The following is a 241,539-nucleotide window of genomic DNA, read 5'->3' on the forward strand; positions in this document are numbered from 1 at the left end:
ACCCCGGCAGCAGCCAGGGACAGTGGCTTGGCCAGCGTGTCTGCTGGCTGATCCGCAGGTCTCCGGGGAGAAGAGCCAGCCTGCCGGCTCTTGGCAGTGCTGGACGGTGACCTAAAGGCACTGGCAAGTGCTTGTCTGAGGCAAATCCCTCTGTGATCCAGTACTACCCCTTTTTGGCAGTGAAATATCATGTTGTTGGCACTTCCTAACCAAGGAGGCCTTTCCAGGAAAACAAGGCATGTAAAAAACCAGTGTTGAACTACGAAAGGAGTTCAAAGGAAACTATTAAATGTAATATGAATAGTAGTGCTGGAAACACTACCTCAGGGAGTCTGTGTAGGCAAACAAAAGTTGCAAAATATGTAATACGGGATTCTATAAATACTGACGATGTACTTCTGAATGTATTGTTAAGTCAGCATAATCCTTAGAGGTAACCTGTTTTGGTTTTGGGTTGTTTTTTTTTTTTTTGTTCACTTGAAGTTCATGCTTTATAAAATTAGGACTGGCTAGCTCAGGGTATTGCTCATGGGATTCACCTTCGAGGACATGGGGCAGACCAGGGCAGCAGCAACAGAAACAGCAGTGCTGCCATGAGGACAGCTGAGGTTAACTGGGTGGTGGTTCCAGCCTATTCCAATCTATTTGACATAGATTTTTATTAGGTTTAGTAGGCCAAAGAGTAAGTTGCAGAAGTAACTAGATTATACTTGCTGCTGGAAACAGTCCTGCTAGATCAACATTGAGACATGCTAGTGAGCAAACACACACCAGTTTGCAAACCTGACTGGCAAATTTCCTTCAAATTGTTGGATAGACTTTAATATGAACTGCTAGTGCAGTTTGGCTCTGAAAACTTGCACCAGTATAAAGCCAACAGTCTTTGACATAGTCTCTTTCTCTGTGTTCAGGAACAATGCCTCCTTCTTTGCTGATGTTAAAGAATGTTTTATTGCAAGGAGCAATATAGAAACATGGCACTGAAAGAGGAAACAGTTCTACTGCCGGCAGGCCATTATTTAAAGAATTGCCAATTCAATGCCAGAGATCAAAAACTTTCAGATTCAGGTCTTGTGGAGAAAAACATGAGTGTGAAAGCCACTATATTTTATCTAGAAATCTGAGATGATAATCATAAAGCTGTAGGAAGTAGATTTTATGAAGTCCTTTTCTAGAGCAAAACGTGCTTCTTATGTTGCAGTATGCCTCATTTTTAGTCCTATACCCAAGCAACTAAAATATTATTCCTCAAAAATGTAAATGGGTATTGTAGATTTGTTTTTAATTTTCTGACAAAAAAAAGCTTATGCTGGTCATCAATGCAACTACTTTTTTAAAGCTTTTTAAATTTTTTTAGAATTGGCTATGTTTTAAAAATCTTTTAAAATTTATATATAATAATAAAGCCTTGTTCTCTTTCTCCAGATGTGTCTGAAGAAATTCTAAAGCTTCTTAGATAATTTACTCATAAAATGACAAAATAATATTTGACTGTCATCTTGGTCAATACTACAGCCAGGAAAGTATCCAGGAAAATACCACTTATGTGCAAAGAACTTCACATTGTCATCACAGTGTATCTTTCCTGTAGAGAGCATGGCAGAAGATTTTCCATCTATCCATCTATACATTTTTGTAGCATATTACATTATTTCTTGATGTTGGGTGTCTATTTAAACTGAAATACAGAAAAAAAAAGTAAAAAATCTGAAATGCTTAAAAATTGTAAATAAGTTTTTCAACTAGCTATATATGGCTTCTTCCCTAACAGTAATGCCAGTCATGCTTGAATTACCTAAACAAATTTAATCAAAATGTCAAAGTTCTACCAAAATTCAGGTTTTTTTAAAAAAATAATCACAAAGCGAGATTACAAAATATAAGTTGCTCTTCAAAAGATAAATTTACAATATGCCTTGGAGCCACTCTTAATTGTTTTCTGTAAATCACTGCATTTTCCTTTTCTTTGCCAAGAACTATCAGAATCATAGCTATCCACGGCTGACAGGTTTCTTGGTCCAAGAGGAAATCAATGACCATCAAAAGCTTTCTGTTGTTGTTACTTTGTAAGTACAAATCCTTTTCTTCCAGCAGGCATAGCAGCAAAGTGTACAAATGGCATTTTTTTTGCAGACAACCCAAGAATGACATCAGTGCACTGAGGCAGTGTTTTGGCTCTGAATGTCTGAGCGCTTTGATACCAAACTCAGTTCCTGATGCTTTATGGCTCTTTCTTGCTTGAAAACCCTCCAGCAGTGAGGTTTCTGCCGCCTCACACAGTGAGACCGGTGGTCTGGCCACTCGCTTCTCGCCAGCCAGGTGCATGCAGAGATGAATTTCCTGCAAGCCTGGTTGATGTGGCTGTTTTATGTGGCATGCTGGTGATTCTTGTTTTGCTGACTGTGTTCGGAGCACTCGCCTCAGTAACCAGTAGCAACCAAGCCACTGCTGTCCTTTGACATTACACCGTAGTCACTACACGCTATAGCTAGTACACACACACAAAAAAAAAAAAAAAAAAAAAAGCCTTTGCAAATCCATAAAAAATCACAACGATATAGTTAAAGCTGGATCTTTAATAACACCAAGGTCATCGCTTTGATGGGAGAGTTGGACTCAGTGATCCTTGTGGGTGCCTTCCGACCCAGAATATTCTGCGGTTCTGCGACTGGCATCCCACAGACTGAGCCAGCTAGCGCTTTAAACCCACGACCATTCAGTGCACCACTTCCACCACGAGACGCTCCGTTTCGGAGCGTGTGCATGCTGCGGGGAGCCGTCCCGGCTCGGCGCGGCGCGGAGCGGAGCGGAGCGGGCAGAGCTCCGGCTGCCGCAAAAGGCCCGTTTGCAGCAGCCGGGCGTTTGCGGCAGCGCGGCCGCGCCGGGGCCGGGCAGAGCGCGGCGGCCGTGCAGCATGCTGGACCCGGAGGGCAGTGTGGAGCACCAGCCTCCCTCCTCCTTCCCCAAAGTCCTCCTCATCCCTCTAGCCATGCTCCTCGCAATTGCAGCGCTCCTGCTCTTAGCCTTTTCCGCTACGCGGCAGAAGGAGCCTGATTTTTACACGTTCAAAGTTGTAAACATCAGGGGCAAGCTTGTGTCTCTGGAGAAGTACAGGGGCTCGGTAAGTGCGGCGGGGAGGGGCGGCTCCCGCCCGGGCTCACTAACAGGCAGCCCATGCATGTCCGCGGAGCGAGCGCGGGGGAACGAGCTCGGAGCCTCGGTGCACACGCGTGTGCGTCCGGGCTGCTCACTCTGGGACTCTGCCCTTCGGAGAACGCGTCTGGCTAACGCAGGCTCCTCTTCAATAAAGCGTTTGCAGTCTAACCCCCGTGTGTGTCCGCGTCTTCTCCAGCTGCAGCCGCCTGTAGACGTGGCAGGCAGGGAGTGCTGCCCTCCTGCCGTTCTTGCGGCGGGATGGATTGCTCTGGATTCTGCCTGTTCCGTTGGAAGCTCGGGAATTTTGTGTCTTTTTGTAACTTACTTTTGGAGTTTATTTCTTCCTTTTAACTGCATGACTTCTCGTGTGTTATTCTTATCTAAATCCCATTCCTTTTTAATTATCTACATTTTTTTAAAAAAGGGGATTTGATCCGCGGCTAATGGAGTTAACAGATTTCACCGTAGTTAGTAAAAACATGAGACGTTACAAAGTATCCGAGTACAGTGAAATTGTAACAACATCGTGTAAATTCCTCTCTCGCTGTTCAGGGTGACTGCAATATGAAGAAGGGGAGGTAGATAAAAGCACATGTGCTTTTATGATGTCTTCTAAATTGTATTTTCATATTACGTTAAGTATTCATAGGGAAAGTTTTCAGTACCATTTTAAAACAATGTCCCTGGCTATAATATGATTTTATTTCATTTTATTTTATTAGTGGTTTGATCATCTAGAGAAGATGGTTGGTACCTATGGAAGAGTGAAAAGAGAACTTGGCACACTCGTTATACTTAACACTATAACCTCTTATAGCCCCTTTCACAAATAATAGAAGCTAAAATTCACATAAATCCCACAAGTGCCACCCTTAGCACTCAAGTGACACATCTGTGATACAGTCAGGCAGTCCAATAGTTTTGCTGCTGCCCAAACAGGCAGCAACACTTCTCATTTTCATCCATTTTCTCCAGCTTTGTATTTTCACCTTCCTTTTTCCCCTCCTCAGATGTCTGGACTCACTAGTCCACAGCCACCATCGGGTCACTAAAACATTGGCAGGAAGACAGGGAAACTATATAGGGAGATGCATATTTTCTTGAGCTCAGCAGAAAGGGATACTAGTGGATTTGGACCAAATGAGAGGTCTAAACTTTCTCTGGCCACAGTCCTCATCCCCCTCTCTTCACAACTGAGATACAGCAGAACTGGTCCCATGCCCACTCAAAAATCTGTGTTGGAGAAAAACATGGAAGCTGTTTCATATTGACCAAAATTTGTGCTTTTTAAAATGAGCTCCTTCCAAAGGCTCTGCTAATAAATCCTGTTACTGGGGCATGTTTTGTCTGCACATCATCTGCTAATCTGAATAAGCAAATACCACCTGTAGCTCCTGTACCTCAGGGCCAGAATCCACATGGAAAGGAGTTAAGGAGGAACTTGGAAGAATTCCTTACAGCCACTCTGCAGAGAGCTGGGGGTGTTCATCCCCTCTGGAACAAGCTGCAGAGCCTGGACTGGAATCTCATGAACAGGCAGGTTCAGGGTGTGTGCTGTGTCCCAGTGCTGTGGCTCCAGGCCACCCTCGAGGCATGGCTGGGTTCACAAGGGGAGCTCTAGAGCTGTATCTGGGAAAGATAATACCACTGATGAATGGTATTCTTTGATCTCTGCTAGGCCACGTGGAATAGCTTATTCCAAGAAAGTGACATTGAGCTTCTGTGTCGAATAAAAAGATTTGCATTCAGACATCCTATTAATGTTCAGGGTACTTGCTCTTTGATAATGTATGTGCACAATTTTAAAGAAAATTACAGCAATAAAACACATCCCTTTCTGTCGTTATGCTGTCAGAACTCACTATCAAGATAGAAAAAGGTTTATTAAAACTCCCATTTATTTCTTAAAATAAACTTGCTTAAATCTGCAGTTAGATAAGTAATCTTAAGGCATAGTTTTATCATAATATTTTAAAGCTATTAAAAGAAAGCAAATATTATTAATGTACTACGTGTGTGCTGGGGGTGTTTTAAGGAAAGCGAGTCACTAGTTAGACCCTGGAACAATGGTCTCTTAATTACTAAACCAGCTTTTACCAGCCTTAAGCTTTCTGGGAGATGTAGAGAAGACATTTTCTTCAATTCAGTCACTCAGCTAATTTATTTAAATAACTACTTAATTGGTAGTCAAGAAACTTACTAGGAATTGAAAAAATCCAAAGGCTTCCAGACTCTAAAAAAAAAAAATTAGTAGTGTACTAATTTTAAAACCACAAGAGCCATGCTAAGTACAAACAAACTGTGCAATTCATGATTGACAGGATCATTCTTCAATAAATCGTTATTAATATAAAATAGTATCTATTCAGATCATTGAAACAATTTTTTTCATAGTAAGAAAAAAAAGCCTGATTGATATTAATTCACTTTCTATTTGAGTGTATCTTGATAAGAACCATAACTACCCTCTGTTATGTAGTAAAGAAAGGGAGGATTATTACCAGTGAGAAAATAGTTCCACAACTGAAATAGATCAAAAAACTGCCTGGTTCACTGTGTTGTGGAGGCCATTCTTCTGTGATTCTTCCATGCTACCATAAAATGTTGACCCATCACTCATCTCCATTAAAAATGAAGGACAGTGATTATGGTTGGACAAGAATCAAGAGGATCCAAACAAGATTAGTTTTCTACCTAATCTAATTCAATAATCTTATCTTTTATTATACGACCCGTATCTGATATGCTGTAAGAGGCAGTATTCTTACCAAAAATATTATCTATCCGGGAGTCAGGACTCCCAAACATCAACTGTTGCCTGCTGTGTTTGTGCCTATATTGATGTAATGGTACTGAGTACTGTGTGCTGGGGTGGAATTAAGCAGTGTCAGTGCAATGCCTTTGGAAATCCTGAACCATAGGTACTATAATCATGGCAAAGCTTTAGGCACTATAACAACTGAAGTATTATTTCTAACTAAATATTATTATTGAAAGTACTGCTAGGCACTTTGGACCCAAGCTCGCTGCAGTCTGAGAATGTGGCATTAGTGAGTATGGATAAATGAACAGCCACCATATTACTGCACTAATTTGCTGTTTGTTCCATGAAGGTGACATCTCAATGAGTTGGTGCCATCCCATAGTTGTGGCTGGTTCTTCCATCAGTCACATGCAGCCAGTTAAGAATTTCTGGGTCCAAACCCCCAAGCATCTGCTGTCTCTGCTGACAGATACACAAAGGGTTACTTGAAGCTGAGATTCCTAAATCTGTCCCATGATTTTTCCCTAAAGGAAGCACCCTGGTGTGAACATTAAGTAAAGCAAAAAGAGTTTTTGCAGTGTTAAATAAATGAGTTCACTACTAGAATTCACGAGTTTTCTAACCAAAGGGAATTGTAGTTTTAACAGGTCAGACAACAGCTGATAAAGAATTCAGCTGAAATGAAAGTTTTTGAGGTCCATTGAACTGTTTGCACTGCACACTAGGTGGTGTGCTTGACTTGCACTCTCAGAGCCTGAAGTCAGGCATACTGAACTTAATTTAAATCATTAATAGTTGCAAGGAGTCAAAGTACAAACTTGTGAGAATAACAAAACTATAAGTCTAAAATTATAAAAGTTATTTAAGGCTAAAATTATCTCAAAAACCAGTGAAAAATTATTCAAGGCAATGCTTTGAGAAACTGTAATATGTGTTAGTTCAGGATTAGGTCACTTAATATCCCCAACAAATTCTGTTGTTCCAGTAGCACTCACCTGTCTGTGACAGTTTCCTCTGAGCTGGATCTGTGCTGGCAGACACGTGCCTGGTGCTCATATCTGACTGACACCATGCACCCAGCATTGAACATGATCCACTGCAGAACCCAGGATAGTGGGCAGCTTTCACTTCTGGGAATCTCTAATTGAGGCAGTAAACCTTTATGCAAAAACTACTGTCATTTTGTCACAACTGAGTAGATTTACTCTAGAAGTGATGGGAAATTTTACAGCCCACACTGCACAGACCAAGCCCAAATCTTGTAATTGCTTCTATTAAATTCCAGGTCAAGACAGCTACACTAGCAATGATAAATTGATCAGCCACTTCTGCAGGGACATTAAATTTTGAGCAAGGAAACATGCTGCAGAGCAGATGTTTCACAATAGATAAATAAACAACAAAAAAAACCCATTGGTTTGCAAGTTTCTTTCATGCAACTTGGTATACTTTAGCTGGATGGTCACTTCTTAATTATGCTTAGAAACTGCCCAAAAGGCAGAATGGAAAAGCACAGATTCTCAGTAAGAGATTAAGATTGCTTAGCAGTTGGTTGATTATATTAGTGCTTGCCAAAGAGGAATACATAAAAGAAATATTAAATCTTCCTTTTGTGGACAGAGCTCAATGTAGTTTCAAGTATGTGTTCAGTCGCAGTTCCCTAGACATATCATTTTTCTTAATTAGTCTGCATTCCAGCCTACCTGTTGGAAAACTGACATGTGCAACCCATTTTTGAATGTGCTCTCTCGTTCTTCAGGTGTCTCTAGTTGTCAACGTTGCAAGTGAGTGTGGGTACACAGACAGCCACTACAAGGCCTTACAGCAGCTGCAGAGAGACCTGGGCCCATACCATTTCAATGTGCTGGCATTCCCCTGCAATCAGTTTGGGCAGCAAGAGCCAGACACCAACAAAGAAATTGAGAGCTTTGCACGAAAGACTTATGGTGCCTCCTTCCCTATGTTCAGCAAAATCACAGTCAGTGGAGCCGGTGCAATTCCTGCCTTCAAGTACTTAATTGGTGGGTAACTGGAATGCTGGGGGTTTGTTTCTCCTGCACAAAGTCCTCTGACACAAAATACCATCCAAAGAAAAAAGAGGTCCCTGATTGTGCTCGCAGAGTGGTCAGGCTCAAAGAGGTCAGAAGTCATGTAGTCCCTCCTCCTGCACAAGGCAGGATTTCTCTCTTTGCTTTACCTTCCAAAAAGGTCTCCAGAGATGAAGACACATCAATAGCACATTTCCTGTAAAAGCTGGTCCAATAAACCTCTACATGGAATACAGCCTTGAAATACTCTTCTCTAGGCATACTAGACCCTGACCTTCCTTTTTCCACTTTGCAGCCTCCTGAGTGCTCCTCCTGTGATGAGTGCTGCAAGTTGGATTTATAAGATTAGTCTCTAGAGCTGTAGGATAAATGGAAGTGAAGCACCTCATAATTCAACAACCAAAAAGTGAAACCAGGCACTAGATGATGTCCTTGAATACTCACTCCCTCCTCATTCTTCCCCAAGCACTGGAACAGCCATACTGTGCAGTTCCTCCAGTTCCAGTCTGCTTTACAGCCAGCACTGACACCTGAAGAGATTTTGCTGGTTCTTACCAGCCAGCAAGGCAGGATATTCCCTATCAAGGCACTACTTCTCTTCCACTGAACAAATGCTCTAAATACCATTTAAATGCTATCAGCCTTAACCCAATGTGAAGGAAATGTCTTTCAGCAATGAAATATAGTAAAGCCCAGTATGACACAGTATCACCTGAGTTGCATTCTGCAAGGACCATATCCCTGCTGCTTCTCTCCAGCACCACAGTGTTCTCCCAAATCCCACTGAATTTAAAGGAGTGTGGATACTATTTTTGACTACCCCAAGCTCATCCCCTTCCAGGTATATGTAATGGATCACTCTGCTAGCCAAACTTCCCTGTAATCCTCCATTCACATCCTTCCATCTCTGTTTTGCCCAGGAGAGTTTTCTTGCGGACACGTCCCAGGAAACTTGCAAAACTTTTGTTTCCCTTCTCACTTGCCTGCAGGGGGAGGCTGCTGGAGGCTGAGTCTTTATCCAGCACAACGGCAAAATAGTTACAACTGTAGGTCTGACTGTGTCTTGATGTTACATTGAAATAACTTCTGATTCTTTTTGAGGTTTGACCATTGTATAATCAGTGGGGAAAAAATATGCTAATTTGTCTGTAGCCTCTATACATGCACTTTTAGGGGGATGAGGTTCCTGATCTATTTGAAAGTCCTGGAAATTTTCTTAGTCACATAGAAGAAGAGTAAAGGGTAAAAGAGTAAAGAGTAAAGAGTGTGACTCATGTAAAAGGGTTTGTGAGAGGAAGGGGAAAACTGCAGAAGATGAGAATTTGGTGGAAACCTGGAATAATTACTTTGTTATTTCTTCATGAAACATTTATTGAAACAATCTTCTGAAGCACATTTTTCTGAAGTCCTCGGTACTTTTGGAGGGAAAATTCTGGATAAGCATGTAATCAGTCCTGGTACACCTATATTGTCATGCCAAGTGCCATTTTTCTATCAGGTGCATCAGGTATATCTTTATAGCACAGTCCCACACACACCTGCCCTCACACACTTCAACACTGATTGTTGTGCTTTCTCCGGGCTCAGGCTTCCCTGTTTCCATTAGTCTCCAAGGGACTACAGTTTAGTTAAAGCTGTCTGTCAGAAAACTAATCTTATTCAGTCTGAGTTTCCTCTAAATTTTACATTCCTTTTTCCTCTGCAAGGTTAATCATCAAACTGACACAAAGAAATGTCAGGAACTGGTTAATATGGTTTAGTTCTATTTTTTCCCCCTGTAGATTCTACGGGAGAAGAACCAACCTGGAACTTCTGGAAATATCTGGTGGACCCCAATGGGAAAGTAGTGAAGGCCTGGGACTCTACTGTTGCTGTTGAAGAAATAAGGCCCCATGTTACAGAACTTGTAAGGAAAATCATCCTAAAGAAGAAAGATGAATTATGACTTTCAAAAATCCCAGTATGCCAATTGCATCTTAATTGAGAATTAGGGCTGGACTTTGTCTTTTCACATTCCAAAAGAGAGGATATGGGGAAAGGAAATGATGACCAGTTGAATCTGTATTCACCATCTAAGAATGTAGAAACCAGCAAGTTGACATGGTCAAAGTAATGTAATGTTTTTCTCTGACCAAATTCACTTTGAGTTTTCTAGCAAAGAAGAAATCTTCAGCAATTGTTTCTTCCCCAGTTCAATTACTAGTTGTTGGTAACACTAAAGGAAGTCAGTTCATGTAGAAAGAAAGATCAGAATAATGAGAATGTTCTCTCTGGGATCTTCCTGATATCTACAAACCTGTTGTCATATTTTGATTGCAAACTGAATAAAATAAACAGCAAAAAAGTGCATGATTGACTTAAGGCATGTGCTAAGAAGAGGGCTGAAATAGATACCTTCAGACCAGGCAGAATTTGCATGCTCCGTTTACCACAGCCAAACTTAGCTAATTTCATCTGTCTAGAAAGTTTAGAAGGGCATGAGAAAAACACATGTAAAAAGCTTAAATGAAAGAAATATGAAATCAAAGGCCCTGTAAAAATTCTCCAGAAGCCATGAGAAGAATTTCTGCATTTTTTCACCAAGATTATCAGATGATATTTAAATAGCCATTTGAACATCTGTAGGACTGGAGTCTACATGAAATGGTATTTTTTTCTTCTGTTAGCCTTTTGCCTTAGAATTACTCTCCTCTCATAAAACTGATGCTAGATTTATTTTTCAGTTTATAACACTACCCAATTTCGCTGCATGTACAGACAAACATCAGACAACCAAAATCTTTTTCCATAAAAATAGTTTTTCAAATATTTAATTCTTGCATAATGTTTATAATTTAATGCCACATTAGTGTTACAAATGCTTAATAGAACCTTTTTCAACTGTAGCAGTCAGGCATCTGCTCAGACTTCAGAAGATCTCAGCTCGTGCTAAAATCATACTAACATTTGCAGCCTCCTTGTTCCTTGACAAAAAACCTTTGAAAATTTTGTCAGGAAAAACTCTTTTAATCTCAAGAAAAACTCAGTGTTTCCATCCTGTTAATCTCAGGGTGCCTTAAGAAGAATCTAGCTTTGTCCAACTGCAGTATTATTGATGAGTAAAAGCTTTTTTTTTGTGCTTTCTGATGCTTTCAAGTAGCACAAACAATGTTTATCCATATAGTTGCCAGGGCCCATGTGTACAAATAACCTTTAATTGACCTGACCATGGTAAAGACTTTTCCCAACTCCTCACTGACATTAGAGCTCCTCAGCATCCAAACAGGTTCTTGTTGAAATCAAAGGCAAATATTATGGCATGGCCTGGCTCACAGAACAAGAGGGGAAAGAAGAATACTGATTGGACTCATTCTTTGGAATTCTCCACAGAAGCAAGAGCTTCAGGTACTTTAGGATTTGCAGGAAGAACATGAAGGGCAGAGATTATACTGCACAAAACAATCTCAAATTGCCTGAAAGAAACTGAGAGCAAGTTTTTTTAAGTTTTAGTGAAAAAAAAAAAAGAAAAGAGGGAGTGGGAGAGAGAATAAAATGAAGAAGTAATAGAAGAACATAAGTAAAAGGAGAAATCAAGTAAAAAAGAAAGAAATGAGAAAGAAATGAAAAGACAGTTTTTAGCCAAATAATCCTTAGGACAAAAGGGGCACGGAAATGTTCAATTCTGAACATTGATACTAATGAGTACATTCCAAGCTCTATGAGCTACTTCTCACTTGAACTGTAACCTAAGTGTGCAGGAAATTGGTGCTTGTGGAAGTGAATATCTGTATTTTCCTCCTCTGATGGTGAAGGAAATGAACTCTATGCCTGATTCAGTCATTTAGTCTATTCTTACATGGATCACTCTTAAGACAATGGTTGCCAAGGATATCATAAAGGAAGGAAAATCAGGCCCAGCTGATACTGGGCAGGGACAGAGAATCCAACTCCTAGAACAGGAGGCCTTTATTGCTCCACAGACTGTTCATCTTTTCTCTGTCCTTTGATGTTAATGCAATGCCCCAGCACGCTATTAACAAGTGCTGCAGTGTTTAAAATTTTCTCCTTAGAAAGTTTGTTTCTATTTTATACCTAAAGCCTGGATGAGACCAAACCAGGCTATGAAAAATATTTTAAGCCTTTCTATTTCAATTTTGTGGGTTCAACTTCAAACAAAACTCTGGATTTACATTGAAACAATCTCCTGTTCTCTATTAGACAAGTTCTACAAGTCTAAAGAGATATAATGGCAAGGATCACTTGGGAAGGTTTTGTCCTTTATGGACAAATATTGTTTGTGCTGCTTTTAACAGTATTACAAGGCACAAAAAAGCTTTCACTCAATAATACTGCAATTGGACAAGACTAAATTCTTCTTAAAGCATCCTGGAGTTAAGAGCAGGGGATCTGAGCATTATGTTTTTGTTGAGATAAAAAGAGTTCTTCTGACAAGATTTTCTCTGCCAAGGAACAATGAGGCTGCAACTGTTAGTGTTATTATTTTAGTGTGAGTGAAGTATTTCTGTAGTCTGAAGTTTGAGCAGATGCCTGAGTGCTAAGAATAACTCCAGACTGATGTTGTCAGAATTGGTATTCTTACAAGTTTGGCCATTTAAAGAGAACTAAGGTAAGTATTACAAATGCAAGCCTTGAAAATCAACATATTTGAACAGCCCACATGATTTTAAGCACATAACTACTTTCTCTGAACTTAACAGACACATTATCATTATTAAATTAGGCATGGCATAGATTCCATCCTTTGTTGCACTAAATCAGTTTGTAGAACAAATTCTTTGGCCTTTTAATCAAAGTTCTGGATTAAAAGTAAATTTCTTAGTTGTAGAATAATACATATCTGGTCACACTGTAAGTACTACATGACTTTCTGCTCAGAAAAACTGCAAATCAAATTGCACTGAGTTGAATTTGACTGTTAAGACTATAGAGAGAGCATGCAGAGATCAGAAATTGCTTTTTTTGCCTTGTGAATTCCAGCACGAGGAATTAAAATCTCCATTTTAATCTGACAGAGATCTTCCCTACAGCAAGTTCTGAAAACTGTAAACCAGCTCTGAATCTATAGCACAAGACTATTTTTCTTTGCCATGAGCACACTGATGCATAGAGAGCAGTTACCTTGATCATCTAAGACTTGATCTCCTACAGTCTGCACTTTTAAAGATGTGAACTCTTGGCCTGTTGATTTAAATATTAAACTAAAGCACCTGGACATGATTGTATGCAGCCACACACCCCCTCTGGCGTGCTGCAGGGAAAAGAAATAATTTTAAAACCTAAATGTAAGTTTAAAATTAGACAGGGCACTTTTGATCTTTTGAAACTTTGTCTCATAAAGAAAGTAATAATCAGACCTACATGAAAGCAAAGTTCAGTTTTGAAACAGAATATGCTACATTGAAATAGAGCAATTGAATGAAGCAATAGACAGGGTTTAAACCTCCCTTTTTTTGGCATTATAAGGAGAAAAAAGCCACATACCCTAGTTATCCTGACAGTCACATCCACTGTTTTAGATAAATTCTGGGGATATTTCACTTGAGTTTCTATTGTGATTTTAGTCAGAAATTTCAGTGGCAAACCAGACAATTTTTCTGTGCTGGATGGTACTCCGTTTATCCTTTCAAACACAACAGCATCTCATTCAAGAAATTGCTGATGTTAGTCAGGATTTTCAGAAGACTGGACACCTCTTTTGGTTAAGCAATAAATTTTATGCCACCTTTGATTATTGAATCAACCATATATATTCTATGCACAGATAAATCTACACTCATCTGCTCATAGAGACAGATAGCATTTAACAAGCTTATTTCTGACACATTCACAGAATCAAGTAAGCAGAGAAATCAGGTATTTTCTGTGACAATTAACAGATCCTATAGTAAAAGCATCACTGACAAAACACAAAGGAGTTTACAAATCTTTTGACAGCTGAGATACTGAAAGCGCCATATTTGAGGACTAATTCTTAACCATATTAAAGCCTCATAGCAGAGACATACACAGAGCAGAAGGGAATCACTGAGCTGTACCAAAAATCATCTCAAAGCTGGTCTGTGATCTGGTACTACACAGCTAATTCATCTACCTAGGCATCTTATAAGCACAGTGATGCCCACAATATAGGATAAGAAACAGCAAAACATCTTTTATGCCAACTCTGCAGCACCCTGGCATAGACAACAGTGAAGGCTTTTCTAGTGACAGTGGCTGCCCTTTTCCAGCTGTCTCTGCACAGCAGCTGAAGACAGCCCCAAGTACCTTTCCATCCTTAGCCTAGAAAACCTGACCCAAGCCATCAATCCACTTGCCTAAGAGACAAGGTGGGCCGTGTTATCTCAGAGCACTGCACAATACCTGCTCAACAAGAAGATCTTCTAAACTTATTCCTGCAAACAAGAACGATTGAAGACTCGTGTTTTGAGTGAGCAGACTTGTATTCCCCAAGGTAAGTACAGACGTGGAAGTTTTCTGGGTGATTCTGCTGATGGAGATTCTTTTCCCCCACTCAAGCAGAACTAACAGCATCTACCTAGTCAGGGACAGATCCTTCCCCGGGCACTAATTGATGGAACAGAGATAGGAAAAGGAACTACTTGTATTCTAGAACAAGAGAAAGGACTGAAGCACAGTTTTGTGGAGAACAAACTTGGTAATGCCTGATCTGTAATTGCAGTTCTGTGGAGCACTTCCCCATCACACAGAAATTACAGATATTCCAGCCTCAGGGAGCTGTAGTCTTAGCTTCCTTAAGTGAAAGATGCAATAAGAAAGCTGTTATTGTATTATATAAAACAGTCCTCTGGGGGTTTTTTTTGTCCCCATTGCCCTAAAGGCATTGCTGTTTCATCATAATTAGTGTTTTCATCTGAATTATAGGATGAACCATTGTATTTTTCTTTATTAAGCAAGGAAATCTGACAATGATGAATAAAAAACAGCTGGCAAGGAAAAGATCCATAACCCACAGATTGTTTATCCATCCTTTGGAAAAGGGTATAATAGTCAAACTGCTCCTTGTAAGAAAAGAGCTTGCTAAATTCCCTGTTTAAATTATACATCAGCTTTTCTAAACCTTAGTTAGAATCACATCACTCATTCTGATTTGTTATTACTTCTGTATTCAAAATACTCTTTATTTTATTACTGGTATTTTCCTGTCCTCTGGAGAGACTACTAACCATTAGAGATATGTAAGGAAATGTTTTTCTGGCATTTTAGATTTGAAATCTCGTCTTCCAAATCCAGGCACAGCATTTTAAATTTTCAAGCAAAAGTAACCCCTAAATTTTCAGTTTGGTTAAGCTGAAACAGCTAGCTGGATACAACTGATGAGGAACATTTCAAAACTGATATTCATGTTTTCAAACTTTATAAATAAAATATTAAAAATGAAAATAATTTCAATAAATAGAATCTAAATGCCAATATAATCACCTTAGATTATTTTAAAACTTAGAAAATTTATTTTTGTGAATTTTGTCAAAACATATTTTTCTACAAGTTTCAGCTAAGGGAACAGTTTGGTTAAAATAATTTGACAATTCTTCTTTTGAAAAAGTCTTGCTAGCTTCAGAGGCTATTCTGCCTTTAGCTATACTGAAGTCAACAGGAATATATCATCTAGTAAAAATTGCAATATCAAGTCTCTCTCTGATTATATGAATCACTTGGTTTTATTGAATACTGGGAATTGCAAAACAACTATTTCTAGTTGTTAACTGCATGCTCAGTATATGTGTTTGTCAAGACATTGAGAAACCAGAAACAAAGAGTTCATTGAAACAGTTTCAGAAAACCAAAAAATTTCAAAGGACCTTAAAAATAATGTTATTTTTAACTTAAAAAAATTAAGTTAAATTTTAAAATTAAGTTTAAAATAATATCATGTGAATAATTAATGCAGTTAACATGTAACCAGTATAATTTTAATAATTTAAATAGAAGAAAGGGTGTAAACAAGATTTGGTTTTATGATTAAGAAGGTAAGAGAACACCAATAGACAGCCAGCTAATAAGGGATAAACTTTTCCCAAATTTTAGGTGGGAAGTTATATGCAATGAAAAGGTTTCACCGTATGTACAGATGAAAAGTTAAGGGTAAATTATTTCAATGCCTGATGAAGATTTTAGAGCAAGATTTTTAGGCATACTTTTGTTATCAAGCTCTAATAAAAAGCTTAATGACTGCAGCTATGGCAAGTGGGTGTATAATTCTCTGTCATCTACAGGGAAAATTTTCAGCCCTGTGAATATTTAACTTTGTCTGAGAGTTCCCCGTCAATTTTACCTATCACTTTAAAGTTCATTGCTTTTCTAGCCCTTTACCTCTGACCATTTATTTTGATTCTTTCCTTGATGTCTCCTTCTGCCATAATTAAAGGTTGATAGCCCACTCCACGAAGTACCTATTGAAAAGCATTCATAAAGCATCTGTTTGTAGGTCAAAACACAATAGACAAAAGGAGGAAAAGAGGTCCAATGGAAGGTATAAGGATTTGAAGCAATTTTATTTTCTCCCTCGGGTTTAGTTCATGATCAGAGATTATTTTCTCACTTTCTCTATTACCAGCAGGACAACAAAGGATAAAGGAGGTATTTTGAATGCTTATGTTGGTAATGTGTTGAAAGGGGAGCCCTGGATGGAAGAGGATCGCTCTACTTTGGTGCTAGGACTGGTAGTTTAGCTAATTAGATTTTTGAATGATGAACTCTGCTTACTTGATGGAGTCATTCTGACTTGGGTCTCAAAGAAAGCTCTGGCCATACTTTTGTGCTGTAAAACTCAAGATGAGCCTCAGCCTTTCTTTTGTCCTGCTAGAAAAACCACTCCACTGCCTAGGAACAAGGGCAACTGAATCTCTGAAAATCTCTGAAGAAAATCTCTCATGAGTCTGTCCCAAGATGTTCCTTATGTTCTGGACCAGATACAGAAGCTCAGTAACTTCTACCAGTGACCAGATCAATGAACAAAAATTACCTGAGTCTCCTGTGCATCCCAATCTTACAGCAAGTGCTTGTCAACTTTATATCCTGCAAAACATCATTTCCAAGCACTTCCATATTTATTGAAAACCCTGCTGAAGAATCCTTGTCCAAAATCCTGTGTACTAGTCTGAAACAAACCTGGTCCTTCCAAGTAAACAGTACTCTGAACCCCTTACTGGAGACAGTTCTTTATCAAGCACACACTTAATTATTTTCTTCCTTCTAAGGGCATTTTGTACACATTAAAGCACTACATGTGACAAACCTACTGCAGATTTCTGCATCATGTAGTGTTCAGATTGAATGCTTTCAGGGTTGGACTTAGGCTTCTTGCATTGGAAATGTCTCCTTTCTGATATGAAGAATATGAATTAATCAGTCTGTCATCTTATTTTCCTCTCATTTAGTAGAGTTGATAATATTAGGCAAAATATTTGTTAGTTAATTAACGAATGAATGAAATTACATCCTACATGGAGGCTGGTCTTAAAATATGCAGTGAAATATGAACAGAAGTCCTAAATTAATGAATGAATAATGTCTTATACCTTCAAAAGCTACAGAGATGTGTTGGAAGGACCAAGTGCTTAGCATTTATAAATATTTGGCTTTTTTGTGTATTAAATCTCTAGCAGCCATTGTAAACTCACATTCTTGTGGCTCTCAGTTGGTTTGAATGTCAGAAATGCAGGAAATGAGCTGTTCTCAGGAATCAAACTCATCTTGAGCCACAGTAACTGGGGAATAATGAAGTAAAGAGCACTTGAAAAAAGAGTCAGTTGTGTTTCTAGCACTTCACTATCAACGCTACTTGATTAGTGATCTTAGTTCATACACTTTGGTAGCTTCCAATATAAGTTAAAAAACCTCTCAATACATCCACCAACTCGGATAATTACAGTTCCATTGGTCCCCTTTCCTGTGTGCAATAATTACCTGTTGGGAAGAGCAGGATGACGTCTACGGGACTCAATGGTGACTCACCAAGAGTGACCTCATGGCAGGGCACTGATTTTGTTACCACTATTCTAAATACATTCCAGCCCTTGATTTATGAGCTGAACGGATTATTTTCTGAAATGAACAGACAGTGAAGCATCCACTATTTCCAGAGAAGTAATGAATGCTCAGCACTGTCCTGACTGTCAGGCCAGGTTTGTTTCTGTGTAGGATTGCAGCAGTGAGCCAGCACACTTGTTATTTCTCTTCCTTTTGTATTCCTGTGTGGAAGATGACTGCTTTTAAAGTTATTATAATAACTGCTGCAAGACTTAAACATGAGCAGTGAGACGACACCCCACTATTTCAAAAGAAATCCCACAAAGTTTTTCACACCTAAAGGCAGATATTTCCATATTGCTGATAGCACAGAACCACAGAATATCTTGATTTGGAAGGGAAGCACAAACTCATTGAGTCCAGCTCCTCACAGAATCATCTCATTCACATTCTTCCAAGAAACATGGGCAATTTCCAGATATAAGGGCTCTTTTTGTAGAATAGTTAAGCTTTCAAAATTTCTACACACAAAAGATAATGTGGAAAGCCCTAAAGGTTAGGTGGATTACTACTTATGTTTGGCCTTGTTTAGGATGCTGACTTTATTTGTTTATATAATCACAATGCTTGCATTTTTTAAAACAAGGTTTGAGACTTTCTGAGAACAAATTGCAGTAATATAAAAACATTACAGATTTCCTGTAGGCATTATTTCTGAAACAGAAAAGAGATTAGAATTTAGAGTGGGAACTTCTAATGTAAAAATGTCTAGTGTGATAAAAATTCTGAATTTTAGGCCTATAATGAGATAAAAATACAAATTTCCTTTGGAATATGCAGTGCAGTGCTTGTGTCTCAGCCTGAACATTTTGAATGTAAAATTTAAAATGCAATTCAATTATGAAATAGCAACCAGCGACACAAAAAGAACCCCCAACAAAACACTGAAATTCCGTCTAGTTTTATCCTTATCTTTCTTTACATTGATACAAATGCTGATTTAAAGTCCAACAATAAAAAAAAGCATGTGTATTCACAGTCACACCTGTGTACTCACAGCTAATAGTGACTGCACTGGCTCTGAAGCAAAAAGGCTTCATGCCATATTTATGCTTACAAGGCTGTACATGTGCAAGATGGAAGCATTGCCCAGCAACTGAACCAGCTGATTGGGAAAAACATGCTTTAGAAAACTTCCTAATATGAAGTGAATCAACATGGACTGCTAGGAAACATCCATGATCAAAACTGATACGGTGATATTGATCTCTTTTGCAGCTTTTTTCCACTGACTACGGAAATCTCAACTAAATTAGCTACACACAACTCTGCTCATAGGCTCCAGCTTTTCATGAATCTATCCAGAACTCCCAGCCTAAGGCAAGCTCTTGCAGTTTTTTCTTCACCTGAGGATTCCTTGCTTTTTATAATTCAGATTATGCTGAGCACCAATCAGGCCTTGGCTGCCTTGCCTTCACAATTTTATACTATTTGGACAGTTATTCTGTGAACAATTTAGACTTGACTCTTACTCCAACAGGATGGAGTCTTAATTATCCCAATAGAAAAGCAGCTTCTCAGTGGATCTTTTTGTTAACCTTTAAATTCAGCCCTACTTACAGAAAAAAAACCCAAACCACAACCTTTCCCCCCAACCTAAATAATTATCCTCTTTTTAATTTTAGAATACAGCTTTTTCAATTTTAAAAATTAATGTTAAATGCTTTATTCTAAATTTAATACATACCGAATGTAATGAGGTTCAAAACAAAATATCAATATTTTTAGTGAGATGAAAATGAAGAATGCTTGTTACTGATGGAGGAACTATTATATAGTAATAATAAGGAATGGTAAAGAACACTTTTAGTCTAATATGGTAATAACTATATTCTGTAACTGAAACTTACAGGAACCTCAGAGCATTGTGAAAAAAAGGCTTGATATTGATTTTATGGATGAAACCACGAAGAACATGAGTAATACCATTTCCCCAAAAGCATGTAACAAGTGGAAGAAAAGCACAGAACAGAACTTAATCTTCTGATTCCAAGTTTGTATAGATGTCTCTCTCACCTTCAGTAAATCCAACCAGAGAAAGCAGGCTATCATGTGAAAGTTGATTATTTTGGCACCAGTTAAAGCAACAGAAATAGACAGCAACAGACAAATGAAGGAATTGCATTCCTTTCCATAAGATGAACAACAATGTTACTGTAAATTAAAGTTGATTCTGCTTTGACTACTTCTCTGGATATGTCCATCATGCCCATGGCAATGAGCTGCACTGATGCTGATTCCACTTCAGTAGCAACAGAGGAACAATTCCTGTCAAAAGCCCTGGTGCAAATTCTAGATATGGAAGAATGATGAGAAGATGGTTAGGATGAACAGGTACAATACATCTTATAGCTTCATCCAATTTCTAAGAGAACATCTGATTACTGAGAGTAACACAGATGAAACGAATCCCTCATCTGAGATGGAGCTGGTAATCATTTCACCAAAGCAGGACTGAGGAGGTGCAGACCTGACCAACGGCTCACTTGGCCCAGCTTCGGAAGGTCTAGTCTGTCACTCAGAGCAGTTCCATTAATTACAGATTGTGTGGTAATCAGGTGCTCTGATAATGAGGGATACATAAGATTAAGAGCTAACAGTTACATTTTAATAAGTATTGTGGAAATGTAATTAAGTTGAAAGACCTGTAGTGTCTCGAAGACATAAAAACCATTAAATCTCTAGTTACTATCAGCAGTCTATATTCCTTTAATGTTCACAACCATATTATCAGAGGATAAGATATGTCAGGTGCTCATAACAAGAATATATTTTTTATTCTTCCTTTGGATCATCTGCTTATGTTGGACAACTGCTGTTTGTATCCATTGCTGAAGTGAAAAGGGATCTGAAACTGAATAAGGCTTTCTAATTTCAGCCAAAGACAGGAGGGCTACAGAAAATGGTTCCCTTTACAACATCCCCAAATCTAGTAGTGTTCAGAGATGGAAAACAAACTCATCTTCAGCACCAGAAATGAGGAACAAAACTGAGTTTTTGAAGCTAGAAAATAAAACTGAATATCTGTCACGAAAACAATTGCTAAGAAAGGCATGTCATTGCTTGTGAGCAATGTAATGATGTCAGGAGTGAAACATCCTCACTTCACAGAGCACTGGAAAAATGAATCAGTATCCATGAGGTGATCACAAGTATTACCAAAAACCATGGCTTAAATAATTCTGTGTTCTCACTAGGTATGGTTAACATTCAAAAATAACCTTTTCATCATGCATTAGAAAAGAGTAAGAAAATAAAGTAATTAAAAACTCATTGTGAAATGAGATGAGATCTCTCCAAAAGTTGTGTGGTTATTAGCTCTAAGTCTGGCATTTCTAAATTCTGAGTAAACTAATATTCTTTGAATGTAATTTTGTACATGTAATTTCTTCTGTTTGAAAAAAATGGAGGAAACAATGGCAGAATTTCATATTGGCAATGACATGAGTTGTCTGAAATATTTCAAACCACCATACCCACATGAATTAATGAAATAAGGAATTCACTGTATGTCATCAGATGTGTGAAAGAGAACTAAATGAAGCAGACATTCTTCCAGAGGATTTAAATATATTTGCTGATAAAAAAAGGAAACAAGCAGACAACTTATGTTCTGTTGAACATAAAAGCACAGAGTAGAGCACAGAGCTCCTGTTGCTCCAAAGGCTGGTCCTCTTTGCCTTGTCCTTTCAATTTGCTTTTTTCCTACTCCTGTTATTTCAGCCTATCCCTGTTCTCTTTAAATGCCAAACCCGGCCTTCAGTCCTCACATTTGTCATGCCCTTTCCAGTTTCTTACCCCAAAATGGGTCAGAGCCCAACTCTTTGGCCTTAACACCTTCTTTCACACAGGACAGAAAACTTCAGTCCCAATAATAAAGCTTTTTAAATAAGAAGCAATCATAAATAGGGTAAAAATATAAATATAGAAAGTTTCTCTCCTGTTGCAGAATTTTAACAATAGATGATGTTACCCCCTACACAAAATATAAAGACAGTTGTGTGGGAGGGTTAAAGAGGAAGAATTATTGCTGCTCTTGTTATCTGCATATCTTTGAATTAGAAATAAGAATGGAAGTTTTCTGTGATGTCTGTGACAGAAAAGATTCTGAGCCAAGGCACACAAAAGTATGCCAAAAAAAGCGTATAACTATCACAAAAACAATTTTTGGTATTTTAAAAATATGCTTAATAGGACCAAATCAAAATCATTGGCCTAATAATTTGAACAAAATGAAGACAATTACAAGCTTCATTTTGAGTTTACCATGAAAACGGTGGGAAGATATTTTATTGTATTATTTATTCACTGATATTTAGAAGTCAGCAGTTCAAACCTGTTTACTTGGATACTTTTCTTTAGTCTTCAGTTTTAGACAAAGTAAATTCCAAGTGTGAGAGAAAGTGACAATTCATATAAGCCTACGAAATGACAATTTTCTGGTTTGTTGCTTAGTGTAGAATAAATACTGAAAAGATCATGAAACTTACTTGTTATATAAGTGCTGTCTCTGATGGAGATCTTGCTTAAATAATAAGCCCATCATTTCTAACTGTCTTGTAATTGAGTAACTCTGTTTCAGAATTATCCCCATAATCATCCCCTATGTACAGAAACTACATACTTGCTAGAACCCTTTAAAATTTGTGTCCTTCTATTCAAGTAGAAAATTAATTACAACATACGTTTTTGTCTCTAAAATTATAAATAATTATATTTTACAAGCAGGCTAAATGAAAGCAAAGTTAAATTATTGAGGCAGTGTCAGATTGAGGGTTTTTTTGTAAGGAACATGCCAGTTTTGTGCTTTTTACTCAGGTAAGTAAGAACTATTTACCTTTCTGAAAAGGAAGAATAAATGAAAACCACTCCACAAAGACAACTGCAGTCAAGACTGTTAGGTTAGGTTCGTTGTTGAAAACTATTTTATGCTTCTAGCTGTTCTACTTCTAGATAGGAGAACAGGAGAGTAAGTGTAAAAAAGCTAAGATTTGCTTCACTGAGTCATTATTCTGAAATATTTACCAATAACAGCACACAAACACTGCAGATAACGAGGCCATTACACAAACACAAATTACTTATTGGATCTTCATCATCATTGCAAAATTATCAATGTCACTTCCTTACTTCTATGTTTCACTGATTCTTCATCTTAAAATTTGGACTGAAACCTCCTTTGAGCATCAGCTTCCTGATGCTCAAAATTACTTTCTCCTTCTTCATTATTTAGTTCTGTGAAGCAGAGACAGTTGAAAGTCAAAATCTATACCCTATATTGACTGGGGGAATCAATTAGAGGATAATGTGCGTGAAGTAGAGTTAAAATGACTAGGAAAATTGGTAGGCTCAAGAGTGACATGAAAAACTCATATAATGATACTTTATACATGTGTTCACTTGCACAGAGAGGATCTCAAAATACAAACACTTTCGCATGCAAGTGTCAGACCACTCCATCATTATCACAAATCTACAGACTTACAATCTGGGAAAGCAACTTGCTTACAGGTGGTTGAATTGAGAGCAGAACCCAAGATGTATCATATCCTCTTGATAGATTTCAGTCCCTCACTAACACAGTTCTTTTTTAGTCCTCTGAGTGACAGCATCTCACTGTACTGCAGGTACACACCACTTAAAACTTCTGTGCCCCTTTCTGTTTTGAACCTTATGCTGTCATCTGCCTTCCTGAGGTGCCTGCTGCTCATGTAACAGGATAAAATATGTTATCTGCACTGACCCTGATGTCAATTTAACTTTTTACTCCTAATCAAAGCTCATTACACCATCTTGGCATGACAATTTTGTTTAATTGCACAATTTGCCAACAGATCACTTTTGAAAGTAATTTATACAGCTCTTTGCCAATTAATAATCAGGCTATGATCTTAAGAAAAACCTTGCCAGGTAGGTTTGAGGATTGATGCTGATCTAGACACCTATATCATAGTTCATAATTAACTTCCTGTGGAAGGTTGGCTGGTAGAAATGTCTCCCACAGCTGTTAATGTGAATGTTTGCTTTTAGCTTTTAAGTAGTGGTCAGTGCAGAAGCAAAATTCACTTTGAGCTGTCTGTAAATGGAATGGCTGAATCAGGGAATTTTAGCTTCTCCCTCAAGCCTCCTTTGCTATAAACTGTATCAGCCAGAAGAACTCCTGTAATTTGCTGGAAAATTAAACCAGTTCTGCTGGCCAATATCTTGTGGAGTCAGGATAAGTAAATAAGAGGCTGTACACTTTTCACATTAATTGTAGTTTAGATGAATATGACAATTATTTTTAATGATTACAAAAAATGCCACTGTTCAAATTATTGCATAGACAACATACATATATTAATGTTTGTGAGTTGATCTGGAAGGCTTGAAAGCAGTTATAAGAAAGAGAAAGCTGCAGTTCCATGGCCCCAAGTATTTTGAAGACAGGCTTTAAGTACAGCCACAGCAGTTTCTTGGAAACCAATGTGAGTGACAGTAAATCAGTTAAAGATTTGCAGAGGAGTCTGGGTTGCAAGCACCCAAGAAAGTTTGTACATTTTACCAGAATTAGAGCTGGAGCTTCACTACGCATTCATGAGGATGTTAGCTCAGCACGCAGAGAATAGAAGTATCCTGTTTTGGATACAATTCTGAAAGCTGCTCCTGAATACCTGGATAATTTATCTCTTACTTCCAAGTGTCCTACAAAGGTCTTGGATCTGTGTTTCTCTGGAGGCTGGATGACTTCATTGTTAGGTTGAAACACACTCTTCATTCGGCAGAGACAGCTGGTCTTGTTATCTGTGTAGACATTAACTTAAATCGATATTGGTAATAGTGAAGAGAGAAGGAAACATATTTTATGAGATCTAAACCACTAGCTCTTACTGGAAGAGGTCTCTGTTTTGTCAGTGGAATGAAAAGAATGTGATTTTTTTTTCTGACATAAAAGATGTTCCACTGGTCAGTGAAGGGCCTTCCACTCCCACTTCAAATCCTGTTTCTGAGTGTCTCATCAAAAGAGAATGGTTTCTAATTTAAATCCTCCAGCAATTACATAGTTAATTCAGTCACTGAGGTAGATAACTCGAATGTAATTTCAAATGTTTCATATAAATCTTTCCAAATAATTGGAGCAAGAAAGCACGCTAATTATTGTCAGCCAGTAATCACAGCAAGTACAAACTGATTGCATGGTATAAATGAGTATACTGATTGATGAAACAAACAAACGAAAAAAGATCTTGTCACCCCAGAATATTACAGCTTTCTTTGAAACCAAATTTCTTTAATTTGGACAAAGGATCCACCTTTACTCAAACTCTGACACAGATCTACCTTATACTCATTAAGTATGAGTGCAAGTTTGTGTAAGACTGAACATAAAACTGTGATGGGTAATTTTATTTGTTCTACATCATTGCAGTAATAATTCTGAGAGGAAAATAGTTATCTGAGTTCTGGCTAATGAGAGAAAAATCCCCAAAAGTAAAAGAGCAATGTGAAATACAAAAATAATCAAGAATGTTCTATATTCCTAGAAGTTTCTTGACCACTTGATTTGGGAATGGTCACCTGAAAACATGAACTGAATGACTCCTGGGTTCATGACTCTCTGGCCTGGCTGTTGAATTCTGGTATGAACAGAACCTCAGTGGAAACAGATCAAGAAAGGATAAGATGAAGAATAAAACAATTCCAGATGGATAAATAGAATCAGAGAGAATCACCAGGACTGCAGTTCACATTTTGGAAGAAAATAGTTATTAGCAACTGAACAAGGTACATAAAGACATTTCAAGAGATTAATACCTATAAGACTGGAATTGGACATTTCTCCATCTCAGGAAGTCTTGTAAAACTTACTTAACTCTCTGTTGTGAACACAGATTGGCAACTTCACAAAGTCTTGGATCAGTCTCCAAAATCATGACATTTACCCCTGCACTTCTTAGTTTCAACCACACCATGTTTTTTAGCTGACTGATTCATACACATGATCTGGGCAACCAACTGGTGGCTTTTGAGCTGAGATTCACCCATCCTCCCGTCATTAGAGACTTTGCTCAATCACAGAAACACAGTCCCCATGTCTTTGTGAATCAAATGGCCAGGAAACTGGTCTCTTAATCCCAAATAGCACAAGACACGCAATTAAACCCTAACACGTACTGACACCATTGACATAACTGAGGTTAAGTTATGGAAAAGGCGGCCTTCTGGTCTTTGATAGATCATTTTCCTTAATGCATTTCAAATAAGTCAGTTCTCAATTTTTGTCATGAAAATAATTGTTCTGGTTACATCTGATTTCATCAGAACAACCCAAGTGATGAAGTTACAACTCTCACAAAATCTCATCATCATCTAGCCTTTTTCTTTGTTGATATTCAACACTCATTGATTTCTCCTGATCTCCCCTTTTCCGGAGCCTTTGCACCAGCCACATCACTGTCATTCATCCTCTCACTTTGCGCAGTGCATCTTTAAGTGCTGAGCCTGTTTTTGAGCTGGAGCTTTCCTCCCCTCATCAGACCAAGGAGCCCCGAGCCCTACAGAAGTGTGATTCCCTCCCCAGGCTCTCCCTGTTTTTCCTGTCCTGAGACCCCACCCGGGTTACGGGTAAGGACGGACCCCTGAAAGCTCTCCGGGACACGGGACCCAGCGCTTAGGGACAGCCGTGTCCCAGCCGTTGAAGCCGCAGCGCGGGGCGGGCCGGTCCCTCACGGCGCTCTCCCGCCCTCCCCGTCCGCCCCTCAGCGGCTCCCGCCGCTCCCCGCCCCGTGGCGGCCCAGGGGCCAGTGGGCGCGGCGGTGCCCGCCACCAGCGCGGCCCCCTGCCCGCCCGGCTCCGCCCGTCACGGCCGCCTCGCCTTTCCTCGCCTCGCCTTTCCTCGCCTCGTCTCGTCTCGCCTCGCCTCCCTTCCCGCCCGGGTGCCGCCGAGCCGAGGCGCCGGGCGGGCAGCGGGCGGGCGGCCGCGCCATGAGCGCCGAGTGCAGCAGTTACCTCAATGCCGACAAGGTGCTGGTGAGCGGGTTCAGCTGCCCGCGGGCGGGCGGCGACGCCCGCGCCGTGTTCTGCTGCGGCTTCCAGGACGTCAAGTACTGCTGCGATGACCCCCACAGCTTCTTCCCCTACGAGCACAGCTACATGTGGTGGCTCAGGTAGGGAGGGGAGCGGCGGTACCCGCCGGGGTAGAGGCTCCGGGCTGGAGACCCGAGTTCGCCCGAGCTCGGCTCGGGTGTGTGTTTGTGAGGTACTTGTAGCCGGGCACTTTCAGGCAGCCTTTGTTCCATCGAGAGTAGCGGTAGAGCTGCATCTTCAGCCCAGAGAGACTCTTGCTCGTGCCAGGGTAGTTTCTGAAGGAAATAACTCGTGGTCTTGGTAAGGAAGCGCTGGGAGACGCTCGGTGCCTCTGGCAGAGCATGCGGAGCGTCTCCCGCCCTTTGCGCGTGAGGGGAGCGGCTGTCTCGGGGCCTGAGCGCGTAAGATGTGCGTGCCATAAAGTTCCCAGTGACTCGAGATACTTTTCCATGTGCGATAAAGCACTACGTAACTTTCCACTTGGAAGGGGCAGATAATGAGCCTGGTGCTCTCCCGGGATAGTGCAGGGATGCGCCTGGCTCTGGCCGGATCTCCAGCAGCGGCAGGGAGAGCTGCGCTCAGCCACCCGGCTGCTCTCCGTGCCCGATTCCCCTCGGGCTCCACAGCATCCACGCTGGCCGTGTCAGGATGTTAGTACTCCTCTGCATGGGGGCTTCCGCTGTGTTTCTTACGGACTCGTTACTTTCCTTGATTTTGTCAAATCCCCTACTGGGCTTGCTTATACCGTCTGCTTCTGTAGCACTGGTGGCAGCAGTCACCACCTGCTGTTTGAAGATAAGTCCTTTCATCTGTTTTATACTGTTCCCTACTACTTTTCCTTAGTGCCCTCTAGTATTAGGAGAGTGAGATTTGGTGAACGGCAATTGCAGGTTCAGTTTATGCCCAGTGTTTAAAATGTTGTGAGCATTTGGTGCATCTATTCTCAGCTTTCACCTTTCCAAACTGAACAGCTTTTGGATTATGGTTGAGGCAGATGCTATGTCACGCTGATTGTTTTGGTTCCATCTCACCCATCCTGTTTTTCACTCCGCAGGGCTGATCTTGGAAGTGCATAATCTGGAGCTGCATGCCCAGGGTGTGGGTGAGGCAAGGTTCTACAGAGTGGCCAAATCTTGCCTCCAGTGTCACTCTCAAATTCTATTCTACTGATGTCTTTGCCAGTTCACATCGACTTCGTGATTTCAGTGAGCTGTCACTGAAGACTCTAAAACTTTCCTGGAGTTCAGAACTGCCTGTTCTGAGTTTATTGCTATGTAGGCTTGGTTTTCTTCTTTATACATTACATTATGTACACTGAAACTCATGTACATCACTTTTGCCTGTTCACTCAGTTTCCTGCAAGTCTTGTAGTGTTCCTTGCCCTCAGCATTTGATTGCTTGTAGGGGTTTAGGATCATCAGAAACTCAGATTTCCTTCTTCACCAGGTCATAGATGAAGATATGAATAAAAATCTGTCTCAGTGACTTTTCTTTACACTGAAAAGAGAGTACTTAAGCCTTGTACTTTGCTGCTTATGCTTTTAAGCAGCCTTAAATTTGCAAAAAAAAAAAAAGAAAAAAAACCAAAATAAAACTGAGAAAACCCCTACCTTTCCCTAATCCTATATGACGTCGGTGTTTTTAACCCCACTTTTAGTGTAGAGCTTTGTCCAAAAGCTTTTTAAGGCATCTAACTCTGTCTGCTGGGTTCCTCTACCCATCTGTCCATTAACACTCTAGCAGGTTATCACAGCAGTGTTTTCCCCTCATTCTAATACTGATCCTTTCATTAAAGATTTTAAGTCAGGAAGCTGCAAGTGCCAGCAGCTCCCTGTGGGTGGAGTGTGGTAAGGAGATGGTTGGGGGTAGAGGTTTTGCCATCAAAGGGCCTGTCCCTCATGTTTGGGGAGAGTGGTCATAGCCAGGCTCAGATTCAGCGCTGTGCAACCAGACACCCTCAGCACCTCGGCCAGCAGCTCTGCAGTTCCACATGTGAATTCCCTCAGGGCTTGTGAGTTAATGCTGTCCAGTACTGTGGACTTTCTATTCTAATTTATCTGGTCTAATATTTAATGTATTATTAGTTAAAATCTACTTTGTCTGGTACAAAGAGTGAGTTGATTGTGGGGATCTCCCAGCCATCCACTGCTGTGACTGACACACAATTATTTGGCTTCTCTGATGTGAGAATACATCTCCAAGTGTCCTTTTTTACACTCCTGTATCAAATAGTCATAATGTTTTAATGTTATATTTTTGCATAGCCTTTGACTGTTTTAATCACAGTAAACCTTCTCAAGATGGCAGAAGAGCTGAAGGAACAAGTTAATACTGCATCACAACATCTCATCTGGGTGTTGTAGTGAAGGCTCTTAAAGCTTGATATTTTCAAAAACTACCTCCAAGAACTGAATCCCAGGAGAGGCTTTAATGAAATACCTCTCTGAAAGCTCTTCCTTTAAAAATATTTTGTAGGGTCTGAGAAGTGACTGTTTAACCTTCGCCTAAACCCAGTCCCAAAAGTTTGGGCCCAAACTTTGAAAATTAAGGATTTTTTTTCTCACTTTTTTCTGCAGTAGCCCTAAGCTGCTAAAAAGACTCATGGAAATTGCCATTCGTGGAGTTTTGGTTGTGCTTAACTTCTGCCATAAATGACTATATCCATTGTAGAAAATAGGTGAATAAATACAATTTACCTCTCTAAGCAAAGTTAGTGAGTTAGAATTTAACCACTTCCTATAAGTGTTTTCAGTAACAAATAAAATAATTTTTAGTTATTAACACACTGGAAACATTATAATATTACATACTTTTGAAAACTGTATACATTTTCACATTAGTTCAGTTAGGAGTTTAAGGAAAACATAAAAATAACATTTTCTGGCTTCTCAGAATGTTTTGGTGATCACTAGACTGTTACTGATATTGGTTGGTAACCAATAAGCCATATGATAAAATAATCCTTAAAATGCTTCTTTCAGCCTTTGCGGGCACATTTTTAAGACTTGAAACCCTTAAGATTTAAAACTAAACAAGAGTTAGGCAAACCAGCCAAGGTAAATGTGGAGATGGAAGGGAAAGGACTAGGAAGCTCTGAGAGGGAACTGTTTTAGGTTTTGCTTTACTCCAGAACTTTGGGGTTCTTTACCTAAATCTTCATTTGCTTGACTCCCCTCAGATATTTGAAAGCAGTGACTGCACCACAAGTGGTTGGTGATATCTCAGGGATTACTGCAGTTTGGTGGCCCACCAGGTAGAATTCCAGGAAACTTGCACATTTCCCTTGTGCTTTTCCTGCTGTGGGAGGGATGTGGCCAGACCCGTTGGCATCCAGCTCTGACAGAAGCAGTTCATGGAGAAGCCTGCAGCCTTGGCAACCCAAAGCAATAGTTCCTTGTAGGCCAATGCTCTTCTTTTTTCTTGCCAAATCTCTACTGCCTGTACTATGTTTAGAACTAGACACTGCCCTATCCCTTAGCAACATGGAGCCCTCTTTTCCTCTCCCACTTCTACAAAGACTGCAGCATTTGACAACATCCTAACACCTGCTGTACTGGGAGCTGTTGGACTATCATAGACAATAGACCATTGACATGTTTCACATTTTCAGCAGAATTTATTATGTGTAATTAATAATATTATTGATTTCTGTATGTAATTAAAATATTATTAATTTCTGACTTACATTTTTTTTCTGGTATTTAAAATAAAATAATAAAGTTGGGGTTTTTTTAAATCTTGAAAAGATCTTGAAAGACTCATTTCCTCAAAGAAGAGGGAAGGGTGCATTTTTTCTCTCTTACAGTTGTCAGGAGCCCATGGAACAGGGAAGGCAACATTAGGAAAAGGCAGAATTCACCAGAAGGTTGTTCAGCTTTTGAATCCACAAAACACAGACGCTATAAAACATCAGTGAGCCAAACACTGAGCAGCTTAGCCTCCAGAGCAGTGTGCTGTGCATGCACATGCAGTTATCACATCTGCTTTACCTCCCAAGCTGAGTGGAAGGGGAGAAATGCTGAACATGTGGTATTTGTACTGAACTGCAGCAGTTATGTTCTGTCAGCCTTTTTGTTTCTCTTTGTTCTAAAATATTTTATATTCATTTTTGTCGCTCTTCTGTGAAGTTTTTTTTTTTATAATGACCTCTTTCAGTATCAAATAGAATTCTAATATCCATTCCAAAGCTGAATCTTCTAAGCTGCGTGTAATAATACATATTTGATTAAAATTCTGTCAAGCCACATGTAGATTTTACTCAAAATGCCTTCTTAATTAATACCCATAGAGCCATGGGGGCCTAATACCGACGCCAAGCTTTGCTTGGCTGTACCAACCTCCAGGCATCTGTTTTGGCTTTTCAAAATAGCAAGTCTTTTGTTTCTCTATGCCCATTCTTCCAGTCTCTCATCTATGTGCTTTGCAAATACTGTTAACAACAGTCACTGTCCCAATGGCATTGGGAACATTTGATTTACTTGGATCCGGGTGACTCACGAGCTTCCTTTTAGTCTAGCAGTGGGCAATACTGCTATGCTTAGCCAATATTTACATTTTCCCTGGCTTTTGATGGTGTGGATGGACTAATTTTATGAATTAAAAATAACTATAGGTGTGTGATGCTGAGTACCCACTGACAGACAAGTTAATGGACCCACTCAGCAGTTCTCTGGACACAGCCTGGGGAGGCTGCTGGCTGAGTGGAGCCTCTCTGCTGAGTGAAGCCTTTGGCTGTGCTGCAGGCCTGGATGTGGCACTCAGTGTAACAGCAGTGACATGTGTGGTATGGCTCTGTCATTATGTGGACAATAACTTGGGAGAGTTCTGTTTGGATCTCTGACCAAACTTAACATTGCTCATGTCAGGGTTACCCCTAGGCCTTCACTGCCATCTTTATGCCAGATTGTTGCTTTGGGGTTGAGTGGGTTGTTGGTGCGGACAATTTTGTTCACTAATGAGGCCACAGCTGTGGGCAAGAGGCACTTTTTAGTTTGTTTTGTGCCTCTGCTGTCGGAAGACTGATCCCGAAGACCAACCCTGAGACCTGTAGACTTACCATGTGACTGCTGCGTGGTCTTCAGGCAGTGTTTAAGGTAAAGAATGGAAGGTGGCAAAATGCTTTTGTCAAGGGCTCTTTAAAGCAGATTTGCAGCACCATGGTAATCGCTGTAGAATCTAGAGGACATGCTGTAAGGTTTTCTTTATTTTCAGAGGAGTGTAATTGTTAAAGTTACCATAGTTATTTGGTATTTTGTTTCTGATAACAGCTTTAACTAGTAAAAAAGGAAAGAAAAGATTGTGTTCTGGTTAAGAAATGTCAGTATTCAGAGCTGTGGAAGACATATTAAATTTCTCTGAATTAGATGAATTAAGAAACAGCCCTCCATCCCCAAACTTTAACCAAAATTAATCTTACAGAACTTAATTATACCTTCTCTGTGGGTTGATGGCTTCAGCAGTTTGAGAACAATCTGGTATTGAAACATTGTGTGTTGAAAAAGAGTAAGTATAAATTGTCCTGATTCCTGAGTAATTCAGGAAGTGGAATCAGAGTATCTGTTTGGTTTTGTAATGCTAGTGAGATCTTCTCACGTTGCTGCTGGAGCATGAGAAACATTTCTTGTAGCACATAACCTCTGATGGGTCTTTGACCTGGAGAGTTCCTCAGGTTTTTCTTGCCTTTGCCTTTTGTAACTCCCAAAGGATTTTACACGAGTACTGTAGTGATACTGAAGATGCATTGTGCTGCGAAATACAGAACTGTATTCTTCATGTCGTCTTCTTCAACTACAGGAGAGCTACAACCAAGAAGTAACAGCTGTCTTAATAGAAAAATGTATAGTCATTAATATGTACTTGATCTGTTTGGCTTTAGGGCAGTTGGCCACTTAATGTTTATTTGGATAATGGTGAGCAACCTCCTTAGTCCTGCAGTGCAGACTGGAATTTAAATGGAATGTTACAATAAGGCTTGTACTTGACAAAAAAGCACAAATAACTATTTCTGAAGAGCCTTCTTTGTATCACATGGTTCTATGGGTCTTCAGCCTTCTGTAATGTGTATTTCTTCTGTTTTGTCTGTTTGGGTCGGGGTGTTCCAAGTGAAAATGGAAAAATAGGGCCAGAACCCTGGTGAGATCTCTGAGTGTAGGTCATATTCAGATTCCACAGTAGGCAGAATATTGCTTGCCTGCAAGTTTTGTTTGAGCCAAAAACAATAAGAATTTTCTTAATATGTGCATATATGCACAAATACAAAAAAATACCCTATTTAATGCAGATTATAAATACCACAAAAAATCTTCAGAAGGGTAAAGCTGTTTTTTCCAGGACCATTCTGCTGATAACAAATTATTTTAACTGCGCACAGAGCTAAATGTTGGCCAAACTTCATTACTGAATCTGATCAGTAATTAATGGAAACCACATGCGAAAGTCATAGCAATAGCTGCTGTTCTCATCCTGCTGACTTTAGGAGTTTCTCCTGTGGACATATCTGTGTGCTGGTGCTGTGGGAGCTTGTAGAGAAGCTTTGCAGTATCTTGAATGTAAAATTCATCAAAACATCCCAAGGCACAATTCTTCTCATCTTCCTGCAAGGCCACAGTACAGTTGACTTCTCCCTGATAGCAGTGATATATAAAGGCATTTTTATGACTAGAAGATGGAGTTTGTAGAATTCAATACAGTCATCTCTCTTCTGTCCTTTTGACGTCTGTCAAAACTGTAGATATACCAGAGCAGTAGTATAAGGATTCTCAGTCCTCAGACTCCTCACCTGTGACCAAAATGCTGCTGTTTAATTTCAGCAAAAGTCAGGATCTTTATCATGGACTGTAGAATAGAGGACTGGAATGCAGAAGGCATCAAATGACCCAGGAGAGTGTAGGAAATGATAACTAGACTGTATTATATTCGGTCCTTTATTTCATCATGAGAATTTTATATTAGGAAATTACTTGAAAATAAGGCTTGGAAATCAGGAGAGATTTCTGTATATACATATATTGTCTCACTGTATACCTATGGGAGATGTATAAAGTAGCTTTTATCCTGCAGAATGGTACCTTGATAAAATCTACGTATAGTACTGCATGTTTGGCCTCCAGAGTAATTAATTCCTGCTTCTTTGATGCCTTTGATATTGTGAGTAAACAAATTCAGCTTTAGATTTCCTTTTACTGTGACAAAGATCATGGGAGAATTTCTCCAGTCTTGATTGGAGATTTATTTCCTTAATGCAAAGGCACAACAGTGTTCAGAGTACTCCACCCTGCTCTGCAGAGCTGCTAACATAATTGAATAACATGGATTGAATAACATGTTTTTTTTATATTATAAAAATGGCATTTCAGACTGAAAACACAGCTTTAATAGTCATGTTGTTTGAGTTGCCTGGAATCCTAGAATCCCTCTCTGTGTGTGCACTGAAGAACTTTTTGTTCTCACTGATATCAGTTACTGCATGAAGTTATTTCTGATTTTCATAAATAAATGATTTTCATAAATAATTCTGACTTTAAGTCAGACTCAGGAGTAACATGCATGAAATGTCACTGAGGGCCAGATGTTCAACTGCTGTGTAATGACATTGGCCCTTCTGAGGGCAGTGAAATAACTGCAGTTTATGCAATTGAAATATTGAGCTTTAAACTTTGGCTTACATTAAAACACACAGTTACTCCCATGCCTGAGTACAAGTAAACTCCAAGTCATCATCTTGTCCATTGTTTTAATGGGTCCCCCAGGCTGTTTGTACACTTAATTTTTTTTGTTTTTCTCTCTTAGTGTTGGAGCACTCGTGGGCCTGTCAATAGCAGCAGTGGTCCTCTTTGCTTTCATCATCACTGTGTGTGTTCTCTGTTATTTGTTTATCAGCACCAAGCCACGCAGCAAACTGGATACTGGTTTGAGCTTACAGACTGCAGGTAAGACTGGTTGTTATTGATGTGCACTATCACCTGCAGAGCAAAAGCCTTACTCTGTCTTTAAATGGATGTGGAGGAATCCTACAGTGTGTGTTTTCTTTCTGATGGGAATGTCAAGATGTAATCAAGCTGTCCTGCTGTTTTGCCTGCTCTGTGAAATCAGTACCAAACTCAAAAAATGTAGCACGAGCTCAGTATATTTACTTAGTGGCAGGAAGCATGTAAAAGTTTGCAATACTGAGTGAGGGTAAATTACCCCTTTATCAGGAATAGACTTACTGACTTACTTGCTCTGGATTTCCTGTCAAGAGTACATAAACATATAGTAGTGATTCATTCTAGGAATAAGAATCTCAGGAGAGATTTTAAGTGTATTTTCTTGTGACAGAAAGAGGCCATTCTTTTTTTTTCCTTTCTTCCTGACATAGGATTCAGACATTGAAGTCTAAACCACTTTGTTTCAGTAGCAGTAGTCCATGCCTTTGTGCCCAGACTGTGTTGGCAGATGCCTGCAGGAACAGTGCATGTAGTCAGCACTAACCCACTCACACAGGAAAAATGCTGCTGCTGCTGCTCCAGTTCACTACATTTGTGAAATCTGACTGCCAGTCTTCTTGGCAAGACAGGGTATAATAAGTTTCACCCTTTATTGTGGACTTCCTAAATATTTAAACGAACTTCTTCAGCAGTTCAGCCAGTAAAATTGAAGGAAATAAAAGGGATGTTGTACTTATTTAGGCATTGGAAGTTCAGCAAGTTGAAAAAGGGAAACAATTCTTGGAAAAAAGTCCCCTTAGCTCAAGTTTTCTCTTTACTTGTTATTTTAAAGTGCTTCTATACCTATATATAAATGTATATATATATATTTATGGCAGTAGATGACTAATGAGTTACTATAATTATAGCCTATTATAAAGCAGTAAGCCCCCTCCTGAGTCAAATTTTGTTCTCCAGAGAATGCAGGCTTTCGTTTAAAAGTGGTTCATAGAGCTGTCAGAAGTGCAAAGCCTCTCTGTAGCTGTGTGAGGTGAGCAAACTGCTGAAGTCACACATTCAGCAAACTGCTACTAATCTGCAAATTGCAAGCTTCACACTTGTCCTGGAGAGAGAGTGGAATTAAGACCTGCTAGCTAGAACAGCCTAAATAAACTCCTGGGTGGGATGAACAAAATGCTCCCGTGCTCTTCTACAAGATGGTTGTGTTTTAATTATAAACTGGCATTATGTTTTTGAATGTGTTACTGTTTAACTTCTTCCCTCAGGTTTTCCTGCTATGGCACCAGCTCTTAATTCATTGCCAGGACAATAGTGCTGTATTTCTCATGCCTTTTATTTTTGTGCCAGACATGTTTGGCACATGGGGAGCTGGGAAGGAGGCAGGTGCTGCTGCATCACTGCTGCCAAACAATTCCATCTTTCTGTATGGACTTGATCCCTGCTGCAAACACACATCCTGCTTGGGGAGCAAAGGTTGTTCCTCTCTATCATGAGGTGAACAGCATCTTGAGTGCCCCCACTGATGACCCAGCATTCATACAGGCTTTGCAAGTCACAATTCTAAACCTTAAGAGGTTGGGAAGCTGAGGGATCTTTGCTTTTTCCCAGTCATTTGCTTTTTCCCAGTGGTTTGGAGCTTTGCTCAGACAAATTCCTTTGTATTTAAACACAGTTTTGACTGTTCTCATCCCATGTTTTTTGCTTTTATGATTCTACTTCTTTGGCTTCTTCAAATGACAATTATTTCACATTCACATTCTGATAGCGTTGGCCGTTGGTGAGGTGGGTTGCTGGAAATTGAAAGCCAGTTACTTTGGCAAGGTTGAGAGATCTCTGGAAATGTTTTAGGATTTCACTGACAAGCCTGAGTGCTTGCCTTTGTCATACTTGGGTTTCTTTTGCTGGAAGTCATGCAAGGGCTGAGCGTCTGACAAGATGGCTGGTTAGCTGCTTGCAGCCCTGGGGAAAAGAAAAACAGCCTCTCTCCTTATCTTAGTTCTTCTCAGAGTGCAGGATAACCATACATAAGCAGTAAAAACAAAATAAAAAATTAAAACAGTTTTTAGATGCTTCAAAAAACTGCAGGCCTGAGGACCATGAGTTTTAAGTAGGAGCTCAGTTCAACACTTCTGAACTAAAGGCATAATTTTGCCTTTAGATGAAGTTTGTGTCACACTTTAGTTGTTGTGCAACATCTGCATTGCTGGAGCATTCATAGAGCACTCAGTTTTGAAAGCAGTATTTTTCATTATATTCAATTTCACCCATAATACAGCAGCTCAGTTGGAGTTTTGTATCTCATTAAATATACAATTGATTATTTTATGCCTTTCCTACCTCACATAATAGCAAGCATTGGTCATTGTTCTGTGGGCTCATCCAAGATCTCCTAAATACAGAAGTGAAATGGTTGAATTTTTACAGAAATAATTTCAAGATTGATGATAAATCTAACAATAAACTGAATATGAAGCCCTTTATTAAAGTTTCTGATTCTACAAAAGGCATATCCACTGGAATTTGCTTCTGTTTAGCCTTAAACAAATGGTCTTCCATAGCATCAGCACTGAGTATTACAGATTGGGTTATTGAGTTAGCTAAGGATCTTTTAGCCCTAGCAAAAATTTACATTTTAATCTGAGCATTGAGTTTCAAAAAAAAAAAGAGCTCAGCCACTGTTAGAGACAAGGAGGAACTACATAAATGTTGCTGAAGTTAGACATTTCTATTTGTAGAGTGCAGAGTTGATGCATAATATGCAAGACAGTTCAACTGTACTGTTTGCAGGCAAACACATACAAATGAAGATCCTGCATTTCAGTTGCTTGTTAAGCTCTTTCCAAGAGAAAGTATTTTTCATTGAACTCATTGTAGATGTTTTTGTTCCTCTCATTTGAAGGCTGGAGACCTGCAACAGTGGTAAAAAAAGGCCTCAAAGAAATTCAAGCCCTGAATATGCAAACACGATGTATTTATTCAAGGTGAAAGGGAATTTGGTCATGTGCTTTGTTCTTCTAACAAAAAACTTGTCTTTGTGCAAAAGGTTTATCCCCTTCAAAATGTGGGGAACTAGGAAGCCACAGGATTTTAAGTGTTTTGTTAAGGCTGAGTGAATAATGTTGGAACATCCCCATAGCACAAGAGATAAAGAGGACTGAGTAAATATTGCATAATTGCCAGGATAGGAGTGGTAAACAGGCAGAAAAGGGGAAATCCAGAGGCACATCTTGACTCTGGGAAAGGTGTACATCCACTTGCCTTGACCAGGCAGCTGATAGGAGAGGAGTGATCATTTCTGCTGGCCCCTGAGAATGGGCTTTGCCATCAGAGATATAAAAGGTGGAGAGAGCCTCTCCACCTTGGTGACCCAAACACCAAGTTTTTTTTAAACACATTTTCTGAGTTGCCCTGGTATTTCTGCCAGGTCTGGAAAGACCTTTTAGATGGAAGTGTTCCATACCACTGCAAAGCATGAATAGCAAATTACATTTTATGATGGTAACTAATACTTTTCCCTTAAAACTTAGCACAGGAAGACCTCTGTAATGCATTCAGAGTCTGACAGCAGGGACCTTTGGGTTGAGTGTGAAAGAATTGTGGCCTTGTAAATTAATCATAAATGCTGGGGAAAATGTGCTTTAATAGAAGTTATTAATTCCTTGTTCTTGCAAAGCAGTGATGTCATAATATGCAAAAGTTCATGGTTTCATTGCATAATAAGGAAAAACACAGCTTGAAAAATAGCCAGATGACTTTCTTGTCCCTATTTCTCTCCTTAATTAAAGATTCCTCATGGGGAGTGATTCAAATATATGAAATATTCAGTTATTTTGATGAAAAAGCACAAAACTCTCACACATTGTCCTTCTTAGCTCAGTACAATTATCTGACTATTGGTTGTGAAAGCAGATAGGTGCTGTTTGAATTGAGATGTGCTGCTTGGCTTTTGGAGTGTACATTCATAATTTTGCCTCCTAGGTTTAGGAGTAATTTCAGCTGCATGGTGTTCTTGTAGCTGGCTTTAAATTTTCCCCAGTTAGGCTACTTTTATCTTTGCCAGTCATCTACCTCAGATTTCTGTTTGGGGAAAAATCAGCCAAATGGGCTCAACTGCCAAAAAAAAAAAAAAAAGAAAATACTTTTTGTTTTATTTTGTTTAGGAAATGAAGAACATTTCCATTTTGAATTAAAATTTAGTGGAAGGGTACATCAATGAAATGATTACATTTTGAAATTTCTTTATTGTACTCCTTAGCTTTTAAATTTCCCAGACTTTCTTGTAGCCATGAGATTTTTGCAGCTCATTAGGAGTCTGGTTTTTTACTACAAATATACCCATAGTTGCTGTAGGCTTCAGAAATAAAGTGCCTTCCTCTGTATCTAATAATAATTCTTTTTTCTTCTCTTTGGGTTTGATTCTTTTTTTCCCAGCTGAAATAACTCAGTTGTTTTCAGCTAAGATCTTAAATACTATTGTACAGATTGTTTTAAATGCTAAACTATCACATCCCATTTTTGCATTTTTGAAACCAAACTGCAGTTTTTTCAATTCAAGCAAAATAAAATTAAGTGCAGCCAAAACACCTCAGAAACAAATAATTCCACTTTTCCAATCTGCTTTGCTTCAGTTTCTTATTAAAGTATTACCATTCTCAACTTTTAATTCCTTTTTGGATACAGGGAACCTGTTTTTCAATCCCTTCCCCACACACTGGCTTGGAGAAAAGTACCCTGCCCAGTTAAGTTTTATCTTTTCTGTCTCTGTGTTGGCCCACACTTGGGAAGGTGGAAAATGAGGTCAAAGACAGTGTTGAACTAAAGGGTAATGGGAAATACAGGGAAGCCTGGGAGGAAGATTGATGAGCTCTGTAAGGAGAATTAGGTGACAGGATAAAGCAGTGAGAGGCTTTGGAACTGGCAGAAAAAGGAGAAGTCTGCAAGGAGCTGATTGCTCCTGGGAGCTTTTGGAAGAGGGATGGGACTGATGGAGTTGAGAGAGCAGAGCAGAGAGGCAGTGATGGAGGGGATGGAGAAAGTCGTGGGGCCAGGAGTGGAGCAGTGGCTGTGGGTGGGCTAGGGAGCAGAAGCCTGGTGCTTGGGGAGAGACATGGAGAAGGAGCCTGGCAGAGGGGGAGTCATTTACAGGGTTGAGATTGGTAAATTGGTAAAATGCTTAACTAAAAATAGTTTTATGTGCTGCTGTTATCACTTTAATCTTTCTATAAAACATGGGCAACACTTGCAAAGAAATATTGTGAGTCTCCCCACACATACTCAGAGCTTTGGGGTCACTGGATGAAGGTGCACTGAAAGCAACAGTGAATGATTATGTTTGGAGAGGGATGAAAGTTTGAGATTTCTGGTCTGTTTTCTTGAATATGGGAAACTTTTAATACAATTTCTTTCAGGAGACTTCCTGATGTCCTGCTGCAAGCCTGACTTACAGTGCTGCTCCTAAACTGCTCTTTACTTTGATGTTTATTCCTTTTTAACACAAGTAAGTTAATAATTGCAGCCTCCCCGAGGCCGAGGAATGCAAAGTGGAATGGATTTGATTTGTCTCATCCTCTAAAAATGGTAGAAGATTCCAGGAACTGTGTTTTTATTAGTGCAGTGGGCATATCTATGTATTACTGCTTGCAAGTGATGGAAGAATAATGATGTTAATTCTTCTAAAAATGCCTTTGTTTTACAGACAGTGAGGCCAGAGGGAGTTCAATATGTTAAAGACAGAAGCACTGAATGGATTCTACCAACATTATGAAGAGGTGCCATGAGAACATTTATTTTCATCTTATTTTGTTGTATTTGTATACTCTACTCTGCTTTACGTGGATTTTATAAAGTGATTCTTTATATGGGGTTTTTAACTTTTTGAAAAGCATTAGCCAACTGTCTCTGACTGATTTATTTATATGCTGCCCTGATGCTGTCCTTGCACAGGGATGTATCTGCAGAGACTTGGACAGAGTCCTTCCTCAGACAAATCTCTTTTAGGTTTACTGGCACATGAATACTCCATCATGGTTATGTGCCAGACAAGATTATATTCCCTTTATGCTGTTATTGTCCTTTCCTTGAGCTGTCCTGGGTGCATCAGACCTTACTAAGGAGGCAGACACTGTAACTTACTCAAAAGAATTTCTTTAGTGATGAATTGCCAGAAAGGCTCCTGTGTGACAACGGGTAAAAACAGTGAAGTTTGCAGTTTAGTCTTCCATTTGCTTCCTGGGGATGCAGGAATGAGTGCCAGGTAAATTCTGCTACAGAACTGGGCAGGGTTATCTTGCTAGAAAGTTGATTTTTATGCTGAAATCATGTGTAAAGCTCAAACTTTCTGTGGCACAGACCATGCAGAAGAGTGTTTAAAATGTACCCCAGTACCGATGATTTGTACTTCAGACTTATGAGGACTTTATGAATAATGCAAAGGACTTCAGATGGCATGAAACATGCATTTTACTTTCTGCAGGGGGTGAAAGCTCATGGCTGAACAGCCACAGAATGTGAGAATAGCTGCAGATCAGCAATGTCTGTCACAAGAAAAATAAGTGGCCTGTTTGCTCAGCAGTTGTTTTCAGATGAGCAGGAAAGTAAATGAGTCAAGAGTTCCCTGTTTCATGTATTTTCTCTTGTACCCTTAAAAAAAGCCACACTGTGCCTCCCAAGTGCAAATGCATCTTTCTAAGAGTTCTTTATCAGTGTAACAAGTTGATTTGGGCTCCCTGTGCTTATAAAAATACTGAAGTGTAACAAAACTAATTTCAAAACTCCTAACCACCTCCACACTTGGTTTTTTTTTTTTTTTCTGCTGTTGCAAATGAAATGGCTTGTGGGAGAAAAATGCCATGGAAAGACTAAAATGGATCCTGCAGTCAGAAAGCCGTCTGTAGTGAGAAAATCCAAAAATATCTGAGGCAGGCACCAAGTACTGAGATGAGCTGAACTCTGTGAATGTGGCATTGCTTTCTGAAGGCCATGAGCCTCTCTTTCCCTTCTTTTCTGTCATAGTAGAGAGGCTGATGCTTATGGGGTGCCTGCTAACCCACTGCTGCTTACAGGGAGAGAATTGAGAGGCAGCTGCAAAAGACTCGGGTAGGGTTTGAATGCATGCATTATATAAAGACCAAAAAATCTGGAAGCTTTTTTTGTGGATGAATTACCCAACTTTTTTTGTTGTTGTTGTTGTTGTTACCAATATGAGGCTGGCATTGTAGTGAAGACTCAAAGTACTTGAGACCTCATTTGGAGCTAAATCCAGGAAAACTGTCCTTAGTCTGTGTGCCTATTTGCTTCCTGATTCAGAATGGAAAAGCAGGCAAGGATCTTTTCTGAACTTCAACACATAATATGGCTAAGTGTTGGTAGAAATTCCAGGTCTCTCATTGTCTTTTGTCCTCTTCTTTTCACATGTGCTTGTTACAGATTTCATACCCACACCTGTCATGGGGAGTCATTTCACAGTGCAGCATTAAGCCAGAGTCCATCAGTGGCTACCAATTTCTACTGCTGGGAGAAAGCTACAGGTGCCAATTAGATTTCCTTTAGCAGACACATTTTCTCTGCCAAATTCAGTGAGTTTTAATTAGGAACAGGACCCCTTGTGCCTGGTGGAGTTCAGCATACAAGTCGAGCTTGTTTGCCTGCTCTTTTCCAGCAGAAGGCAAACAGCTCTTAGCTTTACAAAGGGAAAGGAGAGAAAACTAGGCATTGCTTCTATGAAGGCATTGCTTCTAACTTAGAGTGATAATACATTAAATTATTAAATAGTTGAGCTATGCACAAGAAGAATCTGACACAGATTTCATGAAGACAGCTCCTGACAAACCAATCAACTTTCTCTCTTTGTCAAGGTAATTTTGCCTATCAGATAAGTGGGAACAAGTGGCTGTGATTACAGATCGTTATGAAAATGCAGTCAAAGAAATTTTCAGTGACTCATTCTCAAGCACATTTTTGGAGACAAGAAGGATGTCTTGAGAAGTGTCTGGTACATTATCCCAGATAAGTAGTAAGGGATTGGCTGAAGGACTAAAGAGCACATGAATAAAATTTTTGAATGACACCACCCTGAGAATGGTTGCAAGACTCTGGGGCTAAAACTACTTTTCAGAATTATCGCAGTGCCCTGGAGAAATGTTCTGAAATTAAAAAAAAAAAAAGTGAAATACAATAGAAATCAAAGTACTGTAGCTAAAAAGGAGAAACCAAATCTGAAGAAGCTGAATGAATAGTAAAGAAATGCTTCCTAATGTCCAGTCTAAACCTTCCCTGGTGCAGCTTTGAACCATCCCCATATATCATTTCACTGGATACCAGGGAGAAGATACCAGAGAATCACAGCATGGTTCGGAAGGGACCTTCAAGGATCATCTAGTTCCAATCCTGCTGTCAAGAGCAGGGACAACTTCCAGTAGACCAGGTTGCTCAGAGCTCCACCCCACCCAGCCTTGAACACTTCCAGGAACAGGGCATCCACACATTCTCCTCTGGGCAACCTGTGCCAGGGCCAGCATTCTCTCAACATTCCCCTCCTCTGGAAGCTGGACAGAGCAGTGAGGTCACCCCTCAGCCTCCTTGTCCTTGAAGGAAGTCCTTAGGCACTGCTCATGGGACACTCCTTCCACCTGCCCTTCCAGCCCTTTCTCCAGCTTTGTTGGTCTCTTCTGGATGCTTTTGAGTACCTTAACATCCTCCTTAATTTATGGAGCCCAGAGCCACACTCTGCATTCACAGTAAGGCTGCCCCAAGGTTCAACACAGCAGGATAATCCCTTGTTCTGAGTGGCTGGTTATTTATTGGTGTTTGACACACCCCAGGGTGGGGTTTGCCTCCCCAGCTGCCAGGGCATCCTGCTGTCAGACAGCAGGATGGCTGTGCTTGGGAAGGGTACAAATCTAAGTTTACCTGTATGTCTCAGGTTTTCATTTATCAGGAATGTGTAACCATCCTCAGAGTCTCCAGCAGAAAATAGCCTAGAATCAACAAAAAGTATCATTTATAATTCAGATGAGCATCATTCCTCTCAGTGAACCAGTACTGAAGTAATTCTCTTTGCTGGTTAGGATGCTCTTGCTGCTAGTTGCCATCTGCCTCAAGACCAAGATTTCATGCTTCAGAATTTCTGTCAGTAGCTGAGTTAGCTGAAATTGTCCAACAAGACTTCAGTGCATGTCCATTTTTTTGCATATCCGGACAAGTATTTGCTTCTAAACCCATCTGTACCAACAGCTGTTGTGCTTTACCTCATAATCAATCCTGCTTTAATGAGCAGTAGAGCAGTTTATTTGTATAGAAATTCCTCAAGTGTAGTTTGGAATATATTCTGGTGTCTTTCAGGGTTAAAGGCACACAGTGCGAGTATGTCTATCACTCAGAAGAAATTAAATGCATGGTTTGATGTAGATATTAGTGGTGCATTTTCCAAGAGGGACTGCGTAGAAATGTTAGATGAATGAGTGTCTTTATCTACAAAACCTTTTTTGTTTTGTTTTAGCACCATTGTGTGTGGGCCTTTATCACATGCAAGGGGAAATCCTCACTTGCCCAGTAGAGGAGCAGCAGCAGAGCTGCTGCTCAAACATGCTGCTGCACAAACATCCCCAGAAGAGGCACTTAATGTTTCATAGTTGCAGTAATGCCCTTTGGGGTGCTGTTCTTCACCTAATAAAGTTTAGGAATATGTAAGATACTTGGAAAGAAGTATCTGTGCCAGTGAAATGGATTGTGCTGTGTAGTTTGTTCTGGATTTTTTTGTAGGAAAAAAATCTTCCCCTGTTCAGTCTAACTCATAATTGTTATTGGTATTTTGCTGATACAGAGCTTCATCCATCACAAAGCCCCCAGCAAAACCAGCTGTTGACAGAGCCAAGTGACTTCAAGAGATTTCCTAAGCCACAAGGATGGACTGTGACTGTAAGCCACAAGAACCTGACTCACTCTTCCAGAGTTGTTTCCTGGCTCTTACAACCACTGTCGATAACCAGAGGCCAATCTGAAGCTGTGCCAGGATGTGTTTGTGTATGGTTGCTATATTGAGAAATTGTGTGTTTTGATTTGCACGTGTCAGCTACTGCTGTCAGTCATTTTCATTCAAGTTGCTGTCTCTACCCTGTGCAATTCCAGTGAGATAACACAGTTGTCAAGCAGAGCAGAATTTGGCACACCATGTTGACCAAGCTTTATTTTAAGCTTTCCCTGTGTGCCATCTCAGTGTGGTGTCTTCATGTTACTAACATGGTTGTCTTTAGCCAAATGTGACTGTTCAGTGCACAAACCAATGTGAACATAGTACCTCAATAAAATCTGGCATTTGTGTTGTATTTTTCTTAATTTATCATTTCCCCCAACTTCATTTCCTCAGAAGATTCTTGTGAATCTTAAAATTATTTTGATGGGAGAATTTTCTAACAAAAGGCAAAGTTAATAAATAATGAATTTTGTAGGGAAGTTTAGATTTTAACAGCTGTTTTCATTGGGATTGGTATACAGTGAAATGAATTGAAATAAACATCCACAATTGTTTTGCAGATTCTTCATCAAAATATGTTGGAATGTTTATTGGGAAGCAAGCTAAAATTTTCAAGTAATATTTCAGTTTGGAGCACTAATTTGTAAAGTGTTGAACTTCCTTCAGGTAATCAAAGAGCTCTAATTGCACACTTTATTTCCCCAGAAACCTTAGGAACAGCCAACACAATCTTAACTGTCATATTCGAGTTGTCAGTTCTTTCAAGCTTTCAGTCTTGAAATCATGAACATTTATGATAATGATTTTTTTTCATCTTGTGAGGATTCTTTAAGGTGAGTGATCAAAAGAATTTCAGAACTGTTTAACCATGCTGTTGGTGTTAAGGCAGTAGGCAGATTATACCTTCCATTTGCAGATGAGGCCTAAAACATTTACCTACCATGTCAATTTTGTCTGTAGTTATACTTCAACTTGTTAAGACAAAATCCTTGTCTGCTGTTTGAGAGTGACATCTTTTTGTGTGATAGTGCTTGAAATTAAACTCTGTCTGGTACTGTGCATCAAACCCCCAAAGTGCTTCTGATCTCATCTGCTCTTGTGTGGAATCATACACCAGTGCCTCCCATTGAAGTAGAGAATGTGGTGTATGTTCTTCCAACACCTGTCTGTATATAATATTTCATTAAACTGCTATTTGCCACTATGGACTTGGAGAAAATTGAAACCACATCAGATGCATAAAGAAAAGGTTTTTATAACAATAGGACATAAACCTGATTTTCTGGCCTCATAACTTTCTTGATTGAGACTGTCAAAGAGCAGAAGGGAAAGGATTTATAAGTTTTGCCATCTGGTTTCCTTGGAGGATGCCAGCCATGAGATAAATGTTCTGGAAGCATATGCTTCATTTTGAACCACCAATAAAAGATTTATGGAAGATGAAAAAAAAAAGATTTAAGTTATTTTAACTTCATAGAAATTTGAATCAGCACTTCTTTAATTTTTAAATTCTAAAGATACTTAAAAGTAACAAGATGTACTCAGTATTCTGAATGTTGCAAGATCAAAATATCTTTGATTTCTGTCTCCTGGGCAATTTCAAAATCTTTGATTCCTCAAATAACAAGGTTACTTTTCCCCTTGGATACTGGGCTATTTATTCATTTTGAATGTCTTAAGACACCGAAGTAACAGCACTAAAAGTAAAAAACAGACTGCAAAAAGAATGGTTCCATTTCTTTGCCTATGTGCAATGTCTGTTTTTGTTTTCTGTCACTGTGTTTAGGAAAATCCATTCCTTTGCCCTTTTAGCTACTTGTTTTGTAATTGAAGGTTTCTAAATGTCACCAAGAAGTGCTTCCCGCACTGGTTTGATTAGGGAATCAGCACACTGCCCAGAACAGCTTTCAAATATAATGTGCAGTCACAACAAGGGTGACTCCCTGTGCTTAATAGGCATAATAAGCCTTAATGTACTTGTTAGACATAGCCCTAATTTTTGCCCTGGGAACATTTTAAGCTTAAATTGCTTAAATTACCACATAAAGCAAATTCAGGGCTGCTGTGCCATCAGCTGTACAGAAGGTACTAAAACTCACAGTTGTTGCCATGAGCGTTTTTTATTGGTTTTTTTTCTCAAAATTGAAGAGTTCTTGTAATCATAGGGCCAAAATAAAAGTTGTGTGAATTAGTTGTGTGAATCCCTCAGACTGTGGGATATAGAAAGTGTGTTTGTGTCTGTGCACACACAGATAGCAGTGGAGCAGCAGGAGCAGCAGGAGCAGCAGCCCCTGATGGATTTCAGTGGGACCAGGCTGGCTGATTCCCACTGGCAGTTCTGGGCCTGGCTGCTTCTTCCTTTGCAGTCACACTGGCAGAAGTGGCAGTTCACTGCAAAGTGATCTACTTTTTTCATCCCTACCATTCTCTAGATATTGTAATATTAATAACTGCCTGTTCACTTGTGCTACTTAATCTGACTTTGGGTCTAAGTAGAAAATACCTAATCAATGTTGCCACACGATCAGTCAAGTACATAATGATTTTCATAATTAATCATTTTGAAGTATAATTTCTGAAGGCTTTATCCTTCTCAATTTTTAAATTAGAGAAGAAAGACCAAAGAAAGGTCACAGTTTTACTGAATTAAAATAATGCCTGTTTTAATTATTTTCCTAATATTACAAATGCTAGAGATCCTTGCAACTGTTACATCCTTCAAGTTTTGGAAAAATTGAGTCAGGAAAAGCATAAAGATTCAGCTATTTCCTAGAAATAAAAATGAGAAGCTTTAAAAAGTTCTGTTCTGTTAGCCTGTAGCTCACAGGAATCCTGTCTTTTAATGTGAAGTGAGGAATTTAAAAATTTGTGCAATAGGTTTTGAAGTGATCTTGTTATTTTCATAGTTATTTGTTTGGAAGTCTAGGAATTTAAGAAAAAAGTACATATTTGAACAGGTACTGAATAGTGGGGTAGAGATTGACTAATACTGCATTAAGAGCAGAAGATGAGAGTTCTACAATGGCCTGACTTTTGGAGAATCAGCTGTGAGCCATATGAAGGTATGTCTGGTTCAAAAAAGAGATCTCTACTGCACAGAGAAATTGAAAAAGTTGAAAACCTCATCTGAACAACCACCATCAGGATCTCTCCAAATTCCCAACATCATTTATTTCTGTATCTTTGGAACAAGTGCTGGTTTCTAGTGCTCAGAAGGATTATTGCATTTAGCATCCCTTTCCTACCATTATGTAGTTCCTGAGTGTGGTACACAGGTAGAGATATGTGATTCAGGTATGTGTGTAGAGTGTGTATAAGATACCTTTGTATGGGAAGAACCCACCCAGGCATCTCTGAAATCCCTAAGTCTGTAACTAATATACTGAAATTTAGGTTTCGCTTGTGTTATAAACCAGCTCCTTGAAAACATCTTTTTAGGCCCATCCATTATTTCTGTGCTTTTTTCAACCCTCATCCTTTAGAGAAACTCTTGAAGAGCTCTGCTTTATATACTGAAAGTACGTTTGATACATAATGGCAGCAGCAAAAGAGAGTGGTGAAATTGATTATTGGAAACAGCCCAAGTTCAAAGAGATGCATATAAGCATCTTTTTTTGCATCTGATGCTTCAGGATACTAGAGCTGAGCAGCATCTTAAGAAACCACAGCTTCCCTTTTGCCCAGGTTGAAAAGAAGCTGGTGGCAAGAGGGTACTAAGGACCACTATTATTTTCTTTCTTCCATCAGCAGTGCTGAGCATTTTGCCAGCTGGGTCAGGCAGTGTGACCTAGAAGTTTTGAGGGAAAATGGGTTGTTCAGGCTTCGGTTGGCTGTGGATGAGCTTTTGCAGAGGGGCATGGACTTGATGGGGCAGCATCTTGAGCCTCCTGAGCCCTTGTCCAGGCGAAATCTCTTTCTGTTCCAAAAGGGTGGACAGAAGAAAGAGACAGGGCTTGTCCCCAGAAATGGAGGAGTGAGCAGCCGGCTTATGAACATTTTATGTTGTCAGTTCTGATGTTTACTATGATAATCTGAATTTTAGATAACAGATAACACCTTGCATTGACCTGGTCTTCTGCCATTATTGCTGCCTCTGTTCTCCCTCTTCTCTCACACAGCATGTAGCAGGTGGAAACTTTTTAGGTGTTGGTGCAGGGTCAAGAGTGTACTGAAGAGGCTCTGCGATAACTTTTATGGGACTGTACTCCAAAACAGAAAAGCCTTGTGGAAACCAAGCCTCAGATCAGATCCATCCCTGCCCAAAGTTGTGACTTACTCCAGGGAAAGTGGAGTTCCTCTTCTTGATGAATGAGTACTTGTTTCTGTAAACAAATGTAAGGTTAAGTATGTTTCCTTTAATGAATGTACTAAGAAATTGAGTCAGTATTTTTGAATCAACCACAGAAATTTCAGTAAATTGGATCTGCTTTTTTTACAGTGCTGAATCAAAATGTCAAAACAGCACAACTCAATTATAGGAGAGGAAATAAAACAACATGCTGAATATCAGCAAGTTATTTCAAATTGCCAATGCCATAACTACCTGTGGGAAATGAGAACAAGCAAGACAAAGATTCAGTTGTGGGAAAATTGGTTCAGAGCAACTTGTTTGGAGAGTTTCAAAACTCAGTTTTTCACCCCATCTGAGCTTTATAGACTGGCTGCACCCTTCAGTTACTGGTTTTGCTAAAGAGATGCTTTAGCTGCAAAGAAGTGAGGCAAAGTGACAGAAGGATCAGTATTTGTGTGTTTGGTTTTTTAAGAGGTAAAGGAAATTCTTGTTCTTTAAGTCCAATATTGATTTTCATTTTGTCCTATTAAAAAAGAACTCAAAGTCCTTTCTCCAGAGGAGAAAATAATGAAGCTGGCACATTTTTCTTTGCATTTTTAAGCAGAGATGATTCCTTAATATAATGATGTTGAGAGACACAGTGCAGTGACTTTAATGTCACATGAGATTGTGTCTGAGTGTTTCCTACAGCATGAAAAGCCAGAAATTGCAAGTGAAGTGTATGGATTTATTAATGATGAAGGCGACAAATTCAGAATCTCTCCACAATTAACAGGTAACTCCAAGAAATAGATTATGTATTCATGCAATGCATGTGTTTTTTTAAAAAACTAATAAGAACAGTTTAAGCTACAGTTAGGAAAGCAAGAAGTTGTTGGCTCTAATGACTAAATGTACAGATCACCTCTGAGTGCCATGTTTCTTCTAAGATACAAGTTATTAGATCCTGTGATTTGTGAACATTCTGTATTTCTTTGTTTTCTCCATTGCCATGGGAAGGCAGGAGCTGGGAAAGCAAAGGTCATGAGGACTGGTTAAATCTTTTGTATGAAAAGATTGTGAAGTGGTAACTTGTCCTGCAGGTCCTCACCTCTGCCCCATAGGATGCACATCTGTCAGGATGAACATACAGAGCCTGAGCAGGAGCTGCTGGTACAACTGGTACAACACCACTGTGGTAAAACCATGGTTTCCTTCAAGCTTTGATGAGTTTTTGGGTTTGTGATTTTGGCTCTGCCTCTTCCCTTTGCTGCTGATTAGCATGTTAATGGGTGGCAGTTGGCGTCAAGATCGCTTTAATACGTCATAACTGGAGAGCTTGTTCCACTTGAGCAAAATAATACTCCTTTCAGGTTATCAACAGGCAATGTTTCATATTTATCAGCTTGGCAACAGCGGGTAATGTGAGGAACCTGAAGAGTTCTCAGTGGTAGCATGTAATAACATCAAGTGAAGTAATTTTCTAAGTTATTCAGAATATCGCAATATCTTAAATAATAGTAATATTAAAAGAATTTGTAAAGCAGTGAGCAGTCAGTCTGTAGTGTTAGACAAGGGATGTGGAATAATACTTTAACTCACCAGCTAACAGTTAATTATGAGCCAGCCAAAAATAATACCATCACAAAACACAATGTCCTATGCAGCTGCTTCTGGGAATAGCATAAGGAAGCTCAAGATATCCCAGGACAGAGAAAAACAAAAGTGCAGAATTCTGTTTCAGTGATATAATGGGACAAAATTAAATCTGTAAGTTACTGTTGGGGAATACAAACACCCACAGAAGGAATTCACTGGCAGATCACTGGGCTGTGTCTGAGCAGTACTCAGCATGCATTGCTTATCCCATGTGGTAATATCCAGGGAAAGAGAAATAGACAGGAGCAACAAGCATGAAGAGTAAAAGAGTTTACTCCAGAAGATGGAGTTAGAAAGGACTGAGAGCAGAAAGCCTGTGGAAGGCATTATTCTGTCTGGTCATTTACACCACAGATAAAATGTGTGAAATTGAATATGTCCTGTCAAGGACACTGGCCAATAGATAGCCATGTCCAGCTTCATCATAACCTGCAAAAAATTCTGTGGCTTAATTCTGGGCAAAATTGTGAGGTGCAATGCCAGGGATAGACCATCTGTTTCCTTGTGCTATTTGAAAAGCACAAAAAGAAAGAGGAAAGGAAGGACCAGATAACACAAAGCCATTCTCCACCCAGGGCTTATTGATCCAGAGGGGATGCAGATGTGCTGCTGTAGCAGAGAATTCAGTAAGGTTGTTTCCATGTTTCCTTCTGCAGCTGCCGGGTCTCAGGCTGCCCTGCTCAGCAGTCACCCTGTGACTCACTGGAGTGGCAGGTCACCCAGGAGCATGGCCCTGTCAGGTGCTCACATCCAGGCTTTCACACACTCCTGGATTTTTTCTAGTGTCTAACATGGCAGCAGAGATGTAAGAGAAAGATTTTTGGGAAAGTTATTTTTCAGCTTTCCAGATTTCAAATTCTTCTTGCCTCAGGAAGAAGTGGTGTTTGTGTAGGTTTCAAGTCTCACAGAATAAGATGATTCATAAAAAAGTATTTGAAGTTTTTTTTTTTTTTTTGATTGTGGGTCATACCTCCCCTAACGTTTACACTTTTCCAATTTGTTCTTCTCTCTCAGGTACACCATGTTCAGTACCTAAAACTCTGGACAATATTAGACTAATCCCTGGTAACTTTCAGAATCTAAGATCATCTAAATATTTATAAGGTATGTCTTGAAACAGGTTTGGAATATGAATATTTTAACAAATGTTTGTGTAACACACAGGCTTTCCAGTATAATGACTAGGAAGAGTAGGATCCCCCAGTATTAAAGGCACATAACACCCTTTTAAAGAATAAATCTTTAGGAGGCAGGAATGCTGCACATGCTTAAGAAAGGAACAGATGGAAACACCCAGAAACTCACATTTCTCTGGAAGTTAAGGAGCAGACTTTACATATCATTAAGCATAAACTGACTCTGACAATTAGATCCATGCTTACCCATTATTTTGTGTTACTGAGAAGCTATGATGTTGTAAGTTAAAAAATAATATTTCTTAAAGCAAAAATATCATCACATCTCTGTTGCTTATTTTAGCATAAAGAAATACAGTAGTTTCATGGTGCACTTACATTATTAGAGATAATTTAAATGTCATTTTATTTCTCTGTAGAACATAATTAACACATGTGTGATTTACCAAGACTTTTGCTGGATCTTGTACTAATTCAGGTGAATGCAGACTTTTGTGACACTGCTATCACAGGAGGTGCTTTGGGGGGGGGGCGGGGGGGGGGAGGTGCCCTTCTGCTGCCAAGGCCCCATGGCTGCAGGTTCCACTTTTCCTGTGTTGACTCCCTTTCTGCTGCATCCCTTCAGATGATGTCTGTAAAGCTGGATCTCCCAACAATGATCAATAAGCTGATCACCAGTGCCAGAGATTAGGCAGGGTGTTGTGGCAAGAGAGAGCTGCTGTTCCCCACACAGCAGCACCAGTCTTCAGCCAGTCACAGATTTGCTGTCAAGTGTGACAAACAGACAACCAAACCCTCAATAAATTTGTTCAGACATTTTTATTTTCTGTGTACTGGGGCTGAACAAAATACTTAAGGACTTCCAGGCAAGCATTGCATACCCCAGCCAAAGTAATTTCCTCCATTTTCCACAGCATTTTCAGCAGCAAAAAATGTAATGAGAAATACTTGGCTGCTGTGATTTTCAGCTGCATCTATTCAGTCTTCCAGAACTGAGTGGTTTAGCTGGATGCTGGAATATCAGAGTAAAATTCTCTTCATCCATCAGTGTTCTGAGACCAGCCTCACTGGGCTTCTGCTTCTACTGGGAGCTTGTATAATATCCATCAAGCATTTTCAAGGCTGTGTTTAAACTCCTAGGAAAATACACACTTGTGTCACTCCTGGACAATGCTGTGTGAGCCAAGAGTGCTTTCATCAGGTCAGTGCTGAAAGTGGGACGTGCCTGTTGCTGTCCTCATATGCACTAATTAAACTGAGTCTTTGAGAGCCCATGGTGTGGATGGCTCCAACCAATATCAGAATTAGGCCTTGAGTCTTAAATATTTATTATGATTCTTCTAAAACAGAACTACTTAAAGTACTTTTATAAAAAGGAATAGTATTTTTGTCACCAGTGTTTGTCTACCACTGTTGAAGACCCAAAGTCCCATAAGGAATGTACAATTCCAGTAATTTTTCATTATTTCATTGTGTCATATTTTCATTCAAAACTTCCTATTCATCCAAGGACATCCCAAGTACCTACTTGAAACTTGAAAGCACCTAAGTGATAAAAGTGAACACGCAGAAGAAGAGGTTCATGGTGATATTCACAGTACATAGGTGTTTCACTGCAGTCGACTTGGGTGGCATTAGCACTGAGATGCCTCAAGAAAGCTTTAGCTGCTCACTTGTGTCCTTCCTGCTCAAGGACTTCTTCAAAAACTCATCTGTATGGGTGATGGGATGCTGGGAAATCAGGGGAAGACAAAGTTTCTCTAGTAGCTTGAAAAATGGAATGTGAACACTTCTTTTAAAAGGTACTTTGGTTGTTTTTCTGTGCCCAGGCTCCCGCCTTTCAAACAGGAGTGAGTGGCTGTAGATGTGCTGCAGTGGTAACGTTTTGTAGTCAAGTGCTGTCAGTTGCAAATTGCTTTGCTCCTGAAGCCAGTTATGGTTGCTAAGTGACAAAAGCCTAATTGTCTCTCCTGACTTTGACTAAGCCAAGCATTTAAAAGCAAGAAAGTGAAGTGATAAGGACGATGCAGCTCTCCTGCTGTCTGTGTAACAAGGAAGCTTTGGTACTAATCTGTTTTCCAGAGCGGACAAAGGTGTTTGTTTGCCGTTCTTCTCCACTAACTTTATTATTCCTGATAGTATTATAGGGAAATACATTAATTGCTATGGTAATCTTAACAGGAAGTAATTACTTTCAGCAAACAGCAACTAATTCCCTTTCCCAAATTTGTTTGTGGCCACACCTGCCTTTAATCCCAGATTTATAACATTTTTTTCTGGAAATTAAAACAGGAAAGGTACTGCATGCTCTTTGGTGGGGAGAATGTGCAAATCTGCATTTTAGGGATCTTACCCATGGCCAAACCCCAAGGACAAAACCAGGTATTTCAAATTCTCCTTACTTTTGTAAGCATCTCATGTAAACATCTCGTCAGGGGTGGCTTAGAACTGCTTTTAGTTGTGACTGGTAATTGGTGTAGACATAAATAAAAAATACTTGGGAAAAGGAAGTAAAGTAACGTAAAAGCTGGGACCAGCTTGGTTTCAGTTAAAATATTCCATAATATTGTTCTTACTTTCCTGTCTGAGGACTTTAAAGAAGGCACCTATGCGAATACAGATTTAGAAGATATTAGAGGAAAAAAACATTACAGGGCATGTTTGCTATGTTAACATATGATTGTTACTGGGCAAACTGATGAAATACTGTGGCATTAACAGTACTAAAGTGTTATTGAAAGCCTCACAAAGGCATTAAATTATATCTAAAGATCAAATTCCATAAGTTAATAATAGCTGTATTGTATATAATAGCTTTCCCCTGTGTTTCTTGTTTTTTAAACAATGTCTCTTACCCAGTAATACTTCATGAACAATTTTGGCTTTTTTTTAATCCTCTGTGCCTGACCTAGGTTGAAAACTTTTGTTGATAAATAACTCCAGTGGTGTTTACTATTCAAAGCAGCGTTCCTCAACATCACTAATATTCATTAAACCCTTCAGAATGAGAACCCCCCAAACTACTAATTACCAATGTGTTGTGCGGCTCACATAAGTGAACTGAGAAATGTTCAATCCTGTTTTTTACTTGGAAAGATGGCATTTTCTCTCTCTGCTCTCCAGTGCAGGGCCAGCCCTGGAAGATACCCAGGGGCACATTAGCAGGGGATTTTGTCTAGCCAGGATGAAGGTGGAAGTAAAGGATCAATAAGAATTGATGCTCTATTTCCCACCTATCTGCCACATTTAGAAGTGTTCTCCAGAGACTCCAGAGCAGTACAATTCATAACTGGGACCTGGGAGTCAGCACAGTGGGCTAAGGAAAATGAAAGGAAACTGGCACTAAGTTGGATCACTAAAATTTTCTGTATACATGTCATCCCCAGGTTTGGTTTGCCATGGCAAAAGTACATCCCAAATCCATAAGTTGTATTTTATCCTTGTTACAACTCTATTTTCTCTGGAGAAAGAGCTCTACAATGTTAAATTATATTGATGTTTTCCAATGCTCTTTATTTCTAGTGTAATGATATATGGTCCTGGGGCTTATAGGCAGAATAAGTAGAATCCCTGGAGGTTTTTTGGATGGGAACATATTCCAAGCCCTGGGCAGCACAACTCATAACAGCACGTTAAGGCCATATTTGCTTTTAATCTTTCTGCTTCACTCCATGTGCCAGCAATTTTGAGGAATAATTGACATTACCTTGAATCCAATGGTCTGCTTACACTTTTTTATGAGCAGACGTGATCTCGCTCTGCTTGCTAGGAAAATACCATCTCCAGACAGTGGGTTAGCAAAGCCCTGAGTCTGGGCTGATATCTGCTCAGCTTCAGGACTGTGCTGTATGGCTCACAGCCAGCCTGAAACACAGGCTGGGAGAGCTCAGGAGAGAGCAGGAGAAGAGACAGAAAGGTGGACTAGTCTTAAGGAAGTTGAAGTGAGGTTTATAAAACAGACTGTAGCCTACTTCTCCATCAGACCATGTGAATTAAGCTGTATCTCCAGATACTTGGATGTAGTTAAAAATCTTGTTTGGAATGAATTAAGGTGATTGGAGTCAGAATTCTTCTTGCTATGTGCTTTCTTTAAATGAAATATAACCTAATTACGTGTACCAATTATCAAGGAAAATGTATCATAACTCCCTCAGCACAATTCCAGAATATAATCCCAATGGTTTAGTGTTTGGGATAGTACAATGCTGCAAGTTTGAACACCATTTGATTTCTAAGCAATGCAAAAAGTATGTGAACTGCCATTGTACACATCTTGCCTTCCAATACCCAGTTTTCAAATAACAGTTGAGTTTTCCAGCTTTATTTATGTGGGTCAGAAGAGCAAAGGACTGAACTAAGACAGTTTTTTTAAAAAAACCTATTTCATTAAAAGCTGGCATTCAGCCACTAAAGAATTCCCCAGTGGCCAAATGAAAACTGAAGAGTGTTGAGGGATATTAATGTCGTGCTAAGCCGTATCTGCCTTTGCCTTCCAAATTAGAAACAATCAGAATTAGCTGAGAAAAAAAATTGCTCCAGTCAAATCAAATTTTAAAAGATACAAAATTATTAGAGTGAGGTAAATGCATGGGGAATGTGAAGGGCAGCTGGAAATGTGAATTAATCAGCAATACGGATATGGAGATCATGAAAACCAAATTGTTCAATAAAATTGTAGCAATGTTGTTTTATTCCTCTTCCCAGACAATTAACAAATTGGATTGTCTCTGCATTTTACCACTGATTAAAAAGCTGAAAGGCCCATCCCGATGTGCCAGAGGATTACAAGAGATGGCATCCAAGTGTACAGCCTGGGCACCTCCACAGCCTTATGCACACTCACCACAGACAGCTGCTCTCCCATTGCCTCCCTCAATACACCAGGCCACTGGCTCTTGGTACCTGAGTTCTCCATGTTTGCTTGGATTTCTGATTAACATTGTAGTCTTTATCACCAGGATGAAAGAAAGAACTTGAAGCAGAAATAATGGGTAAGATACTGTATCTGGTATTTCAGTTGAGATGGAGACTAGGCTACTTTATTCCTGAATTTACAAAAGCAGCTCTAATTAACAGGATGTTAATGGATCTGCCAGATTGTGTACAGATCACGTGCAGTCCTCCTATGGAACTGGCCCAGCATCCTCCAAAGAGAAAGACAGAGCAGTTGCAAGTTATGCTAAAAATGTGACCATCTTTAATGCTGGGCATAAAATTCTTATCAGAGGCACAAGAAAGCTTATGAGAGTGGATGACTACATCCACTGGAACAAACATCTGCCTCTGATCCTTTCAGATAATCTAGAATCCTACTGGAAGAAGAAATCAGATTGTTTCAGCAGCCAGACAGTATAAATTATAATAAATTATACTTTGAACAAGCTACTGATCCTCAATGTGTATATGTATATTTTGGGAATATGGGTATTTTTAAAATGCTTCCTAAGTGTGTATTAAGACTTCACCAAAGTGTTTTCATCTTCATTTTATGCAATGCAAATTTAATTCTCTTTTGCTACTCATATTCCCAGTTTTAAGTGAATCAAAAAACCATTTAGACTTTTAAAAATTCTAGTATTAGCAAGAAGAACAATAGACATCTTTCTTTTGGCACCATGGGAAAGCTGCAACAACAATTTCTTTAAAGAAAAGCCATAAGTGCCATTAATCTAAATGACCAGGGAGCAGATGCAGAGGCCAGCTGACAAATCATTTGCTGTTATAAAATAAAGCATCCTTTTATGCAAATGAGCATTAGTGATACTGGGATAGGTAAGGACATATTAAGAAGCTTAGGAGCCAAGTTCTATTCCAGCTTCTTTAGCATGATCTCTGTGACTTTTATGACTTTTAGTTATTTCATGCTGTCCATGAGGTAACTTCATTATACATTCCTGCTCCCAGTCTCTTCCAGGTCCCTTTGTCTTACCACCTTCTTTTGGCATTAGGCTTGCACCAGCCATGGTACTTAAGCAGCGTGTCCTCCCTTCCTCCCATCACAGCCCATGGACTTCTAGCACCACTCACCTTCTGTGCTCCTATAAGGTGGAATCATACACTGTTCAAGATTTTTTAAAAAAATAAATATGAACTACGCTAGGTTTAATTTTTCATTAGCTGTAACTCCCCACCTAATCCATTCCTCCCAGCCCAAACCCTGTTGTACAAGCAAAATAGATACAACAGCAGCAAATATGTGTAAAAGGCAGTGTGTCTCCCAGCATCAGGTGGGGACTATAACACATGGCTTTCCATTCTGAATTCCTCTGAGAGTCCTGCAAGGCAACTGCAGTTAACAACTGCTGCTACAATTAGTCTCTCATTTTTTAAATGGTTTTTCTCCTTCGTTGCTATTTGGTAGCAATGGTGTTAATTTTTAGTCTGCAGTTCTAGTTAAGGTTTGCTATGGATTGTCAGAGGAGCAGAGCACTGGACAGGAGTGAGGTTCTCCATATGTTTCTCTTGTTAAAAGCAAAAGCCAATCAAGGGAAATAACAGCCCGACATGAGTTCTGTACTGCAGTGTAGACAGGTGGAGCAGGAGATGTTCTTTCAAACTAGTAATTGAGGAAGGACAAGGATAAATCTAATCTTGGCAATGTGCTTGTGCATGGTTCAGTATACATGTCTAACATCAGCAGTGCTGAATTCAGTACTGCTGAATTTCCATCCTGAACCCATGCAAAGGTTTAGTTCTATCCAGCAGCTACCTCAGCATGTCCACTGCCAGGTGCTTTGCAGGAAGAAGCCTAAACAAAACAGTAGTAAAGGGCTAGGGAAGAATAAAAGCGTGCCAGTGGGGGAAGGAAATTTCTTTAATCTTCCTGGATTTTTCCTGAAAGCAAGAATTTTTGCTTACGTCTTGAAAAACCAAGCAAAACTTCCAAAAGCAAAGCAAAACAGGTACAGCTGCAAAAGGGAATGTTTGTCTCACTCTCTTTTTAACAATCTAAAAATTAGTTGGTTTCAGCTATTTGTCCACACCTCTCCTATGGCCAGTGGAAGTAACAGACAGCAACCAGCACTTGGCTGTTCCTCCTGGCCCAGGAGAGAGACTCCACCCTGCAGCAACATGTGTTCCTGCTGTTTGCTATTGGAAGGGACCCAGGTGGATGTCTTGGAGTAGAGATCAGCCTTTCAGATATTTATAGGGAGGAGAGAGGGATTCCCAAATGGCAAGACTGTATGAAAAGCGAGAGATCATTAAGGAGTTTTGTCCATCTCTCACAGTTCCCACAAATGTTTATGGAAAATATCAATTTCAGATCAACTCATACTTTGATTAATAAGCTACTCCAGCAGAAAACAGAGAAGCATTGATACTGAGATGAGTAATCAAGGATTCAAAACTGCCCATCATGAAAGCTGCTGGTAGCTTTGCCTCAGGATGTTGTGTTTGCTCCTACAGTTCTCCAACAAAACCTCTAACATTTGCAGAGTACCAGGAGAGAGGTGGCTCTGGTGCATGGGTACATCTCTAACTCAGAGTAGCAGGGTGGAAACATTTAATATTTAGTCATATGTAGGGTGTGATGTCCTAGCAGAGCTGTGGATGGCATCCCTGCATAGAATTAAAGAACCATTTAGGTAGGAAAAGAAAGACCTTTATAGTCATCAAATCCAACCATTAACCCAACACTGCCAAGTCCACCCCTAAACCATGTACCTAAGTGCAACATCTGCACATCTTCCATGAAAATCTATTGGTAAGGAGCTGATTCAGGCATTGCATTCATTAAAGTAGTTTGAATGGAAGAAATTTATTAATTATTAATTTCTGAAACATATACTAAAGGAAAAAAAAACCCAACAAATAAGAAAACCAGTTAATTTACTCAGAACATGAAAAGTAAAGACAAAGTTGGCTTTATTACCTTTTCCTGTGAAGTATCTCTCTTCTTATCTGGAAATGGCCTGAACATGTCAGGAATTTAGGATGCTTTAAGGAGGTTAGGTAAGGAAATGCAAAGAGTGTGTAAAAATCAGTGTAATGATCTGCTTGAACAAAGAATATTTCATCTTCTGACAGGCAGATTCTGCTCTGATTTTGATGAGAACAAAGCTGTCCTGCTTCACTGACTTTCTTTTACTAGCTCTTATCCGTGGCAAATGGACATTCTAATTTATAGCTGCATATTACACTTAGTCTTACACACCATTTGCAATTTTCACTGCTTCTCATTGGTGATTATTTCTCTTGAAAGGAAAAGATAAAGCAAATTAGTGGACAGCATTCATGATGAATCCTTCTTCCTTTTCCTTTAGGATATTCCTGGAGTGCAAATCCTGAGAACATGAAATGGTTCAATACTTTTTAAATAGCTGTCTATGTCAGAGTTAATTAGATTCCATCAGGTAGCCAGATATGACTAGAGAGAAAGTATTTGAGGTTATCTCTGCAAAACCTTACTGCTCTGAAGGTCATGACCAACTCAGCTCTGCAGGCCAGCATGGCCTGAGATGGCCATGAGAAGTCCTGAGATGGCCAAATGAGAAGTCCTGATCATGTTGGGACTAATCCAAATTCCTGCATCAAAAACCTATGGAAATGGGGATTGGCTACTACACTAGCTGCAAAGGTGGAGCCAGTTCCACGTGAGGGGTGCTTTGGAAAACACACAAATAGTAATAAGCACAGGAAATAAATGAGATCTGGAAAAAATCACTGAGGAGGTTTCCAGGTTTTAAGAATGCAAAACCTACTTGCTGCTTCAGTTGGATTCCTGTTTAAGATGCAGCTGCTGTGGGAGTACCTGCAGCATATTTAATTTGAAAATATTCCCAGAACTTCTTTGCTGCAGACAGAACTTGCTCAAATGAGTAGAGAAATATATTTAATTCTTTAAATCTCAGAGGGTTGTTTTGTTTGCCACAGATGTCAACCATTTTTAATTAATGGCTCTCTAGCAGTCATGTTACCTTTCTCCCTTGCCTGACTTTCAGGACAGCTAATTTCTGTGTTTATCTGTTCTACTTGGCGTGTACATGATGTGCTAATGAAGAGAGAGAAAACAGTAATGATGCTCAGCACTCATACAGCATTTATTCCATTTTACTGCATAAATATTAATTGTGAATCTTCACAAAATCCCCAAGGAATAGATTAATACTATTATCTTTCTATTTAGGGAAATAGAAGCAGAGGTGAAAGACTATGAAAAGAAAACAGAAGTGCACAGATGTACTTTTCAAAGCTTTTTATAGCTTATGCAAGAGGCCTGTAGATGTTGTTTATAAATCAGATTACGGTTTATATTTAGGTGTTCTAGGAATAGTAAATCTTGCCTTCCTTCCTTTTCCCTGGGAACCTGACAAATGAGGAGCAGAAACATCCTTAGAATTTAACCAAGAAATGAGAAAGTTGCACAGGGAGGACTTTTCTTCCAAAGGTATTAAAGTTAGTAGAGACTTGCAAACAGAATGAATAAAAGTCGCTTATCTCAGTTAGGCACTGCTTCCCTGCCAGGCTGCTTTCCCCAGCAGAAATCAGCCTGCTCCTCCACGCCCTGCCCTGCTGCAGTGCTGTCTGGGCTGCCTCAGTGTCACTGCAGGTCCCCACACCACAGTCCTTGCACCTGTCTCTTGAACCTACAGGGGACAAGAAAAAGGACACGTTGTTTTGAACAGATGATGAGCACTGGCTGTGCTATCATCCAGCTTATGAAAATCTCTCCAGGATTTCTTTAGTAACATATTTAGTTCCAAAGAGCAGAAATTATTCAGTTCAACAATTAAGGCACTTGATTCTGTGATAGCATTACTATCCTTGAAGAAACACAATACATAAATGGTTTTTATTGCTTATATTCCTTGAAAGATGCATTTGCCCTTTCAAAACAGAGACATTATGTTCTCAAAATCCATTTCCAATTGAAAAGCCTCCCACTGCCTACATGCAGGTGTGGATGTTTTCTGATTACTGCTAATCAAAGTTCAGGGTTGCTGCATTTTCCGTGCAGGGGAGAGCAGGATAAACTCACGTTAATGAAAGAGAGGAAACAATATTAGTCTCAGAGATTAAAACAGATGGGTTTACTCTGACTTCCATTGAATTTGCAGAGAGGGAGCAAACATTTATTTTAGATAGAACATGTTCAATTAGATGCAATGTTTTTATGTACAGAGTATATAATAAAAACGTGTTTATATCCTTCAGGATGACTACTCTGTAAGTTGAGGTCTGAATGTCCCCATGCCAGTTTGTCTCCCCATTGTGTGAAGGGAAGTGCTGCAGCATTTTGTGGCTTAGTTTGTGATTAGCACTTGGGGCCAAACCTGCAACACAGAATGGCCAGGGCAGGAGACAGGAGAAACTTGGTGAGTCTTTGCTTTGCAGAACAAGGCAGTTCCCAGCTCCCAGCTCTCCAGATGCTTTGGCAGCACACCTGTGTAGGGGTGAGCCTGGCATGTTTTGTCAAAGCACAGGCTTAAACATTTCAGTGGTTTACCAGAGCTAAAGACACTCTAAAGAGAACAAAGCACATAATTTTTAGTTAGTTATGCCTGGTTTTAACAAGTTTTTCAGGATTTTCTTCCAATGTACCACAAGCTGTAAGGTAACTTAGAATTTCCAAAGCTGAAAGTGGTGCTGGGGAGCCTGACTTCTGCTTTGAACATCAATCTGTGTTTGTACTCCAGGTTCATTGGAGTAACCTCCTGAGTATAGAAGATTTTCCTCCCCAGAGTGCTTTCTCTGAGATAGCAGCAAACGTAAAAGTAGTACTTTGACATCATAGTTAGAGATTACTTCTTCAAACATTCTTTATGTTCCTTAGTTAACACATTCTACTTTTCTCTTCAGGACTGCCATAGGTACTTTATGGAACTGTGTACTGTGAGAAGCAGTGGTTGGTGGTTGTGCTGACACCTTTGTAGAGTTGTGGCTTCCAGCTCACTGTGAACTTGGCAGTCAGTCCCTGCTGGTGGTTTTGCTGCCTGTGTTAGGTAAGTGTCTTTTCTCAGTTCATGTTCCTCACTCCACGTACTGTCTGGTACTCCTGCTGCCGCAGACATTTAACATGCATAATGCAATCAGTGACCAGAGCCACTTGGAAAGTTCCTTGTTTTCAGTAACAGAATGTACCAGTGTCTCATGTAGCTGTTGCAGCAAATGTTGCAGTTAATTTCTGTAGTGGATTTTGCCACCCTGTGATGAGCAGCTGTTTGGGGCAGACTGCAGCTATGCAAATGTACACTCACTGGCCTAGTAGAGCCAGGGTAGTGTGTGTGACTCATGTCTGCTGCTTCTTTTGACAGAATTTTTGCTCTGACCAGCTTAAATCTTTCTACTTTTGCTTCCTGAAGGAAAGCAGTAAAATTAGTTGAAGTGGCATCCCAATAAATTTTCATTTCAGTAATCACCACAGGTGATTACAGGGAGGTTGCTAGTGATTCAGGCTGTTTCTTTTAATTTATTTTTTAATATTACTTTATTTTTACAAAGACGCCTGCACAAAGCACTGCACTTAAAATTGTTCATTTGACCCAAACAGCCCCCATTCAATCTCCTGGCAATCAGAGGAAGCACAACCCCCCTCCCTCTTCACCCCATGCAGTTTTGTTTTCTTAAGTGAGCAAATGCAAAGTGTACTGTGTCAGTATGGGCAAATTGAACCTCACTGCATCTTCTTGTTACTCTGAACCATTCACAGGCAAAAAGCTTTCTTTTCTTTGCAGACCTCCACATACTTTTGGGAAAAGTGCCTTCCCAACATGGCCTGGTAATTGGCTGTGAGTTTCCAGGAGTCAGTAGAAGCAGGTGGATTGGGATGATCTCATGTATGAACCCATCAGTTTTTTGGCAGAGAGGCTTAAATGTTAAAAAACTGTGGGATCCTAACAAGTATGAAGAACATTGTTGTCTCATCCCTTTGCTTTTCAATGGAGATTGCTCCCTCTAATAGATATGAACATATTGATTTCTCATTTGAGTCAATGATAAAATGTGTTTCTGCAGCTTTGCTTTTCATTAGGCTGCACTTGTAACTGATGCCAATAAATCATGATCTTTAGCTAAATGGGAACAGTGATCTGTTACCCCTGGTGTTCCCACTGGGGCTGTTGATCTCTTACATCCACAAGGATCAGTCCATGGCCAGAGATGTTCCCTAAAAGCACTGCTGTACCTGGAGGCCCATGTCGAGGGGTTTAGGAGCTACAGAGATCCTGGCAATCCTTCCTAGTGTTTGCTGGAGCTACCAAGCCAGCACTTGGAATTTTAAATTGTGAGCACCAAGACTCGATGGATGCAGTGAATATTAATTCTGTTATATATAGGACTGAAGCCTTTCTGGGGAAGGTGATAAGGCAGCCCTGACCTGATAAAGGCAGCTCAGAGTTTTAATGCAAAAAGGAAATGGCAGACTGCACAAATGGGATCTGGTGTTTTATTCCATGGAAATCTAAGAGAATTGTTCTGTGAAAGTGGTTTGAGGCCTTCTGCTAAATGAATTGCTTGAAAGAAAATGAGATGACTCACTGGGTCACATTAGGCCTTTTTACTGGGCTGACTGGGTGGGTTCTGTTTTCACATGGTCTTCACTGGGTTTCCTCTGATTTCCTTTGTCTGAAATGGAAATTTTTGGCTGAAATAGTGACTTGTGGACCAACCTTTGCAAAGGACTATGTATCTTTCTATACTGCATCTCATCAAGCAGACCTTCAGAGACACAATTACCAGATTAGAACTGGAACACCATGTCAGGCTGCTTACACAGATCAACAATTTTGGTTTTTAACTTTGCTTCCCAGGGAGGTGACAGAGCAGGGCTGTCTGTGCCAGCAATGCACAGGCTACCTTGAATCCTCTTTTCTGGAGAACTGGACCACAGCCATTGGAGAGCTTTCATTTTTCAGTAAAAGTATTAAAAATAAAATCAGGATTTAGTGCACACTATAGCATCTCTACTAGGACAGAAGCTGGAAGCAGCAGGCTTCCACTATTTGCTTTCCTCTAATTCCAAGTACTATTCAGCTGGCTGGGAGTTCTGATACAATCTTAGTACTGGCATGAAAATAGCAGCATATGACATGGTGGGTAAATCTCTTTTCTTATCAATAAATAAAGCAGTTCATTTCTAGCATATTATTGCAATGACAGCACTAACAATAAAACCTGAAGAGCAGTCACACTTTGACACAGTTGAAAGATAAATCTGGGATGATTCTTATCACTGGTACTAGAAGCTACTCTCATTTTTTTCTGCCTCTCTCTCTCCTTGCAATGAACTACATTTTTACATTGACCCCTTGCTAGTTATCTTCTCTGATGCTGAAGAATCATATCTTGTCTGCACCTCCCAGAGTGCTGAAAAGACTCTTGTTCTTCACGTGGTTGTAAACAACACCCTACTGCAGTCAGCTTGAATTAAATAAGTACTTGAGGACCTAAGGAGGCCTTAGACTGCCATGGTTCCTGCTTCTGTGCTGCTGGGTTGTTCTTGCTTGCTTCCATACAGTTCTTTTGCAGCGTTGTATTTGAAGTGGCTGAGGAAATCATGAGTTCCCTGCTGGAAAGTTTCGTAAACACAGGAAAAAATTGCATGCAGTGATTGACACCTTTGGTAGATGTCAAGCAGATAATTCTGAGGTATAATAAATACAGAAAATTCTGGCTTGAGACAGAGAAACAGACTGTAGAACTGCAAGGCCCCTTTTACCTAAATTCCAATTCAAGTCACACAGGTTCAGCAAGCCAACCTGCTAATCACCTTTCCTCTGTTCCTGAGCTAGGCAGGAACACTGCAAATTCCTGTACAACAACAGAACTCTGAGTGCAGCTCCTGCACCAATGCTTCCCATATTCCTCCTTCACAAAATGCTATCTCTGTCCTTTGAGCCTTTCTGGTGGGCAAAGCCAGCAGTCCTGCTAACAAAGATGGGATTGGTATACCAGTGCACCAGGCATATCCCTGAATTCTCAGGTTTGGTCATATCTGTATCTGGTATGGCCACCACAGAAAACATGGAGGAAAAATAATAAAAGCAGTAGAGCCTTTCTATGTTTGTGACTTGTCCTCTTTTTCTCCTGATCCCAAATTAGTGGTGTCCTTATTACTTTTGTGTTATAAGTCACCTCAAGTCCTTACCAGGTTCCCAGCTACCTAATGTACAACTCTTCATCCACTCACATTAATTGCCTCATTCTCTCAACTTTTGTCAGAACTACAATTGTTTCTGTTCATCTGATGGACCTGTGTTCTTGCTTCCCACTTCTGCCCCTTTTGTCACACTGGTCTCCAGTTTCCACAGAAACTGCAAGCCTCACCTTGCCCTTGGAATTGTGGACCCTTTGTTGCATTTCATGACTGCAGAACAACATTAGTTTGCTCCAGGCATTTAAGTAGATAAAAAGATGTATTTGATTCCTTCCACAGAAGCATAATTTAAATGAGAGCAGACTCAGACCATGGAGGGACTACAGAGAGCAGGTTATTGTGCAAAGGTCACTGTGTGGAGGCTTTAATGAAACAGAGTTTCGTGGAGCACATAATGGCAAATGAAGGCAGGACCTTGAGATCTCAAGAGGAGACATGACTATTCTAATTCCTCTAACGCAGAAGCAACAATGTCCTTAATATAGAAAGCCAGCAAGATTAAGAGACACTGCTTACAGCTCCCAGGCATTAGCTGTGTCTGCAGTGACCTGCCCTCCTGTTAGCATGAGGCTGCCTGTGCACGAGGCACTGTTGCAGTGTGTGGCTGAAAGGAAATACCTGTGGCTGGAGGTGGCCTGTGCAGGAGGGCAGAGAAACAAGCCCCAAACCTCACCTCCTGTCAACACTTCTCTGACAAGGCAGTGACCAGCAGGAATAGAGGTCACTTGGAGCAGCGCTTGGAAGGGAAGGGTGCAGCAGGGCAAAATCACCTAACTTGGTTCAGTGGTATCATCTGGAGCTGTTGCCTACCAGAAACCTGTCCAGTTGTGTTCCCACTGCTCTTGCAGGAATGAAAGAAAAACAGCAATGTTTTCGTCCTGTGCCCAAATGCCAACTATTAGAGGCCAGCAACTGGTAGCCAAGGGAACAGTCCTCCCACATTAAAACAAGAAAAGCACAGCTGAGCAGCATGTAGAGAGGACAGAGCACAAAAGGCTCATCTGATCCTGAGAACATTTGGGTTTTGTTGTGGGGTTAGAGTTGTTTCTTTCTTTTTTTTTTTTTTTTTTTTTTTAATAGAGATGTCTAGTTCTAGTCTTTTATCCATTCAGAGCACTTAGACTGCCTGCAATTCAAAGTGCTGGGGTACTCTTCAGCCTTTAATGGATTCTCAAAAATCTTCAAACAGCTACTGCAATCCCATCAAGTAAATGCACACCTGGGTCTGAGCTTAAAAAAAGTTTCCAAAACTCAGATGTGCGTGTGTGTGTGTGTGCACCTACCACTGTTTCAGCCCTGGCTGCAGATGGGAAGTGAAGAAGCCCATGAGGAAAGGTACATTTCTGTCCCAGCCCTTGCCTCCTCTACCCCGCAGGGGGTTTAAGCCTGGCCCTTATTTAATAAATGCCCATCAACACCCACTCTATGCCATAGTTATATTCCTGCCTAGAGTTTCATTCCATATGGATTGAAGGGTTAATTAACAGGGGAGATCTTGGACTGTGAAAGATTTCTATTTCAGGTTGTCTAGACACCTTGCAGATACCTGAGGACTAATTTGATCTGATTTGGGATTCTATTCAGAAAATACCTGATCTAAACCTGCCATGATCTGGATCTGGTTCCTTCATTAAATTAGAATTGAGATTATTTCCTTTAGGAACATACATAGCTGGAAAAAATTATCATCTATCTCCAGAGCTAAACAAGGTATTCCAGCATCTCTAAGGAGTCCTCCCAGGCTCCCTGCTGCATGCAATATAACTGTAGCTCTTGCTGCACTCTGGAGACATCAGGGAAAAAAGCAGTTTGATATGACCCTTTCCTGGCATCAAGAGATGCTTCAATGGCCAAATTAAATTTCTTCTCCCTTTGGTTTACTGCCTGAGCAATGAGAAAAAAATAGAATTCGCTTTGAATTAATGAATTATATGATCTCATTTTGTAGAAGTACAAGTAGGTTCTAGCTACAAATAGTTCCTCTCCTATGTAATTTATTCCTGATCATTTCTGTTGTGAAGCTGCCCTTCTTTTCAGACTCTACTATTTGAGAAGATCCTGTTTATCTTGTGTCCTCTTGGAGTGATTGGGCCAAGCTGAGTTACACTACAGCAAGCCCCCTAAAACAATCACATAGCTCCCAGGTGGGGGAAGCTGATGTTTGATGTGCTGCAGGAAGTGTGCTTTGGTTTTATTCATAGGCTGGGCAGGATTGCACATAGCAAGTTCTAACAAGAAACAGCATTTATGTTTGTCACTTATTAGTTCAAGCCTCCAAGCACAGACAGTATTTGATCAATTCCCCTCCACACATTCATCTGATTCATTTGAAGTGGCAGGACAAAAGCAGAGAAATAGCCCATAATCCCAGACTGCACAAGGACCTTCCTGAAAGAAAATTTTCAAGCACTGAACTTCAATGTAGTTAGTTTTCAAGGGTGTATTTGTTTCCCAGCCTTACAGTATCTCTGATTCAGTCTGATGAATAGGAACTGAATCAAAAAGCTTTGTTCTTTCATACTTTACATATCAAAAGATGTTTCCAACTTTCTTTCTGTCACCCCCTGTTTGTCCCCAGCAACATTAATGTGTTTCGAGAACACGAAGCAAGGCACGAGCAGCCTGGGCTTGCAATCCCTCAGCTGTGTGAGCAGCAGGCTCCTGAGCACCAGGGGTCCTGGCTTGTCTCTGAATGCCATTTTTCTAGGCTGTGTGCATGATGCTGGAATTGCACCCTGCCAAATGACCTTACCTTTGGCTCTCCAGAGGGCAACATTTTGACTGGAGCTTCAAAGATACAAAACTTTTCCACAGTTTGGCTCAAAGCTCTCATTGACTGTTGTAGTGTATCTGCCCATGGGATGACAGCAAGTATTCTGGGTCAGTATTCTGGGTCACTACTGAAAAATTCAGGGGGGAACTGAAATCAAGTGGAGGTTACTTATTTATTCAAATCATAGAATAAAACCCTTTCTTGAAATTGTTCCCTAAAGATTATAATGGGGAAAATAGTAGATATATATAATATTTCCAGGGCTCTGTTGTATAAATATGGCCTTAGGTTGCAACTTGTAACTGTACAATCATCCTTCATTTGAAGGACTGAAAGCTTTAAATTCTTACCTAAAGGGAGCAGGTACTGCATAGGAAAATACTCTCTGACCATAGGCTTTAGGTTGGCACACATATCAGGATGGCATTAGATTAGGAAAGAAAGGTAATACAGAATTGGAACCGGTCACTAGAGATCACCTATCTCCTGTCATTTATACAACTATATTAACTAGCTGTTGATTTGTGTTGCAGTTTAAACCATCAGTGGATCAGCATTGTCACTGTGGTGTGACAGTGTGAGCTGGAAATCTCCATACCCTGCTGTGGCAGCAATGAACAGAACAGTCAGCAGACATCACACTTGGGCATTTCATGCTGCAGTACATAGAAAACAGAAATTATCAAGCCAGGTACACTGCAGAGATGTTTTGGTTAAGTGTTAAAGGGTGTAGGAAATTTTTACTGTTTGCTGTAACAAAACCTTTGTGCTGCTCCTGCAGAAACCTTCACTTGTACTGAATTTGTTCACATATTCTGTGGCTTTTTGTAACCATTTCAGTCCCTGGAATCTTCTGATATCAACCCGCTGAGTTCTGAGGAACATATAAATCTACAAAACCCAGCAGAAAAGAATTTAGGATAAGCTCAGGATTTCAAAAATATCTAAAGTTTTTTACCTCAAACTATATACAATATCTGTGAGGGCCACTGTCTGCTCATGAATACCACAGCACGTGAGCTGCCAGTCTAAGGCAAGTTTGGGTCCCTGTCACATCTGATGTCACTCTTATCTCAGCCTCCATGACAAGTAAGATATTTTACATTGCCTTTGTGTCAGCTGCAGAACAAATAAGTAAAACAATGCTGTGGAGAAAACATTTCACTTAAAAAGGCACAGAAAATAACTTCTCTGAAGAGCTGCTTGCAGTGTTGACAATGTCACAGCTCCTTATTTTCTCTTCAGCTGTTATTGATAACACTTGTGCTGAGGTGGCTATCACATCTGTCTGGAATAGTACTCTATAAATATTATCAGAATAACATTTAAAGGCCAGTTTCCCATCTTAGTGTTTCTTGGCTTGTAAAGAATTGACAAGTCTTTGCCTTGCTAGATATCATTTGGAGAATAATCAGTTTGGGCCCCTACTGATATCATGTATCCTGCAATGAGTCAGTAGCTGTTCAGTGGCTTGTCCCCCTGTCCTGAACTATAGACATAATCCAGGTTTCCTTCTCAGGAATTTACAGAAAAGATTGTTGCAAAGCAACAAGAGTTTCCTGGGCAGGAAGCTCTATAGGAACATGGAGTGCTTCCAGTGGCAGGAGAGCTGGAAGGAAGCCAGCCCACTTATTTTCAGTGTTCTGGTGAAAATGAAATGTTCACATCAGGCTATTATGTGTCAAAAGAGGACTGTCAGAATAAGGAACTTCTAACATAAATTCAGGTTAGCCTCATCTTCAAGATATGAAATTACATCACAGCCAAACAATTAATATTTTTCTTTGATGGCTTTGTTGCCCCAGCTCAGTATGGAATGGCTCTCTGTGAGCTGGAAAGGACTTGGTGAAGTGCACTAGAATCCTGTGGGTGACAACTGCTATATAAACATGCAGAGTTTTCATCTTCTTTCTTTCTTCTTTTGTACCACTTGCTAAGAAAAGCTCTCCAGGGTATGTTTAAAGCAGTGCACTTCAGTTTTGCATAGACAAAATGAGAATTTACAGAGAACTCCCACCACACTCATGAATTTGAGCACATGAATACATTGCAATTATGCTGTTCACAAATCTCCATCTGATATCACCATTCCAAAGTGGCCTAAATTTTATGATTACATAGCACATGAATGTCTGACTAGTTGATTAGGGTAAAAAGATTACAAAAGTATTTTTTTTTAAATATTACAAAACCATATTATGGTATTACAAACAAGACTACATAAAACAAAGTGTGTCTATAAGAAGTATAAAACACATTTGGAACAAATATAGTAATGGTAATTTGCATCTAATATTAAGAGTAGAAGGCAATAAAAACAAATAAGAAATGTGATATAGTCTAAAATTAGTGCAATTACTGCTTATTGTGCTTGCTTCAAGTATGGATACAGAAAAATGAAAGCAGTGGGAGGCTACAGATCTGGCAAATGAAATCAGACATCAAGAATTTGGCATGGAATTGATCCTTGTAGTCTGAAGATTCTTGGGGAAATCTGTTTTGTGCGGATTCTGGGCTGTATTGTTGATACAGTGTCTGAAGGGTTTAGTGTTTAGTACTTTCAGTGGTTAGTACTGAAATATGTGCTAGAGACTTTGGACAATCCTGAATCTTAGATCGTGGATCTCTGGATCAGGGGTGTCATTATGGGTGCACACAAATGGCCTAATGTCAGGATATGAATTGAACCCCTGGGTGTTACCGCAGCACAAATTACTGCAATAATGCTACGACTGGATTTATTGCTTATTTTCTGATCTGTTTCTTGTTGTGCCATGACTCCTTTTCCTTCCTCTCTCTTCTTGCTTCACCTTCCACAAAAAAGCCAACCCTGAGCAGAACTGTGTTACTCTGAGATTTAGTGGAGGAGATGCTGGGAAGCATAAGGGAGGGAGGAATTCTTCATTCTCTACCTACCAAAGGAGAAGAAGAGCTACTTGAGAGTTCTTCTCTCTCACATGATGAAGTGAAAAATTGCCAACAGAGTGAATTTATTTCTGTACTGTACAAAAAGTTTGTGCTTTCACAGGGAACACTACTATTCTTGTTTCTTGGTGTGACAATGACACAAAGTCTCCCAGACCATCCCTCTGGGTGGGTGTGTACATCCACCAGAACTCCCTTCACACATATATTGCATAGAGGAGTTGTTACTGATGGCTGAACAAAAGGTCAGCAAGCTGCAAAACGGCTTTTATTACAATATAGCACAGAAACAGAACCACTAGAACAAGTCTCTTTTTCTATAAAATCATGTGGCTTCTTTACCCGACAGCATCTTTTGTCCAGGATTAATCCAAATGACACTTAATGACACATGATGTAGTGCCAATGTTTAATCTCAGTTCAAAACCAGCCCTTCACTGGTGATCTTCTCACAGCTGCAGGAAGCATCCTGTAGAGAATGCTTTCATCATTTACAGCAATGTATTCACATGTCTATTTAATTAATTAGGGTTGGTTCCTTCTGAAGTATATTGCTGCTTTATTAATGGAGACTGGCTGTACACTTAGATCAATGCAAACAAATGAAAGGGAAAGCAGACAGTGGTTTAGAAGCTGTGAAGCTGAAAAAATGCCTTTATTTCTTAGAAAATCCACTGATCCTGAAGAGATCAACAGGTTCTTCCATATTTCCAAATATTCTGCTATGATCACATATCACTCTTTCTTTATGATCTCAGAGGCTTTGAAGAAAGTTTTCTTCCAGGAGAACATAAAATTTAGCCTTTGTAACATCAGGTAGAAAGAAAGATGTTGGAAGGAAGATATGGGCCTTTTGGTAATATCCCCATAACACCAGAGCAAGATGTTTATAAACCGAGATTTGCAGGAAAATTTTCACCTCTTTAAAGATTTTGATTATGTCTCCTGAACAGAATCTTGGAGCTGAAAATAGACTGCTGTTCATAGAGTCTATACTCTGCTACAGACTGCATTAACCACATATAATTTGTAGTACACTGCAATGAGACCGGCTGACTTTTTTTGGGATACTTTGTCACTTTGGAGGGAGAAGAGTCATATAGGTGAGGGCCTTAGCTATCTAAATGAATCTGTTACAGCACCATCAATATCTGTGTAAAAAAGATACTGGTGTGCCCAGAGCAGGCAGCAAACTGTTCAGAGTCAGCCTGAAAACACGAGAGCTTTCCTTAATTTGGGTTTGGCTTCTCAACCAGTGGTGCAAAATTGGATGACACTTCATAAACTTATCTTACACACTTCACAGCTTTTATGAAAATGGTTTGCTTTATAATATTTAAGCTCTGCAAGTCTGTGAGTTCTAGAATGCTATGAAAAAAACTCCCCACAACATGCACTTTATATGTGGCTTTAATTATCCACAGTGTGTGTCACTCTGCTGAGGATGTTCTCTGGTGCCTGTTGACTGTGTTGAATGAAAATTACTGGGAGGATCACTGACAGTCATTAGTCCTTCTGGAAGAAAACAACTCTGGTGCTTGGGTTGAGGATCTGAACAAGGCACTCTGTGGCAGTGAGCATTACAGGGTTTAAAATACCACCCAATTCTCCAGTGCCTTGACCCACCTGTAATTGCCTACTCCTGAACACATGGATTCCATGGATTCTGTTTTATTACTAGTGTTCCACTCCACAGAGGTAGCATTTACTTACCTTTCCCAAGTGAAACAAATGCCCAAAATAGCACCTAGCAAAAAATCAGACGAGTGTTCCTCTAAGAGCTTTACTCTTCTAAACCGCCAAAAAATAATAACTGATACACAGAAATTACTCTGATTTTGCCACCACTATTTTTTTTCCGGGCTGCTGAATACCAGATCCACACCAGTGTGCAGTTTTCATCCACTGCCATCTGTTGTTAGAGGGTGCCTGTGTCACCGCTGTGCTGTGCTGCACGGGTTTCTGTTCCAGCAAACATCCTTCCCAAGAACTTGGTTAAATTGGAAGAACTGCTTTAACTCATACATGCAGTGAGATTCCAACAACTCTGCTTTCACTTGTGGCCACAGCCCAAGTAACGTTGCTTTTAATCCCACTTTACTTATTTCAATAATGAAGTTTGTATCTTTATTTAGTCCAGAGCCAGAGGATTCAGGTTCTGAGTAGTAAATTTACAGCAAAACAAGCACACCACAAACTTCACATATATTTACACATACCAAAATTACAAAGCATCCCGTCAGCACATGAATACATTTACAAGCACTGCTCTGCTTATTTAAACAGCTGTTTCAGAATCCGTAGATATAGCTACAGTTTGTATATATATATATATGCTATGGATTTGAGTCCAAGATCTGATGAGTTAGCACCTTTTTCCCTAAATCTGAATCGGAAAAAATAGAACATAATGTTCCAGAAGCTGACAGGAAGGTAAAATTATTTGTGTGTAATCAAATAAGGGGCAATCACGTGTGTTGGGAAGAGCAGCCTGAAGCACTCAGGCACATATGACAGGCAGATGCACAGTCACAAAGCAGTTGGCAACTAGAAGAAATAAGGGAGCTAGAACTGGTCTAGACCTAGGGAATTATAGATGAATATGCTTTAGAGCAGCTCACACAAGTGTGCAGCTATTGAAGTTCTGAAAATACCTGTGAGACATGGAACAGTTCAGACTGTCCAAGCTGGGATTATCTGCAGTTGTGATTTTTGTGTTAGAACTAGTCAGAGCACAAGCCTGACAATTGAAGCATTGGACACAAAAGAGATCCTTTGTTCTTGAAACCATGGGGACAAACTCCCAAAAGACCACAAGTTTTTGGCTTCCTTTAAAAGAAGGGAAGGATCTAAGCAAAACACACTTAAGAATTTGTGTGTTTAAACACACAGAAAGGCACAGCAGAGAGAGTAATTTGCTGTATCCACAAAAATATAATTTTATTTGCATATCCAAATACAGGATATTTATTTAAATGAAAACTGTACACTCACAATTCAAATAACAAGTTCACTTGCCATTTAAAAACAAGTCTTAACACCTGCAACTGCCAATTTTACTCCCCAAGCGTTAGAGAACTTGCAGCTTCTTTCTGTTCTCTATGCAACTGTTTTGCCCTGTTTTTCAGATCCTCTGCTTTAGCATCATTCTTCTCAACACCATCTCCTAGTTTGTACATGCGGCTGGCGTTGGCACAAGCCCACACGTGCCCCAGCTCACAGCCTTTCAATGAGTACTTCAAGGCATGGCTCATGTCCTTGGGGACCCCAGGTGCTCCCTGCAGATATATCACACTCAGGTTGAAGCAGCTGGGAGCAAAATTGCCATCACAGGCTTTTGTGTAATAGTCTCTAGCGACAACAGGGTCAGGCTGATCATTGTTGGCTCTCCCGTCCTGGGCCAGCAGCCCAGCGCTGTGACACGCGTTTGCTGACTTCTTCCCACCTTTCTCACATGACTTCATGAAAGATTTGTAGGCAGCTTTCAAATCTGGGTTGAGTCCACCTGTGAGCCGAGAACCAAAACATTACTGTGAGGACACGTTAAAACAGCTGGGAGCTTTCTGCTTTGCAAGATGCTTCCCACTGGAAATACAGCATCCATCACTTTAGATACTTTAGTCAACATTTAGGACTTCAGAGACATTACTGCTGTCTCAGTGACAAACATTTTGCTAATGTCTTCGACTTAGAAAATTCCCCTCCGCTCACCAGTAATCACAACAGCACTTGCAACCAAAAAATAACCCAGACCCACAAAGCACTCTTTCCACTAGTACATCTGTGGATTTAATATCTTACACTAGGCAAACATTAATTTGCCAGTATGCCTACACCAAAATTGCTACTAGTTTTGAACTACAGAAAAAATATTGTTCCTTACTAGTACTGTTATTTGGAAGATCTCTAATTTAAGTGCTTTCCATTACCATGCCAGCAAATAAATTTTGAACAGACCTGGGGACTACTTAGGTATGCATGTTACTAGTCTGTGAGTTTCTTTCTTTCACTGAGAGTAGTCTGACAAGAAGAAATGTTATGAACTGAACATGCAGCAACACTGAGCGCTGGCTGTACTTACCTGTTAAATGGATGCAATCATATATGTAAAAAAATACATAGTTAACATACAGCTGATATTTCAAAAGGAAGCAATTTTAGGTTTTCCATCCCTCCCAACTTTCATGAGGTGACCGTGAAAGGGGCGGGACAGGTTGCTGCTCCTTCAAGGTCAGATGTGAAGGTGGCCAGGTATCGGAACGGGGAGGTGGTGGCGTCCCCTGCGACCCGAGCGCCAGAACCTTCCTGCCCACCTTTGCCCAGGGCCTGGTAGGCCCCCAGTTTGTAGCAGCTCTCGCTGTGCCCGTGCACCTCGCAGTTGTCCCGCAGCACCCGCGCCGCCGCCACGAAGTCCTTCTTGACGGCGTCCAGGTAATCGGCGAAGCGCTGGCAGCCTGCAAGGCACGGGACAGGGGCTGAGCCTCCCGCCGGCCCCGCGGCGGGGCGGGGGGCGGCGGCGAGGCCTTACCGTCCGGGTCCTTCTCCTTGAAGCACTGGTAGCTGTACTCCACGTGCAGGTTCTCCAGGTACGCCCGCACCTCCTCTTCGTCCGCGAAATTGATGAACCCGGCCATGGCCGCACCGGGTCACGGCGCGATCGCGGCGGCTCCCGGCAGCGCCGAGCGTTCGATTCGGCACCGCCCCCGCGGAGCCGCCTCTTCCGCGCCCGCGCTTCCTATGGCCGCTCCCCTCGTCTCTTCCCCAGCCTCTCCCGGCGCACCTTCTCTTACAGCTCCTTCCTTTGCAGTTTCCCCATGTGCCGCTCAGTCGCACGCCTCCTTCCCGGGGTCACCGGGAACTCTGACGGTTCAGCAGTTTTAAGGGATAACACACTGTTAGAATTTTACTTTCAGAGTTTTGCATCACGGGATGTGTATTCCCGAGGTCTGACTCAGCACAACCCATAAACTGAGACATGACAGGACATTAATTGCGCTTTGCGTTGCCTAGGAGCAGGGCTGCTTTCCCCATTCCTCAGTCTGCTTCCTGCACGCTTTTGTCTGGGTTAACAGCTCAATAATTTCCAAATCCGTTTTAGAACAAGGGTGCTGCTGTGAGAGACTGCTCTCAGCCACCGTTCCTTTCTTTTTATGGGACAGCAAAAGCTCTCACAGGTGCTTTTTGAAGTACTGGAACCTGCCAGGAGCAGTGGGAACACCCAGAGACTGGTAAGCACTTAACACACAACGAGCCCAGGTTCTCCGGTGATCTGAGATTCACAGAATAGTTTTGGTAGGAAGGGACCTTAAATACCATCTCGTTCCACCCACCTTCCACTACAAGAGGTAGCTCAAAGCCCCGTCTGACCTGGCCTTGAACAATTCCAGGGATGGGCACCCACATTATGGATTAATTTAACCCAAATGTGATAACAAAATATTTATGTAAAAATTGCACACTAACCAACTCCAGCAGTTCTGAGCATAAACTGATTTTTCTGTGAGTAAAGTAGGATAGTATAAATCTGCGAGATTAATTGCTTAAAATTAATCTGAGTTTGAGTTAAAATAAATTTCAAAGAATATTTGCAAATGCTTTGTCCCAAATTATTTCAGTAGGATAACACTGTTGAGTTTTTGGGATAAATAAAACTCAGTTAAATCCTGTGCAGAGTCTCCCATAGGAAGAAGCTTTATCCTTTATTAAGGCCTTGACCTAATTGTGATCAGCTAATTGTGACCAATTGTGCCAGTTGGACTGAGAGCAAACTCTGCCTGATGCATAGCTGAAACACCAGTTACAGCTTCTAAAGTATCTCCTTAAAACTTTTCAGACTGTTACAAATTTGGCTTGAAGTTAAAGCACATTTTCCATATGCAGCTGAAGTCATGTTTTCAATATGTATTGACCAAAACCCACTCCCATGTGTGTGAGACTGCAGGAAGAAGATACACATTGCTTGGCCAGTGCTGGCTGGAATCTAAGAATCTGTGAATCTCCATCCTGAATGAACTGCTTTTGTACTAGCAATAACATTCCTCTGGAAATCCAGCATTGAAAACATTGCAGTTTGCACAGTCTCAGTAGAAATTCCTTGAGTTTATTAGTTTAAGTCCTTGAAGAGTCTGCTCTTGCTGGGATTTTGTCTTTGCAGTTTCCAATGCTGATGTTGAGCCTGTGCCAACACAACCATATGGCTGCTCCACCAGAAGTAGAGAGGATTCCTGAGTACAGTGAGGCAGGCCAAGAACAGGCACTGGGAGCAGGGGGTCAGTCTGTCACTGTAAGTTTTCACTGTCTGAGCCCAGTTCCTATCATAAATTTGGCAAACAAGACATCTGGTGATAGGTTGGAGTGAATCAGTGAATTTAAAAGACACTGGAAAAATAGCCTGGAATCTTGCAAAGACATTATGAAGTGGAAGAAACATGTAATGGACTAAGAATAATAGTACAAGCTTCCTTATCTAAGATAATATCTGTGTCCATACGTTGATTCTTCTAAGCAGATTAGGTTTTTAAGTGGTTAAATTAAGAATGTGAAGATTCTTAATTTCTGTGCTTGTCAGATTCTGAGTATGTAATTTATTTTCTCTATGTCAGCAGCCAAATCTAAAGAACTGGAACTGTAACTGACCTTTGTTATGCAGTCCTTAAACTGGTAAAACTGTGTTTCATAGTGTTTATAGAAACTTTTGCCATCTTATAAAGACAGAAACATAAATAATTTTAGCAATTGTTCCTTAATATGTGTCTTGCTGGCTTGCAAACAACAGTTATTCAAAGTTTCTGTATGTAGAATCAGAAGTTCTCTTACACAAATTCTATATTATAATTAATTTTATTTGAATAGGGTATTTATATCACTCTTTACTTTGTATCCTGAAACAAGAAATTACTGCATTCTCTTGACCAACAGTCCATTGTATGTATTGGTTGGGAGAGAAGTTTTCTTCTCTACTACTGTTATCTGAAACTGAAACGACTTTGTACGGAATGGTTTATGCTTACAGCAAATCTCCTCTCCAAAGCAAACGGCAAAACCTATTGTACTGGCGCAGGTTATTATCCATATTACCAGAATAAACCAGTTTGTGCAGGAAACGCTTAAACTGCAGAGGCATGAGAGCACGAAGCGTGAAGCTGACGCCTGTTCATGGCTGTTCATGGGAGGTCCCCTGGGCTGCTGCTCACCTGCTCCAGCCGGGCGAGAGTTCCCAGATCCCGGCTCCACTATCGGAGCAAGCAGGCCGAAGAAAAGGTCCCACACACTCGTAACGAGAGAGGCCGATGCGCTTGGCTATGCAATGGCCCCTTCTCCCCACACTTCGAGCCTCAAAGGCGAGAGCTGAGGTTGCGCTCCCCCGGCACGGCACGAACCTGTGCTGGCGCAGCCCCTTTAAGGGAGGCGGGTTCCCGGCCGGTTGAGGCAACATTCACTTCCAGGTCGGGGGGGGTGGGGGTAAACAGGGGGGAAGGGAAGGAGGGAGGGAAAGGGAGAACAGCGAAAAGGGAAGGAGCCCAGCGACGGAACCGGCTGGCTGGGCGCTCGCTGGCGGCACCCAGCGCCGCGATGGTGAGGGGGCGGCGAGGGGGCGGCGGTGGCGGACGGGGAAGGAAGGAGGCAGGGAGGGAAGGGGAGATGTCCGCCTGCAGCCGCGGGGTGCCGGACCCGGCACAGGTAGAGGAGGTGACCCCGGGGAAGGGGCCGCCATGGTGGCGGCGCGAGCCCGGCTGAGGGGCTCAGGCGGGGCCCCCTCCCCTCCCTCCCTCCCTCCCGCCGGTACCGCGGCCGGGCCGGGGCAGCCCCGCCGTTCGTTGTGTAACCGCGGCGCTGCCGCCCGTTATGTAAAAGGGTGCTCGGAACCCGGCGGACGGCAGAGAGGGAGGCTCGATCCCGGCTCGGTGCGCCCCGGTGTCCCCAGGGCGCCGGGAGGGCGATGACGGCCGGGCCGGCCCGCCGCCCTGACCGGCCCCTCACAGCTCCGTGCGGGGCCGAGCAGCCGCAGCCGCCGGGGCGGAGCGGGGCAGAGCCCCTCGGCCGGGCGGCGTGAGGGCACAGCCCGGCCCAGCCCAGGCGCCCTTGCCTCCTGCGGCTCCTGCCTCCCCCAGCAGCACTTTCCCACTGGGAATTGCTTTGTCCAGGGTCTGTGTGGAGGAAGCCGTGCCAAGGCACGGTGCGTGGGCCTCGCTGAGCTGTTCCAGCGCGGAGCTGCGAAAGGAACAGCCTTTCCCTGCTCCAGACAGGTCGGAGCAGAACATATGGGAGCTGTTTGGATTGCTCCCTCTGCTCCAGACATGAGTGTGCATATTTGCTTTTCAAGGACTAGCAGGAGCTTCCTGGGCAATCTAGTCTCATCCCTTGTCATTAAAAGAGTAATTTCAGTCAATCCCCATAATAAAGTTATGTATCATTGTTATTGAAGTGGGTACATTTTGTAACTGCTCTTCTAATCAGTGAACTAGACTAGAATGTCATTAAGTATATACTCGTGTCTAAATTTATGGCAAAACTTGCAGTTCATTTCTGTGTGCCTTTGTTGCTGCGCTCGCAGTGTGTGCTTCTCGTTAATGGCTTTTTTCCATCTATAGTTTATATTCATTGTGCTGTATTTATTTATAGGTAGCATTTTTATCTCTCACCTTTTGATCTTCTAGACTAAGAAAAGCTGGGTTGATGTCCTATTCCCAATGTGCTTTTCCTCCCCAGAGCATTCTAGCAGCTGTTACCTTTAAATTGAAATGGTGCAGGCATCTCTTAACATAAATAGCCCTGTGAGATCTCCCGAGTGTCTTGAAAGTGGCACCTTCTTTGGCTGCTTCACCCTGGGTTTTTTTGTGGTTCAGCACACCACTGTGGTTCCAATCTTTATAATTTCTAATTGATGAACTCGTATCTGAAGTCTTTGATATTAATCTTGAAATAAGTGGGCTTACTGTGTCATACTAATGGGGCACTATTTAATTTTAGGCTTCTGGTGATCACTGCTGACTTAGTATCAGTAGCAGCTTTAATCAGTATGTTCCCACTTGTGCCAGAATAGTTAATGTTAAATTGGAGTTTTGAGCATAATCCTTCCTTGAGTCTGGCTAATAAATCACCTACTTCTGTTTAATTCCATTTAACTTAGCTTTACGATTATCCTATTTAAATTTTCTTAGTAGCATAAATCATGAAACTGTTTATTTTTGACTGCTTGAGTTGCTATTTCTTAATTGTTTTAAGCATGTTCATTTTAACAAAGTAAGTGAAGTTTTGGGGCTGTGGAGAGGTGGAAAACAGCTGGAAGACATGGTATGCCCAACACCAAAGACTGAGGCTGTAAATTACCTCTTATTTTCTTGTTAATGTTTTGAGAGAAATGACCACAAATTGAAAAGTCCCTAATCCTGTACCCTTCTCATCCTTTGAGACTTCAGAGAGGGAAAAGCAGGTGGGCCTGGCTTACGGGGACTTTGCATGTTTGGGATTTGTCATACTGAGTCTGCAGCTGGTTGTAAAACCTGGCGAGCACATCTTAGACAAGGTTCTGTTAGAGACAAAATTATTTGTCTTCCAGTGTTACATATTGGGTTATTGAGGGGGAAAAAGAACCAGCCAAAACAAAATACTACCGATGGGGGGAAAAAAAAAAGGGATTTTTAATGAGTCTGAGAGATGGAGCCCGTAGGAACTGAATCTGTCAGGCTGGAGTTGGTAGGATCACAAACCCTGTAGTGAGAGAGGCCCACCCAGCACTGGAATATTTTTTTTTTTCCTCTAAGCTAGGTTGTAATGATTGACAGAAAACAGCAGTTATATCTGTTTCTTATTTTTCTTTAAGTAATGTTACATAAGCACAAACTTGCCTGGTGGTAGTTCCCCAAAGGAAGAGGATTTTATTTTGATACTCACACTCAGCCAGTTAATCTGGGTTTATAATATTTGCCTTAAGATTCTCTAACTTATTCCCAGTGCTTAATGTGGCCCCTTAAACTCTTCTTGCTTTTTAACTGCTCTTTGAAATACGTGTTGACTATGTTCTACTGGTATTTAAAGCTGATTAATGGAATTAAAGCTGATTCATGGAATTCTCAAAAGAAACTGTGGAGGATAATGTTCTTTGGGAGAGCCATTCCAACTGCCTTGGCATGAGTTTGAAGCTGAACTGGTAACATCAACTTGAAGCAGGTTTTGCATTTCAGTTCACCACTGTATTGGATTACAGTTAGAGGCCAGTAACCAGGCAGTTTACCCCATCCCCCTGTGCACTTTTGGTTTGCTTTGATTATACTGAGCACTTAAAATTTCTTTTAAAAAAATTAATTTAAATAAGCCTTTAAAAGCCCATCTATATGCAATTATTCTACTTTTTATGCTATTCCATAAGCTAACCAGGTTTTAGATGTGTCACATTACTCTCTAATATGTGTTTTAGTTAATGAAGGCACCCCAGCTTGTATCATGTAATGCATAGTTCTGTGGTTTGGGGAATTAATTTTTATATTTGTGTCCTGGCTACTCAATTAATTTGATGTAATGAAAGAAACTGTGAGGTTAATTGAAGTATCAGATAATTAAGATGACTATGAAAAAGTGAAATAGCATAATGGAAGATCTACTAAAAAACTGCTGGGTGATGTTTATTAAATAAAAAAAAAATATAAAATTTAAATGCTCTGTTATGGTTGACATACATTTATAGTGTCCCATTAGACAGAAAGTGATCTGAAAACAAATGCCAGGTTTGTCTTCAACCTGACATTCAAAAGCAGAGCTAGAGAAAGGAACCACTAAAATTCTGGCCTTGTAAGAGCTTGAATACAACTCTACCTGGGCAGTATTGTCTTGAAGTATAGAGGAGTGAGACAAGGAATGCCTCCAGCTCACATGAAAGGCTTCCAGAGTGCATTTGAACTGTTCTATTTCAATAGTAGACAGTCTAGGAAATGCTTTATAGGATGCTTGTCAGAGGACTTTATAGATGCAGATAAAAACATTTTGCCTGTCTGCCCAGGTTACCTCAGGAGCCTTTGGTAGGGGTGTTTCTTCAGCCTTTTGGCAGCAAGTTGAAGAGATACCACAAATGTCTCCCAGAATGGGAATGAGTGGAGTTAATAAAAATGAACCTGCATTGGTTGCAAGTGTAATTGATCCCTGCTTGTGGTTTTTGTTCCTCAATTGTATAGAGATGCCCTGCATGAACTTCCAGAGGGATTATGTAAAAATTAAACTCATATTTCCAAAGGACAAATTGGCCACTCAGAGGTACTGGTTGAAAAAATAGTTTTCTGAGTCATATGCCAGTGGCCTATCTACAGGGCTAAAAATTCTCATTCAGGTTTGTTCACTGATACATAAAAGTGTTTCAGCTTTTCTGGGAGGCAGGAAGGAACAGTTCCAGGAGGAATGAAGAGAGCCACAATTCTGGTTTTGTCATCTTTGAGCATCAAATTAGAAACACAGGATCTAATGGAGATGTGGATGTCTTTGCTTCAGTGGAAATGATTTTCATACACCTTTGAGTAAAGATTCTGATTTTTGTTTTATTCATCAGCTGTCATAGAAGTTCTGGGTATATGTATTGATTTCAAGTTTGAAAGGAAATTTTTCCATCTCATATAAAAAATGTACTATTTTAAATCTGGCATCATTGCACACTACAAAGAAACAAAAAGAAACAAAAGGCATTCACAATTCCAAATTCTGTCCTTCATTTTCTTATCATCTTAAGATTGGAGGAAGCCAAAATTGCCTTTTCTGGTGTGGGAGCAAGTTGCATCACAAAGTAACTCCTGTTTTTATAACAATACAATGTACTAAAAGAGCTTAAAAGAATAATGAAATTTAATCACTTAGCAAAACTGAGTTAAAGGAATGAAAGTTGCATGTCAAAAGCTGCAGAAAGAGCTTGCTTTTGAGTAATTTGGAGATTTTATTTCCCAAGCCTGTACTTAAATCTTCAGGAACTATTAAACTGCAGTCTCTAATTGTTGTCAATACATGATTCGTTGTCAATACATGATTCATTAAAGATAGACTCCATTCCATTTTTGCCCTAATGTGGTACCTCCCAGTCCTCAAATATGTGCACCTTATTTTAGAAGGCTTATCTCTGTAAACTTATTAATATTTCTTCTCTATAACCTTTTACATATTTCAGTACTCCTGTGATCAACATATTAGGCAAGCAAAGCAACAGAAATTAAATGAGCTAAGGAAGGTGAAATTATCCAGAACTTTCCATATAAAAGGGCAGCTACTATTTTTCCTACAGATGAGATCTGGCAACAGTTGATGCTGTTATTTTCAATATTGTCTGGGGGAGTATGTACCAGTCACTTAGCCTTCTTTTGTGTGGTGCTGGGGATGATTCACAGTGCTAGGAGTCATTCTTTATGTTGGTTAATCTGTGTGGCTGAAAACAGTTGGTTATTATTAGACATGGAATAAAAAAAACCCTTTGAGATTTTCATGTATCAGTGTACAATCTCAAACTCTGGGGAAAAAGATCGAATTTATATTCTGCCTTGTCCTTTATACCCAGACTTGTGCCATAGATGATTTCCAGGTGCAGAGCACCTGAAAAGAGGAAAAGGATTATTATAATAGATGTTTGTTTATTGCTGCAAAAGATTTGGAATTAAGCCAGTTCTTTTTGGGTTTTCTTTTTTGATGTGAAGCTCTAGTTGCCCTTTTCAGTATCAAAAGTTACTCGTATATATGTTTTTATCTGCAGTATCTGCATTTCTTATGTAGCTTGGTAGTAGACTTCTAATATGTATTCGCTTAAATGAAAGATTAAAAGAAATATTTTAAATCCAGAAGTATAATTTGATTTTTAAGTCTTCTTTCAGTCTGTCTTGATTGATTAATTCCCAGCAGACTCCATAAATTAAAATTATTTTTCAGCAATTGCTTTTCTTCCTCTGGGAGCACAAGTATGGTTCAAAGCACAGCAGACACGACTGGATGTGCTTCTGGGGGTGTCTGGGGAAGGAGGCTCCCTTCGGTTTGGCCAGTTGTTTATTGTGTAACCTGACTTTGTGTGGCTCTGAGGGAGACATCTCCTCTTGTAATATTTGCCAGACTAACAAAAAAGACATTATAGAGTAATGGAAGGTTTATAGGAAGAATGAATTGACTGAATCTCCTTTGTTTCATTGTGTTTTGCATATCACAGGAGGAAGCTTCTCCATATTCTTTACTTGATATCTGTTTGAATTTCCTGACTGCCAACCTAGAGAAGTTCTGCACAGAAAGGCAAGATGGAACGTTTTGCTTGCAGGAGCCAGGAATGTTCCCTCAAGAAGTGGCTGATCGACTGCTACAGACCATGGCATTTCATGGTAAAAACAATCATTGTGGATCATAATTCCACTGGAATGTGACATTGCAGTTCTGCTATGTTTTCTAGTAGAATCTGCTGCTGCAGCTGTTAAAACTGTGTTCTGTAATCCCTTAATAGAGAATTTTTGTTAATTTTGCTTTACACAGCTTCAGCTGAGCTTTGCGTTGCCGCATAGATCTAAATAGAAACTTCTTTGTCTTGGTTTATTATTTTAATGTTCCTTTATTTAAACATTCTTCAGTCTTCTTTCAATCACTTCAGAAAAAAAAAAGATTCTACTACTAGCAACAATACCTCTTGAAGAGCATTTAATTGACTTTTTTTTACTGTGTGCCCCTGTGATTAAGTTAGAAAATAACCTTGTGATTCATTAAAACAGTTTCTCATCTCTCAACACTTTTACTGACATGGATTAATTGTTTCAAAGCACTCAGCTTTAGAGTGGTCTAAACACCTTATGGTATTCTTACATTTTATGCTCTGGCTTACTGGTTGCTTTAAGGTTGCTTTTAAGAGGGCTGCTTTAAGCATGATTAAATTAGTGTAATAAAACTTGTTATACTGAAAAAGTAAAGGTATAAATTGTGCTAGAGAAGAGATAAGAGACCCATTCCTTGAGATCCTGGAGACTTTTGTTAAAAAGGAGACATGACACTAGAAATATTACTGTAAACAGATCAAACACCCTATCCTATAGATGCAGCTTTTATTTGGGTACTACTAGGCAAATATTGGTGTTCTGGTTTCCTCAAGTGGTTCTTTTCAGAAGTAATGGGAGGAATGGTCCTATAAAAGACAAGCTTAAAGAAAAAAAAAAGGTAATCTTTAATATACACTACTTTCTGATAAGGAATTATTTAGAATAGTCCCAAGAAATCTGATTCAAGGAAAACTGAATTGCCAGCAACTTATTACTGGTGCTGGCAGTGTTGAAGACACTCCCATACACCAAAATGTCACAAACAGAGAATGCAGGATGGAAAAAATGCGTGGCAGGTAAATACAGTGTGGTTAAGGTAGGCCAGGGAGAGAGCCTCGATCCTTAAATGAAGAGATAAGGAAAAATTAAGAAGTAATTTAGCGATACTTTAAGCAAACTAATTATATTTATTGCTTTTATGTTTTCTGCTCCATACCAGTTGCTTCATCCCATATTTTTGCTTTCACCACAAAAGAGGAAAGTAGTCCCCTTACTGCTTGGTCAGAAATGCCTGAACCATTTTCTCTTTAGAAAAGTCTGCAAATCTTTATATTAATTTGCCTTTGTCACTGAGGCAATTACTAGCCCATGACTTCAATCCAAACTGTAGTGGCAATGTTATTATTCTAATATATTGCATTTTTGCCTCATTTTCTTCGTTAAGTATGTGTGAAGATAGTAGATTAAAAGCTAGGAATTTTGATATTTATAACCCTGTAGGAGCAAAACTAGGACATGTTCTTCCTACTCCTTTTGTGTGGATGCTTGTGCAACTGTACCCTTCACGTGGCTTTTCATAGTTCTTCTGTTGATAAGACACCAAGATTTCATGTTTATATATTCAATGCATTTTTGATAATTCCATGCAGGGAACTCAATGTATTGTTTCAGTTAGGATATTGCCAGAGTCTTGCAAGAAAAGGCTATTTATGCATTCTTTCTACAGAGGAAAAAGATACTAAATTGTTGCTTTTTCTTCTTTCATTGCTGTCTTTTTCTCCTTCCCACCCTTTCCTTGCCCTCCTCTTTCTATTCTTTGAAACATTTCTTAGGTTTCTTTCTCACATTCAACTTGTTTCTGAGCAACACTCCTACCTTCTTCATATAGAACTTAATTAGCTTAATTTAGTATTGATCATACTTATGAATTCAATAAAATGCTTATGATTATGTAGTTAAAGCAAGATGAGACCAGGTCATTGATAGGTGGTGCAATCCTGAGGTTCATGGTATTGTGGCCAGAGGAGAATTGCACTCAGAAATTCTGAAATTCTGTTTTTAGCACACTTCTAACCGGTACAGTGAGAAAAATACAACAAATGAGGGCAGCAGCCTGATTGTTTTTGAATCATATCCATATTTTATTTATTGTGTTCCATTTGCTGAACCAAACAGGTAACATGCATTTACTTCTCCTTATTTATCTGTCCTGTTCTTAAACCTGGATTTTTCCAAACATGACGTCATAATCTTCAAAGCGGAATCTCAAATGTGAGATTTTGGGATCGGTGGCATGATGATCCAAGGCAAACTACTTTGCAATTAATTAATTTTCTCTGCCAACACTTCGGGCTCTTAATGTCAGAGTGGTGGTGTGTAACACTGCAGCCAAGCACTGATGCTGTTTTCCCACAGGGCTTCTGAACGATGGGACCGTGGGCATCTTCCGAGGCAACCAGATGCGCTTGAAGCGCGCCTGTATCCGCAAAGCCAAAATCTCAGCCGTGGCTTTCCGCAAAGCCTTCTGCCATCACAAACTGGTGGAGCTGGATGCCACGGGGGTGAATGCAGATATAACAATCACAGACATTATCAGTGGACTGGGCAGCAATAAGTGGATCCAGCAGAATCTGCAGTGCCTGGTGCTAAACTCACTGACTCTTTCTCTGGAAGATCCGTACGAGAGGTGTTTCAGTCAGCTGTCCGGGCTCCGCGCCTTGAGCATCACCAACGTGCTGTTCTACAATGAGGACTTGGCAGATGTTGCATCACTTCCCAGGTTGGAAAGTCTGGATATATCCAACACCTCTGTCACTGACATAACAGCACTCCTCACCTGCAAAGACCGGCTCAAGTCTTTGACCATGCACCACCTGAAATGCTTGAAAATGACCACAACCCAGATTCTGGATGTTATAAGAGAGCTAAAATACCTGAATCACCTTGATATTTCAGATGACAAACAGTTCACATCGGACATAGCTCTGCGTTTGCTGGAACAGAAAGACATCTTGCCTAACCTTGTGTCTTTGGACATTTCTGGAAGAAAACATGTCACAGATAAAGCTGTACAAGCATTCATTTTGCAGAGGCCCACAATGCAGTTTGTAGGACTGCTAGCTACTGATGCCGGCTACTCAGAGTTCCTAACAGGAGAAGGAAACCTGAAGGTTAAGTGGGGAATTAATTTCACTGAGAAAATACAATGTGCGGGGGAAATAGAGCTAATCATTTGTAACAAATGTATGTGTGTGTTTTAGCAGGAGGCTGTAGGTTCTTTTTTTTCAACTGTTAATTGTAATTACTGGCTTTAGGTGAACCTCCGACTTAATTTTGACACAAACTGCTAAATTTACATCATAGTGTATATATTCATATGCTTGTAAGAGCTGTCTGTTTTCTGTGCCTTTTCAGTGAACCTTAGATCCTGATTTACTGTATTTAAGAGAGCTGAATTTTGTCTGTCTGGTCTGAACTCACTTAGTGGGATAATACCCTCTGGATTCCAGACAGTATCTGGCATAAGTCAGCAGTGTGGAAGGGGTGGAGGTAGAATCTGCATAAGCTTTGAGCAGTTCCTGATTGACACAGCAGATACAATAAGCTGGATAACTCAGCTGTTGTTATGCTCCATCACCACTGCTGTATTTCCTCTTACAATATTTCTACCCATCTTGTAAGGCCTTCTGGTGATGAATACACCACCTAAGAAGCAATAACTTAGGATGAAAGACTTCCTCTTCTTTCAATTACTCAGTTGAAAATCCTCAATTATTTAGCCCCTTAGGATGAGATGATGTTTTCTGAAGTGCATTTATCTTTTACAGCCAGGCAACAAGACATCATTCCTTGTTGTGTAGAATCTGAATGCAGTTTTTGGAGAACGAGCAGGTCAGAATTAATTTAAAAAAAAGGTTTTTAGACATGTCAGGGGTATATCATCATTGACGCTGGGTTTTCTTTTCTCCTGTGTCTTGAGGATGATGGAAGCTGCAGAAGGAATGAGGAAGAGAGCCTAATGTGTCCATAGTTTAGTCTGTCTTCTGTGCAAGTTTAGTTTTCCACTTCAGTTTTAAAATTGAGGATGCTCTTGTTATAGGCAAATGGAGTAACACAGCTACACAGTTTTGTAGTTTTTTTCCCTCTGAAACATTTGACAGTTGTTAGGGGCCAGGTCTCTTGAGTACTTAGTTGTCACAGCTGATAGTGAAGTGTCTGAATGTTGAAATGTGTAGTTGGAGAAAGCAAGTTCCCCTTTGGTGTGATGATATCCAGCATCAGGAGGTTATACCTCATGTTTGGTATAAAACAATGCAATGTAATCCTTGCTATTTAGAATATTTGCTTCATAGAACTGCCTGTGCCATGAAAAGACAGGAAGGAAGAAAGTTCTAGTAATGTGAGAGTCACAATGGGCTTGTGGCATTGTGGTTAGCAAAATGCAGTTTGCTTTTTTTTTTGTTTTGGTTTTTTTTTTTTTTTAGGCATAGTTGTCAAGAAGTGACTGTAGGCTATGATTGGTTTTTTTGGTGACCTAAATTCATTAGTAACTCTACTGAAATATTCAACTGCTTAGTCTAGCTACTGCTAAAGAATAAACAAGACACAGAACTCATGGAAACAGCAGAGCTAAAATATTACTGTCTTTACAGCAGCCCTGTGAAATTTGATTATGAAGACTAGGCAGATATTGTTGAGAATATGAAACCAAGTGGAAATTTTTCATGTAGGATACAATTGGCTGTACAACATGCCAGTAAACAGGGTTGCCCTGTTCTAATCAGTAGAGAATATAAAACAAAATCCAAGATGCTATCAGTTCTCTCAAGGCTGTTATATATTCCTGATCTCAGAAGTTTCAAAAAGTATACAATATATGTGTACAATATAGGCATACACAGGATGCACGGAATGTGACACTATCTATTAATATTTTGCCTTTTTTGTATGTGCCATTTTAAGTAGAAGAAGTTCTGCATGCTGCCCTAAGAATTTTTAAAAACAGTGATTGCAGCAATGATTCATTAAATAGTAGGACTGAGGAACAAACCATTTTCAGTTATACAACTTACAGTTATAAACAGGGAAAATATCATTAAATGGAAACTACAGCAGGCTGGCAATCTTTTTGCTTACTGAAGGACTCGGTCAAATCACTGCCTTTGAAAATGCAGCTTTGCATTTTTTGAGAATGAAACTTTGAAAGTAAAATGTATCTTGAACTAAAGATTGTTTCTGTGTTCACAGGTGTCAGGAGAAGCAAATGAAACTCAGATTTCAGAAGCACTGAAGCGTTACAGTGAGCGGGCCTTCTTTGTGAGAGAAGCACTCTTTCATTTATTCAGCCTGACACATGTAATGGAAAAAACTAAGCCTGAAATTTTAAAGGTAAAATAATAGTTTTGATAGTTCTCATGTGTTCTTCCTATGCTCATCCCCAAAACCTGGGTATAAATATTCTATAAGCTTTTACCTTTTTTGTTGTGTTTTTTAAGACTAAAATCATAATGTTAAATAAAAATAAAGAACTATTTAAACAAGAGTGGTGTAGAAGATGCCCTGTAGTGTTTTCTGTTAGGTAAAACATAACATAAATTATCTAAATTTAGTAGCATGCAAATTCATTTTTTTCATGTAACTTTGAATATGATATTAAATTTTCTTCAGATGCTGAAGTCTGTCATAAGATCATATCTGTTTGGGTTCTAATGAAAGGTCTGTGTACTCTTATTCACCAGATACAGCAGTGCCTTCTGCTGATGCTTACAAAACAGTAATAGTAAGGAAAGAACTCAGTGACAGTTTCTCTACTGTCACCCTCCAGTATGGTAATGGGTGAATGGATATTTTTAGTGTTCTGTATGGGGCTGTAACCTGGAGCCCAGAAACTTCCTTAGAAATCCATTCTAGGCATTGTCTTTCCATGTCTAGAACACCAGAGATGGTTTAAGTTTTGTATGGATCCTAAAAAGAGGCACCACTAGGACACGTTTTTTTTTGTTATCCTCTTTGGCGTTCAACAAGTGGCCTTAAATTTGCTGGCATCGGTATCAAAAAGACTTTGCCAGTCAATTATCAACAAGAAAAATATTAGGTGTTTATTAGGCGAGATCACAATCAGCATTCAGGAAGAAGCTGCAAAAAAAATCTGTCCTGACCTAGCAGCTCAGGATGTGATTCAAGATGGCTCATCACCAAACAACAAGGTGCTGCACCTTTATCATTGCCCTGCAGAAACTGTCCTGCTTCATTCACCTCTGAAAGGGTTTCTGATTTTATCCCAGCCTGCCTCTTTCTAGGAATGTCTTGCAATCTATGCAGCCTCTTCTTTGAGAGGTTGCTACAAGCTGTGCAAAAGGACTTGGAGCAGTGGAAGTTGCCAGCTTTGAATCACTGAGCAGAAGGAAATGTTATTCCTTGAGGATTAAAATCACTCCAGATGGATTTTTCACTCAAGTACAAGGGAGGCAGAAATTGGGTGCTGTGAGTCACTGTTGTGGCCTCGATCAGGAGGCAGATTGTTCTTGGGGTCTGTGTGCAAAAGTGTGAGCAGCTAACGTGGGCCAAACTGTTGTGCTGCAGCTGGTGGTGATCGGGATGAGGAACCACCCCCTGAACCTGCCCGTGCAGCTGGCGGCGAGCGCCTGCGTCTTCAACCTCACCAAGCAGGACCTGGCGGCCGGGATGCCCGTGCGCCTCCTGGCAGACGTCACTCACCTGCTCCTCAAGGCCATGGAGCACTTCCCAAACCATCAGCAGGTACAAGGCAAAATTTCTCTGCTTTCTGTGCCCTTCTCTGTCCTGTGGGTCATAACAAATGGTTTCTTCACATCCCAGGACCTCATGGAAGTACGTTCACAGTAAGAAAGTGTTCTAAAATTTGTGTGTTTCTAATGAAGCAATTATTTTTCATTTCTCACAGCTGCAAAAGAATTGCCTTCTTTCACTATGCAGTGACAGAATCCTTCAGGATGTCCCATTTAACAGGCAAGTTTTAGATGTCAGTTGAAATGAGTTGTAGCATTGTAGAATATTTTTCTTCAGAAGCTTTTTTGCTGGCCCCAGTTTTGCTTAGTTTAAATCATTCCAGTGTGCTGAAGTTATCTGTCCTATATTGTTTTAGGCCTGTTGACCCAAATATATACCACTGAGTATAGGTCTGAAAAAAAATCCTTTGCTATGCAGGGTTCACCTGGATGTGTCTATCCTTAATTCCATGTAACGAAAATCAGCATTTCTCTGGGGTTGCTTTTTGCAGCCATTTTTTACTCAAATGTTTTGTCCAAATACTTTAAAGTCTGATGGTCTGGTGTTTCAGGAGGTTGTGTCAAATGTTTCTTCCTTCTTTGGGAGCAATCCCTGTGCATTTTGATACATAATTAGAAGTAAGAGACCCTAAGACAGCAGCTTAAAGCTGACAGAGGCTCTTAAAATGCCTGCAATTTCACTGTGTCTTTCTATTTTGTGTGGTATGAAGCATACTTCTGTTGTTCATGTACATGTTTCTTTTATTAAGACTTACAAGACTTAACGAAAATTGATTTTATTTTTAACTTCCAGGTTTGAAGCAGCCAAACTTGTTATGCAGTGGCTGTGTAATCATGAAGATCAAAACATGCAAAGGATGGCTGTAGCCATAATTTCCATTCTTGCTGCAAAGGTATGGAATTAAGCTTCAACATGATAGGATAACTTTTCTAAAGTCTAAAAAAAAATGTTCATCTGCTTTTGTTTGTTTCCAGCTTTCAACAGAGCAAACAGCTCAACTTGGTGCAGAACTCTTCATTGTTAGGGTAAGTCAGATGCCTTCCTGCCATCCCATCCTCTCCAGCAGTTCATACTAACAGTATTCCTGATGATAAAAAGTAAACACAAGGAGATAAAATTCTAAGAACGTATTAACATGTATTCATGTGAAAATTGGTTAGAAGGTAAGCCAAAGTGCAAAAACTTAACACAGTTAATGCAAAGTAAAGCAGAAAGACATATCTTGATGTAAAAATCATTGTTTAAGGTGAAAGATGCTCAAAATGAGAATATTTGAAGTAAATATTGCTTTAAAGGTTCTGAGTTCTGTGGATGGCTTTGTACCATCTGTAATAGCCCTACCCATGTAATTACTGTGGAAGAAAAGGAATTCCTTTAGCAGGCACCCATGTTCAGAGGGGAGTTAAAAAGTTTAATATCTGGTTTATTTTGTATAGTTTGACTCTAAATATGTATATCTGCATATAAATTACAGCTATGCATTGCCAGTTAGTGTAGATAAAAGCAGAGGAGTTAATACATATACTGATATTTTGATGTTTGTTTTATTCCCCCAGCAACTTCTACAAATAGTTAAACAGAAAACAAATCAGAATCTTGTAGATACCACCCTCAAGTTCACATTGAGTGCACTTTGGAACCTCACAGATGAATCTCCAACAACGTGTCGGCACTTTATTGAAAACCAAGGGCTAGAACTTTTCATGAGAGTCTTAGAGGTGAGGAAGGGGGGCTTGGTGGTGGATTACCAACACAGGTTTATAATTAAAGCTGTTTCAATAATAAGCATAACTGCTTACCTTTTGTTTATTTCTTTTATCCACAGTCTTTTCCATCTGAATCATCCATCCAACAGAAAGTTCTTGGACTTTTGGTGAGATGAAGAAGGAAAAAAAGTCTGAAATACATACTTTAAAAATTTTACTTTGGAAGGGGTTTTTTTTACCCTGTCTTAATCTGAAAAAATATTTTTTCATGTCGTAATATTTTTTAGGTTCTTCTTTAATCCTTACAGTCTATATTATTCACAATTGGCATGTTTTTGGACTGTTCCATGTTTTTTCAAAAATTATATTGGAATTGATGCTAACAATAAATGAAAAGATCTTTTAAGACAGGAGAGTGAGGCTTCACATGAGTCCAAATGTAAAAAGTAGGTTAACAGTCAGTGGAATACAGAATTTTCCTCTGCCGTAAGTTTTTTTTTTTAAATTGGGCTCAAGAATGTTAAAAATAACCTTTGATTTAGTGTAATCTACATGTTAATGGCATAAAATCACTTATAAGAAAACCTCTTTGTTTTGAAGCAAATTCCTGCATAAACAGGAAAAGTTTCGTAGAGCAAAAGTAGTATTTTGGTATGTGGTGGTCACCTGGATGTACAGAGGTCTCATCTGTGTCTACTCACACAATGTAGTTCAAGTTTATGTTTATCTCCCTCATATCATCTTTCTGTTGACATTTTCTCTTTTTGTTTTTATTATTTATTTCCCCGTTCCAGAATAACATAGCTGAAGTTAAAGAACTCCATTCTGAATTAATGTGGAAGGACTTTATAGACCACATCAGTAAATTGTTGCACAGTGTGGAGGTGGAAGTCAGCTACTTTGCAGCAGGGATTATTGCTCATCTGATATCTCGAGGAGAGCAAGCCTGGACCTTAAGTCGTAGCCAGAGGACATCTCTCCTTGAACAGCTGGTACAGAAATGATGGTGAATTTTATCACAATCTTTTCTACTTTTTTTCAGTGTTTGTATTTAACAGTCAGTGTTCTTGGTTCTGTATTTTACAGCATGCTGCCATTTTGAATTGGCCAACCCCAGATTGTGAGATGGTGGCTTACAGGTAATTATTGTTTTATCTTGTGATCAGGAGTTTGGAAAAGACAAAAAAAAAAAAAGGCTTACCACATATCTACTATATCTGATATTTGCAGGTAGTTGATTTAAGTGAGTTTTAGATGCAGCAGACCGGCCTCGATGTTTATCAGTGTCTCCTGTAGTTAACATAGGGCTGAGTGAGCAGACATATGACCTCTGAAGTAATAGTATCTAGTTCTAAAGCAAGTAACTGCTTCTCTCCTCTCCTTTTTTTTAAATAGGTCTTTCAATCCATTTTTTCCACTACTTGGCTGTTTCATGACACCTGGTGTCCAGCTATGGGCAGTGTGGGCCATGCAGCATGTCTGCAGCAAAAATCGTATGTATTGAGAGAATATTACGCTTGCAATTCTTATTTTTTGGTATGTTATTCACTAACATGAAGTGGGAAAAATAAGAAATTCTGGGGTATTCACTCCTAATCCTCTGGAGAAACTACATTTGGGGCTTGACTAAATGGGGCAGAAAAAGAGAGTAGTAAAAGTTTCTTACATTTCTTCTATTAACTGAAATTTTATTGTTGGATGCCAAATATTATGTCCAAAATGTGGATTTGTTAAGATTTAATAACACTTTTTACTTGCACATGTGTTTTTATTCAAATAAAATATGCAAATATTAATGCTGGGCAGCAAATTCCTTTTAAATGAAGAGCAATGACCATGGCAGGTAGCAGTGTCTTACTATGGGAACAGAAGCTATAGTTAATCCTCATCTCTAATTGCCTTTTTGCAGTGACCTGCTGTGACATAAATGTCACTTTCTTAATCTCTTTTTCCCATCTGCAAAGTGAGAAGTAGAATGATTTGAGAGCATTTATTTAATGTGATGCACAAATGCTGGGAAAAGGAAGTAAATCCCCCAACCATACCTAAATGTGGGAGGGGACAAACCTTCCTGGCTTTCAATGCCTTTTTATTTTTTTTTTTTTTTACAGAAATTTTTAGCATGAATGTATCTATATAAAGCAGATTTCTTCTGAAGTATTTAAAGTGTTTTCTCTGCCAGTGTTTAATCTCCTTGATGGCAGCATAACTAGGCTTTTTTATCCCTGTCCCATAAATCACTGTTTCTGCTGTGATAAGGCATCTATTCAGGACCACCCAGTAACATGACATAATATATAACTGCACACAGAATACTGTTTTCATGCCCTTCACAGACCTCATAAATCTAATGAGCCACTGTTCCCGGGGTACTGTCCAGAAATCTGTGAGGCTTTTCATGTTGAAGTCAGACTGTTCTGACAGAATTGTTTTACTAGTCAGATCTGGATAACAGATTTTAAATTGGGCCCTGTAATTTCTCTTTGTGCCTCAGTCCTGTTAAGTTTGTGTTGTCCTATTTGTTCTGTTTATTTTTGGTATTTTGTCTGCCCTCACCTCTGAGGTTTGTATTGGCCTACTCCTAATTTGAGACCAGGGTGGAATTCTTCTAGTTCTGATGGTAGTTGATGGCAGAAGCTTCTGGACAAAGTTGCAGAGGTAGCAAATGTAATAACCTACTCTGGGGGAAAATGTGTTTAAATCTGAAATACAAAGATGTATTTGGGAGGAAAATCTTCAGCTTTTGGTGCTTGGTACCAAGAAAGCTTTTGGTAGTCCTGGAGAGGAGATGGGTTTTTTGACCCCCTGTTATAGATGACAGTGGTCTAAAGTAGTCTGACAGTAATTAGTTTAAAATTTTATGTATATTTTTTTCTTCTGCTGCTGTTTGTCTATGTCACAGTCACCTCAGTGAGGTAACCTAACTAAAATATTAGTAAATTACTGCAGTAAATGTGATCCCCAGTAAAATGCTCAACATCAGCATTAAGACAAGTCTGGTGTTGCATCATTGAGATGAATGGTGAAATTGGGCCCATCTGAGGTAATGCCCTGTGGATTGCATTACAGTCATCCTGACCTTTCCATAACAACTTCTGGAGCTTGAACATTACATTCACCCCACAGCTCTTTTTATAGCTGTTCCCTGCTCTTAATAATGCTGCAGCTGATGGGGGTGTGATTTCAACTTACTGAATTCCAGAATGTAAGTGGAAAAAAGCCCTGTAAAGGCATTTGTAGCAACTTATATTGATGGTGGCCTCTCATTAGTTATATTTGGCAAACTGTTGGAAGAAACTAGTTTGTATTCACTCTCCAAGCCTGGACAAATTACGTGGTAGATCTGATACCGTTTTTTGGTGACTGTTCTGTACTGAGGTTTTTGGGAAAGGGGCTATTATTACCTGGATACTCATAGACATTGTAGTACTTTTGATTCCCATTTCTTCTGGTTTAAATGCTGGAAGAGGTGTTGGGGGAAGAGAGAATACTGGGCATATTACAGGGCACTTTCCAGTCAGCTGAGACAGACTGGTAAGACACCTGATTACAGCTAGAGTCCTGTCCAGATAACTCTGTTGTGTTGTCACTTGTTAAAGTACTCATGCACTTCTGTGGACACTTTAGGGAGTGTCTTAAGTACTGCCTGGAGACAAAAGTGGATTTGCATCAGTGTTTACAGTATCTGCTACCTTTACCCTAGATAATTCTGTTTTTAATTCCCTTTTTATAATCCTATTATAGCCGCCAGATACTGCAGTATGTTAATTGAAGAAGGTGGTTTGCAGCATTTATACAACATCAAGGAAAATGTCCATACTGATCCCCATGTCCAAAGGATTGCTGTTGCCATCCTGGATAGTTTAGAAAAACACATTATGCGCCATGGGAGACCACCACCATGTAGAAAACAGCAACAAACCAAACCAAACTGAAAGCTGCAGGTAGAGGAGTGTAAAGTATTGTCTCTGTAATAATCCTCTCTGATATGTGTGTAGTTGGAGTAACTTACAATATACTGGTCACCATTAAAGTGATTTGCTGGTAACTGTGGTACCCAAACCATGTGTGGTAACCTTGCTGAATGTCACCTTTAATGGCAACCTCGTACACAACTTGTAAAGGGTCACAGCTTGAGCTGGTCATGCCTGTAGGGTAAGTGCTGGCTACCAGGAGATAGGACTTGTACAGATCAACATGCACAGCTGCAAAGAAGACTTCAAGGAGTACCTTGTTTTGTGACTTCTGGGAGAAAAGGCTGTTCCATCCTTGTGTTTGCTGTTCCTAACATTATTCACCAGTTTGACTAGAACTGTGTGTGGTTGTGTGATCAACACTTACAGACTAAAACAAAAGTCCAGGCATGCAGGTGACAGAGAGACTTGTAACTAAGGCAACCAAAATGTCCATTGTCACTTAACCCTTCTGGGCACAAATGGGGTCTTCAGCTTCCTTTTCGTTTTGCCTGCAAGACATGTTCTTTTGTTTTCCTTACTGCTGGATGATGTCTTTTTACAGTCCATTTCTCCAGAGTCCTCTCTGTTCCTGTCAAGGTGGGGACCAGCATCACATTCAGGGAAAGGGGAAACCCACTGAAGTAAAGCAGTAGAAACAGAACTAAAATGAGACAGTACTAAAAGATGTTTGAGAATTTAAATTTTATAACGAGAATGGGGTTTTGTTGTTGTGTGACTACTTTTGGTTGTGTGAGGTATCTTTGTTTTTAGAATACTGAGGGGGATAGGAGAAGGCTCATTAGAGCAAAATAAATGACATGATTTCATCGTGGAGGGGGTTGCATGTATTCATAGAAGGCTGGGATATTTGGTCACCTTATTTATAAGAGACTAATGATTGCTTTCATTTTCTGTAAATATTCTGTCAGTATTGTGCAGTGAATTATATTTCCAAGCCATCACAGTGAATGCAAAACACCACCCAGTGTTCTGTGTAAGCCCTGTGTCAATTGCATTGTTTTGTGGAGTGTGAAATTTCACATAAAGATGCTAATTGTAACAACTTATTTCTTTCTTGGTTACCTTTGGGTTTCAAACCATGTGTTGAATGAAACATATTGCACAGTGTACAGATGCCTGATACAATGCAAATGATGGAAGCAAACTGCATGTCCATTCAAATTCAATTTAATTTCAGGTGTTGATTTTGTTTATCTGCTTCGTCTCCATATTTCCATGGCAACTGATTAATATTCAGTGACTCTTCTGTAAATATTGGGTAACTGAATTTAAAAGGAAAACCTATGTTTGGTAGCTTACTAGCAGAAATGGCTTCTTCACGATGGTCATATTTTACTATTCTTAAGTCCTTGCCCTCCCAACTCCCATCCTTCACATAAAAACACCACCTCTAATCTTCAATAACCTAATTAATGTGTATTTCAGCAACTTCAAAAGGTACTGATCCAGTCATTTAATCAGTGTTGTGTAATTGTTTTTTGTACAAGAGTGTAATTTGGCTGGCATCATTTTCATCTGTGGAACTGGTTGTATAAAGTTTTTCAATTCCAACAGAAATTCAGCTGGCTGTAGCTTTGATTTATGAAGGTGGTTTAAAAATTAAAAACAGCCTACAGGCTTTTACCCACCACCCTTCTAAGATGTCTGCTATGGAATTTCCTTTACACGAAATGGAACACAAAACTTGTCAAAGTTGGTGTCAATAGAATGAATTTAAATCAATTGCTACAAGATTTTAAAATAAAGATGATAACTCTCCTTAGAGTGCTGTTTTTTCCTAATAACAGGAGAATTTGCTGAAGCAACTTAACTGAAAAAAAAAATCTACTCCATGCAGCACAAAATGCAAGGGTGATGCTGGCATCAGGCCAGGTGTCTGAGACATGTCACTTCATGAAGTTCTGCAACCAGAAAATGCAGAGATGCTAAATACCCATTTTCTTTTGCTCCCCCACACATCAGGCAATCAGTGATAAAAATTCCTTCAAGCTGAAAACTCTGCATGCCTACAAGGTATAAATGCACTGTATCTATTTGTATATGCCACTGACAGAAAGGTGTCTTCACACGCCTGTGAAGCTTCAGGAGTTTCTGTCAGAGGAGATTAATTCTGGAAGCAACTTTTAAACTTTGTGTTCCACCTTGTGAAGGCTGAAAATCCTGACTCTGCTTTACCTTTGCAGATCTTTACATAGAAAATTTGTATGTGTATAATTTGGTAAGGTTCCTACACACTTTTGGCACAAATGAAACTGTGGTTTCCTATGATACTATCATAGCATGAAGTTCCAATGTGGTAAGCCACATCTTATTTTGATAACCTATAAAGCATTTCCTAAAACGACATTTGCTGATTAATTTGCTTTTGCTTGAAAGCCCCAGTCTAGGGAAGTAAGAAGTTGCAGAGTTAAATAGTGTGGCATGTTTTAGTGCTGGAGAACCTCAAAGCAGAGGATGAAAATAACCTCAACTTCCAGTCAACCAACAGAGGAAAACAGGTGATGGAGAGATACTATGTGCTCTGGCATAGACTGATGCAATGGCTTCATGTATCTGTGCACATACTGGCCCTGTGTTTTCTCAAGCACTGGTTCCAAAGGGAGGTGAGTGTGGGTTCCTGGAGTGGGTCAGTGTTGCACTACTCACAGCAGAGCTGGGGTGAAGGGCCACTGCTCTGTGCTAGTTCAGCTTGGTATGTCAAAGCAGTTGGAACAGCACTAGTACATCTTTATAAACTGAATTTCTCTCCAGTGTTGGTTTTTCCCGTTTAGGTGCACTATGTTTTCTGCCCCCTTTTTTTTTTTTTTTATTTGCTTATGGTGAGCCAAAGCTTCTCCATATACCTTACTTGACATCTGTGTGAGAGCCATAACCACTGACTTCAGATGAACATGCTTTAAAGATCAGGTGTACAAAGTTGAATCTTTATTTGGAGATCCATACAGAAAACTGATCCAGTGGAGCAATTAGAAATGCAGTCCTAGGGAAGGAGTTAAGTGCACAGAATGGTGGCATCATAAAAATAATCCTAAGAAATCAGTGGATCCTCCTCAGTCCTGCTTCATCTCCAAAAACTCAAGGGGAAGCAGAAAGTGTTATTTGCCAGTGAACCGAGGTGGTCGCTTCTCCCTGAAGGCAGCCATCCCTTCCTGACGGTCTCTGGTGGGAATATTCTACATGAGTAGAAAAAGAAAAGAAAGAGGTATGTTTTCCATTTACAAGTCTGATGTGTTAAGTCCTGGCTAATTTGGCAGTAGTGGTCTAAGACTTTTAAGATTGCTTTTTGTTCAATGATACGTAAAGTTCCATGTTTTGTAGTTAGGAAAAAAGAGTCAGGGTTGTAGTGTAAGTTACACACTCAAGGCAACTAAGAAAAATCCCATAGGCCTATACAGAAAAACAGTTTTCCTTAATCTTCATCATCTTAAAATATGCTGAGAGACACGTTATATTGGAATATTGTAACAACCTGTATTGTTCCATTAGCTGAGAAATGTGCATACCCTCAAAACTTGCCACAAAGAACTGCAGGAGGAATTGTTTTGAAATTATTAAACTGAAATAATTTTTAAAACTCATTCTATAACTAACATACAGTTGTTCTTTTCAGGAATGAGTTCTGAAGGCAGTTTACCTGGGTATAACACATCCCCTCAATAGCCATTCCTGATGCAATGTCAACCTGGGAAGGAGAGGAAAGGTGTGAGGTTTGTCTGAAGTACAGCCCTCAAAGCTAATTCATAGCTCTCAAATCAGTGAGAGCAGTCAGTCACTCTCAAAACAGTCACAGTGAGTGATCTTCAATATTAGAAATACAGTGTTACTATCTGTAGAAAAAAAAAACACAACTGCCATTTTAGTTTTATTTTTAAAGAAATTTTTAAAACCTCTGAAATGGTCTGATATAAAGAAAAAATTGAGAACTCATCCGTTCTAAACATTTTTACTGTAGTAATTTGTAAGAACTGCTAATATTTTCATTCACCTCAGTATATAAACAAATAATTATTACCTCCATTCCTTTGTTTATTGCCAGTTTTCCCATTTTCACAGCAAATGGTGCCTTTATTAAAAACAAAACCAAACCACAACAAATATTTTAAAATAATTAAATTCACATTAATTCACGATAGACTGCTGTATTAATGTATCTATATATCTACATTATATCTACAGAAATTTGCAATAAGTTAATAAGTGTTTTTTAAAAAACCAGTAGGGTGTTGTCTGCAGTTCACAGATGAACATGGTGTGAAGTTTCAATGTGTCCTGCAGGTCTTCGTGGCTGCAGCTGGGGTGTAAAACTGTCCTGTGGGTTAAACAGCTGTTAACATTTGTTCCTACAGAGACTGCATTCACTAGAAGGAACAGACTTAAAGATCAGGTATCAAGACTTCAGTATTTCAGAGAAAGGAATTTCAGGTGTTTGTTTGCTCTCTCTTTAGGGGAACACAAATGCTGTTTTTACATTGGTCCCATGAACAATGCACTTACCTGGGGCAGGATTTCTTTAGCCAAAGTTAAAGCTCTCTGGTAAGCTGCATCTCCCTCACTGTTCTGTGGCACTGAGTGATTTACCAGCCCCATGGAGGCTGCCTGTTCTCCATCAATCTGTCTGCCAGTGAAAATGAGTTCCTTTGCAAGACCTATTCCAACACATCTGGGCAGGCGCTGGGTTCCACCTTAGGACAACAGGGAAAACACCATTTTCCATTTCTGACAAATGCCCCAGTAGTATTTTGTTTCCTTATAAAACCAGTAGGCTTAGAAAATACAGGGATCATATGTTTATTTAATAATTACTGGCTGAATATGTTAAAATTTTAGAGGCATCTGAAAGGCTTCAGTATTTTGATAAAGGAGAAAAGGTGTAAAGGGACTTTCCTAAATTTACAGTAAGTCTGAGACAGAACTATTGATTCATGGATCTCTTTCGTGACTGTAAGATGCTACTTCTAATTTACATTCAAAACACTTCAAGTGTTTAAGAACATACTCTAATGGCAAAATATTTACAATACAGCTGAGAAAATGAGATTTAATTAATATTAATTGAGGTTTAATGAAGGTTAAGATTTAATGAAGGTTACCTGCTCCAGGCAGAAGTCCTCGTGTGGTCTCAATAAGGCCCATTTTAGCTGATGAAGCTATTAAAAAAAATAAATGTAAGTTCAGCTGCATTTTGGTTTGTATAACTAGAAGTTTTCCAGATTGAACTGATCAATAAAATTAGAAACTGTCAATACTGAACTGGAACACCATTTCTCCAGGTAGCCAGAAAATCTGAATGTTACAGTATTTACTTAGTGTCTGCCTCAAGTCTGTTTCCCCCACTGTAGCAATTTTAGCTAGAAAAATGAACATCAGGTCCTTGCTAGATAAAATATAAAGGATTGGAAACATGGGAACAGAAGAAATAAGTCTTCCAACCCAAACTGATTTAAGCTGGGAAGGTTAAATCTAGTCCGAGCTTATATGATCCACTATTAATTTACAATAACTATTCAATTCTATTAATAAGTAGTTTTCTAAAGGAATCCTAATGTTACCTGAACATAGGCTTTACTTTTTAAGCACAAGAACTTCAGTTACTATTTGGAACTACTTTCCAAACAGTAACTAAATGTCATAGTTTCTGTACAACCTTCTGTTAAAATTCTCTCAAGCTTCTGGATTCCATTAACAATCCACTGTCACATGTGTAAGTTCTCTTTAAAATGCAGCCATCATTTACTAGGAGACTGCTACACTGAACAACACAAACCTGCCACACGGAGGTCACAGGCCAGGGCCAGCTCTAATCCACCGCCCAAGGCGTAGCCATCGATGGCAGCGATCGTGGGCACAGGCAGGGCAGCTACAGAAGAGAGCACAGATTGCACAGTTGTGTTCCACAAGTTCTGTTTCACATGCTCCTGAAATTTAAATCCTTACATTCTAAAGCTTTCAGTTCAGAATTGCTCTAGAACGTTTCTTCCACCACAAATTGTCAGTCCAGAAACAGTAAAACTGATTTTCTTGCACTTCTCCCTTCTTTGTAAGAATGCAAAACATGCTTCTTCCATGAAAAGAAGCTTGCAAACACTAAGTACTGCAACGAAAAACAGGATCAGTCCTCTCCTTGCAAATTTATGACATGAATATTCATCTGTTGCAGTTAAACAGCAAAGAGAAGACACCACCCCTAGGCCCTGTCACAATGCTCAGTGTTTGTGGTGCTTTTGTTAGCCAAGGCTCCTGAAAACAGAACAGTAGACACTGTTTAACTAGCTTGTTTCATAGTTGAGGAACTTGATGTAGCTGGAGATGAGTTACTTGATACTTTTTTAAATACTCAGGCGGGGGGGATGCAAACTTCAGAGGTGAACTAGCTCTCTGCTGCAACCACGTCTCTGACTGCTCCTGTCATTTAAAAAAAATAATTGCAATTCTGATTGGTATTTTAGACAGATTTGAATTTGGTGTTTCTTCCTACTGAGAGCAGAATAATTCATGAAAAGGGAAGAAAATTAATTGCAGGAGTTCATATGCCTTTTGCAAAGAGAAAGGGACATGAGGAAGTTGTAGATAACCCCCACCCCACCACAACATTCCACAAATCCATTTAGCAAATCCATTTGGAGATTCAAATCCATGTTGTTAGGTCTCTGTTATATTTGAGTGTTTCTGAACTTGTACTGGAAGTGGGACAACAAACACAGCACTTGCCTCCCAAGGATTCCACAGAAGTGTGGAATAATGAAATGCTTTCTTGGAGCAGGTATTTATTACATAGGAGTGTATGTGCTTTGTTGTGGATAAGAAACACATCATGTCACTGGAGGGGCAGCAGGATGGCTGGTCTTTAATTGGATCTTTCTTTCAGGCATAAGCTGAAAGTTTCTCCGAGGTAGATAACCTGCTGGTTATCCCCTCCTACAGCATTTCTAAATGTTTTACTACAGGTGGTTTAAGATAAATTTTCCAACTGATATAATCCTTTACCTATTTCATCCATAAGATTTCTCAGTCTTCTAACAAACTCTCCAACTTCTGCATCATCCATCTTTGCACGTTCCTTTAAATCTGCTCCTAAATAAAGGAGAAAAAGGTTAGAATACAGGAAAAGACATCTGAAATTTCCATCCTGTCCCACTCAGAGGACAGACCATTTAAAAAATCTTGGATACAGCATTCCAGTTAAGTCAAGTCCATGGAAGCTGAGCTGTGAACATTTGAGCTGCAGTAGTAACAAGGGTGATCCTCTGTGTCCTTTTGACAGATTTATTTTTATTTCTTTTAGCACTCATTTCCAACTACTTTTCTGCATGATCTGATTGGCACACAGCCCCAAGAGCCACCACATTTTTTGAGAATAGTTTCCAGAGCCTTTGCTACTCACCTGCACAAAACACTCCTTTCACCTGGCTCTTGAACACCACCACGCGCACCTGCTCATCAAAGCGGAGCTGTTCCAGGGCACTGAACAGCTGCACAAGGGATGGAGTGCAGAGAAGACAAGAAAAAATTAAGTATATGGATGAGTATATACACTGAAATCACACCAAGTTCCTAATCTGTGAGAGAAGTTTTTAGGTTTTTTTTTCCCTGCAGGTACCAGAAAATTCACGGAAATCATGTAAGTGGAACCTGCAGGTTTTTCCACGACAAATTCAGAATTGCACATTTCCCTATCTCTTTTTTCTTTCCACTCAGAGATGAACCTTTGCTGTACCTAAAATTTCCCTTCCTACCCAGGAATGAGCCAGACTTTCTCTAGGATGTGTCATCCTTGAACAGATCACCTGCTAAGGTGTGACAATGAGTATGCTTTTGTTGCAATGATACAAGGAGGGACATTAGCTTCCATCTGAGTTAACTTCAATAAATTAATTTAAATTAGCTAACTTAAATAACTCAGATAGCTCTGTCTACATCTGAGGCAGTTCTGTTTTCTTCCAGGTTCATCTGCCTTGTCCCAGTCCATCTCCCACTGCCCTTCATGAGATAAGTTTTGGGGTTTTTTAGATTTCCCACAACTATTCTCATTGCACTTAGTTATTGATCATGGTTGCAAACACACTCACAGGCCAGGCCCATACTCACTTCATTTACAAATACTTTTCCCAGTGAATTTCTCGCGTGGGGTCGGTTCATTAGGATTTCAGCAATACCTTAGTAATAGGAGACAATTTCAGTTATACTTCATTTAGTTCTCTGAAAGTAATTCAACTGGGAATAATATCTGTGTATGCTGCATCTTTGCCTTCCTGAAAATGCATATAAAGTATATTCTAAAACAATCAGTTATTTTAAAACTGGAGGTGGCACACCATGTCTACAAAACCCAGTTATGCAGAACAACTGTAAAATTCAGTAGCACTGTAAAAGATTGAGTAAGCAGACTTCTAGAAAATGAACAAGACATCCAAGAACATGTATCTTACAATCACTGCAGAAATGGGAAAAAAAAAACAACAAACCAAACCCCAAATGATCCATCTTCGGTTTCTACTTTGAATGTTACTTAATTTATTTTTTGTTGTACAGTCTTAATGTGTTCAAGTACAGTCCCTAATGAAGGAAACCATCCTCTTGGGATTGCTGTTTGCATGAGAAGAACACAGACAGGTCACTCGCAGTTCATATTCCAGAACCACTTTGAAATTGAACTCCATTTAATTTCAACATTATAAGCTCATCAGCAGAAAGGACTCCACTCAAAGTTACTAAGTCCAAGCAGAAAAATAAAACCACAACATCAGCCTAGTTCTTCTTTGCACATGTGATCTGTAAATTATTATTCAATGGCTTCTGTATGCTTTGAAGAGAAAAAACTCCTATTTCCTTGTCTGGATTTCTGCACACTTCCCAGGCCTTAACACTGAAAGATGCTGTTGCTGTACGTCGCAGCTGCCTTGCTTGGTCTTTCTGCCCTTCTGGAATTCTGTTTATTCTCTGCCTATGGCAGTGGCCAGCTACTGAACCAGAGATGTGTCACAGTGGAAAGTAGACACCCGCGAACAGCAAAGGAAATTTATATCTCATAATTACTTAGTATCTTTGTAATCAGCAAAATACCAAGAACTGTTTATAAGTTCCTGCAACAGTTACAGAGAAAGTAAATTAATGTCAATCTGAGCCAAACCTCAAACTGCTTCGCGGCTCTCATGGATAAATATTCACAGACATGTTAAGGTCCTGTCCTACCTTTATCACTGCACGTTAGTGCTACTAGAAAAATCTAAAGTATGCAAACCAGAACTTCTTGCGTTGAGGTATCCTGCAGTCATAACTTTGGGGGGGGGGGAGGAAGTATCTAGATCTACATACAGCAGCAGCGTTCTTGAAAAAGAAGTATCAAGGCATAACTGAAAGCAAAACAACAATAAGCGGCCCGGGTTCGGGCGGGCTGTCACCGCCGCTCGGGTGCTCCACGCTCACGCTAGGCCGAGGTGTGTCCACCGGGGACTGGCAGAACCGGAGCCGCAGCCCGAGTCCCGGCACTCACCGCCGCCGGCCGCGCTCAGCAGCACCTCCGGGCCCCGCTGCGCCCCGGCCGCGCCCGCCCGGCCCCGCGCCCCGCGCAGCGCCCCGGGCACCGCCCGCCACAGCCGCAGCATGGCCGCTCCGGAACGGACACCGTCCGAGGGACGGGCCCGCCCGGGCCCCGCCTCCGAGGGACACGGCGGCGCTTCCACAGCCCAATGCTGGGGAAGGGTTGCACACGAGAACAGGACACAGCCCAGTGCTGGGGAAGGGTTACACACGGGAACAGGACACAGCCCCGCTGGGGAAGGGTTGCTTACAAGTGAGGAGCCATGCGGTGGGAAACAAGGTCGCTCCCACAAACGCCACCGCCAAAAGCTTGGCTGAAGCTGGCACCGGCGGTGCAGGATGCCGCCAGCAGATCTGTGGAAGGCAGGAGGTGATTTGTATTCTGCCCGAGCCGTGCGGGTCCTCAAGGACGACAGAGTGAGGGAAGGGGAAAGCGAGTGGGTGAAGGCAAGCGTGTGTTGAGGAAGGGTCAGATGTTTAACTCTCGCTGTTAATACATCTGTAGGTAACAAGCAGCATTTCAAAAAAAGATAGTGTATCCGTCAAAGTATCCGTCCCAAAGACACCTCTGGAGGAAAAGAATTACAGAAGCACAGGATCAATTGGATTGGAAAAGACCTCTGAGACCATCAAGTCCAGCCTATGATCACCCCCCTGTCAACCAGACCATGGCACTGAGTGCCACGTCCAGCCTTTCCTTGAACACTTCCAGGAACAGTGACTCCAGCACCTTCCTGAGCCGCCCATTCCAATATCTAATCACCCTGTCTGTGAAGAAATTCTTCCTAATATCCAACCTAAATCTGCCGTGGTGCGACTTTAGGCCATTTCTCTCATTCTGTCCTTTGCTCCCAGGGAGCAGAGCCTGACCCCCACCTGGCTGCACCTCCTGTCAGGGAGCCGTGGAGAGCGGGAAGGGTCCCCCCGAGCCTCCTTTTCTCCAGGATGAGCACCATCAGCTGCTCCCCACAGGATGCACACTCCAGGCCCGTCACCATCTTCGCTGCCCTTCTCTGGAGAACCGGCGAGCTTCATTGCACCTCCGCTTTGGAGCAACGTCTGATAATCGCCAGGATGAGGAAACTCAAGAGGACAAGCAGGGATGTTTATAAATCTGGCCGTGGCTGCTCTCTGGCCAGGGACACCCGGCCGGTGCCTCAGGGGAGGCGCTGCGCCTTTAAGGGGCGGGTCTATGGGGCCCGGCCCCGGGCGCTCGCTCCGCCCCCCTCCCGCTGGCCCCGCCCCCAGTGTCGCTGAGGGCCCGCGGGACGCGGCGGCAGCAGGAACCGGCTCGGTTTCCCTGTCATCGCCATCATGCAGCGCCGGGTGTTCGTGGTGGGCGTCGGCATGACCAAGGTACCGCCGGCCTCCCCGGCGCCCGTCTGTGCGCGGAGGGGACGCGGTCCGCGCGTGGCCGGCCTCGGCGGCGCTGCCCGGCTGTCCCCTGCTGGCCCTGAGGGGGAGGAGCTGCGGGAGCCGCCCGCGCCCACCCTGGCGCGGCTGAAGCCCCTCACGGGGCTCGGTGGCATCTCGGGAGCGCACTGGCAGAGCCCGAGCCCGGCCCGGCGGCAGCGGCTCCGCGCAAAGTTCACCCTTGCTCAGGATGTGGGGGAGGCCGGGCCCCGGCCAAGGTGAACGCTGTGCTCCGCAGAGCCGGTCGATACAACAGCCCTGCAAGCGGGCACAGTGTCCCCGTGTCCCTGTGTCCCCGTGTCCCCCCAGCCGCTGGCTCAGGGCCCGTCCCGGGGCAGGGGCTCGGGGAGGGCAGGGCCCTGCAGTCTGTCCTGGGCCGTTTCTGTTCCTGTCCCTTGGGTTGTGAGTGCACAGTTCGCCCCGCTCTGCTCCTCCACAGCTCCCCATGAGCAGGTGGTAGCCAGCTGGGAGTGGGGCTCTTCTCCCAAGGAACAAGTGATGGGGCAAGAGGAGTTTGCCTCAAGTTTCCACGAGGCATATTTAAGGTTAGAATTGGGATTAAGTAAAGTTTCTTCACCGAAGGGGTTGTTAAACTCAGGAACAGACAGCCTGGGTTTGGCAGTGCTGAGGCAACAGTTGGACTTGATCTTTAAGGTCTTTTCCAACCTAAAGGATTTTATGATTTTTAAATAGGAACAGTAAAAGAACAATTTTTGTCCTTGATAGATGAATCTCAAGACGACTTTGATATTTGCCAGAGTAGTCAGGAACTCCTGCCCCTGGCCCCTTTTTAAATAATAACTTTGTCTTGCGGCTGCATGGGTATTTCTCCAGCATACTGTGTGATAGGGGAGTAATTGAAAGGTTAAAGACAATTCTGTTAGTTGTATTTATTGGACTAGATCACAGAATGTAGTAATAGAAGTTATTGAGCTCACTTGTGATGTCCTCATGGAAGAGACAAGTAAAACCTGCCAGACATTGTATTGCATCTTAAGTATTTTACAATGAAATCTTTAGGACTGTATTGCTTCTATTTGATTAACATTAATGATGTAATGACTGCTAAAATTTGTTCTATCTTCTCGCAACAGCAGTCTGTGTTTTCTGTGTATGTGGGGAACTGTCAGTTCTCCAGTGCTCTGCATTTTCAGAAGTGGATCATCTCAGTTACCAGTTGAGCATGGCTTGAGGAGTTGTCAGTACTCTCTTCTCTGTGTTAGCCCAAGTGGTGTCACTCTTACAGACTTCTGCAATGATCAACTCACCAACTGTTTTTTCTTGTGACCTTTGCTATGTAGATTCTCTGTCTGAATTCATGAAAGGTGGCACTGCAGAAAGTACAGCTAAGTGGTACAAATGACTTAAAGGGAGATAAACAGAAGGAGGCAGAAAATTTTATATGCTCACAGGGGGCATCAAAGAATTTGTGTGACTATTAGTAGTTAGCATGAGGATTTCTTTTAGCAGTAACACTTTTTGTTAGTGATGTAAAAATGCAAACCACATGTCCTTGTTATGTCTCTAATGAGTCACACAGCAAAGAAAATAGAAATGCCACTTTTGCTCCAATGGGGAGGAGTAAGGTATGACAAATTCTCTACAAAGAACAAATACTTTCTTATTACAAATAGAAGCATAACCAAAAAAAGTGGAAGCATTTATCAAAGCTTCAGTGAATATTATGAAATGTATTGTGATGAATTGGTGAAGATGACAGTTATCCTCTGTCCCACCCACAAGCTTTGGACAGGATTATTATCTATCTCCACAGTCATGGATCTTCTTTAACACTGACTAGAAATACCCCTTAGCTCCCATAAGGTTGCACCATTTTCTCTTCTTAGCCTTTGGAGGGTCTGGCAGCAGGCCTTGGGAATTGTAAAGATTTTATGCATGCACTTTTGGGTCAATAAGATTACATGGTTTGCATTATTTAAAAATTATTTCTAAGTTAAGTATAAAGCTTTCAAATATGCGATTTTGGGTAAAATATTAATTAAATCTCACTGTGATTTATTGTCAGTTTGTTTTTTTTTTTCCTTTTCTCTTGACAGTTTTCAAAGCCTAATGAAAAGAGTGCTGATTATCCTGACATGGCTAAGGAAGCAGGTAATTTAGTAATAAAGCATTTTGTGTTGATTGCTGATGCTTATTTTAGGTCTTACAGCCAATATTTTTATTACACATATAAAGGAAAAGCTACTGTTCAATAAAGACATGCATCTAAAAAACAGATTTAAAACTCAGACCACTTTCACCAAATTCATCACTGACCTGCCCAGGTCAGCCCTTCCAGGTTGAAGTCAGCAGGATGGTTTAAAATTGGATTGTGCACTTAAATAATTTAATACTTACTTATATTATTCAAAACATACTCTCATTGGGATGAACAGCCTTGGTGCATGAACCCACAATTGATGGAATGAAATTTTCTGATGAGGAAGCTTGTTCATAACTCCAAATTCGGTGAAATTATCCTTATGAGTATAAACATGTCCTTATGAGGTACAAGACTATATTAACCATTTACACCATATAGTAAGGAATTTCTACAACTCTCATTTGTGAATGCAGGATTCATACATACTACTCTAGGTTTGCTTGTTGTGGTTGTGAGAGCTGCTTTTTAATTTTTAACCTTCAATTGAACTTTTTTTCCCAACTTTTATATTTTTTCTTAGGCCAGGCAGCTTTAGCTGATGCTGGGATTCCTTATTCAACAGTGAAGCAAGCTTGTGTGGGTTATGTTTATGGTGAGTACTGTTGCTTAATTTGGATGTGAAATCCGTGACAATTGCAGACATCTGTGTGGATAAATTATGAGGAATGCCATCAGTAAGCTTTCTATTAAGGGGAAATCTGTTTCCATTCCACAAAGATTTTTCCATTTACTTTCCTTCTGGATTTCTAGTAATGATTGTATCATGGCATGTGAAGTAGAGTCAGTCTGCTGTGATACCTAGAGCAGCTCCCAAGCCACACCTCTAAGACCCCTCTGTCCAGTCCAGTTAAGTCCCTTTGATTCACAGCCTGTGAAAAAGAAACAGGACAGACTTCTGCTTTTAAAATCTGAGGAGTTTCATCTTGTTTCTGAGGTTCTTTATTGTGGATACCTGAGAGCCATACTCAAGGTCACCACTCAGGAGTTCAGATTTGCAGTTTAATTGGTAGCACTGCACATACATGGCAGGATTTATTTTTGTTGAGTTTCTACCTTTTTTTAATGTTGTGTTTCTATCTGAAGGTGACTCAACCTGTGGGCAGAGGGCGATCTACCATGGTCTGGGTCTAACTGGCATTCCCATCATCAATGTTAACAACAACTGTGCTACTGGATCTACTGCTTTGTTCATGGCCAGACAGCTTGTAGAAGGAGGTGGGTTGTTTTGCTCTGTGCACCTAAGAGATTGTCTTGGATGTAGTAGGGTGGCCTATGTGGATGTACATCTCTTTTCCTGTGTCATGAGCTGTATGAACTTAGCCAGTTAAGTGTTTCTGCAATAATTGTTTGGAGGAGTGCAGAACAAGTGGCATTGCAGTACTGCAGACACTGGATTCTCTAGGATGAAAAGAAGAATCTGCTAAAAAGCTTAGCTTTTTTCTTCTAACTTGAAGTTACTACAAGTGTTTAACTAACACATTTTTGGAAGGGAGGGGAGAGAGCAGACTGACAGACCCTGTTTTGAACTGGCAGATGAGTATTTCCTCCTGTTTTTGCAGTTCCTTTGTGGACTTTGATGCTTTCTTGCACTGATGCTGATGTTTCTGTAAAGACAGCTATAGTAACACTGTGTATGATTGTTTAGTATTTGTAGCTGAGACATAAATGCTTGATTGTCTGACAGCAGTCAGTTAAAAATAAGCCTCAATCCTGTAGTGATCTTTCATTCTTAGGTATCAATATCTTTCTATCAATATCTTGTCCATCTTAATTTGACTCTTTCAAAAATGAAGGAGCAAGGAAAAGCAGCTGGTAGGCGTTTGTGTATGTATCTTGTAATGGAATAGTTGTTAGTACATAGTGTCATTTATAATCACATTGTGCTTTAAATAGCCACACATTTTATTTTAAGGTTTGGCAGACTGTGTTCTGGCACTCGGCTTTGAGAGGATGGCAAAAGGATCTCTTGCTTCAGGTGTAAGTGTCTGAAAGACTTGATATGTTTTGGGTTTGTACATGAGATACACTTCCTCATTCTTTGAGATGTATTCTCAATAACACCCCTTGCTTTACTGTGTTGCTGTAGGTGATGACAAAAGAAACCATTAGTTTGATCTAAATAATCTTTTAGTGGATTTTGTGATTCTGATGGCAGCTATGACATAATATAAAAAATAAATTCTAAAACATTCCATGCAAAATTCATGTATCATATTTGTTGTATTTTGCCAATATTATGTTAAATGCTGGGTTAGTGGGGAAAAAGGAAAATGCCAGATAAAATACTGAAGCTTTGACTAACTGAAGTGTCTTTCTCAAACAACACAGCAAATCAAAGAAAAATTCTGGGTCTTTTGGCCTGATGCTTACTCTTTTGACATGTTAACACACTCTCCCAAAAATTAAGGGCTTCTTGATTCTTGTTTGTTTTTACTGGAGAAGTGTGTGTGGGTTTGTTTATATTTTGCCTTAAGGCAAGCAATATTAGAGTCCATATGTCATTTAACTTCAGAACTGCAAAATTTGATCATACATTCAAGAGGTTTGGGTGAAAAATGTTAAATTTAGCAAGTGATAAAAATGAGAAAGTTATCTTTTAGCATGCTTTATGATATTTCATCTAAACTTCATTGAAAATACTAATAGAGTATTAATTTTATAACTTGAAACCATATTAACTATAGGATTTTAAGTGAGGGGGAAAATACCCAAAGTCCCCTGCTGAAAATAGTGACTGTGATAAAAATCATGTAGCAGTGATTCTTGCCATGAATCAGAGCAGTGGTTATAATGTTAAACGTTTGCTGCTTATTTACTCTTTTTTATAGCTGGGAAATTATCAGTACTTCTGAACATGTCACTAAAACGCAACATACTGCCCAGGAACCTGTTATAATATTAGAAAACCCTCTCATTTGCTTGAAATCTGTGACATTTTTGTGGTGATGTTGAAAAGGAAATTACGATTTACTTTGTATTTCTCTTTTAAGTTTGCAGATAGAACTAATCCTATGGACAAACATTTGGAAATTATGATAAATAAATACGGCCTAGCAAGTGCTCCAGTGGCACCTCAGATGTTTGCAAGCGCTGGCAAAGAACATATGGAGAGATATGGTCTGTTAAAATACATTTTTTCATTGTCTTCTCTTTATTAAATGTTTTAAAAATAATAGGATTTTGTTTTAAGAAATGGTAGCATTAAGGTTGCATAACTTTTTGTATTTTATCCCTGTGCCTCAGGATAGGTAGATGGGCATGGGGCTGAACTGTTTGGCAAAAGCTGTTGGGTATTTGATTTAATACCTAGTACAAGGCTGCTGGCACTGCTGTTTGCTACCCCTTGACCAGACAAGGGAATTGGCTCCAAGGTAACAGCCTGGCATGTTGTGCATCTTTTATTTGCACTTTTAGGCTATTATATGAAAAAAATAAAGATTTAGACTCTAATAATTTCACTGTGGAGCTGTTTTGCACTGATAGGAAAATGAGCATTTAAGTTTCAGTAATAGAGTAATACAACAAATAAAATGCACTTGTTTTCTGTGGTTTTATGTAAGTATAAAACATAGAAGGGGGTTGTTTTGTCAGTTAAAACTCAGCTATGTCTAGTTTTTTTGAAACCTCAGCTGAGTTCTGAGGAAAGTCTTCATAGCAGTGTGCCTCCTGTAAAGATGCTTGTAAAGGTCAGATTCTTTTGACACAATATTTAAGCTGTTACGTCAGCAATGTTTGAGTGAACAAAGTATTTCAACACAGCTTTCCTTCCCCTTTTCAGGGACAAATCCAGAATACTTTGCAAAAATTGCATGGAAGAACCACAGCCACTCAACCAACAACCCGTGAGTCAGATACTTTGCCTCTGTAGTCAACATCCCTGGTTGTTAAAAAAAATTCGTGCACAGCAAAGTGGTATTTTTAGAATATGTTCAGAATATTTTCAGCATATGTTCTTTATTATGGAATGAGAAAATAAATAAATTACTCTAGAAATATATAAAAATTAATTCTCTATCCAGTGCCTTATACTTTGTAAAAAGAGCTCTGTAGCTGCCTAACAGTGTGATATTAGTATGTCTACTGCTCAGTCTGGGATGGCATCTCTGTGTTTTCCTTAGGTATTCCCAGTTCCAAAAGGAGTACACATTAGATGAAGTTCTGCATTCTCGGAAAATTTTTGATTACTTGACTGTCTTACAGTGTTGGTAAGGAGAGGCCTTTGCATTGTGAAATAGATCTTGATGTTAAGAAAAATATGGTAGGACATCTATTTAGATAAAGTCTGTCTGTGTGTCAATTATAATTTACAGATTGCTTTAAGTAAAGCTTTTTATAAATAAAACAAATGTGGAAACTGTCATGACCAAACACTAGATATTTGCTCTCAGTGTAATACAGTGAGCTGAAATAAGTTTTGTACTCTGGGGTTCTTATATGATTCTGTTCTTCTACTAATGTGCATCCACTGCTGTTAAGTGTTAATTCTTCTCTTCAGCTTTCCTAAGCATTCTTGGAGGGTGTATATATGTTTATATATGTTTATAGCCAAGTAGAAGCTTTGATTTGTCCTGATTTGAAAAACCTTAATGACAAACTTGTATTTTGTCATGATTTTCGAAAGTCTGTTAAAAATATTACTGTAAGTGTCCAGTAAGCACTGATGGAATTTATAGTTTCGGTGGTATCAGCCAAAGAAAGTGGGGTTTTTTATGTTTTATATTTGCTTGTATTAAAGATAAGTCTATGGCAGATCAACAATCTAATGAAGATGGTTATTACTGGTTTGGAACAATAACATCATTATTTTTCTTTCAATCAGTCCAACATCAAATGGTGCTGCAGCTGCAATTTTGGCTAATGAGGAGTTTGTGAAAAGGCATAAATTGCAGCCAAAAGCTGTGGAAATTCTAGCCCAGGTGATGGCTACTGATTATCCAAGCACTTTTGAAGAAAACAGCTGTATGAAAATGGTAAGTTTACAATTCTGTATTCCCTGGTGCTCACTGGGGTGTTTTTTTCTGAGTTTTTTTTTTTGTTTATAGTTTTGGGTAGGTGTTTTGTGGGGTTGTTTGTTTGTTTGTTTGTTTAGTACCTGCAAGTCCTAGTGATGCTGTGAATATTTTCATGTCAGTGAGCAAACATATTATGCTTTGTGGGGAATGTAAAATTGATTTCTTTTGGACAGATAAGGAATAAGCACTGACTATGATTATGGAATGACAATAAGTAACTTATAAACAGGCTATCAGAAACCTAGTTTTTAACAAATATATTTGCAGGCTATTTTTTTAAACAACTTGAACAGCAAAAGAAAATTCCTTTCATTTTTCCCTTTATAATAGTAATGAAATTTAAGACAATCAGGTGGATCACAGAAAAAGGTGACAAGACAATCTGAGGATTGTTTCAAGGCTGTTGGTCTGAGTCATGCAAAGGTTCTGTTGCAATCAAAGTTGAGGGAATCGAGGATATTCCCCAGAAAAGTTTTGCATGCCAACAATAAGCCTTAGAATGTGTCATTTCTTTCTAGACAATTTTTATTGTAGGAATATCAAACTCTGACATGCAATGCAATAAAATAAATCAGAATACCGTCTCCTTCTTTCACTGACGAGATCTATAGAAGCACAGTTAAAATTAAGTATAAAAATTAAATTGTGAGCTGTATTTATGGAATGTTATTTTAACATAGAATTTCTCCTTTTTTCAGGTTGGCTATGATATGACTAAAAAAGCTGCACAAAAATGTTTTGAAAAAGCAGGGCTGAAACCTACAGATGTTGATGTGATTGAACTTCATGACTGTTTCTCAGTTAATGAGTTCATCACCTATGAAGCTCTGGGACTGTGTCCAGAAGGTAATAGCAGCAGTGGAGATAATTGTTCTATTACAATGGAAAGCATAAAAAATACCCAAATTAAGAGCTGTGATCTCAGTCTTAGACTTATTTTTGGAGTTGTATTCTCATAATCTTACCCCAAGATTTACCTCCTTCTGTGTACTTCCTTTTAAGAAGATAAAAATAGGACAAGAATTGCCTGTGGGGGGTCTTAGCAAGTCACTGATCTTTGAAACATCTTTGCCTCAGAGTTGTTGGCAAATTATCAACATGCATCTAAAGTCAACTGTGTAACAATGCATAATCTGTCCAGACTAGTTTAATGTCAGTGAATCTGCTGGATTTACAACAGATTCAATGGCAGTGGAATTTAGCTCTGTATATATGAGTATAATCTCTTAAAATTTTCTGCTGAAGAGGGTATTTTGTTTTCAAATAAATAATGCCTTGAACTGTTATTTTGTTTTCAAATAAATAATGCACTGAACTGCTATTTTAGTTCATGATATATTTAAATTCTAAACATGTTAGTGCTTTGCATAGATTATCATCTGATATAATCTTTCTCTGATTTGTTGTTAACTAATTGTGAGAAAATACCATATTCTGGCACTAGGTGGTATATTAAGTCTGAGCTTTTTTACTGAAACAGACATTTATGGAACTCCAGGAAGACTTATGTGTTTGCCTTTGAACGTTAGCTTTCTATTATCATTTTTGCTGTGTTTTTATTGTATTGTCAGCAAAAATGGTAAATATTTGACATATTTAAACAAGTACATTAAGCTCTTTAGGTTGATTCATTTAATTGATGCAGAATAATCCTGGTAATACTTGTGTATTTGACTGATTAGCCTTGGGCATGGTTATTTAATAGTGCTGTTCTCACAGCCCTTAGTCAGTCTGGCTGCAATAATATATGAAGCTTATCTTGGAATGATAGACTAATTAGGCATAAAGATTAATGGAATGGCATAAACCACTATGGATTTAGATGGGCAAATCTAGCCTGGTATTCTCATTTAATGGCACCATGGAACCATGACAGATCTTTTTTAGATTTCAGTGTTAATAATGTTGGATGAAGAAGCTGATACAAGAATAAATAAGAGCCTGGTTAAAAGGGAGAATTGTCTGTAATCTGCAAAGCTAACTAATTCCAAACATTAGTCTTCAGAGTTGTTTTATTTACTATTTTAATGTCTTAATACAGCCCAAGGTGCCATTAATTGGCCTTTGTGGCAAAGGCTTGTGTTCAACTTAGTGCTCACCCTCCAAGTCCTGGGGGTCACAAATTACAACTAACAAAAGCCAAAGTTATCACTACAGTTTCATGCACAAAATATAAATAGGTTCATTTTACTGATTATATCATGACGCTGTATATACCAACAGAACAATTCAACAGCAAATGAGAAACAACTTTTGTACCAAATGCTTCACTTCCATGTTAGGCTTTCTCCAATGGTGTAAGCAAGTCTCACTGGTGTAGTTTGGCTAATTTTTGTTCTTTGTGAAATATGAGCTGTAACGTTTCCTAGGGTTTGACCGACATGCAGCATTTCTGGTAAATTACAGCAGAACTGAAAAATCACTTGCAGATAGAAAAAGAACATTTTTCTTACATAAATACTGTTTTATAGGAAGAGCATGTGACCTGATCGACAGAGGAGACAATACTTACGGAGGAAAATGGGTTATTAATCCCAGTGGTGGCTTGATTTCCAAGGGACATCCTCTTGGTGCCACAGGTATGCAAAACCACTTCATTTAATCACACTCATTAGACAAAAGATACAGCTCTTGAACAGGCAGGTTCTTCTCACCTGTGCTTGAAACATGAGGGCCTCAAAGCTTCTTCCCAGTCTTCTTTCCAAATAATCCAAGTGTTGAGGCAGGCTGATGCAGTTTAACCTCTCCTAAATAATTGCTCAACAGTAAAACTTCTGAATAGTATTTGAATAGCTGTTCTAATATGATCTCATCCTTTAAACTTCTGGTTTTGGAGATTTTTACTGCCTGTGAATAGCCTGTATCATTGTTAGCTGTACTAGAAGCCAATTTTGTTAAGTCTTGGATGTCAAAATATTTATCTGATGTTTACAACAGAAGCTCACTTGGTCTCCATTTCCCAGCAACGTAGGTTTTCCCTTTTTTTGTTTGTTTGCTTTTTGTTTGTTTTGTTTATTGTTTTGTTTTTGTATGGTTTTGTTTCTCTGTTTTCTTTCTTTAAACTGCTGTGCTTGTTTCTAAATGAGTTGGCTCTTGAACAAAATGTGTTGAATTTGTGAAGATAATTCACCTTCCTTGTTTGGAAATGAGAAGTTGTCAGAAAACTGGAGAGGATGGAACCTTGTAAAACACCAAAACTTAATGTGAACAGTTGTAACAGTGAGATACCATGTGCAGTTAAGTGTGGGGGCCAGAGGAAGTGTTAGGAAACTTTGGGAAAGAAGGGTTCCAGATAAATGAGACTGTGGACATCTGTAACAGGATGAGAGTATTGCACTGCCAGGTTTTTGTTAATTTTTGTCAGTTATCACACAGCAATGAAAGCAGAGGCACTTACTGGCATTCCTGCTTCGCCATTGCCATGGGATGGAGGAAGATGCAGAAAATGACAAGTCTCCAGGTTGTCAGCTTCATTTGTCTTGGAAACAGTTATGAGTTTCCCTTGAAGCCAGTTATATGCTAAAAAAGGGTCATGTAAATCCTTTTAAATATCCAAACTATTCCAGGGCAGGCTGCACCACAGTAAACACCTTCTCCTTGAGGCTGACAGAATGTGAATGGAACCTGTTCATTCTCATCTATGACTGGAATTTTAAATCTCCTTAACTCCTCTTCTTCATAATGTTCCAGTTGGCAGTGTGTAAAATTCAGTGCATGAAATTCCTTGCCTGCCTTGTCCAAAGACCTGTGCAGTCGTCCAGGGGAAGGGAGAGAAAGGGATGGGGGAAAGGAGAAATGTGTGAAGACTGTCCAGAGGAGGGCAATAGAGCTGGGGGAAGGTCTGGAGCACAAATCCTGTGAGGAATGGCTGAGGGGGGCTCAGCCTAGAGGAAAGGAGGCTCTGGGGGACCTTCTCACTCTCTCCAGCTTCCTGAAAGAAGGGCTGTAACCCAGACAATTAGAGACAAGATGAGCGGATATAGCCTCAGGCTGTGCTAAGGGAGCCTTAGATTGGACATCAAGAGGAATTTTTACACAGGAAGGATGGTTAACATAGGAATGGGCTGCCCTGGGAGGTGGCGCGAGGAAGAGCGGGCCATGGCACTCGGTGCCACGGTCTAGCTGACAAGCTCGGTGCTTGGCCATCGGTTGGACTCGATGATCTTGGAGCTCTTTTCCAACCTAATGAACTCTGATTCTCTGCGTGCGGGGGGACTGGACCCTGACCGCAGAAAGCTGAGGGAACAGTGCGGGGAGACCGAGGGTGAACATAATCAGAGCGTCAGCGTTGCGATGCAGAGAGGTTCTCCTTCCTTTGGGTTCCCACGGACACGCAGCGGGGATCCCAGGCAGTTGCTGAAGCCGCGTTCCGCGTCCCTCGGCGCTGGCTGACGGCGCGCTCTGCGCTCGATGTTTCAGGGCTGGCGCAGTGCGCGGAGCTGTGCTGGCAGCTGCGCGGGCTGGCGGGGCGGCGCCAGGTGCCGGGGGCGAAGGTCGCGCTGCAGCACAACCTGGGGCTCGGCGGGGCCGTGGTCGTGACGCTCTTCAGGATGGGCTTCCCCCGGGAGAGCAGGTGAGCAGGGGCGGCCGCAGGCCGGGGGCTCGCCCGGCGCGGGGGGGACCCGCGGTGTGCACCGCCGGGCCTTCGGGAGCGCTCCGCTGGGACTGCACGTAACGCGGGGACCGAGCGCTGCTGGCCCAGCCTGGCTGTCCTGCTCCCTGTGCCCTCACAACTCCGTTGTTTTTGAGTTCTTGCCCTGTAAACTAAAACACCCACCTCGTGTAACTCTTGTGTGCCTGCAGCGCTGCGGATCTGTACTGAGGTTAAAACTCACACGCTCGTGTCACATTGTGCCCTGAGAGTTATTGAAAAGATCAAACCGGCGTGTAAAAATGGTTCTTGTGATTGTACGTAAGGAAGAATAACGTCCCGTGGAAAAAAGCCACCAAACAAATAAAAACCGTTCCGAGAATAAAACGGGTCACATTAAAATTAATTAATTGAAACTAGGATCTGTCAAAAGCAGCAAGACATCCATGGGAACAGAGAAACCATTGCTGATTGTTACTGGTTTAGCTCTGTGAGGGATTGCTTTCAGCCTGTTCCACGTGATGCTGTAATTCCTTAGAATTCTGGTGTGTTATTGGCTACAGAATTTGCACTTGCAATTGTAGCCTATTTTCCAGTGAGAGAACACTGATACGAAGCTGTCTGCACTCTGCTGTAGCTCAGTGCTGGAATGGACAGGAGTTGAGAGCAAACACTTAAAATTTGTAGTATTCTGGTATTTCAGGGAGACTTAAAATACAGTTTCCTTTACGTTTTCACTTTCAGCTTTCCTTAGAAAGATTGACATGCTTATTGTGGACATTATGGCTTTTAAAGCTCATCCCAGTGCTTTGTTTTCTCTGAAAACCTGTGAACAGTAGAATTTATCATACACTGGCCCTTCAGAAAGAAACAAACACCTCCTTCCCAACTCATATTTCTAATATATGTTTCAGCTAAATCTGTGAAATTCCTGGGAAGTGACAATATAACCTGTGGAAGAGGTGATGAGAGAAGTGACTGAACTTTGAAGGGCTGCAGCAGTGACTTTTTGCAGTGTCAGGAGTCATAATTCTGTCACTTTTTTTAATCTGTAAGACGTTGCACCATGTGAGAAAAAAAGAAAGGAAAAAGGTGTCTTCTCATGGATTCTCTTAAAACATGCTCACAAAACTTGTCAGTGGGTGTTGGTACAGTTTTTAATCTGAGGGGAAAAGACTTATAGGGAGTACAGGGAATACACCTCTTTCCATTGCTTTGAGCTTTGTCTTTAAAAATACTGTCATTTTATGGAAAAAAACCCAAAAACTGTTGCTATTTTTATATCACTCGCCTTGAGGTGCTGCTAGAAGTACTCCTTCCTGTCGGGGAGAGCTTTTCATGTGCAGATAATATTTCTCCTGAAGAAACTTAAGTCTAATTTACTATGGCTCATTTTACCTTCACTGGTGTTCAAAATTTTAAAAATACTTTCTTAAGTACAACTCAACCCAGAGAAATCTTAGCAGTGTTCATTTCATCTTACACTAGAGAAACTTAAAACCCTTTAGTTCTCCCAAAGGCTCTGTGTGGGAGATCCCTGACACCAATGTGTGTCAGACTTTAGAATGGAACAGCGTGGCTGTTGTGCTCAGACACCCCTTACATAACTGAGTTATGATGTGCATTGTGTAATTAAGGAAAAGGTGGTGATACTCCATGATTACAAAGATCCTTCACACCAGTTTCCTGCAGCAGTGGATGTACAGTTAATCACTGGTTCCAGATCAAACCTGTGGCTTTAGTAATAGCTGGTGAGAATTTGCATCAAGGCAGCAGGAGTTGATCCATTTTGCATTAATTTTTTGGAACAGTTCTGCATTTTGTTTGGTGGCTTTTTCTGAACCTTACAGTTCCCATCCTTTTGGTGCAGCCATGGTTTATTGACAAAATGGATGTGTCTCCTTCAGACAAGACAGTGCCCACTCTTGCTACCCTGTCACACATCTGCAGGGCAGTGTCAGTACCACTCCAGTAACTTCATGCAACATTTCTTGAGCAATTCTGTCACTTCAGCAGTATCAAACCTGACCACAGTTTTGGACTATGCTGCCAAGATATGGTAATAGTGATGAACTTGTTCCTCCTGCTGCTTGAATTGCCATTTCTTTGGACATTTTTTTCTGTACTTTGCCTCTGCAGAAATCAAGAATTGGGTTCCATGCTGGTATCAGGCAATTCAGGGTGATCCATAGTATCAGAAATAAGATTAATGTTTTACTTTAATTATAAATTAATCTTCAGTTCATACACACAGAACAAACAGGTATCTGGAGTGACTGTAATTCAAGCTGTCAAGAGAGCAAGCTTCACTTTGATGTCAGAGTTGCTCTATACTGCTAAAATGTTTCTTGCTGGTGTTAGGCCTATTCGTGATCATTTGAAGATGTTGAAAATGTGATTTAAAGTGTTTAATTTAATGGGATTTTTGTTTCAGCAACGACCGTATTGCTGCTGTGCCTCTCAGTGCTGCTGTTGATGGATTTAAGGCACACCTGGTCTTCAAAGAGATTGAAAAGAAGCTCCAAGAGGTATCTGACTACTTCTTTTACCTACAGCAGGATTTTAATTGATGGCAGAATGTGTGTGAAACCTGCTGGGAATGTGTTAGCATCCATCACTTCTTCAGGTCTGCTTATTGAAACAAATGTTGCAGATTTGGATTTTGCTGGAAACCTTTTACACTGTGCCCTGATTTTAAATTACTTTTTTTTCAGATAGTTCCTACCTGCATAAGGATATTTCAGTGGAGGCAAGTTTAGATTGTATGTGAGGAGCTTGCTAACTAACCAAAGGAGCTTTGTTTGGTGTTAGGTGTTTGCTTTGTAAGTGTGATAAGAAGAAGAAATCACATTTTGTCAAATTTATGTCAGGACAAGGCTATTAGGATTATTCTTCTTAGTTCAGTAGATTTCAATACAGACAGTCATAGTTTGAGTTTTTGTTTTAGACTTTCTTAACAGTTTAAATGGTGCCTAATGGAGGGGAAAATAGATAATTTTATATTAGTAGAAATGGTGAAGGTTTTTTAATTACTTCTGTTAAATTAAGACTAACTGAAAATTAGGTTGAAGTAAATTACTTTCTCATTCCATGGTCATTACAGGAAGGAGAGCAATTTGTCAAGAAAATTGGTGGCATCTTTGCCTTCAAAGTAAAAGATGGTCCTGGTGGGAAAGAAGCAACTTGGATAGTAGATGTGAAAAATGGTAAAGGCTCTGTGGCAGTTAATTCAGGTCAGTGCTCTTTTATTATGTCATTGCAGAACACACATAAAACTAATGAATATAGGCTCATATTCTGTTCAGGCTGTAGTGACCTTGAGCAAAAATGATGTAGAGCTACCTTAATTTTAAACTTTTCTTATTATTGTCATTTTCAATCCATGGTGCTTCAGACCAAGAACTAAACAACTACTCTGAATCTGTCTACAGATAATAATGTATTTTCTTAGAGGCTAGAGGCAGAGCTGTCATACAATTTCAAAGGAACCACAATGGAAAAAAATAAAAGTGAAAATCAAACCTCTGGGATTTTGTTGCTCTCACCTCTTAAAATTTGGGCCAAAAATGTAATTTGTAGCTGTTTTTTCAGTTGCTTTGTTGGAGACACTGGTAAGCAGTAAACTGGTCTGCCTTGTCAAGTTACTTCTCCTCTGCAAGTAGTTAAGCAACAAAACTTGATTGGTTTCAGTGCTGTACCAGCTGTCATAAACTTCAAGTTCCATTTTGAAACAGGCAGAAATAAGAAACAGACTGGTTGGTGTTGGGGAATCTCATAAAAATATTGAAAATACAGGATTTGTACCCTTGCCATGAAAATGTCTCAAATCTGAAGTCACATACCCTAGTAATGAAAAAAAAAAGCAAAGACGAGCCAGTCTTCAAAATCTGATATATCCATGAACCTGCATCACAAACTTTTAATTTAAAACATGACAGGGAATTTGATTTGGAAATTCATTATGTTACTACAAAAAGAAGACCACAGTCTTGTGTTGCATGGACAACAATTTATCAAAGATTTCAATCCAATAATAAGATGAATTCAGGAAAAGATGTGTGTATGTTTTAGCCCTTTGGTTTACACATCAGTATTTATATCAGAGCTTATTAAAATAATTTTCCAGCTTACTTCTAGTAAGAAGATCCTAGAAACTTCTGTACTTGAATTAATTCAAATGAGTGCTTTCAGAATGCATGTGTTGTTCCCATGGAAGGGCAGGAAATGCCTGAAATGTCAGTAATGAATATCTTCAGAGAGTGTCACAGGGGAAAACTCATCTATTCCAAGCTGATCTTCATACTAGCAAATACAAGCTTGATAAGACTGAAAGATTTTTATCAGTGCTTGCAATGAATGTTCTGTCTGGAGACAAGTAGATTATTATTTATTTCCAAGGAATGAATTTGCTTAGCTTTTCAGGAAGGCCCATCTTCCTTCAGTGTTGGGGTGGTCTGTGCTAAAAGGTGGCCCAGCTGCCCTTTGGTTTTGGGTGGCCTCTTGCTGATATTTTTATTAATGGTTCTTACTTGTACATACTTCAGGTACTATTTGCTGACCTGTGGTCTGAAGGGATGCTTCACATAGTTACAGCTCCTTTAACTGTTCAATTTCTCAGTTTGAATCTTCATTCAACTCCTGTCTTGCAGATAAGAAGGCAGATTGTACAATCACAATGGCTGACACTGATCTGCTGGCACTCATGACTGGCAAAATGAACCCTCAGACAGTAAGTATAGCAAAGATAACCTGGTCAGGGAACTGCTTGGTTTGTTTTGAATGTGTTTAAGTTGAAATCATTTGAATATTTTCATCCAGAACTGCCATGGCTGATCTGAACAATGACAATTCTTGATGTGCTCTGAGCAAATCAGCCAAAGTGAGATTCTTCAAGAAGGACAGGGATGTATGTCAGACATCCTGCAGGGATGTGTTCTGTGTTATATCCCAGAAGGAGATTTAATAGTGCTTGGTTTGCAGAGAAGAGGGGCAATCCAGTTTTTGCAACATGCCATAAGAAAGAAGGAATGTGGGCCTCTTTTGGAGGGCTTTACCCCCATAGCTGGCTTTAGTGTAAGGAGTCATCTTGATGCTGAAAAGTAGAAATTGAGGTGAGCATCCACTGAATGCCTGTGATTATTGTTGTTGTTGGGTGGGGAGTTTGGGTATTTTTGGTTGGTTTCATTTTTTTTATTCCTCTGTATACCAAAAGTAGTCATAGTGTACAAGTAAACCAGATGTTTGAGTTAATTTTAAGTTGCTGTGCAGTGCTGTGCTTCCAAATTTGAAATGCTCTGGGTAACTATTTCAAGATTTTGGTCTGGTAATCATGGGGTAAATTTTGTAAACTGAAACATGTCTAGGAGAAGTTTTAAGATAAAACACATTATAGAAATGTTGTAATATAAATGTAGAAAATTCAGGAGCAACTCCAGCTTTACATCTACAGTTTGGATATTTAGGTGCATGCATTTATAAGGTCTGGAGGAAAAAAATCCAAATTTTCTGCATGTCTGCTTCACAAATGAGATTTGTAAAATGGAATTGATCAGGAACAGAACTAATGAAGGCTGAGGAGGATTAGAGCTAAGAAATCAGTTGTGGCACCTACTGTCACTGTGGCTTTATTGTTTGCAGTTGAAATGATCAGCTTGTCTGCTGTGAACAGTCACCACCCAAGCATGGGGTGTTCTGCCTGCTCCAGGTACAGACCCATGGCTGTGATATCTAAGAAACAAGCGAGTTTATTCTCTTTAGGTAACACAAATTTAATAAGAATGCAACTTCCCCACTTTACTGTTCTACAGTCAGACAATGACTTTATTTCTGGTTATGAGGTGTGTGCCAGAACTGTTGGAATTTCCAAACTGCTCATCTGTGATAACCCATAACTGTCTAGAGATGTGCATTTGGGATAATATGTTGTATTGCATTTCACAGAATCTTTCTTTCTTTTCAGGCATTCTTTCAAGGCAAATTGAAGATTTCTGGGAACATGGGCATGGCAATGAAACTGCAGAATCTACAGCTTCAGCCAGGCAAAGCTAAACTTTGAGCTCAGTAGAGTAAATAGTACTTGATATTCTTGACAAAAAAGTAGAATGAAACTAGACATTATCAATAATGTGTCACAGGCTGGGTTTGATTGGACCTCTCACACCTAAATTCTGTGGTTAGAGACCTTAATTCTCTTAATAATTTCCATTGGTTTCTCTATGGCTAAGCTTGAGGCACTAACACTTACAAATGGTACATGGTGGGGCTTTGTGACAGCTTTTGTTCTAATCAGTATGGACAATTTTGTAAAAATTAGAGCTGAATTAGGCTGCTTACTGTTGTTGAGGTTAGTTGGGAAGGAAGAGAGGAAAGTTATAAATAGTTTGGCTTATCAGTGAAATGAGTTGGATTTCTTAAAGGCTGTAATAGCAGGTCATACAAATGCTTTCAGACTTCCATTCTAAGCAATTTGCTGCTGCTTACATTAAAATGGTCTTGTAAAGGGGATCTCTAACAACATTTTTTTAGAATAGGTTTTAGGAATTTGCTATAAAATACTTTTCTTACTGCTACTTTGGAATTAAAAAATAAATTAAAAATCCGGAAGTAAGCAGGAACTAGAATGCTGCTTTGAGGTTGACAGGATTTGATAATACTTCACCTTGAAAACAGATTAAATTTGCCAGGAGAGCAGAGAGGTAATATAACTAATATGTTACCTGTTTTCTCCTGGTAAAATCTGATGTTGATCATGATGCAATTCTTGTCAGTTATGTAAAAGCTTTAAGTTCTGTTTTGGGAAAATGTATTCTGGTTGGAAGTTTAATAGAAAATTAAATATACTTTTCCTGTTCTTCTGTGTGTCTCTTTCTCAGATTTCTAAACATGGATTTCATGTTCATGTACTGAACTCAGTGTTTTATTCAGGTTATCATAAAGGGCACCTGCAGGCATCCACTTTTTCCTCCTTAGTACATCATCCATATACTTCATCTCAGTCCAGTAGACTCATCTCACATCCTCACATACTTGAGCTATGGCTGAGAAACTTATACCAAAACTTTTACTTCCCTGGCTTAACTAAAATAATAATAAAAAAGAGCAAATTCAAGCCAGTCATTCTCTTGGGGATGGTGACAGATTCCTGAGCAGTAAGAATGGCTCTACTCTATCAGACCAAAAAATCCTTCTGGCCCACTGGATTTTCTCCCTCTCAGTACCTTGGAAGGAAGATGAAGATGGCCTGATCATCAGTTTACTCAGAGTACTTTCTTAACTGCCACTGATTGTCATTTTTCTTCCCCAGCTCACAAATTTGAGCCTGAAGTGGTTATGTCTGGATTGTCTGTGTCTGGAGTTTGTCCAATCCCTTTTGTTTTTCAGCATGGATCATGAGTTTCTGTACCTGCACATCATATAGAATTAAACTTACTCCTTTCTATCCTATACATTGCAGTTTTACACCACTTAGTTTTTTGGGTCTTCCTGAAGGGTGCTTTGTGTTTTACTGGAAGAACAGTGAACACCTTCAGAGTGCTCCTGCTGTTTATATTCCTGCCCTGTCACCTTTGGTTTCACAGCTTACAGAGAGGTCATTCTATTTAAATGTGTCAAATGGAGAGACCCTTGTAACCTTATGTCCATCCAGGTATCCTTCCTGTATGCTGCATTCCAATTGTCCTGTTCAAAACTTTTCAAGATACAAGAGCATTTTCTGCCTATATTGTTCTTTCCTCAGTTGCTTTTCAGACCACTCCTTGTTTTGAGGTGATGTTTTCTTAGATATTCTGGAAACTGGGGGCTCATTCCTTTTGTACTAAGTCAGTGTTTATTTCTGCACTGTGAAATTGAAATATTTTAAATTATTGTTCTATATGCATCCATTCACTTGTACTGAATTTCAGCTGTCTTTTACTGCCCAGGAGCTCAATGTTCAGGCCTGGTCTTTAATATCTGGGTGAAACAACATTTGTGACCCCACTGTTCATCATCTTTCCAAGGCATTCATTTTCTGTTAATTAGGACAAATATGACATTGCTCCACTGTAAACTTTTAAAAGTAAAATCTGGTCATATGAACGGTTTCCTCCTGTGCATTGTTTTTTTGACTTATCTGAAGGATTGGAATAGATAGGAGTCATATCTCTCAAATGAAAGCACAGTTTAACTCTCTGTAAAACAACACTTGCTATTGTATTCACTTTTTCCTTGGTTCTTGCCATTTGGCTTGTGGGTTAAAACAAAGGGGAATTACAGGATTGCAGCAGTAATTCTGTACAGAAAATAATTTGTTCCTCCTCTTGAATTACTGATACTACCAGAAGAACTCCAAGGAACTGTCTGTTATGCAAGTTAAGAACATGCCTTTTTCTAGAATTTTGAGCACAGACACAACTGTGTCCACTGTTTTGGTCACTGTTTAATTAAAGCAGAAAATCAATTTTGAAATGTAAACAAGGTAACATAGATAATAGTAGTGCATTCCAATAATAGTTCAAGTAAAATGTGCTCAGCTGCAGAATGAGATTCAGTTCTTTAGGTGAGAAAAGCTGCACAGAAATATGAAGGGGTAAGAAAAGTGCAAAAATAACTTTGCAGTTTGTTTGCTACCAAGAGGAATAATATCCAAGGCTAAGGCCCTGATTTCTCCCTCAGAGAAATCTGGGTTTGCACAGGCCTGAGGCTTTCAGGCTTGAGCATCTACAGCTATGATGTTTGAACAGAAAAATCCCAGATTAGATCTTCCATTTCCATCAGCAGTAGGTAGAGGGAGTAGTGCAAAGGTTAGCACAGACTGCAGCTGGGAGAACTGGTCAGGCTGGGATTTCTCCTGCAGGATTTCAGGAGATGGAGTAAAGGACAAAGTCGTGTATTTACCCCATTTACCTGCTAATGTCCGATTTTGACATCTGTCCTGTATTGCTTCTTCACTTTCAGTACCTTCTTTGTGTTATAATTTGCTGAGTAATTTTTTTTAAATGTAATACTTCCTCTGGTTTTTCTGGGAGCGAGGGGGAAGGTGTCTTTCTAGAAATCCCAAATCTTCCGTGAACATTATGCAGTCATAGAATATGATGACTTTAAATAAATAAATGTTACAGTGGATATAAATAATTTACTTTCATGAGGAAAAGCTCTGTGGTACAATGCAGTTTTTTGACATTATGAAGTTCTATTACTTATTTTTTGCATAACTCAAAGCATTACCTAAGTCTGTACCATTTTAGAAATCTTGCTACAAAGGTTTTCTTTCTCATTCCCTAATGCTCTGTTGACCAAGTAGTATTAAGTTCCTCTTCTCCAGCTGAAGTCCCCTGTAGCTTTAGATCAGCCTTCTAACTGAAGTTTATGTTACTGCAATTGTGTTATATTAACTGGATTCCTTGGGGGGAGAATTAGAAAGGAAGTTAGAGGTACCAAAAGGCGGCCAGTCACTGAACATAGCATTGCTTTAATTTTTGTTTCAAAGGCATTGTGTAATCGAAAAAAATAAATTGTAATCTTCTAGGCAGAAGGTTTGGTGTTCTCAGACTCCCAGCTCACATGAGGAGCAATCTCAGCTTTAGACATTAAAATTCTTGAGAGGATTGTTCTTCCTTCATGGACTCTGGTGAGTACCCCTTGCCAGCTCTTAGTTTGGGGTTTTTTCCCAGCTACAGTAAGTGTGACAGCCAGAGGTACTGTTGGGTTGGCAGGTATATCTTACCTTTATTTTCTTTGGCAACATACATGTAATTCTTGCATATTGGAATTTTCACTGAAATGAAAAAAGCAAGAGAAGTAAATGATTTGTTAGAATAGGAGCTACTGAGCAGAGTGGATACCTGACTCAGCAGATCTGGCTTGCAAGAATTTGTGTGAATGCTTTGGTTTTGGAGCACAGAATTTATTTTCAAACTTTTACTTGAGTTTTCTGTTTTCAGCCCTGCTGCTTTGCCTAATCAGAAATAGATTCAGTGCAGAGCAATGCACTTACTTTTGAAAATGCATATGCACGACACAGTGTGGCAGGTGGCATTGTGGAGGCTTTGCCTGTGTACAGCACATCCTGGTACAGTGTGGGATCCTTCTGGAAAGCAGCAGAGTGAGGAGGCTGTGAACAGCTGAGCACACTTTGTGGCAGCTGGGTTAGAGAACTGCAGTTTTGGGCAATAGATCATTCCAGGATGCAGGAGGATGGGATAAAGGGCCTTGACTACATCTTCCCTCTTAGGATAGAAAAAACTGCAGATAGTCACAAGTCTGGTTTTGTCCTTTTCCCATATGTCCAATTCATCTGAGGTCAGATTCAACCCTTACCTCCTTGGAACAGGAAATCCATCACTTCCTGCTCTGCAGAGCACTGAGAGCACTGCATGTCAGCTCTCGTTAAGCAGAAAAGGGTAAGAATGCAATTAGCCTGGTGGATAAAAGGCAGGGAAAAGTCTCTTAACTATGAAAAATCAACACTTGAGGAAGCAAACCACATGTGGAGAACAAATGCTGGAAAAAGCCCCAACTGTTTGGAACAAATGCTTTTATTACTTAAATAAACAGCAGCATAATTTGTTGGAGTGATAGTTTGAGCTGTTCTGTACCCTGTATCTGTAAGAAGAATTCGTTGCTAGCTTGAAAGCAGATGGCTTTGTATGGCCCTGGGTGGGTTTTCTGGGAAATGTTAGTTATATGCTGTGGTACAGGAACAGAAATATGCTAATAATGCTGCAGCAGGCTAAAAGGAACATGGATAGTATAAAACAAGTACAAAATATGCTCTGTCTGTTTCCCATATTTCAGGTAGATTAAAAGCAGTCATGGATTTTATTTTTTTTTTTTTAACGGTATGTGTCCTCTGGGAGAACAGACATCTCAGAGTTCATTTGGATCAAGACACAGATGCCAATAGGTTCATGGTTAGATACTGTTGTGAATTCTTAGGGTTGAAAAATACTTCCTTTCCTGCTTTGGAGACAAAACCCCCTTTTATTCCTTCTGTTTTGATTATTCATTTTTTGAAGCAAAATGACTGCTAGTTACTTAGAAGAATTTTAATGATTTCTTTCTCTCCTTTCATATAAAGGCACAATACCAGCACGTAGCAATGAGCACTTCAGGAATGTCAGTATTTCTGTAGAGTCTTAATCAGATAAAGGTGAAAATAAAGAACATTTTGTTACCTTTTAAAATACAGCTAAAACCTCCAGACTGCCTCGTGGCTCACTCCAGGCAGATCACAAGTGAGTTGATGCCTGGAGAACCACTGTTCTTGGAGCTTGTGCTTCAGTAGAGCTGCTTATCCCTTTTGTTCTCCACCGTGTTGCTGTCTGATTGGGGTGTCTGTTATTTGCGTTTATCATATCACAAGTAAATTTAGCCTGTTTAGGACAGTGACAATAGTTGCAGAGCTGAGCAGGTCTCACATGGAATATACTGCATAGTACAGCTTGGCCCTGAACAATACTAAAGTCTGCAAGAGTTTCTTTGAAATCAAAGAGCTAAAGGTAGCCAAGCCTGTCCTTGACCACCACAGGGGCTTTTTGCTGCTGGGCAAAAAAGTGCAGAAGGTTTTGTCCTGCACAGGGTGCTCTGTGCCAGGCCCATGGAAAAGCATTCTCGTGGCACACACTGTCTGTCACAGCTGCCCCAGAAGCTGTTTGCCCAAGGACTGGTTCTCTGCCATCTGTGTGAGCTGAAGAAATAATAATACCAAAGTTTAAACTGAGTCTTCAGCTTCAGTTTTTAAACCTGGAAATGTTTTTTCATGCAGGCTACAGCCACCACTCAGGCCCAGCAGCAGGGAACATGCAAGACTCAAGTTTGACTGGAAATGTCTCCCTCAGCTTGTTCTGTGTTGTGAGTGTTGCAGTGGAAATTCTTTGCTCTGAAAGCTCCAGAAAGCTGCAGTGAACAAAAACAGTTGCTGCTGAGTCCATGTACCATGGCAGGGCATAGCCTTTGGCTTAGTGGTGTGTCAGAACATTTTTAGATAGATTTGACTCCAACTCTGGTTTTCCTGAGAATTTGCATGGATGATAGAAATGTGGCACTGAGCCTGGAGAAGGGAGATTATGGGTCTGGGGTATGTTGATGTAAGAGAGTAAGATGTGGAAGAAATGAAAGCTTGGAGAAAAAAAAAAAGAAAAAGCCTGTATAAGTAATTTGTAGCACAGTGTGAGGGTGTGTTACCTTTGCACATGGAATATCTGGTGTCTGACTCTTGTATGCCTCTGTTTCCCCATTAAAGGAGGCGCAATGCCCCTCTTTTTATAATGCCCTGTACTTCCTTCTAGATACTACCTGACAACAAATTACTATACTTCTACAGCAAAAACACAGATAAAAATGCACTTCTGGGGAAGAGTGAATGCTGGTCACTTCCTCTCTCTTGTGGACTGCTCTGTCATCCATAGTGAGTGAGATAATCTCCGTATTCCTCCTCCCTGAATAAACTGTGCACATTTTGTTGTATAGATTCAGGGAATTTTAATACAGAAAAGGTAGCAGGCAAGAGTGTCCTGGATCTCTGAGTCACCCGGAAAAAGCAGCCGGCTTTGTTTTATTTTGGTTTCAGTAAAAACACACTTCCCACTCTTAACTTTTGAAACTTCCACGTGGCACACAGGAGGATCAGCTCCAGTTGATATAAGCCTGGATGAAGAGAGGGAGGAAATAACTTAATTGCTTTAGACTTTAGTTCAGCTGGAGTGGAGAGGAAAGAATCAGTGTTCCTCCTTTGGAATTCAGCAAGAGGGTCGTGTTGTTGGTGAGGACAGATCTTCTGCAGGTTTTGTGGAGGTACTGTATGGAGCACTGTGGGGCACTCACAAAACAGGTGGCTTTATATTTAATATAGTAACTGCTGTCAGGGACTAAAAGCTGTGCTGCTTTCCTGGGAGTATTGCTGCACTTGGAGCATACTGTTATCAACTGTATGTTCCTGTTCTTTCACCAAGAACAGGGAAATAAGAAATGTGAGGCTTCTGGGCTGAATGTGTGTGTGTGTGTGTGTGCGTGTGTGTGGTGGAAAGTTCTAATATTAGTGCTGTAATGCAAGGCATAGAAAATAAAGAAGAGATTGAGTGGATGGGGTGTCACAGCAAATTTGGGAACTTTGCCTGTAAGACATTTGTAGTTTTAGCATATTGATCCCTGATCCCTGAAGATCAGTTGATGTGCTGAAGAGGAGGGAGAGTTAATGGGGAAGGAGATAAAATGCAAGAAAAACTGCTGATCTATCTGTTCCTAGCTAATTTGAACCAGACCCCCAGAGAATGGGAGGACATTCCCACCTGGAATTCAGATCTGGGTTGAATGCAGCTAAACTCAAAAATACAGTAAGGGTGCAGTTCCAGTGTCCTGCGATGAAATACAGAAGCACACACACTGTCTCTGCTTCTCTTCTGCCAATTCCTGCATGCTGGCTTTTGGCTTGGTTCACGGATCTTGCAAACTGTGTTGACAAAAGTAATGGGAGATTGTTTACTTCCCAAGTCTTTATATTCAGGCTATAGCTGCTTCCTCTTTCCTACTCACATTTTCCCATATGGTGACTTTGGAAAATTCCTCTCCAATTTCGTTGGGAAGTGCAGGAAGCTCTCACTTGGTAGAGGGTTGCCTGTTACTCTCTCCAATTCTGCTGCTCACATCTGGAAAGGATCTGGCTTGGAAAGGGGAACTCGCTCTGAGCTCAGTGCATGTTACTGACATGGCATGAGCTGAGAGAGCCTGTGGGGGCAAGAGAAATGTTCTTCTCCATTCATCTGATTTCTGACAGCAAAGGTGAGTTTTTCAATTTTTTTTAAAGCTGGCTTATCAGACAACCTGCAGCAGCAGCCTGCCTTTCAGCTGCAGCTTTTAGCAAGGATATTCAGAGTAACAAATTCAGTTAACCTGCTGATTTTGAAAGAGAATACTCTCTTTCAGTGGATGTTTTTCCATCTGTGTTTGTGTGTCCTGTGAGAATGTGTGTGGGGAATAATAGGTAACGGAGCTATTTTGAAAGTGATTATGTTGTTTACTGGAGGGCACTGTAATCACTGAGAAGCATTCAGTAACTTCTGAAACTTCAGTTTACCTCTTAAGACTGTGCCTTTTGTAGCACTCTTGTGCTGTGAGGCACCAAAGTGCAGGTATCATTTGTGTCTGGACTCAGAAAGATGCATCCACAGAAACCCCTGAGTTGGTTTCAGTGTCACTTCAGTCTTTGGGTGGCAGGACCTGCTCCAAAGCCCACCTGCAGCAAGAGAGGAGGACTGACTCTTCCTGGTGGGTTTTGACCTACTCTTTTAGAGGCTTTCTTAACGAGGCTTTGAACTTTGAGATAGTTCAGCCTTTATCTGAAGTAAAAGCAAATCACCATCATGCCTGGTTTTACTGCCTGCACTCCAGATGTACACAGATGTTCCTCTATCCAAAGTGTCTCACTGTGCTAGAGCAGCATTCCCTCCAGAGGCATTGTAGCAGATACTTGCATATCGATGAGGGGGAGATTACCTCAAAATCTTAGTGTGCAATGGATAGAATATTTCATGTTTATTTTCTAACATCTTTTCAGCAGCAGATGTGGAAAAGCCAGCATGTTGCAAATCTAGAGACCCCAAGACCAACCACGATGTAACTGTGCTATGGGAACAGTGTTGATACTGTTACAGCAAGCTGATTGAAACCTGTATATGCAAGGTTTTTCTGTCTTAAGTATCTGTAAGGGCTGAGCAGTTATATAAGAAAAATACTTCCTTAGAGATCTGAAATATTTTCTGAGATGATTTTCTCTAAATTTTCTGAAATATTTTCTGAGATTAGGTCACCAAATACTAAGGATTTTACTAATCCACTGTTGGCATACTCATATGGCAATTTTTGGTCTGAGTGTTAATATCTGCCAAAAAGGAAAGTTCTATAAAAGAGAATAATTTAATTATATTCAACTATTACAGATATGCAATCTGTAGAATAGTGGAAGAGGAGAAAGAGGGATCAAACACACAACCATAAATGCTTAAAATAATCCTCCCAGCATGTTTGTGGCAAAGACAGGACTAAAGCAAAAACAGCATCCATGTTTTGGGATGCTCTGCCCTGTAGTCCCACTTGGTCCCATTTCTTCAAGTACAAGTCAGTGTTAAAAAAATTACTTAAGACTTTGATGGCTGTGACTGAGAGCCGGGTGTCTCCAATGCTTCCCGAGCACCCAAGTTCTCTGTGAGAGCTCCTGGTGCAAAGCTGCAGACTTGTGAATGGATGTAAATGGAGGCACACAGTTCTGACAGCTGCCAGTCTGGTTCTGAGGGGCTCTTTTTTTTTATGTGAAGAAGGAATCTGGGCTAGCAGAGTTAAAGAGAGTATTTGCTTCATAAGGTGATGAATCCATTGTGCTTTTTCGCCTTAAAAGATCAGCCTTTCTCATCACTGTTAAATCCTTCTGTGAAGAATAGCTGAGAGGATAAATGGCAAGCCATAACCAGCCCTGACTGCAAACCTTTATGTATGAAATCTGAGAAGGGCAGCAAGTGGGACCGAGGGGCCTGGGTTAGGGCCAGCTGGCTGCTCCAGTATATACTCAACTTCTGTGTGGATTATTTTAACCTGCTGCCAGAAAGATAAAAGTTGAACTTTAGCCAAGTGTCTTAGGTTGAGATCAGCACTGCCCAAAATCCATAAGAAGCCAGTTCTGTTTTCAGTAGCCGTAAGGTTTTGTTATTGTTCGATGCACGCGTAGCAGCCCCTCCGAGAGTCACTCTTGACCAGCCTCTGTGTTTAAATAACGAGAAGAGTTTCGTCCTATGCAAAACTGTGAGGAACGGTACGACAGACAACCACATTGAACTAACATTGCATAACCTCTTCCCTACATCTGCGGGATCATCTGGCGTTTCTCAATGTGGGGAAAAAAAAAAGGCAATAAATAACTTGGGGAGTCGGGGCCGGGGCGGGGGATGCTGCCGGGCCGCCGGCTGTACCCGGGACCCACCGGTTGGGCAGCGCAATCCCCGAAGGGGCTCGAGGGGCCGGGAAAGCGCCCCGGGAGAGCGGGAAGGCGGCGGCGGGGCTGGCCGGGCCGGGCGGGGCTGCCCCGCGGCGCTGACCCGCTGTCCGGCCCGCAGGGGCGATGCCCGCCGGCGGCCGGGCGCTGCTGGCGCTGCTGGGGCTCCCGGCGCTGCTGGCCCTGGGCTGCGCCGCCGACGGCGACTTCTCCGAGGGCGGCCCGGAGCGGCGGCGACCCGGGGCCGGCCCCGCCTGCCCCCGCGACTGCGGCTGCACCCAGGAGGGCGTCGTGGACTGCGGCGGCATCGACCTCAAGGAGTTCCCGCTGCTGCTGCCCGAGCTGACCAACCACCTCTCCCTGCAGGTAAGGGCGCGATCCATCGTTCTCCCCGTGCCCTCATGCCGGCCCTGAACCCCGGCGCCTTTCCTCGGCTCCCGGCGGGAGCAGCAGGTGCAGCAGGCCCGGCTCCTGGGCTCGACGAATGCCCCTGGTTATCGGCATCCTCTTCCTTCGCGTCCGGCGAGGGGGAAAAGAGCTCCACATTATCTCACGGATCCGTGAGGAGAATTTTTGTCCAAACCGATAATTTCTTGTTTCTCCTTTGGCCAACCCAAATTTCTGGTGGAGCCCTTCTACTTTGAGGCGTCTTTGAAGAAAATGGGCTAAATGACAGGGAATTCTTTGGGCAGCACGGTGTGTTAGTTCAGACACAGTGAGCCAGTCCAGAGACGGGGCCAGCCCGTGTCCCCCCCGTCACACCTCTCCCTGCAGCACACGGACTCAGCAAGCAGCACGTGTGACATGCCACTGCCACCTTTCACCCAGGGTGGCGCTGCCTGCTGCTTGGCTGCCTGTGGCCAGGACACCGGTGTCATGCCTACAGCAAATGCTCCTGCTCCAAACACCTCATGTCTTATCATGAGAAGGACATAAAAATGTGAGATTCCAGCCTCAGGAAGAAGAATCAGGATGTCCTAGACTGTGAGCAGGTTTCTGTGCTCTGCTCTATGTTAATTGATCCCTGTGACCAGCATTTGGGTAGGTGTCCTTTCCCTGCCAGCGCTCTGACACCTGAAGGACCACAGCATGGCAGCTTTATGGCCGTGCCTTCTTGGAGCAATGGCAGTGGTTCAGGTTTTCAGTGCTTGGCCCTTCATCAATTGCTTTTGGTTTATTGCTCCTATCTGTCAATCCTGTATAATAGATGAAATGCAGATTTTGTTTAGAACTTTCCAGTTAGAAAAACTGTAATGTAAGCTGTCACTTTCCTCAGCAGATCTGTCCTAAGCATGTACTAGCTATGGCTCCTGCCTCTGCTGCCAAAAGAAAAGAAGCTTTTTTGGACTGCAGCTGTCACTTTCTGAGCACTGACCTGGCTTCCAGCACAGTGGGTCCTTGACTGGTCCCCTGATGCTCAAACTAGTACTCTCATTAATGGTCAGAATGTTAGTCAGCATGTTAATGAAAATCTGATGGTAGTCACCCCCAACAGCACAACCAGTGCAAGTGAGCCTGGTTTGACACTCCCTGCCTGTGAACAGTGGCTTTTAAAACAACCCATAAATAACAGAAGCCATAAGCTTGGAAATCCACCATGTCAACCTTGTAGCAAATGCTTTGGACTGTGGGCCTTGTGAGGCATAATCACACACTTTGTATGCTACTGGTGCATAAGCTGGATATTCCTGGAGATGAGCAGAAGTCAGGCTTTCAAAAGCTCCTGGGTTTGGGTGTTCTGGGTTTGAGGTCTGAATTTGGCTCATTATGAGAGAAGTCTTGACAAGGATTTGACACGGTGGGTTCACGTCCAGGTTCTATTGCACTTCACAGTCTGAGTTTACTGGGATCCTTATTGGATTACTTTGTTGATGATTAATACTCTCCATTTTCTTAGAATAACCAAATAGAAGAAATCTTTCCAGAAGAGCTTGCTCGTCTATATAGACTGGAAACTCTCAATTTGCAAAACAACAGGCTGACTTCAAAAGGTGAGCCACAGGATGGATGGAGCCTGTGCCTCCAGAACACCAGCTTATGCAATGAGGCCAGTGGCAGCTGATAAGGAAAGCCAGGGTGATGGATTGCCTTGGTCGGAGTGGTTTGCTGTGAGCCTCACTGCTCTGGCCATCACCCAGAGCATAGAGACATTTTATCATCTGAAACACAATACTCAGTGTGGAAGAATGCAGCCCTGCTGAACCAGTGGAGGAGACCTGGCAGCAGCTCGTGTACTGTGGCGTGAGATCTCCCCATCCAGGAAACTCCCTCGGGTCCCACAGGCACTTCCATGCAATGCACTTGAGAACCAGGAACGTCCACATGCTGAATGATTTCCTCCTGAGTGACCTTGTTTAGTTCAGTCTAGTCAGTCAGGGCAGTTTGGTCTAATTTTGTCCTTGTCAAATTTGGTATGAATTTATGTACATATTGAAAATAAGGATATTTTTACCCTTCTCAAACCATTTTGATTTTTGTAGGCAGGTTTTGCTTGCTCGGTCTTATGCTTATTAGAGAAACTTAATAAGGGGTTAGGGAGGAAGGCAAAAGAAACAGAGGACTTGGGGTAAACAGTAAGAGAGGAGGATAAGGGATACAGAAGATGAAATTATTACTAATTTGCGTCAGCCAGTTGATCTGAATGCTCCTTTTGTCTTTATTGCAATGACAGAGAACAAAATTTTTTGAGAATGTGGACATATTATAGATGGGCCCTAAGGCACAGCAATCTTACATAGCACAGGCAAAGCTGTGCTTAATATATCCAGCCTTTGACATATCCTTAACATATCCAACCTCTGGGCCTTTGTGTTTTCTTTCACAAGCTTCAGCACAGCCCTGAATTTCCAATGTGTTTTGACATAGAAAATAGCTTCACCTTTGATGCATGGTTATCTAAGTGCCAGGTGAAAGTGTTACTTGCAGACTTTCCACTGTGACAGCAATTGTGCTTGTGTGATCAGATGGATGTGGAGTGACTCAGCTGAAAATTAATAATTACTGTGAGAGGATAAGTCCTGAGTTGGATCAGCTCTCAGATCTGGTTACTGTTTGGGTATCTGTATTGTGGAGAAGCAAAGCAAGATAAGGGTTGTGACATGCAGGTACCAGGTTATTTTGGCAATATTGTCATACATCAGATTGATCTGATCATTAAGCAACCTCAGATTATATCATTGCAAGAAAAAAAGGCTTGCAGAGTCTTATGCAAATTACAGGAGAAGGTTCTCAGATAGTGTGGTTGCTGCAAGCACTGACAATCAGCCATAGAGCAGATCCCCAAAGCTCTGTACCTGACACCTGCCAGTGGGCTTGGCCACAAGCCTTGTTTGATCAAGGTTTTAAATAGTCCTTCATTGCTCTTAATAAGTGTGTACTTTTTGATTTGGTTCATGGGTTTGGGTTTTTTCTCAATTAAAAAAAATAGAGCCATCACTGAGTCTGAATCAGATTGTTCCAATGGCTATAAAAAGTGTTTCAATCTCACATGGAAGATACTGAGAGGGAAAGCTGCCCTCTGGTATTTTCACTCAGAAAGGCAATAAGGTGCTGATGTCACTGATTAGTTATTCATGTTTTTAAGGGTTACCAGAGGAAGCATTTGAGCATCTGGAGAACCTGAATTACCTGTACCTGGCAAACAATAAGGTAAGAAGCTCTGAAGCCTTTCAGAGCTCTTTTCTAATTGGGTTCTGAAAATTAAATTAGCAAGTTGTCAGTTATTTTAAAATGTACATACTACATTAAGTAAAACTGTGCTAAAGTGATATTCCAGTGCAGGTTCATCTAAGGTCAAAACAGTGTGTGAAAAGTTTAGAGGCTACACATGCAGGTGTATTTTGAACAGTTGTTTATTTGTGCACCTGGTGAAAAGTTTCACTTGTGCAGGAAGGTACAGAAATCCCCTGCATGTATAAATTACCACTGTCTTCAGTAGGCTTTGTATCAGCTGCATGCAGATTTGTCTCCTGCCTGTGTGTGGGGTAATTATTTGAAATGCTGCCTTATCAGATGAGGCTGTTTGAAAAGTTTGTGAACAAACACATCCAAGGGCCTGTGTTTGAACCATCAAGATCTGTAAAAATCTATCCAGTTTTCCCTGATTCCCATTCTTATTAGGTTGGATATCCTCATACAGTGAAACTGTGCCAGTCATCAATTTATTCTTTTAGCTGCAGTGGTAGGAGCTGAATTTCTTCTTTTGATGGAGAAGATCCCAGGTGCTTTCCTATTATCACCCAGGTTAGATGCATTTACAGAAGCACATCTTTCCTGCCAAGGCTAGGAAATGAAATAGCTTCTCATACACCCTTGCATCGGGGTGGTTCCTTTTTGGCTTCCTTTACCCCAGTGATTGTCCACAAATATTTGCTATAGAACAAGTTGGGATCCACAAAAAAATATAAGTTAAAACATAAGCAGAGCTTCTTTGTCTACAAAAATCCTGCCCTTCCATCCCACCCTCTGTCTCTCTCTGTATGTCTGTATATATATTTTATGATCCTCTTAAAATCTGGGATCATTTGATGTTTTGATTAAATACATGTGGCCACATTCAGGTTTCAGTCAGGCCAAGACAAATCCAGAATCACTCCATACATTTCTGTATGGAGGGATTGAGAATAGAACCCATTCCTTAGTACAGTAACATTGTGTTCTTTTCTCTCTTTCAAGCACCATTTCCATGTAACAATCTTGGCAGTTAATAACTCCATAAAAAGGAACAAGCCAGACTGTGACTAATATTCCAGAACCTTGCACTCTGATTTTCCCTGTGTAACAAAACAAAGTGTTTGGTTTTTCTGGCTTTGTTGCAGAGAGAAAAGAATCCCAAAAGAAATTGCAAACATCAGTGAATGTCACAAGCAGTTATAGTGAGAAGTTGTGGACTCACAAAAATAACACATTTATTTATAAATGACAAGCCAGGACAAACCAGATTGGCTTCAAACTGCATCTCCTCTGCAGCAGGAAGCACTGTGGATCAAGTTACTGTGGTGTCTGGAGGAGGGCAGGGATTTGCTGGTAGTTTGCTCCTTGTTTTATGGATTATCTTAATGCTGCTTTATCTTCCATTGTGATCCCATCAGAGGTAGCTAAATCATCTTTCATTAAACTAGCACAGTTGTTCAGAGAAAATAAATGTAAGAGACTAAAAGCTTTCTGTAGCCTGTAACAAGTATTTCAAGTAAAGAGTGGATGCTGTAGTTTCCTTTTTAATTTTTTACCCCACTCTCATGTGTTGTGTATCTCATAAAGAGTGCACAGTAAACCCTGTTTATAAGAGAAATTGTTCCACCAAACAATAGACCAGATCCTGAGCTGCTATTATTGACTATAAGCACATAATTTTGGTGACAGAAGATTCACATTTCCCCATATCCTCAAAGTGATATAGAATTCACCCCAGTCCAGCACTTCTGTTTTTATCAAAGTTTCATCTAACCAAGAAAAATCCAAGCAATTCAAAACTGGTGGTGACGTTCGTATTTGCCTTCTGAATTCATTAGTTAACAGTGGAGAAAGGCTTTGCCGTATGGAAAGGAAGGTGCAGCAGGAAAGTTGAAAGAAAATTGCAGCAGGAGAAATGGCAGATTGATTCTTGTTAGGCAGCAAATTAGACAAAGCTATTCAAGTCAACTTCATTTTTGCTAACACTTAAAACAATCCAGCATGAATCCTTCAAGCAGGTAATCAGTGAAAGTCAGTCTCATGACCAAGTGTTGAAATGCCAAAGCAAAGTCCTGAGCAAGTGAAAACTCTTTTTGGATTAAACTTCTCTTTCCTCTTGTGGTTCTGATGTCTCATTTCACATGTCTGAGCTATGCCCTTTGCTTTGTACAAAAGTTATGACCTAATTGACTGGAGAAAAGCTTTAATGTACCACTGTGTATGAAAATGATTAAGTCTTGTTTCCTGTGTCTGAATTGTCACTATTACATCATGGCAGAGACTTCTTTCTGTCTGAGACACTGTCAGACTTTCTTACTCAGAGATGAGTGCTTTCATCCAGCTCCCTGAAATTGTATCAGATCAGGAGGTGAGAGATTACCACCAAAACCAAGAGCAATTGCAGGAATATGCAGAATGGCATATTCCAGTGCTCACAAACCATCTGGAAATGCTGATAAGAGTGTGATTTGTGAAAAGATCTTCCTTGTGTTTGGGACCATTTAATGTTTAAGACAGGCTAAGGATGGAGGTTTGGGGACAGCTGAAAATGAAAAACAGTAAATAATTTGTTCAATTTTTTTAAAAAAGACTGTTTTATGAGTCCAGAAAATTGAAAGTTCATGGATGGAGCTCATCAATGCACTCTTGACATACCAGTAGAGAGGGGTGTAGGCACTCTTTAGATAAATACATAGTTTAAGGCTTGGGTTAGGCAGTTCTCCAATAAAGTGTCTCTTCTTTCACAGAGTGTTCATATTTTAAATATTTTTGGGTTTACACTATTATTCATAACCCACTGCAGTTTTATGGTAATAAAAGTTTGAAAAATATGATTTCTCATTATGTGAGCCTTGCTATACTTTGTAGGCTGAAAGGACCAGGTTCTTTTTCACACAACAGAGCTATGAGGAAGATTACAGATTCCATGAACTTCAGGCTAGAAGGCAGATCTCTTCCATTGCCCCAGTTTCCCATCCTGATCCCAAAGTCAGTATCTCCCTAGGAAAGAGCCCTTTGGAGTGCACATAAACCCCTGAGTGTTCTCACTAGAACTGCAGTGAACACCTGTAGCCAGGGTGGCTGTACCTGCTGACTGCAATTCAGTGTCTTCTCTACTCAAGGATCATCTTTTACAGCACTGTGGTAAAAATTTGTTTCCCAAGGGCTTTATCTTGATGCATAAAGCTTTTGGGTTTATGCTTTCCAGAAAAAGTGTCCTCCATCCAGCCTGGATTGTAACCTGTATTCTTGGTTTGCAGGTGAATGACTTTGTTATTACAGCCACTCAGTGAACCTGGCTATTGTATTGCCTGAATGCTCTCTGAAATTGAGATTTTTTTTGATGATTGCTTTTCACTCCGCCAATTTGTTCAGATGCAGGCGTTTCTAGGGTCAGCATTTAAAATCACTGATAAAAATAGCAACAAGAGCAACACATTCAATCCTATACCTGTTGTCAGCTACGTAGTTTTGAGGACAGGGCCTTTCTGTGCTTCCTGATGCATCACAAAATGCATGAACAAAATATCACAGTACACTTTGCTTAGAAGTGCCATTCCATATTCCATAATTTGGCTCAGAAGTATCCTTGTTCTTTGGGGGCCTGAATGCCCCTTGCAGAGATCATCGTGAATGGATGCAGTGGAGCAGACGTGTGAAGTGACACCTCCCCTCCACAAAACACTTTCATAAGAGAATAAGCAGCAGGTTACTGTGAGGGGGGTTGGAGTTTTTTTGGCACAGCAGACTGAGGAATTAGGAACAATAATAAGCAAAGTGTTTGCTCTCTGAATAACAATTTCTTGATTTCTTCCACCAAAAAGAAACAGTACCCTTCCAACCAAAACAAACATTTTCATATCTTAGAGCAAAAGTCTGTCTCCTTCCTGGAGAGATTAGAGTGAGGACAATTTGTTTTTGTTCATGCAATCTACATTCAGTTTAATTTATCTTTGCCTGTTTAGGGAAGATAAATTTGTAAGTGTTTTGCTGCTGCTCTAATCCTTGGTTAAAACATTTACTCCATTTCACTGGAACTCCCCTGTATATTTCTTTTACAGCTAACAGTGGCTCCAAAATTCCTACCAAATACCTTGATCAGTGCAGATTTTGCAGCCAATTATCTCACTAAGATATATGGGCTGACATTTGGACAGAAACCAAACTTGAGGTAAGAAGGGACTGGGAAATAAAACAATACTGGTGTTCTGCCACTGCTTGGATGCAGTTGGTAGGTGATAAGAAACTATCTGGTTAAACTATATTATTGCCTACTTGTGTTTTTGGAAAGAAGCTGTTTGTTATTCTCAGCATGAAAAATCAAACAAACACATTCCAAGGACTTTTCCTAGCTGCCAGACACTTCTGCAAATATAAAATGAAGTTGTCCCCATTTTATTTATGTATTTGAGTTGAAAATAACTATTTAGTTTCTCAAAATGGAGATTAGCTGTTTAGAAATCTCTAGTTTTTTTATAGTCTGTTCATTTTTAGAGGTAAAATCAGGTGGACAGTACAGTACTCAGGGAAGTTAACTCAGTTCTTTCAAGGTAAGCACTTCAGCACCTTCAGAAGGGGTTCATGCTCCAGATCTGCTGCCAAAGGTCTCTGCCAGGTTCAGGCTGTGATTTGCTCATCTGGATTGACAGCAGCACATCCATATCAAACTCAGAGGCACACAGACCACCTCGTGTGAGGTGTGGGCTTTTCTAAAAGGGTTTTGAGTAATCTGCAGCATCTGCACACTGCACCATCCAGATCCTGCAGAGACATCCCAAACTATTGTGAGCAATTTATGCAGCCAGGTTTGGAAACAGTTAATTATAGCTCACCCAGCTGAACCTCTTACAGCCCAGTCTTGTGATGGACTGAAAAACTCTCCATTCCCATTGAATTCACTGAGAGCTGGAGCTGCTCTGCACTTCCTGGGCCTTTAGTCTCTTAGGCTCTTGGAAGCTGAAAGGGCTGAGTCACTCAGAATTCTGGCAGTATGTCCTGATGAAAGAAGCTAGATTTATACATGTTTTCTTCTTTGATCTGAGATGGAGATGCTGCTGTGGTTTGATTCCATATTAAAATTATTGACTCCTCTGAAGTGATTTTCACACTCTTCTATACCAACATGAATTTTAATCAGAATTAAGACTAATTGATTTCCAAGGTTACTCATATAAAATCCCAACACAGTTGTTTCAGTTTGTTGGTTTTTTTTTTTTTGCCCCCAGCAGAGTTCACAATCTCAGACTGATCATTTGGAGAATAAGTTTTTCAGAAAGGCAAATATTTGTGAGTTAAAAGTACAGCTGACCATGCAGGGTCAACAATACTTCCAGTGTAGCTCTGAACTCCCTGGAGAGTGTGATCACACAATTGTATTTCCATACTAAGCCTTTCCTTCCTTCCAGAAGGATGTTGCCAAGTTTTCTGCAACTGGTAGAGAATCCAAGAACAAGTTTAAAAAGCTCACTTTGACACTTTTGCAGTTTTAACCCCTCTCTACAAATTTAGCTGCCTGCTGCATCTGGGGGTGAACACAGGAAAGAGTGAGGTAACCAAAGTCACTAAAAGCCTGTAATTTCTTTTGTTAAAAATAAGTAAAATGAATTAATTTAGCAGTTAATCCAGTGAAAAGGAGGAATAACTTCATAGACATACATTGCTTTGTACAGAATTGAAACCTGTATAAGGATGAATCAGTTCTTGAAAATCTGTTTGGAGAAACAGATTTTGTGAGTATTAAAGGTTGAAAGTAAGAAACTCTGTCTCTCGATCCCAATGGCTCATTAAAAACCAAAGCATAGGAAAGTCTGCCAGACTGAGTAAATCTGTTGTCTTTCTGTCAGTACCCTATTCTGAGTTCTAGGAGTAGGAAAGAAACTGTTTCCTGGGGTATTTCCAGCCTTCATGGGAGCAAAAAGAATGGAGGATTTAGAGATAAACCTTTCTTATGAGACCCCAGGCTGATGTAAGCCCAAGCAGCCCAGACTCAATTCCAAATAGAAGTTAAAATTGGGGTCATACCTATTAAGTAGAGATGAATTCTAACCCTCTGAGTGAGGCCCCCACACTGACATTCTATGTTTCTAAGTACTGCACCGTCCCAGGCCTTGCCCTCAGTTTCTTGTAAAGAAGTTCAGGCCACTTGTGAAATTTATATTCATGTGCAGGTTTGGATTTTGAGTAAACCTAACTTTCAGAGAGTATTGGGGCTGACCATTTGGTTTTGCATCTGTATCTCTTGTTAAATTAGTGGGCACATTTTAAAAACAAATCTAATTATCTTAAGGAAAGAAGAAAAGATTGAAATTAATCTTTCTCTCAGTAAACAAAAACTCCTTATCTCTCTATCTGTTGAACTTCATCTTTTACTTCCTTCCAACAGATCTGTGTATCTTCATAACAACAAACTTTCAGATGCTGGGTTACCTGATAATATGTTCAACGGCTCTAATAATGTGGAGATACTCATCATGTCCAGCAATTTCTTGAAGTATGTTCCAAAGAACCTCCCTCCAGCACTATATAAATTACACTTGCAGGTAATGACAACAAAATTTTGTAATCTGTGTTTGTGTGGGTTTCACACCACACAGCCAAGACATCCCAATGCACCTGGAAACATCCCCAGGCCCACTTTAGGCCTTGCCTGCTGTATTCTCAACAGTAGCTGTCCCCATCTCCTTCCTTTTTTGTCCATAAGCAATGGTGTGTTTTTGCAAATCACCAGAATGCTCACAGGGGGCAGAAATACCTTTCTGTGTTTGCAGGGGGATGTGTTGCAAATCCCTCTGTGTGGTTGCATTATTAGTCTCCTTGCATAAAATGATATTAATACATATTAGAACAGGGATTGCATCATTCCATGGCCACGTCTCCATGACCTCCCAGTTAACTTTGCCTCTGATGCCACTTGTCCTGACAGCTGCTTACCCACTCTGTACTGGCTTTGCTCACTGACTCATTTCACACAGACCACTGCTTCCCAGCATCAGTGGCTGCTGCTTGCTACTGAAGTGGCAATTCAGTTTGGATCAGGCATTCTGTACTGCTTCAACTCCTCCAGCAATAGTGCAATAGCAGAGTTGTGCTGTTAACTACTCTCCAGTATTTTTAATTCCATGTCATCTGATTCTGATAAAAGTGCTTCATCATGTCTGAGCTGGAGATCTGAGCCTTAGCAATGGGAGAGCCACAGCAGTGGAGAGTCCTGGGTCCACTTGCTCTGAGTGTTGACAGCTCCTTGGACATGCAGAGACTGGAGTCTGTTATCAGCCCTGGGCTGAGGCAGCTCTGTGCTGCCTCCCAGCTCTCTTTTCCCTTGAAGGTTTCACCAGAATTCCTGTTAAAGTCTTCTAGAGAACAGGCTTCTCCAGCTTGAAGAAAAGTAAATACAACCAGTCCAGTCCTTTATATTGCTGGAATTTCTCTCCAAAGGATGAACTTACTTGTCATCTGTATTTTTTCGACACTTACAGATAATTATTGTCTCCCAGAGGGGTCTCACACTTTGAGGATTACACTTTGAACTTGTTTCCTTCCCTGCTGTCTCCAGCTGTGTTAAGGACAGAGGAGATGAGTAGAGAAATGAGTGTTTTATTTGCAAGTGCACCATGTGTCAGTAGTAACATTTACCTTGATATTTTGACTGGGAAAAGCCAGAACAATGAGAAAAGAGAGGCAGCCAAAAGTGGATTAAAAAATCTGACAGGTACTTTAGATGTTTCTTTTTCTTTTGCTATTAATTGAGACAGCCAAATTTGTCTGTTCTGGTTTTTACTTTGTATTAGTTGACAAATGAATCTGGTCCAGTCTGTCCATCACATTATATATAATACCCCCTAAATATTTTATGTCTAGCCCTTCTGAAGTTTAATTGCCCGTGTTAGTTGAACAGAACCCAAATGTTGTGTTGATTCATGCCAAATACTGTGCTTTGTGCTTCTGGTGACTGTAGAGCAACAAGCTGGAGAAGATTCCCAAAGGAGCTTTCAGCGAACTTTCCGGTCTGCGGGAGCTGTATTTGCAGAATAACTACTTGTCTAATGAGGGAATGGACAATGAAACTTTCTGGTGAGACTGAGATGTGCACTTTGTACCTCTGTGTCTGTCTGCCCCCTCTGGGACAGTTGTGTATCTCCTGAACAAAGGACACAGTAAAAAGTCAAGTTATTAAAAGCTGGATGACGTTATGCATTTCACTGCTAATTCTGAGATGCAGATGCTGCCATTCAAGAGCAAAAGGTCTGGGGGAGTGGTTGCAGAATAGTTTAATACAAAAGACAGAACACTGAACATCAGACTGCACCACTCCCTGCCTGCCACAGACCCAGGTGCTAAGTCCCTTCTGGGAAAAGCCACCTAAAACTGAAAGCTACTCTGTTCTTCCACAACAGTCAGAAGTGAGGTTACCTGGGACTTTCCAGTTTCTAGGGCACTTCACTGGATGTTAAAGCCAGACCTTCATCTTCACTGGAACCACTTGTATGTTTCTGTGAAGGTGACTTGAAGAATCCACAGGCACAGAGCTGTGAATTCCCCTGGCCCAGATGTACCCCAGTGCAGGTGGTTGCTGGAGCAGGCAGGGATGCAGTGGTGCTGCTCAAGAGCCAGATGGCTGCAAAAGCTTTCCTACCAACTGGTGCAACAGAAATAGCCTTTGGCTGTCCTAGATTTAGCCTGGGACTTAGCACTTCAAAAATTTAACATTTTTTTTCTCTGCTTGCACTGAATGCTGCCCTTGTTCTACCTGAAAATATACACCACACAATCAGTCCTGCCCATAACTTAGTTCTGTAAACCCTCCTGATCTCCAGACACAAAAATGTACCTAACTGTGCTTTCCTTTTCCATTTCCTATTCCTGGAAACCTCCCACAGTAGTTTACTACACCTGTGTTGAATCCTTCTTCAGGTCATGTTGTACATGTAATTTCTGTCAATATATTCACATCCTGGGGAAACCTTGCAAATGGCAGCAGTGAAGTGTTTTACCTAAAGATTTTATTTGTTCATTCAGGGCATGCTTGGATAGCTGGAACAGCAGTGTAGTAACTAGTAAGTAATGTCTGTAACACATTAGTTCTCATATTTTCTGAAAACTCTCTAGTCATCTGCAACGGGTTATGTGGTGTCAAGTAGATTGAAACTCTAATTTGAACTGAGAGACTGACTTGAAATACAAGGGAATACAGGGTTCCTCAGTCCTGGCACATAATACCATTGATCCACATCCAGTTGGTATAAGTGGCTGGTCTGAGGATTTAATTTAGCTTCAACTGAGACTGTGGAATCCAGATTCAGTAGCTTACACAAAGCAGCTCTAGCCCTGACTCACTTCCATAATACTGAGGGTCAGGAGAAGTTCACTACCTTAGCCTAGGACACTAAGTTATCGTTTCTGCTTTGCATAAAAGTAACATTTTATCATCTACAAAGCAGACCTGCCTGTCACTTTCAGCAACTGCTTTCAGAGAGCAGAAATTACTCATGCTTAGGCTTTGTTTCTGTGAAACTGAGAGCTAAACTCTGTGTTCTGGTAGTGCTCCCATGGCATCTTCCTTGTGGTATTTGTTCACTGAAATTGCTCATATGTTGCTATCTGGGACTGCAAAACTTATCTCAGGCCTCAGCTCAGTGGCAGTTTGGGTGTCTGTGGACTCTGGCATGTTCTCTTGCTGGTGTGGCTGGGGAGCAGTGGCAGTGCCAGGTCCTAATCCCTAATGGCAAAATGGGAGCTCCCTGCTTTGGTGTCCACATCACTCATATCATGAGTCAGAAAAGGGCAGTCAGTAGTGGGAATTGTATGGGTGAAAAGACTCTAAATCAAAGACAGTAAAATCTTTGATGATGTTGGTTATTGTTTCATCTTGGAGAATCAAAATGTTTTCTTTACTGCTTCCCCAAGGAAATTGTCTAGTCTTGAATACCTGGATTTGTCCAGCAATAACCTCTCACAAATCCCAAATGGTTTGCCTCGAAACATCGTCCTCCTTCACCTGGAGAAGAATGCAATTAAGGTGATTGACAGAGATGTCTTGACCCAAATTAAGAACCTGGAGTATCTTCTGCTCCACAATAACAAATTAAAAGCCCGAGGCATTCACCCCTTAGCCTTCCAGGGGTTAAAGAAGCTGCACACTGTCCACCTGTACAACAACATGCTGGAAAGGATCCCCAGCGGGCTGCCCCGGAGAGTGAAGACACTTATGATCCTTCATAACCAGATCTCAGAGATTAACAGGAATGACTTTGCTACCACTTACTTCCTTGAAGAGCTGAACCTGAGCTACAACAAGCTCACAAGTGCCCAGATCCATCGGGAGGCCTTTCGTAAACTCCGGCAACTAAAGTCCCTGGATCTTTCTGGAAACAATCTCCACATGGTGCCTTTTGGCTTTCCAAAGAACTTGCAGGTCCTGAAGCTGAAGGAGAATGAGATAAGCATAATCCCAAAAGGGACTTTGTCTGGGATGACAAAGCTGAGGGAACTGTATTTGAGCAACAATAAACTAAAAGTAAATTCAATTTATTCAAGAGCTTGGAGAGAACTCAGCAGTCTTCAGGTAGGACCATCACCTTCTCTAATTGTTTTAGTGCTGCTGATGTCCTCATTTGTCTGCCTAAATCAAATTATGTAGCACCAATACTAAATGTGTTCAGTCCTCGTGTGTCTTGGAGTTGCACTGTAAGTGTTGCACACTCTGTTTCTAGAGTAGAAATGATGTGCTGTTGTGCCAGATGTAGGTACCTTCCACTGCTGACCAATGCAGCTTTGCTTCTGAATCCTGACAGTGTCCTATATTTTCAGAAAAACATCAGTGAATCTTGTCATTAAAACTGAAATTAGGCCTTTCAAATAACTCGTCTCCCAAAAGACTTAAAATCAGCTCTGAATAGAGACAGCAGGAGGAAGGAATGCATAAACAAAAACACTCTTAATTCTCAAAGCTTCCACATCAGCTTATAGTCAGACAAGCCAAGCTGTAGGATTTAGCAGCTCAGCTGGCTAAGGCACCTGGGGAGCAGCTCGAGGTCTGGATTCAATCAGCGGTCTTCTCATTTGCTTAATTGTTGGAGAAAGTTAAACACAAACCATAAGGCAGGCAGAAACAATCACATTGTGCTGAGCAAAATGACCTTTGAGAATTGTTACGCTGGCCGAAGGATTTGTCTGCATTTCCTTTTAGGCAGCAGCCCCTTTCCTGCAGTGAAATGTGTTGCCTGTGCTATATGGCAGCCATGGAGGGTCAGGTCACTGCACAGGCAGTGTGCACATCTCAGAGCAGATCAGGGATAAGGACATGGAGTATATGTCACCCTGGCCCCCACTGTGTTTTCAGACAATCCTGATGTTAGTTTATACCAATGTTTCCCTTTCTGTTGTGTCTGGAAATAACCAATAGCTTGTTTCTCAGTTAATGTCAATCAGCAATGCAGCAGCAGTGTCTGCAGAGCTGTTTGCATCAGCTGCAGATTTGGTCCCTGGCTTTAATAGTAACTTTTGCATTTGTTTGGTGCCTCACTGGTACATGTGTGAGTGTAAGTGTGTGTGCAAATACATTTAACATGCAAAGCAATCTGGAAGGAAGATGCTGTTGAAAATTACAGAGTGCTGGCATTTTTTTTCTGCAGTACTTTAATAAAATGTAGGTTGTTTTATTTTCAACCAAAAATGGGTCATGAGCCCTGTTGGGCAGCTGGAGTTGCTGGTTGAAATGACAAGCTTTCCTTCTCAAAGGTCCTGATTCACATTATGGGGAACTTTTATTCTACTCCCACTCCCTTGCAGTCAGTGTAAAGCCAGAGGTGTTGCTGACTCAGCTATTGGCCATCCCCACAGCAAACCCCACTCTCATTAAACAGGGTTCAGACAATAGCACAGACTTAAAATTCTGCTGGGCTAATGGGGCATTTATGGCTGTTGCTTTTCTTTGGAACAGTGTTATGTCTTGTTGGTAGTTTCCAGCTGAATCCTTTTTATCATTAAGTGCTTAACTGTGCAGTTGTTTTCTGAGTTGTTGCACTGGAGTGAATTTGGCAAACAACCATCCATAAAGATCCTGATCATGTAGATATTTAGTAAATGCTTCAGTCCACACTGTTTCCATGGAAATCACTGGAGACTCTGCAACTGCAAAGCGAGACATTTACATAATGGACTTGGCAGTACTGGGTTAACAGTTGGAGTCAATGATCTTAAAGCTTTTTTCCAACCTAAACAATTCAATGGTTCCATGATAATTGTTTTCCAGACTGGCATTATGTGAGGAATAAAAACACTGGAATGAGGACAATTGTTTGCAGAAGTATGGCTTTGAGTAGTGGGTAAATAATGAGTGTCAGGTTGGTGCTATGAAAATACTACAGTACAGGATAACAAAACATTTTTATTGATTCATTCTCTTGCATAAAATTAATCTGAGAAATGACCATGACCTTTAGTCCTGCTGTCTTCATACATTCTCCACATTAGAATATTTCCAGATGGTTTTATGTGTAACTGTACCTATCACCATCCTTAGCCAGTGAAGTGTTTGCAGTAGCAGATGCCAAGGAATTCTCCTGCATATCTGAAACCCAGCCTGTTTTAGATTTACTTAAAGCAGACATGGGCTAATGCCTGGGGACAGAGATAAAGAAATGTTGGAACTCTGAAACAAGAGAGTAGAATTGTTTTGGCCACACTTACCTTGATGTAAATTAGAGGTAGATTAAATTAGTTTCTCCTATAATAAATATAACTTCAAGCATAAATATTTTCTGGAGTGTTTCTAATATTTAAATTCAGTTATTTTACCCCTTGCTGTCTCTTCCTTGCAGTCACTAGATATGGCTGGCAACCAACTGACATCCATTCCATTAGGCCTGCCAGAATCTCTGGAGTATCTGTATCTCCAGAACAACAAGATCACAACGGTTTCAGAGAATGCTTTTGAATCCACACCCAAAATAAAGGGGATTTACCTCAGGTAAGGTCAAGTTTCCACTTCAACACAAAAGATTTTTTTCCTTCCTCATTCACTTTATAATTGCTTACTTTTTAAAAGTATTTAAAATCCTTACTTTCTGAACCAGCATCTCTAGTTTATAATAATATGTGACAAAACTGTTCATCTGCTCAGAAAAGACATGGGCACACATAAAAAGCTCCTTTTAGAGAGCTTGTCTTTTCTATGCTTATTAGAATGGATTGGGCATGCCAGTAATTCTGGGCAATTAACATGATGTCACAGTCCAACATTCAGTCCAACATTACAGACCCCTTGTAGAAGTGCAGCTTTGCCTGTCTCTGTTGGCCCTGGATTTTGACAAAATCCCTCCAGTGAGGTGTGTGTGACTAATCTTGGAGCTGTGTGCACTCCCTTGGTAGCTTTGTCAGAAACAAGTGACAAGTTACAACCGTGCCAGTTAAGTAACTCACTTCAGGAGCTTTGCTGGCTTTTCCCCACTCTCAGCTGGATGAGGACTTTGTTTTTATAGATGACAGATACTAACCTTTCTTTACATGTAATGTAAACTCACAGTAACAACTGATTAAAGCAGAGATGTATACCACAAGAAGTGAATCTGTCTCCATAATATATTCAGTATTAATCTGGTAGAATATTATTGAAAACATTAATTAGAACTAATTTATGAATCCCCTACAGAATATTTGATTAAGGTGGTCCAATGGATGTGTTCAAAAAGCCTGGGCTGCACAAGACTAAATATGGTCTTATTTTGTCTATATGCACCTAAACTGCCCCATATTTCTGAACAGTTCTGGAGCATACCTTTATGGATGAATGATTCCATACCAAGCAAATAAAATTACAAAGTCTGGTGTAAATTAGAGCAGTCTGTCTATTCAGCTGCTCACATTTATGAGATTTTAGTGAATGCTTGGATGTGAACCAGAAACCACATACCACATTCTATATTTCTGTATAAAGAAAAAAGGAATTTGCAAAACAGTTTCACTAACATATTCAGAAGACAACTCCACCCAAGCTCAGTCGTATTTTTAATGGGAGGCCATTAATCACTGCAGTGGTGTGAAACAATAATATACATATGGAATATTACACAGAATACATTTTTAAGCATGTTCAAGAATAACACACCAGTGTTACTGTGACAGGTTCTTAAATTGCAGATTAGTTTATTTGTATTCCTGGAAATGCAAACAACAGTTGAAGAATTCTTGCTTTGTGTTTAAAGGGTTACTTTGTTTGGGGTTTTGTAGGTGAAGAATTAAACTGCCAAGGAATTACACGGAATTTTATGAAAAATCACTTATACTTTAAAATGTGGGCTGTGAAGCAGATGCCTGTCCTCTCTGGGAAGGAGAAAGGAGAATAGCAAGAGAAAGAATTTGTGGGGGAGGAATTCCAATGATTTTAGTTCCCCCCCCCCCATCCAGAGGAGTCAGCACTTCTAGAGTGCTGTTGTGAGTCAGTGTAAACTTCGAGTATCTTGGGTCAGTGTAGAGAAGCTGCAGAATGATTTCCTCTTAGTCTCCTCATTTCTGTGTTGTATATAAAAATGGGTTTATTTTAACAGGGGTGCCTTTTTGTTTGTTTAAGGTTTAATAAAATTGCAGTTGGAGCACTGAAAGAAAGTACCTTCCAAAACCTGAAGCACTTACAGGTACTGGATATTGAAGGGAACCTTGAATTCAGCAATAGTTCAAAGAATAAGGATGACTCAGAAGAGGAAATGGAAGATGAGGAAGAGGAAGAAGAACTGAGATAAAATGTGAATTACACCATCCCATCACGTGGGAGGTAACAACTGTAGTTGAGTTAAATCAAGGCCCCAGTTCTCAGACTCTTTTGTAAATAATTCCAATTTAAACACATGATTGAAGCATAACAAGTGAGTGTTTGAACCCTGAACTTAAAAGACTTCCACTTAAAACATGATGGGGAATCACAAATCAAAAAGGGTTGACAATATAATATTTTATAAATGAAATAGTATATATCTGTTTTATCAGAGCTCTTAATGGACTGCTCTTAATGGCTTCTGTTTATAGCCACAGCAGGTCCTTGTTCACTAATTCTGATAACAAAAAATGCAAAAGTATTTCATGATACTTTTAAGCAATTACTTCAAAAGGAAAACAAAGAACAAATTGTGAACCTTGTTGATGCAGAAGGAGTGAGGTGAAAATAGATTAAAAAATCAGACAAATTAAAAGTAAGATTAGACCCATTGGTTTCTGTTAAATGTGTCATTACACTCTGTCTCAAGCAGTATTTAAATCACTGACCACTTGGGAAAACTAATGCTATACTTAGTGTATTTCTTATGGAAAGAATAGCACCTCTACTTGAATCTCTTTGCAACTGCAGAAAAAAAAGATACAGGGACAATATTTGAAGAACATGCATTTTTTTTCATAAGAATGGTGATCTATTTACTGCATCTCTTAAGCATCTTACGTTAAAAGATTATGAGGTCCAGGATTGCTCTTTGCTTCTGGAGATCTAAACTCCTAAGTATGGGGAAAAAAATTAATTTTGTCCCTAATCAATATTTTGTCCCTGAGAATGACACAAGGAACTGCTAGGAATAATGCTAATAAGCCTAAAAGATGATGGGGGTTGAAAAGAGCAGAAGGTACTCGAGAAAGTCAAACATTAGCCCTCCTGGCTGGGCTGTATGAAAACTTTCTTAAGCAAGAAATAATTAATATCTACAGATATAGACTTGGAGTACATTCAAAATCAATGCTTCTCTGGTTTAGTTTTGGGGCATGTGTGACATGTCAACAGGTACTATGTTTGTCTTATTCTGAATTCTGTATTCCATTATGGAACTTATTTTATTTTTCTGTTTTGCAGGAAAACATATGGAAAAATACATATATGTCTATGTGTATATATCTATATAGATATACAGAGAACATTTAGCAAAACGTGCAATGAATTATGCAGAAACTGTCATGGCACTGGGCCAGGCTCATGGAAGACAGTGTGTTTCAGTGCCTTATTCAGGGAGAGACCCTGAATGCCTTTCCAAAGCTTCCAAATCATCTTATACAAGACCCAGGATCATAAGGGATTGCTCTGGAACTCACAAAAGCTGGCTTTTGTTTCTTCTGTTTCTCTTCCCTCACTGTTTCCATCTGTAATAACAATATGGGACTGTTTTGAACGCAGGCCTTCAAATGCCATTTTTGTCACTGCATTTTAAGTGAACCATGTTTATGCCTCTTTTCTTTTTCTCCACCCAAAAGAAGCTGTTGTTGGCTAGGGCAGATGGATATTTACAGTAGTTTCACGTGCAGAGCAGTGAATGAGGCATTTTGGTCATCAAGCAGCAGTAATAATTCTGGATGCAATTATTTCTCTGTTATAACAATGTGTATATTTGGATGAGAAAAACAAAATAAGGCTGGATCCCATAATATTTTATCTCTGCTGCCAAAACCTGCAGTATAATCCTGTTTTAGAAAGGTTTTAAGATAAAACAATTGCTCTTGTGAATATATATATATATAAAAATATATATATAAAATCTGTATGTCTGCCTTCCAGAGCTTTGGTAAAGTTTCTGTCTTGCTGTTGTTTGCCCATGGGGCAGTTGGGTGAATGTCTCCAAAGGTGTGATCAGAGGATGGAGTGACAGGATGAAGTTTAATGTATGTGGTAGAATTTTCCACAGTGCATCTTATTCACACTGAGAGGCAGGAGTGAGACTGATGATGTAGACGAGATTAGTGAGTGTGGGCTGTCTTAGGAGAAAACCATTAAGTGTCAAAAGAAATTAGTTTAATTCAAGTCTGGAGACATGCCTGCTGTGATACTACCTTAAAGCCCTTCCTATTTTATGATGTTGAGTGCTCTTAGCTCCTGCTGGAATCACAGAAAATAAAGAAACCAAGGAAAAGAAGACCTACAGAGGTACAAGTTTCTCAGTTGGTTATAATGTCCTTCATCTGAGACAGCTAATCGGCTTGATGGTCTTTTATTTTGAGCATTTCTGATTGAACACATGTTGTTTTGCATACTGAATTTCAGGACTGACTTGGAAACACAGTTGGCTTAATTTTTTACCAGCTGTTTTCCTGCTGGAGATCTAGTTCCACACTCTCCCTTTGGTTTCCCATAGCACATGACAGTAATTTCAAGCTGTTGTTCCCTACCTTAGACAATTCAACACAGTCATTAATCATAGAAGGAAAGATTGCTTCCTGAAAAAGTCAAAGCTTGGCCCTAGAAATTGCAAAACCCACACATTTTTGAATATCAGCTATACAGCTGAGCAATAAAATATCCTTCCAACTGACTGCTGGGATAGATTTCTATGTAAAATGTCTACAGAATGTAGCTCAAGTCAATTAGCCATCTCTAGCAAACACCAGTGGAAGTTCTGCCAGTCTTCTGTGAAAAAGACCAATTAAACTCCTGAACAAGCTGAGAATATGCAGATTTGTACAGATTTATGGAGAACTGTTCTATTGTCTTTAAACTTCTGTCCCTTGGACTACAATTCTATGAAAAGTTGGTGCCTCAGACTACTTTGAATCCCTCGAGAGTCTGGTGCACTGAGTGCAGGGGTGAAGGTTCATTTTAGCACCTGTACAGTCAGACCCAAAACGTCAGAATGTTCTCCATACATGCACTGTTAAGCTTCTGGAGCAAGCAGCAGCATTTTTCAAAAAAGACCCACCTAGAGTTTAATGTGCATATGATATAGACCAGGTAAAGTTAGTAAACACTTATCCAAGTTTGTTTAAAGTAGCTGCACACTGAACCTGTCTTTTAAATGGGGCAGTGTTTTCCAGCAGCAAAATCCCCCCAGAAAACACCATCATTCTTACTCAGTGAAAGCTTCAAATGCTCCAAGATTACTTTGATTGTTCTGTAATAGATTGGTGAGGGAGAACCACAGGCCTTATTCCTTACTTACCTGGTATCATCAGCACCTATGACATTGAACATAAATGCTGTCAGACCAAAATGGGAGTTTATTTATTTCTCTTAAAGGAGTAAGAGATGCCATGAAGGATGTTGAGAAATAATCAGAAGGCTTTGGGACTAAGCTTACATATTTTTTGACTGTGGGTGGTACCCATAATCCAAAATGAAGCAGGACTCTAATTTTATTATTTCCTTTAGTGAAAATGGGAGTTGGGAAGTTGGCCTTTTCTTAGGCCACAAAGAGGCAACACGAACGTTGCTTTCACGTAACTTTCTTCCTGTAATTTGCTTGGATTTGGGAAAGAGAGGAATAGAAGGGTTTTAAGGCTGAGATAGATATATGAATAGTGAAAACTTGAAGTCTAAAACGTTCAGTTGGTAATTTTATCCCTAAATATTCATTTGTTCATGCTTGGTATTCCTGTGTGGTTTGTATGTAGACTGAGGTCTAGGTTTATTGGCTGTTTTTCTCTCTTAGAAGCCATGCTTCCTCCTTACAGAGGATACTGCACAAAATGGGGGGAAATGGGATTTTTCCGAGCTATGATTTTTCACGACAGGAGTACAAACGCAGCTTGAGAGCCATAAAGAATTAATCAGGTGCCAAAAATAGCTCGTGGATAATGAGCTTTTACTTCAGGCGGTGGGCACGTAGCCCATCTGTGTCTGCCATGTGGATGCCACGAACCCTTCTTCCCTTCATCCCATTCCTCCAGGAAACACATTTTCCATATGTTTCCTTCACCCACGGCCATCCCCTGACGAGGATGGGGCACCCAGCGCCTGCTCCTGCCCATTGCCACTCCAGATACCCCCATGGCTTCTCTTGTGAATTTCTGGGAGAAAAGGCCTGCGAGTGCTCGATGTTCCCCAGAGGTTTTACCTCCCCACATGGAGTTTAACTCCCCTTCGCCTCCCCGGCGGGGCCGGGGCTCGGGCGGGATGCGGGGAACCCGTTCCCCTCCGCTCCTCCTGACACAGGGGTCCCACAGCGGAGCGGGCGCCATCTCGCCGGCCGTGAGGGGAGGAGCGGCCGCAGCCGTGGCGGCCCCTCTTGTGGGCAGGGAGGCGGCACAAGGCTCAGGCTTTCCCCATGCCAAGGTGGTACGGTGTGATTCCCTCTGCAAGGAGCACCACGATCCCGATGTCCCCAGCCTCAGCTGGCAGGAGGGGTGAGCTCCGGGGTACCGTGTAGGATGGAGGGACGGAGGATGAAGGGCGGAGCCGAGGCCTCTGTAGGGTGGTGAGGGGGGTCCTGCCCTGTCTCATGAGCCGTACTGTGGTGTCCGGGGTCTAAGTGCTGTGTTTAATGAAAAAGAAGTGCCTTACTCAGTATATAGATACTCTTCTGAGGAAAAAATATTTCAAAACTATTTTTTTTTTGTAAAGATAGGACAAGACTATTTGCAAGAGCATGTAGTGACAGGATGAGGTGGTGATATTCTAATTGAAAGAGAGTAGGTTTATTTTAGATATTAGGAAAAAAAAAAACCTTTATTGTGAGAGTGGTGAAGCCCTGGAACAGATTGCCCAGAAAAGCTGTGGCTGCCCCATCCTTGGAGGTGTTCAAGGTGAGTTGGATGGGGCTTGAAGCAACCTGGTCTAGTGGAACATGTCCCTGCCCATGGCAGGGGACTGGGGCTGAATGATCTTCAAGGTCCCCTTACAATCCAAAGATTCTGTGAAAAAAAAAGAAAAAGTCCTGATGGAAAAACTATGGATGAAATTGGAAGGTGGATGTGGATGGGGCAGAAAGAGGCTGGCAAAGCCTCCTTTGGGGGAGCAGTGACAACTCCTGAGGAACTGACTGCAGATCTGCCAGCGGGACAGGGTCCTGGCAGTGGGACAGGGTCCTGGCAGTGGGACAGTGTCCCTGGCAGTGGGACAGGGTCCTGGCAGTGGGACAGGGTCCTGGCAGTGGGACAGGGTCCCCGTGGGGCTGCTCCCCGGGGCTGGCAGCTGCCCCCTTCGCTGGGGTCTCTGGGCCAGGCAGCACTGCCAGGGTGAAGAGCTGCTGCATCTCCTCAACAGAAGAATCACTGCTTTGGGAGTTTGGAGATTGTTTATTTTAGCTCTCATAAATCCTTCAGGACTATACATTAAAAGGGCAGCTGGGGAAAGGATCCTCCAACTCCTGCAGGTGCTGAAGAACTGGGCTGGCAGGGCTGCTCCTGAGGCATCTGTGGCCAAATGCCCTCCTCCTGTTCTGCTGCTGTGCAAGACAGATACAGGGGACTTTTCCTGAGCAGGTGTTCAGTGCATGAAGGAGTGATGCTGGGGGCTTGCATTAGCAAAGTGGATGGGAAAGGGAGGTATCCTCCTTCCTGGGACCCCACTGCCATTTCTTCTGCTCCCCAGTGGTCCACACAGAGCGGGGAGGTGGGAGGGGTATGATCAAAACCTCATGATTGATCTCTCTTGGAAGTTTTTCCTGATGGTAAATAAGAGTTTAATTTATGATGAACCTTCTCAGCATGTTGACTGAGCCCACTAACATTTTTGCAAATTTTGTGAAAAAACCCTAAGCAAATTATTCTAATTTAATAAGAATAAAGACATACTTTACAAATAGAATTTTTGATGGGAGGTAGTCTCTTGGGAAGCTTCCATGACATGGTCCAATATAGTCCTGTTAATTGATTTAATTCTATAATGTAATGTTGGTGATTCCTGGTTTTGGGTGCAGTTATCCTGAAAATTTAAAACATATATATGAGTCTTATATAATACAAGCTTAGTTTTGTTTTTTAAAAAATATTTCCTCCTCCAATGGGATTAATTTATGGAGGTCATTGTAATTGGTTTATTATGATGCTAATACAAGAACAGTAAGTAAATTCCCTAAAGAACTCCATTGCCTTTAGTGAGGAAAATATTGGTGTGCCCTGTAGCTGTGATTCATGCTGCTGTTGTGAAGTCAGCCAGCTGTGAGATATATGTGGAGGCAATGGATGATAAATGTGTTCTAATAATCCAGTATACAAAGTATTTCCATAAAAATTCTTCAGTAGTATCCAAGGACATTAAAAAGTCCATCAATAAAGTCCTTCTTTAAGTGGTTTTGAATCAGGCAAAGAGTGTTTTAATGCACAGTTGTACAGGCAACTCAAGTTTTCCCCATGATAGTTCCAGAATCTGTTTTAAGCATATGATTTTGATACTGCTGAGAATGTTGCTTGTGATAAAAAATTGTATTGATTTTCAGTATTTTCAGCTCCAGTTGCATACAAGAAATTAATGAGACTCGTTTTGTTACTTGAGGTATAATTGTGTGTTTGTTGACAGCTATCCCAGGAATAAGCTTTAGAAAGATCTTAAGATACATCTTTTATGCAGGATTAAAATTAACTTTGATTACTTACATAATACTCTAGATGTCTAGATTCCCTTCTTTCTGGTGGACCTCTGTTTTGGATTTGTTTATTGCAAATGCAGTGGTGGAATAAAACTCAAAGCACTTCCCTGATGTGCTGAAGAGTTGAGTCGCTTTACCCTCACCATCACAGCTTGAATGATTTGACACTGGAAGACTCACTTGGGTTGTTCCTGCTCTCTCTGCAAAGCAGGTAGGAAGAACCAAAGGGAATCTCCCAATGCCAAACCAGGCAGAAACAACCAAAGTGAATCTTCCTGGTTGTTCCCACCTATGGGATGAACAAAATGGGAGGCAGATTACCTCTTAGTACCTATTGGGAAATTTACTCTGGAGACCCTGTGCAGAAAGTGAGGTGTGGAGCTGTACATGAGTCCTGTGCTCAGCACCAGTGTGGAGACCATAGCTGAGAAGGAGCTCAGAGTGGAAATTCTCCCAATTACAGAGCTTTTAAACTTACTGTCAAAACTTCTTGCTAGAGCTACATCCAACCACAGTGCTGGAGTGCTGGACTGACACCCTCCTGTCCATCCTGATTTCTCCTTCCCCAGATACATGGTGAAGAAGGATTCATGTCAGAGAAATAATTTAATTAAAAAGTGGATGATTTATTCTAAAACAAAGGTAATAATATTAACTATCAATATAGACTACCCAAATCTCCGCACTTTGTTTTCAGGAAAACTCATTAAAGAAATATAAAAGTATTTAAATGGAAAAGAAGAAGGGTTGAAAATGCTCAGTTTGACTTAGTTCTCTATACTTTCCACATGTTTTTAATAGTCTAGTGGTAAAACCCAATAAAACCACTAGAAGCAATGAAATCATAATGAAACATCTCAAGGTCACTCTCGTTTTTCTTTTGGTTTTGCCATTTAGCCCATGCAGTTTCTGTAGCAGATGTAATATGAGATATCTGTGAACATAAAACACTTCTTGTTTTGCTTCCCCTGCTTTTTCCATCTTGTTAAAATACTTTTTATGAGGGGGAGGGGGGAGAATGGTGGGCTAGAGATATCAGTTCCTTTTTTAGGAAAGTTCAAAAGCAGTGATTAACTACACTGAGTTTCATGTGGTGGGTCAGAGCCTGGCTTTCAGCTGGTGTGGTGTGCAGAAACACAGAAGCATACATTTAATCCCTAAATGGAATGCAGATACCTCTTTGTGATGAAAGGTGGCTGATTTTAAAGCAACAGATGCAGAACTCTTTGTACCTTGCAGAACAAAACTTCCAGAGCTGGAACACATCTGTGACCTACCTGAGCACATTCCAGTGGAATAGGAAATCTAGAGTTTTATAACGATTTAGTTGCAACTCTTAAAGAACAACATTTGCTGGTTCTTGTGCTGGACTGAGTGCTCTGTGCTGGTTTGGAGGGAAGGACAGCTGAGGAGTCACAGATGCCTGTGGGTACCTGCAGATTTGCCTTTAGTGGCCACGTGGGGACAGAAGCTTTGTGAGGAGAAGGGTGCCTTGCTCCCTCCATACATCTTCAGCTGTTGGTACCATCTCATCGTGGAGCCAGCAGGGAAAGAAGGTTTGATTCTATTGCAGAAGTGATTGAACATTTTCCCTCTTCACCTACCACACTCCCCATCTTGTCCTTCTGAAGCCTTCTGTACTCATTCCCCAAAATACCACTCTGTCAATAACATACTGCTACAATTTTACTTTGACAGCATGTAAAATTTCTAAAATACCCGTGACACAAATCTGCCAAAAGTCTCAGCTGCGCCGAATGTATTCCCATATATCATCTTCTAAGCAACAGAGATGCAACTGTTACTGCCTTAGAAATGATGGCATCTGAGGTTCTGTCGCTTGAAATGGAAGCCTGGCAATTCCTGTGACTATTGTGAGTAATGCTTCCAGAGAGACAGAAGTGGCTAATCCAGGGCAATCATGAGTCCCCTTTACTGTGTTACATAACTGCCTCAGCCTTCATCTCATTTATCCTTCCCATGCATCAATCACCCTGTTGATTTAGAACGGACCTTTTCTCTGTTTACAGATGGGAAGCAAACCCTGCATTCTTGTGGCCACTTGGGAAGTCTGAGTGAATAACGAACCTGACCTTAAATAGTGACCAGGCTTCCTGTTCTATTGATCTTATCCATTTGGGGTTTTGTGGGACAAACCCTGTTATAAATTCCAGGAATATTAACCAGTCCAGAGTAGTTAGTGAGGAATGTAATTTTGAGTCTCTCATCTCAGTTGCAGGTGAAATCACAGGCTAAACTGAGAATTTTAATACATGTGTTTCATTTTCACATCAGCCCTTAGGAATGGGTGGGTTAAATCTGTCTATTCTGAGGCCTCTTTTCCAAATGCAGCAAAGCCAGATATTTATTACTGCAAAAAGCTCCCCCACTGCAAGGTAGGCAACAGTAGCATCCCTGTAGAAAAACCTCCATTACTTTCTCTCCTCCCTGTACTTAGTCCTCAGCTGGGGGGGGCTGCGATCTCAGCCAGCTTTAGTGCCTGCAGGGGAAAGCCAGCAATTGCTCCTTGTCTCCGTGTCTGTAGTGACAGAGCTACTCTCGCTGGAAAAGCACACCTGGGTGCTCAGCAGAGGCACAGACACGGGGTGGGGGGTGCTCAGCACTGGGCAAGATCAGAGGCAGCCTGAGCTTTCCACATTCACTTCATTTCCCAGGTTACGCGTTTAGCTCGCACACATCAATCACCTTCTGCTAATACTTATATTTTTATGGAAAGCACAGAAAGGACTGAGGTAATTTCCAAGACCATCCATCTGGCTTGAAGATGAAGCTTTCTGTCTGCTTTGAAAGTATTATAAATCAGTTTGCTTTTGTTAAAAAGGACTAAAATTGGTGTTTGTTGTAGAATTGAAAGTGAGACCTCATCAAATGGGGTTGTTACAGAGTTCCTGTCTTTTCTAAGTGCTATAGAACTGCTGGTATAGCAGGGTGGGCAATTACAATTTAACATTTTGACTATTTAGATCATCTTATTTGTTTGTTAGGATCATATTCAGGTGGCACAAATAAACTTAGCTGCAATTAAATAATTTAAGTGGAATCCATTAAGGCTAGCAGAGCATGAGAGTAACTGTATTAATTCCATAAACTTTTGTATTTGGGTTGGCAGCCAAAAGATCTTGGGAGTTACTGGGATGTGTAAGCGCTCTGGTTGTGTCTCTCTCTCTCTCTCAGTTCTAATTGTTGCACAAGGATTTATTACAGCAATTCAACACTGCAGAATTTCCTTGGCATTGGCAAAATCCTCAAGAACCTGTTTTAATATGTCTTTAATTATGCTTTATGCCACAACAATCTGCAGTGGCTTCTTTCCTCTCAGTAATATCATCAGAGCAAAGGAGCTGCAAATTACCATAAAACCACTGCCTCTGATAAGTGTGTGCTAATTTGGGTTAGTTCCCAAATTCTTTCTTCTATACCTGTATGCAGTCCACCACCCTTCTTAATTATCGTCTTTCCCTCTTCAAGACTTCCCCAGTGTTTCTTCAGAATACTTTAGTTAGCTACATTCCCTTTCTGTTTAGCAGAGGGAGGCAACTCCAAAATAGGATTGAATGTTGCCAATTAAGAAATATGTTCTTTCCATATATGCTTGAAATTATACCATGCAAACTGTGATTGACTGGTCGATTGATTTTTTTTAGTATAAATTTTTTGAGTCTGTAAAGGTCACATGTTTGTTTTAAGCTCTGAAAGTAGGAGAAACATATTTACCAACACAAAACTTGCACTCTAACTTGATTATCAACAGCTTTGTTATTTTTGTTGGAAGGAAGTGTGATTGTAACTGGAAAATGTGAACAGATCCATGCATACAAATATCTTATGGAACCTACTGCTAGTCTAATTAAACTGTGCATCAAGCTGCTTGACAACACACACCACGAGACACAGAAAATAGCTAAATGGAGGAAAACTTACCATAGAAATTATCAGAAATTATCATAACATTAGGGTTCACCTCTCCCAGCTAACAGGGGTGTCTTGTGTTCAGTACAGAATGCGGTAGCAGTCAGGTGGTCCAGTCAAGGACACAGTACACTAAGCAACACATATTTACCAGCACCAAGGCCCAAAGTGCCTTAGGATCTCTAGTTACAGCATTTCATACCACTAATTAAAAAGGCCAGGTGAGAAACAGGACCACTGCCTTCCTCCCAGCTGAATGGGAGGCACAGATTGCTGTAAACCCCAAGTTTTAAAGATCCAGACACTATAGTATAAAAAACATAATGCATTTCCAATTTGCAAAGCAGAGCTGGACACTCTTTGCATAGGGTTTGAATGCAAAAAGCTGATTTTAAACCAGCCGGTTGATTCCATAAAAATATGCTTTCACACATGAGACTCCCACATTACCTACATCTGAGACCATAATGGGCAAAATTGTGGTTTTCTTTGTTGTGTAGGACTTGAGCAGCATAACTGTCTGCTGGTCTTTAGTGCTTTATCTCATTTGAAATTCTCCTTATAGAAGCTGCTTAAGCATCAGAGTTGACTTAGACCTCTTGAGCCACGGCTGCACTGTAGAGTGTCACACCAAGTAAGCTGTCTCAGGCAAGGGGCAAGAGGATTTGTACTTGTACTTAGCCAAAGGTTGTAGGTGGCTGAGGAAGAAGGAGGTGGTAAGGCTGGGAGCACTTTCTCCTTGGCACAGTGGCATAGTGTGGGCAGACTCCAAAACCACTTAGTCTGGAACTACTTGTTCAAAATCTTGGATCCACTTGACCTCTTTGTTCATCATTTTTATCTATGCAAGGTGATTGTAAACTGATAGATGACTGGCAGGATTATACTATGACCTCATGTAGTTGTAATTGACTGGGTGAAGTTAAGACTTTTGGTTGTGTTTTCTTTGTGGGCACAGCTGGCACACAGAGACCCTGCCCTGTCCACGTGCCCTTACCCTGGTTTATCCCTGGCTGCTTGATCTTGTCCCTGTGTCACCCCTTCACTTGTGTTGACACAACTATCTATTAGGACTATGCTAAAAACATATGTGAACTGGTTTGAATTAAAAATACTTCTCATCTGGTTCTTTGTCTGGCCTCATAAATAACTGGGTCTGTACATCTGGGAGAGGAGGGGAGGCAGTACAGGCAGGAATGGACAGCTGGGGAAAGATGAGGGGGACGTCCTGAAGCTGCTGAGGTAAAAGTGTCAGATGTTTTTGTCAATCAGTGCTTCTGCCCATTCAGAGAGGCACAGAGCAGCCTCAGCTCTCCCCAGTCACTCATTCTTATGACACTCTGCAGAGCAGGTCCTTCACAGGACTTGGTCTGGAGCAAGTTGCTCTGAATCATTTCAGTTCTTCCCTGTTCTTTGTGTTTTTTGAATTTGTTTTCACTCTAGGGTCAAATCAGGAAAACAGTTACCAACCATACATATTTTCAAATTAATACATACTTTCTGAGGAACTACAGACAAAGATCTATGTGTGTTCTTTCTAGCTTTACTGCTTGATAATTAAACTGCCTGTACTACAGTGCTCTGAGGCAACTATTTAGTGCATGACATAAGAAATAAGTCTGAACAGGAGCCCTTAAAGAAGAGGTGAACATGTACATCCCAGGAAAACCACTAATCTTGAATGAATGATACACTGAATCTGCAGTGAACTAATACACAAAACACTTCTGGTTAATGCAGAAAATTGTCCTTTTTGTCTGGGTAATTTTCGTCCTACAGAATGAGAAGGGCATATTAGAATACCAGGCACATGGTATCTCAAGCTGTTATGCCACAAGTAGCTAAATATAATAGGTCAAGTGTATTGGTATGAGCTGGTATGTAATGTCTGCATCAAATCCCAACTTTTCAAAAGGTGTCCTCACTCTCACTCTCTATTTTAGCAGAGACATAAGAAGACACTAATGGTAGAAGTGCACAGACAGCCTCTTTTTAAAATTGCAGGTTTATTAAAAATGTTCTCTATCACAACCATTGGAAACATATGCAGCAGATTTTACTGTAAGTGAAAGATTCAGTAGACAGTGGAAAGGGAGTAACTGTCAACTGAATGATGAGAAATAATGGGGCAGTTTCCACATCAAGTTCTTCACAAAACCCCATTGTAACTCAGCATCCTCGGGTTCCAGTTTGTGTTCAGTCTGCCCTTCAGATGCAGCACATAGTTCATGAGTTTGAGCTTTGAGTTTATACATATTTACAGTAGAACAACCTATAGGTTACAGGAGAGGACACATTAGCACCAGTGCTTATGGATTAGAGCTCACATTGCTTCTGCCACTGCATGTGCATGGAACTGACTTGACTGAAGAGTTAGGTTAAAAAAAGGTTAATAAATCTGGCACTTGGAAGGCAAACTGTGCTCTGCAGTGACCTAGGAAATCTTTGTGTTAGGTATCACACTGGACTGCCTGTCTTTGGAGGCTGCCCATCACAATTACCTTAATGCCCTTTCTTGCACAAATGCACGCTTCACTTCCTGTCTGCTTGCATTGTTATTTAGGAATAGATGTAACCTCTCGGGATCAGGAAATCAGTGTGATTTTCTTACTGCTGTTATAAAACTAAGCACAAACTCTCTATTTGCTAAAATTGGTATCTTTAGCAATTTTGGTGAAACATTTTCACATAGCAAAAATTCTACAGTGTTCATAATTACTGAAATTCACAAAAAAAAGGCTTTGGTTAGAAAATCAAAAAGGGTCAAATAAAAAAAAAAGCTTTTAAAAAAGAGAAGCAAAAGGAGTGTCAAATACTATATTGAAGTCAGTAAGTGCAGAATAAAACAGTAGTAGTCCATTAGTTTATTTTTCAGTAGTAAAATTTTCCACCTAAAGAAGCCCATGTCTCTTGCAAGCTGTGTGCTTTCCTTGACATTCACAGCTGGTCTCCTAGCTCCAGTACAAGTGGCTGGCAGTAAGTCCACGTTTTCCTGTTCAAGGCAAAGAGTCCTTCTTCCAGCTGTGAGGTAGAGATTGGGTATCAGGTCACTGGGGTGTGAGATACCTCTGAGTGTAGCAGTCACACATTTGTTTCTAGTTCATTTATTTCAATAGTGCAGTGGTCTTTACTGTTGGATTTCTTAGTGTGATTCTCCACTGGAGTTTCTTCTTGCTCCACTTGTATGGGTATATGGTGCTGCAAACCTTTCACTGTTTCTGGTCCACGAGATTCGTTCATGGTCTTCACACAGCCATTTCTCTGGTAAGCCACAATCTGATGGATGTTAACAGGCTTAGTTTCACAGATCAATGGCACCTATGTGAAAAGCATTAAGATCTGGAATACTGCCACTGCTTGCTGTATACAACAGGAAGGGAACTTTTACTTGGAAAGCCTGTGGGCTGCTTTACATTCACCAGGATTATCTAGAGCCTCCATAGACTTTCAGAAGCTGCTTCTCATATACACTAAAGCATCTTTGCACCATCTGCATGAAGCGAAGGGGTCTGTGTAAAAATGCAAATGCTGTCACAACTCTAACTGAACTTACACTCATGGTAACACCTGCTTGCCATTGGAAAAGTGACACAAATAGAGTAAATAGAGACCAGAATTCTAGGGCTCTGTTCTGTACCTTCAAAAGGTACAGACTCTCAGTGGCTACTATGCTGAGCTCTGGGCAGTGCTTGCTCTTGGGTGCAATTAAATAGACCAATAAATGGTCTATTTAACCATTATTAACCATATTTAACAACAAATGTTGTTAATTGTTGCCTTATGCCTTTCTTCTAACTCAATAAAATAACACCTGTCTCTTCAGTTTGCTCTGTTTTGAAAGAAATAAAGGGGATTTTATTAACTGATTCATAAGTTAAATATTGAAGTGTTTTTTAAATGAAACCAGATTCTGATGGGGAAAGTAAGACGTAAATACTGGCAAAGAAAGGAGGTGGGCTTGCAGCTGAGAAAATATGGCCTTTGGGTATATATTACTAACTGCACAAATTATGCAGCCAAAATGTATGGCGGACTAGCAGTATATTTTAATACCATTACAGAGCATGATTCAAAGAAAAATCTCATCACAGATGACTAAATAATCCCTCAGGAGGGATTTTATATTACTGCAACATCTCTTCTTAAATTCTGACTGAGGTCTAAATACAGCAGTGAAATGTCAGGAGGCCTGTGTTTTGCAGGAGCTCAGCCTACACTTCTGGCTTTGTAATGCATGACTTACCTTACCCAGAGGTTGTATTTTAGGGGGTTTGTAGGTAGCTGCATGTGTAGCCCCTGTAGTCAGGCCTAATCCTGTCATCAGTAATTACTGCAGGTGCTAATTATCTCAGAGGACACTGCCTGTCTTTCTACATACAACTTCAAAGAGCAGAAATTTTAAATTAATGTTACAGGAAGGTGTGAGAATGGGATTGACTGCAAAACTGTAGAATGAGAGAAAGAATGAAAGAAACAAAACTCTGCTATTTGTGTAGAATACTACAGGTAATGCACAGAAATGAAACGTCTTGTGAAGGTTAGTCCTGATGAAGAAATGTTCCTGCATGAACTATTCTGTCTTTTTGGAAGAAAGGTAATGAGGGTCTACCATGAGCTAAAATGGTTGGAGATTAACACCTCCAAATCTGATGGGCTCATGGAATTAGGAATCTCCTTTGTCAAGGATTGAAGGAAGGACATGAGGAGCCCTTGTTACAAGGAAAGACTGAATGATGCATGCCAAAGAGGAAGGAAGAAAATGCATAGAAGTGGAAGGAGACAGGGGCAGAATACAGAGTGTGATGTATGAACAGAGGAGGAAAAACAAAAATGTAAGGAAGGACTTGTATTAAATGTAGAAAGCATGAAAATGTCTGAGAGTGAAATCTAGAATGGAGTCATGTGCTTGTGCTAGTCTGAAAGAAAATTATTGCAAGGGTGGCTTCAGATTATGTTGCCTCAGGGGCTGCAGTGCCCAGGGTAGTTTCTTTTGATGTGAGCTCATTGATTACACATATACACACTCATAGACACATTTACCTCCCCCTACACACAGGTAGTCAAGAACATCTGTCACCTTGCTCTGTTGCTGGTCACTCTTCTAGCAGGACAAATTGCTGGCCAGTCAGGACCTAGGTGCTGAGCATGGAACTCACAGTCCCAGCATCTCATGCATTTGCAGGACAGGGCAGCTGCTTCTGCTGCTCCCATCCCCAGTGTGCCAGGCACAGCTGCCTTGAACTCCAGTGGCTTTTCACACAACCTCATGGAAAAAGATCCCTCCACTCCGTGTGCTAAGCTGCCCATTGCCCAATTCTGTCCTCTCTCTGAAACACCTTTTATAAACTGGAAGAAGCAAATGTGGGAGCTTGCAGGGTCTTTGCCATAGTGCAGCACACCCTGGCACACCCTGGCTCACAGCGTGGTTACCTCGTCACCATCCTTGATAAACTCCTTCCGGCAGATGTGGGCCATGATCCCAGCGGCCAGCGCGTCCCCCAGGACGTTGATCATTGTTCTAAACCTGTCTCTGGAAAATGAAACAGTAATGGTAAGTTGTTGGTTCTTTGGGTAAATTCCTGTGCCTCCATCAGCTGTAATTATGGCTGAAGGCCAGTTTGCTGCTTTTATGAGCTAAAACATTTAGAAATGTTAATAAGTTTGGTATCAGGCATCCATTAGTTATTGAGCAGCTCAGTTGGGTTTTCCAGCCTTTTCTGAGCTTGGTGTGCTATGCTGCCACACACTTTGGTTGTGAAACTGAGCTAAGTGGAGCAGCTGTGTCCCCCTAGAGATGCAGGCTGATTCAGCACTGAAAAGGTGGAACTGCACATCACACCTGCATTTCTGTCCCAGTTTATATATTAAGGTCCTGCAATATGGCCTGATTTGGAGACTGGTGCTGCAACTATCTGAACTCAATAAAGGCAGAGGTCAGCCAGTCCCTTATATTAGTGATCATGGTACCAATCTCAGCAACCAAAGTGCTACTTAAGAAGATTATTGTATTGGTAGAATGGGCAGGATACAATCAAAATCATTCAGAAGATTGCTATGTAACTATCCTCACAATCTGAGCAGCCACTGATCATATTTAAGTAATATTCATTCCTGTAAAACCTGTGGTGACTTTGGCTCTTTCACTGGCTACGCAGTAGCTCTTAAAGACTCTTCATTTTCAGTTACCTTTTCCAGTTTAAATGTGTATGCTTGACAGTATTTTATATATATATAGTTTAACTAATTTTCATTTATTCACTTAGAGGATTTCTTCCCTGTTTACAGCTTTTATCACTATCTAAAAAAATAAATCTATTAAAATACAGATCATCAACAGACAAAAGTAACTGGCTGTCAAAGACAAGTGTTACACTTGAATCATCCTGGAACATATTAGTTAAAATTGATGAGATTTCAAATAGATGATATAGATTCTAAGTCTGAAATACATCACGTCTTTTCCAAGAAAAACATATACATCTGACAACTCTGTCATATTAGTAACTTAATTTATAAATGTAGGTTATAAAATGGAGGTTCAGAAATCTCCAGATGTTTGGCTTATTAAAGTCAGTAATGGTCCAATATCAACACTGCCCAGATTTCTGATCTTGTATCTTAATATAGAAAAGCATTGAAACTCTGTGCTGATTTTTTTCCCAGATAGTTTAGGCAGGTACTCTGTGCATATAAATGTTTATGCAGTTGCCCGCTTAATTATCGTGAAAATTCCTGCATGAAAGCTTGTGTGTGGAGTTACCCAAATTGTATGTGCCACTGTGAGTAACTTCAGCAATAATATTCCACAGCCTACACCTTGATGTGGTTGTTGACTCCAGAACCCAGTCCTACACTTGCTTGCTCAACCCATTTTTTTAAATTCCTACTGTTCTGATTGTGGGTTTTGCCTTGAAGAAAATTTCCACAAGAACGTGTTAAACAGGACATGCCAGTAAAAGTTCCTGTTACACACTGATTTCTTTCCTTCTTGATTATCAAATAGTGATTCTTGGGAAGATATTTAGTGTTGTGAATTTTGGATTGTGCAACAAGTCAGCTATGGTAAAGAAGTTGTATGAGCAGAGCTCAAGAGTTTGAGCTCCCTTTTGAGCTCTGATTAGCATCTTTTCAAGACAGGATTTTTCCAAGGAAGCAGTGCTCCACACTGCAGCTCTTAAGCAAAGGGACTGCCTGACACGTTGTGTTCATGTTCTGAATGTATGGAGCTGTCTGCACTACGCACGAGGAGAAAACCACCACACACACCACTGGCATTTCTCCACTGAGAGGCCAAACCTGCTGCTCTCAGGGCAGGTGTGTGAGTCAGTGGCATCTGAGCTGCAGATGATATAATTAAAGATGCAAAACTTTTTCCTTGTGTTTGATAAATGAGCTGGGAAACATTTTGTTTTTCTTCTTCATGTCTCTAAGCACTAGCTAAGGGTATGAAGATCACATACACGTTATGGCTACCTAAGAGAGTTGTAATACCTGCAGTGCATTGTAATGGGTATTTCAGTCTCGTGAGATCATCTAACCAGCCTTCTTTAAGCATTCTTCATACTCCAGTACTTCCAAAACTAATACTGAAAATATTCATCGTGTCAACCATGTTGACACTTTGCATCTGCAGGCTCTTGAAACCACCAAGTGTTGAAATACAGAAATATGCTTTTTGTTTGAAAGGTCATCTGCAAAAGACAGAAAATTGGGTCTATTCCTTACTCACTTTTTAACACCATCTGGAACTATAGCCTGAAAAGTCTTTTCTCTGTTGTTTTGAAAAGTTGTGTAAGACAAAAAGAAGAATAATTCCCATATACCCTGGAAGGCTTACTGGAAAAAATAATGACATGTTGATGTTGCAAGAGCTGGGCAAAAACTGAGCAATGTAGAGGGAAAAGGCTTTTGTAATACAGTCTTAAAATATTCATACAACACAAGATTCATGATTCCTATTAATGCTAATAATAATAATAATATCTGCACAGGAAATATTTTTTCTCATAGTTCTTCATGCAAAAAAAAAAAAAAATAGGTGGCTAAAAGTTGAACAAAATAGGATATATAACAGAATGGACTTGTAACACATTTTTATCCAGAACCCTGATGTAATGAAACTCCCTGTATTAAAGGCGATATATTTTATATAGCTTAAATAAAAATAAATTGGACATTTCCTTGTGTATGCATATGCTAGTTACCCAGTTAATTGACATGCTAATGACCTAGGAACCAGTATTTTATGATTCATCTTCCTAGACTATTCACAATTGACTGATCCATTGGCATTTACATAAAAGTAAAATAAAAAATAAACCACTGCTTATGAAGTTTTAAAGTGACTCTTCTCACAGGTGACACAAATCTCTTTCATCCCAAGTGTGTTAAGCTTCAGCCCCTGCCTGTGCTGTTCAATCCCCCATAACTGGGGATGCTGCAAAGTGCCCTCTGTGCAGAACAGCTGCACTTGCAAAACTGGGGCCTGCAAGCAGCTGCTGCCTGTTTAGCACTGACATCAGAGAGCATAGAATTGCATCAGGATCTGTGGTGAAAGGAAGACATTATTGGTGCCAACACTCAGGCTGACTTTGTTGGGGCTGCAGCAGCAGTGGCCATACACAGCCCCCACCAGCACCGTGCTGTCATGGCTCTTGTGGGCACTGGGGTGCCAGTGGTGGCAGTGGTACTTGTTGGCTTTAGCAGTGGCTCAGGCCTCTTGCAGAGCACTTCACTGCACTGAGATAATGGCCTTGAAATGTCAATGGGCTCACATAAGTAGAGTGCAGGCAAACCATGGAAACTAGGAATGTTGGTCCCTTGTCATTGCCCAAGGCAAGATGCCAGAATTGCCCCTTAAGCACATTTGTCCCAACCTTCAAACTTGTCTTGAAAATCATCATCCAACCTCTCTAGGTGCAGCCACTTCCATTGCCTGACTATCCTTCTAGATAAAAGTAGTTCTTAATTTAGTTGGGTTTTTTTGGTTGAGGTAGTTACTTTGTTCTACTTCATTATCCTCCCTCCTTGTGAATGTGAAGATTGATCAATGTCCTCTTCTAGACAATCTTATCTATATAAAAAGCTGCTGTGGTGACCTTTTCAGCTCTAGTTTTACACTAAATGGATCCCACTTCTTCAGTCTTTCCATGCAAGACATATTTCCAAGACTCATCTAGACTCCCTCATTTGTCTCGCTTTTTAAATGTAATGTCCACATCAGCAGAGTTTTTAATCTAAGGCCACACTAACACCATTTCAAATTACATAATCACTTCCTTTGCCTTCTATCTATCTATCTATCTATCTATCTATCTATCTATCTATCTATCTATCTGTCTAATCTATTTATATGTATTACTGTACCCCTGGAGACCATTTGCCTTTTTAGCAATGTTGCCACCATGGAAGCCTCCAGAGCTTTTATAATGTGTTACTTACAGTGCCCAGTCGACAGCAATGATCAGTGTGATGTCGTCTGTAGGGAGCCCCACCGAGGTGAGAACAATGACCATTGTCACCAGGCCAGCTTGTGGGATGCCTGCAGCACCTATGCTGGCAGCTGTTGCTGTGATACTTTAACAATGAAAGAAAGGAATAAGCTTTATTTTCTGGAAGAAACCACACGATGTTTCTAAACCATACTCTTACGCAAGCCACTGCATGGAAGTGCCAGTGTTTTGTGGACAGAATCCAGGCAAGACAGCAAGAACAGGCCAAACTGTCTACCCAGGGCTACATTCTCACCCTCGGCCTTTGCAGCCTTGGCACTGGAGGGGCAGTTGTGCTCTCTCTCAGTATCAAATGTGCAGAGCAGAGGGGCCAGCCAGGCTGTGGGCTGAGTTCTGCCAGCTTCTCGTGGGTCACGGCAGCACCCAGCGCTGCGTGCCAGGAGTCTGCCAGCCCCACTCAGTGCTGTTCTCCTTGGCAGCCGAGCTCCCAGCACACACCTCTGGGTCACCATGGGCAGCTCCTGTGCCAGACAAATCTACAACTTGCCCTGCCTGGGGCCTTTACTGTCAATCCATCTCAAGGGTTAGGCCAAGGGTAAAGAGGCTGGGCCAGGGATGAAGCCCTTGCACAGCACATGGCTTTGCATACTTGGATCTAAATATGAAGCAAGCATGAATGTGACTGTACATGTTCCATTTCTGGAAAGTATTTTTACTTGACCTTCCTGCCATTTTTTCAGCCAGGCAAGCAGAAATGATTTGGAGACCAGGGCAAGGCTTTATGTTTTTTTCATAATGTTATTTTTAAGGGTGGGATTTAATTCTTTTTTCCAGGAGCAAAAGTGACTGGATGTATTAATTTCCACCTAACTAGTGACTTCCAAGAGCTAGGCCATCCAGCAGAAAGACAAAGAACAAATGTTGACAGTTGTAAAAGGATGACAGAAAGCATTTACACTGATAATCCTCTGCATTCATCAGTCAAGAATGTCAGAGCTTTTGGCAAGCAGTTAAGTCTCATTAACCTACTAGGGAAAATGAGGATAAGTGTATTCACCCATATGGAAACTGAAATGCAGGGATATTCAATTCCTTGCTTACAGCTGTACAGTGTACCAGTACAGTGGCAGCAGTATTTCTACCTAAAGCCCTTTTTCAAAATAAAAAAAATACATTAGCATGTGGGTGTGATAGGGAAGGGGAAAGACTTAAAATTACATTTTGCAAAAGTTAACTTGTGTAGTGTCCTAATAATATTGTGATAGAGCACAGATAGGAAGGGACAGAAGCTCAGTATCTGAGTAAGAGATAACTATAATGAACATTAAAAGGCTTTCCAGTCAGTGCTATGTTCTGTCTGATCAGGACTGCTTCTGCCTCTTACCTCAGGCCACAAAGTCTCAGGACTTAATTGGGAGTAAAATCAGAAATGTTTAACTAAGATTTTATAAGCAAGTTCATCTGCTATTCCATTCCATCTTTACCTTAATGTAGATTTTTTTTTCTGTAAGATGATGGAAATCTTTACTCTCTTTGCTACGTCAATGTTTGCATTGATAGAAACTGTTAACCTGGATTTTACAAACTGTGAGCAAAGTAGAGAGATTATCTGTCTAACATTTTTTTTTCCCTCTGGCAGAAATATCCTGGCATTCAGAATTATGTGAATTTTAAATCTCCAAGTCATAAAGTATCAAGATCTGGGTAGGTTTGGCCTTTAAAATACAGTTAGAATTTGGGTTACATCATTGACGGTACTGTGTCCACCATGATTTCCTGTTTAGCTTCCTCATTTGTGAGTCTTTTTTTTCCCCCTTCTTTTCTTGGATTTTTTTCCCAATCTTTACTTGTATTTTCATTCTACTGTTTTACTTCTGTCTGGTCCTTATGTACTAGCACTTAATGTGGGGGGTAAAAGGGGGTTCTGCTAAGGAAAAGTTGGAGCATACATTACATTTACTACCACCCTTCTTCTCCTTCATTTTTAAAATTACTGTTCTTTACTTCGAAGTGTGTGTAATATCTGCTCATGCTCTGGGCCTTATATTAGCATCGCATGCTAAAAAAAATCTCGAAATTCCAAATCACAAAAGACTAAATTTTAGCACAGGCCCATTCCAGCAGTTTTCAAAGAGAGTGCAAGCCTGAAGCAAGAGCTCATATGGGCACAATTTATTTCTTCTTTTTGTAGTTCCAACCAGGTCTTGCCAGAAGCCCATTAGCAAACCTCAGCTGTCATCTGGGGTTGGTTTCAGGACTCTTCTCTTCTTGTCATGAAGGTTTTCAGGTCCAGCAGAAGATGGGCAAGGCCAGCATGTAAATGGGGCAGTGGTGAGGTCAGTGGGTGGGTAGTTAAGCAGATCTCAAATATATTGCACAAAGCTCTGACTATGAGGAATGTTTTTATAATGATTTGTTCCCTGCTGGAAACCTGCAGGTTTCAGTCCCTGAGGAATTCTTTGGCAGTCACTGGAGTTATTCTGGCTGTAACTGTTCAGCTGGATCTCCAGTCTTTTTGGATCCATTACAGACCTTTCAAGGATGGAGTACACAGCTATAACACTCTCTACCCACTGAGAGCAAGCTTTGTTTATGAAGCTTTCTGCTTTAACAAGCAGCAGAGAAGATAATTAAAAAACATCTGAGTGATCTGACATCTCTGTGAAAACCTGCCCTGATAGTAGCATCCGTCTTCCTTCCCTCTTCCCCTAATCCCGCCCCTGTTACTTGATGTAAGATTTCCAGTTTTGCAACTTTTTAACCTTTTCCTTTCACTTGAAGACACGAATCAGACTTCAGTTTGAAAACAGTTGTGAAGTTTAAAACAGTGCTTTAAACACCAGTAATAATAAAATGTTCCAATTCTAGAAGCGATCGGTTGGTTGCCTAAAAGCAAAATTTAGACAGTTATCCTCACAGAGGTACATTTCCTGATGTCCACATGCATCTATTGAACAGGACCATTACAATTTCTCTGTGGGCAGTCCCTGACCTCTGTTACCTTGAAACAACCCTTCTGTGAGGGATGCATCCTCTGATAAGGCCAAAGATGAGTTTTGTTCTTGCTACATACAAGAGCTGTGCCTCAGACTCAACAAAATGATGGCCATGGTGGGTCCCTTCCAACTCAGCTGATTCCATGACTCTATGCAGACAAGCAAACCTCAGCATGTGGAATTTGTGTTTTGTACCTTATGGTAATGATCTGCCCAAAGTCCAGCTCGTAGTTGTTCACTTGGGCGATGAAGATGGCAGCCACGGCCTCGTACAGCGCCGTCCCGTCCATGTTGATGGTGGCTCCCACGGGCAGCACGAACCGCGCGATCCTCCTGTCCACGTGGTTGTTCTCCAGCAAGCACTTGAAAGTGATAGGCAGAGTGGCTGAGCTGCAGGACAGCACAGAAACACACCTTGGGTTATTTTTGTTTCTGGGGAATGAAGGAATTGTAGCAAACCTTGTCCTGGCAGGGCAAGTTTCACACAACCCTGTGAGCTTCTCGCTCCTTGCTCTGCATGTGACTCCCTTGCAGTAACTCACTCCTTTGCTTGCCGGAGGATAAAGACAGTTACATGTGTAAATGTTGGCATTAGTGCTAATTTTGCTCCCCAAAGTTAGAAATATTTTTCTCTCTTTCCCTGTGTCAGAAGCAAAGGGATGGAAATCCCACAGAGGCAGGTTGCACACTCAAATGCAAGAGAAGAGAACAACACCCTGTGCAGTTTATTACTAAAATCTCTAAAATATACACACATGGTTTCTAAAAATGTTTCCTTCCAGGCCTACCTCATATGTAAACAATTTTTTTATTTCTTCAAGGGGTTAGACAAAGATCTTATCAACAGCAGCCTGAAAATAAAAGTTGCAGACAAAACGTCTGTATTTAGGAATATAAAATCCCATTTTGTCCCTGGGACAGATCTACCCACGTCCCTTGTGTGATCATAAAACAACCACATAACTGCAGGTCATACAATAATGTGCACATATGTAAATGAGATGTGTGTGGAATAGAATGGAATGGTATAAGACCATTTGACAGGTAGTCATTTTAAATTGAGCTTGATACCCTGAAAAATATTTCTGATTTTTGTTTTCATTAACTGAGACAATTAACAAAACACTCCGTGGTCATATATTTTCTCATTTTTAATAAGAAGTGCACAAATTAAAGTACTAAAATTATTAGTACTTTTAAAGTACTAATACACTAAAATATATTTATTTGCATATTTTATCAGCCTTTTTGGTAACATTCTGCATTTTACCATATGGTATCTCATTCACTAATGTCATGAGTGATGAGAATGCATTCAAGTGAGTGAGGGGGTAATTTTTATGGAACATCAGTTTGCATGGAAAATAAGTAACACCACTGAAAAAAATACACAAATCACAAAATATTTGCCTTGTTATTAAATCAATTCTAATACACTGCTCACTATTTGAGACTATTTAAATAGATGTCATATAGCAAACTTCTTCAAAACTCTTCCAAAGTTACCTCTTTAAAAAAGATGGTAATAGGGGAAATATTGTATGGTGACATTGTGATCTTCAATGTCCTGTTGTCCTGTGATTTACATGCCCTGAGACAGGAAATCCAGGTGTCTTCCCCCTGGTTTGGCAGTTCAGATTGTTCTGTCACTGTGTGTAGTGACCCTCACATCACAATGTGGCTCCAGTACCTAAATCTTATAATGACCATTAGCTATTCTCAATTGAAGATAGCACATTGGATCTACAGATTCTTTCTCAGTTGTTGCAAATGTCCTATAAAAGCACAGAGGGATTAAAAAAACTCTGAAATCACAACCCCGAGTTTTACAGGAATGCCTAAGCAAAATGTTTCCATGAGTAGGAGTTGTCATTTTGTATTTGTGCAAGCTGTTGTTCAAGGAAAGTAATGTATTTGGAAAGGAAAAGTAACTTCCTGCCATGGAAATGCAAAAGAAAAAAGACAAGGCTATGTTTTTAGTATGATATCTCTGTTTTTTATAACTTTATGAAGTCTGACTGCTGAATGATTTACTACAAACTGGCAGTCACTGCCTGAAAATCCAGACCAAAGTCTTTCCCTAAGTATGCAAATATGCTGGAAAGGCAAGAAAGCAATGGAAATCTGATTACCTCCTGTAACTGGGGTATATTAAACTTTTAAATTCAGGCATTCCTAGTATTTAATCAATATTTACTTTGAAAAACAAACACAGCAAAGCATAAACCCATAATCCCCAAGCTGCTCATGAAATGTCATTTCTCTCTTGAGCATACCTGTTATTTTTCACATGGTCATTTATGAATGACTGAAATTCTCTGCCACTAGTGTACCACAAAGTGTTCATAAAAGAAGAGGCTGTGGCTCACAAATGATGTAAAACTGAAAGCCCTGGGAGTAGCTGCACCTAGGAGCAGACTCAGTAGCATTTCTAGATGTTCTGACTAAAGGCTTCACCAAGAAAAAATTACTTAACTCATTGTCTCCCTTTCCTGCAGCTACTCAGTTTTGGAGAGTTACTTGTTTTTCAAGACAGTCTTCCCTCAGGCATTTAGCTTTTCTGTAAGAAAACCCTATCTAATTTCTTCAGGTGAAATGAGGGCAAAAAGGTGATCTTACAAGTCCTTGCCACCTTGCCCACACTCTGACATACCAGAATATTAAACCCAAGTGTCTGCCAGTTGTGAGGGCACAGAGCTGAGCTGTCAGACATGCAACTTTTAGATTATTAACATGTTAGAATTAGTTTGAGATATGAAAAATATTGTGCAAAACAATCTCGTAATACCAATGGCACAACCAGCAAAATCTATTTCCATTGCTGTGAACAGATTTTGCGACACTGTTTTTGCAAGAATTCAACTTCTAAACTTGTTTACTGTCTCACAGGTAGGTGTGTCTTTCATTTAAATTTTATGCTGACCAAAGTAAAATTTCTAAGGCACATAACCCATTGAATTTGTTGTTTATTAAATATTGCAATAATAAACAAAATGATCAGAATGTAGGTGTAATGTTGATGAAAATCATGCAAGATATTGAAAGAAAACAAGTTTCCAGATTAATGTACTTTCTTAGACAGGCACCTACTACATTGTCTCACTCAAATTTATGACACTGTATCTTAGAGTTAGTAGGATGTGTGTCCTGCCTATACCTGCTGAAAGACTTTCCAGAACTGTCTGCTCAGATGAGAAATTTAGTTTATGATCTCATAAATAGATCTCATAATAGATAAATAAGTCTTCTCAATTTGCACTAAATTTGCTTTTATGTGCTTTCTGTATTTCTCATTGCACAATCAGTTGTTGCAACACAAAATGTTAAAAATCAGCTTTGTCCTCTCTCAGTCTGTATTGACCCAATCAGTCTTTTTAACCTCTCACTTACAAGATTGCTACTTTACATTCTTGATTACTTTTTCAGCACCTGTTTCATAGATAGGAACTTTTCCTGAGTACAGCTGACAAAAGTTATGTGGAACATCCTAGAAGAGGCTGTCCAATGATGTTTAACTTTTACTCATATTTTATCATCTGGCACACACCAGAAAAATATGTCTTATTTAAGACTTTGGCTCTTGGTGGCTCTCAGGAGGCAAAGGCAAAGTAAAAGGGTCCTACTGTAGTTTTGGAGTAATATTAATATATAATTTCAATATTATAAAAGACAATAAAATAATTTATCTAGTTTGTCTTTTTGGTTAAACTAAGTGAAGTTTCTTTTCTTGAAAGCTACTTTTATCTAATGTTACACTGTGGAGCAGTAACATTGAAGCCTGACATTTAATATCTATTAGGAGGGGAAAAAAAATACTCTAAAGCATTGGTCTTAATCTGTTAAGTCTTTTAAAAACTGACCCAAAGCTTTCAGCTAAGAGATATCTTCTCCCAGCATTAACTCTAACAATTAAAAATACATTTTCAGAGTCTTATCTCAATAAAATGCTGCAGCTGCAGAGACTGAGCATAAGCTAATGCTGGCCCAGGCCAGGCTCTTACTAGTGAGAGCCACAAAGACATCCAGTCACTGTGGAAGAACAGCTGTTCAGCCTGCTCTGTTTATCTTATCATTCAAATGCATTTTGATATTTGCTCCAAAAAATCAGCAAAGTGATCTCATCTCCCCTTTCTAAATCTGCCTTTAATTTACACCGTGCAATAGCCAAGATCTTAGCATTTCATAAGCAGCAAAGCCCTTGAAAAACTCATGGTTTATAATTTGTCTTCAGAGAAGATGAAAATTGCTTCTTTTGATGGGATGTACCACTGAAAAGATGCTGCTTTAATTCATTAATAATATGGAAAGATGACCTAGAAAAACAAAATTCCCTCCTGCCTTTGGAATGAGGAAAGCTAAAGTCAAGTAGAATTTTGCCTGCTGGCCAAATTCTGCTTTTTCAGTGTGGTAAGAGGTGACAAGATCAGGGGCAGTGTGAGGGGAAGAAAGGAGAATCAGAAATGCCCAGCTGTGCAGCCTGGACACCCCAGAGCAGGGTGGGCGAGGGCAGCACGTGCTGAGCACCCCACAGGGATGCAGGAAAGAGGAGCTGTGGACATTCATTTATGTCCTAAGGAATGCACCAAAGGAAAAAGATCTGCTTTTCTGCCCCTGCCTCTCCACTAATATTGGTGCAAACCAAAATATTGCTATGGTTGGGTTTGTGGAGAAGTGTAAGGGGACTGAGAATGAGGTGCAGAACCTTTCACTAAAGGGAAACAAGCAGAAATAATATTGAGATTCAGTGAAGTCCTTGCCATCAGATAGCCTCTTAGTGGCTTTCAGGTTCTCCTTTGTTGCATTATTGAGCTTGTACATTATTGCTTCTTGTCGTTTGATCTTTACCTTTAAAAACAAGCTTTCCACAGGTGCAGAGTATCTGCAATGAGTATCAGCACACTGACCCACAGTTTTCTTTCTATCTTTAGATGTAGACCTGAACCAACACAGAAACCTCTCCAAGAAACACATCAGTATTCTTAAAATCAGCTCTTTGTTCTCCTCTAGGATGATCTGAAAATCCAATACCCACATGACAAGTGTTATATAATGCCCCTGTGGCAAGTCTTATTTAACCAAATACAGATGTGTTGACTGTCAGGAGAGACAGATCTTCTGTCCAGCTCCAGTTATTTGTGCATGTTCTTTTGGCAACAGCTCAGTTATGTGCAGTATCCATTCCTTTCAGTGTAATGAAGGTGAAAAGTTCAGCTATCTGTAGACAAGACACTGAGATTTGAGCAGAAAAACATTGGAAACCATGTTAGGCCTGTGTTGGATTTGCAAAATATACATGCTCTTATAGGAGGGACAAATAACTAAATCAAAAAATGTCCAAGGCCCAGATACATATGTTCAGAGCCTTCCCTCAGGACTCGCCTTAAATTTGGTGGTACTTCAGTTTCTGTCAAATCTGGTAGCAAGTGATGCTGCTGGTTCTGGTGCAGACTGAGCTGCCAGCTGGTGCCAGAGCTCTGCTCCCAAACTACACCTTCTCTGGGCCTGTAAGCAATTATTCCTTGCACTGCTGAAGGGAGAAAGGGCTGTCTCAAAGCACTTGGTATCCCCAGAGGCAGGGTCTTATCTGGGAGTCAATGGCCAGGAGAGCCAAGGTCAGCACAGGTTTAAGAGAAAAATGAATTCCCTGTGTTTTCCCCACTGTCAGAGGGCACTCTCACATCAGCTTGTAAGGGGTAAGGAAATGGGGCTAAAAAAAGCCTCAAGTAAGAATTGGTTTCCCTTAAAGAGGCTCAGCAGAAACAGACACTTCTGTCTCATTGCTTTCCAGAACAATAAAGGACTCCTAAATTGGTGATAAAACTGAAATACAATGCTGATGTGTAATGTGGAAAATTAAGAAAAGTCATGATTTTGAAACGGTGGAATACTTGTTGATCTTGTAAGTCTTTATTAGATCTCCCTTGTTAAAGGCATCTATACTCATGAAAAAGTTGGATTTTTTTTTTCTAAAAAGATAAATACTCAGATTTTTAGTAAAAGTTATCTCTTTCTAGGGGGAAAAAAAAAGAGAGAATGAAAGGAATAGCACAGATTAAAAATCTGAGTTGTCAGTAATAGAGTTTTCGGAAAGAGAATTCCTAGAGAGGCAGGGCAGGTTGTCAAGTGTGTCAAATGTGAGCCTGATGAGCCTTTTCCAACATTAACATCTTTGAGTGCAAAATTCTCATCTTACTTGAATCTGAGGATGTGGTGACATCTTAAGATGCAAACATTTAACATTCTAATAAAAAAGCTTTCCTTAATTATTTAAATGTAATTAGAGTTTAAGCACTACCCACCATGTAATTTTTCTTGATTTTGTGTTTCTCAGCATGCTGATCTGTATAGGTCATTTTGAAGCAAACTATTATATATAAAAACACCTTGTAAAACATCACAGTGGAAATCCAACGCCTTCTGTACTGAAATAATAATCCCCTCCTCCCCTTTCTTTAAATCTTCTACATTGCTTCAGCCACAGATGCCATGAAATTGTGTTGTCATATTGGCTACACAGAAATGTTATTTTAATTGTCATTTTTGTATCTGCTCCATGCAAGGCAATTCCAGTCCTTTCAAGCACATCTCATGCACCACTTTATCCATGTTGGGAGTCATTTTCACAGCCTGTTCACAAGCTGGTTCCCATTTTCACTGTACCTTTGTTCAGCTATAGTTAAAACTCCTTGTACATCTTCCCTAAAAAGGGTGCAAAAGATATTATTCCTTGAGAACAACAGTTAAATACTTTCCCAATGCTGGACAATAGCTTGCAACCACATTTTCTTAATGCACCAAGAGACAAAGACTAAGATGAGTGCAAAGGATAAAATGTTTCCACATGACTGAAAGAGGAGGTTCCCCACTAATGCTGAAGATGGAGTCTGGACAAACTGCATGTCCCTCACATCCATTAACTTTGTAGAAGCATAATTTTTTTATATGGAAGAAGAACTTATTTCCTTTCTAGTTCTCTACTAAAAAATGGTTTTGTCTAATATTTATAAACCAAGGTAAAACAATGTGACAAACATTATTGTCTGGCTCCCATATAAATTCCAAATGTTGAGACACACATTTTTTAAGTTTATACCAGTGAACTGGACAGAGAACATTGTTCAGATACAGATATATCTGCTCTACTACAGCAATAGTGTGCTCTTCCCAAGAGGTAGCTGTAGTAAGGATCTAGCAAGTATTTTATAGGATCTTTCTAGAAACTCTGTAGTACCTGGAGGATGTGGCCAGAGCAATGAGCAAGGCTTGAAGGATCCCCCTGATGAAGACAATGGGATTCTTCTTGGTGATGAAGAAGTACATCATTGGCAGAATAAAGAGCCCGTGCACCACCAGGCCACACACCACCGTAATGGCATAGAAACCCAGCTTCTTCCCAATGGCCGAGGGGTCATCCATTTCCAAGATTTTGCCAGCTATTAGGAACACAATTCCAAATGGAAAATACCTGAGCAAAAAGAAAGACAGTCATTATTAGGAGACAGCTCCCTTCCATCACACAGTAAGAGCTGGCAGCTCCTTCCAGTGGCAGTGCAGTACCAGCACTGTCAGGGTTTGGCTTTTCTGTCTCCACATCAGAGGAGGATGCCTAGAGCACTGGGCTGAACAGTTTTTCCTGTGGGGTCCCCCTCAGCACAGCTGAGGTTATGGTGCTGGCAAGGAACAACTTCAAAATGTTTTAGTTCTGAAGACAGCTCTGACTTTTTAGCTTCAGGAAGGTAAGTTACTGGGAAGAGGGGGAACGAATCCTAAGCTCCTCTCATGTGTTTGTGCTCATGTAGCTGTTCATGGATTTTTGTTGGAAGCTCTTAAGTAAACATTTATGTTGCCTTTGGAAGACAGAGGAGAAACACCAACATGCATTAGACATGCTGTTGGACTACCTGAGGGTTTGCTTTGGGGCACATAAAGAGACAGAAGAATTTGAATCCACTCTGAAAAATCCATTCTGAATCCACTCTGGAGAGGTGCTTTATCAAAACTGTTGTGCTTCTGTGCACAGGTGTGTACAAAGTCGTGGATGCCAAAAAGCTTTACATTAAAAAACCCCAAAACTGGGAGCATCCAGCCATCTTCCACTTGCAGTTGTTCCATCTCCAGAGACTTGACACTACTTCCTTAATTTTCCAGAAATGAACTGCCTCCTTTGATGTATCCACTCAAGCAATCATTCCCTGACCCAGCTCAGTCAGATTGCACTCTGTACCTGGAAAGAGAGGTGTGTTGGCAGGTCTGGCTGGGTCTGCAGCAGTGCTGAAAGGGATGGAAGTACCAGCTAGAGCATCCCATCATACTTTTCCCTTGTGTGGGCTGGGTGGCTATGATGCCTCTTGGCATGCCCAGGGATTGGGAGTGCCCTTGGGGTGTACAGCACACCCCACCCAGCTATACCATCTTCTGGTTTTTGGGAGTAACATAGCAGGTGCCCCATCAGAAGGATGGTACACACCAGGGATGGATGTATGTGCATCCTCAAATGCTGAAGCCCTGCAAAACTATGGAGTTTTGAGTTGAATAAATTAGTTCATCCTCATTTATTTCCTTGGAAATAAATGTGTGACATTTCTGTGCATTTTCTTCTGTTGAAATGTTCTTATTCTTTTTAAAAATACTGATTTTCTTAGTAAAACAGTTACTTACCAAACAGCAACTGCCACTATCTTCATGACAGATTCATTCAAACACTGGCAAAAGCTGACCAAAGGGACGCCGCTGTTCCCCATTCTTCCCAACATTATACCTGCAATCAAAGCATTTGGGTTCAGTTTCTCAGGTGTCTTCACACACAGCCCCAGTGCTTTCCCTCCCTGCTGAAACTCAAAGCCCCTTGATAGCAAGGTTGTGTCCTTAAACCATCAGTCACCGAGACCTGTGAAGGGATTTACCTGCTCTGAGTTATCCGTGGAAGACAAACTGAGAAACATTTTCTAGTGAAGGAATCTGTCTCTGCCTACAACCGGGCAGCACCAACGAGGACTTGGGAGGCAGAGCCAAGTTTTGAGGTTTGCTCTGGTAATGGGGAGTTAGTAATGGAGTCTCTGTCATATTTTTAGTAGCTTTCTGTCTACATGATAATAGTTAACCTTTATAATCAGTCAGGCTTTGCGGTTTTGGGGGAGGTAGGGAAATGCAGATTCATGGGCAGAAAGGCCAAATTGCTGTAAAGACTAACCAATAAAGAGGAAAGCAAATGAAGCCCATGTATGTGCCCCCATTGCTCAGAAAGGAAATGAGTACAGCTCTGGAATATGTCATCTAACCATATATTCTCCAGACAGTGTTAGTTTCCATTAATGCATATAAATAGATGACATTTTCCTATAGTTAATTATCCTCCCTGAAAGGATATAAGAGATGGAGTCAATTGCTCAAGGAAGCACTTCAGAAACTGGCTGCACCAAGGGAATTTGCCTTTGAGGGGAGCTGCTTGGGGGCTGGTAATGGGGCATGTGCTGCCACTTGCTGTGGATGTGCAGTGTCCTTACTTTGAGCAGGACTCTCTCCCTTGGAGCCCACAGGTCTGGGGCAGTGCTGCTTCCAGGGCCATCCCCTGCTGAGGCAGGGAGGGAGGCTTTCATCTGCCTTATCCAGGGATTTCACAACAGCAGTGCTCTCAAGATGTGAGTTTGTAAGCTTGTTAGTATTCCTCTAAGCCATAACTTTTAGGTCAGAAGACACACTCTTTCATTTGGCTGTTTCAATGCTTCCGAGCAGAAGGCAGAAGACAGCAATAAATGCTCAGCTGTATCCTTTGTTCAAAACAAAAGCCTGAAATAGTCCCTGGTAATGATAATTGTTGAGGCTTTGGTGTCAGGTTTGTTGGTGGCTGATTCAGCCAGAGGTGCTCCAGCAGCCATGCTGTGGGTGACAAGCCTGGTGCTGGTTTCTGTACATCAGCCAGAAAGAAACCAGGTCTCAGCTTCCACCTCCTGAGCCCCGGGCCAGCAAGACTGAGGGGTTCAGTAAAAGTTGTACATTCAGTTCTGGGCAAACAGTGAATGATCTTCTGTTCTCAGAAGTAGAAAATTGCCCTTGGTCCTAATAAGTATATGTAATTAATTCATTCATATCCAGTATGTTTTGACTGGAATAGTGTTTATGGTAAAGTTGTACTTTGGAAATGGACTATAAAATACTATAAACTGGGAGACAGCCAGTTTCCAGCAGGGTTGTACAGGGAATACCACCCACTATAGAAACTAAAAAAACAGAGGCAAATCCATTCATTCCAGGTTTGAATCTTGACCCCTTGTGCTGGTATGAACCATAATATAATAAATACAGTCAGAGATGTTTTATGGAACCACCTTTGCTGACCATATTAACTTCCAAGAATAAATTTACGTAAGGAAAATTTGATCAGCATTTTCTTAAAAAGTCATCAGAACTTTATGATTAACTAGGAAATGCTTGTTTAAATTTCTTCTTTCAAATCCCCAAACATAATATAACACACATGGCACCAATGAGTTCCTCCAGCAAGTTAAACTAGATAAGTAAGCCAGACAGAAGCTCTTACTCTGACAAACTACTAGGTGGTATGTAACTATCTTCATTCCAGGATACCAAAAATCAAGAGGTTTCAATCAAAAATGGAATATCCACAGATTTAAAACTCATAAAACAATATGGGTTGGTATACTGGTAGAGGAGCCATGAGTCTGATTTGGTGGTAATTCCTACCTCCTCTGAGCACACTGTACAAGGTTGTCTTACAGTCAGCAAAAGATGTGTCATAAATAAAAGCTCAGAATAATTAAGAAAAAGAATCAAAGAAAAATATGGTAAGTGAATGCACAGAAAACACAATTACATGGAACAAAAGTCACCAAGGATTTTGAAAATTTGTCTTTGAAAGGGTGGGGGATCAGCTCTGAAAGAGTCTTGTCTTTCCCCCCACAAAGTTTAGATAGAAACACTTAAAAAGACTGAGTCAAGAAACCAAGCAACCCAACCCAAATCCTTTTCTCTTAAATGGACACTTGGATTGTTACAAACCAAACATGTCTGAAACCTACCCATCGTGGCCGAAAATATCACAATCCCAAGTACATTCATGCCATCACTAGCCCCTGGCTCTGATTTGTAAATCACTTCAGGAGGGGGGGTGATATCCAAGGCAAAGTTCTGGACATTGGATCCGTTCTCATCCTGGACTCCGTAGATTATGATGCGACGAGTAGTGCTTTCAGATGATGCTTTGTTCGATTTAATGATGGGAATACTCCTGGTGCGATACTGAAAGAAAACAAACTCATTTTTATTACAATATCCCAGCAGGAATTAATAGTTTAATGAGACCTCCTAACTGCTCTGTTTCAACAGTGCTGCCTGTTGAAGGGACAGGCATGAAAAGGAGAGTGAACACTTCTGTCCCTATCTGATAAAATCTGTAAAAACAGTTGAATTTTTGAAAAAGTGTAAAAAAGTCAGACTTTCCTATAATCAGACCCTGGTGCAGCAAACACATTGCCTCTTGACAAAGCTGCTTTCCTGTAGGATGCAATTAGGAATGACTCCCTAGAGGTTCTGAGTGTCCTTTTTGAGAGGTTCCCATGAAATATTCCCCCAGGTGAAATAAATACAGCCATGCCTCTTGATCACTCAGATCTTTTAGGTGAGCTTTTCTTGCCAAATTCCAATCTGAGTAATTAGATTCTCCCCCAGCACATTTTTCTGTTGCTTTAATTAAACATGGTGTTCTGTTCTTCCTTTGTGTGGTGTTGCAGGGTATTCTTAAATATATTTCAGCTCTCCTCAGGTGGACGTGACATAGGAGTGTATTCTCTAGTCACACTAGAGAGCACTTTATCCCTGTTTTGCCTTCAGATACCATGGCTGCTGAGGCTAATGGAATGGGACTCATTAATTCCTAAATGCTGAAGGTACTAACTGTCTGCAGTCATATGCCATGTCTGTATGTGGGTTGTGTTTTACAAAGGTACATGTTTCATGTAATGCTGGCTTGTGTCTTTCATCAGTAAAAGGAATATAGCCACTTACCTGCTTGAATGTGGCCTCAACAAGATTGGCTGGAAACATGTTCCTAAAAATGAACAAATAGAAGAATAATTTCTATGGCACTGAAACCAACTTCTTACTACTGTGTGTTGGGTCTGCCATGACAAATCAGTTATTTGCCCTCCTGGAGAGCAAGGGCTGGGCAGGTGCAGAGGCTGCCACTCTCCCCCACCGTGCCATACAGGTGTGCCTGGCTGAGCACGGCTCAGCAGAGAGACACTCCTCAGAACTGAAGTTTGGGACTTGCCTCCAAACACCTGGGGTGAGGCTCAGCAGCTCTGGCTGCAGATTCTGGCTCTGCCACACCTCCATGTTGTAACTGGGGTGACATTCCCTTCCCCATCTGCTGATTGGAAGGATGAATATTCTTTTTATTCCATATTTTGTCTTTCCTACTTAGATAATGAGCTGTTTAAGACAGTCAAAGATGTATTCCTGAGACCTCTGGGTGCTGTAATCTACTGTGGGACTTCTAAGTAGTCCTGTGCTAATTCATAAACTGCAGTACCCTTGCTACATTTTCATCACTAAAATTGCAAGTCATGTAGACTTCGCAGTGGTTTGGTCAAGAACAGTGTGCTTTTTGAAAAGAAGATCTCATTCCTGATAAGAGAGTTGAGATTAGAGCTGTACAGTGCTTAATTTTATTTTGATACAGTTCTGGGGCTTCATCTTTGCTCACAACTGAGCTACAGAGGAAAGCAATGACCCAACACTGAGACTGCAGGGAGACCAGTAGATTTTAATTCCAAAAGGGACTCTTTTTGTCACCTTTTCTGACTTTCTGTGTATCTCACTCTGTAAGATTTCACACAATTATATCTGGAGCTAATTTATAACTTTTGAGCTGGATACTACTTTGCAGAAAGACATTCAATCCTAATTTGAAATGGAGAGCACACCCTCTACAGGCTTCAAAGAGGAATCATAGTATAATAGAGAAAATCAGCTAAAAAGTGATACATTTCTATGCAGCGTTTGGGAATCAAAATTTGTGTGATGATTCTAACAGGGTAATTTTCAGGACTGATTTATTCCAACTCTAAGCTTCTGAACCTTGGGGCAGAAGACGGTGACAGTCTATGACCCAATTATCTTCTTTCATATACCTATATTTATGCAAGGAGAAACTCTTGAGTTCTCCAACAAAATGACTTTTAATTCAAAGTGCTGCTAAAACCCCAAGACAGGTTAACACTCAAATATATGTGAAAACCCTATTCTCAATTCCAAAGAGAATTGTTGTGTGCATGGACAGTTAAAATGCATGCTGAACCAGAGACATTTTCCAGAGCTGCTTTCCTCTCTGCAGCAGCAGCAGCTACTTATTGCTAATGGAGTTAGTGTGCACCACTGGCTTAGAAAACACAATTTTTTTTTTCAACGTTAAGTGATCATAACATGATACTATGGTCACACTTAAAAGTATGTGGTAGGTTCTGCTTCAGTAGCATCAGTCACTGAGAGCAATTGCTACAAAGAGGTAATTAATTATCATTTATAGGGAGAACTGTGGGAGAAAAAATTTAATTAAGTGATAGCAGTACTACTTAATGATTGAAACAGAAGACTGAACATGAGAGGGACTTGTTGGCCTGCTTCTTGAGAGCAGATGAGTCTCATAAAGGCTTTGGATTGTCTCTGCAGACTGTCCATGAAGCTGCTGATTCTCTGGTTCAAATGTCAAATGGGTAGCCAAAGCAAGACACAGAAAAGAGGCAGCTGTGCATCCTTTCTCTGTCAGGTGCAGGCACAGCCTTCTGCCTGAGCCCTGGGGCTTGACTGACACAGGGAACCAACTGAGGAGCAGCTGGATAGAGCTGGGCCTGGGAAGATGGAGAGGATATTTATAGGAGGGGGAAGCACTGGAGAGTGAAGTGGTTACTGCTTTATTATGCCTCATAAGGGAATTCTGCTTTCGGCTTGTTAAAGGCTTCATTAATATTAAATTGTCTTTATTTTGTGATTTAAGATGCTGGGCTGAAAGGTGCTATGGGAGGGCTCAGTGTGATGGCTGTGCTCCGACCTGCTGTGTGAATGTGAAATACTCGGAAAGCAGAGATCCACAGGGAGATTCCAGCACAGCTCTGAATATGCACCTCACGTACGAGCTGTGGCTTTACACAGAAACATGAATTTATTGTTGATGATTTCCACTTTGTCCCTCATAGTCCTAATTAGTAGAATTAAGAATAATTAAGACTGCTTGAGAATGGAAATATCATATGGTTAGTATCTAGATTAAATGTTAGACAAATTTGTAGAGGATTAAAGCATTTTGTTTCTTTATCATTCTTTATCCTGCAGGAATTACAACTACCCCCTTAATACTAGATGCTGGAATTCTCCCAATAGTTTTTAATAAATTATGCACTGTGATCCAGTCTTTGAGACTAGCCTTACCGAAGTTACACAATTTATCTGGTGAAAGGATGACCTGAATGTGTTTGCCAGAGCCTCGGCTTATTTTTATTTTAAGCTGGTTTACTTGGATTGAGAAAATCCAGTATTAGCCAAAATTAAGTTTTGTTAATTAAAAACATTTAAGAGAGCAATTGGTGGATGAGAACTTTAATGGACTAAAAACAAAAAATGAGAAGGAATTGAACTGCCGCCTAGAGATGGAAGGTGACTGGGAGGGTTTCTTGGTTCTGTCAGGCCTCTTCAGAAACACTGCTTGCTTGAGGGGTATAATTTTCTGCATTCTGGTATTTCCAGCCATGAGCTGCATGTTTAGTAAGGACCTCCTGGGAATGGTTCAGAACAAGAGACTGAAGGGAGAGTGATATGGAGGGTTTGACTTTTTAGTACAGAACTGGGATGGGGAGGGCTGACTGGATCCTCACAAGGTCCTTGGGATAGCTCTGCTGTGGGTCTGCTGCCCACCAAACCTGAGTCCTGGGGAATGCTACAGAGCAGGAGCTTCAGTCTGGTTCAAAATCCAGACATGTGCATTTGCCCACACATACAAAATTAATAGCAGAGTGTTGTAGCCTGTCCATCTCTGCCCACCTCTGTTCCAAGCACCCTGCCTGCCATCAGATTGGCCCCTGCAGATCTCTCTGAGCTTTCCTGCAGCTCTGGACGAGATCCAGATGTACCCACATGGATCTGGTCCCAGGAACATAAAGTGAGGCTGTGTCTCTAGTCCAGGCACTGTGTTTATCGCTGGTGTACACTGAATTAAAGACACTGCCAGCACTTAGGAAGGAGTGATTCAAACTGAGCTCATCATTGCAGTCAGCCCCTACAAATATTCTTGTGTTTGTTCAAATAAGAAAGCCAAGCAGTTAAATACTTCTGAAGTTCCAGCATTGCTTGCGGATTGCTTACAAGACACAGGTCACAAAATAATAGTGCAGGAAACTTAATGTGATCTGAGATTCATTTCTCTAGCACAGGCAGCATTATTTTTAACCTCAGTGGCTCAGTTCAGCAATCCTAGCAGAAATAATTTCACATAAGAGTAAGCAATTAAACTGCATACTGAGTCTGGTTCAAAACATTGATAAATTAGGTCTGAGACAAGGATATTGTTGTAAAACAGAAACTGAAGACATAGGTTTTCTGGTTACATAAAAAATTGACGCCTATACTGCCTGCCCTGAGCAATAACATTTCCCAGAGCATCTTCTGCCTCAGGAACTCTGCCAGACAGAGCAGGAGTATTCAGCTGAGGATAAAAGGGTGAATGTGCACGAAACTTCAATATCAGCTCAGTGAACCTTCTACAGAGCTCAGCTACTGAGCCCCAGCTGGCACAGTGGGCCTGGCCTGCATTTGCTGTGACCGCAGCACACACGCACAAGTGACCTACTAATCACCATTTTTGTCTACAGCCTGCTGTGATGCACAGGCTGCTGCTTTCTACGAGCACATTTTGGAGCCCTTCCCTAATTCTGCATGGGATAAGAGGCTTCAGATGTAGATGCATTGAATTAGGAATGTGTATGTACATGTAATAAGAAACAACTATGGCAACATATGTTTTGCGCTTTGGTAGTCATGGATTTTGAGGAAATACTAAAGACTTGTATAAAGTGCAGGCAGCGCCTGGTCTGAGTAGCAGGTCTGAGGGTGCAGCTTCTCATTAGATACAGGACAAATTAGCATCTTGCCAAAAATGTAAGGCCCTCTTCCCTTCCCCATTGCCTCCGAGCAACTGACTTGTGAGTTAACAGAGCCTATCGGTTTTGTTCCCCTAATTTCAGCTGTTTTAGGAGGCTGAATTGCATTAGGAAGCCATTCTTCAGCATTGCCCCCAGGATGTGGGAGCCCTCTTGTCTCTTTAGAAGGTGGTTGTCTCTGAGAACCACAGTAGTGACACAAAGAGCAGCACTGTTAAACTGTTTCACTGTGGCGCTATGAACCCAACTGTCCAGAGAACACGAGCCTGCAGCCGCTGGGACGGCTCCTTTCACATCTCCTGGATAACTTCTGTTGGAAACAACAGACCAGATTCTGGTTTCAGTAATGCTACTGAGTATCTGAAATACTCAGAGTCCTGACCACAGTGTCATTAACTCAAAGCATTCAGCTTTTGCAGGTCCTTTCAGTCAGAAATGAGGCCAGCGGCTCTAGCGCCGGACTGCCACAGGTACGGCAGATGTTTCCTTGACTCAGAACACCCCTTCCCTCTGGCACTCTGCTCTGCAGCCCCAATCTGGTTCTGCTCTCAGACTTTGATGTTATCAGCACCTAATCCCTGCCACACCAGACAGTCTGGTGTCTCCCACACTGTGGAATTAAAGCCACCAGACTGGGGGTTTTGCTACATATGTGTCCTCATAATATTTATTGGCCTATACTTGCACTAGGCATAAAGCAGCTTCAGATGCTCTGCTCTCAAATTTGAGCAAGTGCAGCTGATCTTGCAAGAACATCATTTTATGGCTGGGAATATGACAGTATTCTAATATTTAAGCATTTGAGACCTTATCCTGTGACTATATACAGCAAAGGTACAGAGAGCAAAAACGGAGGCTGAATGGCTTGACATGAGAAATGTAAAGTTTCCAAGTTTTTCCAAGCATGAACAGCACTGTAGCTCCTATTTACTATAGGCTGAGGTCATTCTCAGTGACATTACCTTAATCTCAAGAATTTGTTTACTTTTTGTGTCCTGTGCATGAATTTATCATCAGCTGTGTAGACTCCTCACTACTGTTACACACGAGCCACAAATCCTGTCCTTAGTCATACATCTGATACCTTCCTGCTGTTGTCAGGGGCTCCAGCAGGGTTTGCACCGCTGAAAGCAAGGGCAAAATTTAATCCAGAAAGACCAAACGAAAAAACAACCTATAGCAGGGGCCGTGTGAGAAGCCATCTTGCACATCGATGGTTACCTCCAGTGCCTCATTTCTCAGCATCCATCATATTACCTCCTGCTAAAAGGATCAAAGAAGGCTTTTGAAAATTTAATGAGGCACTAAAATCCTCATTATTGGGATAAAAACTACTTAGAGAATGCAAAAATCACTAATTGAGTCTAAGTTACTTTGTCTTACTTTGTTTTATTTTTTCAAAGATCAGAGCAGAACTCATATTGTGGAATCATTTTGTCAAATGGGGACTTTTTATCTGTCCTGAGGGCTGCATGGCATTTCAGTTTCAATAAGGGATCTGAATTTTCTTACCCTGCTTCCTTGGAAAGAAAAGAAGCTGACAAAGACCCAGCAGCACTATGGCTGTCTGAAAGTGGAAGCACAAATACATCACAGCTTTAGGCATCTCAAAAAGGCTGAATTATATCAAAGGTAACATGTCAGGCCCAACATAATTCCACTGGCAAGGCAAGTTATTCCATTAAAAAAATGTGTGTTTACACTGAAAGAGGTCCAGACCAATTGTCAGGAGGATGGACAACAAATTTCCCTACAAGGTCAAAGGTTTCCTCCTTCAATTTTAATTCCTGGCCCCTGTGCACCTCCCCCTCTGTGACTAAAGCCTCCTGACCAGAGAGCAGAATTTGCTTCATAGCCCATCTCCTCAGAGTGGTTTTCATCATGGCATTATCTTTATTGAATACCGGATTCATTTTGTGCCAAATAGAGACCACACATTTAGAGGCTTGAGAGTTCTTTGTAAATGCTTAAGGTTGGGGCTCCTGTGGAGACCGAACTCTTAAAAATTAACCAGAAGCAAAGAGCTGGTCCCAGTGCAGAACATTTCTGGCATAAGGCTGTTTTTGTGAGACAAAAAATCCCTGGCAATCTGAAAAGAGTAAAATATGGTACTTTGCAATAGGAGACAGATAAATATTTCTATCATAGTACACAGTAGCTTTTGGGAAAAGATACATTAATGTACAGCATAGTTATTTTTAAAAATGCTTTCATAATTTAAATGTGGATCATGTAATACACTCTAAATGATCTTACTTTGTCGGCATACAATTCAGTCTTCTTCTAAAGGTGTGATTCCTGATTCTGTACAGCCTGGACTTTTTCCACACTACAATAGATCCTGGATTTTTCCTGCTCTATTTTCAAGAAGCACAATTTCAATAATATAGAATATAGCCCTTAGCTTGAAAATAGGGAATTGATTTTAAAGAGTGCTCAGGATTCCCATGAAAACATAAATCCTCTGTGTTTATATCCTCTTCTAACTCTTACTGGTATAAAAATAAAGCCTCTTGGTTAAGCCAAATTGATTTTCTGGGTACCTGCTATTAAATTGGATGCAATCCTGAATATTCATTGGTGAAATGCTGATTTCTCCTTCAGGTAAAGTTCAGAAATGTACAAATTTATTTCTCATGGGTCAAGATGTGATTTGATCCTGTCTGCCTTCACTGAACTGATTTATTTGGGGCTTTTGAGCTGAATAAATTTACAGTGCCAAGCTGTCTTGTTAGAATTGAGAAAAACCAACAATGTACACGAACCCTGCACCTGCTGATTCCCAAATCTGCAGTCAGCCTGATATAAAACAGGAGGGGGAACCCAGTTTGGCTGGGACTTTGCTTCTTTGTTTTATTTCAAAAGCCAAATTTTATTTCCCTTGGTGACAAATGCAGGTGGCATGATTTCAGTCGCAGCCGAATCTCCCCTTCTAAAGGGAACAGATGTTGTGGAAATATTAACTCAAATGTCAACACTGCCATCCTGGCTCACAGAACAAATTTTGTAAATGCTTGTCCTCAAATTATAGGCATTTTCTATTTCCCTCGTCAGGTGATTGTGCTACAAAAGTAAACTTAATATTTTAAATTGAACACTATTCTTGTAAGTATGTCCCCTTTTGTCCTTTTGAAAAACACTCAAAATGTGAATTACTTTAAAAAAATTGTACCTTGCCTTTATTAATTTCTTAACTCATAAAAGGCTTCTAAAATGTCCCTCTTATTTTCGAGGACAAACTATAAAGTTAATTTCAATAATTCTCACTGGAAGAAGAAGGCAGAGATGTTTGTTGATGCATTGCTATTGAGATGCCCCAAACCCTACCAGGTTTTTTATGAGCTGGGAATATTTCTTCTGGCCCTACAGAATTTTCTGAACAACCCTCAGTGAAGTAATTTCTTTTCCATGTGTTTTGGTTCTCTGTCTGTAAGAAAGGAAAATGGTCCTTGCCTACCTCACAGAAGTATTGCACATCGTGAGAATGAATCCTTAAAATCTCATAAAGCACCAGGTGCTTAAAGACAACATGATCCTTAGCCTGAGGATTATATGGAAATGGAAAAAAAGATACTTTCATAGGTCTTGCAGTGCTTGCAGCAGAAACCTTGAATAAAATGAGGGCAGATTTGTGCATCTATCTCAATGCAGCAATTAAGTGGCAGCTAAAGAGAGAAGCATCTTCAGAACAGCATATCCTGCACAGCTTCAGAGTGACAGCTGCCTCCTGAGCTTGTCCTTAGTCCACATCCAGTAGAGAGGGGGAGGTTCTGCAGGGGGGGGTTCCTGCACAGGAACCACCTGGTTCAATGGGCATCTCCCACAGGCAGCAGAACATTCTCGTCCCCAGTCTCCTGGGGTTCTCTTTAGAAAGGTAATCTTTCAAATACAGTTATTTAATGTGGAAAAAAAGGAAAATGAACCAAGGATGCAATTTTTGTGGCATGAAATTCAGAATGTTGATGAGATTATGTATTTCCTGGCTGATGTGAGGTTTAGAGCCATTTCAGAATTATTCACCACGGTGTCATTGTTATCTCCTCATCAAATCAATGTTGTGTGGGTTTTTTTATTTGCTTGGTTGTTTGTTTTTTTTTTTACATAGTGGACAAATATACAGAGGAAATGCCATCTAAAAAATAATTCAAAATAATAAAAATGTAGCTATTGATTAGTGTTGCAAGTTTTTAGGACAACCACAAGGGTCTGCACTACTTTTTGGTTTCATTTTTTGCTGATTCAGTATATTCTTTAATTTCTAATTAAAACCACCTCTAAAAGCAAAAATCTCACACAAAAGTTCAAGACATTCAATTTCTAGCAACATCTTTCCTGACAAAAATTCTAAACAACAATAACATCACAAGAAATAATAATGCTTTTCATAATTTCAAAGGGGCTTCAAATCTGAAATCAATGAGGGTGTATCCCCATGCCAAGATTCATGCTTTTAAAATAAACCTCACAATAATGTCACATATATCATCTCTTCACTTGTACATTTAGCATTCTTCATTTGCAGAATACCAGATGTTTCCTGTGTAAACTTCTGGGCACATATGCAATTGATAAATGGAAAGGAAATTAATGAATTGAGAAGATAAGCCAATCTGGGCTGAAAAAGATGGTTTCCAGCTGTGAATGGAAGTGATTTATCATTGAGCTAAAGGATCAGCTTTTCTAGCTCAAACCAGCAGATACATCATTACATTTAATCCAGACTTCCACACAGATATTTAAGAGTCTTGCAACTGACTGCAGCAGAGCCAGAATTTCACCCGTAGTGTTTGCCTAGGCTGAAAGCCCATTCCCCACAGTTCTGTTGTTATTATTTATTTATTTAGTAAGTGTGGTTATTTCTGCAGCAGAGGAATAAAAACCATCAGTTTGTGCTCTCAGGATAGAAAGATTGCAGCTGTGGCTGCTGCTTAGCACAGAAAAGGAGACTGAGCTTCATTCTCTTTTCTTAACCCTTGGTAATGAGAGGGGCTTGTTGACCTTGTCATTGTTGACACCTGCCCAAACCAGTGAGGAATTTAAGGTTTGGCAGACTAGAAGCACATGGCTGCTTGGAAACTTGAATATCTGAAGTATGCACACAAGCTGTTACGATTTGCTTGGGTAAATGTTTGTAGAAAGTGAAATTATAGAAGGTACTTGCAAATGTTTAGATCAGGACATGTTTTTTGACCTGCAGTGAGGTTCAATGGAATAAAGTGTTCCCAAACCTCACCACAACACCCCTGGTGTACAGAGGTGAAGACATGAGATTGTAACTCGGGTCTTGGGTTTTTCTGCAAACACGGTGGTATAGAAAATTTTGATTTTGAAAATCCAGATCTCTTTAACTCATCTCCATGACAAGCTTACTTTGAGCCTCTAAAGGCAACTGGGCTGGTGTGAGAAAGGGAATAAGAAGCTGTGGTGAGGAAGACCCTTCCCAGACAGAGCTGTAAGGTCCATTTGGATGTGTCTCTGTGCCACATGTCCCACTGTGCCTTTCATTGTCTCAGACCGAGGCCTTAGAAACAGCTCAGTGCACTGGAAATGGTTCCCAAACACTGCTAGTATGAAAACAATCATTAAGATCACATTTTTCTTGGATTCCCATTTACTTCTTATGCTACTCTTTCATACTAAGGGATGCAAAGCTGTAACTTGCTCTTGGTGTAGGAATTACAGGCCTTTGTGCAGCAGAAACAGAATAATGTGACTTAAGCCAATGTCACAAACAGATGTGGGAATTCCACTGCACATCCATCCATCATGGCAAAGTCACTGGAGAGTTACAGATGGGTATCTTCCCAATGCTGATGGAGATGGTGGTTTTGTGAAAAGCTATAAAAGAGGTTGTTCTCTGTTGCTGCTCCATGACTAAAATAATTTGGCTCATTCACAGAAAGATACTGATAAATACAGGTGGCCTAGATAAATGCAACTTGGAGGAGGAAAAAAAAGATTCCTTTGTAAGCTTCTCCTTCCAGTTCCTTCTGATCTGAAGTCCAAGTAAGTCTAATTAAAGTACTTTGTGTGCTGACATGCTGTCACGGTCAGAAATTTGGGTTTTTTGAAAGACAAACTGTGTACCATTTTAAATTTTAGTAAGCTGAACTCCAAAGAGAATTTTCTGTGATACGCAGATACACACTCGGCCTGAAAGTCCTTGAATGATGTAGTATAAGATCAGCAACTTGAGATACTAACAAACAAAGGCAAAACCTGGTCTTTCTGCATGAGCAAAATATATTGGAGGCACAGAATATGTTCAGTCAACAAACGAATCCCACTAGCACCTGAAATATTGGGACAAAAAGGGATTTCAGGCAAGGCCATCAAATCCCAGCAAATTAGTGCCCTAACGCTGCTCTAAAACAAGAACTACATCTTTTGCCAAACAAAATAAAACAAATAAGAAAAAGCCCCAAAGCGGAATAAAGAATACACAACAGTGGTCTTTGTAATTGTGTCCTTTATCTGCAAATAGGTATGAACAGCTGTAACAGCACTTCTAGAATTATTTTCTGAAAAACGTGTGTTTCACCCCTTTATTTAAGGTTTTGCCTTTTGCAATTGTCTGCTCTTACTTAAATGAACATTACATTTTAATACTCCCTTGACCCTAATAATGGATTTGATGGTGAGCTCCACAGGCTATATGGAGTCCTGTGGGCTATAAAAGACCTGCTCCATTGTTGTTGGTCGGTGGCCATTCATTTACATTTTACAAGAAACAGCCAGTGTAAACATCTGATAACTTGAAAATTATCTTCTGAAATTTACTTTTTCCTCAGTCTCAACAAAATATTTATCCTTAGATTCAGAACTTAGGCTCAGGCCACAGTTCCTCCTGCAGTTCTGCCTTCAGAGAGCAGAAAGAATGGATGTGGTTACCGGATTAAGTCCAGCAGTGCGTCTGCAGAGCTCATGATGGGCTTTCCACCCTCCTCAGTGCTCTCCTTCTGTGCTGCTCCTCCAGGGTGGATAATGGAGACCATAATTATTCCCACAACCACAGCCACAAACGTTGTCCACAGGTAATAAGTGACGGTTATGATTCCCAAGCGACTGGAAGTCTTGGCATCCAGGGCTGCGAGCCCAGACATCAAGCTGTGGGAACAAAACACAGCACTAATTGTATCTTTTGCCTTACATTAATGCAGCTGAAAGCCTAAGTTCTGAATTATTCTGGCCTGCCTGCTTCTCTTACAGCTGATTCTACATCTCAGTGTTTTAATAAGCTTGCCAGTAACACTAAAGCTGTAGTCTCTCTGTCTGAAGGGGTGTTTTCCAATTGCCAGGTCAGATCCTGGTTACTGGAAGGAGCTTGCAAGCTCAGGCTGCCCATGTGGGGACTGAATCCTACTGACTCTTCCCTGAAATTCCAAGGACAGTTTTACACAAGTTACACGTGTGATGGCTCAGTTCACAGGAGCAGTGGCAATAGTTATTAAAACTCTGTGCGTCATGCTCTACGCATAATTTTACAGAATAATAGAATAATTCAGGTTTGAATGGACCTCTGAGGAAAATCTAATCAACCCACTCACTCCTTCCTTTGTGAAGTGGAGACACAATTTTGAAATTAAAAACACTAAGGGGCAATTTTTCTGTATAGTCCATTCTTTACCTAAAAGAAGAACTCTTTTTTTCTTTCTAAATCAATTCAAAGCACAATGTATTTTTGCTTTACTAGGAAGCACATTGGGAGCAGACTGTAATTCAGTGTGCCTCCAGTCTAAATGGGGACAGTGGATGGGATTCAGAGGAAACACCTCTGTGGGAAGTGTGGCTGCCCAGTTGGGAGCAAAGAACATGCTGTGATCACTTCAGCCTTTTCATAGAATCAGAGAATAATAGAGTCATACAATCATAGAATATGCTGAATTGGAAGGGACCTATCAGGATCTTTCCTCTTCATCCCCCTGCCCAGCACTGCCAGAACATCACCAGTCCATCCTCTCACTTGTACAGCTTGCCTGTGCTAAGCCATACAATTCTCTACCATGAGATTTAGCTCCCACTGACCCTCTTGTACAGGCAAATTAGACAGGGCACTCTTTGTCCCTGAGGTTTCTTTAGGCTGCTTTGACATAGACCCTGATGCAGTTTCCAAGTGACCTGAGTCTGGGACTTGATTTTCCACTGATAGCAGTGTTGTCTGGGGCTTTAAAGATCTAACTTTGGATAGATAATTCTCTGTGAGCTCTCCAAAGCATCCATCTCAGGAAAAGTGCAGGTGAAATAAAATACCTCATTTACTATTTGGTGTGTCCAGCTTTTTCATCAAAACAGACATTTTTATCAAGTCTGTTCTCATAAATATTTACTAAGCTGCACTTCCTTGAATGAGATCTCCTTGAGCTCACACTGCTGAGAGAGGATGTCTAAAGCCAATGCTAAAGTGCAGCTTAACCTTTACAGTAGATTTAATGAAATCAAATGGGTGGATTTAGTGTTCAGGTTCCAGCTATCCACTAGATTAATTAAGAAAATGTATTGCTTTTCTGCAGTGCCAATCTCTCATCTAGCATGGGTTTTGTTAACACTGTAGGAGCAAGGGTGCACTGAAGTTTGGATAATTTAAAAATGAGAATCTCAGTAACTCTCTTATAACCATTGTTCTTTGCTTTTATTTATCATTGGATTTGATACAAATCCCACCTTTCTGTGTGTCTGCAAAGCACTGTGTACAAACACAGCACTGCATATTGACAATACAGTAGTAGGAATGCTACTTTGTTCCTTGACATTACCCTTGGATGACTCCAAACAGAAGATAAAACATTCTAAAGCATTTTTTTTATAAAACAGTTCAGTTAAATATATTTATCTCAAATTAATGTGACATTTTTCTGTTCAAAAAAACCCCCTGTGCTGTTATTAGAGTTTTAGGACTGAACTCTTCTCTCAGGCTGAGGTTCCACAGGCCATTGAGTCAGTGTGTCAGCTCATTGCTGTACAGAGTAGATACCTATATTGTACTGGAGTGCAGCACTGTTCCACCCCCACATTCCCAGGGAGAAAAGAAAAAAAAAAAAGAAAAATTGAAATCAGGTTGATTTTTAACCAGTTGAATGTTTTTCATGGTAACAATTTTCGGGTTTTTTATAGATACATTATGCAGGGTAGTGACACCAGTGGTCTGAAGGGCTGAATGCTGAGCAGCAGAGCTGTAATTTGTAGCCAGAGCAATTCCTGGGAGAGGGCACTGCCAAGGAGACAGACAGTTCACTCCCTTTCCCTCCCTGGAGCCACTGTCACTGTGGGGAAGCCACACGGTTCTTCTTGTCCTTCATGCCTCTGGGCTGTGTTGGTTCTACAGGACTACAGAGGGATGAACCATGTCTTGATTGCTCACCTGAGTATTTCCAGGAGTACTTAGGGACAAAAATCCTAATTAAATATGTCCAGTGGTTCAGGTGAGTTTAGGGTTGTTACCTCAGCTTCAAGATGCAGGGCCTTAGGATTTGGGAGGATGTTGTTCAGATGGAATCTAATCTTACCTTGGCTTATAGGTGGCAAATCCTGAGGGGGCTAATAATGAGATTGCTCTGTCTTGGGGATATTCATTAACAAGATCATCATCTGTAATGAGATTATCCTGTCACCAGATAAAGTCATGCTCAGTTCATGCTGTGATGAGAAAGTCGTCAAAAGTAATTAACTGTGGAGGTGCAGTGGGGTAACTGTGATGTGACAGAAGCATGAACAGAGGTCTGGGCTCAGACAAAGCCCTGTGTGCTCCATGGCCTGCAGAGCTCGGGAACAGACCACTGGAACCAGTTCTCCAAAGGCTGGAGAATAACAGTGGTCCTGTCATTTTAGGCAATAGCTCAGAATCATTTCAGAAAGAAATGCCTGTAACTAGGATGAGACAGTAACCACTTATTCACTATTTTTTGTTTGACTTCCTGTGTTTGATAATCAGAAAGAACAGGACAAAAGACAAAGATCGAGAGACATAGTGGTTATCACAGTTATTGTACAAAACAAGTAATACACAGTCACATCACAGGAGTTTACTGCTGTTGATCTCTAGAGTTCTAGCATTCACACAGTGTAGCCAAAGGATGACAAGGAAAAGTGCTCTTCCTACTTCCTAGGGAACAGGAGGGACAGGGGGAATAAGCTTCCAGCTGGTTTAAACTAAGATCACTGTATCATGCTCAGGTCCTCCCTCTAGTTCTGTTTTTCATCAGACACTCTTGGCTACATTAAAACTTCCTGAAGAGTTTCCAATGGTTCTTCTAAACCAGAACTAAGCTATTCTCATGGCTTCCACTTCTAGACTCTCATGAAACATACTGGAATGGAAAACAGTGTTCCTTTAATTCTTGTTGAACCTCAGAATCTGGTGGGCCTTGAAAGAGCAGGGCAGATAGTTGATTCATAGATAGAAATAATTTAAGATACTGTGTAGTTAAGTAGCTTCCACACATATGATTCATGTGCAGCTTCCATAGCGTGTTTTAATGATTGCCAAATGGACAAAACAGGAGTAAGACAATAAAAAACAATCTGCAGCTTTTCTAAATAATTACTGTACTTCTCACTCCTTTAATCAGTGTGGGGAAAAATATCCACAAATTTTTGATTTAATGTTCAGAGACCATTTCTTAGCTTGTATGGAAAAAAGCCTGTCAAACCTAAAGGGAAGGGGAAGACATCTTCAGTACTAGGAATTATATGTGACTAATTAAAAAGGTAGTCAGTTTCTACATTGTTTAAATTATTTGCAATTGTACAAACCAAAGAATCAAGTACTAAGGTTCATGTCTGCTTTGAGGGAAATCCATGTAAAACCCCCAAAACTAAAATAGAATTTTTGACGTAAAGAAGAAGGGAATTCTTTCCAATATCTTGGAAATCTAATTAGTCCCATGCAAACAAGTAGCTAAACCCCTTTGAGCACCTCTAGGCTTGTTCTGGCTGTCACAGATAAGCATCAGGTTATTTCATTTACAAATAAAAATAGAACTTTCTATCTTCTCTGCAATTCTCTAGGTTTTTCTCTTGCTGTCTGATGAAAGCACGTTTTGTTGTCCTGTCTCGAGATCAAACCCTATATCCGCAGAAAGGGAAAATACAAGAAGCTGCTGCTAAGACCCCATTCTGCATGTTTATTTTGTCTTCCTCTCCACCAGAAGCCATCTGGATGTTGCTTTGAAATAGATGGATTATGGATAAAGTTATCAGAAGGGATTAGTGTGATTAGGAAGACATTAATCCTGTCAAGAAGTAATGGTCAAGTATTAACCACCAACAGTTGTTCCTAGAATGATGTTTGTTTTCATTCATCCCGTTCCCTCCCTCCCTCCCTCCCTCCCTCCCTCCCATTCTCATTTTGTAATTGCATGCCGTGGAAAAGACCTTCCTGAGCAAGTTCTCCCAGCAAGGCTGGGAAGTGCCTCCAACAGCTACATTAGAGATGATTATATTACAGTTGAGCATCATGAAAGGAAAGTGCTGGCCTCACTAATGCTGCTTGATCATGCAGGCAGGCTGTCGCTCACCTTTTTGTCAAAGTCAGTGCCTTCAAGTCTCAATATAACAATGTGCATTTCCATAGCACAAGCCATTTAATCATCTCAAAATGCTTCACCAGTGGAACTTCCTCTAATGCAGGAAGGCAGTATCTCCATTTTATAGACATGGTAACAGAGAGATTAAGGCACTTTTAAATAAGGTCAAACCACTTGCAGTGAAAGATAAAAATCTGCCTGAGGTGGTCTCTGCATTGCAGTGAACCATCACACTTTTCCTCATCTGTGCCCAGCTGTCTCTGCTTTCAGAAGAGGCTGCATCATTTCCATGTAGGCACCATTTTTAGAGTAATGTTTGCAACAAAGAAAATAAAACTCTCTACAGTAATGAAAGAAAGAGAGAAGAAACTTTCTCTCTTCTCTCTCTCTTTTTTATAGTTTAATGCTTGATTTGCTCATAGTCTCCAGTGTAGTTAAAATTATTTCAGCAGTATAAAAGAGAGATCAGAATGACTTTTTCTTTTCAGGATATCCTTTTGCTTTCTTCTTATATGCAAACCACCTACAGAGCAAGACCCTGCCATGGCTGCAGTAGAGAAAGGGCAGTGGTAGTGGTGGGGAGATCACAGCCCAGCCCTGGCTGCTTCACCCTGCCCCATGGTCTGCCCTTCCTGCAGACATGTGTTACAGTAGTTCTGCACACTGCTGCTGTGCTGCAGCCTTCTGCTGATCCGAACACAATTAAAGGACTATCTCAGTCACTGTGGCCAGTGGAATGATCCCCAATGTCTTGTTTTATTCAAAATTTCATAGTATTACAGACTGATTTTCAAAGGGGTTGGCAAGTCTAGAATCCTCCAGAAGGTCCAAGGGGTTACTAAGGTTTGTTTCCTGTGCAAATGCAGTAATAGCAAACAGTTTTTAAAAAGTGTAGGTATCTTGATGTAAATGAAATTGTATCTAAACTCCAAAAATTCAAAATGCAGAAAGTGGTAGCTGTACCACAAACAGGACTGCTGCAGCAGTTCCTGTATGGTTGGATTATCAGCTCTAAATAGCACTTGAAATGTGAATTCACTTTTCAGAGCCCCAGTATGAAGCTATTTTACTAAACACAGTGGAAGCCCAAAGGTGTCAGGCATGATGGAAAATCTGGCTCTTGATCTTCAAACAGCAAAAGCAACAAAAACATGTCAGAAGATCAATACACTGTTCGCAGTGATTATGTTTAATTTTTACAGTTAGGCTGCTAGGGAACAAATCAATCTACATTTCTAATGCATCATAACATGCATCATTTTGAGATTTTGTTTCTTAAATTGCTTTATAAAATAGTAAGACTTTTATTTTTTGCCCAAAATGTTGATACCTCCTTTATCATCTAACAGTTCTAACTCTTAATGACAAATTGATATGCACAGCAAAAATCCTGCCAGGAATTCACACGATGCATTTTATTTTCTCTTTCTTGTGCAATAGGAAATCTGCTTTTATGGACTAATATAAACAAGGACAGGACTTTGTACAGCACACAGTGAAGGCTGATGTCCAGTGGCTGTTCTGTCACCTGCATATGTGAGGTTACTGTGATACATCTGTGTGCTCTGGAAGGGATGAGCAGCAGTCTTTGGTCACTGACTGACAATCCTTTGTCAGATTGCTGTGTAGCTCATGCAGAATTCAGGTTGACTTATTGAAGTTATTGACTTCAGCTGTTCTGATTAAAAAAAAGGTGTTTCCTAAATTCAAAGGTCATAATGCAAACAAACCCAAATTATCTATTAGTTATGAATGTGCAGCTTCACCTGGTGGAAGGAGCCAAGAATCTTATTAATACTTGATTTTTTTTTCTTCTGTCAGTCCTTTCAAGCATTTTTAAATTAAGCAAAAAACAAAAAGATTTTAAACAAAAATTTGGATTATAAACAAATGTCAGATTTATTAAATTGTTTTTTGCCTAAGAAAACAGAGGGAATCCAGCCAGCCCCTCAAGCTCCACATGTCATTCCCATTCCTTTGCAAGACACTAAGTATTTTAGAGCTCTCAGAGGACTACAGAAAAATTCTGTCAGGTCACAAACAGTTCATATCCCATTTGTAATCACTTCAGTGCTTTCCACACCCATTTCTCTGTGACCACAGATTCCTCTTGCACGTCACTAGATCCCTACTGACACTCCCTAAATAATTTGTACTGAGTTGGTCCAATTTTGACATCTTGATGTGTAATTGCAACATGTCATTTTTCACTGAAACAGTCTGGACCTTTGGGTTGCACAAACAAATGAAAACACTAGAAAACAGTATTGGATCAGACCATTAAACTTAATATTATTAAACACAGCTAATAGCATTGAAAATGTTTCAGATGATAATATGGAGAAACTTCTGAAGATGTCTCTGGCATGGAGGAAGGATACAAATTTTCCTCTACAAGCTGAAGCCATCTCAAATGATGACTTTTGGGGTAATCTGACTCCGGTTCCACAATGTAATAGCAATATGGAGAATTGAAAATAGTACAATGGTGTGGTGTCAAGTGAGATTGCTTTATGGCTGGTTCTTCTTACCCTTGGGCAATCCTTCTCTTTCGGTTTCATCCAAGTAGTTTTGCTTTTCACTCTAAAAGTAAATATATTTATTCCCTCTAGTCATCTCCTTAAAACTCACTTCTCTACACTGAGTTTCTCCACAATAAAGACTTGAGCTGATATATCCTAGGAAAGAGCTAACAGCTTGTTCTCTATGGGGTGAAATGTACTTTTATTACTATTTACATTACAGTGATACACGTGACAGGCAGTGTGGAAATGGGACTCTCTACGTACTTTATGTTATCTTTCAGGTCCCCCACAGATTTCCCCATGCTAAACATAGTTCCCCATACTAAACATTTCCTCATACTAACCCCACAGAAGGTTTACCCTCCCCTGTTGGGGAAGGCCTATCCCTCAGTGCCAATGGTTTTCTATGGCAGGTGAAATAGAGGGAAAAGTCCTGAGTCCTATAATGGGAAGAAAAAAGCCCTGTGTTCCCAAAGCAATTTCATTCTATGGAAAGTACTTCTGTTCTGCCCTGGTACTTCATGAAACATTTTTCTCAGCAGGCTCTTCAGAGACCCCGAGGCAGCATTTTGCAGCTGCTCCTCAGCACCTCACTACATAATACAGTACATAAATTTGAATGCACTCGATTATAGAACCATGGAATTGTTTAGAGGTTGAAAAATACCTCTAAAATCTTTAAGCCAAACTGTTCCTTTCCCCAGCACTGCCAAGTCCCACTAAACCATGTCCCCAAGTGCCACATCTACTTGTCTTTTAAATTCACCCCAGTCTGGCAGCAGCTGTAGGATAAGAACTGAGTGGCTGGTATTTAGGGGAATAGTTTAATGCATACATAGCAGAAGCTGAGCCCAAACTGACCAGAACCTTTTGTTGTCCACCCTTTCCCATTTAGTCTTCAGGTAAATTTTGTCAAGACAATATGGAAAATACCTCTTAGTACCAGGGATGCATTAGAAGAAACAGTGCTGCACAAATTTTCATTCATGTAAAACCAGTATTATTGAGTGTATTAATTTTGGATGTCCTCTTTATTTAAATATAACCACAAATAGAAAAAAAAATCATAGCCTTTTAGACATCTGTTTTCCTTCTGAATGGATATTATACTGATATTATCAGACAGTGGTTTATAATCATGGTAAAAAGGTTAGATTGTCAATTGCAGTACAGGTCTTGGAGAGTTTGGGTCAAACTTTTCATCCTTAACAAATGGTGATCTTAAGTAGCAAAACAGACCAACAATCTTCAGTGTGTGGTTTATTGCAGTTGCATCTGCAGCTGAGAGCAAATAAACAGTGCCCAACACAACCTACCCAGGCCAGTGGTCAATTTAGTTTGGCCCTGCACAGCCAAATAACAGAATTCCATTAAAACACAATAAGCAGTATTTGTCATTGGTGAGATGTTCAGGTGCCAGCATGTTCCCCAGCCATAGAGCTGGGGGAAAAAGTATGGGGAAAAGGGTACTAAAAAGAGGAGTTTCTAATTAAATACTAGCCTTTAAGAGCATGAGTAAGAATCACCAGTTTGGGAATGTGAGCAGAAGGATGAAGGATTACCAGAACTGATGGCATTATAGACAGGAATCCCTTTAAAAAAAGACAGTACTATATTTAGAATATTGTATTTAATTCATCAGCAAAACCACAATAGTAACTAATATTTATTACTACCCCCAAATGGGCCTTCAAATAAATATACAATTTTATTAGCATACACTTGTTTGTACCAGGCATGGCATACTCAGAGGAACAAGCTCTATAATTTAAAAAAATACAGGTTTTATCAGTTCTTTTATTTTTACTATAAAGGGAATAGTATTTCCTTAATAGAATCTGCTCATGGAAAAGGATCAAATCTCTGCTACTCAATATTTCTTAAACAGGTAGAAAATGGTTGGTGGTAAATAAATACAAAATGTAATAATCTTCCTAAGCTTAAAAAAACTAAACTGCTTTTTCCAAAGGGAATATTTACTGGGATAACCAGCTTGTTACAATAGATAAACGGTTTGAGCCTGCCCTAACAATTTTTTCCCACAAGCACTCTCACTGCTTACTGCTAATCACAGCCTTAGGAAACTTGGGCCTGTATCTCTTTCCAGATAAAAACTTAATCATATAAACAAGGAGGGTGCTGAAATAAAGGATGCAACTTTCTATTACGTATATAGGTGGACATAGAGGACAAAGAGAATTTAGTATGTTCAGCTGGTGCAAACCTGTGTAACTCTGCTTTAGCCTGCTTTTCTGAACAACCAAGGCTTGTGCAGTCCAACACTGTGTGTGAGAGCCCTTACTAAAAGCATGTTCATTCACAGACGTGTTCCTGAAAGGTCTGTGAAATTTTACATGTGCAGGGGTGAAATAATGTGTGGGCTTCTAGAATTAACTTGAAAAAGAACCAGAGCCTGTAAGCCCTGCCTCTTCTCCAGCCTTCCTCATGGGTTTGCAGCACACACATTTTGCAGCTCATCTTGGGTGCCTGAGGTGGGTCTGCCTGCCCACATCAATGCAGTGCTGGGAGCCAGATCTCCTCCTCCCCTGCAGCTTCACTGGTACCTCTGCGTTTTGAACAGAAAGGGAGAGTTGCATTTCTGTTCTGTGGAAAATGCCAGTGTGAGTTCTCTGCCTGCTGGAATGAATCCGTGCCAAACAGCAGCATTAGAAATGCCTCAACAGTGGTAAATTACAGTACAGTATTATTCTTCAAAACTTGGAAGTTGTGACAGATCAGGTTTCAGTACCAGTCTCCACAAACAGCTTAAGTCAAAGCAGTCATTCTTACTGAAAGTCAAGTTCCTGGCCCACGGGGAACTGATCAGAACGAAGCTGGTAACATGAGCTGAAGATGATAGGGCAGGGAATGGGCACAAGGACAAAAATGCTCTGAAGGAAGGTGACAGTGTGTGAGTTTTGGCCCAGTGCCTGTCAGCACGGCTGGCCCGTGCTGCAGCTGGCACAGACAGGAGCAGGTCAGAGGGTTTGTATTGTCTTTAGCAAATGCGAGAAGATATTACGGGCAAAGTTGAGTCTTTTTCCTTTCTCAGTCTTTGTGCAAAGCACAAAGACATGGACATCAGATTTAATTACTTCAAGCACTTCAGAAGTTGGAAACTCGAGTGATGCACAGGTATCTCTGCCAATCAACTTGAAGGAATTTTAAATGTGTGTGTGTGTTTGTGGAAGTTTAATCACAGTGAAAGAAAGTTTATTATTTTCTGGATAGGGAGTGACACCGGCAATCCCCGGGATGCGGGGTTCCGGGCAGTGGTCCCGGCAATCCCCGGGATGCTGGGTTCCCGGGCAGTGGTCCCGGCAATCCCCGGGATGCGGGGTTCCCGGGCAGTGGTCCCGGCAATCCCCGGGATGCGGGGTTCCCGGGCAGTGGTCCCGGCAATCCCCGGGATGCGGGGTTCCCGGGCAGTGGTCCCGGCAATCCCCGGGATGCGGGGTTCCGGGCAGTGGTCCCGGCAATCCCCGGGATGCGGGGTTCCCGGGCAGTGGTCCCGGCAATCCCCGGGATGCGGGGTTCCGGGCAGTGGTACCGGCAATCCCCGGGATGCGGGGTTCCCGGGCAGTGGTCCCGGCAATCCCCGGGATGCGGGGTTCCCGGGCAGTGGTCCCGGCAATCCCCGGGATGCGGGGTTCCGGGCAGTGGTACCGGCAATCCCCGGGATGCGGGGTTCCGGGCAGTGGTACCGGCAATCCCCGGGATGCGGGGTTCCGGGCAGTGGTACCGGCAATCCCCGGGATGCGCGGTTCTCAGGATCCGGCGCGGGGAGCGAGGCGCGGTTCCTCGGTGTCCCGTCAGAGCCGCCTGGTGGCCGCGGGGTGCATTGCAGGGCATCACAGCCCGAGCCCCCGGCCGAGCCGGGAATGCCGGAGGGGAAGGAAGGGGCGTTTAACAAACCGGAGCAGAGGGATCCGCCTGAAGGGTTTGATAAATAGAATTCCCAGGGCAGGATGCGCGGGCAACTGTGCGCGTGCCTGCTGGAAAACCTGAGATGTGTTGAAGCCTGAAACATTTCGCATATAAGGATAAAAGTACACTATTTGCATTGTCCCTATCAAATGAGGGCTGAAGCCTCTGTCCCAAAGAGAATTAGGGAACTTCAGAGCTTCTGCAGCTGATCTTTCAGGCTTGTTGAGGACATCTCCTTATCCAGCTGCAGTAAGAGCTTGGACAAATGTCTAAATGTGTAGCTACAAATTCAGATTTGGCTCCTATTCTCTCCAAGCTCTCTTAATATTTCTATTCCCCGGTCTAACAGCAGTATCCTGTGTTTACACATAAAGTAAGCAGTGTACATCTAGTAACTACAGGCTCTAAAATTTGGTCTTGTAGGGTTCCAGTACTGAGTATCCCTTGGGCAGACATGAACTGTCAACTATTTGTCATTTTCTTCATGTTGCCAACAGAAGTGTTGTGTGCGTACCTGTTCTTGCAGCTGAGAAAAGCAAACTCTACACACAGGGGATACTGATAGGTATGAACAAGGCTAAACCTCAGGCAGAGGATGGGTGTAATAAGAAGATACTTCAGAATTGTTCTATGATGCTATGAAGCTTGTTTATGTAACCAGATAACTGAAATAATATCAGTCCCCACCCATACCTCAACAAAAACAAAAGCTCATGCAGGGCTCAGACTGACAGGCTAGTGTGTGGTGATTGCTTTTCCAAGATCTTTGTGTCTGTATGAAAGGAAAGAAGACCACAGATGACAGGAGACATCAGAAATAGGTGCAGGAACTCTGGGATAGAGCAGTTCCAGGAGCAGGAACAAAGTTCAGGAAATCAAGAAACTGTACATTGAAGAAATGGTCTTCTGTTTGACAAATTTCCTCTGCATCCAAGGAACTTTTAAAACAGACATAATTCAGGGACACCTGACTGTATCACGATTTCCTCATTCCTAATGAATACAATCTGCAAAGTTCTATTTTAACTCTCTAACAGTCAGGTCAAGAGAGGGAGTACAAATTTCCAGCCATTTCTGTTTAAGGCTGGATTTCTGCTAGTGGTCTGTCAGTACAAGGTTTCCTAGTCTATTGTCAATCTTTTCACCCATGCAGTTGTCACTTTTTATTTCTGCTACAACCATTCAAAATAACCTCTGGATTTGGAAACATGGTGGTTTGCATTAAGTCCCTCTTTAATCTTCCTTTCTCACCTTTTCTTTTCTTTACAAGCAATTTCTTTACTTGTGTGTTCAAAGAAAAACTTGCATTAATTTCAACTAGGAGAGCAATATTTAAAGTTCTTTTTATGGTGCTGTGCTCCTGGCTTTTGTAAACAATAATAGAGAGTAATTTAAAAGATAATTTAAATGTCATTGGTCTGGCAGGACAGGCTGAGGATATTCCATATCCACAAAGAAATGTAGTTTAAATGTGCATGCAGATTGGTAAAAATACAGAGTACTGGTTTACTGATTTTATGAAATACATGTGTGGAAAACACTGTGCTTGTTATTAAAAAAACCCAAAAGACAACCAGCCAAAAAAGCTCAAACTGCACAAGAATGTCATTATATCTGGAATGTTTTTTTTTTCTTCCAAACCCTACCATTTCAGTTTGTAATAGCAGGCACTGCTAGTTTGTCATATAGGGAGATGGACTCACACTGTCTTGCAAGGAGAATTGAATCTCTTTGAAGGTTTCTAAAGTTTCTTCTCTTTCTGCCTCAGAGGACACAGTGAGCCACTCTGACAACAAGGCTCAGAGCTGTCACATCTCCAGTCAACTTAAAGCCATCCCAGGTTGTGCCAGAGCAGCTCTTTCCTACTGTGCTGCTGCTCTTCATAACATCTCTAAATATACAAGAGGACCTAACAACTACACATTTTAGGGAAGGACATGTACATTTGCTCCAACCTTTTTCTGTCCTCCTTACTATGTCACTTCCTCATGTAAGACTCTTGTTTTCTTTGGAAAACTCTTCTTTCACCTCAAAAAAAAAAAAAAATCTCCTTATGTGCTTTGTCTTGGTGTTCTCTAGATGCATGGGCCAGGACCAGGCGTGAGTCTATGGCCAGTTTCATGCACAAAGCACCAAAACTCAGCTTTGTTCTATGAAAAACCATGAGAAGGCAGATGTCAGGGTAGATTATTTAAAAATAGAATTAGTGTTGTTAATCATGTTAATTTTCATCAACTGACAGTGATCTGAAGACTAGAAACTTGTTTTTTTCTCAGAGTGGAAAATGAGGTCTTGGGGTATGAATTAGGTTCCAGAACTGGAACCAAATACTGCAGTAATTTTTTCTCAGCTCTGGTGAAGTTAGCTTTGTTTCCATCTCTTTAATGACCTGTCAGCCTTGGGCACATGAGAGATTTTGGCCATGCATGCAGCTGATGTGTTTTTGTGACTGCAGTCAGTGGGAATGCAGTCAGAGAAAAGCCTGTCCTAAGTTACACCGTCCCACTGCAAAGGCAGATGCCATGCACCAGTCAGTACCAGCACTGAGATCATTAATTCTTCTACTGATAAAGAGCCACCACCAAAGGTTCTACCTTCAATGAACAAAGAAGGCACTTTCACTTCCAGCCAAAGCCATCAGTATATTATTAGTTCACTGGAGACACAGGGGGGGTTTTTTAACATTTATCATGCTACAGCACACCTCAAAATACTGCAGGATGCTATGAATTAACTCTGCTTTTTCATCATATTTGTATAGGGTATTGTTTCAGTTGTTTAGATTTAGGCTTTTTGTTAAGGTGAGTTATTTATTTCATATATTTAACTTCTAAGTAGCTTGAAGGACAAAGTCCTCCTATTGCAAGGGGAAAAAAGAAATTTAAAAATCCCCAAGACATTAATTTTAAAGCAAATAATACCTATATGAGGTAGAAATATTGTATGACAGAAATGATCCTATCAATTAAAACACATGTTTATGACTCTACTATAAATATGAATGTACAGCAGCAGTGGTGCCTCTGGCACGGTCACCTAATTCAGTCACAACTAAATCATTGTGATGAGAAAACTCATTTAGGAAACTTCAAAAGTTGTTGGAATAATCATTGTGTTCACTTACCTTGAGACAACCAGAGGGAGAATCAGCATTTTCAGCATCCTCATCAGTAATTCACCAGGAAACTGGAAGTAACTAATTTCCTGGAAATACATGGAGAGATGCTTATTGTTTTGAGATAAAGAGTGACTGTCTTCATAAGTGCTGCTAGAGCTGTGGATAAAATAACATTGCTAAAATCTGCACCTTTGGTGCAAAGATATGGTGGCAAAGATAGCAGGCTTTAAAAGGTGATTTTAAAATTAATTAGATTACATAATGTGCTCTTATTCAATAAACACACTGCATTGTTCATTCCTCTACAAAGGAAGACAAAAATGAAACGTGCCATCTCTTGGAGACTACTGCTAACCTGAATAATCTCTCCATTCTGCATTTTGCCTGTTTTCCTACATGTCTTTGAAGCTATGGCTTGGACACAAATGATGCTCAGACTGACAGTGACTTGCAGTAGCAGAGGACAGAATTGGTTTAATTTAATTGCGTTTACTAAATGCCTTATTTTTTAACTGAGATTTCTATTTTGTGCTCAAACACTGCATTTATTAATGCATGTTACTGTCTAGTCTGTCTGACTGATACAGCAGAAATGAGCACCAGCAAAGGGCTTAGTTGAAGTATGCTGGGAGAGAATTCCCCAAGTGACTTCAGTAACATGTTCTGCTAATGATGGGAAATCTCAAATTCATTAATATGAAACACCATTAGTGTAATATAAACATCTGCACCCCTGTGCATCTAATGCTGAAAAATCTTCCCAGTGTTTTTTTTTAGCTATATGTGTTCCAAAATAGTATAAAATGTAATATATTGCACTACTAGTTTCTGCAGGCCTATATTAAATGCTACATTTCATCTAGCTTAAATGTCCACTATTGTTATCTATACCTGCAACATTCTACTGTGCTCCTGCTACGCTTACCAGGTGTCTGAGAGACCAGAACCCTTTGCTAACCCATTGTTTGAGAATGTGTGAAAAGACCCAAAGAACAGCTTGGATTGACAAACGGATGAAATGAAATAATTTTAATAAACACAAACACGTGACTTTTACTTTCAAAAACCCACCCTGAAGTTCCCCAAGGTACATGTGTCTTTTGTTATGTAAGTCTGGCATTTCCTCTGCGGGGAGACGCTGTGAGCCGCTCTTACCTGCTGGGAGAGTCGCCTTGTCCTCAGGAAGAATCCCAGGAGGCAGCCGATGGTGACGGACAGCACCGAGAGGATGAGCAAACCATTCCTTTTACAAACATCTTTGATCCGAGCGAGGATTGCATCCAGGGCCACCGCCATGCTGTCCTCCCTGCTCTTTGGAGAAGAATCAGCATCCCATGGGGAGACAATTCACTCGCTCCTCTTGTTCGGGTGCACAGATCTGGCTCTGTATAGATCAGATCAAAGCACTTCCAGTTCTGCTTAGCTGACCTGCAAGGTCACCCCTCTGCCAATGGCCACCAAGCAAGCAGCTGGCATTATTGTTCCAAATTAATACCAACAATCCTATTATCAACTACATCATTAAGAGCCTGGAAGAAGATTAGGGGGCTCTGGAAAATTAGAACAGAAAGCAGTAGTATTTCTAAAACAAGAGTAGTTCAAAACAAAGTGACACTCTCGGAGAAAGGCGATGCACTCCTCAGCCTCCCCACTTTGGGGTCTGGACACCCGAACCCAGAAAGGGAACCCTGCAAGCCAGCATTCAAACAGGGAACAGAGCAGTTTCCCCAAAGGGCAGAGCAGGTAACATTTTCAACAGGACTATCACAGCAGGGCAAGCTAGGTGAAACTGGACTTCATTAATTAAAGCAGGCTTGGGTTTTTTTGTTTTCATTGCCAAAAAAAGGCTGAACGAGCAGCATGAGAGACACGCATCGAACAGGAAATAGCCACAGACTGGAACATGCAAGGACACCTGTCATTAGGCATTTATTACCTTGGAAGTGAAATGATTTCACTTTTCTTCCAACCACTATGTTGATTAGAGTAGGGCCAATTTACTTTCAGAGGATTATCAGACTAAGCCACAGGGATTGCTTTCCTTTCCTTTGCTGTGTCCGCATTCAATCCCAATGCTGATTTTTATGCTATTGAATGTCTGATAAAAATACACCACCATAACCATTTGCATGCCATGCTTTCTTATGAAAACATTTCTATAGTTTCTAGTATATTCTAAGACTATTCTATTTTTTTATGGAAGATACTCCCCACAGTACAACAAGGCTGTGTGTTTACAATAATGCATTTTATACTGTGATAAAGTATTTGTTGCTACATGCTCATGTATGAGTGAAAAAAACCTCAGGAGAGATTAAACTGTTCTTTTTGGAACAAAAGAAGAATCTCAATCCTGTGTAGTTGGTAGGACATATGGGTACACACACAGAGGAAAAAAAATTAAAAAAATAAAAAGTGGAGGAGGAATAAAAGAAAAAAATACGTGGAGTCTGTATGTTGAACATAAAAGAGGATTTCAGAAAATTTTATTAATGAATCAGAACGTTTTATTAGGGTGTACGTATGGACTGATGCTAAATCTCTCCAACACCCTGGTAACTTTGCTATCTTAGCGGCACGTATCCAACTGACTTTTGGAATGGAAAAACAGAAAAACGCTTCCCTTTTCCCGTTCGTTCCTGGGGCCTCGGGAGCAGCGGCGGGCGGAGCCAGGAGGGAGCGGCGGGCGGAGCTCGGGCGGAGCTCGGGGGGAACTCGGGGGAGCGGAGCTCGGAGGGAACGGCGGGCGGAGCTCGGGGAGAGCTCGGGCGGAGCTGGGGGGAGCTCGGGCGGAGCGGCGCTGACGCGCATCATGGCGGCGCGGCAGCTGCTGCGGGTGGCCCCGGGGCGGCGCGGGTACAGCGGTGCGGGCGCCGCCGAGTTCCTGCACCGCAGCATCGTGCCCACCATGCACTACCAGAAAAGCCTGCCCAGGTAGGGCAGGCCGCTCCGGGGGGGACGCGGGCAGGGGGCGGCGGCGGCGGCGCGGGGTGTCCGCTGTGAGGAGAGGGCAGTGGGAGCGTCCGCCCCGGGCGGTGCCGACTCGCTCTGTGCGGAGCGGGTTCGGCTTTCCAAGTGCCTGTGACCGGCTACAGGCCTGCTGCTGAAACATCCACTTGGCGCTCCGTGTAACCCCGTGAGTGTAACTGGATTGTGCTGTAGGGAACAAAACTCAGGTTCGCAGGAAGTTTACAAAAATACCGAGTAGGGAATTTGGGATAAAGAGATGTCCGGCGCACAGTCTGTGACGGGGAGGCCCGAACAGGGCTGGCAGCCGAACTATTCCCTCTAAAGAACTGCCTCTCATAGCTGCGGTTCCTGTCCCTGTGTTTCCTGTAAGGGATTAGCTCCCATCACTGCAGTACCTTTGTCAAAAGACTGGTCAGTTTGGTTTTCTGCCTTATTTCCCAAGAACACTATGGTGTCCTGACTGGTGTCCATCTAGTTCCTTGCTTCTCTTATTATTCCACAAGAAACTTAGGAGACATTTGGATAATGTGCATAAGTATTACCCCCAATTTGTATATAATATAATAGTATATGCAGTATAGTGTATATATATATCTGTATGTATAGTATATATAATAGTATAAAGAGGGATATGGAAGAAAGGAGGCTATGAGAGATGACTGTGTAAGAAACATGGGCTTCATTCATACCCTTGCTCATCAAGTGCACATCTCTGTGTTCCACTTCCTTCAGACTGCCAGTTCCCAAGCTAGAAGATACAATTACAAGATACCTGAATGCCCAGAAACCGCTTTTAAATGATGACCAGTTCAGGTATGGACAAACACACGGTGCAGTGTCATGTTCTGCTTCAAAGCCAAGTGTTAACATTAAGAATGTGACTTGTGACAGCTTTTTGACTCTTTTCTTGATTGTTGCAGGAAGACAGAAGAGCTTGCTCATGCCTTTGAAAAGGGGATTGGAAGAGAGCTGCATGAGCAACTAGTTGCTCAAGACAATCAGAACAAGCATACAAGTTACATTACAGGTGTGTTGGCCTGCTGGGTGTAGGACGAGTCTGTAGATCATCATGCTTCATAAGTGCTCATAATGCCATAAATATAATAGGTTGAAGCTTTGAGTAGTCCAGAAACCTGGAATAACCTGCTGTGAACACTCTCTGTGGCTGTATTTGAGAAATTTCAGAGGCTAGTAGAAAGAAGAATGCTCATAATGTAACTTCATCTCTTCTAACAGAATTCTGGGTAGATAGATAATGGAACAATGGTATTTTATTCATGAGTTTGTAGGGTTTAGGTTAAAGAGGAGCTTATCTAGCACTTCCCTTAAGGAAACTGAAGCAATAATTTTCAAATAATTCTATGTTATTTAGCAAGAAAACTCATCTTTGAGGAAGGGGAGAAGTCACAGAGTATAACTAAGTTTGGGAGGCAGAGGTGGTCAATAATCAGGTCTTAAAAGCCCTTAAAACTAGAAAATTATATTTTTTAAAGAGCCAAAGGAAAGGAATGACAGGAATAGGAAAATGAGAGTAAATAGAAACAAATCAGGAGAGGGAGAGCATGTATGTGGTTTGATTATTCTGCTTAATTATTGCTTCTACATACAATGTCTGCTCATGAAAGTATTAGATAGCAGTAGAGATGCAAATAGTCAAATTCCTATGGAAGCAGAAGTTTCCATGTTGCCCAGAGAATGCACTGCTATCCTTACTGTCTGTTCAGACTGCCTGTTAATGTGTTAGCTGCCACTCAGTCTGTAGAAAATACCAGATTCTTTCATAAAAACTGCTGTTTGGTTTGTTGTATTTTAGTTTCCATTCACTTTGAACAACATCTTGGATTTTAAGTGCTGGCTTTATGTCATTTGTCAGTGCTAACCAGTATGCTGCTTTTTGTCTATGAATGGTGGGGTGTCTGTATTGCTTTTTGTTCAGTTATTTTTCTTCTTTATGTCTCATAAAAGACCTGTTCCACTTGAAATTGGTTTCTGAAAGTATGTAGAGTTGTCTCCACCCTGAACTTTCAAGTCTGGGGTTAAAAGGCTATGTGTTCATCACAGATGTGGTTTTAAAACTGTAGATGAGTATTGCTTACTTACCTGTGGGAACCTGTAATTAAAGTTGTAACTTAGTCCCTGGAACTACCTGTTGTCCTTCTTACAGTCCAGGCAGAAGGTTCAATCTCAGTGAGATGCACTCAGTGACAGAGAGTTGCAGAAATTAATAGTTTAAGGGTAAGTAAAGGCACTAACTACTCCAGATGTGAGGCGTGCACCAAAACAGAGCTGGGGAGTTGCACTCTATGTCCTGGGAGCTAAGGTTTATCATTGAGCCATAAAGTAAACAGGGAGTTGGCCCTTCTTGCTAATGACATGGACACCCTTGACATAGATTATTCCAAACCCAGTATTTTTATGATTAGCCAACAGTATCCTTCTTCATAATGGGGGTTTGGAGAAGCCTTGGGTGAATTATTGCATATGTTTGGCTTGTGTAAAGCAACTTTAGTCTGTTTATTCATGATCACTGTTGGACTACATGACCCTCTGGTCTGACTCAGGAAGCTGCTTTTATGTTCTGACCTCTTTTTCAACTCAATTTTCAGGTCCCTGGTTTGACATGTACCTAAAAGCACGTGAGCCTGTTGTTTTGAATTTTAATGCATTTATGTCTTTTAATCCTGATCCGAAATCGGAATACAATGATCAGCTCATACGAGCCACAAACATGACTGTTTCTGCCATACGTTTTATGAAGACCTTCAGGGCTGGTTACCTTGAACCAGAGGTTTTTCACCTCAATCCAGAAAAAAGTGACACTGAGATCTTTAAAAAAATTATCCGATTTGTGCCTTCTTCAATTTCTTGGTTTGGTGCCTACATGGTCAATGCTTATCCCCTAGATATGTCTCAATACTTCAGACTTTTCAATTCTACACGACTTCCTAAGCTCAACAAAGATGAGCTTTATACAGATGAAAAGGCAAAACATTTATTAGTGTTGAGAAATGGAAATTTTTATGTGTTTGATGTTATTGATAGAGATGGAAACATGTTGGAACCCTCAGAAATACAAGCACACTTGAAATACATCCTTAGTGACAACAGTCCGGCCCCAGCCTTCCCTCTTGGCTACCTCACCAGTGAAAACCGAGATACATGGGCATTGCTGAGGAAGAATCTACTGGAGAATGGCAATGAAGAAGCTCTTCAAAAAGTAGACTCTGCCATGTTTTGTTTAAGTTTAGATGATTTTGCCATTAAAGACTTTGTGCACTTGTCCCACACTATGTTGCATGGAGATGCTGCAAACCGCTGGTATGACAAATCCTTTAATCTTATCATAGCTAAGGATGGCACTGCAGGAATTAATTTTGAACATTCCTGGGGAGATGGTGTGGCTGTGCTCAGGTTCCAGAATGAAGTTTTTAAAGACAGCACCAAGACGCCAGCCATTGGCCCCCAGTCCCAGCCTGCTTCAGTCGACTCTTCCAGAGCAGTGCAGAAACTTGACTTTAAACTGAACGACGCCTTAAAAGCAGGGATTACCAAAGCCAAACAGAAGTTTGATGCCACTGTAGAATCACTGTCTCTTAACATGATTCAGTTCCAAGAAGGGGGCAAGGAACTTCTAAAGCAGAAGAAGGTGAGCCCAGATGCTGTGGCTCAGCTGGCCTTCCAGATGGCTTTCCTTCGCCAGTATGACCAGACCGTGGCTACGTACGAGTCTTGCAGCACTGCAGCTTTCAAGCACGGCCGTACAGAAACCATACGTCCTGCCTCTGTCTACACAAAGAAATGCTCTGAAGCTTTTGTCAAGCAACTCTCCAAACACAGCACAGAAGAGCTGCAGAATTTGATAGTGGAGTGCTCCAAGTACCACGGCCGTTTGACAAAAGAGGCTGCTATGGGTAAGTAGGGATACATCAAACACTCCTCCTTTTGCACTAAAATGTCTAGTGAGGTTGGTGTAAATATTTATAACTAATTAATTTAATGTTGATGGAGGTCCAATGTAAACTTGACAAAAACAGTAGCAGAAGGCTGCAGTTTAAAGTGCATTCCCTCATTCTCACTAATTTCTTGATGGAGAAGTGCCTCTGTACTTCCCACAGCATCTTTTAATGTGTTTGAGAATTTTTTATGCTTCAGTTTTTGTCCTTAGAGCAGTTGGACTATTTGAAGATTTCATAAATACTGAGTGCATGTTGAACAAGAACTTTAGCTTAAATCTGAGGAGGTACTGTCTTATCTGCAGGGAATAAAGGGTTTAACAACTTCTAAATAAAATTCATTTTTTTGGCCATGCTACTCCTGGCATTTTTTGTAAATGCTTTCTTCTGAACTGTCCTTCCCAGAAGCATTAAAATTGACAGCAGTAAAATTGTCTATTAATTATTTGACATTTAATTGACGATTAATTAATTAAAGTCTAAAATTTGCTTCCTTTCGTTGGTGCAAAATGCTCTTCCTCTTTAGATTCATAAATTTTAGGGAGGGCTTTTTCTGCATTGAAGAACTTGTCTGCATTCAGGTAGATAGTTAATCAAAGAATGTGATGTATTATTGTCTGGCAAGACTGCACTTTTGTGTACTCTCCTGGTGCTGTTAAGTTGCAGTAAAACAAGCAGACCCTCCTTTCCTACGATACAGTCATGAAAAGTACTTCCTACCAGTACAAACTCCAGTTCTACAGACCTCCTCTTTTGTGGCTGAGGTGAGTTTACTTCCCACAGATGTCAGGCACCTCTCTCATACCTGTCGTTTTCTTTCACCAGGCCAGGGCTTTGACCGGCATCTCTTCAGCCTGCGCTATTTGGCCTTATCCAAAGGGCTGGCACTGCCAGATTTCTATCAGGACCAAGCCTACGCTCGCCTTAATCACAACATCATTTCCACCAGCACCTTGGTGAGCCCAGCTGTGCAGTTAGGAGGGTTTGGCCCCGTGGTGTCTGATGGCTTTGGAGTAGGGTATCAGGTACAAGATGACTGGATAGGTTGTAATGTTTCCTCTTACCCAGCTAGGAATGGTGAAGAATTCCTTCAGTGTATATACAAGTCGCTAGAAGATATCTTTAATGTTTTAAAGGGCAAGAAAATTAGTAGTTAAGACATAAAGACATTGGAGCACTTTACAGTTGCAGAATAAAATGCAGATTATGTCTAACTGACATACTAATCAGTGTTCAGCATGTCTGAGACTGCCCAGCTTAATTTGCTTCATGTATCATCATTGAACTTGAATACTGTTAGGTTTACTAGGAAATTTCTATCTGTTTTAAACAAATTAATTACAGACCTTGAATGCATTTCAGGAAATAGAGACATTAACTGTCAAACTGAGTAACGGATCTATGTGTTCTTAAAACACATAATCTAAAATAAGCATTTTTATTGAGTTAATGAAATTGTAACACCTGTGTTCCATGAGTGTTCAGACACAGTACTGTGATACCACTCCTGAATTGCTTGTTTTTTAAAAAAATACATGCAATAATTTAAAATATGGAAGAATGGTTCCATTTGCACTCTTGCAGTAAGGTTGCTTACTAACTTGTCACACTTCTCTTTTAAACTTGAATTTATATCACAACTGATTGTGCCTCAACTGCTTGAAGCCTTTCCACTCTAACAGCTTTTGGAGACACAAAAAAATGAGGTGGGAGGCTTTAAGTAACCTACAGTCACCAAATGGGTTGTTAAACTGACTGGAAAAGACTATATTTTAATAAAGTTGTCTTTTAATAACCACAAAATTCTTTTATTGCCGTATCTAAATCATACAGCATGGGTAGACCCTGTATCAATAGCTCATGTTTCTTACAAAGCTTGGAAACAAAACTGCTGCAAGCATTCTGCATTCTCCCTGGTATGTAGACCTTGAATTCCTGCCTTTTACCCTCTTGATTTCCACTCTTTTTTTCTGGAAGGCAAATCTTTCTGTGGAGCTGAACTGCACAGTGGCGCTGGTTTCTGTGATCTGTGTAAAACGAATGCAGCTCATGTCCCACTGGCCCAGACAACCAAATACATCAGTGGAACAGGAAAGACTGAGCACATTGGTTGGATGTGACAGATCTGGTTCAGAGGCTCAGAAACTACTTCCCTTTGCTCTTCCTTTGATGAAGAGCATCAGCTTCCAGGTTCTCTCAGGTCTTTTTAATTTAGCACAGTAAGTGTAAGCAATACCCAGTCCTGGAAGTATGAAATAAAAGTGCTAGCATGGGAGAGGCATGCTTTTCATGTGTAAGCCTGAAGGCTTTGCTCCTGCAATGTAATGCCTGAAATCCTGGCAAGATTGTGACTGCACTTGCCAAGGAGTACAAAGTCTGTCTTCAGCTAAAAATTAGGTTTACTTAATAATATACTTGGAAAGATAACTTGCTTTTCAGAGGACTGTAACTCTGTAAATGTCAGCAGCAGTGAAGCTTAGTGAGTGTTCACAGGAAACTCACCTCAGACTTTACCTGAAGTGGCAGAAAGCTGCTTAAAGGTGCAGCTGTTCCCTTGAACAATTAACACGGTGCCTTTACTAATGCTTGTAGCCATTTCCTCATGATAGAAGTGGTGAGTGGGAAGGCTTTATTTGCTTATGTTAGAGAATCAAATGTGGGTACTTCCTGGTGACCAACTATTAAAACCTTTAAGGCTGTAAACTGTGCAAGTAGTTACTGTATCCATTTGTTGTACCTAAGCTACAGTCTACCACAACCACCTAATTCCAAAACCCCACAGCATTAAGGACATGGCACAGTTCAGGCAATATGTACTATTTTCAGTTTGTACTGAGGCCATCTTCCAGTGCTCCATGGGAAATATTTTATTAGGGCATGCTGGCAACAGAAAGCACAACTCGGGGATGTCGGTCAAAGGTTGAACTCGATCTTGGAGATCTTTTCCAACCTGAATGATTCTGTGACCTTGGGTTTCCATTTCTGAAGTGCAGCCATGTAAAAAAGTAACTCCAAGGAAGCTGTGTATGTGATGTTCACTAACCATGTCATAATTTGTTTTGGGTATGAACTTCAACATTTTACAAATTTATGGGTAACTTCATAGATTCCAACAGATTCCTTTGCTTTTTCATCATAGTCATTCCAATCCTGTAGGAAATAAGATTTCACAGTGTTAATCACAGAGGACAGAATGCACACAGACTGGAATTCAAACTGGAACTAAACTTCACTCAAAGTTTGGGTCTTAGATATCTGTAGAAAGTTAAATTTTAACAGGTGAGAGTAGAAAGAGCACTAACCTGAAATTAAATGAGCTTCAGTCTCAGTATTTATTACTGCTGGGGCTTATTTTCTTAGGTATTCCCCAGCCTGTAGTGGACAAACAGCAGCCATGGCAGGTGAAAGGATTACCTATCATTTACAATACCCTAGTCAGGTGGGTAAGCAGACAGGCAGATCCCTGCCAAGTAGGATACCAGGGAACAGATTTGACCTTGAGATTCCTGCTCACAGCCAAGGAAGATTTGCAATGCTGGTGTCATTATCCTGGGCTTTGAAGGACAGTGTCTACATTACTTTTTAACCTCTCTGTGCACAGGACAATGGGCAGGGATCTTCCTAGAAAAATAAACTCACCACTTTAATAATCCCAGCCACTTAGTATTCCAGGTTCTTGCTCTCTGGAATTCCTGAGTGACTTAAATCTTTGTCAGCTGCTAAGTTAACAAATCATTACTTCTAAAATGACACTGTTAGTAATGAAACTTAATTCAGTTTCTCTCTCCAGCTGTGGCCTTCCTGTGGCTACAGGAAGAGCAAAACCAGTCTAGGGTGTGTATTTTGGACTAGTGATATGAGGAAAGCAAGCTAAATACGTAGTTTTGCTAATAAAACTAAGACAACATACCTTTTCTAACAAGTTTATGTCATTGAAAGGCGTGCCAGATTCTGCACCTTCAGCAGCAAAACCTGCCTGCAAACACATTGGCAGAAAGTTTTTTAAAATATATTGATAACATGAAACATTTAAAGATTTAAAAATATGATCATTGAAACATTTATAGAAAGTAGCTCAGCACAGAAACTTACTATATTTCTTTTAAATTAGGTAGAAAGAATAGGCAAGCTCTTTCCTAGTTAGGGTCAGTATAAGGTTAAGACCCTGCTTGTGCATTGGGAAAATTCAATCCAAGTAGACAGAGTAAAATAAGGAAACACTGCTCTTCTATTTTTCCCAGGAAAAAAAAATATATTTTCAACTATTCTAGATAATGTTAAACCTTTGTTTCTAAATTTATGTAGCAGCATCCAATTACTATTAACAGCTGCATGTTCGGAGTCCACACAGGCACAATAACTTCATAATGTACTGAAGGCAAAGTAACAGAAAACATGGAAGAAAGTTAATAGTTCAGCTTGAGTATTGTCAGAATCCAAGACACTCTAGAGAAGGAGCAGCTTGTATTGGATTTATGTACACAGTGACAAGCAAGCTTTATGTGTAAGGAGGATCAGCTGGCTGAGTGAACAGATTAGTATCCCAAACAAGCATTTCACAGGGGACTGTTCTTCACTGCCATCTGTTTGCCAACAGCAAACACTGTTGCTGTTTAAAGAGTGGAGAAAGGACAGCTCTAGGAAGGTGCTCTGGTTTATCTTCTATAGGAACAGCTCTCTCACTTTAGGGTTCATAGTTACCAAGCTGTACAGTAAGATTTACTGTAGTAAAGTTTTTAGTTTTAAAAGTACATTTAAAAATCCCAGCCACTTCTGTAGCACACAGTAAGGTTTCTTACATTGGAGATTGTAACTATTAGAATTAAAATTAGAAAACTATTGAAATTAGAATTTTATTAACAAGTGTCTAAAAATCAAAGGCAGCTTCTTCCTGGTTTTCTGCAAGGGATCTACACTTTCATTTTGGATAAAGAATCTCCACTACTGCTAGTCAGAAATTTAGCTGTAAGAATGTGCAAAGTATGCCACAGGACTTTAAAATATTTGGGGATTTGAATGGAAGGTTAAGCACTTGGGAGGTTAAATGAACCACAGAGTGTGGCAGATCTAACAGGAGAGGGATCTGCAGGACACCGTGGCCTTTTGGTGACAGTCAGAAGCCCGTGTCAAGGGAACTGCTGGGGTGGAGAGGAAGATCAGCACTGTGGCTCAAAAATGAGCTGAGTATAGAATAAAAACCAGAAAAATGAAAGAAGCTCTGCTTTTGCCACCTGGAGCCATTCACCAGCCATGTGATTGCAATTGCAAACTTCAGCACTAGGTCTAAAATGAGGGTTTAGATCAGAGAAACAAAGGATGCTTTCTCCTCTCTAACACTCATATGTTTGGTGGTGGTGGTTGGGTTGGTTTTTTTTTTTGTTTTGTTTTTGATAACTGCTAGAATTTAAATAAGACATGCAAACATTAAGCCACTTAAAATTGACTCCAGGTGTTGGTTGTATTATGTGTATCAAAAAATACAGAGAAAATACAGTGATTCTATGGCCACATCCCATGTTTAGTGCTAATCAAAAGTGAGACATCTAGGGTTGTGCAGAAGCCAGGATCATGCCAAATGTAAAGCAGTTGACAAAACTGTTCAGAACTGCAGAAGTCATTTGACCATCAGAAAATAACTCATTTACTGATTTAGGCACCCAAAAATTCACTGAAAGACCTCTTCAGTGATTCAAGTAGTCTCCAGTCAAGTGCACCAAACTCAGAATATTAAAATTTTTGTTACAGCTGTGAAGTCTTTGTTCTGTAGATAAAATTCACAGCTAGGACACAGAGCTCTAAACATCTTCTGTATTTTATAGTCTTGCCATATTTTGCTTGAAGTGCAAGTTCCTAAGTCTGATTGCAAAGCTATCAAGGAGGGATAAACTCCATAATAACAATTCTGGAATAAAGGAATAACCACTCATCAAAAAGATGGACTGCACTTAAATAAAGACCTTCCCCAGCACACTGCAGTGGAGATTATATTTATATCAAATTCCTTGTAGGATTGGCTTTTTTGGGCTGTTTCTTAGCACAGCATCCCAGTCTGAGAGAAGGATAAGACAGGTTTATATTTGTCAGTCTATTTACACCTAATCCGACAGGAATAATAGGCTAAATATAGCAGGGAGTTAAGTGGCATAGAGCATGACCATGCACAAGAGATGAGTCACTGCAGACTGGCCCTGAAGAATCCTTTAACTCTGAACCTTGAGGTGTGCTTTGCACCAGCCTGTAACTACCACTGATCTTCAGGCTTTGTCTGCTCAAGCTGCAAATGGAAAAATGCCAGCGTTCATTTCCCGTGGCTCTGGTGATATGAACCCCAAAGAAAATCTGTTTGTTTTTTAGAGGACACACACTGAAATGTGTTCATAACCTCAGCTTGATGAGCTCCATAATGCACCAAGGAGCAAGTGGTGCTCTGTCTAATGCTGCACTTTCCCTTCGGGAAAGACTCTCTGGCAATAACCTGAGCAGTGAAGGCCTCTCAGATGAATTCAGATTAACAGTGAGTCACCTGTGAGGCAGTTTGAGCATGACTCCAAGGTGTGCTTAGTTTTAGATTTTACTGGCACAGAGAATACCAGCTGTTTGTGTTAGCTGTTTGTTTTTTTCTTGAGTCAAAGGAAGTAAAACAAGGAATTGTGGAAGGATGGGAATCTGGGAAGGTCTAAGATGTTCCAGAATCATTTCAGTTAGTGTGTATCTGATCACTCTAGAAGTGCTTTTAAAATCAGAAAGTAATCACAAATAGGAACTCACCTGTGGTTGAAAGTCAACTGGTTCCAGACCTCGGCATTCAAACTCCACAATGGTTTTGAATTTCTCACTGTCTTCAGCCTGTAATTAAGAAAACCATTAGTTTCCATCTAATAGAGACAGTGACAAGCATTAGTCTAGGAATGGATTGCTTTAAAGGCAGCACTGTCATCTCTGATGCCCCAGGGGACAGCAAAACCCTAGGGATCATTACACAGGTGCTCTCTAACTACAATTTCTTAATCTGCCATGAGGAAGCCTTCAAACAGAAACCTAGAGGGGCATTATATAATCACCTCTAATTTGGGCGATACAGTTCTGTGCTGGCTTCTGAAATGTAACAGATTATTCTACACTTGAGACTGTGCAGGAGTCTACAAGACAATTTTTGTCCAGGGACAAGACCAGCTTTTTGTGTTCTTGAAGGAGAATGATAAAGCAAAAACTCAAAATACTGTTAATGCTTATTTATCCTTCACTTGTTACATAGAAGAAGAAACAAACTTACATTGTAAGGCTTGATTGTCTGACTTAAAATATCTAAAAAAAACAAAACAAAAAAGCACACAAGTGAGTGGAACTATGTCTTCAGTTTTCTTCAGCACAAACCAAGCACCAGGATCTTCCTTCACAGCAATTTCCTTATACAAAGCAAAAGAAACAAAGTCAGCAAGCATTTCCTGCAGCTGGTCTTCAAAAGGAAGAATTAAATTTTCCTCCCTTTTTCTGAGAAGTTTACACTGCACCATTTTTCCGTACCAATGCCAAAAAGATTTGCATGCTTTTGTAAAATAACAATACAGATGAGTTTTGTTCATGCAGAAGCCTGGGCTCACCAGGAGGCCTTGCTGTCTCCCTGAATGTGATGTCCAGAATGTTGTGCCTGTTGGGAACTCAAGCACCAGTGTACAAGGGAAGAAATCCCTGGTGAAAGCTCTTTACAAAGGGTGTCAAGCAAAAATGGGGACTAAAAGATAAACTGTAAAATGATGATGCCTGGTCAATATCTGAGCACGTACCAATGGAGTTCTCCCTGGAGCACAGCTTGCACTTCTGCACCATCGTGGCACTTCCTCGGCCACCCTTCAGGGGAGCACTGTCCTAAAATCCGTGACGAGAGAGACATTTTTAACCATTTCAGCTGAGCCACTGGAAACCTCTGCAAAGGTAAGGTAGTGTTTACAATGATCTTTAGCTTTCTAAAAATACTGCAACAAGGGAGCTTTTTTTTTTTGTAACTACAAAGATTAATAATTTAACAAGCTGCAATTACAAAGAATAATTCTGCTCTAGACTTTACACAGAGAATAACAGATATTTATGTCTTATCTGTATAGGTATGCTCTACTAATTCTTCAAAAGACATTCTTACCATTCAGCTGTATGCAAAGAAAAGGGATGATTATTGCTAAGAATAGACAAGTATCCCTCATAAATTTTATCCTGCTTTTTCAGCTTCCAAATGCTGAAAAGTTTAGCATGATTAAAAATGATTTAGCATGCTTAAGTCATCTTGATTTACCTAACCTTCTCCAAAAGGATTCCATCAGCATCAGAGAAATATGCCGCACACACAACCTTATTGATAGCCACTTCAAAAATTTTTTTTAAGTTAAGTTTTTACAGAGAGGTGTTTTTAAACAGAGATTTTATACTTTGTTACCAATGGTCACCATTCATGTGGCATGTCAATTAACATTCTCCAAATATTTATTTTAATAAGGAACACGACAATTATCTAAATGTATATACTACTGAAAAACTATCTCATCTAGAGGGTAGGTTGTCACATCTTTGATGCGGATACGTGTGTAAGAGGCAGGTTTGTGTTCTCATTTTTGCTCAGAGGTAGTTTACGAGGGGCACACGCACCATCAGCCGCAGGTACTGCCACTTTTCGGAGACTTCACCGCAGTTCCCACATTTCAACTGAGAACACAAATCGGAAGGTTGAAAGCTGTCAGTAATCAGGGATATGCGGCGCTCCCGGCCCCGGCCCCGCGGCCCCGCACCTTGAGGTACCATCGGAAGTCCTGGCCCTCGGCCCGCAGCCGGGTGATGTTCTCCAGCGTGGCGCGGAGCTGCAGCCCGATCCTCTGCAAGGCAAGCGGGGAGCGGCGTCAGCGCCGGCCGGCCCGGCTCCCCCACCGCCACGGCCCGCGGGGCTCCGGCCGAAGCTCTCCCGTACCCCCACGGCCCGCGGGGCTCCGGCCGAAGCTCTCACCTACCCCCATGGCCCAGCGGATTCTGTGCAGTTCCCCGCTCCCCGCGGCCGTGCCCTCAGCCAAGATGGCGGCTCCGCGCTCCCTGCCCGGCTGGGCCGGCGCGAAGCCGCGTCTGCCCTCAGCCAAGATGGCGGCCGCCATGCCCGGCCGGATGGCGGGAGGTACCTGTGGGAAGGGGAGGGAGAGCGGGAGGCACTGGTGTTTTCAACATTACACCTCTATTAATCACGTTTTTTAAAAAAGCAGCGTCTTCCAAGAGAACACAGACGTGTTAAGAGAAATCAAAAGGGCGGTTTGGCAGCACTGCCATGGGGTCCACCCTCATGGCCTGTGGGGGACCCCTCAGAGTCTTTTAACTAATGCCACACAACAGATCTGCTTGCCCAGAACTAAATTAAATACATTGTAGGCTGATTTTCAGCTTCTCAGCAGCTGAACGGGACGATCACTGAAGATCCTGGGTGGCTCCTGGGTAGCCTGTAGTGTCTCTGCTCTGGAGGCAAGGGCTGGGATGAAGGTGATGTGTGTCTGCTATAACCAGTTATCCTGTGCAGAGTCAGATGTTGTTCTTGTCTGCCCAACAGAACATCCAGCTCAGGATGGTAACAAAAAGTTTGGCTTCACAGCTGGCAAGTTTCATTTCAAAGAGCCAGGCTTCATTCCCTTTTCTACTGCTGCATAGAGAACTACAGTGTGTGGGTGACACAAGTGAAGTAACAAACTCTGAATGCACCATTATAAAAGAAGTATTAGAAGTCAGTCTCTCACCACAGCTTAAAAATTAAAAATGCAAATCTCACCCTTTTATTGAGTCATTGACAGTTTGTAACAACAACAAAAACAACAATCAAAAATAATCTAAAATACAAAAAAAATTTTCGGAAAGCGTGAAGAACTGGAACAGGATCCTCCCTTCCCACCCTACTGCTAACACTGCAATACAAACTTCAGCTTGTCTGATTTAAATTGGCTTAATCTTGAAGTGGAGTCCAATAAGACTGAAGACGAGACATTTAAGGTCCTGAACCAGGTAGTAGAACACTCTCAAGCCTTCTGGATCTCTGCAGTGCACAACAGAAGGAAGAAAGGGGGAAAGAAAAAAATTAAGACTGATGCTCTTACAGAACAGGTTATAGAACTAATAGATTAAAAAACCCCAAAGCCTACATGGGGCTTTTTAGATGTCATCTTAGAAATTACCAGATTAATTCTACACTGATTGATTAAACATTCTGTACTACAACTGTGAACATGTTAAATCTTTTAAAAATATCAATTTTTATCACAAAAGCAAGAATCAACAAGCACTCCCCCCCAACAGTCAGTCCTTACAGTTTAGGTGAAATACAGATATCTTGTACCAAAGAAATTTGTATAAACAGGCCAATGGCAGCTCAAACTCTGTGTGTAACAGGGTTCCTACAACAAAGTCTGCTCTCGGTGAGTTTGAGAACACACCCTGTAACGCCATACTCTAAAGGCAACATTGGCACATTGTGCTGCAACACAGAGCACTGGTGCCCCCAGGAGCTGATTCATACTTTGAAACAATATGAAATACATGTACCAAATAATCAGGAAGGTCTAACAGATTGGTAAATAGAAACAAGGGCAGCATAAGAAGCAGAGTACATACTTGGACTGATTTACATCAATGAGGGAACCGATTTTTGACGTGGTAAAGGAGATGTGCTCGTCACCAATTACTATCTCGAGCTCCTGAAAAATAAAAAGTTATAGGAACTCACTGCTTCATGTTACAGAAATGCTACTCAGTTACAGAAATATTTGAGTACTGTTTTTATGGATTTCATTTTTATTACAAATTTCTATAACAAAGATATCAAATGCAGCAGGTCTGTGGATTGTATTAGCATCCACAACTACACATGCCGTTGAGGCACTACTCAGGTTTTAAACCAGTATTTGTTTCCCTTTCGGCTAGAAAAAATGCTGGCTTGAAGAAAAAGTTTAGTCATACTTCCAAGGAGCTAACATAGGAAAATTAAAGAGCAATTAGAAGAGACACTGTGCACCCTACCTGTCGGCCCACTCTGTCAGGAGGAGGCCACAGAGCATCATCTTCTTTTGTGATTTCACTGTCGTCGATTATTCTCTTCAGCTCCTCCATCACACTCTTGTGCACGTAAGCCTGGACACAACATTCCGGCGGAGAAATAAATACAACTCTGCCCACAACGAAATCCAACCCCGAGGCCTTCCCAGAGTCCCTTTTCCTGGCCCATCGCCCTCAGCCGCGCTGCCCTCACCTCCTTCCGGATCATCACATCGTTCTTGTAGTTGCTGTTGTTGGCGTAGCGCAGCTTACCTGTGGGAGAGGCCGCGCATTAAACCACGCCGGCGGTACCCGCGGCCCGCCCGCCCGTCCCCCGGGAGCGCGGCCCAGCTCCCGCGGATTCCCGCCCCGCTCTCACCGTCGGGCCGGAATTCGAACTCGAGGAACTCGTGTCCGAACTTCCCCTTGTGCCCCACGTAGTAGCGCAGGTAAAAATCACTCGCCATGGCCGCGCCGCCGCCCGGCATGTACGTCAGGAGCGGAGCGGCGCGCGCCTCTCTGCGCGCGGAGCCGAGCGGCGGCAGGCGCGGGCGCCCCCTGGCGGGCGGCGGTGGGTAAGGGCTGTGTGTGAGGGGGAGCTCGGGCCCGCACCCGGCCGGGACACCGCCGGGATCGGCCCGGGACACCGCCGGGACACCGCCGGGATCGGCCCGGGACACCGCCGGGATCCGGCCGGGATCGGCCCGGGACACCGCCGGGATCCGGCCTAAAGCCACCTGGGGACAGCCCGTAGCGACACCTCACGGTGTCAGGTGAGGGGTCGCCGCACCTCAGCTGTTCCCAGGGCAGAGTGCCCAGGCCCTCGGCGGGCCCCGTGAGGGAACAGTTACTCTCGCTTGTTACTAACAATCGAGTTCTAGTGATATTTATTCATACTAATGGAAGAGATGATGTGTACGTGGCCGACTGTGATGAGCACTGATGGTTGGTTGCACTCAGTGCTACTACAAGAACTTGATACAAGTCTCATTATGCTGCACTCCTTCCATATAAGAAGGGGCCCACCAGAACCATCAGATTTATAATTTGATTAAGCGGCCCACCCGTGGATCAAACCCACGACGTTGCCATTATCAGCCCTATAAGATACCCACTGGGCTAGTCCCAGAGGGGATGGTGGCTCTCTAGTAGATGAGTTTATCCCAGAGGCATTTCCTGATCTTCTGCACAAAGGGAACAAGCACTGTGCATTTATTAATTTAAGCAAAATGAACTACAAGTGGACAAGTTTCTGTCTTCTGAAGCAGTTTGGTGCCTCACTGGGACTGGTGTGTTGAGATCCCTCATCACTGGTGGCCTGAGGTTTGAGAGTAAAGGGACTGGTGGGTAAATCCTGCCCTTTTCTGCTTTGGGAACTTCTGAAAGGAGATAGCCAGCTACACATCCTTTTGTAAAATATTCTGCAAGAAAATAATTGTTATATTTTGTAAAATATTTTCTGCAAGAAAAATTCAGAAACAGGGTATCTCTTACTCATCATTAGATGGGACGCTTTTTGTTGAGGACACAGAATGGAGGAGGGTGGTTTGTACCGTGGTGCTGTTGGAAATGGGTTTGCACTGATGAATGTGTTTTCATTTAGATGGTGCTGCCTCACATCCCACTGCAGGGCTAATGCTTTCCTTAGAGTTACAGCAAGGCTAAGTCAGGCAGTATTTACTCTTATTCATTGTTTTTCACATCTCTGCACTTGACTATCCTCAGTAGCATTCTGCATTCTGTAGGAATGTCCATTCTATAAAATTTCTAAAAGTTGTCCCTTCAGTAGAAGAGTCCTGCTGATACAGAAATAGCCAACCTGTTGCTTTATAATATCTGCAGGTACTGCAAAAATTAAAACATAACCTTAAAAAATGTAATATTTGTATTTATACCACATTGGAGGATTTTTGGCAGAACTGTTACCCTGCTTATTTTGTGAGCTTTGTTGTCCAATCTAAAGGTAATACCAAGTTACTGTCTGGTTTGTCCCCAGGTCTGGAGGTTTGGTTTGGGGATTTTTTGTGAGAGAATTATTCCACTGTAATTGTCTAAATTGTTTATAAGCCTTTTAAGGAATATCAGTGCTTAATTTCAATTTTATTTAAATTCCTGTATAGGAAGGAAGAGCAAACTGGCATAGGAGTTATCCCAAGAACCTGCATTTTAATTCCTTCTGGAGGTGTCAACTGTCTTTGAGTTCTCTATATTAATTCTAACATGTTTTATGAAACTATACTATAGGTGAGGGGTTTTTTTTTTTGATGTATGTATATTAGGTTTTTTTGTGTAAGTAAAGTAAATGTTATATTTGATGGTGATACAATGGGTAAAGAATTGCTGCCAGTGTTGTTTGGTTTATCTTGACACATTTACAATCCCAAACATGCCATACTTGAATGCATTGGCTCAAGTGTGTTTTTGTGAAAGGCACAAATGCATGCACTGTAGTTCTTTGCATTCTGCTTAAAAGCATGTGTAAACAGTGGTTGTTTTGCCTCTGAAGAAAATATCTCTATAAACACACATTCTTAGCATTATTTTACATATGGACTGTAATGTGACAATGTGCATATGGAATCTTGATGCTGGTACTGGTTTATAATGGGTTTGGGTTAGGGGGTTTTTTTGTTTGTTTTGGAAGAAGAGCAAAATTTACATGATTTTCTCCTCTGACCTATGGGGAGCAGGTATCTGTGGGACTTGGAAAAATGGGAGAAATCAGATAAACATGTTCTGAATATTTCTATTTATTTGGGCTTTTTTCTCATGTCAATGAAAAAGCAGATGGCTTGAATGAATCAACCTACTTTGGATCCATAATTTAACTTAGTTTTAGGATTGCAAGATTTGTGATCGTTTCTTGAGATAGTTGTATTTCTGCTAATTTTTTCTCTTCACTAGAAATGTTGAATGCTTTGGAGAACTTGGTGACAGATTTTTTTTCACAGATTGCAAATAAATCAGGTTGTTTTCTGATATTTTTTCATGTTTCCAACTTGTGAAACCATGTTCCAAACACAGAGAATTTTATACAACTCTTTTTCCTTGTATCAGCAGAAGCTTTAATTATTACTGATTCCCCTATCAAAGAACCTGCTTTTGCTGAGGAAAGTTAAGACAATATAATCTCTGAAAGTTAAAAAATCCCTAAAATTCTTCCTTAAAATGTGTTCCATAGCATTTAACATCCTCCATGGTGTGGATCTTGACTTTGCACGTAGATCCTTGTTATGCCTGTGTTACTTCTTTCGTTGCTGGGAAGAGAATTTTATTCTGGTTTTGAAGAATGTTAATTTCTTTGCATCTGCATTGTGTGAGTGATAATGAGTATCAAAATCCAGCTGAGTCAGCAGTGTTGTTGTGGCTGCTAAGAGACAAACTGGGGGGTGCTGTGTTAACCCTAAGCTTTGCATTTTTATGCACTATTTACTAGAGTTTGTATTTTGAAATTGCAACATGGTTAAGTTTCATCTACTTGGTTAAAAATACACCTCTGTAAGAAGGAACATTTATTGTTTTGGTGTCAAGTAAAACAGCCTTATTACTCTGAGGTGAGGTTTTCCCCACAGGGCTGTGCTGCTGTGGCTGGTTATTGACTGAAGGGCTCTGTTTGCTCACAAGGCAGGTCTCACTGGTGATGACTTAGTAAACAAAAACGGGGTGTATTGACTTCTGTATTAGAAGAACCAAATTAGAAGAACCTAAGCCTAGCATAAGCTCCTGTGTGTAGATGAGTGCCTGAAAATGAGAAAGAGTTGTGGAAATTAATAGAATGCAGGGCTGGAAGGATCTGCCATTGTTGCCGTGTTCATCCCCCTGCCCTCAGACAAGATCAGCTCTCCCACATGAATACTTGTGTGAGTTTTAAGGAAGCTTTTTGGTTTTGATTGATTTTGATTCCCTGCTTTTTCTACAGATTGTTTTTGTGTCAAATGCAAGTTTATAATGTAATTGACTTTCTCATTTCAAAACTCAGCCCCCATCTGAACCTGCTGGGTTTGGCAAGGCTGGAAGTTGGGGTGCAGTGATGTGTGGGAGCTGAGAAGAGTACCTGGGGTCCAGTACTGATGAATCCAACTCTTTAGAGTTTATTGCCACAAATAATTTAAGAAAACAAATATGACTTATTTGAATGGTCTATTTATTTTTCATGACAGAATTGTGTCTTGAACTTACACAAAATAGTATTTGCTCTTATTTAAAAATAGATGTGTGTTAATTCTCACTTCAAAATTTTATGGAGTTATGAGGGCTGATGTGGGGGAGCTTGTCTCCAGTGGTTGCTTCTGAGGAAGAATCTGCACATTTAGACTGAAATTAGCCTTTGTGAATTGTCCTCTAAGTAGTTCCCCAAGAACTACATAAGAAAGAGATATTTTATGTCACTGCATGTTTCAGGCTCTTCAGTTTGACATTAGCCAGGTGCTGTATTCCAGTCATGTATTTCTGTTTAAGCTGATTTTATTTAAACAAATCTGCCAAACTCTTTAAAGCTTTCCCTGGTGGCAGGGAGTGAGCACAGGTATTTATTTAGCCTTCAGCCCATGACCTTCCTATAGAGGTGGGTTGTGTCTCTGTAAATGTGGAAATAAGCAAAGGAGTGTTGGACATTTTACCTCTTTGATTGGAAGGACACCCTGGTTGTGCTGAGCTGCTCCAGATGGTGCTTCAGACAAGGGCTACAAAGAAACTTCTCTTTGCTTCCATGTGGCCTTGCTTTATCTTCAATAAACATTGTTCTTTTTTTTTTCCTTTTATTTGAAATGCTTTACCAAGTTTATTTGTTTGTTTGCTTGTTTTTTTTTTAAATCCAAGCTCTGGCAGAACCTTCTGACACACCAGAATTTCACAAGCTTTACAGAGGTGAGAGACCTGGGGCAGTGCTCTTACAACAGTAACTTCAATTTTACCTTTAGTCATGCTTATGCTGCTCTAAGTGATCCTCATGATCTCTGTTACACTTTGACACAAAGTTAAATGGAACTTTATTTATTTATAACATTTTTACTTGTGTACTTTCTAATTGGTTTTGCGTTTCATTTTTCTTTTTCGTGCTTGTCGTCATCTCTAAAACACTTTTCTCCCAATGTATTTGATTCCAATATTTGAGTATTTTCTTTTCCTTATTCTATAAGGAAAGAAACTGGTGTAGTAGGTCAGGAAATCCAAACATAAGGCTTCATTAGCAAAAAAAAGGAAACACCTCAGGCATATCTGCCTTGTCACAGAAGACTTCCAGCCTTGCCCCTGCATGCATCATACTCTTCAATATTCACAGTCATTTGAAAACTTTGTCAAGAGAAATACATTGCTTTCCTTTTACGTAGGTAATTGTGCCCTTGAGCAGGCTTTGATCTGGTGGATGCAGGAGTCCCATCCATTTCCTGTGCAATCCCTATTTTTTTAAACCTTGTACAATTTTGAGGGATCCCAAGTGAGAAGCAAACCCTCAGCTTCCAAGAGAGCTCTTGCAGATAGACTTAATGCACAGGTGATGTGCTGAATTCATTCAGGGTTGCCATGGCAACCCTCTTTTTTTCTTTATCCAGAAAAAGATTGTTTTATCAGTAAATGTACCTTTCCACAGTACCCCATGGCTTCTGTTCAGGGGTCTCATGGCTCTTAGAAGCAATAGATGGGCAGGCCCTGAAATTAGCAGCATCACAGATCCTCGTTGCTCACTAATGCTCTTTATTGTTCAGCTCTGAGTATACCAGCATTTACTCTCTACACCTCTTCTCTGGGGCTTTTGGCAGAAAACTGTCTCTTCCATACTGCATGAAGCCATATAATCTCACATTCGGGGTTTTCAGCATTAGTATTTTACAGCCAGGAGATACAGTTCTGAGTCTTGATGTTTTCCTGTCCTTCTCCCCTGATCTCAGAGAGTTCTTGGTCGTCTTTTTCAAGATTCTGTATTGCTGTGTTGCTCTCCTGCCCCTAGGAGCCATCAGGTTGATTCTGCTCCATGTTCATATCACTGGCAGTTTTTCATTGATTTAAAGGTAAAAAAAAATAAGAGAATGGAGACAACCAAGATGAAGAGGATGATACTGGCTCTAGTACACTAATCTCCTTCTAGGAGCCAGGGAGTTATTTCTCAAAATAAAGTGATTTGTCTCTCTCAAGGAATTATTCCTGATTTCCAGTCAGTCAGGATTACTGTGACTGTGAGTCCATCCTGTCAAACCATGGGGATGGTGCACAAGCAGTTCCTTATTGACAGCACTTTAACAGAGTGGTGGATGCCAGCTTCAGGAATTAATGTATATATTTTTATATATTTCCACACAGGCAAATGCACTTGCATATGTTTTTTTTCTATGCCAAATGAAAGGCCTTGCCCACAGATGGCTCTGGGGATTAAAAGGATTGAAAATAATAACACATTTATATTTTCAGTGGATAAATCTATTTTGCCAGTATCCCAGGCAGCAGCATCCATCTGTTGAACATTACTTGGGCATTGCTTCCACAAGAGAAATATTACAGGTAAAATTATGTTTAGATTGTAATTACATTAATTATGCAATTATCATTCATTTACATTATGTTTTTATTTCATGGTGTTTCTAAAACATTTTGTGTAGAGAATCCAATAAATTAGAACTCATCACAGAAAAGGTTAATTTCAGATAATGTATTTTGTGCTTCTGATTCTTTGATAATAGCATACAAAATTATGTCAGTATCCTGTATATGATTTTGGTGTTGCTATTCTAGATAAAATATTCCACTAACATATATCACTTTTAATAGTCTTCATTGTGCAGGTCACGAGCTGAATCTTGTGTGTTGCAGGATGCTCTGGAGGGGGCCCCAAACAGGGCTGGTTTGGATGGGCAGTCAAATCCCACTCCTATTCCAGCCCCTGCCTGTGTGCTCTCTGTCCCTCATTTTAGGGCCATGTCACAGATCTCTGATGGTACCTACAGAATCTGCTCCTGTCTTGGTGCTGGGGAAGATGTGCACAGTTTCTTCTGTGGTGGCACAAACAAATTTGGGAAGAACAAAAGAGCTTAAATCACTCACATCACCCAGTCACTTTGCATCCTGCAGTGGAATAAGAAAGGTCAGGCAGTAACTTTTGTTCAAAAAGAAGACTTCAGTGGAATAGATTTGGTTTATTTAATAGTAAAGAAAAGGTCATGGATTTTGTTCTTTTATTCTCACATAAATTGATTTTTTAAAGTTGAAGTTGGTTTATCAGCATTTGTGTTCTATTGCATTGTTATTTCAGTACTGGAGAAAAGGTCATCTTCTTGCTGGTGTCTGATATTCCATGGTCCATTAAAACTGCATTATTTTTGCTGAAGCTGAATTTCTCTTCTTGCATTTTTTTTTCCCTCTTTATTTTCCCCCCTAACCTCACTTGTCCCAAATGAACTCAGCTGCAGCTGGGTAGTTTGTCCTGCAGTCTGGTATATCAAAGGTGCCTGCATAGGATTATATCTGTCTTAATTGGGTTATAGAAACATGAATGTCTTGGCTGTGCTAGCCTGATATGTCATTTGGGTTCATATAGATTTTTTTTCAGGTTTTGTTCACTATTCAACTATTAGTGGCTCCAACACTGAACAGCTTGAAGAGATACCCACTCTAGTATGTTTTTGGGGGAGTGAATTGCATTCAGTCTCAAAATGAAGTGTCAGTAGAAGCCAGTGACTGAGTTTTTTGCACAGAGTAAGAAAGAATAATGAAAATATTTGAAAATATGGAGGTCTGATGGGAAATTGATGATGTGACGCTTCTGCTAAGGAAATTGCATTTCTTTTACAGCCAGCTCATCACTGACTTGTTTGCCTTACTTCAGTTCTACTCCAGCAGTCTTTGAGATGGTGAGAGAAGAGCTAAAAAACATTTACGTTGGTGTGCTCATCAAATCAGAGGTGTTAAGCCAAATGAGTGTCAGTGGGGAAAGGCTTAATTTTAGGGTAGTGGTAGAAAAGAAAGTAATCACCTTTGTCTTCCTGTGTTGTCACAGTGCTGTAAAGAAGGGGCTGGTGGAGTTGCCTTTTTATCAGAAATTACCATCCAGTTCTTTGCTCCTCTTGTTGAATGTAGTGAATGCCAGCACAGTAATTATATGTGAACACAATTTTCAAACTGCCAAATATTTTTGCTTTATACTAAGTGCTGGTACTAATGATCAGGTGCCAAAGTCTGACATAAATTCACATCTAAAAAGTTGTCCTCTGTATTTTTTCTTTATAGTTGTTCTGTTTCTTGTCAGCAGCACCTGTGAGTATGCACTTGGAGGTTAAAATTCCTCCTTAGAGGATTGTCAGATCTTCTGAATAAGTCTCAGCTGGGGCCCCTCCCACAGTTCCAGCCCAGCTGCCCTTTGTTTCTTTCTAATTGCCATTGCTCTCAGATCATTCCCATTTCACGTTCCTTCCTTATCAGTTCATCTCACCCTCTCTGGAGGTGATCAGCTTTTACTTTTCAAAAATGTTGGTGGAGAAGAGGAGATACTGGAGGCCTGCTGCTGGAGAGGTGGGGTAAGTAGGCAAAAGTGATATTGTATCAAATCAGTGTCACCCAGCAAAGTTACTGCTTGATTTAGAAAAGATGGATTCCCTGTAGCCTCAAAAATGAAGAAGTACTCTCTAGAGTCTCAAAAATGCAGTAGTTAATATTTTATGAATATAATTTCACATCTTGCTGCAGATTCATTGGGTCTGATGACATAAATATTCTGATAGCACTGTGTTGATTTTTCTCAAATGAGGGAATGGTAATCAAAATAATATATGGCTGTGGACTCCTGATCTGCAGGA

The 241,539-nt window shown here is 40.7% G+C and overlaps 11 protein-coding genes across 20 annotated transcripts; 6 read left to right on the plus strand and 5 right to left on the minus strand.

Moving 5' to 3' along the window:
- Positions 1-2,704: 2,704 nt before the first annotated feature.
- On the plus strand, positions 2,705-9,913 carry GPX7 (glutathione peroxidase 7). Its single transcript, XM_062497572.1, has 3 exons — positions 2,705-3,121; positions 7,680-7,941; positions 9,750-9,913. The coding sequence occupies exons 1-3, from the start codon at positions 2,915-2,917 to the stop codon at positions 9,911-9,913; spliced, it is 633 nt and encodes a 210-aa protein (XP_062353556.1). The 5' UTR covers positions 2,705-2,914.
- Positions 9,914-26,982: 17,069 nt separating this feature from the next.
- Positions 26,983-44,922, plus strand: SHISAL2A (shisa like 2A). Its single transcript, XM_062497944.1, is given in 4 exon segments — positions 26,983-27,164; positions 34,873-35,012; positions 44,830-44,893; positions 44,895-44,922. Coding segments are annotated over 4 exon segments (414 nt in total).
- A 29,907-nt stretch (positions 44,923-74,829) lies between these two features.
- On the minus strand, positions 74,830-79,048 carry LOC134046797 (cytochrome c oxidase assembly factor 7). Its single transcript, XM_062497567.1, has 4 exons — positions 79,031-79,048; positions 76,366-76,697; positions 76,151-76,291; positions 74,830-75,342 (listed from the first exon to the last, which is right to left on the minus strand). Exons 2-4 carry the CDS (start codon positions 76,469-76,471, stop codon positions 74,894-74,896), a joined length of 696 nt encoding a protein of 231 aa, XP_062353551.1. The 5' UTR covers positions 76,472-76,697; positions 79,031-79,048; the 3' UTR covers positions 74,830-74,893.
- Positions 79,049-79,386: 338 nt separating this feature from the next.
- LOC134046781 (protein zyg-11 homolog B) lies at positions 79,387-99,230 on the plus strand. Of its 2 annotated transcripts, XM_062497537.1 has the most exons (14): positions 79,387-79,412; positions 85,000-85,165; positions 87,503-88,257; positions 90,335-90,475; positions 91,670-91,846; positions 92,010-92,074; positions 92,648-92,747; positions 92,830-92,880; positions 93,412-93,573; positions 93,681-93,728; positions 94,356-94,553; positions 94,648-94,700; positions 94,957-95,054; positions 97,306-99,230. In XM_062497537.1, the coding sequence occupies exons 1-14, from the start codon at positions 79,410-79,412 to the stop codon at positions 97,494-97,496; spliced, it is 2,208 nt and encodes a 735-aa protein (XP_062353521.1). In that variant the 5' UTR covers positions 79,387-79,409; the 3' UTR covers positions 97,497-99,230. The 2 variants fall into 2 exon arrangements, with proteins under 2 accessions (XP_062353521.1, XP_062353522.1); XM_062497538.1 differs by lacking the exons at positions 79,387-79,412; positions 85,000-85,165; positions 87,503-88,257 and adding an exon at positions 88,893-88,978.
- A 1,211-nt stretch (positions 99,231-100,441) lies between these two features.
- ECHDC2 (enoyl-CoA hydratase domain containing 2) lies at positions 100,442-108,230 on the minus strand. 3 transcript variants are annotated; one of them, XM_062497528.1, is made up of 10 exons: positions 107,029-107,120; positions 105,624-105,691; positions 104,920-105,007; positions 104,523-104,609; positions 103,303-103,395; positions 102,629-102,685; positions 102,033-102,220; positions 101,551-101,601; positions 101,173-101,220; positions 100,442-100,711 (listed from the first exon to the last, which is right to left on the minus strand). In XM_062497528.1, the coding sequence occupies exons 2-10, from the start codon at positions 105,672-105,674 to the stop codon at positions 100,634-100,636; spliced, it is 741 nt and encodes a 246-aa protein (XP_062353512.1). In that variant the 5' UTR covers positions 105,675-105,691; positions 107,029-107,120; the 3' UTR covers positions 100,442-100,633. The 3 variants fall into 3 exon arrangements, 2 of the variants coding, with proteins under 2 accessions (XP_062353512.1, XP_062353511.1); XM_062497527.1 differs by lacking the exons at positions 105,624-105,691; positions 107,029-107,120 and adding an exon at positions 107,952-108,230; XR_009933380.1 differs by lacking the exons at positions 105,624-105,691; positions 107,029-107,120 and adding an exon at positions 107,952-108,230 and having other exon boundaries at positions 100,661-100,711; positions 101,551-101,847.
- A 115-nt stretch (positions 108,231-108,345) lies between these two features.
- Positions 108,346-127,106, plus strand: SCP2 (sterol carrier protein 2). 4 transcript variants are annotated; one of them, XM_062497470.1, is made up of 16 exons: positions 108,346-108,431; positions 110,546-110,600; positions 111,173-111,244; positions 111,736-111,867; positions 112,565-112,629; positions 113,643-113,769; positions 114,431-114,494; positions 114,771-114,857; positions 115,472-115,622; positions 116,363-116,510; positions 118,136-118,243; positions 120,084-120,237; positions 122,690-122,783; positions 123,359-123,488; positions 124,905-124,984; positions 126,215-127,106. In XM_062497470.1, the coding sequence occupies exons 1-16, from the start codon at positions 108,390-108,392 to the stop codon at positions 126,308-126,310; spliced, it is 1,605 nt and encodes a 534-aa protein (XP_062353454.1). In that variant the 5' UTR covers positions 108,346-108,389; the 3' UTR covers positions 126,311-127,106. The 4 variants fall into 4 exon arrangements, with proteins under 4 accessions (XP_062353454.1, XP_062353456.1, XP_062353458.1 ...); XM_062497472.1 differs by having other exon boundaries at positions 108,351-108,431; positions 112,565-112,635; XM_062497474.1 differs by lacking the exon at positions 111,736-111,867 and having other exon boundaries at positions 108,351-108,431; positions 112,565-112,635.
- Positions 127,107-133,925: 6,819 nt separating this feature from the next.
- On the plus strand, positions 133,926-156,292 carry PODN (podocan). The gene is made up of 11 exons (XM_062497507.1): positions 133,926-134,010; positions 136,335-136,579; positions 138,111-138,204; positions 139,797-139,861; positions 143,947-144,056; positions 146,268-146,424; positions 147,840-147,955; positions 149,789-150,446; positions 152,704-152,852; positions 154,452-154,652; positions 155,715-156,292. The coding sequence occupies exons 1-10, from the start codon at positions 133,926-133,928 to the stop codon at positions 154,618-154,620; spliced, it is 1,848 nt and encodes a 615-aa protein (XP_062353491.1). The 3' UTR covers positions 154,621-154,652; positions 155,715-156,292.
- Positions 156,293-168,162: 11,870 nt separating this feature from the next.
- On the minus strand, positions 168,163-216,083 carry SLC1A7 (solute carrier family 1 member 7). Its single transcript, XM_062497196.1, has 11 exons — positions 215,943-216,083; positions 214,794-214,873; positions 200,587-200,802; positions 189,551-189,593; positions 188,566-188,785; positions 186,188-186,287; positions 184,761-184,994; positions 177,725-177,919; positions 174,523-174,657; positions 170,512-170,611; positions 168,163-168,399 (listed from the first exon to the last, which is right to left on the minus strand). Exons 1-11 carry the CDS (start codon positions 216,081-216,083, stop codon positions 168,163-168,165), a joined length of 1,701 nt encoding a protein of 566 aa, XP_062353180.1.
- Positions 216,084-217,569: 1,486 nt separating this feature from the next.
- On the plus strand, positions 217,570-224,520 carry CPT2 (carnitine palmitoyltransferase 2). Of its 2 annotated transcripts, none has more exons than XM_062497496.1 (5): positions 217,570-217,721; positions 218,490-218,570; positions 218,678-218,784; positions 220,364-221,668; positions 222,536-224,520. In XM_062497496.1, exons 1-5 carry the CDS (start codon positions 217,600-217,602, stop codon positions 222,865-222,867), a joined length of 1,947 nt encoding a protein of 648 aa, XP_062353480.1. In that variant the 5' UTR covers positions 217,570-217,599; the 3' UTR covers positions 222,868-224,520. The 2 variants fall into 2 exon arrangements, with proteins under 2 accessions (XP_062353480.1, XP_062353482.1); XM_062497498.1 differs by having other exon boundaries at positions 220,364-221,596; positions 222,533-224,520.
- A 42-nt stretch (positions 224,521-224,562) lies between these two features.
- CZIB (CXXC motif containing zinc binding protein) lies at positions 224,563-230,769 on the minus strand. 3 transcript variants are annotated; one of them, XM_062497499.1, is made up of 8 exons: positions 230,704-230,759; positions 230,488-230,571; positions 230,348-230,404; positions 229,495-229,576; positions 228,984-229,015; positions 228,479-228,556; positions 225,621-225,686; positions 224,563-224,860 (listed from the first exon to the last, which is right to left on the minus strand). In XM_062497499.1, the coding sequence occupies exons 1-8, from the start codon at positions 230,707-230,709 to the stop codon at positions 224,783-224,785; spliced, it is 483 nt and encodes a 160-aa protein (XP_062353483.1). In that variant the 5' UTR covers positions 230,710-230,759; the 3' UTR covers positions 224,563-224,782. The 3 variants fall into 3 exon arrangements, with proteins under 3 accessions (XP_062353483.1, XP_062353484.1, XP_062353485.1); XM_062497500.1 differs by lacking the exon at positions 230,488-230,571 and having other exon boundaries at positions 230,704-230,769; XM_062497501.1 differs by lacking the exon at positions 230,704-230,759 and having other exon boundaries at positions 230,498-230,514.
- A 705-nt stretch (positions 230,770-231,474) lies between these two features.
- Positions 231,475-233,260, minus strand: MAGOH (mago homolog, exon junction complex subunit). The gene is made up of 5 exons (XM_062497452.1): positions 233,136-233,260; positions 232,971-233,029; positions 232,742-232,852; positions 232,337-232,419; positions 231,475-231,761 (listed from the first exon to the last, which is right to left on the minus strand). Exons 1-5 carry the CDS (start codon positions 233,242-233,244, stop codon positions 231,662-231,664), a joined length of 462 nt encoding a protein of 153 aa, XP_062353436.1. The 5' UTR covers positions 233,245-233,260; the 3' UTR covers positions 231,475-231,661.
- Between the last annotated feature and the right edge of the window lie 8,279 nt (positions 233,261-241,539).

The sequence above is a fragment of the Cinclus cinclus genome, chromosome 8 (assembly GCF_963662255.1).
Source record: "Cinclus cinclus chromosome 8, bCinCin1.1, whole genome shotgun sequence".
Classification (NCBI taxonomy): Eukaryota; Metazoa; Chordata; class Aves; order Passeriformes; family Cinclidae; genus Cinclus; species Cinclus cinclus.

What these genes read in the sequence shown, in the direction of transcription:
- SLC1A7 (XM_062497196.1), bottom strand. Translation starts at nt 216,083, where the DNA reads ATGGCGGTGGCCCTGGATGCAATCCTCGCTCGGATCAAAGATGTTTGT. An exon ending in CTCCCTCTGGTTGTCTCAAG is followed by an intron (nt 200,803 to 214,793) that starts GTAAGTGAACAC and finishes TTGTTCCCACAG; the next exon opens with CTTGATGTCTGGGCTCGCAG. An exon ending in ATAGTGGCAGTTGCTGTTTG is followed by an intron (nt 184,995 to 186,187) that starts GTAAGTAACTGT and finishes CTTTTTGCTCAG; the next exon opens with GTATTTTCCATTTGGAATTG.
- GPX7 (XM_062497572.1), top strand. Translation starts at nt 2,915, where the DNA reads ATGCTGGACCCGGAGGGCAGTGTGGAGCACCAGCCTCCCTCCTCCTTC. An exon ending in TGGAGAAGTACAGGGGCTCG is followed by an intron (nt 3,122 to 7,679) that starts GTAAGTGCGGCG and finishes CTCGTTCTTCAG; the next exon opens with GTGTCTCTAGTTGTCAACGT. An exon ending in TGCCTTCAAGTACTTAATTG is followed by an intron (nt 7,942 to 9,749) that starts GTGGGTAACTGG and finishes TTCCCCCTGTAG; the next exon opens with ATTCTACGGGAGAAGAACCA.
- SCP2 (XM_062497472.1), top strand. Translation starts at nt 108,390, where the DNA reads ATGCAGCGCCGGGTGTTCGTGGTGGGCGTCGGCATGACCAAG. An exon ending in TTGTGTGGGTTATGTTTATG is followed by an intron (nt 111,245 to 111,735) that starts GTGAGTACTGTT and finishes TTCTATCTGAAG; the next exon opens with GTGACTCAACCTGTGGGCAG. An exon ending in CAGACAGCTTGTAGAAGGAG is followed by an intron (nt 111,868 to 112,564) that starts GTGGGTTGTTTT and finishes TTTTATTTTAAG; the next exon opens with GTTTGGCAGACTGTGTTCTG.
- CPT2 (XM_062497496.1), top strand. Translation starts at nt 217,600, where the DNA reads ATGGCGGCGCGGCAGCTGCTGCGGGTGGCCCCGGGGCGGCGCGGGTAC. An exon ending in TTAAATGATGACCAGTTCAG is followed by an intron (nt 218,571 to 218,677) that starts GTATGGACAAAC and finishes TGATTGTTGCAG; the next exon opens with GAAGACAGAAGAGCTTGCTC. An exon ending in GACAAAAGAGGCTGCTATGG is followed by an intron (nt 221,669 to 222,535) that starts GTAAGTAGGGAT and finishes TTCTTTCACCAG; the next exon opens with GCCAGGGCTTTGACCGGCAT.
- ECHDC2 (XM_062497527.1), bottom strand. Translation starts at nt 108,110, where the DNA reads ATGAAGCTCGCCGGTTCTCCAGAGAAGGGCAGCGAAGATGGTGACGGG. An exon ending in CTGACAGGAGGTGCAGCCAG is followed by an intron (nt 105,008 to 107,951) that starts GTGGGGGTCAGG and finishes TCCCTTGTGCAG; the next exon opens with CTGTTCAGTGCCCTGGAACA. An exon ending in CTAAAGAAATCCTGCCCCAG is followed by an intron (nt 101,602 to 102,032) that starts GTAAGTGCATTG and finishes TTTTTAATAAAG; the next exon opens with GCACCATTTGCTGTGAAAAT.
- LOC134046797 (XM_062497567.1), bottom strand. Translation starts at nt 76,471, where the DNA reads ATGGCCGGGTTCATCAATTTCGCGGACGAAGAGGAGGTGCGGGCGTAC. An exon ending in CAAGGAGAAGGACCCGGACG is followed by an intron (nt 76,292 to 76,365) that starts GTAAGGCCTCGC and finishes CGTGCCTTGCAG; the next exon opens with GCTGCCAGCGCTTCGCCGAT. An exon ending in CTACCAGGCCCTGGGCAAAG is followed by an intron (nt 75,343 to 76,150) that starts GTGGGCAGGAAG and finishes CTCGGCTCACAG; the next exon opens with GTGGACTCAACCCAGATTTG.
- MAGOH (XM_062497452.1), bottom strand. Translation starts at nt 233,244, where the DNA reads ATGCCGGGCGGCGGCGCGGCCATGGCGAGTGATTTTTACCTGCGCTAC. An exon ending in GTTCGAATTCCGGCCCGACG is followed by an intron (nt 233,030 to 233,135) that starts GTGAGAGCGGGG and finishes CCTCTCCCACAG; the next exon opens with GTAAGCTGCGCTACGCCAAC. An exon ending in ATGTGATGATCCGGAAGGAG is followed by an intron (nt 232,853 to 232,970) that starts GTGAGGGCAGCG and finishes TGTTGTGTCCAG; the next exon opens with GCTTACGTGCACAAGAGTGT.
- CZIB (XM_062497499.1), bottom strand. An exon ending in GGCAGTACCTGCGGCTGATG is followed by an intron (nt 229,577 to 230,347) that starts GTGCGTGTGCCC and finishes CACGGATTTTAG; the next exon opens with GACAGTGCTCCCCTGAAGGG. An exon ending in CAGTTGACTTTCAACCACAG is followed by an intron (nt 225,687 to 228,478) that starts GTGAGTTCCTAT and finishes ATGTGTTTGCAG; the next exon opens with GCAGGTTTTGCTGCTGAAGG.
- PODN (XM_062497507.1), top strand. Translation starts at nt 133,926, where the DNA reads ATGTTACTGACATGGCATGAGCTGAGAGAGCCTGTGGGGGCAAGAGAA. An exon ending in TGTACCTGGCAAACAATAAG is followed by an intron (nt 139,862 to 143,946) that starts GTAAGAAGCTCT and finishes TTTCTTTTACAG; the next exon opens with CTAACAGTGGCTCCAAAATT. An exon ending in GAGAACTCAGCAGTCTTCAG is followed by an intron (nt 150,447 to 152,703) that starts GTAGGACCATCA and finishes TCTTCCTTGCAG; the next exon opens with TCACTAGATATGGCTGGCAA.
- LOC134046781 (XM_062497537.1), top strand. An exon ending in CTAAGCCTGAAATTTTAAAG is followed by an intron (nt 90,476 to 91,669) that starts GTAAAATAATAG and finishes GTTGTGCTGCAG; the next exon opens with CTGGTGGTGATCGGGATGAG. An exon ending in CAGGATGTCCCATTTAACAG is followed by an intron (nt 92,075 to 92,647) that starts GCAAGTTTTAGA and finishes TTTAACTTCCAG; the next exon opens with GTTTGAAGCAGCCAAACTTG.